Below are 288,358 nucleotides of genomic sequence, written 5' to 3'. Positions count from 1 at the left end.
ATCTTATTTCATTCTTCAACATAGTGACTAAATTTGTAGACCAGCGAAATACTATGGACATAATATACTTAGACTTCAGCAAGGCATTCGACAAAGTAGACCACAACCTACTTCTTGGTAAGCTAGAAAAAAGGGGGAAAGATAGCATCACTATTCAAGATGGTGCCGATGACGGCTGCCTCAGTGAAATGCTCTCTAATGGTTTCTTTATTCTTTATTATTCTTTGCAATTCACTACAGATTTCATAGTCACGAGACCATCTGCTAAGAATTGGGCAATATTTCTTTAAGGAGCAGCTTTCTGATTCCTCATGACCCCCCAGTCTTTGCAAAAGCGGAGGCAATTCCAACTAATTAGCTGGTGTCATGGATTACAACAAACCAAAGAAAGAAGCGGCAGTGCCAAAAAAGGAGACAAGGTAAAAGAGTGGGAACTTTAAATAGACTAAGGAATGGGGGGGGGGACCCTTTCCCTTCAATCTTTCTAACTAATATATACTCACTTGCTATCAAGATGGATGAAATACATCTTTTAAATAGATGCAATTCTGATTTCTACAATTCAGCAGTTCTCTGTTTTACTGAAACCTGGCTTAATGCAGAAATTCATGATGACAACAGCATATACATCCCAGGATTTCAGATATTTAGGTCAGACAGAATTGAAGAGACATCAGGTAAAACAAAGGGTGGAGGATTATGTTTATATATCAACAACAGCTGGTCTCAGGATATAACTATAATATATAAATTCTGTGATGAAAACTTAATAGTCTTTACATATCAACTGCAAGCCATTTTATTCTCCACATGAGTTCTTTTCATTTCTCCTAATAGTTGTGTATGTTCCTCCACAAGCTTGTGTAAGCAAGGCAAGGAATCCTAGCTGATCAAATTATGGAGGTTGAAGTCAAACATCCAGATTCCCTTCCGATCATTTTAGTAGATTTCAATCAAGCAAATTTTTCCAGCCACCTGCAGACACACCATGGACAGCCCACAACCCATCAGATGTCAAGGTCCTTTTCGATCACAAAGGACAAACATCAGTGTATAGATAATTTAGTCATTTATGAGTCTTGGGTATGTTTCTTAGATCTCCTAGTTTGTAACTGGAATTTCCATCCTTTCCATCACTCTCAACTTCATTATGGGGTTTTCTTTATTTCTTTGTTCTCTTTACTGCCTTCCTCCTTATGTAATTGGTGGTGTATGTATGTATATTACACACACACACACACACACACACACACACACACACATATATATATATATATATATATGGTGTTCGGCTTGGTTCGGGTATTTTCCCACGTCATTGTAGTTCTTTTAAAGTTGTAGCAACGTTTCAGCAGAATCTCATCTGCCATCATCAGGCTTCTGTATTGTGTCCGTCTGTGGGTCAGACTTTTACAGTGGTTTCAGATTTAAATTTGGGGCAGCCTATTGCTGTGCCAGAATGGTTTTTCTTCATCCTGATTGGTTGGGAGTCTTGGTCTGTGTTTATTGGTCTCGGAGTTTGCTGTGTTCTGCTTGATGGGTGTTTCTGATATCTTCTGTCTGTTTTTGGCTCTTTTGTATCTTGATTGGCTGGCAGCATTGTGTTACTTTAATGGAGGTCTTTAGTGCAGCTTGGCTTCGGGTAAATGGACGGCTATCATTAGTTAGGAAGCTGGGTTTCATCTGGGTGCCTGGTTGGGGTGTGTTTGAGCTGGAGGTATCAGGGGGATCTGTTTGTGCCCAGGTGTTTGCCTGGCTTGTGGTGTGGAGATTTTTGTTTGTGAGTGCAGGCTTCCAAATGATTGACAGCCTGGTGGAATCATCTCTTCTGTTCATGCTTTCTGGTCTTTTTCAATCTCTATGGCTTCTCTGATGACTCTGTGGCTAGGGTTTTCCATAGTGGCCAGGGTTTTGGTGCCATTGAAGTTGATGCTATGACCTGTAGCTTCCATGTGTTGGACTAGTGAGGAAGTGTGTTCCAGCTTTTTGACTGCATTTTGTGTTCATCCAGGCGGGTACTTATTCTTCTATTGGTCTGTCCAATGTATGTGGCCGGGCATGATGCACAGGGGACTTCGTATACGCCTTGGTTTTCCAGGTCAATTTTATCTTTGGGGTTGCTAAGGATGGCTGCTATTTTTCTGTCTGTTTTGAAGGCAGTCCTGATGTGATGTCTGTGTAGTACCTTACTAATTTTGTCTGTGGTACCTCTTATGTAGGGCAGGACAGCTGTTCCATAGGTCTGTTCATCTTCTGGGTCTCTATTATGTTTCAGTGTGTTTTTGTGGATCAAGCTGGTGATTTTGCTTTTGTGGAAGCCGTTGGCTGTCAGTACTTTAGTCAGGGTGCATAGTTCAGCCTTAATGTGTGTCTTGTCTGCCAGGCGTTTGGTTCTGGTAATTAGTGTTTTAGCCACGGAGTTTATCTGTGCTGGGTGGTGGTGGGATTGGGCGTTGAGGTAGCGGTTGGTGTGTGTTTTCTTCTGGTATATGGTGTGTCCTAGTGTGCCATCTGTTTTTTTGTAGATTAGTACATCTAGGAATGGTAGTTGTTTGTTTGTTTCTGTTTCCATGGTGAACTTGATTTTGGGGTGTGCGCTGTTTAGGTGTGTAGGAAATTGTTTAGGTTTTCTTGTCCATGGGGCCAAATCACGAATGTGTCATCGATGTATCTTAACCATAGTTTGGGTTTGAGGATGGCATTGGCCAGGGCTCTGGATTCGAATTCTTCCATGAACAGGTTAGCAATGACAGGTGACAGTGGTGATCCCATGGGGACTGACACACCTAAACAGCGCACACCCCAAAATCAAGTTCACCATGGAAACAGAAACAAACAAACAACTACCATTCCTAGATGTACTAATCTACAAAAAAACAGATGGCACACTAGGACACACCATATACCAGAAGAAAACACACACCAACCGCTACCTCAACGCCCAATCCCACCACCACCCAGCACAGATAAACTCCGTGGCTAAAACACTAATTACCAGAACCAAACGCCTGGCAGACAAGACACACATTAAGGCTGAACTATGCACCTGACTAAAGTACTGACAGCCAACGGCTTCCACAAAAGCAAAATCACCAGCTTGATCCACAAAACACACTGAAACATAATAGAGACCAGAAGATGAACAGACCTATGGAACAGCTGTCCTGCCCTACATAAGAGGTACCACAGACAAAATTAGTAAGGTACTACACAGACATCACATCAGGACTGCCTTCAAAACAGACAGAAAAATAGCAGCCATCCTTAGCAACCCAAAGATAAAATTGACCTGGAAAACCAAGGCGTACGAAGTCCCCTGTGCATCATGCCCGACCACATACATTGACAGACCAATAGAAGAATAAACAAAGGGTGGAGGATTATCAACTTCAATGGCACCAAAACCCTGGCCACTATGGAAAACCCTAGCCACAGAGTCATCAGTTTATATATCAACAACAGCTGGTCTCAGGATATAACTATAATATAAAACATAAATTCTGTGATGAAAACTTAATAGTCTTTACATATCAACTGCAAACATTTTATTCTCCATGAGTTCTTTTCATTTCTCCTAATAGCTGTGTATGTTCCTCCACAAGCTTGTGTAAGCAAGGCAAGGAATCCTAGCTGATCAAATTATGGAGGTTGAAGTCAAACATCCAGATTCCCTTCCGATCATTTTAGTAGATTTCAATCAAGCAAATTTTTCCAGCCACCTGCAGACACACCATGGACAGCCCACAACCCATCAGATGTCAAGGTCCTTTTCGATCACAAAGGACAAACATCAGTGTATAGATAATTTAGTCATTTATGAGTCTTGGGTATGTTTCTTAAGATCTCCTAGTTTGTAACTGGAATTTCCATCCTTTCCATCACTCTCAACTTCATTATGGGTTTTCTTTATTTCTTTGTTCTCTTTACTGCCTTCCTCCTTATGTAATTGTACCAGTGTATGTATGTATATTACACACACACACACACACACACACACACACACACATATATATATATGTATATATATATATATATATATATATATATATATATAGCTTTGTTCGGGTATTTTGCCACGTCATAGTAGTTGTGCTTTTAAAGTTGTAGCGACGTTTCGACAGAATCTCATCTGCCATCATCAGGCTTCTGTATTGTCTTCGTCTGTGAGTCAGACTTTCACAGCCCTCTTTCACAGCCTTCTGACTCACAGATGAACACAATACAGAAGCCTGATGATGGCAGATGAGATTCTGCCAAACGTTGCTACAACTTTAAAAGCACAACTACAATGACGTGGAAAATACCTGAACAAAGCTGAATACCATACATATAAGTACCCACGAAAACTTAAGAATATATATATATATATATATATATATATATATATATATATATATATATATATATATATATATATATATATATATATATATATATATAACTTCACCTTGTTTATTCCTCAAATTTTGAACATTTGTGTCTTTTATGGCTGATCCCAGTATGCTTCCTATATCTCCTACTTAAACTGTTAGTTTGCAGCAGAAATGCAAGTCCTGAAAACATACAGATGACTGATTTTGCAGGATTCATTAACTTCTTTAAAAATATAATAAAATATTGAAGTAAAGGTTACAATAACAGTAGTAGATTTTTCTACACAACATAAGCAAAAATACAAGCAGCAGCAGCTCAGAGCAGATATCAGTTTCATCAAGCAAGAAAGTCAGACTAGTTTCTCTTTCAATTCTCAGCAAAGCACACAGAGCCAAACCACACCCAGGCTGTCAGCTCCCATTGGCTAGTCTGTTGCTATGCTTACATTGTTAACCATGTCTCTGCCAGTTAATGAATATACTCTGATATAAACCACTATTATTCAGTTTATTGCAATCATATACCAGAGGCCAAAACAAATAAAAACACTCAGTAAATATACAATTAAAAATTCCAGTATAAAATAATAAATAACAACTAAAATCTATAATAAAATCCAGTCTGTCAATTATACATGGTCTAACTGTACTAAAATTACAATCCATAAACTGTTTGGCCCGTTGTCAGTTTAATACTAAAAGGGAAAGGAATAAGCAGTGCCACATTTGTTGTATGAAATAGCTATGGTGGATGAGACATGTGTTTCCAATGAACCCCCAGTATTGCTATGCAGAATCTAGCCACCTGTGTTGTAATTATGGACTGTTCATCCTTACACAGCCGCTGGAGATAAGGAGTCTCAGAACAGCCAGCAATTATTTGAAGAATATGTTTTTCCAAATCTCTTTGTAAAAGGTACATCAAATGAGTATGTGACCAACAGTCTCCATCTCTCCTGAACCACAGGAGTCAGTGGTATATTTTATGCTTGCCATATAGGGACAGCCGATGGAAGTGCATGATACCATGTGAGTGAAAATGCTTTCCAATGGTTTGCAGACTCCAACTGGCTAAGATAGCTGACAGGACTAACAATATAATTAATGGTGTCTGGAGACAGAAACAGCAGAGCTTTCCCTAAGTCTGTTTGCCTTGTCATAGTCCATCTTGAGTATTGAGGCTGGGGAGAAGCCTAGTTTGGCAAGGTTGGGCTCGACAGCTTTGATCCATGATGAGGATAATTTGTCCTGGAGGATTAATGGAGCCAGACCTTGTGGAAAGAAATTAAGCTTTAGCTAGAGATTTAAAGACGCTATACAGATTCTTGCTTCGACTTTTGTCAATCCTGTCTCCAGGTGCAGAAGTGCATTTGGGCAGTGGTGGGATTCAAAAGTTCCCACCACTGATTCTGTGGGCGTGGCTTGGTGGGTGTGGCTTCAAGGGTGGGATCGTGCAACTCTTGTGACTCCTGTGACTTGCATGATTGCGTGATTCTGCACACATGCATGCCAAACGCATGCTTTGTGCACACATTAAAACAGTAAAAATTAAGCTACTGTGCCTCTCAGCTGTTTAGCACAGCAATCTGCTCTGCTGCACCAAACAGCTGAGAGGTTAAAAAGGATCTAGAAGCAGGGGCAGGTGGGTGGGCCCAACTGCAGAGCGTCAGAGAGGCTCGGAGTGAACTGGTTCTCTGCCAGCTGATCTTCGGTGCTACCGGTATGCCAGAACTGGGCCGAACTGGTAGAATACCATCACTGCATTTGGGGCACAATGCCGGCACCTGGAGAATTGATCTAATGTATTTGGGTTGAACTTTTTCCAATGGTGTAAAATATAAAGCTGAGGGTCCAAGCAAGGTCCCATAAAGAAGCTGTGCTACAACGTGGCCAGAAAAAGCTTAATTGCAGCAGAGGCATAATGTCTTCCCTTTGTGCAGAAAAAATTAAGGATGGCGCTTGCTGATCTTTGGCCCAAGGCAGCCAATATTCATCATGTGTTTTTCGAGACCTGGATGACCACCCCCAGGTATTTGAAGGTGCTTCCCTGCTATATAATATGGCCATTTTGCAATTATTCTCATAATTTATGTCCAGATTATTATAATTATAATACTGGATGAGGCTCCCAAGGCTCTTTTAAGGCCTACTGGTGTCCTGGAGAGGATCACAGCATCATTTGCATGCAGATGGTTTGATCACCTACCTTTGGGGGGAAGGTAATTTAATGGTTTATTTAACCATTTTACCATGTCATTTATGTAGAAGTTGAAAAACAAGGGGGCCAAAACACACCCGTTCAACCCCCTTTTGAGTTTTGACTGACTTCGAGAGGGACCCTTGCATATTACACCTCACCTTGAGGGATGTTTTAGTATGTAGGGCACATAATAGATGAAGAAGCCTGTGGTTCAGTTGAGGAAGCTTCCAGCTTCTCCCTTAGCTTAGACCTGGTAACTGTATAAAAGGCTGTAATACACCCATAGTAGACAAAACTCTGAGGTAGGTAGATTGCTCAAAGAAAATTTTTGTATTGGCACAGATCTGGTGAAAACCAACTCTGAAGGTTCCCATGGTTTTCACCTGATTAGATTTTCTCTTTCCCCAAACAATCAGTCACATGGTCCAATCATGGTGCCATCCAATTGCCTGGAAACATCACTCCTCTCTTCTCAGACCAGGTGTGATTCCCAGGAAAAGTAATTTGTTTTGGCTTCAAAAGCCCCGTTATGTCTCTTTCCTGCTCCCTATCCCTCAGCTCCAGTGTGACAACACTGAAGCTCCAAAATGGCTTTGATCAGGTCAGCTTCAGGGTTGACAGCTGCCTTGAGATCATATAATCATACAGGTCTATTTGATACATCTTTTTCAATCGGATGATGAAGAACTAAGCACTGATCTATGGTGCCTCTCCCCTCTCTAAACCTGGTTTGTTCTTCAGTGATCAAATTCTCAAGATTTATCCACTCCTTTAATTTATCTTGGAAGTATTTGGCATAGAGTTTGCTGATTACATTTAGCAGACTTATTGGTCTGTAATTGGCAGTGTCATCTCTCTTTCCCTTTTTAAAAATTGGGACAATTGCCAAGCCCCAATCTTCTGGGACATGGCCAGTGGAGTCGATATAAGTGAATAGTGCTGCCAGAACTTGTATCCACCACTCCAAATTGATCTTTAATAATTCAGCAGAAATGAAGTCAACTCATGGGGGGCCTTCCCAGTCCTGAGTTGGCCAACGAGTGATTTTAATTTTGGATTCTGAAACTGGGAGCCATTCAGGTAAATCCTTCATTGTATACCTTATACTCTCGCTGGAGGGGTCTTCATATATTCTCTGAAAGTGACGTTCCCAGGTTGTAGGAAGTATACAGGCCTCTAGGGTGGTATGAATTCTGTCAGGGTGACTAGCTATTAGATGCCAGAACAGAGAAGAGTTCTTTTGCTTTGCTGCCACAATAAGCTGTCCCCAGGAGGACCTTGTGTTTCTTCTTAAGAGTAATCAATTGCTTAAATTGTTTTTTGAGTGTAAGAAGAAGTTTAAGAGTTATTTTATTGCCCTTCCCAGTCTTGTTTTTGTACTACTTATAGGCCAAGGTGAGAGCTTTCTTGGCTTCTACACAGTCCTTGTCAAACCATAGTTTGGAGGCGATACAGGCCCTCTTAGTTGAAAAGTTCCGATTATGTGCTAGTAATGGTTGTAGCTTATGAACTATGTTTTTATAAAGTTCTAGTAAATCTTGGGAAGGGTTGGCTGATATAAAGGCTGAATTGAGTTTTTGAAGTTTGTCCTCTGATAGGGTTCCCCTCACCTGATCAAATTGTTGGGACCATTTGACCCTACTTCTTGTTGGGCCTGCTGGATAAATTGCAGGAATAAATTGGTCCCTGAAGAGCATCTGCCAGATGAAGGGCTTCATGTATTGCTTTCCAGGTAAGATAGGACTTCAACATTTTCTACGTAATGTAGTAAATCCATAGAAGTTAGGACATAATCAATGGTGATGGTTTTGAACCCTGCCATAAATCTAATCTCACCAGGATAGTCACCAGCTCAAGAGCCATTGGATATTTTTAAAAAGTGAAGGTTTTTAACCATCTTTGCAAGATGGAGGCCAGCATATTTTGCTTTATTGGCTTTAGAAAGTCATGTGAAGGAGAGCAGGTTTATATGGGAACCTCCAATGGTGGATATTGGTGATATTTCATATATAATGTGTGATCATCTGGTCCCAATCTAGCATTGAAGTCTCCCCCTAGTAAAACCCTGGATTTTGGATGGTCCATGTGCAGTTTACTAATATAGTGTTCCAACTCTATTAATACTGCAGTGGTTTCAGTTTTTCTTAGCAATGGTGGAAGATAAACATTAATTATTAAAAGCAGGACTGAGTCCATCTTGAGAAGAAGGGCCATAGTCATATGTTTTAAAGAAGCAATAAGAGTGGGCTCTGCTCTCACGTTGGTAGAAATGAATATACCCAGTCCTCCCTTCATTCTTCCTGGGCCTCTGCCTGGCCTTGCTTCTATTTATACAAGTATAACCATTTAGCAGGAGGTCATCTGCAGTCCAAGTGTCTTGCACCAAAATGATGTCCTATTCTATCAAAGGATCAGAGTAATTTAGGCCTCTGAAATGGTACCACCCAGCTATATTCCATGACATAATGCTTAAGGTATTTTTCTTGCACTGGTCTTCATATTGTCAATATAAATTCTCAGTAGGGATGCTTGTTGGAAGATAATTATGCTGGGTACTGTTGACACCAAAAGCTAGATACTGTTTGTTAATTGATGCATTTAACCAAGAATTTGGCATATTTTGAGAGTCTATCGCATCATCATCATCAACATCAGGGTTAGCCTCTGTATTTGTGTGGGGCACTGAGGCATGCCTCTGTCTCTGTCTCTGATTGCTGGCTGATGACTGGATCAGAGCATCTTCATCTTTAGTGATTATCTCAGCAAAATCCACATTCAAAACCCATGTACATGTATGTCCATATTTGGAGGGAAGTAGCTGGGGATTCATCTTGTGAGAAGATATTGAGGACACTTCTGACTCAAATGAGGGTGGAAGATGGATTATATCATTTGTGTTTGCCCACTTATCTCCTACTTTATATTTTACATTTGAGATTTTCTTCCTTCCATCACTACCTACCTCACTGTTTGATTAGTTGTCTTGGGGTTTATGTTGAGATTAAGTCCTAAATATTCTAAGGGTTAATCTCTCTCTCTCTCTCTCTCTCTCTCTCTCAAACACACACACACACACTCAATTTTAGTTTAATGTCCTTCTGATAAGTTGATCCAGTTGTTTTCTGAGTATATTCTTCCTTGTTCTTTTGAGGTACTGCCCCTCCCTTGCCAGAAATCCTTTATGTACGTAATGCACACCATGGTCTAGGAATCTGAAGTTCTCTTGGTGGCATCAATTATTAACCCAGTGTTTCATTTCTAATATTCTTTGTTCCCTCATTGAGTGTTGACCTTTCATTGGAAGTACATATGAAAACACCACTTGGACTCTTAACTCCTTAACTTTCTTGCCTAGCTAATCATAATTTCTCAATATCGTTTCAAGGTTCATTGTTGTGTCATTCATCTCTTCATGAAGGAGAAGAAAGCAGTAGTAATCTGTGGTACTGATTGTTTTAGTAATGTTCTCAGTCACATCTTTGATTTTTGCTCCAGGGGGGCAACATACCCCTCTATATTGAATGTCCAGTCTACAGATGGCTGGTCCTGTTCCCCTGAGAACTGAATCTCTTGTCATTGATTTTCACCATTTTTCTCTAGGAAATTCTGAGCTACTTTTCTTCCTTTCATAGGAGCACTTGATGATGCCTCTTTTCTAGGTGTCTGATGCTTTCTTCCAGGGGGAGGCTGTGAAATCAATTGGTCAGCTTCAAAGGTACTGGACTAGACAGCAGGGGCGTTGTTCTTGGTTCTGTTGTCTTCTTTGAGTGACATGTTTACATAGGCCTTCCTCTAAAGTTTCATATACAGGGTCATTTCTTTCAGAGTTTGGTTGTTTCTTATTATGTTCCGTTTGGATATAGTCTTCTTGCTTAGGTATAAGTTTTTCATTTTGTAGGTTGAATTTCAGAGTGGCTAGAGTTTCCTCTAGACCCTTTACTTTTTCTTCCAGTAATCGGTTTAGTTTACATTTGGTACATGAGTAATTTGAGTCTTCTATGGGCATAAGCACGTACATGGAACATATTTTATACATCACAACAGTGTCAATCTCTTTTTCTATGACTATGGTTTTTTTTTTGCTAGTTCATTTAAGGATTGAAATTTTAAAACTGTATAAATGTTTAAAATGTAAAAGATTTAACCACAGATTTTGAAAAAAAAATCTAATTTAAAATTCTAAAAGTCATTAAAAATATAAAAGTATGCACTTTGATATACACTTCTTTTGCAGGAAATCTCTGGCTGCTTTCTAGGAGATGCTTTGCCCTCTACTCCCTGCCTCAAAAACTTATTCCTTTCCTCCCTGTCTAGAAGTACATTGTACTTATCCCTTTCCTGCCTGCCTTCTTGCCCTTCAGTTGCCTGGCCACTGCTGGTATTTTTGGGTACAATGTGCTGCTCTGGGCACTCTACTGCCATTTAGCTCTGTGCCATCACAGCTGGTCAGCTGCACTGCTCTCAGATTTTTTAGGGACAAACAAAGCCAAACAAACAAAACAAAATTGTCATACAACTAGACCTGAAAGTTATCAAGTTGTCAGTAGAGGTCTGTTTCAAGCCAATTGGAGGATTGAATTCTGATCAATATCAGGGGTAATAATTATTTTTTCCCATTTCATCAGCATCTGTACTGTTTCACAGAGACAATAAGGACCATTATTTTAAATGAATACAATTACAAGTCCTTATGGATGCAATGCTTTTACAGAACAGGATTTTAAAATGGTAAGACTATTATCTTCCACCTAGGTTATTTATAACATGCTTCTATTTTGGGATAAAACTGCAATAAACATTCCTTATTCAGTAACAGCTTGCTTGAAAAGTTTTATATTTCTCCTGCCATTAGAAGACATAATGAATATGGTAATATATGGGATAACTTGGCACATCTCCTCTGATGGGAATAATTCAACTATCAATCACAATTATTATAAGACATGCTATTAATCAGACATACACCACATAAAATATACCAACAGTATGAAAGTAGAAGCCAAAGTAGAACATAAAGAAGTGAATTTTCCAAAACCAGTATCATTCAAAAGACAAGCAGATGCATATCATGTATACTTACTAAAATGCTTGTTCATGACTAAGTCTGGGATGAAGAATTCTGATTCTGCTTTCACCATCTTCAGTGCATGTCAAGAGCAAAATAACATTTTCAGACCTGAGTATTTCTGTTGATCTTCATCCAAGTAATCATTAGTCCAATCAATGATGTGTCTGGACCAGTTGTAATCAAATTTAATGGTATCAAAATAGAAGGGGGGGGGGGGTTGGGGGGGGGGGGGGGGGGGGGGGGGGGGGGGTCCACTGGTTGGTAAGAGCACGAGGCTACTGGGTCCAGGTTTCAACTTGACCTAAAATTATTGCAGTTTTAACAGAACAAGGAAGATGTCGTCTCATTCAAAATCCAATGAAAACTGAGAGTCCATAGAGAGTTTTCGATGGTTTGCTTTAGGTAAAATTTTAAAATAAAAAATATTAGGTACAGATCACATATACAAAGGGTGGTGTCAATCCCCCAAAGCTTTAATTAAAAGTTCTGGATTATCTGGGATTTTCAGGTAGTTGTCTGTTGACCTATTGAAAAGTCATGAAAATACCAAAAGGTGTTTACCCCTCCACTCCACATATACAATACAAGCCAGACACCCCGACTTATGGCAGATGCAAACAGTAGAAAAGTGAAGGCTGACAGGCTCAGGGCCAGTGATTTGATTAGGGACGAATACCGACCAGAACCGACAGCAGGGTGAGGGGTAGGAGCAGAAGAACTATAGAATCAGGGGTGTCAAAAAAGTAGGGTCAAAGAAGTACAAATGGGGGCCAGGATGTTGTGATTGAAGCTCTGCTAGGTGGAACTTTGAATGCAGCAGTATCAGCACTGTTGCTTGACTTTTTTTTTTTTGACGCGCATTGCAGACAGCTTCGATGCTGAGGAAACAATATTTAAAAAAGCAGCAGAACTTCACTTTGCAGAGTGGCCAAGTTCAGATACCTGGAGCACAGTAGCACCACGAGTTGGTAAAATGAGGCAATTGATCTTATAACTCAAATTTGAGCTGATCCAGTTTGCTTCACATAGCCACACTGAATGAAAGCTCCCCTGCCTAGGCACAAGCCAGAAGACCATTCCAAGTTAGCAATTTGGGAGGTCCACTGAGAGGTCAAAGGGGGACATCATGAAGGTTCAACTAAAGCAAATTCTCCCCTCAAACTTCTCAAGGACTTCACAAAGACTATCCTTCTAAGGGGTTCTGTCTAAATTTTGAGGCCAGATCTATTTGCTGCTTCCTGCTTCCCTAATTATCTATGTGTGGGGGCCATTGAACTCAGTCCCTTGGTTCAAAAACCTTGAACTTGAATTTACTTCCTTAAGAGATAGGTGTTCACTTAACCCTTAGCTAAGCTGTTGCTGTAATTTTAATTACACCATCCTTTTTACTATATTTTATTTAAAAATATTAAACCACCTAACAACTGAAGCTTTCTAGGGAGTTTACAATAAAACACTCTTGCACAGACATATATTCAGAACAATTTGAATAAAAGCATGCACAATACAGCCAGGTAAAATGCAAAATAAAAAATATCATATAATCTAGACAGCTACAAAATGATCATTCAAAAACTGGAACAATATGAATTAAAATATAACTGAAAACCAAATTTCCTAAGGTTCATTTTGAAAGACTTTATGTAAGGTCCTGCCTCTCCAATCTTCCCAAGAAAGCAGGTGTCGCAATCTGTCAGGTACTGGACACCTTTTCCCATAAACCACGTTACTCACAAGCAGTGAACCATGGTGACAGGGTTTAATGTAGGATTTCCAGATGACAAGCAGTAGTAACAGTAACAGAGTTCTGTTCAAAGTCAGCATTGAAAGCAACTGCATCTCCATGCTGACTTGGTATCCTCACCTCCAATTAACACATAATAACAGCACTGCACCCATTAATTACACCCACGCGCCACTGCCCCATGCCTAAACGATCCAGCCAACCCTTCCCTCTGCTCTTCCAGCGTTGTATCCACAGTTAAAGTAAAAACACACAACAGTTCCCTGAACAGCCTTGCAGCATTCGATGCAACCATGAACCACCGCTCCTTCCAACAGCTGACTACCAGGGTGGATCGCAGCCAAAATACCAAAATGCCGCTTCCCTTCCATCCAGCAGGAGAACTTGAACAAAGCAGCTTAAACGTCGCCGCCCCTCCATTCAGCAGGATGATGCTAACGAAGCGTCGGAACAGCTTCAAGGACACAGACCCTCCATTAGAGCAGCAGGAAGGAATGGACGTCAACTGGAACAGAGCACCAGTACTACCAAGTACTAACTTATTGTTGGGACAGAAACCCAGAATGGACCCGACAGCAGGACTCTTGAAACTACAGTTGTTCCAAAAAGAGATTTTATTGAAAGGTTTGTAATAACAAGAGAATTAGACAAGAACTGAAGCTTCTCACTTAAAACCAGCTATTTAAAACAATGCTAACCAAACCCCGCCCACACTACATCATTGCAGGGAAACGGAAACAGAAACTTCATATAGAGATTAGCACAATAATGCAGGAAATAGAAACAGAAACTTCATATACAGATCACTCCATTCCACTCCGTTCTCCCCCCACACACACCATTCCTCCCCCTACTCCATTCCTCCCCCCACTTCCTCCCACCAAAATGCCAAAATGCATCCCTGTAGAAATATCTGGGACCTGACATGCTGCCTCCCCTAGAAAAATGGGAAGTCTACCTGAAAGAAAACAAAAGAGGGAAGGGGAGACAAAGGAAACATAAAATCAATGAGGTTTGTCAGGGTACAATTGATGAAATATACATACTAATTTAGGGGCATGCACATTTTTGTGTGTGAACCCATTCATTGTGTGAGAAGGGGAGGTGTTTCCAAGCCACCAGGTATTGAGTGGTCCTCTGGAATTTCCTAGAGTCTAGAATTTCCTGAATCTCAAAATGTTGTTCACTCTCTACCATAATAGGGAGCAGAACAGAGGTAGTAGCCGGACGAAGATCATTGGTGACTTCAGCCTTCAATAAGCTACAATGGAAAATGGGGTGGATTTAGGGAGTTGTAATTCCACTTTGAGGGTGTTAATAATACAAACTATGGGGAAAGGCCCAATATATTTAGGATCCAACTTTTTAGATTGCTGCAAAGATTTTAGATACTTGGTGGAAAGGTAAGCTTGGTCCCCCACTTTATAAGATTTAGGTTCTGTTTGTTTCTTGTCTGCTTGTGCTTTATAGGCAGCCTTGGCTTCATTCAAGGCTTTGTGAACCACTGGCCAAATGGTTTGCAAATGACTGATCCACTGTTTCAAAGAGGGTATATCTGGTTCATGTAACTTAAATTGTTGCCCTGTGGCCACTTTGAAAGGGTTAATCTGTGCTAACGTGAACTGCATTATTATAGGCTACTTCTGCAAAAGGCAGTAGTTCAGTCCTGTTGTCCTTGTAATTAATTTTTATTAAATTAGTACTGTTCCAGAACTGAGTTTGTTCATTCCATGTCCCCGTTTGTCTGTGCATGATGACTAGAACTAAGACCCTGCTTGGTCCCAAGTAAATTAAAAAGAGCTTTCCAGAGCCTGGATGTGAATTGTACTCCTCTGTCTGAAATAATATGTCATGGGTCCCCATGCAAGCAGTAAATGTGGACCAAAAACAGTTTAGCCAAGGCTTTAAGCTGTATGGATCTTTTGGCATGGGATGGAATGGACATGATTTGAGAAAAGGTCTGTAACAATCCAGATCATTGTGTTTCCAGAACTCTCGGCCAATTCAACAATTAAATCCATGGAGATCTCTCTCCATGGTGCTGAAGGGTCAGCCACTGGCTGCAGTAGACTGCGGGGTTTCCCCTGCCTGCTCTTAGCAGCAGCACAAATGGGGCAGCTTGCTGCATTACTTTCTATGTCCTTTTTTAATAAGGGCCACCAGAATTGCCGCTTCAGTAAATGTAATGTTTTTACAAAATCAAAGTGACCAGCTAATTTGGAGTTGTGACTGTTAGGGATATACACCCTAGCAGAACCTGCACGGCAGTCAGGCAGGCAGGCAAATATGTGAGATAAACGTTGTTGTAGTTTACACTCAGTAAAACAGATACAATGTGCTAGTTAAATAGTTTATTCCAGTAAGATTTTTAGCATAGTCAAACAGTCCATATATCATACACTAGTTCAGTCCGTCCGGGGATTATTCAGTTGCAAAGTCCAGTGTCGAAAAAGAGGTCATTAAACTTACAAATATCAGTCCTGTAATATATCTCTTCGCAGTTAGAGATATGAAGAAGTTAAACCTCCTTTCTTCTTTCAGCAACAGCAAAGAACACGCAGTTATCACACCATCAATCCATCATCGTCAGCAAGCAATCCAGTAAGCCAGCAATCAATCAGGTTCTCTTGCTCCCTCTTATGGCGATTTTACAATCGCACCCAAAATTACATGCTTTGCAGTTTAAAGTGACACACACTTAAACTCACAATCATAGTCTATATATATTATTTTTACCCAAACTACGTTAGGTAACCTATGTTATTCCTAACAGTGACTAGCTTGCATAGTTCTCAGCCTTTCCCTAGCTGGAACATACAGCTTATTTCCCACTCAAGCTAACCCATCTTTTTATTATGCAAGTATGTTTATTGACACTAAACCACTCATTCGTTTCTAAGGCTTTTTGAAATCTGTGGTGGTGGCATTGTCTAAGGTGCAGGAGTCATTCTTCACCTGAGAGCATGTGATGACCTGAGCTGCTAATTGGGAGGTTGGGATCATGGGCTTAATTACTTCCACCTTGACACTTATAGTCACTTATTGCGGTAGTCTGGACAAGGCATCTGCCAAAAGATTTTTCCCTTCCAGTAAATACTTCCAGTAAAGTACTTCTGGTTTTTCCCTTCCAGTAAATACTTCTGGTAAAGTGAAATTAAAGCATTGGAAGTACTGTGCCCACCAGACTTGTTTTGGAGACATTTTCCATGGGTTTTTTAGTGCTTCCAAGTTCTTGTGGTTGGTCCATACTTGGAAAGGTATTTTACTTCTTTCTAAGAAATGTCTCCAAGTTAGGAGTGCCCACCTAACTGCAAAAGCCTCTTTTCCCCATATTGCCCATCTCTGTTCAGTTTCAGTTAACTTCCTAGAGGCGTATACACATGGTTGTAATTTGCCTTCTTCATTCTCTTGGAGTAAAACTGCACCAACAGCCACATCACTGTCATCAGTCTGGATTACAAATGGTTTCTTCTGGGTGTGGGTGTTTTAATACAGTTCAGCTGAAAGAGTCTTTTCAGTTTTTCAAATGCTGCTTGGCAGTCCATAGTCCAATTCAGTGGTTGGCTTTGGTTTATCTACTCTCTTGGTTTTTAACAGATTTGTAATCAGCAACGCTATTTGGGCAAAAGAGGGGATAAATTGCTTATAAAAGTTAGCAAACCCCAGGAAGTTCTGCAATTGTTTGCAAGTATGGTGGGTTTCCAGCTCGAAAACTGCTCTGACTTTTGGGAGATCCATTTCCACCTCCTGGTGAGAGATTTGTACTCTAGGTAATCTATCTTACCATGGTGAAAATTACATTTGGAGAATTTGGCAAACAACTTAGCTGCCTTTAATTTCTTCAAGACCTCTTGCACCAATTTAACTTGTTGAGTCTTAGTTTCAGTATAAATCCATATATAATCAAGATAAACCAAAACTCCCTTATACAAATGCTCATGCCGCACCTCATTAATTAGCTGCATGAAAACAGCAGGGTCCCCTTGGAGTCCAAATGGCAAAACTTTGAACTGAAAACATCCTAATGAACAATTAAACAGTTTTCCATTTGTCTCCTTCTCGGATCCTGATCCAGTAATAAGTCTCCCACAAGTCTAGTTTAGAAAAAAAATCTCCCCTTTGCCAGATGAGTCAGCATGTCCTTCATTAAAGGTAGGGGATAAAGATTTTCCAGCTAGGGGATCCTCAAATCTCCATCTCAGGGCTGTCATGAAGCAGTTGAAGTTGCAAAGCTCCAGTGCATCTGGATTATGGAGACTCACCATCGCAACATGCAGCTGATCCTTCTAGAGCCAGGGTGACAACCCCGACTTTGGCACCTTCTTTAGGGAGATCCCTCCCATACTCCTGCATGTAAGTTGGTACATGTGTGAGGAAAAATCTCAGTTGCTGGGGATTCCCATCAAATTTGACACCAAAAGGATGCACCTTCTGTTCTAAGGGTGGAAGCCTCCTCTCATGGAGTCACAACCCTTGCTTTGCATTGAAATGTCCCCTGGGCAGATCTTCCATGGTAGAAATGGGTTTATCAGTAGCCCCCGTGGTTTCAGCCAATGCCCCTGGGGTTGGATATCCTTTTTGTTCATTGGTAGTCTCCTTTTGTACTCCTAACTGGCTTGCAGCACAAGCCTGGGTATCCTGGATCCACATGCCATGGATGGCCTCCCTCATGAAATTCATGGCTTTCCTCAGGAGTTAGTTGGGCCAGTCTGGAGCTCCTTCCAGTTCATCATTGTCATAAATGTCTCCCATTTCCTGCTTCCAACTAGGTTGTTGGCTCCCACGGGTGAGGATGACATCTTCGGGTCAACCACTTCAGCCTTCCATCTTCCCAACATTGGTGGACCACCTCCGCTTGGAGCAATGCTTGAGGCAATGTTCTCCTCAACCCAGGCATTGAGGGCCTCAATTGAGATTTTTGGGGGTGGGGTTCTTCCCCAGTTTCCAGCCTCTTCATGATCACTGCCCTGGGCAGACATGGTGTACATAGTCCCCACGGTAGGGCTGTTATCTCTCTGGGTTAACCAGTTTGCAGTTCTTCCCTAATGTAAGGTCTTGACTCTCCAATCTTCCCAAGAAAGCAAGACTCTTGAAACTGCAGTTGTTCCAAAAGGAGCTTTTATTGAAATCTAGGCGTGAACTGAAGCTTCTCAAGTTAAAACCAACTATTTAAAGCAATGCTAATCAAACCCCTTCCACAGTACATCATTGCAAGGAATCTCATATAGAGATTAACACAGTAATGCAGGAAACAGAAACAGAAACTTCATGTACAGATCACTCCATTTCTCCTCCCCTCTTCCTCCCACCAAAATGCCAGTGTCCCTGTAGAAATATCTGGGACCTGACATTTTACTAGTTTAGCAACTTTTTTAATCTCTTAAAAATCAGTATGTCAACTGTCCCAACTTGGTGTGTTAGAAAAGAAGGTCCATGGCTAGCCAAAGGTATACTTTACTAAAGCCAAGCAGTTATAGAAGTGAAGTTGGACCTGAGGTTTTCCCACCCAAAGTTTATGATTAACTTTTCCAAGTCCTCCTCTACCCCACTGGTTATCAAGAAATGTCCAAACAGATGCTAACAAATTGTTTTAGGAACAGTCCCTTATCTTTGCAGCTAGCATTCCTTTCTTGACCTTGAAGCAGCCGGTGTTTCTTGTGTTTCTCATGGGATGAATTGAGGTTTGGTTTGGTTTCCTCATGGTATCCCCTAGCAACCCTCCCTCTCATTCCACCCTGCAGTTCCTTCCCCCTGTTTCTATGGCAGGCTGCAAGCAGCAAGCCAGGTTGCAGCATAGCTAAATCAAAGTATCTTTTGGCAAAACAAAAATGTTGTCATTACCTGCAACAAACAGTTATAATGTTATATCCCCCAGCCATCATGGAGAACTCTGAACTGAAGTCTACACATCTTAAATTTGTCAAGGTGAGAAATACTGTATTACATTCTGCAAAAATAAGGCCACTGTCCTATATCATCCCTATATCCTATTGAGCTTAGTCGGAATTACTCGTTGACAGGCACAATGTGTTGCAAGCTACTGCATTTTGCTTGGAAGCTGAAAGGCTAATTAACACATTCAAAGAGGTTCCACTGAAGCCAAAAGACTGAGATTAACTTAGTTAAATTTGGAGTGAAACAGACTGAGATAGTGTTGTGTAATGGTTGCATATCTCTACATTTATATTATATATTATAATTGCTGATATCTCTCCATTAACAGTTCGTTCAAAATCAATGTCCTTTCAGGAATGACCCATTGGGATACCCATATCAAAATAACTTACCTTATGTCCAGACAGAACTTGAAAATAACATTTAAAGTAGCACAGTATTTAAACAGAATGATTCGGTTGAGATCTGTATATGTGGGATTGATTGGGGTAGATTGCAAGGGTGACTCCAAAATATAATGTCATTATATTTTATCTATATCTAAAATTATTGTACATTGTTACAATTTTATTTTGGATTGTATTTTATTACTATTTCATCTTAAATTGTATTTTGTCTAGATTCCATTTTAAATTGTATTTTATCAAGTTCCATTTTAAATAGTATTTTATCAAATTTCATTTTGAATTGCTTTTATTAAATTTTAGTAACAAACTTTGTTACTTTGGAACTTTGTACTTTGTACTTTGATATGGTCCAAGGGCTAATCAGTAAAAACTTATTATTATTAATGTCCTTTCTGAAGCAAGATCACTTGCATCAAAACAAGAGGGTCAAAAATGTCAACATGGCAAATACACAATCAAAATATTACCCCTTTTCACCAGTGGTGGGATTTAAATTTTTTTACTACTGGTTCTGTGGGCATGGCTTAGTGGTTATGTGACTGGGTGGGCATGGCGGCACCTTGCTGTGAGTGACATCAAGTTGGCTACGCCCACTCAGTCACATGACCGATGCTGCATTGGCAGGGTGATTTCCTATGTACCTTCCCCCCTCCTCCGCCCTTAGGCTGACAAAAAAAAAAAAAGCCCAACTAAAGATCGCAACTGCCTGCCATGTCTGCCTGCTGAATGGGTTTTGTTTTGGGGTGGTTTTGTTTTGTTTTTGGCCAGAAGCTCCTCGGAGATAAATTTGCACCGCCAAATCTTACTGTACCTCATTGTTGTGGTGCTGCCTGTTGCTGCTGCAGGTGCTGCTGCGGCCGTGTGGCTGCCCAAGTAAAGAACCACACTGGCTCAGGGTGACTGTGAGGAGCAAAAGAGGAAGCCAAGGCGCTTGCCCCATAGCAGCCAACTTCGCTCTCTCTCACTCCGGTTAGGTGCTCCTGGCATGCACAAGGAGCGTGAAGGGATGCAGACACTGCAAGGATGTGTTTTAAAAGTGAGAGAACTTTGCCCAAGACTTCTTGTGTATTCAGGGGCTACATCTCTCCCAATGATGAGCTGGTGGCGATCTAATGAAACATCTTCCAACTCTTAAAGATTGACTTTAAGAGCGTCCCGACAGAAGAAGCTGAGAACCGAGAGCAAAAGTAGTGGCGGCAGGGGCAACAGGGGCATGCGGTCCCCTCCTGGGTGATAGCCAGGGGCTTTGGCACCTCCTCTTCAGAGGCGTGGTGTCTGCCTCCCTTCATACTCCTTGTGGAGGATGCACATGCCTGTCATCCCCGCTGCTACTACTTTTGCTCTTGGTTCTCAGCTTCTTCCATGGGGGCGCTCTTAAAATCAATCTTTAAGTGGTCCTGGGACATCCATGCGCCTGCCTGGCACCCGCCCTCCTGGAGCACGCTTTCTTTCTTATAAATGGATTTATAAGGGGAAAGGTGATTCTTTAGATAACTAGGTTCTTAAGCAGTTTTAGAACTTCGGAGGTTAAAACTAAAATATAATTCTATATTACATAACAATGACAGATTCAGATAGACATCATCGTTACTTCCAGGCTTTTCCTGGAAAGAAAAGATGGCGGCACCTTGTTTGCCAATGTGGGATATAAGGGATATAGGCCTAATGGATTGGAAGGTTTTTGTGTATGTGAGCATAGTCTGAGACCAACAGTCTTTACTAGAATGGTGAGTTTGAAAATTTGCAGACAATCAAAGAAGCAAAATCATGAAAAATAAATAAGCTTTAAATAAGATTGTACATAAAGAAAATGTTCATTCTCAGGGCTAGGGATAGAGCCTGCATCAATTTTTTAAATGCAGCTTTAAGACTGACTTTTGTATATGTCAATTCCTTGCCCTAAATTTTAGATTCTGTAATGTCAAGCTGTAAGTAGAAATTTGACAAAGAGCTGCTGGATGTTCAGTTCTGAAAATGTCACTATTGTAAGTCAAAACATAAAAGAACTAAATGTTGTCATCTTGCAGCATAAGACTATAAATGTTTAGCAAGCATTTTTAAAGTAGTGCTTAAGTTGGTTCTTTAAAAAAAAAAAGAGAGCTGCATTGAGCAGAACTAGCTGCATTGGACAGCTCTAATCCAATTTAGAACCACAGCATCCAGCACAGAGATCTAATCCTTCCTTTTCTGTGCTACTTTCCTGCTGGAAAGCTTCTCACTCATTTCTTGCCCTCTCCCAAAGATATTATTTACAGTAAAAATAGTAGCTTTGGGGAAAATAGCAAGAAAACTGGTATTTTTTTCATGACAATATACAGCACTCTGTTGTTTTCAGCTGCCTCCCCAGGAAGACACGTGTCTTGAAAATATATGTCAGATCCCTAAAAGTGATACTGCCATTCAATTGGGAGAAGGGGAGGGGGTTTGGATTCGATTCATTAGTATCGCCTGTGACAACTGGTATTTTATAACTTGTATCTTGGTGCTGGAGTGCCCTTAGATTTTCTCACCTCTTGGGGAATGTGGTAGGTGGGAGGGCCATGTGGGTTGTTTCATTTTGAAAGCCAGCAGAGATGGCTATGGGAATGCTTCCTTATCTATATCTCAGAGCGGCCAGTACAATAACATCTTCACACCTGTAGATTGGCTGAATCCACATCTGGCTAAAGGGAGGGGCCTCTACTGCTTTAATTCTACTTGTCTTGCCTAAGGGTAGTCAGACATTGCTTTGAATGGCATGCTTTCTCTTCTCCTTAATAAAAGCTTCCTTTTGAAATAGTTTGTTTCAAGAGTCTTCACTTTCTTAAGTTAGAAGGAGAGGCAATCCTTACAATATGCTTCTTGTACTGTGTTTAATTCTCATTCCATGGGGTAATCTGAGCTTTCAAAGAAAGACAGTAACTTAGGTATATATTTTTGGTTTATTTTTGGGATGTTCAGAGAGAAGAAATGTCTCTTTCTGTAACTCTTCTGCAGATACTCAAATACTGGATGCAAGCACAGAACCTTTTTCTAACTCTTTCCCTTGTTTCTGCAAAGACAGTTGGGAAGACAGGCGGAATAGCAAATGTCCACACACATATCCAGTACATCTCTGGATGTGTATTGTTGCCTCCGTGTTCTTGAGTCAGATCACTGAAAATTGTTGACCTATGCAGCTGGAGGCCTTATACTAATAGCATCTCTCTTCATACTGCAGTTCCACTATATGAATTTTCCTCGCAGGGAACAGATGTCATTCATATTTCTATTTCTCCCCTGGCTGAGAACTTGCAGAGCCCCAAACAATCCTTAGTTGATCTCCTTCCACGAATAACAAAAGTGCATCATCAGGAAATTCATTCATATCTTTGACCATCTGAGCAAACACAGAACAATTTGACACTTGCAGTTGAGGATGTCAAACAGTTTGTCAAGTTTCATAATGAAAGTCTCTTTGACATATAGCTTTCCTCTACCAAGAGATATGTTTTTGGCTTGATCCTAGCTCTCTTGGATCTTGTTCAAGATTGTTATTCATGAATTTACAACAGGGGTCACAAACAACTGTTCACTCATTGCCACTTTGCAAGTACTTTTGGATATATGTCTCTTGCAATACTGGCTGCTGGGTAGTTTCTAGTATCACCACTACTGTCAGTCTGTATTTCTTTCTTGGATTTTGAATGGAGCACAGACTGACATTATTCTGAATCTAAGAAATTAGGTGCGCAGATCACATATACAAAGGGATGGAATTGTTCCCACCCCCCCAAAGTTCAAAAGATCGTTCCAATCAAAAGTTCTGGATATGGTCATGTGGGCATCTTCAGCTGGTGATGAGGCCTCTGTCCATTGACCTTGACATATTTTGATAAAGATTTGCAGTTGCGCAGAGAAAAGAAGGCTAAGCAAGTAGAAAAGATCTTGAAGGCTGACAACTACTTTGCTCTCTTAATGGTAGGCCATATCTGAGAATGTTTTGCAGTGTTGGGAGTTCAGGTGGTAACAAGTCTCTGTTGGTCCCAATAAAGTTGCTCATATGAATGAATGTTCACAGTCTTGTTCTTTTTTTAGAAGCCATTACAGACCAGTTATCAAACTCACAGGAAACAAGGTCAGTAGTGTTCAACTCTCAGACAAAATAACCTTTAACAAAAAGAGAAAGATAGCTGAACTTGTGTAATGAAACAAACAAAATGTTAAAAAGTTATGATGTTTATGTAGTTATTTACCAAGCATATCTAAATTATATTACAGTAACCAAAATATATTTACAATTCCCAAGGCATGTCACAATGTTTGACAACACCTAATGTTTGGAAACTGAAAGTTGAAAAAATTGACATGCCCTACTGGCAGATGTTAATTATTTTAAAAGTTAAAATAAGCAAAAAAAAAATAGTAAGAGAACACCTGTTTAATCTTGATGAGTACAAATCACCAGGGCCTAACTGATTACTGTATTTTTCAGAGTATAAGATGCTCCGAAGTATAACACACACCTAGTTTTTGGGGAGGAAAACAAGAAAAAAAAAATCTGTTTCTGCCTCCCAACAATGTGCCTCCTTGCAGCAAATAGCAAACAGCTTGTTTCTGGGAAGTGGGGATCAGAATGGGCAAAAAACGGAATACACAGAGACTCAAAACGGGATGTGCGGAGGCTGAAAATGGGGCATGTGGATGCGGCAATAGGCTATGGCAATCCCTGCAGCCTGAAACAGCTGATCGTCGGGAGGCTGATCCAACTGACAATCAGCTGCTTGTGCTAATCAGGCTGTGCCGAAACCGAAACAGGCTATTTGCTGTTTGCTGCAACAAGGTAAATTGCTGGGAGGCAGAAGCCAAAGGGTAGGATCTGGCAGGTGGGTGGGGCTTTGGCAACATTTGCTGTATAAGATGCACAGACATTTCCACCCACTTTTGGGGTGGAAAAAGTACATCTTATACTCTGAAAAATAAGGCACATCCCAGAGTTCTATAGGAGCTGGCAGATGTCATCTCAGAACCACTGTACCACATCTTTCAAAAATCCTGGAGCACCAGGGAACTACCAGAGGACTGGAAAAGAATTGATGTAGTTCCCATCTTCAAAAAAAGGGGAAAAAACAGACTCAGGAAAGTACAGACCAATCAGCCTAACATCAATACTTGGGAAGATACTGGAAAAGATAATAAAAAAAAAATCTGCCAACACTTAGAAATGAAAAAAATTAATAACTAGCAGTCATCATGGGTTTGTTAAAAACAAATCATGCCAAACCAATCTTATTTCATTCTACAACATAGTGACTAAATTAGTAGACCATGAAATACTGTAGACATAATATACTTAGACTTCAGCAAGGTATTTGATAAAGTAGACCACATCCTACTTCTTTTTTTTTAAATAAATTTTATTGATTTTACAATTAAAACAAACCAACAACACATACATAAATGAAAGAGAGAAAAAGAAGAAAGGGAGAAGAAAATAGAAAGAAAAAAATAGAAAACAATTAAAAACATTCTCATCTTCAACAGTTTGTAAGACCTCTTTTTTATCCTTATTTTATGCCATATACACACACCTAATCCTTACGTATATCTGTGTATCACTACTATGGATTTATCCTATCCTCTTTTGCCTTTTAGTGTGAAGTCTATCTTTGGTCTATCCATTTGTACCAGCAGTTCCAGCTGTTGTAGTATATTGAAGTGTCTTTATTTTTTAATGCCAAAGTTAATTTGTCCATTTCTGCACAACTTGAAATTTTTTGAATGATCATCTCCTCTGATGGAACATGAGGCTGCTTCCAACATTGGGCAAAAGCCAATCTGGCCGCTGTCAAAATGTGTATTATTATATATTTCACTTTTTTAAATATTTGTTTATCAAAGATCCCTAACAGAAAGGACTCTAGTTTGAATTTGATCTTGTCATTTCTTCTGGCCAATTTCTAATTTTCTGCCAATATTTTTGAGCTTCTGTACAGGACCACCACATATGGAAAAAAGTTCCCTCTTTTTTTTTGCATTTCCAGCAATTCGGACTCATATTGGGGTGCATCTTCGCTAATCTCGAAGGAGGAAGGTGCCATCTATAAAACATTTTATAGGCGTTTTCTTTGTATGCTACCGATTTTGTAATTTTATTATTTTTACCCCAGACCTTTTCCCATTCTGTTATGGTGATGCTACGTCCTGTATTCCTGCTCCAGGCTATCATGTTCCCTTTTACAATTTCTTCTTCTAATTCTACTTCTAATAAATAATTATAAAATTTTGTTATATTTTTTTTGCCTGATCCTAATAAAATTTTATCTAATTGCTGGAGTTTATTGTTAATTCCAAATTCTTTCTTGTCCTGTTTATATCTACTTTGAATTTGAAGATATGCCCACTGATCAATTTTTAGTCCCTGCTCTTGAAGTTCTTGCCGCGATTTCAAATTTCCTTGTGTATCCAATAGATCCTTATATTTAATCATTGTAGTGATATCCAGATTATTTGGGTGAATCATTGCCTCTATTGTTGAAATCCAAATTGGTATTTTTAAATAGTGTTTTTTCCATATTTTCTTCCAAATAGTTAATAATGAGTCTCTGATTAGGTGTCTGTGAAAATATTTCTGGCTAGTTTTCCCTACATCCCATAAAAAAGCATGCCACCCCCTTTGCAAGTCATGGCCTTCTAAGAATAATATTCTACTTCTTGATAAGCTAGAAAAAAGGGGGATAGATAGCATCACCACCAGATGGATTCATAACTGGCTGACAAACCATACTCAGTGAGTAGTCCTTAATGGGTCTACATCTACATGAATGGAAGTAAGCAGTGGGGTACCACAAGGTTCCATCTTAGGCCCAGTACTCTTCAATATTTTCATAAATTACTTAGATGAGGGAATAGAAGGGGAACATCAAATTTGTGGATGATATTAAGCTGGCAGGAGCAGCTAATGCCCTAGAAGATAGACTCAAGATCCAGATGGATTTTGACAGACTTGAACACTGGGCCCTATCTAACAAAATGAAATTCAATGTAGAGAAAAGTAGAATCCTACACTTAGGCAAGAGAAACCAAAAGTATACATATATAGACTGGGTGAAGCCAAGCTTACTAGCAGTAACTGTGAGAGGGATATAGACCCATATAGACTGGGTGAAGCCAAGCTTACTAGCAGTAACTGTGAGAGGGATCCTGGAATTTTAGTGGACAACCAGTTAAATATGAGCCAGCAGTGTGCAGAAAAGCCAATGCAATCCTAAATTGCATTAACAGAGGGATACAATCAAGTTCAAGGGAGCTACTAATATCACTCCAGTAAAGTACTAACACCACCTTAATAAGACCACACCTAGAATACTGCATCCAGTTTTGGTCACTATCTTATAAAAAAGATGTTGAGACTCTAGAAAAAGTGCAGAGAAGAGCAACCAGGATGATTAGGGAACTGGAGACTAAAACATAAGAAGAACAGGAACTGGCATGGCTAGTCTAGTGAATAGAAGGACCAGGGGAGTCATGATAGCAGTGTTCCAATATTTGAAGGGCTGCCACAGCTATTTTCCGAGGCATCAGAAGGCCAGACAAGGAATAATAGATGGAAACTGATCAAGGAGAGATTCAACCTAGAAATAAGGACAAATTTTCTGACAGTGAGAGCAATCAGCAATGGAACAGCTTGCCTTCAAAAGTTGTGGGAGCTTTATCACTGGAGGCTTTCAAGAAGAGATTGGACTGCCATTTGTCAGACATGGTTTAGGGTCTTCTACTTGGGCAGGGGGTTGGACTTTCCAACTCTGTTAATCTAATCATGTTATCTCAGAACCATTGTACCATATCTTTAAAAAATCTTGGAGCCCTGGGGAGCTACCAGAAGATTGAAAAAGAGCTTATGTGGTTCCTATGTTTAAAAAAAAAACAGATCAAGGAAACTATGGACCAATCTGCCTAATATCAATAATGAAAGATACTGGAAAAAATAATTTAAAAAACAGTTCTATGAACATCTAATAACAAATAAATTTATAACCAGGGGTAGGATACTACTGGTTCGCACCGGTTCTATAGAACCAGTTGTTAACGTCACCGGTAGTTCTAAGAATCGGTAAAACGGACCGGTGTCTGGCTCTGCCCCTCTCCGCTGCTCCTACGCTCCCAAAACCATTTTATACTGCACATGTGTGACATTTTTCGTGCATGCGTGACAATCCTTCCTTCATTCTCCCCTGCCTGCCCTCCCTTTGCTGGCCCCGCCCCTGCCCCATCCACCACTCCTACGCTCCAAAAACTGGTGATTTTTTTACTGCACACGCGTGACATTTTTTGCGCATGCGCGACAATCTTTGCCTCATTCTCCCCCACCCGCCCCTCTCTTCACAACCCAGTTATTCATTATTGTGCATGTGTGACATTGCACGCATATGCAACAATCGGGGATGGCATTCTCCCCTGCCATCAGCCCCGCTCCGCAGTTCCTGGCCCAGTCAGCCATTATTGTGCATGCGCAACATTGCATGCATGCGCGATAATAGCTGACTGCCTTCTCCCCTGCCTGCCCCGCCGCACCCCTACTTATAGTGCATGTGCGCTACCTACAAAAATTTTCCCACCCAGTGCCATCGCTCACACCACCAGCAGCAGCAGAAGCCGAGGCAGCTAGCCAGCCGTAGCTGCCTGCCTTCTGCCATCCTGCTGAGTGAATGAGGGCAAGCCACCTCGCCCACCCAGCCTGCCTCCCAGGCCTGCCTGCCTGGACTGCCTCCTGCAGTGGCTGCCATTAAAGAAGACACAAGCCCCAGCCGCCACCACCACTAGCTGTCCTCGCCCCCCCGGACTGCCTACCCTAGCCTCCGAAGACACAGAGTGGTAAGTACCTTCCAACCCAGTCGCCTACCTGCTGCCACCAGTCCTGGTTGAGTGCCGACTCCCGAGACACCCACCACCCTCGCCAATGCTCCCTGCCTCGCCTACCACCATCTTCCCTTGCCCATGGCCCTCCATTGTTGGTGCCTTGCCTTCCCACCACCGATTGGTGAGTGAGGAGACAAAGCAGCAAGCCCCGCCAGTCCTCTACCTCCTCCTGCCCCCACTGCTGCCAGCCTGGTTGAGTGCCGACTCTCAGACAGCACTGTTGACTCACCCACCAAGTAGCCACCATCTTGGCTAGGCTGGCCGCCATCTTAGCTAGGTTGGGGCCACCTTCCCTTGCCCGCCGCAGCCCAAGGGTTGCTGCCTTGCCTTCCCACCATTGATTAGTGAGTGAGGAGGCAAAGCAGCAAGCCCCGCCGGTTGCCTACCTTCTCCTGCCACTGCCAGCCCAGTCAAGTGCCAACTCTCGGGCCAGTCATCCTCACCGCAGCAAGCTTAAAAACTGAGGAGGACCCCGGCATAGCTCGGTAGCCAAGTTGCCTGCCTCATTTTTGGTAAGTTGCTTTTTTTATTTATTTATGTATTTATTTTTTTAGTAACTGTTTTTGTTTTTATTAATCATAAAAACAAAACAGATACTAACTAAATAAATACATAAATATATCAATGTAGCATAAATGGAAACAAAATGTTACATTGCTGTTATATATAGATACTTGTTTCTGATTTGCTTTTTCCTAATAGGAAAAAGCAAAGGAGAAAGAAACATCAAGATGAATAGTAAAATAATTTTTATTTATGTATTTATTTATTTATTTAGTATCTGTTTTGTTTTTATTAATTTTGTTGTAATATATTATCTGTTTCTGCTTAAATCAACATATAGCAACATCAATGTAACAAAAACCTGCATGCATACATAAATGGAATTTTTTAAAATAAAAGTTTTTTATTTTTTTAAACATAAACAAAACAAACATAAACATAAACCATCTTCAGTTACATACAGTGTGTCGGTTGGTACAAATCACTTGTGCACAATCTCTGCAGTCTTTCCCTTCCAATTTGCATTAATCCTTTTATCATAAATCCATTATATATATTTATATTATTACTATTATTAATTACTTACTAGACTTTACTAATATTACATCATTTTATGTGAGCCAATCACCATTTTTACTTAATCTACTTTATAACGTTCATTTCATCATTTCCAATCTATTCTACAACAATATATCCTTACTTTACCTTACCTCTGTAATTCTATTATACTTACATTATATTATAAAGTATTAAAAATATTTCATAAATGAAAAAGCAAAGCAGAAACAAATATTAATAAGTATAGCAGGGTAACAGAAAAATTATTTAAATTTCTTTGTATTGGCTTATTTCTAATTTTGTTAATTATATCAACATGTTTATAATTATCAACCTTCTGTATTTAATTCATACGTAGTGTGATGACCTGTAGTCTCTCAAAATAACCCCAAACCCAAAACATATGTTAAAGTCTGGTAAGACGTTCAACTTAACTTCACTGTTTTATTAGGCACAGTTTAAAGTCACAAAAGTAAATAATGAGGCAAACAGAAAACCAAAACAAACTGCATTGATGAGAGTTCCGAAGAAAGCCAAGATAATTTATCATAAACTCCAGGAAAATAACCGAGAAAAGTCCATGGGAAGAACGCCAGCAAAGATAAACCTCTTTCAAGGTGAACACTAAATTGACTCCTGCAAATTCTAACTGTGCAGTTGCAAACTTATATACATAGCGCCCACCTGCAGGCCACGAGGAGGATCATGGTAATCTCCTCTTGAGTAGACCTTGCTTTTCCCTGATCCTCTCCTCCCTGCGTGACCTAGGATGAATAGGGGATGGGCCTGGATCCTCCTCTGACTGCTCAGCCAGCCTCTGCCCTTCCCCAGCCTCCTCCACCACCTCTGGAGCCACACTCCCACTCCCTGTTGGCTGTTCCTCCTCTTCCTCAGAGTCAGTCTCCACCAGGGGCATGACACATAGCAATGATCATTCTCCACCTAATTTCTACCTCTTATCTCTATCCATTTCTGCACATTGTAATTTTTTAATTTCATTTTCATCTATGGGGATCTCTTCATTTTTCCACTGTTGTTCAAACATAATTCTAGCCGCTGTTAGCATGTGTAACATTAAATATATATTGTACTCCCTTTATTTATGTGGGTACCAACAAATATATTTCTGGTTTTAAAATTTAAATCTATATGTTGCTTTGTCATTTTTGCTAACCTTGACACTACATCCTCTTGAATAGCTACACTAGCAGAGCCCAATATTGAATTCATATATTCCAGTTTTTTAAACTGAGGAATAAATTTCAGAAAAAGAATTCAGTATTGCTCTGTGAATGTGCCTATTAATTCCATTCTTAATCTAACTTCTTAGATGATTTTGTACTATTATCATTTTTGTTCTATATATGTCTGCATAAAGCTGTAAAAAGCTTCAGTACATTTTAAGCTGCATTCTAAAAAGGTTAGGCGACCAAACATGGCTTCCCCTGGCTTTTCTCTCTCTGCTATAGGGAGAGCATTCCATTAGGGACTGTTGGTCCAGGTAAGTAGTTTTGGCTAGGAAAGATTTTTGTGCCACTACTGGCACAAAATAACAAACTCCTTTGGAGTTTGTTAATAGTATTTCCATTTTAAGTGTTTCTTTTTCAATTAATGAATTGTAATTATGAAAATATCAGCCATTCTTTTATATACACAGTGCAACATCTTTTTTTATAGGCTGTCATTTTCAAATCCACTTTCAGTTCCATCTCAGTCTTGTCTGGTGAAACTTGTTCCTCTTCCATAACATCTTTTAAACACTAACTAGCTATAGTGTCAGAGACTCTTAAAAGTAACTGAATATTACTGATTTCCGTTCCTCACCTGCTTTCTTTGCTTGCCACTGCCTTCACCACTCAACTTACAACAACAACCGAGTCCAAACCACTACATTGTCGAATTTTTTTGCAGCATATTACCAAGATGAAAAGGCAAATGAGTTTGTTTGCTTTCTTTGACAAGAAAACAAAAGGAGATCCAAAAGTCACAACCACAACCATTGGAGTCTGAGGATAGCGATGCCAGCACATCATCCACACTGCGACCAGAGGAAAGAGCCAGTACATCATCCACATCACGACCAGAGGAAAGAGCCAGCACATTGTCCACACCGCAACCAGAGGAAAGAGCCAGCACATCATCAGGTACTGGAAGAACTGAATCAGACATTGAAAGGAACCTTCCTGACTGCTGGACACTGCAGCAGTACAATAATTTTAGGGAAAAATATGATGGACTGGATGTTTCCCAGAAAAAATTAGGTTGCAAGCATTGCAGAAGATTTGAAATTTCGACCAAAGAAAAAAGTGTCCACGGAGCTAAGGAGTGAAAGAATTACCACATTGAATCATCAAGAAAGAGTAAAGAAATACAACAAGCTTCCCTCAGAAAGAAATTGAAGGAACATTTCTCATCTAAGGCTCACAACATCTGTACAGAGAAGTTGAAGCAATGTGAGCAGGATGTGATGAGCAAAGGACTGGAGAGGATGACTGAGAAATATCTGGGGAGTACATGTAGAGTGTTTACTGCAGTGTATAGTCTGGCACAAACGTGCAGACCATTTTCATATATAGAAGATCTGATTGAATTACAAGTAACAAATGGTTTAGATTTGGGAACAGGGTTGCATTCACGTAAAACTGCAGTTGCAATAGTAGATTTCATTGCAAAAGACATCAGGAAACATTTATCTAGCAAAATTATTGAGAAAACTCACAAAATCTGTTTGATAATTGACGAAGCCTCAACACTATCTTCCAAACCAGTTCTTATACTGTACTTAAAAGTTGAGGATCCAGCTTTCTCACCAACAATTTTCCTTGAACTAGTAGAATTAGATAAACAAGATGCAGATACAATATGTTGTTCAGGTATAGAAAGTTTGAATAAACTTGGGTTTAATAGAAACTATCTTTATATTTATATATTTAATTTATTTATTTATATTTATATATTTAATTGGATTTTGCTCTGAAGGAGCCAGTGTTATGCTTGGGAGAAAATCTGGGGTAAGCACTAGGATAGCCAAAGAATTTCCAAATATTACAATATGGCACTGTTTAAACTATCATCTGCAACTTGTTTTAGATGATTCTATTAGGGAAATAAAGCAAATCAATCATTTTGAAATTTTAATTGATAAAATATATTCTATTTTCCATCAATGGAATCAGAACCTAATTGAACTTAACAAATTTTCTGAACAATTTAAGACTGAAATTATAAAAATTGGTAGAGTTTTTGGACCAAGATGAGCTGCCTGTAGTTTAAGATGTGCTAACTGAAATATCTCTCCTTTCTAATGCATTGCAAGCGAGAAACATAGACATTATAAAGGCTGAATAACTTGTGGTAAGATCAATTAGATCATTTGAAATGCTTATAAAGGAAAAGGGTGCATATAAAAAAGGTTGATGAATTAATTACTTCAGAAACCTTTAAAAATATACATTTTATACAAAATCATCGATTTGTGCGACTTCCTCATGAAAAACTTATACAAAGCATTATAACATTGGTGGATTGCGAAATTTAAAAACAGGCTGCCAATTTAAAGACATTGATCAGTTAAAATTTCTAAATTATTTGGAGCCAGATTATTGGAACATTGAAGAAGTGGTGGTTCCATGGAGAGCAGCTGAAGAAGAATTGGTTGCATTTGGTGAAATTTTCAATTATGAAATCAATATTAATGATTATCGTGATTTTATAGGAAATGTATTAAAAGATCCAGAAAAATATACAATTCCTTGCAGCATTAAAAAGGCTAGAGATATTATTAAAACTATTGCAGTCAGTTCAGCAGAGGCGGGAAGGGGCATCTCGCAGATGAACATAATATGTTCAGAGGGCAGAAGTCACCACACAGTTTCCAATATTACAAACCTCCTGACCATCTAATTGGCTTACCTCTGCAAGAATGGGACCCTGTTCTTATAGTAAAGAAGTGGTTACAGGCACATTACACAGCTGATGATGCTTATGTTAAACACAAGAAAACTGTAACTCGGGACGATAATAGAAAAGCAATTTGGCAGTACTTTAAATAAGTGCTATTGTTTTTTGTAAAATTTTGTTATGTCATAGTTTTTTATTAATATTTTAAAATATTGTAACAATATAGTTTTGTGTACCTTTTTATTATTTAAGCATTAAAGACATGACATAATAAACTACCTTTTGTTTTGGTATATATATATATTTAATACTTAGTCATTAGGGCAAAGAAATGATGTTGCGTTTGCCTCGCCCAGCCCTCTGCAGCTCTCCCCGTAGCTCCCCAGGCCTCACCCAGCCCTCCTTGTAGCTCCTCGTACTGCCTGGGCCTTGCCCAGCTCTCCTTGTAGCTGCCCAGGCCTTGCCTTGCCCTCTCCAGGGCTCCTCAGGACTTGGAAACTGGTAAAAAACACTTGCTAAGCAACTGGCCATTAAGCGAGCACCTGGTCATTAAGCGAGGACCACTTGCATTTGATTTGCCAGTCACCTGGCCAACTGGCCATGCCCACCCTAGTCACATAACCACCAAGCCACACCCACAAACTAGGCCATGCCCACAGAACCGGTTGTTAAGAAATTTGAATCCCACCCCTGATTATAATATAATATTATATACAAACCAGCATGGGTTTGTTAAAAAAAATCATGCCTTACCAATCTTATTTTATTCTCTGATAAAGTGACTAAGTTAATAGACCACTGAAATACTGTGGACATAATGTACTTAGACTTCAGCAAGGCATTCAACAAAGTAGACCACAACCTTCTTCTTGGTAAGCTGGAAAAATATGGGATAGACAGCATCACCACCATTTGTAACTGGCTGACAAGCCGTACTGTCAGCCAGCCTGTGCTTGCTGCCATAAAATTGGGCGGGGGGGGGGGGGGGGGGGGGGGAACGACTGTGGAGAGTTGTACATTCCAGTTTTGCAAATGCGCTTATGTTATCTATCTTCAAGGACAAGGTAGTTGGCTCTGGTATGCGGTGGCCTCTTGTTGCCTGGCTACAGGGATTGGGCTGTATACTCTATTTCAAAACGTTCCTGCTCTGTGCCAGATCTTGCTTGAAACCATTTGCACCCAGTTTGTTCCTAGTAAAAGTACTTTTCTCTAAATCTATGGAGCAAGGACTCTTCTTTCCTTGGAACTGAATAGAGGCAACCCTGACACGTACTGAATGAGTAGTCCTTAATGGTATTAGTCTACATGGAGGGAAGTAAGTAGTGTGGTGCCCTTTCTAATTTTATTTCTGCCTCCTTTAGGTTATGATCAGGCTACCTAAATATTTGAATGGCAATTCTTTTTATCCATCATCTCTCCTTCTCCTTAGTGCTTCATTTCTTATTCATTTTTTAATTCACCTCCCACACTCCTCATCTTTGTCTCCCTCTTCATCTATGTCTTTCTTATTCAATTTAGACATTTCTCCCAATACAATATTATGGTGCCAAATCTCCCAAATATCTGCCTATGTCCCAATCTCCTTATCAAAGGTGTATTCTTGTCTCTCCAATTGTCGATTTACCTGTTTTATTTTCTTCAGTCTTTTTTGTTTTATCAGCTGATTTGTTAGTCCTATTGACCAATTCATCTGTTCTTTCTACTCCTCTTACTTGCCATTTATCTGGTCTTCCTCTTCATCAAGCTGTTGCTTTATTTGATAGTTTTTCTGATCCATATTATTTTTATTTATTTATTTATTTTTATTTGTCAAGCAATTATAAGGTAACAGGTATAAGTATAAACATAGTTATGAATACATGAAATGGATACATATAAGAAAAAAAAACCACAATAGGACAGGGACTACAGACCTCTTAGGAAAGGGGTTAGGTCAATAGTAGACAGTCTAAGGTTAAAGTTTTTGGGGTTTTGGGAAGAAACCACAGAGTCAGGTCGAGTATTCCAGACATTGACCACTCTGTTGCTGAAGTCGTATTTCCTGCAATCAAGTTTGGTGTGGTTTACCTTGAGTTTGTATCTATTGTGTGCTCTTGTATTGTTGTGGCTGAAGCTGAAGTATTCATTGACATGTAGGACATTGCAGTAGATAATTTTATGTACTTCACTTAGATTGGACTGAAGGTGGCGTAGTTCTAGGTTGTCTAGGTCTAAAATTTCAAGTCTGGTGGCATAAGGTATCCTGCAACGAGTAGAGGAGTATAGAACTTTTCTTGTGAAATATGTCTGGACTTTCTCAACTGTATTAATATCAGATACATAATGCAGGTTCCAGATTGATGAGCTGTATTCAAGTATTGGTCTAGTAAATGTTTTGTATGCTCTAGTTAGTAGTGTGATATTACCAGAGAAAAAGCTGTGCAGGATTAGGTTAACAACTCTTAATGCCTTTTTAGCTCATTAGAGATGAGTACTCCAAGGTCCTTGACAGAGTTTGGATCATCAACAAGGTCCTGACTATTCAGCTTATATTTTATTTTCTGGGTTTTTTTTGCCAATATGTAAGACAGAACATTTATTTTCCCTGTTTTGTTCCATTTGCTGGCTTAGATAGTCCATTTCATCCAATCTTTCTGTTGGTTGCACAAATTCATGGACAGTTTGGTATTTATTCATTGTTCTGTGCGAGATATTTTCCATTTTCTCATCCATGCTATCGATGAAATCCATAATATTATGGAACAACAAAAACATCTCATTGAAAAGTCCTCTCGTTTCCACAGCTCTTCCTTGAACTCCAGCTATAGTAGCAAAAAAAGTGGAATAAACAATCATGCCTCAGTCTGATTCAGAGAGTCCAAAATTATAGGAGTATGGTTTATTTTCCAATCACTAGTAGATGGAGCTCTGCTCTTAAATTTCCATGCTGCCTTTCTTCCAGCAGATGTTTATTTCACTCAATCTCCATTTCTTTTCAATAAAATTAATTATTTAAATAAGCCAAGTCCAACAGTTATTCAGTACTCTGATAATCCAAGGTATTTTCCAAGATCTTTAAATCTGCTCTGTGATTTTAAACTTTTATTCCAGCTTCCCTGAGTTTCTTTTAAAAAATGTCTCTTTCACTCAATCTCCATTTCTTTCAAAACAAGGTCAATTGTTTAAATGAGCCAATTTCAGCATTTACTCAATACTCTAATAGTCCAAGGTATTTTCCAAATTATTTAAGTCTGTAGTTTTAGTCTTTTATTCTAGCTTCCCAGCGTCTCTTTTACAAAATGTCTTTCTTATCTCTGCTAAGCGTAAGGCAATAAACAGTTAAAGATCACAACCACCAAATATCAAATATTCCAAAAGAGGTCTGAAGTTGTAGGAGTTTGTTTTCCAATCATTAGTAGATGGTACTCACCTCCCAGATTTTCATGCTTCTTTTTTCCAGCAGATATTAATTTCAATCAAGATCCATTTCTTACAAAGCAGAGTCAATTATTTAAACGAGCCAGTTCCAGCTTTTACTCCATATTCCAATAGTCCAAATAATTTTCCAAGTTCTTTAACTCAGCTCTGTGATTTTAGTGTTTTATTCTAGTTTCCCAGAGTTTCTTTTATAAGATTACTTTCTTATTTCCACCTCTGTTAAGTGTGAGACAATAAATTTCAATCAAGATCCATTTCTTACAAAGCAGAGTCAATTATTTAAATGAGCCAGTTCCAGCTTTTACTCCATATTCCAATAGTCCAAATTACTTTCCAAGTTCTTTAACTCAGCTCTGTGATTTTAGTGTTTTATTCTAGTTTCCCAGAGTTTCTTTTATAAGATTACTTTCTTATTTCCACCTCTGTTAAGTGTGAGATAATAAATAGTTAAAAATCACAGCCCTCCATGGGATTTGATATCCAGGAGTCTAGGAGTCGCTTTTCCTTTCGTCAATAGATGGCACTCTCAACTTGCTTTTCAAGCAGAATCTCTGAAGTGCTCACTTTAGCAGCCTAAACAATTAAGGTTTTAGAGTCTCTTATCACAGATTTTTTTTATTCTTCGGGGTTAATTTTTAAATAGAAGAAGAATCATCTCACCCAGCAACAATCTCTATTGACTACTCTCTTCGCTCCTGCACTTTCTTAGGTGTTCTGAACTGCCCCTGGTTAGACTGACTGCTGCTGTGCCTCATCTTCGGATGAGGGGGATTTTCCAAGTCAGGTGCCCCCATTTATTTCACCACCCCTCCAGGGTCATTATGACTCCTTTCAGAGCCCTCCAATGGGGAGAACTTGGAGCAAGGCCACAGGCTTGTGGTCCCTGCCTCCAATGCTACTGGAAGCCGGACTGGTTTATTGCCTCTTGAGTGCCTGTGCCACTAGTTGGGGAGGTGGAATGATGGACGCACCACCTCCTTCCTGCTGCTTTTATATTGGAGGTGGCAGGAGTAACACCTAGTGAATGGCAAATGCCGCCTCCTCCCACATTCCCCACCTTCTTTCAGTGTCCATGAGCTTACGGGAGGGTAGGCACACAGCTGCAGCTTTCCCCTTTCATTGTTCTGTAATAAAACTGCCTTCACTGCCACATTGCTGGCATCAGCCTGGGTTACAAATGGGCTGTTCGGGCCAGGGTGTTTTAGGATGGGCTCCCCAGAGAATAGTCTCTATAACAGGGGTCCCCAACCACCGGTCCGTGGAACAAATCCTACCGGGCCGCTGGTTTGCTGGGCGCCGCCATCTTTTTTTGATGAAAAAGTGCTTCCGGTGAGCTTTTCCGGGTAGAAAGCTCACCGGAAGCACTTTTTCATCAAAAAAAGATGGCGGTGCCCAGCTAATGCCGGTACCGGGCCGCGCCATAAAAAAGGTTGGGGATACCGGGCCGCGGCATAAGAAAGGTTGGGGATCACTGCTCTATAAGGTCTCAAAAGCTTGCCGGCACTCCATTGTCTACTGCAAGGGTTGATTGGAAGGGCCCCTCAGGCAAACGAAGGATAAATTGCCAGTAGAAGTTCACAAACCCCAAGAAGCTCCGTAGCTGTTTGCAATTTCAAGGGGGTTGCCACTCCAGAATGGTTTTCTTTTTCACTGGATCCATTTCTATTCCCTCGCTTGACACTTGGCAGACCAGGTAGTCCAGCCGGTCTTGATGGAATTCGTACTTAGACAGCTTCACATAGAGCTAGGAGTTTCTTTTAAGACTTGATGGACTAATTTGACATGTTCGTCCACCATTTTGGTGAAAATGAGAACGCCATCTAAATGCACTAGGACCCCTCTTGTACTTTATTTATCAGCTACACGAACACCACAAGGGCTCCCTGCAGTCAGAAAGGCATCATTTGGAATTGGAAACCCTCTAACGCAGGGGTCCCCAACTGCCGGTCCGCGGACCGATACCGGTCCGCGGAACAAGTCTTACCAGGCCGCTGGTTGCTGGGCTCGCCATCTTTTTGGTAAAGTGCTTCCGGTGAGCTTTTCCGGTAGAAAGCTCACCGGAAGCACTTTTTCATCAAAAAGATGGCGGCGCTAGCGCTTCAGTGAGCTTTTCCGGGTAGAAAGCCATTTCTACCCGAAAAAGCTCACCGGAAGCGCTGGCACTGCCATCTTTTTCGTCAAAAAAAGATGGCGGCGCCCAGTTGATGCCGGTACCGGGCCGCGGCGCCCAGCTGATGCCGGTACCGGGCTGCGGCGTCAAAAAGGTTGGGGATCACTGCTCTAACGGACAGTTGAAGGCTGTTTTCCATTTGTCTCCCTCCTTAATTCTCATTCTATAGTACGTTTCTCTTAGGTTTAGCTTAGAGAGCACTCTTCCCTTCACCAGGTGTGACAACATGTGTCTTTCATGAGGGAGAGGGGGTACATGTTCTCTACACAGATGCCATTTATCCCCCTAAATCCATGCATAATCTCATCGACCCATCTTTTTTTCCCTTTAAATAGGATCGGAGCCTCCACTCAACAGTTGCCAGCTGAATGAATCCCTGGGATAAGTTCTTGTCTATGTATTCCCTTAGCTCCCTCATCTCTCTGGAGGACATGGAGGACATCTTAGGCTTTGATAGCTTCACCCCAGTATCATCTTGATGGCACAGAAGGTTGGAGAGTGGGAAGGTAGCACATTGCACTCCTCCTCACTGGGCACCCTGGCTAGATCTCGGTACTCCTTGGGGAGAGGGGAAGTCACCAGTAGTTTAGTGGCAGCTGCCTTCACTTGCTCTGGGCTTTCCTCTCCCTCTTCCCATCAGATTTGCTCATGAGGTAGGGAATGAAGGCCTCCTGTTAGTCTCATCCTCTGGCTTCCCCTTCTCACCATATCATGGAACCCCACTTATCTATCCATGCTAGCCCTAGAATTACTGAGTCTATCATCTTGGGGACGAAGATGATCATCTCCCAGTGTTGAGCCATTTCTAGCCTAACCGGTTCAGTTAGGTGTGTGGGTGGTGCCCCCTCCCCATGCAAAATTAATGGATTTGGACAGTGCTTTGCTCGGATTCCCAATTTGACAGTGGCCAGCAAGCTAATTAGGCACCGTGTGCATCCCAAGTCTATCAGGGCTTCGAACTTCCCCTCTAACCTCCAAATCAAGTGCTGTGATGGGGATGGAGATGGAGAAGGGACAGATGGCTCCACTTACTATTGGGTCACTCTCCCCTTCATACTCACTGTCATAGAGGGTCAGGATGGACTCCTTGTTGGCTGGAGTTCCCACTTCCTCAGAACTGCAGGAGAACTCCACAGCCTAATGAGTAGCTTGGGACTTCTTGGGCATCTTCCTGGGCAGTTTCCTTGGTTTCCCATGGCCTGGTAGGCCAGCTTTCGGTTTGGGGTTGGGCGTGGACACTTAGCAGCACGATGACTTGGCTTGCCACATCAGAAACATTGGAATGGTGCCCGGGCACTCCTTGCAGGGGTCCCGCTGTGATGGCTGGTCCTGCTCACTTATCAGTGGGCCACTTCTTCTGGGCCCTTTGCAACTTCAGGCTGACATCTCCCTGGGGTGTGTACTCCCTCAGCTCCACATCCAACTGAGTGGCTGCCCAGTACCAATCATTTTGCTGGTTGGGTAGTCCCCAGTAGGTGCAGGCCTGTGGTACTTCATGGTCGAGGCCTGCCTTGAAGTAATGGACCAGTAACCATTCTGACTAGTGCCTCAGTTTCCCCACGATCCAGCAGAACTCACAGATGTATTCTTGCACTGTTCGACCCTCTGTTTCAGTGTATGCAGAATCCCCCTCAGCTTGTTGGGCATGCATGACATCCTCAAAATAGCCTTCAGTTCCTCCAGGAACATGCCAACATTCCCTAGCTCCCAATTGTTCTCCTTGTGGAGGTTGGTCACCCATTTGGAGACCTCTCCTTCCAGACCTGCAGCACTGGTATTGACCATTGCTCTCTGGTTAGGATAGGCATGGACATAGCAGTCTAACTGTGCAAACACCAACTGTTTAGGTGCCCCAACGAAAGTTGCTCTGAATAGTGGGGGCTCCATCATCTGCTGTGGTGACTGCCAGTAGTCAGACTGCCATTCAGGGGCACCTAGAGGCTGGCGGGCCTGGCATGGCTTGGGGGCCCAAGGAGAAGCTGGCTGGCCACTGCCACTGCTGTTGAGCTGGGATGGGAGCTGGCCTCCCCACCTCTGGTCCCCTCGCCTGTGGCTGCTCTCTGCTCCATCTCTCTGCCTTCCACTCTTGCCCCCTTCTCCACCCAAGGCTTCTGGGCTAGGCTCAAAGTAGTTTCTGGGCAAAACTTCGGGCTGGTCAGTCAGAATCAGCTGGTGGGACTTTGACTTCTCTGGTCAGGGTATGGCTCCATTAGGCAGCTGGGTGCCTTGCCTCCAGCCTCCCATCCCTGCCATGACCTGGCATCTTGGAAGTTTGGCCTGTCAAACCTTTCCATGAGCTGCTCCAATTCTTGGTTGACCAGCATGGTTGAATAGCTCCAGTCCTCCCCCTTCTTCAGTCATTCTTCACTCTCTCCACTGCGTTAGGTGCAATCCCAAGAGGTTCAGAGACACTGCTGGGGCTCCGGTTTCAAGGGCCATTGTTGTTGCCTGCCACCATCCCTCAGCTTCAGTCAGATGAGGGCTCTCTGTCACCACCGGCCCACCGCAGGCTGCTGGTGCCTCAGCTCCCTCCACCTGAACCTTCAGGCAGATGTCCAGCTGCTAGGCTTTTCCCATTGCTGGGGGGAGGTCTCTGATGCTGTCACCAGAATCACCTCAAGTTCACTGGCCTTGGTTCCCTTCTGCCATTGTCCCCTAGGGTTTTCCAACCCTCCTGGTCAGTATCAGGTGGTCGGCCAGGTCTCAGGGGTCCTGGGTGAACAATTTTTTTTGTAATAATTTTTTTTTATTTTTTTATTTTAAAAACATCTCTTTCAGTGAACAACGTGGTTCCAGGTTTACACTTTAACACAAACATGACCTTAGTACATATTTATCTTTCACATTCAATTCTATATCATATCATTACTTCCATTTCCAGTAAATTTTATCCATTATTCTTATTTTCTTATTAAACACTTATTAAATTCATTTTCAATTTATATCTTATCTTAATTCCTTTTTCTATAAAGGTTCTCAAATCTTATTCTATAGTCTAACATTCCTATTTTTTAATTCTAAATTCATTATACCTTTATACTTTTATCTGTCACATTTGCAATTTTGTCACATATTTTTATTTCATTATTCAATAAATTCCATCTTAAATCTAATAATTCCCCAAAATTTCCCCCTTTAAGTATCAATAAGAGTGTGCCACCCTTTTATCTTATACATCCCTCAATTTATTCCCCTTTAATCCATAATCAAAAATTATCATAATATAATCCCTATATAATTATCACATTCTAGTTTAATAACAATAATCTCCTAACTACTATATGTCACATGTGCATATATATATTTTAAGCAAGGTTCCGCATGGTATTCCCCTCATTACTTTCTTAATCATTTGTTGTTTCAAATATATTGATCTATTCAGTTAATTATAGAAACTGGTATTAGTCTTTTCACTAGGATCCTCATAATTCATTTTAACTATATTCTTTGTTTTATTATCCATATATAAATTAACAACAATCCTTAAATAAAAAGCCAATTAAAGAGAAAAAAATATACCAGTTTCATTCACATTTGAAAGCTACCTTCTTATGCATTATAACACATTACATTGCAGAATCCCTTTTCTTTGATCTTTATCTACCCATTGTCTCTATGTCTCCTGACTAAACAATTTCTAATTATTTTTGTTCAATTTCCATATCTCCTTATTTTCTGGTTCTTTCTCTTATTACATCTTTTCCCTTTCATTTTTTCCTTCCTTTTCTTATTCCAATTTTTATCCCCCTCCCTCTTTAAGACTTTCTTCTGTAATTCCCTTTTCTGCTGTTTCCTTTTTCTTTGTTTGGCTTTCAATACATTTCCCTTTTTAATTGCCTCTTCAACCCTCCAAGTTTTAATTCCCATTTCCCTCCCTTCATTTTGATGGTAGTTGCTCCCTTTGTTCGTTGAAGTTGGCTTCTTCTTCTTTAATTAGCTCCTCCTCTTCTGGCACTCCTTGTTGTTCTTCTTTCTCCAGAATCACCATTTCTAATAATTTTAGGTAATACAGCATGATTCATTTCTTTCATTTAGCATTTTTTTGTTTCTTAGTTCCATTTTTAATTCCAAGAAAAGTTCTGCCATTTTCAAACACTTCTTTTATATTTACTTTATCCCTTTCTTTAGTATTTAAGTCCAAGCAATTCAATTAGACCAGTGTCATTGATTTTTATTTCTAATGATCAACTTCTATTAATTCTTCTTTAAGTTTTTTTCCCAAATTCATCAAATAGACCAATATCCGTAAGTTTTAAATTTATGCCAAGATCACCAAACAGTCCCAGTGTAGTTTCTTCATGCTTCTTTCTTTTATTTTAATATTCTGTGTTTTCATTTTTCACTTTTCAATGTTTCTGTTTTATTGTAACAAGGTTCCTCTTATTTTGTATCAAGTTTCAGTTTGAAAGAACCAGACACTTTTTTAAAAAGTCACTGTAATTTTCTTTTATCATTAGGTGTCAGTCTCTATTACATCCAGGTTCCACTCCTTCTTTTCACTTGTTTTCCTTTTTATTTGAAGTTTAAAAAATTCAATAAATAGAAATTGTAATTCATTTCTTTTTGGCACATTCAAATTCAGCATTTAATTGCCTTTTTAGTGCCAGAATCACATATTCATCCAAATTTTCTTCCAGCTTCCTCTTTTAATTTAGCTCCTGTCAAAATTCAAATCCTTTTTCATTTTTTTCCACCCTTTTTTCTTCTCTCTCTGGTCACTGCTTTATAATCCTTTTAGAAAAATTCTTCATACCTTCATTCCGGGGTATCTTTATGTCCATGAGTTATATCTGGTTTCCTTTTTTCCCCAATTTTTTTTAATTTCAATCTACATATAACAACAATACATTAACAGTGTGGCATCAATATATCATACATCTCTCATTGCATATATTCATATTAATTCATACATTCTTCAATATTTATTTTCAACCTTACTCTCTCCAAATGCCTACCACCATATCAATTAAACATACCTAGTAATTCCACTATTCAATTTTCTCCCTGTTTCCATTTTGTTCTTTTAAATAAAAAATTCTCATCTGGCAAGCAGTATAGTTCCAGGGTTCACATCTCAATACAAACATGACCATAGTTACCTATTCATTTTATTTGTTTAATTTCATATTGCGTCATCCTTGTCATTATTAAATATTAAACTTATCTTATCCAATTCCAATTCATGTTCTCATATCTTATTTTACAATATTATCTAAAATTCTCATCTCAATTCTATGTTCATTTATTCAATTCCAAATCCTAATATATCTCCTTCCATTTTTCTTAGTATGTTCTCATATCTTATTTTACAATGTTACTAAAATTCTCATCTCCTTTCTATTGTCATTTCTCATATTATTTTTTTCTGTCACATTTGTCATTTTATCAATCCTTATCTATAAATATAATTGTCCCCTCTAGTTAGTAATTCGAGCTAACCACTTTCATTCTTCCTTAATATCAATCTTCCTATCTAGTATAAAACACACACATATATATGTTATGTCTCACCTGTGCCCACGAGGTGAGAGTCCAAGTTTCCAAAGGAATAGAAATAAACAGACAAGACCAGTAACGTCAGGGTTAAATTCCTTTGACTGGAGAAGTCCTTGGCAGTCTCCCACAAGCTGCCTGCCAAGTCCGATAATAAAACAAGAACATAAATCACAGGCAAACGCCACACAGAGAATTTGTTGAAGCTTCTATCCCAAAGTAACAAATTGTCCCGAATGAGAATCCAGAGCTAACATGTCCACTTTTATTCCCTGAGGGGCGTGTCAGTCTCTCATCTCAGTCCCTGATTTGTCCTTTCCTTCTACGTTGCATTTCATGCCTATGCCCTGCGTCTTTGCCTCGCATCAAACCAACATTCCTCAGTTTGATCCTCAGCCAGAGGCTCCGCTACGCTCTCCTGATTATCTGCCGACACCTGAGGCACAACCAGGAGGAAGGTCCTGGGAGGAAGGCAATTCCAAATCCTCCAGCAAAGCAGGCTCAAACCTCAGAGCCAAATCCTCCTCTTCCTCATGGCTCAAGTCTGTGTCTTCTAACAGAGCAGGCTCAAACCTCCGAGTCACAACATACATACATACATACATACATACATACATACATACATACATATATATATATATATATATATATATATATATGAGTGTTCAGTTATTCGGCATTTCCCACGTCATTGTAGTTCTTTTAAAGTTGAGATTCTGCTGAAACGTTGCTACAACTTTAAAGAACTACAATGACGTGGGAAAATACCCAATCAAGCCAACACCATACATGTAAGTACCCGCGAAAACTTAAGAAAACAAATATATATATATATATATATATATATATATATATATATATATATATATATATATATATATATATATATATACACATATACATATACATATACATATACATATACATATACATATACATATACATATACATATACATATATATATATATATATATATATATATATATATATATATATATATATATATATATATATTCTCAGATTCCGCATTATATTTTCTCTATAAATCATCTATACATTACAAAATACTATTTTCAATATATTCTTATACATCCCAACATATTGCCTTGTGGAATCCCTTTCCTTAGTCCCTTTTTTTTAAACCCATTATCTCTCACTCTTTGAACAATGTTCCTTCTTTTCATCCTTGTTTCTTATTCCTCTTTATTTTCTGGTCCTTTCTCTTAATTCCCTTTTCCCCCATTCTTATTCCCCTCCTTTTCTCATTCCAGTTATTAAACTTTTCTCTCTCCCTCTTTTGATTTTTCTTTTGCACTTCTTTTTTCTGCTTTTTCCTTCTCTCTTTAACCGTTTTCTGAACCATTCTCCCTTTTATCATCCCATCAGACCACAGATTTTTAATTCAAATTCCTTCCCCCCCCACTGCTTAAATTGTTGTTCGTTTTGTCCTTCTAAATTGGCTTCTTCTTTGTAGAACTCCTCCCCCTCTGGTTCATTGTGTTTTGTGTATGCTGAGTCACCAATTCTAATTTCTCTAATACATAATTACACATTTCAAGTTTGATTTGTATCATGTCCCTTGTATCTTGCATATCCGATCTTATGTCTTGTAAGTCCAGTCTTATATCAACAAGTAGCTCCTCCATTATATCTTCTCCTTTTTTCTTTTTCTTTCCTCTTCCTTAATCGCTGAAATCCTCTTTGATAGATATATTCAATCCCAGAGTCCAGTATATTATTTCAGCCAATATCTTTTGGGTTTATTTTCAACAATTCATACTCTTGAGTCTTTATTCCAAATCTTCTAATTGGCCTCCAAACTGTTTCCCAAATTACCGGGTGGTTCTATGACAATAATAAAGTTCCTTTTATTTTCTTTCAAGTTCCAAGATCCAAACTCTCAAAAAGACCAGACACTCGTTTTAAAACGTACTAAAGTTTTCCTGTACCATCAGGTGGCGCTCTTGAGTCTTTTTCTTATTACCTTTCTTTGTTGAATATAATATTTTTGTTAAGTTCGCTAATTTCAATCATTAGTTATTCTTTTCAACACATTCAATTCCAGCATTTAGTTATGCCCTTTAAGTGCCCACAGTTCAATATATGTCAAGTTTAATTTTTAAACCTTTGTGTGTTAACGTATTTTCCTTTAAATTTCTCCTCCAGATTAGTCCAATAAAATAATCAAATCCAAATTTAAAAACCAATTTCTTTCTCACTTTCTCTGGTCTCCGCTTCTACACACTATCCTCCAAAAAAGCCCTTTAATTTGATACCGGAGTACCTCAAAAGCGATGTCCTTTGCCTGGTTCACACGCTGCTCACTACTTCTCTCTCCAGCACAAAACTTAGTTTCCCAGAGTGTTCTTCGTCTTTGTGGTGGCCATTTTAGGACCACCACTGCAGCTTGCCTTTGGGAGGGATTTTCCTGTCAGGGAGGGGAGTTGCGGCTCCCCTCGACCCTCCAGGTGATTTCTCCCTTCTTCATCACCCCACCAGGGTGGCTCCAGTCCTGATCGGGACCCTCCAGCAAGTGAGCTCAGGCGAAACCGCACACGATTGCAGATTCCGCACTGACACCAACGAGGAACAATCCTGAGTTATGTCTGGTTTTCACATTGTCCACTTCTTCACTGCTCCAGCACAAAACTTAATTCCCGGATAGCTTCCCATCTTCAGGGCAGCCATTAAAGACTGCCGCTTACTCCTGTCTTTGAGGTAAGTGTACCTAGCCAGGGAGGGGAGATGCAGCTCCCCTCAATCCAGCTGGCGGTCTCCCCCTCTTTCTCCACCCCTCTAAGGTGGATCCGGTTCCATTTGGGGCCCTCAGGCAGGGCAAACATGAATCGAAGCCACGCACGATCACAGTCTCTGGTCCGTCACCGACGGAAGTACGACTGGAAGTCCCAGGTCCCAGGTGAACTTTGGTAGATTGTGCAGAGCTAGCTTGATGTCGTCATCATGAGCCTCTGTGGTGCAGTGGTTAGAGTGCAGTACTGCAAGCTACTTCTGCAGCCAGCTGCCTACAATTTGGCAGTTCAAATCCCACCAGGCTCAAGGTTGACTCAGCCTTCCATCCTTCCGAGGTGGGTAAAATGAGGACCCAAATTGTTGGGGGGCAATATGCTGACTCTGCAAACCGCTTAGAGAGGGCTGTAAAGCACTATAAAGTAGTATATAAGTCTAAGTGCTATTGCTGTTCTGAGTAATGAACTCAGGGAAGTCAGGATTTGGCTTCCAGAACTCAGGAAGTCTGTAATGAAGTCAAGGAAGTTCAGGTTCAAGAGATCCTTTATTGAGTAAATCATATTGGCACTTAGAAAGGTGAAGCTAGCTCTAAATTATTCCTGTACTTAGGGATAGTTAAAAGAATAAGGCCTCCCCACCCGCTTTGTATTTCTAGTCCTATGGGCCAATCAATCCAGGTGTAGGTTCCTGCTCAACTTTGACAAGTGTCCGTTGAAATGACCTTGGTTCACACGCTGGCTGGTAGATGTTAGGCTAGCTGGCTGAGGCACCACATTCCTGAATTCCCCCTCATGCTGTCCCCCCTCCCCCTTGAATGGCAACGAAGAAACAGCAGAAGAAGTAAGCATGGCTTCAGCTGAAGTTGTTTTGCAGGTTGACAACTGCTTTATAAAGCCTTAGTAAGACCATACCTGGAATACTACATCCAGTTTTGGTCACCTCATTACAAAAAAAGATGTTGAAACTTTGGAAAAAGTAGAAAGAAGAGCAACTAAGATGCATAAGGACCTGGAGACAAAAACATATGAACGGTGTCAAGAATTGGGTATGGCTAGTCTAGAGAAAAGGAGGACTAGGAATGAATAATATCAGTATCCCAGTATTTGACGGGCTGCTAAAGAGGGTCAATTTATTTTCCAAGCACCAGATGGCAAGACAAGAAAAAATGGATGGAAACCAATCAAGGAGAGAAGCAACCTGGAAATAAGGAGAAATTTCCTAACAGTGAGGACAATTAACCAGTGGAACAGCTTGCCACCAGAAACTGTAGAGGAAACTAGCGATTTTAAAGAAAAGATTGGACAGCCACTTATCTGAAATGGTATAGGGTCTCTTGCTTGAACAGGGGCCTGGACTAGAAGACCTCAAATGTCCTTTCCAGCTCTATTCTTTTTTTTTTCTTGAAAATTTTATTGATTACATATTAAAATATTGGACACAGTGTGACTGTCCTGGCATTGTCTCTGCCATACACACTAAAATATAAAACAAATAACATTATAACATTATCCTCATCATACATTGCAGATTTTTATACCATTATTCTATTTTTAAGTTCTGTCCATTTCTGCCCAAACTAGTATTTCCTTTATTATTTCTCCTTCTAAATTATTTCATTCTTGCTGCTGTTATGATGTGTAGTATTAGATATACTGACCCGCTGCTGTATCTCTCTTTTATGATTCCTACTAAAAATAATTCTGTTTCAAATTCTCAGTTCTGTCCAAGCATTTTTTTTCCAACCATGTCCATATCTGTCGCCAAAATTCTTTGGCTTTCTTATATGACCACCACATGTGATAATACATGCCTGGTACTTGGTACATTTCCAATACTTAGGTGATAAGTTCCAAAACATTTTTGCCAGCCTTGCTGGAGGGAGGTGCCAGCTATAAAACATTTTATATAAGTTTTTCTTTATATAATGTGGCCAACGTTAATTTCCTATTTCTTTCCTATAGCTCTTGCCATTTGTCCAATTCAATCCTTCCAGCTCTATTCTGATTGATTGTTCACAAGACTTTGCAATTGTTCAGATGAGAAGGGAGAAGTGGCATTAGAAACTTGTAATCATGTGTTTTTCTATAAATGAGAACATGTTAGTATCAGATATCAGAATAACAGATTTAGAAGGGATTCTTGAAGGTCTTCTAATCCAACTGCCTGCTCAAGCAAGAGACTTTTGTAGTCATTTACTCACAATTTCAGATAAGTGGCTGTTCTGTCTCACTTGTAGCCACAAGTGAGAGTCCAAATGTCCCAAAGAAACAAACACAAACAAATAATACCAGAAACCACAGAGTTAACTTTTCTCTGTAATCATCATTGGCAGCTTTCCCAGAAACTGTCTTCAAGCCGAGATAATGAGCCACAAGATAAATCAGGAACAGAGGGCTTCTTCAAAGCTACGCAGTAAATAACGAAGTTTGATCCGGACAAGGATCGTTAACTAACACGCCTCCTTATATTCCTTGAAGGGGCGTGTCAGTCTCTCTAATTAGTCTCTGACTTGACGTTTCTTTTCAAATTGTGCTTGACGTCTCAACCTGCGTCTAGTCCTTGCATCAACCCAACATTCGTCACCACTCAAGGACTCTGGTATGTTCTGTGGATTGGCTGCTGACACCTGAGGCATGATTGAAGTGGAAGGTTCTGGAGAGGATGGTGTCTCCGACACTCCCTCATCCTCCTGGCTCACGTCTGCATCTCTCATTAGAGCAGGCTCCAATTCCAATGCCAAACCTTCCTCATCACTCAAACCTGTGTCTTCTGATACATCAGACTCAAAGCTCACAGCAGGCTCAAACCTTCCAGTCACAACAAGTGGCTGTCCAATCTTTTCGGCACCAAGTACCCAAACTGGAACATACACTTGCATCCATGCAAATGCGCACACCGGAGTGCCGGAAACTGAAGACCAGCTGGCTGGTTGCACATGCTTCCAGGCTGTACTACTTAAAGATTTTGATAGTTGTTGGATGGAAGACCACTAGGAAGTCAGGTTGACTATACAAACAAATAAACATACAAGCAAATTCTGTTTGGTTTTCCATCTTGCCAGATATTATCATTCCAGGATTGTTCCTGGGATCTCTATATGCCTGCTTATTTAATATATGCATTTAAAGGGAAGGAATTGGATTCTTTCCAAAGGACTGAAAACACAATCTGACTTTCAAGGCAAGATAGAGTTTAGCAAATCTCATTTTCTATCAGGCAATTGGCTGTGAAAACTTTTTTCAATGCAACAATAAAAAAAACTCTGTCGAAGTGAGTAAAATTACATATCACAAAGTAACACAACAGAAAAGAATTTTCCAAGCATGTATGTAGCATTTGCATATATTTTTATGGGAACCAAACATGTTCAGTCAGCAAAGGATATAGTGTTTGTTTTTTAAAAAGAGATCTATGTTTGGACTGTTCAAAAGCACTATAAAACAATGATTTTTCCCCAACTCAAATAATAGCAACAATCTTCCAGATGCTTGTGTAAGAAAGCATACAACTGTTAGGAGACCCCAATGCAATTCCTTGATCAATATAAATTTATTTATTGTAAGATAGCAGGTTTTTTTTTGTTTTAAAGAAAGAAAAACCAAGCCCATCTATGCTAAAATGTTTGAAAAGAATCTCAGAAACTCCTCCAAATCTTCTTCAATAGAAGAGGTATTTTTAGATCCTAAGGAGCATTCCAATATGCAATACTCTTTGCATTCTGAAAATAAACCACAAGGATAAATTCACTCTTTAATCATTGTATTAGCTATACAAGTTTTAGACTCCAACAGCATGTGATTGCAGAAATATATTTAGGAAATAAAAGAAAAACCAAAATATTAGAGAATATCTTGAACACCACAAAGAACAATTTTACCAATTTGCTTCTAGTGAAAGCTCATTTTCTAATTGGTTGAATCCACCACTTTGTGAAGGTGCCTACAACATGCTCTCAATATTCCAAAAATGTGCTCCATCCCAAAACAATTGTGAACCTCTGTTATACCGTGAACATTTATTACAACAATTATACCCTAATACACTGGATGTTAAATATACTGGATGGCTATCCATTATGCAGGCCTGGACATTTGCACCATCCAAGGTATTATGTAGAAAGGTGATCGTTATGTTTTTAGGGAAGTGAACCTTTTTGTTGTCCATAAAAGTATCTTTAAGTACACACTACACAAAGAGCTCTGGCATCTTTAAAATATTGTAATGGGATTTTACAAAGTACCAGAATGAAAAAACGGTTTTATTAGTGCTATACATAATCCATTGGCAACTTGTTATCTTTTGCTTCATAAAGGTTCTCTAAAATAAACCTCTAAATCTCTAAAATAAAATGGAGGCAAAGTAATCCAACTGGACATTTCAAAAAAATAGAGTTCCTGGAACATAGGATAGAGACAGACATCCAGATTTCACATAGGTCTGTACTTGATGCAGTGGTGGGATTCAAGTAATTTAACAACTGGTTCTTCCTAGTGACTGGGTGGGAGTGGCTGGGGGTGGTGGTGTCATGTTACTGAGTTGGCATGGCCAACTCGATATAACTCACGGCCAGGTGGGGTGGCACAGGCAGGCTGATGCTGCAGGGATGGGGCAATTTCCTACGTACCATTCCGAGCCCCTTCCCCCCCCCCCCCCACTTGGGCTGACAAAATAACAATCAATCTAACGATTGTGACTGACTGCCGAACTTGTCTGGTGCATGCTGGCAAAAGGAGGCTTGGGGGGAGAGAAGGGCCGATAGTAACGCCCCATTTTCTGCCTCCATTGGGTTGTCTGTGCTACACTTGATTTGGACAGGGAGGTGGGGGTTTGACTGCCACTTCAGAGAGAGAGAGAGAGAGGAGGCGGGCTCTCTGTTTGTGTGTGTGTGTGTGTATGGGAGAGAGAGTGATCTTTAGCTAAGTTTCTGGCAGCGGTGTGGGTGGCAGGAACCACCTGAGCAGTGAGGCAATGGGGAGTGGAGTATGGAGCAAGGCAGGGGGCTTCAGAGCCACTTCCCCCCATGCCCCACACAGGTTTATCTGAGCACCATGCCAAACAGGCACTGAAGTGCTGCAACTGCTGCTGCAGAGAAAGGAGGGGGGCTCTCCAAACTCTGTGTTTGTGTGTGTGTGTGTTTGTATGAGAGAGAGAGCATGCAATTCCTACTTTAGTTGGAGCATTTAAGCGGCAGCAGTGGGTGAAGGGGGCAGGGGCTGTTTTTCTCCTCTTCAGTCCCCACTGAAGCAGCAGCAGCCACCTAATAATTGCCCACTCCCCAACCAGCCAGCCAGCACTGCCTGACCTGCTCCTTGCCTAGCCAGCCAGCACAAAGCCTCACTGTTCTTCTTCTCCTCCTCCTCCTCCCTGCCCAAGTGGCGGCAGGCTCCGTGGGACAGGGTCTCATTCCTGCCCCGGTGCAGCAAACTCTGGAGGGTGGATGTGAGTGTGAAGGGTCTGGCCCCGCAGGGCTTCCTTGCTCAGTTGAAGGTTTCATTCAGCCTTCAAACAGTAAGGCTGGCCATGGAATCAGAATTGGCTGGGTGCAGGAACCAATGCCATCTGTTAGGTATAACATTGATACCAAATATGGTTTGGGTGAATAAATATATAAAACTTAGATATCATGGTTTAAGTGCTTATCACTTTAAGCACAATGCAGCAGGCAATTAGCCGATTAAGGGTGCGGTTAGAAGTTACAATATAAGGAAGCATTAGAAGCTGGAAAGCTTGCTTGCTGGCTGTAACTGTCTGTAACTGTGTACTACTGCGACTAACTGTGTGCTGCTGCGACTAACTGTGATTACTGACTGTGAGTGCCTGTGACTGAACTGTTATTGTTTGCTACTGTTTGCTGAATATCCAGCGTTTGTTTCTCTGGAGAGTGAAACCGAGGAGGAGAAGATATCTTTATCGGCTGATAAAGATATTGCAAGGACTCTTAACTTGGACTATACTAGTGAGTCTTACTGGATGGAAATACTGTGAATGACTTAATGGACTGAATGACAATGCTTAAACTCTAACTGGATTAAAAACTATTTAAACTACAAACAGTGTTTGTGTTCAGTGTGTGTATACTCTGGGGCCCTTCCGCTCTTCTTTGGCTGCCTGGCTTGACTACTGCTGCAATACTCTGCTAGGGGTTAATCCCCAAAACCCTAACATTGGTTATGGGCCCAGCAGCATAGTCTAACTAACCAGGATATAGCAGAGAGAGTTGGTGTGAGTTGCACATTACTGTAATAACAAACTGTTTTAATTAGTTTAAAATAGTCAAAATATCTGAAGAGTAATGGCACAAGTAAATTTGTCACAACTGTCCATGATATCCAGGCTGGATGGAACAAACTATGTTTCATGGTCAATGAAATGTAGTTTACTTCTACGCAGAGAAGGTTTGTGGGACATTATAGCAAACCCACCAGATGTGAGTAGCTGGAATCCTGCTAATGATGATGATAAAGAAAAGTTACAAGACTTTAAACTGAAGAATGAGCAGGCTTTATGCATCATAGGACTGACTCTCTGTGATCAGCAGCTTGTCCATATTCGTGGAGAAGAAAATGCTGCAAACTGCTGGGAGAACCTCAGGAAGATTTATGTTCGGGACAGTGTAGGAGCACATATAAATCTTACACGGAAGCTTTTCGAACGCATCTTCAGAGGAATGGAGATATGTTAGTTCATTTAAACTGTATGAAGAGCATTTTTCAAGATTTGCAAGAAAAAGAGCTTATATTTAATGAACTGCAACAAGTCTACATAATATTATCTTCATTAGATCAAAGCTATGATGACTATGTGACTTCGTTAGAGGTATTGCCAAAAGAAAGCCTCTCATTAACCGAGATTACAGGCAGGCTACTAGAAGAAGCCAGAAGAAGGCGTGAGCGTGACGAGCTGAGAGAAGATAAGAAAGAAGAGAAATTATCTTCAAAGCTTGAAAGAAACCAGCAAAGCAAAGTAAAGCACCTGGAAGAAGAGAATTTATCTTCAACAGCATACACAATTAAAAAGTGTTTTAATTGTGGAGGCAGAGGACATTTGGCAAGATTCTGCAAAAAGAGAAAAAGCCAGAATGTAAAAAGCCAAAGAAAGCAATTGAACTAGCCACGATTAGCAACTCTGATGTGAAGAATAATTTATGGGTGGTTGACAGTGGCGCATCCCACTGCATCACAAGAGATAAGACAAAATTTATAAAAATGTCTACAAGCTCTCAACATATATCTCTTGCTAACGGCTGGAAACTGAAAGCTAAAGGTCAAGGTTTTGCACGTTGTCCGTACATAAACCAGGATATAAAAATGTTGTATGTACCGCAACTAAATTTTAATTTGCTTTCAGTAAGGGTATTAGATAAATTAGGTTATGTAATTACTTTTAAGGATAATAATTGCATAATTGAAAAAGATAACAAAAGGGTAACTGCAGCTTTAAATGGAACATTATATGTATTAGATAATAGTAAGAAAGGGGAGGCTCAAACTATATTTAATAATATAAAGCCTCATGATGAATGTATCCATTTATTGCATAGGCGTTTGGGGCATGTAAATTTTAAAATGCTAAAACGTACAGTTGAGTTATCTGAAGGAATAAGGTTAAAATCTTGTGATAAATATTTGCGTTGTAATGTTTGCTGTGAAGATAAGAGCAAAGTATTGCCTGCAAATAGGCTAAATGGTTTCAAAACAAAAGAACCTTTAGAAGTAGTATTTGCAGACATCATAGGTCCAAAGAAACCCAGTATGGGGGTGCTAGATATATACTGAGCATTATGGACCATTATTCTAGATATGGGTTTTGCTATTTAATGAAAAGCAAAACTGAAACATATCAACATTTTTTCAATTGGCTTAGGTTTGCTGAAAGAAAGTCTAAACGACAACTGATAACCCTGGTGACAGATAATGGCACGGAATTTATTAATAACAAATTCCAGAACAGACTTAAGGTAGCTGGAATAGAGCATAAGAAGTCTGCTCCATACAGGCCAGAACATAACGCTTTTATTGAAAGAAGAGGCCAAACACTACAGGCAATGGTTAGAACAATGTTAAATGATTCTGGGTTACCTGATTCTTTGTGGGGGAGGCTACAATGTGTGCTAATAACATATTGAACAACGTTGTTAATACAACAACAGGTGAAATACCATTTACCAGGTGGCATGGCAGGAAACCTGACCTAAGTTACCTGCACACATTTGGTGCACCAGCATGGGTGCATATTCCTGCACAACTCAGAAAAAAAGGGCAACATAGAGCTAAAAGATTTTCTTCGTTGGTTATCAGGCAAACCATAGGGCATATAGATTTTGGGAGAAAGGCACATCTAAAGTGTTATGTAGTGCTAGTGCCCAATTTCTAGAACATGAAGGATGGGAGAAATTAGAACAGGATGCCAATAAAGATGTAATTATTGAATCCTATAGAAATCCCATTAGTTATCCCTGTAACTTTAAAAATAAAGTAAAGAGACAAATACAGGATGAAATAGTGCCCATAAAGGAAGAAACAGATTCAATAGCTGAACAGGATGAGGAAGATGAACAGGTAGTAGTTCAACAAAGTCCTCCTGTAAGCCCTGTAATTCCCAGAAGAACTACACGTGTATCTAGACCGCCTGATAGGTACCAGGCTAACACAGTGTGCCAGATTAATCAAGTTCCTAATTCTGTTGAAGAAATTAAAAAGTATCCTAATAAGGAAAAAGAAAGATGGTATGCAGCAATGAATAAGGAACTGAATTCATTAAGTGATATGAAGGTGTATGAAAATGCCAAATTACCTGTAGGAAAGAAATCCATTGGCTGCAAATGGATTTTTAAGGTAAAAACAGATAAGGATGGTAATTTAATCCATAAGGCAAGGTTAGTAGCCCAAGGTTTTAGGCAGAATGCTAATGACTACGATGAGGTGTTTGCACCTAGTCTTAAGGCAGCAACCTTAAGGGCAGCTTTAGTGTGGGCAGTTAGTAAAAACTATATAGTTAACCATTTAGATGTGGAAACTGCTTACTTGCACGCCCCATTAAAACATATTATTTATATGAAAAAACCTGTTGGTATTAAAAGTGAAAATAAGGATAATAATGATTGTTGGTTGTTAAAGAAAAGCCTCTATGGTCTTAAACAATCAGGCTATGAATGGAACCAGTATATTGTAAAGGAACTAGACAATATAGGATTTAAAGCTGGTTTAGCCGATCCATGTCTGTTTAAGAGGGAGACAAATGGGAAAGTATCATTATTATTACTATTCACAGATGACATTGCATTGATAACTGAAACTAATGATGAAGCAAATAAAATAATAGCATCATTAGGAAAGAGAATAAAGATCAAGCAATTAGGAGAGATAAAGAAGTATCTCGGTTTGAATATAAAGAAAACACGGAAAGGTTTTAAGATATCTCAGGAAGATAAGATAAGCAAATTACTAAAAGATTACAAGATGGAGCTTTGTAAGCCGGCTAAGACTCCAATGAGTCAGGAGTTTAGCAACACTGATGTACAAAGCCCTGAGTTTGATAAGGTGATTTATCAATCTTTAATTGGTAGTTTGAGTTATATTAGTAATTGGTCTAGACCAGATATATCGTACTGCGTGAATCAGTTGGCTAGATTCAATTCTGCACCATGTGAAAGACACTGGAATGCAGCTAAGAGGATATTAAGATATCTTAAAAAGACAATGAATTATTCATTGTATTTAGAACCGAAGGGTGATTTAATTTTGAGTGCTTATGCAGATGCTAGTTTTGCATCAGAAAGAGACACTAGAAAGTCGACTTCAGGAACAGCCATAATGCTGGGTAAGACATTAATAGGCTGGAAGTCAATAAGACAACAGCATATAAGTTTGTCTACTATGGAGGCAGAATTCTCCTGTTTATCATTGTTATGTACAGAATTAATAATGTATAAACAAATGTTAATTGATATAGGTATAACTGTAGATTATCCTATAATTATACATGAAGATAATCAGGCAGTAATTCAAATGGCCACAAATATTGGAGTAAAAACAAGGAGCAAGCATACAGATCTAAGATATCTAAACGTGAGACAATCTGTAAGAAGTAAGATGATTCAGCTAGAGTACTGTATGTCGGAAGACAATTTAGCTGATAATTTTACTAAAGCCCAAGGTGCCAGTAAGCACCAGGAGAGTTGTGAAAAATATGGGATTAGATTGTAAGGTATTATATATTTATTTCACCCAAAAGGGGAGTATGTTAGGTATAACATTGATACCAAATATGGTTTGGGTGAATAAATATATAAAACTTAGATATCATGGTTTAAGTGCTTATCACTTTAAGCACAATGCAGCAGGCAATTAGCCGATTAAGGGTGCGGTTAGAAGTTACAATATAAGGAAGCATTAGAAGCTGGAAAGCTTGCTTGCTGGCTGTAACTGTCTGTAACTGTGTACTACTGCGACTAACTGTGTGCTGCTGCGACTAACTGTGATTACTGACTGTGAGTGCCTGTGACTGAACTGTTATTGTTTGCTACTGTTTGCTGAATATCCAGCGTTTGTTTCTCTGGAGAGTGAAACCGGAGGAGGAGAAGATATCTTTATCGGCTGATAAAGATATTGCAAGGACTCTTAACTTGGACTATACTAGTGAGTCTTACTGGATGGAAATACTGTGAATGACTTAATGGACTGAATGACAATGCTTAAACTCTAACTGGATTAAAAACTATTTAAACTACAAACAGTGTTTGTGTTCAGTGTGTGTATACTCTGGGGCCCTTCCGCTCTTCTTTGGCTGCCTGGCTTGACTACTGCTGCAATACTCTGCTAGGGGTTAATCCCCAAAACCCTAACACCATCCATGGCCCTGGTGCGCTACTCACTTACGTGGCCAGCCAGTGGCGGGATTTGCCAGTTTGCCAAACTGCACAGAATCTTAACAACTAGTTCACTTGAATCAGTCCAAACCAGCTGAATCCCACCTCTGACCTGATGTGCTATTAAACTCTTCATATAACAGAATGATTCAAACCAAGAGGACCTCAAGTGTAAAAAAAACCCTCAGAATAATTGTGACATTTCAAGAGGTTCTCAGTTACCTACAGGATATTCTTTCGTATGTTTCCACCATATCTTAAATTATATCATAAATAATCAGTTTCCTGACTGTATCAATTATAACTTTACAAATTATGAATCATATAAGGATAAGTAGGAGAAGAGGGTGATTTCAACAAAAAACTGTCAGATTTAATCCAAGGAGAAGCTCTGATTAACACAATAATTTGCACGATATATATCTATTTACTACCCTGTTTCTCCAACAATACGGCCTCCCCCAATAGGAAGTCCCAGCATGTTTTATAGGCATGAAATGAAATTAAGCCCCTCCCCCCAAATTAAGGCCTATATTAAAACATGCAATGGTGGGGGGGCTTGCCGTTAGGAAGTACTTTTGTTGCACACCTGGATATGGTGCTGCCTGCGTTGACCCCGATACGAAGTGCCCCACCAACGCTCAGGTCAACATCCAAGCCATCGCCGCCTGCTCGCCCGCCCGCCCGAAGATGCAAGGGGGGGAATTAAGTCACCCCCGAAAAGATGGCCTAGCCATTTTTTCGGGGCTCAAAAAAAAATAAGACCCAGCCTTATATGAGAAACATGGTATTTTGGTAACTTTTATTCCTTTCATCAGTATAAGAAAAAAGGGTCACAGATGCCAAGCTTGAAAGTCCACCTGGACCACAAATGTATGAAAGCCACTTGGGAATTATTGTTAAAAAAAAACACCTAAGAAGACAAAACATGAAAATGGCTCATTAAAATGTTCTACCTTTGCTGATTGTTTGGAAGATCAACCAATTTCTACAAAAATGTTAACTGCCATCCTGGTTTCAATTATAATTATAAAATATATCAATCCAATGTCTTTCTGCTCTTGGTATCTTCATGTCAATAATTTCAATGAGGCATTTTCTGTATCTATATTTCATACATTTTGAAAAGTACCTAGGGCAAGGGCTTAACATTTACCAAAAGAATCATTTTCTTCCCTGTCAAAATTAACTGGTGCTGGAAGAAATAATTGTTTATTTAAATTGCACTGGCTTTTATTTATTTTATTATTTATTAATAGTAATTAATTAATATTAATATCCAATGGACCCACGTCTCTTTAAAAGTATGGTCAAAATCCTTTTCGTTTGTTTTTAGAGTTTCTTGAATCCTCAATGGAAGACATAAATAACATGAATGTGTTTTCTTTGACATATATAAACAAACATATATGTGCCTATTTGTGCATGAAAGTTGAATTAAGAACTGCTAAACTCTTTGTAAAGGAGATGTGTACATCTATGCGTTCATCTATGCATAATGTTCGTGCAACATATGGACCTGCCTTTTGATGCCAGTTTTAGTAGAATGATATATACTAGTCATATGCACTTTTTGTTTGCATGGAAGAATATCTACCAATCTTTTCCTTTTCATGTTTTATTGGAATTAAACTGTAATTAAGTCCACATTTTATGGCAGAATAAAAAGAAACAAGAAATACAACATTCAATGAAAATCAATTAATGAAACATGAAGTCCATAGCAGGAATATGCACAGTGTATGTCCATAAAACTCCAGATGAAATCTGCAGTGGTATAATTAGACGTGATGTGTAAATAATATTCCAGTCTGGTTTATATGCGTCATGCATGGAACACATATAAAAACCAGGTAGAGCTCTGATCACACCATTTGCAGATACCATCTTGATTTAACAATATTCTGAGGGAACTCCTAGCCCAGGGCATGAGAAACATTAAAGGACAGAAAAAATGCAGCAAACGGAAACAGGAGGAAAAAATTTTTTTCCTGCAAACCAAACATGGCAGGGTTGCTTTCCTATCTTTCCCTTTTTAAAGTAAAGATCAAGGAAAAATGCCGACTGTCTGCAGGTGTCCAGCAGGACTAGTCCAAAGACATTTCGTTAGAATTACTCACATTTGTATCTAAAATATTTGCACCAGTGAGTGCATTATTATAATGTCTTTGAAGAGATCCCCTGACTTTACTGTACCATGTTTCCCCAAAAGTAAGACCTGGTCTTATTGGGGTTTTTGGACCAAAAGACCTGTTAGGTCTTATTTTGGGGGATGTCTTATTTTGTGGCCACCTACCCACTCCCTCCCACCATCTGCTTACCCACAGCCACAACAGCTTATAGGGCTTTCCAGGGCAGATGTACTTTTTGCCCAGACGGAGAAATGACAGAGACCGGAAATTTCATCTGCTTGCAAATGGGATGCTTTGAAACAGAGAGATTAGCTCTATTTCATTTGCAAGCAGATGAAACTTTGTCTCCCTCTGGGTGAAAAATGCATTGCAGAGCCAGGTGGAGGCAGAGGCACAGGGAGGTGGCAGGCGATCCCAACACACTGCCTACTCCTTCCCATTTGTCTCTCTCTGTTCCAGCCACACCGGGGCAGGTGCCCACATGTGGCATCAGGATTATTTACCTCCCCCATGTCTCTGCCTCCACCAGCTGCCAGTGCCGCCATGCAAGCCTCCCGCAAGCCTCCTGTGAGCCAGGCAGCTGTGCAGATCAGGATAGGGCTTATTTTCTGGGTGGGTCTTGTTTTTTTGGGGGAACACGGTAGTAGCTTTCCTCTTATATTACTAAATAAGCCCTGTTCTCCATATGGGGTAGACAAACTGTTGGTGACTGGAGGCCACATTGAATTTTCTGTCTCTGTCTCTCTGTCTTCATATCTCTCTCTCTCTCTCTCTCTCTCTGTGTGTGTGTGTGTGTGTGTGTGAGAGAGAGAGAGAGAGAGAGAGAGAGAGAGAGAGAGAGAGAGAGAGAGAGAGAAAAAGAAAAAGAAAAAGAAAAAGGAAAGAATGAAAAAGAAAGAAAGAAAGAGAAAGAAGCAGCAAATATCATTGTGATGCAAGGAGGGCAAATGTCTGGAATAGATTCATGAATTTCTATTTTGTGGGGGAGTAGGAACATATTTCTGGTCTTTTTAGGTTTTGATTTTTTTTAAATTTCCCATTTGGTGGTGACAAATAGTGATACAGAGACAAACTGTGCAGATGTCATTTGGCATAGGCCTTTTATTATCCACCATTTGATTGATGTTAGAAATGGGCAGAAAGACTCCAGGATTTTTTTTTAATGCCTGGAAACAATGGAGCTTCTACTGCCTACTCATATGTTTTTATCACAATTATTTAGTCCCAGATTTTGATTACTGCCAGACCAATAATCTGCATAGATTACTGTAATAATCTTTGCGTAGAAAATGTTATGTTTGCAGTGTGTCTTGATAAAGAACTACAAGAAGCAAATCCAACACAACAATGGTTAACATATCAACTGATTTTACATTAAAATGTACCTAAGGCTACTTAGTTTACAACAGGAATCTCACCATATATATTTAGCCTTATATTCAGGCTAAACCACAATAGAAATGTATGCATGGCAAGCAAGAGAAGCATCTACTATGTTGGCAATTGCAAACTAAAAACAAAAGGAAGTCTAAGTACATTACTTTCATTTGGTCCTCTCCAGTCTGAGTCCTCCAGCTTTCAACTTCTATACAACCTCTTGTCTATAGACTGGGGACTGTGGGAATACAAGGGCTGCAGCAGATGTTCCCAAACCAGTTTTCAACTCATATTTGATTCTGTGATCTGAGGAGCATTGGGCTGGGGAAGTATAATGCAAGTATTTCAAAGCCTACATAAAGGACTTGAATCATAGGGTTGGAATATACATTATAGATCATCTACTCCAAGTGACAGATCCTCTACGGCAGGGGTGTCAAACTCGTGGTCCGCAGGCCAGATGCTTCACATGCTGGCCACCCCCACCCCTGGTTTAGTAAAGGGGAACAAAGTTGTGATATATCACATGACAACAAGATGCCGTGAGTTTTACACTCCTGTTCTACAGTTTCTCTGGCAGATGGCTATCCAGCTCCTGGCTTAAGACTTTAAGGAAGGACAACTCATTATATTACATAGTGTTTTGTTCCATTGGCTGGCAGCTTATACACTTAAAAAGTTCTTAATGTAGTAATGTAAGTCCTATCTACTCAGTAAAGTCCCCAGGTGAGTCCATTCAATAAGAGAAGGTTTAGTTTCATCCTAGTTAAGCATTTTTACACCTCAAGTTTAGCATATGTTCTCCAAATACTTATCCTTGACTAAATCATATCCAGCATCTATTAACGAATGATGGTTTGCATAGTTTTCCACCTCTTTTAAAAAACCCTGTTCATGGGCGTAAACAATTTAATAAAATGTATCTACCACATTCTTTGGATCACTCTTTTCATTCCAAAAGATCCCTATATATTAAATTTATAATTACATTCATATTCTTTGTGCTTATACAATCACTTAAGATTCTTTTGTTTCTTCTTTGACACAATTCATGGAGAAAATCTATATGGTTGCTAGGAATCAAAAACGACAGCAAATAATTAGTCAACATTCTGACACAGTACTCTGCTTACCTACTGGGAAATAAACTCATTGGCCCTAAGGGAGGCTCGCTTTTGGACTGATAGGTATGAGATTGTGCTACCAATATATTTGTTAAAGGAAGGTCTGTACTAACAAAGATTTGGATGAGCATCCAAGTGACAGGTACCACAACTCAAACTGGAGTGGCAAAATTAAATAATGAAAATATAGATATCTACTTATCAATATACAAATTTAGAAAAAAAACAGAGCATTTCTCACACATCTGTATGCATCTGCAGTTGATTTTAATATTCCACCTCTCTTCTTCCCAATGGCCCAATGTAGTTTGTTCATACAAAATGCCCTTTGTAGAGAGCCTGGAAGACGCTATTTATGGCCTCCCCAAGTTTTGCTGAGTTAAAATAATCTAAGAATACCTTCCCTTCCCCATGGGAAAATGACCACAGAGCTTTTGTTTATAAAATCAGTGTTAAGACTCCTTAAAAAAATACTTTTAAAAGAAGAAACTCTGCATCCATACATGTTTAGAATAAACTGCAGGGGAAAAAGAAGTTACTACATAGCAGCAGGACTACATTAGATTTTTTGTTTTTTCCATGGTGTCCTTGGAAAGATAAACCACCCAGTAGACCATGTTAAATGCTCCAAAAGTGACAGGAAATAAAATGCGTGCATATTTGTCTATCTTACTGGTGCCAGAGCTGGAGGCTGACGGAGCAGGAGAACTGAGGCCCAGGGATTTTGTGTGCACTCCCAAAGCATTTGTGGTAGTCTGAATCTCCTCCAGTCTAGATCCAAGTAAATGATGAACTGACAGGGATTCCATGGTATCCTGCTGGGTGATGTAACCTGTTAAAATTGGGGTGGATGGAGGAGCTGAAGGAGTTGGTCTCGCAGACGCCAGTGTTTCTGATATATTAATTCGGCTGAATGGGTTTGGACTTGAAGCTGAAGGCGATCGGGGCATAATGTCCAAGGGCCCCTGAGTTAATGTAGAAGAAGGCAATGACTTGTTTCCTGGGTCAATTCTTTTGGCAGTCTCCAAATCTGGTTGTACTATGGTGTTTGTTCTTTTCCTCACATTTGAATTTGAGTCTGTACACTGCAGTATTAAAAGAACATCATCAGTGATTTTGAAAATCAATATTCACACAGAAGCCAAAAATAACAAAGGTACCATTTGATTTTCTTGTCAGCTCTCCTGAGTAAACAGACAGGAAAAACAATGAGCTAATGCTAATTTATCATAAGGCTACATGAACAGAAACTATACATTTTCTACCATCACTTTTAACCATCTGATCGACCAGGGCAGGCTCTTCCTAAATTTCTTCCTCTGACCATTAAGCCCTTGCTGCTTCTCTTGTCTGTTTTCTAGGCAGCATCCATTACATCTGACAATAATCTTTAATAACAAAAAAGGCATAATTTTGATAACTTAGAAATGGCATTTAGCTATTCAATGTAAATCGATTGCTTACCAGATCCAATCTGATCAATCATCAGGACCAGAGGTTAGTCTTCCAAGCTTTCAGGCTTGTGACAACCAGCTAAATATGAGCCAGCAACCTCAGGGAACTTCTGTCTACCAGAATGTGTGCTTTGGGCTATTTTATGCATAGGTTTTATGTGGTGCCTGGTTGTGTGTGGCTTTTTATTTATTGACTGGGGTGTTGATGGCAAGCTATTCAGTCATTGGCTGTTGTTTCCCTTGGTTGCTAAGTACCTGATAAGCTGGTGGTAAATCAGCTATTGACTGACAAGGGACCCATTATTGGCTATTTTTGTATTGGTTACCACTAAATCTCTTCCTTTTACTACATAAGGGCAAAAAAAGCTGTCTTTCTATTTCCCAGGTCTATTTTATTATGATAATTCATTTATTTCTAAGAAGTATATGTTACCTTATCACAAATAGAGATATATAATTAATTAAAAATACAAAATCTATACACATCAAGCAACAATTACAGTGGATATAAAAATTTTACACACAACTGTTACAAACTCGAACAGTTTACACTATTAAAATGCCAGGCTTTTGAGATTTAAAAAAATCAGACCAAGATAAATCACTTTAGAATTCTGTTCATCTTTAATAAAACATATAACCTGTATAATTCAATTGAAAAACAAGCTGAATCTTTTGGTGGAAAAAATAATATAATAACAAAATTGCATAAATGTGCACACCCTCTTAAAAGTAGGGATGCGGCTGTGCTCAGCATTAACCAAACACATTCAAACTAATGTTAAATAGTAGTCAGTAGAAACCTGCCATCAATTAAAGAAACTCTGATCAGCAGTTCTAGTAGGATTTTTCTGACGATTACTCAGTTGCCTCTTACAGCAAGAGCCATGACTTCCAAAAGCATCAAAGGGTTCTCGTTGTGTAGGAAGAATCCCCACCACCTTTTAATATAAGAAAGCCACCATATAAGCAAAGAAATCAGAGGTTTTATTCAGCAGGTTCTGACCAGTTCTGGAGAACCAGTAGTGGAAATTTTGAGTAGTTCAGAGAACCGACAAATACCATCTCTGACTGGAGATTTTACAGTATCCTTCCCCTGCCACACCCACCAAGCCATGCCCACAGAACCTGTAGTAAAAAAAATTGAATCCCACCCCAAGAAATGCTGCCTCCACCCCCACCCACCTTAAGAGAGAAGTCTTCCCTGAAGTCAAACTATTCACATCTCTTCACCATTGGAAAGTGCTCCAAGCAAATCTCTCTGGAGGCTAAGTTTAATGGAACTGATCAGATTAAAAGCAGAGACAAAGAAACCTAAAATCTACATTCCCCACCCAGATCCAAGGATAGGGCACAAACTCTCAGCCACAATAGGAGTCAGGCAAAAACAATTAGAATATTGAAAGACACACTCTTATACAGATTAAAGTTCATTTCGCAATGAACCTGAACATCTAAATCTCAAAGCCCCCAAATCATATTAAAAATGCCATCTACTCTCCAGATCACTTTCTCAGCTGTCCCAGAACCGATTGCTGTGTCACTTCACTTCTGACCTATAAGTAAAGATACTTCCTTTCCTGCAGTTGGCTTCATGTCTCTATTTCACTGTGGTGGCACTCATTCATTCTCCTGGTTGGTTCTGGTTTGGGTTCTCCAAAATTTATGAAAAAACAAGAATTGGTCTGGCAGGCTGCCAAGAGGCCCAAGCAACATTACAAAGGCAAGTACTGATTGTGTACTACAAGTGACAACAATCTCCCATATTTTTCATATGTCTTAGGAAAAATGTCTATGTGCTTTGAATGTTGTTTTAAACATATAATAAACTTATCCCTGCCCACATATACTAAAGGAAGAAATCTAAAGGCATAGTTGATTTGATTATTTATGATAAAGCACTAAAACAAATACTGAATGATGCAGAGGTGATGAGAGGTTCTGAATGTAAGACAATTTTGGTAGTGTCAAGAAGGGGTCTTGGAAAAAAATAGTATGAAATGAAAGAAAGAAAAGAAACAGGAGAGAATAGAATAGAACAGAACAGAACAGAACAGAACAGGACAAAACAGAATAGAATAGTATACCTTTATTGTCATTGCATTCTACAAGTACAATGAAATTTGAAAGCTACTCCAGCACAGTGTCCCAAACACCACATCACAATCACACTACAGAGTATTTAAAAATTAAAATAATTAAAATAATAATTAAAAACCTAGTCTAAAACCTATCTAAAACATATAGTAAGTTAGATAGTTTAAAAATGCCACTATATACATAGGGCTAAATCACATATGCATTGTTTGATTCAAGACAATTATTGCCTTGGAAAAGAAACTGTTTCTCAGTCTATTAGTCCTCATTTTAAGACACCTAGAGCATCTCCCTGATGGTAACAGTTCGAAATATGAATGATCAGGATGAGAACGGTCTGTGGAGATTTTTAGTGCTCTAGAGAGGAGTCTGGTCTTCGCAATCTCTTCCAAAGAAGAAAGGGAGCAACCGATGATTTTTTTGTGCTGTGTTTATAACTCTCTGGAGCATCTTCTTATCTACTACAGAGCATCCAGCATACTACCACACCGTTACACAGTATGCCAAAATGCTCTCGATGGTAGAAGGGGAAAAAGTAACCCGCAACTTCTCACCCAGACTACTCTTTTTCAGCAGCCTCAGGAAATGCAGGCGCTGTTGGGCCTTCTTTGCAGTGGCCATAGTGTGGACTGACCAAGTAAGATTGTCGGAAATATGAGTTCCTAGAAATTTAAAACTATGAACTCTTTCCACACAATCTCCATTGATATATAGTGGAAGAGGCTCTGCTTTGCATTGTCTGAAGTCTATTATCAATTCTTTGGTCTTTTTGATGTTCAGGTGAAGTTCTGACTCTTGCACCACAAGACCAGCCTGAGAACCTCTGACCTATAGGCTGTTTCGTCTTCTCCTGATATGAGGAGGAAGGAAAGACAAGCATGTCATGTATAAAATGGCATCACAAGATACTTGGAAAAGATTGAAAAGAGAAGTGTGTACAATTATGCTAATGGGAACTATAGAAAGAGCTGCTTGAGGGAATGAAGCAGGGGTGGGATTCTACCAGTTCGCGCCTATTCGCTAGAACCGGTTGTTAACATTCTAAGCAGTTCGGAGAACCGGTTGTTAGAAGAAATTACTGGCCTAATCCTGTAAGGAAGGCAGTAAGGAAACATTCTGGTGTTGCCTGCAGAAACTGCCTCTCTGTTAACCCTTATTACATGGGGGTGGCCAGCACATGACGCATCTGGCCTGCAGGCCAGGAGTTTGACAGCTCCAGGTTAGTCTTTTAAGCTATGTTCCACACCTTACAGTGTTCCTCTTTTTATAACAGGAAGCCCTGAAGGGCCCCAAATAGTGATTTGATTTGGTATAATCCAGTACTTAATATGATCAGGTTCCTTATTTCTTTTTTCACCAGTTTCTTGAGTGTCAATTTTTCCAATTGTTGAGTACCTTTATTTCTGTATCTTTAAACAATCCCTTTGTCTCCTTATTGCTTTTCCAAAATTCATGCATACCTTTTAATATAATCAATATTTCTCCATAAAACTCTATTGTTTCCTGGAAATCCATTTTATAAAACCCCTTATTTTATGATTTACAATTTATATTTCCCCAGTTGTATATCTGACAATTATCCAAATTTTAAAGTCTTATTTATCTGTCCTTTTCTCTTCCAACACTTTTCTTCTTTTATCTCGTAGGCTGTTCTATTAAATAACATTAAAAGTCCAAGTCCAAATTGTGTCCAAATTAAGTCCAATAGTCCAAGTCCAAATTAACCTATTTGATTAATCCAATAGCCAAATTTAATTGAGTTTAGTTATTTGCAAGTTAGTTCCTTTTATAAATCTTCCAAAGTCATCAACAATAAAGTCAAGGTCAGGCTGTCCTCCAGATATTGTTGCTTCTATTTTGTGTATTCAGCTTTGTGTGTATTGAGATAATTTTCTTTTTAAAAAAATGCAGCTAAGTGCTTTTCCTGCAGCAGATGGCTCTCTTAGCCCAAATCCAATGTTAAATAGTCTGTCAAAGACAGCTGAATTACCAATCAAATCCAAAGGGTTTAAAAATACAAATAATCTAAATAAATTGTCCCAAGAATCATTTTTCAAGTTGTTTAGGCTTTTCCCCAGCTTTCTGTGTTTTATTAGCTTATCTTAAGCTTCTTTTGCCTCTTTGTTTTCCATGTTATTTTCCTCCATGCATCTATCCGCCGCTATGTTAAGCTTAGGAGTTATCTATTAAAAGAGAAATTTATCAACTTTTACCCTAAAGATTGGAAGTAACAACAAGATATTAAAATCTTGTTGCTACTTCCAATCTTTAGGGTAAAAGTTGGTAAATTTCTCACCCAGTTTAAATACTTTGTCCATTCACCGCTCCAGCACAATTCTTATGGTCCCGATTGTCTCTGCTTCATGACAGCCCCAAAATGGCTGTCATTCCTGCTGTCATTCGGGGAGAGCTTGCTTTGGACCTAATGAGGAAATTGCGGGTTTCCTCGTGGTCAATGACGTGTCTCTCTTTCCTTCACCATCCCTCCAAAACAGGGATGAACCCAAAGGGTCTCCTGACAGTGGTTACCAGCTGGATTTCATGGGACTCAGCAGAGCCCACTATTTCCCAGCCATTCTCGCAGTAACATCAACCCCCAGGGAGTTTTTTTATAACCATCATCAGTGGCTCTTGAGAGACCGCAAAAGTAATGCTGCTGGTCTTCTAGTCTCCTTAATTTTTAAAGGTAATCTCAAAGTCCTGGGAGGTAAGGAGGTAAGGATGAGAATTATATGTATCTGTTAGAGTATATTCATTAACTGGCAGAGACATGGTTAACGAAGTCAGCAAGTGAGTAAGCATGACAAACAGACTAGCCAATGGGAGCTGACAGACTGGGTGTGGTTTGCCTCTGTGTGCTTTGCTGAGAATTGAAACTGAAACTAACTTGCTTGCTTGCTGAAACTGAGTTCTGCTCTGAGCTACTGCTGCTTGTATTTTTGCTTATGTTACGTTGAAAGACTCTACAAATGGTATTGTAAACTTTACTCATATTATTATGTTTATAAAGAAGTTAATGATTCTGCTGAGTCAGTCATCTGTGTGTTTTCTGGACTTGAACTTATTCTGCAAACTCTAACAGAATCCTTACACATATCACTTGGCCCACTCAAGCAGTGTGCTGGATATCTTGTGTGTCTAGAGACAAAGTCGATCTCTTCTTGGAGGTTATGGTACACTTTAGTGATGATAGTGATCATCAGCCTGTAGGCATGGCATTGCGAGGCCACTCAGATTTAAGATCATATAACATGGCTGACAGATGGCTCACCAAAAAGGTAGAGGTGACCCAAAATAAAAAGTTAATTTGGGCTAAAGTTGATACTAAGGTAATATCAGACTGCCTTAAAGCAGAGAATACTACAACTGGGCTAGAACAATCCAGTCATGTACTACTGACTGGTTGTCAGACTTCGACGCATTCTCCAATCTCTGTAATATTTTGAAGAAACACCTAACAACTACATCTGTACAAAAAGAGCCTGAGTGGGTAGACCCCATTGGTCTGATCCTGAATGCCAGCAGCTGAAAAGGAAATTGAAGGCAGCCATGAGGCTTTCCCAGAGGAATCCTACTGCTCATATACAAGCTGAGATGTTGCACACAAGAAGTGAATATAAAACAATTATAAAATTAAAGAAAAAAGTTTGCCATTTCAATCTGGTCAGAACTCGAGTTGGCTGCCAAAAGTCATAACTCAGTCATATTTTGGCACTCTGCAGCAGATGTCCTAAAAGAATGGAGATTTAAATTTGATATACCAATCTCTGCTGAGGATTGTGAGAATTATTATCAGTGTTTCTTTGCTTCCATGGAACCTGTAGAAAAACTATCTTTTTTTTATATATATAATAAAAGTTTTTATTGATTTTAACGACAAACAAAAACATATAAAACATAAAACATAACATAAAAAACATCATCATTCTTCATATATTTACAGACAGTGTATCGGTTGGTTTACCACTCCTTTTTGTGCATCCATTTCATAGTCATCATAATAATTATGTTACATAATAACTCATATTATCGATCAACAATTATATATCCTAATATCATTATTAAACAATCATTTGACTATAATTTTACTAATTCATACTTAAGCGAAATAACTGTAATTTAGTTACTTTATTTTATATTCTATGTTATAAAATATAGAAAAACTATCTTTAAGCAGTGATTCAGCAAACCCTAGAACTCTTCCCCCTTGGCCACCAGTCTCGGAAAAAGGAGATACAAGCTTAAAGAGATCATTAAAAGCTTAAAGAGCAATAAAATCCCAGGTGATGATTTTTTACCAGCAGAATTATTTAAGAAATTTCCCAATTGGTGGGGTCCAGTATTGGCAAGACTTTTTACACATATAAATAACACCTGCCATATACCAGATGGATGGAAGATGGCAATAGTTGTCACCATATATAAAAAAGGAAATAAAAAAGATCCTATAACTACAAGCCCATCAGTCTGATTGACATTATAACAAAAATATATGCTAGGTTCCTTTTAAATAGAATTGAAATGTGAGTAAAGGAAAACCATATCTTTGCAGAGGAACAAGCAGGTTTTAGACAAAGCTGGCCCACTATTGACAACTGCTTTGTCTTAAACCATCTAATTGCCAAATATGCCTATAAGAGGAGACCCCTGGGAAAATTAAAAACAAATCAGGAATTAAAAGAGCAAGGTATAATCATAGACTAGTGGCCTTATCTTCAATTACAAAACAGATACAAAAAAGATGTAGAACAGAGGTGATATTCAGCAGGTTCTGACCAGTTCTGGAGAACCGGGAGCGGAAATTTGGAGTAGTTCGGAGAACCAGCAAATACCACCTCTGTATCTTTCTCCTGCCACGCCCACCAAGCCACACCCACAGAACTGGTAGTAAAAAAATTTGAATCCCACCACCGGGTAGCACCCAGTGAAAAATAGGTGTGCTCAGCAGCTACATCTGAGGCTAAATTGGGTAGATTCAACAGAGGAGATTTGAAACTCCAGCTTATGTTTAAGGTGCCCACCCATGTTTCTATACATTACTTACCAGAGATGTCACAACTGGGTCCAGGTCTCTCCATCTTTAGTTCTGAATGAGATTGTCCCTCCCCAGATAAAACTGGTGCGTAAATTGAAAATTGACCTGAACATTAAGCTGTGGCTCAAAACATTGGTAGCATCTGTGGTCATATTATCTTGTGGATCAATTGTACTAGATCTTTCTCATGATCACTCATTCCTTGGTCAACTTTCATGCAGATTAATGCAATGTGCATTATATGGGTTGCCCTTGAAGGCTATTTCAAGTTTAGCTGATCCAGAATGCAGCAGCATGAGAATTGTGGGGCTACTACCAGAGTACACCTCTGTTACCAAAGCTGCAGTGATTATCAGGAAGCTTCTGTGCACAATTGAAGATGCTAGTTATATACGGCAAATGGCACATGCTCTAATTATTTCTGCAACTGTCTCTCTCATGCTGTTATTGCCCATCCTGTAGGATAATACAGAGATCTGGATCTGAACCATTATGCAAGGCCATTCAAAGGTAGGATTTTCTTGTCTTCCCAGCACCCCAAGATTCAAATGGCCCTAACTCTGGTCCCATATACATGAGTCTTGAACAGCTCAAACTTTTTCTGGAGCTCAGACTAGACTGGGATGTGGGCCGCCTCTGGAAGGGGTTTTTATAGGGTTTTTAAGGGAATATTTTCCCACTGGAATCATCTTTTTTGTCCTGTTTGATGCTTGCATCTTTGATTTCAATTTCTGCATACTGTCCAGTGTCATCAAGAAGTTGGCCATTCTTAGAAATACAAATAAAATACCAGAACACGAGAGAGAGAGAAGCTGGAGTCAGCAGCCTATGGATCCAAGGGCACAAAATCCTCTGTGGTATTACTCAGAATACCTCTCACCATGACTGCTGGACACTGATATCACAACTTTCTCCCATCTTTAACCAGGAAACAGATGAAAATTGTTTTAAATGCCTCAAATAGACATACAAAACTTCCCCAAGCCACTCAACAACTCACAGACCCTTCAACGACTGTTTAACTCAGCCCCTGATGTTTGAAATATCCACCTAAGAATAAGAGCCACACCAAATGCTCAACCAATCTCTTCAAATATTTTTCAGCATGCTATTAGGGGTCATTTTGCTAGCAATGGGTATTACCGTGGATGTCTCCTCTGTACAAATTTCCTTCTGAACAGGTACTGCTGAACATTCGGGGATGGATTTCACTCCCTTCCTTTTGGCTTTTTCTATCTGAATGTTCGTAAAATAGTTGACAGCCGCAAATTCAATCAATGCAGAGAATACAAAGGCAAAGCATACAGCTATGAACCAATCCATGGCTGTGGCATAGGAGACTTTAGGTAAGGAATGCCTGGCACTGATGCTCAAAGTTGTCATGGTCAACACAGTAGTAATTCCTTGGAAAGAAAAGAAATATAATAAATGTAATTGGTATCTTTATGGAATAAGAAAAAACACCAAAAGCATAACTTACCCTCAATTATAAGGAAAAACTAAATACAAAGTGTGTTAATTTATGTTGTGAACTAAAATAAACTATGAAGTTGTGGATTCTCCATCACTAGAGATTTTAAAGAAGAGATTGAACAGTCATTGTCCAGAATGGTATATGGTCTTCTGCTTGTGCAGAATTTTGGGTTGGACTAGAAGACCTCTAAGGTCCCTTCCAATTCTGTTATTTTGTTATTCTGAATGTTATCTTTCATGAAGAGGGTCTTTCAACAGAGCAAGTGGCAATACAAACTTGATTTTGGCTGAGATTGGAAAAGCTAAGAAGGGTCAGTCTTATGTGGCTGGGAAACCTCCCCCCCCCCCGCCATGGTTTCCCAGGACTACAGGATATACCGAGAAATTTTATACTGAGAAGTTTTATGTGTTTTACTGCAGGTTTGAAAGGAAACTACAGCCACCTATCTCACAACCCCCATCTCAAACACAACAACAACAACCAAGCCTCCTACAACGGACGCCAACCCATTGGGTTCACAACCTCTGGTGATCACAGAAAAAGAAGTGCAAGATCTATTTCACAGACAAAAGCCAGGAAAAGCACCAGGATCAGACAGATAACTCCTTCTTGCTTCAAAGTCTGTGCTGACCAATTGGCCCCCATCTTCATCCGAATCTTCAATAAATCACTAGAGATGTGCTATATTCCTTCTTGCTTCAAATGCTCTACTATCATCCCAGTGCCAAAGAAGCCCTCCATTAAGGAGCTGAATGACTACAGACCAGTTGCTCTAACATCTGTAGTTATGAAAACCTTTGAAAGGCTAGTACTGTCCCACCTGAAAACCATCATGGATCTGCTGTTAGATACCCTGCAATTTGCATACCGAGCAAATAGACCGACAGATGATGCTGTTAACATGGCTCTGCATTACATCCTACAACACCTTGAATCTCCAAAGACCTATGCAAGGGTCCTCTTTATAGACTTCAGTTCAGCATTCAATACTATCATTCCAGACATTCTTCTAACTAAACTAAACCAGCTAGCGGTACCTGAACACACTTGTAAGTGGATCATAAGCTTCCTAACAGACAGGAAGCAGCAGGCAGGAGAAGCAGTCAGCAGAAGCTAGGCAGAATCACATCTGATACCTGTACAATTAGCACAGCCCCCACCCCAAGGCTGTGTCTTTTCTCCACTTCTCTTCTCCCTATATACCAATGACTGCATCTCAAATGATCCATCCGTTAAAATACTGAAATTTGCAAATTATACAACAATGATTGGTTTCATTCGAGATAAAGACGAATCCGCATACAGATGAGAGGTTGTACAACTTGCCCCATGGTGTGACCGGAACAATCTGGAACTGAACACACTCAAAACCGTAGAAATGGTGGTAGACTTTAGGAGAAACCCTCCCATACTACCACCTCTTACAATACTGGACAACACAGTATCAACAGTAGAGACCTTCAACTTTCTAGGTTCCATCATATCACAAGACCTAAAATGGATACCTAACATCAAAAATGTCATCAAAAAGTACAACAAAGCACGTTCTTTCTGCACCAACTCAGAAAGCTCAAACTGTCCAATGAGCTGCTGATACAGAGGAATTATTGAGTCTGTCATCTGCACCTCTATAACTATCTGGTTTGGTTCTGCAGCCCAACAAGACAGACACAGACTTCAGAGAATAATTAGGACTGCAGAAAAAACAATTACTACCAACCTGCCTTTCATTGAGTACCTGTATAATGAAGAGTCAAAAAGAGGGCTGTGAAAATATTTACAGACCCCTCACATCCGGACATAACCTGTTTCAATTCCTTCCCTCAAAATGACACTATAGAGCACTGCACACCAGAACAACTAGACACAGGAACAGTTTTTCCTCACTTTGCTAAACAAATAATTCCCTCAACACTGTCCAACTATTTACACAGTCTGCACTACTATTACTATTAATTTTCTCATCATTCCTTATCACCCTTCCCCTCCCACTTGTGACTGTATGACTGTAACTTTGTCTCTTGTATCCTTACAATTTATAGGGACTGTTTCCTAGTATGATTTGATTGCTTATTGTACCCCATTACTATTATTAAGTGTTGTACCTTATGATTCTTGACTCTTGATGAATGTATCTTTTCTTTTATGTATACAGAGAGCATTTGCACCAAGACAAATTCCTTGTGTGTCCAATCACACTTGGCCAATAAAAGAATTCTAATTCTAATTACTCTAAGCATTGCATGGTCTGATCTTTGGGTGAATTTGCTCTGATATCCATTCCTTGGAAGATTGGCAATTGACTTGAATATTTTCCACTTATGAATAACCTTCCTCACTGTAGAATTATGGATTTTAAATTGTTTGGAGATAGCCGTATAACCCTTCCCAAATTGATGGAGAGCAATAATTGCTTTTCAAAGATCAATGCTCTTTGGCATAATGTTTGGGTCTAAGTAGGACAACTCTGTGCAGCCATAACGCAGCCAGCTTAGTGTTGCCGGCTAACCATTGCCAAGTCGCTTCTGCTAACTCACTGCCGACAAGTCATTGTAGGACAACTCAACGTGGCCAATTTGCTGCAAGCAGCTGGAGAGAGCCAGGCAGTCGAGCAAGTGGGTGGGCAGAGCATAGAGCAGTGACAGCATTCGGGGGTTTCCCATTTTCACACACCTCACTGCCACTGCTGGTGTGGGCCATTTGGCAGCAGTAATGTTTGGGCCATTTGAGGATTGCTGTGGTGGGTGGGGTGGGAAGCAGGGAGGTGGCAGAGGCTGGTGCATCCCATTTCAAACCTTCTGCCACCATCAAGCTGAGTTCAGCTGCTCAAGTTCAGTGCTGCGGTGATGGGGTGTGTGAAAATGGGATACCACACTCTCTGCTGCCTCCCTGCCACCACCCTACCCACTGTCATCATCCCCGAGAGGCCTGAATGCAGCTGCCAAACAGTAGCAGTAGCAGGAGGGGGGTTGTGAAAATGGGAAGCTCCTGGCTGATGCTGCCATCACTCTGTATTTTGCCCACCTACTCACCCATCCACCCAGCTCTCCCTCCAGCTGCCTGGGGTGAGTTGACCACATACTAAATTGGCTGTGTTGAGTTGTCCTGCAGTGACTTGATGGTGATGAATTGGCAGAGGCAACTTGGTGATAATAAGCCATGCCAAGATGGCTGAGCCAAGATGGCCATGCCTAGTTGTCTCGTTCTGGTTCCATTAACACACAACTCAGTGCTGGAGACCAGCAAACTTCTAAAACTCCAGTTTTTATAAAGGTAGTCATACTTGCTGATGACCAATTGGTCAAGGGCACTTGATTAGCAACACCTGTATCAGCCTTGGAAGCCATCTTTTGCTTGGAAGTTTCAAGGCTGCCACATTTAGTGCCTGGGAATTTGGGAGTGGGGATTTCATAGTGAGGTAGAAGATTAGACATAACATTCTTTCTCAGAGAGTCAAGGACATGTTTCCCTGCACCTGGAGGGGAGTGACTGGAGGGATGTCTCCAGTTGGGACGAAGATTTGATTGGGACCTGTGATGGACTGATGGATGCTGTGGATGGATCTTTGATTTTCTTTTGGGAAGGGAAAACCTGGATCTCTCAGATTTGGGATTTCCCAGAAGTGCCAATAGGACAACTCTAATAAAATGGAACTTTGAGGAAATGTTTATCTCTGAGTTTACTGGTTTGGAGTTGGTTATTTGGGATGCTGACAACCTGGCTGCTACTTAGCCTCTTCATACTGATTGGCTGTCTCCTAAAATAAAGCAAGGTCATGCAGAGAAAGTAAATCAAGAAGCCTGTAATTGTGGAGTCTGTCTGGCAAGAACAAAGAATGCTTATCCACAGGAGATGTGCATGTGTAAATCTTGTAACAATCCTGGCTAATTGGAAAGCTGATAAAAGTAACACGAGTTAGCCAACTTGAAGGCCTCAGCTAAGAGTTAGGCCTGCAGCAAATCAAATGTGTATTAGATAATTCCTAGGGCATTCATTAGCCAAGACTTGGGAATAGGGACAACTAGAGACCAATAGAACAAATTGTAGAATTATTACTAAAATGTTTATTAGATGATATTTCTTATTATCTTGCTTTGTCCCACCTTCTCCTTTAATGAAAATGTATAAAACTTACTCAATCCTTTGTTCTTGGCTCTTGGCATTTTGACCAGGAGCCCTTTTCCTTGGAGTACTCCAGTAAAAAGCAATCAGAAAACCTGCACCTCGTGTCTGGTATCCATCATTGGCTTTGGCACCAGGTTCAGACCCAAATTGGGGACAACAATATCTTGGAAGCAGTAAAGGTGTACTTAGTTTTTCACACATGACTTCTCCATTTTGTTTTTGTTTTTGTTAAATAAATGATGATATGGTGTAATATAGGTTAACAGATAAAAGAATAACCGAGTTGGAAGGAACCTTGGAGACCTTGACACCCCCCACCACTACTGAAGCAGGAGACGCTATACTATTCCAGACAAGTGGCTATCCAATCTCTTCTTAAAAGCCTCCAGTGATGGAGTATCTATAATTTCTGAAGGCAAGCTGTTCCATTGGTTCTCACTATTTTTTTGGCCTAAATTTAAAACCTTACTTTTCTCTATATTGAATTTTATTTTGTTAGACAAGGCCCAGTGCTCAAATCTGTGGATGTTGGCTATTCTTAATGTCATCTGCAAATTTGATGAATTTCTTCTATTCCCACATTTAAATCATTTATGAAGATGTTGAAAAATACTGGGCTATGTTGTCCATGTACATTTGAATTTACTTACTTTTAAGAATAGCTAAGGACTGGATGATTTTTGCTATGTCCTGATAAGTAAAACCCTAAAACTCAAAGATGATGGACAAGTGACATAGTACACCTGGATTTCAATAAGGCATTTGACAAAGTAGACCACAACTGATTTCTTGGTAAGCTAGAAAAAATGAGAGCTATGCCAGAGGTTCAGCCATACTGGACAAATTTTATCCCTATGGGGTACTTCCTATGGGGTGAGAGAGATCGGCTACTCCAAGAGACCCAATGATCTTTTTTTTTTAAAGTCTAGGTTGCTGCAGTTCTTCATTACTACGCTATACCAGCTCTCACTTCTCCAAAATGAAATGGTTATGTAGATATGTTCAATTAACATATTCATATTTCTCTTTCCATTAGTATCTTTTCCCCTTAATTTCTACTTAAGCTGGCCCCACCCGCTCCTCACCACCCTGCTCACCCTGCCTCTTCCAGCCACTTCTTTTTTCGCCTCATCTACTTTGGCCACTCCCTTGCCTTGCTCGGCAGCCATCACAGCTCGCCTAGGCTCTAGATCATGTGGTGCCCACGGTCCAGCTACTCTCTGGCTTCCTTGCTCCCAAGCCTTCTCCACTTCCTAGTTTTAGGTAAGTTAGTTGCTGTTTTACTTTACACCTCACCCCCAGGGCCATTGCATGCATCCCCCCTGGGAAGTCTATGCTCGCTGCCCATGCTCACTGTGGCAGAGATAAGCAGCTGGGTTGAATCTCTCGCATCTCAGACCTTGCAGCCGCTTCTTCCAGCCCTTGGTGCCAGGCGAGCCTCCGTTGCTCGGAGAGATGCGCCATGTGCTCTCCCAAGAGTGGGCTATGTTGTCCATCCCGGCTGCTTCTCTCTGCTGGTGGCCTGCCGGGAGAGCTTCTTGCACAGCACAGTGAAATTTAACAGCTGCAATTAAGCAGCTTTGGGTTCGGACCTGTAAGTCCCATCCGGAAAGCGCTGTGGTGGAGAGAAGCAGCCAGGTTGAATGCTGCTTCTCTTCACTGCAGCGCTTTCCGGATGGGACTTAGAGGAAAGTGGTGTCCTCACAGCTGCTAAGTTTCACTGTGCTATGCAAGATACTCTCCCGGCAGGCCACCAGCAAGAGCCGCTGCAGAGAGAAGCAGCCGCCAACCCAGAGACCATGTGGAGCATCTCCCTGAGCACCCGAGGCATGCCTAGCACCAACAAGGGCCAGAAGGAGCAGCCGCGAGATCAAGTAACAGCTCTTGCGGCTGCAGCGCTTCTTCCAGCTCTTGTTGGTGCTGGTGGCCTGCTGAGAGAGCGTCTTGCACAGGGCAGCAAAATTTAGCAGCCGCGAGCTGATGCTTTGGGGTCCTGTAAGCCCCATCCAGAAAACGCTGCGGTGGAGAGAAGCAACATTCAACCTGGCTGCTTCTCTCTGGTGCAGCACTTTTATGGATGGGATGTACAGGTCTGAATCCAAAGCGGCGGCTCATGGCTGCTAAATTTTACTGCGCTGCACAAGAAGCTCTCCCGGCAGGCCACCAGCAAGAGCAGCGGTGGAGAGAAGCAGCCACCGACCCAGAGATTACACGGAGCATCTCCCTGAGCACCCGAGGCATGCCCAGCACCAAGGTTACCTCATTGGTTTTAGGCCTCCCAGGCTCCACAAGCATTGCACCTAAATCCCAGGCTTAATCAGGACAATGTGTTATTCTGCTCTTTTGTTGCTTTACGGGCTTTCCAATCCATTAGACTTTTTAGGAATAAAGAAACTCCTAATGTCCTTTGCTTCTGAATAGATGCTCTGCCTCACTTTACAGGGAAAGACTACTTATGATCACTTATCTGCAGGGCTCTAGGTGAACTATCGGGAGGGTCAAAATCTGCAAGAGAGATAGCAGTGGAGAGAAGCAGCTGGTTGACTCTCCAGCATCTCATCTGTTCCTTGATCTTGTGGCTGCTTCTTCTGGCCCTTGTTGGTACTGGGTGAGCCTTGGTTGCTTGGGGAGATGCTCCACGTGCTCCCCACCCTGAGATACTGGCCTGACCCAGCTGCTTCCTCCACTGCAGTTAGCCTGTAATAGCCAGCCAGCCAGCCTCTTTATGATCTTCTTTGAACAAGGACTGTTTAAAATTATAGATTTAATTTTACTAAGTATTTGGGAAATCTTTTCATTTGCAAACAATGGTTTAAGAAGGTTTAGTGGACTGAACTACTTGAGAAAATGTCACTTGCTCTAAAATGAAATAGAAAAATGTTACATTACCAGAAATTGCAGGGTTCAGTCTTTTCCATCCTTAACAAAATGAATACCATTAGCATATATGAAAAAATTAAATGTAATGGCCATATACAATGTAGAAGCTATTGTATGTAGGGCAATGTAATGAAACATTAATCCTAAAATTTCTAAAAACAATTATATATGGTTTATCCTGACACACTGATTTCAGAGATATTTGGGCCACGCAGCCCAATAAAATATTTATTCAAATGCTTATAAACTGCATATTTCGGCCAGATGAGCAGTTGTGGCAGCATTATAAAAACAACCATGAATGCAAAGATACCAACACCACAAATCTGAAAATAAATTTCACACAGAGCTCACAATGTCTACCCAACAATTTTGAAAAAAGAACTAGGCTGGAGTCACATAAGCTGCTCAGCTAAAATGTTCTTGAGCTTTTTGGGGTTTGAACTGTGAATATAATTCACAAGAAGCTTTGCACAATGTGTGAGTCCAGCCAAATAGGACTATCACGTTAATCTAAATACATGGTGACTGAGGGACTCTGGGAATTGAAATCTTAAAAGTTGCCAAGTTTGAAAATACTGATCTGAGGGGTCCATGCTGCATTGCACTCTGAGCTTGGCTGGCTGTTGGCTGGTGAATCAGAGAGACGAGGGAAGAGAGAGGGATGGAGGGAGGGAGGAAGAGAGAGATATATATATTGAAATGTAGCAAGCAATCATGGGACATATTCAGGTATGAATTGATGGAGCCTTTCAAATTTTCTGACACTGAGAGCAATCAACCAATGGAAGAGAAGTTGCCTTCAGAAGCTGAGGGAGCTTCATCATTGGAAGCTTTCAATGGGATTACACTAGATGACCTACAAGATCCTTTCCAACTCTATTACTCTGTTAAAATAAGGGGAGGAATGAGCCCAGTAGTAGACCCAGATTTGGAAGGGATCATGGAGGTTTTTTAATCCAACCTCCTGCTCAAGCAGGAAACCCTATACCATTTCAGACAATTTGTATTTATACATTACAAATTGTCCACAAAATGGATGCAAACAGACTATACATTTTTGGGTGAAAACAGAGATCCTTTCTTACCTCAACTTACAACCACAATCAAGTCCAAACTACAAAGTTGGGGGGGGTAGGGTTGCAGTCGCCCTTAAGAGAATGAAAAGGCAACATAGTTTGACAGATTTCTTCAGTAAGAAACCAAGATTGGAATCAGATACAACAGAATTGGCCTTGGATGATCCAAAACAGTCACAAGCACAACCACTCCAACTTGGAGAAAGCAGCTTGTCAATTACTGAAAGAACCAAGAACTCCAAAAACATCTTCCTGACTGCTGGACATTGCAACAGTATAACAACTTTAAAGAAAAATATGAGGGAGAGACCAGAAGTGACATCGTGGTGATACCAGTTGCGGTGATACCAGTTGCAAGGGAACTGAGCTCTATGTCCCTGTGCTGGCTTCTTCTTGCTTGTGGGCTCTGGAAAAAGCCAAAGCCACCCTGAAGGGGCAATGAAGCCAAGGAGGGGCATCCTGTGATGTGTCAGGGGAGAATGCACTGCCCTGTAGAGCCCCAAAGCTCTAAGCCCTCTGTGCCATGGTAGGAAGAAGAGGCAACCAAGATGACTGCCACACAGCCAGAGACAGCTTCAACCTAAGAAGAGTGCAGGAATGGAGTTAGTGACAGTGTCTGGACAGTGTCTGGGTGAGAACAATCCTTATTATTTCAAGTACTACCCTGAGAAGTATATTCAGAAAAGAGATTCATAATTATTTTCAAAGTGGCAGTATCCTAATCACTGGAGTAAAATGCTAAACTTTTAAAAATGGAAGGAAGGAAGTACAGGAATAAAATAGTAATTTTATTAAAAATATAAAAAATTGGATTTTTAGATTGGACAAACATTGGCTCTGGATAGGCGTTTTTAAAATGCTGAAACCTATATAAAAACTGAACATAATATTCATTTTGGGAATATACCAAATATACCAGTAAAGTCTGATAGAGAGGACAAGAAACAGTGAAAACTAAGTTAAGATCGCACCTGCTGTCAAATGTAGACACTACAAATCCCCAAGGTTCTGATAAGACCTGGTTTACGGAGAACTAAAAGTGAGAAATAAGAGAATTTTATTATTAAAAGACCCCTGAAAGCCATAAAATAAGACAACTGGCAGAGGGATTTATGAAGATTTTACCCTTGGATTATTTAAAAGAACAGATTGATTAATTTTGGGACATTGGATTTTTTGCTTGAAAAGTGGCTTTGGTTTGAATAAAGGATTGTTAGACAATTGGACAGAAAGAAATAAAATAAACAAAAACAAAGATGAGTGAAATTTGCAAAGAAATTATATTGGAAATTCAGGATATGAAAGATACTTTGACAAGAAGATGTGAGGACATTTTGAATAAAATACAGAGCATGGACATACATCTGAAAAGTGAGATATAAATGACAAAAAGAAAACAGGAGGTCCAGGAAGAGAAGGAGCCAACTGAAATAATAGTCAGAAAAACAGAACAGGTAAAACAACAAGCAAAAAAATGACAAAAAGGAAATAAAAATGAAAATGATAATGACTGATGAAATAAACCAAGGGGAGAGTATTTTAAGGAAAGTTAAACAGGAATTGGAATTGCAGAGAGAATTTCTTGGGAGAAAGACGGGAAAGAGTAGATAACTTCAAAATTAGACAATGGAACATAGTAGAGAAGGGAGGAATGTTTAAGAGGAATGGTCAAGAAGTGACAGATAGAGATGAAAACTTAAGAGAGGAAGATGGGAGACATGTTAAGAAACAAATAACTAAAGCTTTAATGCAAGTGAGAGATGATAGTTAAAAAAAGATCATGATTCCACAGAAATGTGTATATTATTAGTTAAGATATATAATTGTTAAATGTAATAAATATGTTTATTTTATTATAGGAAAAGGAATGATATGTGAAATTTGATTGATATACAAAATAATATAGTGAAATATTGTATAATATAATAAAAGATTACAATTTAATAAAAGCAATTGCACCATCATTAGAATTGCATAATTTGTTAAACGTAAATATAATGAATACTATTTTATTTATATCAAAATGTGACTAGAAAGGGGAATTTTAAAGAGACAAAGAATTTATTCAAAAATTTAGAAAAGAATAAGAATTATTTTTAATGAGAACATTAGACAACATACATCAATACAAAACCTCTGGGACACCATGAAAGCCTACATACACGGAATTATAATATCATATACAGCAAAAAGAAACAAAGAGAGGTGGAAACAACAGAATGTACTACAAGAAGAAATTAAAAATTTAGAAACCCAATTACAGAAAACACCACAAAACACTAAATTTAAAGAACAATTGACTTTAACTAAACACAAACTCAACATATTAGAACAAGAAAAAATGGTGAAGAACTTAAAAGCAGTTAAACTAAACTTTTTTGAGCAAGCAAATAAACCAGGAAGATGGCTATCTCATAGATTAAAAAGAGGGAGAGAGAAAAGGATAATACATCAACTTCAAGATGAGAATGGAGAATACCAACACACCATGGAAGGGGGAAAAATTGCATACCAATACTTTGAGGATTTGTATAAAAATGAAGAAGTAGATGAAGATAAGATAAGAGAGTATTTGAAAGAGGAAAGGAGTCCACAACAAAATAATTGAAACAAGCAATTAAAAATCAGAAAAATAATAAAACCCCAGGTCCAGACGGACTTCCAGGGGCAATATACAAGATGATGGATGAACAGATAGAACCACTGATGCTAGATTTATACAACAAGGTTCTGACAGAAGCCAAAATGCCAGATTCATGGAGGGAAACATATATTTCGCTAATACCAAAGGAGGGCACAGATGATAGACAAATTCAAAACTATAGACCAATATCATTATTGAACCCTGACTATAAAATATTTACAACCATAATAGGAAATAGATTGAAAAGATTATTAAATGAATATATTCACTCTGATCAAAACGGATTTCTGCCATTAAGGCAAATTGGGAATAATACAAGGATAGTGTTGGACATCTTGGAATACTATGAGGCACACCCAGAGAAAAAAGTGGTGCTTGTTTTTCTGGATGTGCAGAAGGCATTCGATAATCTAAATTGGCAATTTATGATGCAACAAATTCAAAATATGAAATTAGGAGACAAATTTGAGAATATAATAAAGACGATATACTCTACCCAAAAAGCGAACATCATGTTAAATGGCGAAAATACCCAGAGTTTCAAAATAAGTAAAGGAGTAAGGCAGGGCTGTCCTTTGTCATCTCTGCTCTATCTTGTCGCTACAAAGTCTTTTAATAAGAATTAGACAGAATAGGGATATAAAAGGAGCTGAAGTCAAAAAGGAGAATATAAACTACAAGCCTTTGCGGATGACCTGGTATTTATTATTGAAGACCCCATAGAAACAGGAAACTAAACTGCTAACCAAGAATTTGACAGAACAACAGAAAAAAGAACTGAAAAGAGTAATGGGGTTACAAACGACAAAGAAAATCAAATACCTAGATATATGTTAACCGCAAAATGCACACCAATAAAAGAAAATAATTATATGAAACTCCTACAACAAACAAAGACAGATTTGGAACTATGGGGTAAGCTACAATTATCACTATTAGGAAGAATAGCAGTGATTAAAATGACTATTTTACCCAAATTTTTGTATTTATTTCAAACAATCCCTATAAAATTAGAGAATTCTTTTTAAAGAGATAAATAAAATTATGGCAAAATTGATGTGGCTAGGGAAAAAACTCAGAATAAAAATGAAAGCCTTACAAGACAGTAGAAGCAGAGGTGGCCTTGGACTGCCAGATTGGGGGCTTTATTATAAAGCAGCACCATTAATTTGGACTAAAGAATGGGTTAATTTAAATAATAAGTGAATACTAAGTTTGGAGGGCCACGACCTACAAAAAGGATGACATTCCTTTTTGTGGGAAAAAGGAACCAAGAAACAAACATACTTTCATAGGCATTTGATTAGAGATTCATTGTTACAAAACTGGATTAAAATTAGAAAGAGACACTATATTAAAATTCCGATCTGGTTATCCACAGTGGAATCTATGATACACCCCAATAATTTGGACCTATGCAAAATGACAAAATTTAAAGATGTCCTAGATGAAAAGGGGAAATTAAAATCGAATCAAGATCTCCAAAAACAAGGGATATGTATTGATTGGTGGCCATATCTCCAATTGCAAAATAGACATAAAAAGATATAGAAGAATGTGGAATATATACTGAACTACAACAATTGGATAAAATTCTAACAGGCCCAAATGAAAAAAATATTACAAAAAATTATACATACTTATTAGAAGTAGAGCTAGAAGAAGAAATTGTTATGGGATGTATGATAGCATGGGCCAAAGTCATAGGACATAATATAAATTTAACAGAATGGGAAAGTATTTGGAATCAAAATTATCAATCAACAAGATCCTCAGCATAAAAAGAAAATATATGCAAGATGTTCTATCGATGGCACCTACCTCCAACAAGACTGGCTAAAATATATCCCAACATGAATCCGGCATGCTGGAAATGTAGAAAGAAACAGGGTACCTTCTATTACACACGGTAGTCCTGCCCAGAGGCTCAAAGATATTGGATTAAAATAAAATAATGGTTACAAGAAATTGTTAAAGAACAAATAGAGCTGGATCCAGAATTATTTATGTTAGGAATATTTAAAAAGAAACATGAAAAAAATTGTATTACATATATTAACGGCGGCTATGCACAATGTTGGAAGCACAATAGTATTCCCTCCTGATGAACTGGTCATTCAAAAAATCATGGATTGTGTTGAAATGGACAAATTGACCCTAATGTTAAAAGATAAAGAAGAGTCTGATTACTATAAAATTTGGGATATGTGGTACAATTGGCTGGAATCTAGACAGATAGAAAATAAGGGAACTTAAGACAAGCAATCTATAGATAAATGTATATAATCGCATAACAATGTATATAATTGTAAATGTGCACAAAAGATAAATATGTACAAGATAGATGCTACAGTATGGTTAATGTTATGATTAACTTTTTTGTTTTTAAAAGAAGTAAAAGAATAATAAAGTTTATTTAAAAAAAGACTGGTCCTTTGCCAAAGGACCAAAATAATAGATTTGGTTCTTATTGAGGTAAAGAACAATAGGCACACAAAAGTACTATTTAACTGGATTCCATAGCTTTCTTCTATTTTAAAATTCTTTCCCTCATAACTCACCTAGTATAGGTGTTAGAAACTATTTCAGAACATATTTATCAGAACATAGAAAAATAGAGTTGGAAGGGAATTTGGAGGTCATCTAGTCCAGTGATCCCCAACCTTTTTTATGCGCGCCCGGTACCGGCATCAGCTGGGTGCTGCGGCCCGGTACACGGCATCAGCTGGGCGCCGCCATCTTTTTGATGAAAAAGTGCTTCCGGTGACCTCACCGAAGCACTTTTCATCAAAGATAGGCGCATGCTGTGAGCTTTTCCGGGTAGAAATGGCTTTCTACCCGGAAAAGCTCACCGGAGCGCTGGCGCCGCCATCTTTTTGATGAAAACGTGCTTCGGTGAGCTTTCTACCGGAAAAGCTCACCGAGCGCTGGCGCCGCTATCTTTTTGATGAAAATGTGCTTCCGGTGAGCTTTCTACCCGGAAAAGCTCACCGGAAGCACTTTTTCATCAAAAAATATGGCGGCGCCCAGCAAGCCAGCGGCCCGGTAGGACACCGCGCCCGGTGGTTGGGGACCCCTGATCTAGTCCAACCCCCTGGAGTACCTAAAACTTCTGATTGTCTATTCTATATTAATATATAATAAATAGAACATTAATATTCTATTTCTCTAAGCTTCACTCTTCCACTAAAGAGTTATATTGAAGTATATTATGGTATAACATGTATAATCATCACTACTACGCTGACTTTTATTTTGTGGTAAACTTTTAAAAATTTCTCAATACTTTTTTATGCTAATATTGATTTGAAAAGACATAACATGGTTAAAGCAGACACAGTCAATGGTGGCACTTACCAAAAACAGTTCTGGCAGGAACAGACTCTTTATTAATCCAAAATGACACCTGGGAGAGAATCACAGTCATGATGCACGGAATATACGTCTGTATCATAAAATATCCCATTTTCCTTCGGAGATGGAAGTGTACTGTCATGACCACATATTCACCTAAAAAAAGCCAAAAACCAAAAACACTTTATATATCTTAATCAACCAACCTCCACCCCCACCCCACCATCAAAACAGTGAATCACAGAACCAGTTGGCGTCACGGCAGGAAGTGCTGAAAATAGCAGAGCTCCACTGAGCTCCATGAAAACCAACTGGTATCTGTGTCTCAGGAGGCTCTACGGGGTCAAAGCTGCCCTGGAGCGGTGGTGAAGGAAGGAGAGGTGCTTCAGTGATCACAAGGAAACTTCAATTTCCTTGTTAGGTCCGAAGAAGACGACAGCCATTTTTGGCAAGTCACAAGCTGTGACAACTGGGACAATAAGATTTGTGCTGGAACATTTCGTGGACAGAGCATTGAAATTGGGTGAGACAACTTCCAACTTTTATTATAGAGATTTAACCCAAATAAAAGAATTTTTTTAAAAATAATCTCCAAATGTTAAGAAAGTGGTGATTGGATACATGGAGAAAGATTAAAGACTCAGATATGAAAGAAATATCTAAGGGAAGCTTCAAAATATAGAAAGTCTGGAAGAAGATTTAATAACATCTTGAAAAGTGATAATTGAGAGAAACTGTTTTTTTTACCTTTATTTCTAACTCCCACCCCATTGGTTCACAATCAGCTGTTTTTATATGCTGTTTAAGGTTGGATTTGGAGCAAGGGAGCCATCCACTGGAGAAAGAAGATTATACAGATATTAGACCCTGCTTTGAATTTGACCTGCTGTCATCCTTTTCAATAAAGAATTCTTTTTGAAACACCCAGTGTTCAAAAGTTCATTCTTATCGTCTGAAGGGGAGAGAGTCTGGTCTTTACATAAAACAGGGTCTGCAATAGTGGTCAACCTGGAGAGGGAAATTTTTTTCTCCTTCCAAAATTTCACTCTACTGAGGGGACCCCGCAAAAATGTCTGAACCTAGCAACGAACAAGGGGAAGCCAAATGCTGGGGAGAAACTTCGACAACTACCCAGCCAGACACGGGCTTTGTGTGCACCATCGAAGACATTGAAGCTGCCCATGAAAATTCCACAAAGCCCCAATGGTCTATAGCAGGGGTGGGCAAACTTTTTGGCTCTGGGGCCTCATTGACTTTTAAAATTTGACAGACGGGCCGCCACCTGGTGTCGAAATGCCTGTCATTACAAGTCAAAATCAAATGAATGCAATCATTCAATCATTCACATCAAACCTTAATTCTGTACCAATCTTCGGCGGGCGGATTAAAAAGACCAACGGGCCGGATGTGGCCCGCAGGCCGTAGTTTGCCCACCCCTGGTCTATAGGCATAGGAAAGAGAGACAGCTGGGATGGAAGAGCCAAGGGAGTAACCCTCACCTGTGGTAACTGTAAACCCAGGTGGAAAGTGGAACTGGAAGCCCTTTCCAATCAGGAAGAGCAGATCGAGGAGCCGCTGGCAGATAACCAACTGAAACAGTACATAAGTCCCCTTGTGAGGAAAGCCCTGGAGAACCTCAATGTGTGAGATGAACCAGTTGAAGGAGAGTGAGCGAGCCAGAAATTGAAAGAACCCGAGCTGTAATCCCTGTTCCAGCTGAAACTAATCGAGCAATGGACCAAGCCAGAGGAGCCACAGCCATGCCAGGTATCCCGGTGATGATGATGCACGCAACAGGTCAGAAGCTTCCAAAACTCCTAAGTACTTTACCCCTCTCCTGGTGTTACTGCTTTTATCAACTCTTCATTATTAAGCTTGAAGCCATTATTTTCAACTATTTTTCCTGCCTTGACAGCAATTGTTACACATTTGTCAATGCCAAATTGCATTGCTGAATGCCACTGCTGAACTCAGTGCTTTACAACAGTGAGTTCAATTCAGCTTTTGTTTTTCCAAACAATTTTAAATAATCCATGTAGAGCAAATGGGAAAATAATAATATCACAGTCATCAAAAACAGATATCACAGTCATCAAAAATTGAAGCGTACAATTTATTGATATCACTGTACCAGGAGAAAAAAAAAACTAGAAAAAAGCATGAAATATCATGACCTAGCCATTGAAACTATGCAATTATGGATGAAACATGTGACAGTGATACTCATTGTCAGTGGGGCATTTGGCTCCATGTCCAAGAATTTTACAAAATACATCAAGAAATCACAACTTCCTGCAATAACACCAGCAGAACTGCAAAAACCTGTGCTACTCGGAACATCATACATTTTAAGAAGATACTTGGTTGATACCTAGGAGGTTGGCAGCAACCTGTATCAACCATCAGTGCCAGTCAACAATATTTGTGATACATTTTTAAATGTTCAGTTGACTGAGTTTCATGTTTAATAATAATAATAATAATAATAATAATAATAATAATAGATTTAATTTTCAATTTTATTCATAAGCTACATTTGTTGTAGAACATATGTCTTCAGTGACAGCCTAACAGGACAGAGATTGTCACTGTGCTAATAGGTCTTCTCATATCCCACCCAATCATTAAATATTTAAATGGTAAAATAACTACTATATTAAACTATAAATTCCAGAAAAGAATTAAAAAATAATAATCTTCAAATTTGTGGGAAATGAAATTGCATTGTTCAATTTACACAATCTAATTTTTGGCTGGATTATGTTGCAAATATTTCCAGTTTCATTCACTGTAAGCACTCAAAGCAAAACACAGATTGTGAATTAAACAGTCACAAACTGGTTCATTTTCCAAATATAGTTTTTCTATCTAAAACAAGAACAGAACCAATACAAAGCAGATTTTAATAAAAACCATCTAGTTTAAGAATATGGAAAGTGCCATGAACTAAATCAGAGAATGTATATATATTTATATTGTTTATATAGGTCTTAGTTCAATTTTGTCTAAATAAATTTCAACTCAGTAGTGCCTTGATAAAACTTAGTTCAGCACTATCTCTAAAACAAGAACAGAACCAATATCTCTGTTGACAACCGATAGCTTTTTATTATTTCCAATCTTTCCCAGCCAAAAACTGAATAATCTAGCATTTTCTGCATGCAGGATCCACACTTTGCTATCAATCTTTATATTCTCTACAAGCATACTAAATAGATGTTTTTATAAACCAAGCTAGTATTTTTCATCTGTCTTTATAAATAATGTTAGCAGGTAGCAGCACAGATTTATGCAGCATGAAATATAAATGATACTCTATAGCTGTGGTGGTGAACCTATGCCATGTGTCCCAGAAGTGGCATGCAGAGCTATCTCTCCAAGCACGCGAGCCAGAGGTGCTATTCAGCCGGTTCGCACCTACTCAGGTGAACCGGTAACAAGAATTTGGCATGGGTCACCGAACTGGTAGCAACATCGCCCAGTTTCCGCTCACTCGCTTGCCCCGCCCACCCGATGCTCGCTGCCCCAGTTTAAAGGAGGACGGCTCCCCCACCCTAGCCATGCATTTTCAAGCAGTCACTTGAAAACACATGACCGTGGGCGGAGCAGCGGTCCGTTAACCTGCAAAACTGTTCCAAGGCTGGATTCTTCATGGACACTAGAAGTATCACTTCCCCTTGTGAGTAAAAGGGCCTGGAGCGAGAGGGAAAGAACGCTGGGTGGGGGGGAATCCAGCCATGGGGAAGTTTGCAGGAGCTTCAAGTGCCAGTCCGTTTACCTGCAGAACTTCTCTAATGCTGGGTTCACTTCCCCTTGTGAGTAAGGTGCCTGGAGTGAGAGGGAATGAAGGCTGACAGGGGTGGGTGGGTGGGTGTGGGTGTGAGAGAGAGAGAGAGAGAAGAAAGAAAGAAAGAAAGAAAGAAAGAAAGAAAGAAAGAAAGAAAGAAAGAAAGAAAGAAAGAAAGAAAGAAAGAAAGAAAGAAAGAAAGAAAGAAAGAGGAAGGGAGAGAAAGAAAGAGGAAGAAAGAGAAAGAAAGAAACAGAAATAGGGAGAGAGAGTTTGTGGTGTGTGTGTCAGAGAGAGAAAAAGAAAGGAAGGGAAAGACAGAAAGAGACAAAGAAAGAGAAAGAAAGAAAAAGAAATAGGAAGGGAGAGAGAGAGAGAGACAGAGAAAACTCTGTGCTATTATTTTTAATTGTTCTATTATTTATCATGTGTTAATATTTTACACTGTCCCTACGCCTAGAGTGATTCTACTGCCTTTCTTTTGCCCAGGGCTACCACATATTTTTCAGGGTTTACATGCATTCAATGTCTATAGTCCAGAGCCTAAATACATGTGTGTTTAAAGGGACTTTGGAGGTCTTCTAGTCCAAGCCCCTGCTCAGGCAGGAATACTGAGGATGCCGAACTCTGAGTAGAGGTCCTGGGAAAGGGGTCAGAATAACACTTAGAAGGGACTTTAGGGGGAACCCTGTACCATTTCAGAGAAATGGCTGTCCAGTCTTTAAAAATTTCCAGTGATTGATCACCCTGAACATCTGGGGACAAGCAGGTCCACTGGTTAATTGTTCTCACTGTCAGAAAGTTTCTCTTTATTCTTAGTTTGCTTCTCTCTTTGTTCAGTTTCCATCCATTGCTTCTTGTTTGCCTCCTGGTGCTTTGGAAAATACATTCCCCCCACCTTTCTTTCTGGCAGCCCCTTAAAAGCCTGTTGCCTATCACACTCTTGAGTAAAGCATGTGAGCCATTATCTCCTTTCAGTGGTCCATGAAAGTACATCTATAGTACGTAGATAATAGAGTCAAAAAAGGTGAACAACATTTTTACAGAACTATAGATAAGTTGAGGCTGGGTGACAAGGAATGGCTGGGAGTGGAGGGGCCAGGTGAGGCACCCCTTGATGTGAGTGACATTGAGTTGGCCACGCCCACCTAGTCACATGGCCACCAAGCCATGCCCACCCAGTCACATGACCATCAAGCATGTCCACCCAGGCACATGACCACTAAGCCACACCCACCCAGTCACATGACCACCAAGCCACGCCCACCAAATAAGCCACGCCCACAGAACTGGTAGTAAAAAAAATTGAATTCCACCACTGATGCGAGCCATCACCTATTGCTCTTCTGGGTTCCAGCGCACTGGCCAGCTGGTCTTCATGGACACGGAAGCTCTGGAAACTGGAAGACCAGCTGCCCAGTGTGCATGCTCACACCAGGAAGCTGCTCTTCAAATTTCTGGTGCGTGCATGCACACTGGCCACCTGGTCTTCCAGTTTCTCCTTCATGTGCGTGTGTGAAGATTAGCTGGCCAGTGTGCATGCACATGCCGGAAACCAGAAGATCTTCCCAGCGCACATATGCACACCAGCTGGCTGCTTTTCCAGTTTCTGCTGCGTGCATGCGCCCCAGCCAGCTGGTCTTCATACACATGTACACCAGAAACCAGAAGACCAGGTGGCCAGTGCACATGTGCACACCAGAAACTTGAAGAGCAGCTTCTGGTTCCTGGTACATGCAGACAGTCCCATTTCAGCACTCGGTACCAAAAAGGTTCACCAATACTGCTCTACAGTAAAGATTTTCAGTGTTTTAAATGGCAAATCCAATGGTACATGTGTCAAAATACCTCAAAAACATCATTATTGTCATTATCACCATAAGTCAATAATTATTATCATTATAGTAATGATAATTATCAGAGTCAACATAATGCATGAGAAAAAGAATAGACAGCTGTCAAGCCTGGATTTGGCTAGATTGTGGGGTTGTTTGTAATCTGGGTTATTCATATGAATTCAGCTTCACACGCATGGGAGCTAGAAGAGGGAGAGCTGAGGTGGATGAAGGTTTGGCCAAAACAACATAGCTGGCTGATGAGTCAGTCATGTTCCAATGGATGACTGGCCAGAGGAAGGAGGAGCAAAGTTGCCAAGCAACCAGTTCTCATCCTGGTTGGAGAATGTGACATATTGTTTTGAAAATTGAGAAAATCCTATATATAGTGATGTGGAAAGCCCGGAAACTTTCAGTACTGGCTTTCCACTAGTTAATGCCAAGTGGTGTATCTAAATAAACTTGTTCTCTGAGGAAATTGAATGCCTCGGAATTCGTTTTATGATGGGTACACCATTCCCACCTGGGCTGAGTTGCCATTTAAGTTGTCAACTGCCTCGCCAATAATCTATTCGTATTTTATATCCCTTCCATTCTTTTCCTGGTCTTCCATAATCACTCAGAGATAGCTGGATACAACTAGTTACTCTTTAGTTTTTACATTGTTTCTTTGGTACAGGGTGGAGTAAGTACTGCTGTTTGCCATTGCTATCAAGGAAGCATTGACAAGGCCATTGACAGAGTTAGGCGGCCTCCTGAGAAATCTGCACAGATCCTGCACAAGTGTAGAGCGCCGACTGCTGAAACTGGTCGCACCAGCACAGAATTCATACAAGGAATTGCATGGAGTTCATCAGAGTGCAGAGCTTACGTTACATCCTGGTGTAGTTACATCCTGGTTACATACACCCAGACACTTTATGGAAGGAAGGAAGGAAGGAAAGAGAGAGAAAAAAAGAAAGAAAGAAAGAAAGAAAAGAAAGGAAGGAAGAAAGAAAGAAAGAAAGGAAGGAAGGAAGGAAGGAAGGAAGGAAGGAAGGAAGAAAGAAAGAAAGAAAGAAAGAAAGAAAGAAAGAAAGAAAGAAAGAAAGAAAGAAAGAAAGAAAGAAAGAAAAGAAAAGAAAGACTTGTAGGAAAAATACAAAATGATGAAAGGGTGCTATCAAATGTCTGGGTGATACTTTGTGCCCCTACAAGCAAGTATTTTCTTCTAGGCAATTTCTATTTCAGGTTCAGTGTTCCAAATGAGAAATGAGATTTTTTCACAATAGAGAATAAATGAATCACTCTAGGTAAGGCACATTTTTTTAAAAAAGTGGAATGGTCCCTCACCTCCCTGCTATAGGGAGGTTATTAAGAAGAAATTAAATATCACAGAAAAGTAAAATGAATTTCAAAAGCACATCTATAAATACGATGTCTTAAGTGTATCTCATATTTATATGAATTTATAAACTGTTCCAAAGAACAATGGCCTGCAAAAGCAAAATAATATGACCTTTAGTAGCAAACTAATCTATTTTACAATGCTTTACAAGAGTGATTTTAACTCAGTTATTCTATAAGTATTTATTAACAGTAATCTGCCAATAAGGCTCATGATGCAGTTGCCCTTCAGGGAGCTTTTGATGATCACAATTTGATAGAATAGGATGCAATTTAAATTCTTATCAAGGTACATCAATTAAAAAAATTATTTACTTTTTAATTTAATTCTATATAATTAAAATTTCTTGTGTAAAATAATTATTCCAATATTGGCTGCTATTGAAACTTAATTTAATAGGATGAAAATTTAAAGGTACTGGGTTAGAAGGTTGTTCTTAAAGAGCCTCAAATACTACCGGTAAGTAGAAAAAGTGTGAAGATTTGTCTGTTATCCCTTGATAACTTCTTTGTATAAAGTCTTTTTGGATGAATTCATAAGAGGTCAATCGTGTCTCACGGACTGATAATTTCCAATTCATTATGAAAATATTGCTTCCTCTTGCTATCAATAATGCCATTCAAAAATGTCAGCCATATCTGCTCTCTCCACTACCTAATTCTGTCCTGAGTTACAGTACAAGATTTCAAATGCACCAATAATAGCAAATTAGTAATTCTTCATATAACATAAACAGAAAAATTAATTTTAAAAAACCCTCACCCACAGAGCATCAGTGTTGTCACTTCTCTTGCTGTTCTACCTATTGCTATATTCAAACATGAATTTAAAAACTGTCACAAACAGTAATAACTGTTATACTTGATATATTTGCTCTAGCAGTTTTTTTAATATGAATTTATTTGGACCATTTGCAGATTTTTATTCTATGCTAAGTCACAACTAATGATTAGCATTGACAAATATGTAGTTATGAAACATGTCACTTGCTGCAAACTCCCATGTTTTTAATTGCCTTTTCAACCATTTTCACTTTGCCTCCTAAAGAATTACCCAGCAAAGAGCAAGCAAGTTTATCTAAACCTGAAATGGAAGAATCGTACCTGTGATAGATTTAATTGTGTCAGTAGATGCTGTATGCCCAAGTAGGTCATATTGAACTAAACTGGAAGATTCTTCAGGGACTTCCACTGAATTTTTTGGCCCCTTTGTCCAGGTGTAGATCATTTCACTTTTTGGATATGCATCTGAACAAGATATATTTAGAAAAAAATTAATGGACAAGATATTTATCTTAAGAACTTATCTTAAAACCCAGTTGAAAGCATTCCTGTTGCTTTCAGGGGCACGAGCTTTCTTTTTTGACAAAGACACAAGCCTGTGGCTATTTGCTGACCTGTTTCTTACAACAAGAACAAAAATGGAGCTTTAGTACCACAAGTAAAATGTCATAATCGGGACTTACAGCTTCCAAATTTTAGCGGACAGGCATGTCCATCCATTGGGAAATCCACCAATCTCATGGGGCATTCAGCACTTATGGTGAGCCTAGAGGAACCATGTAAAATTAGTCCTGATATAGGATAGTACATCAGCAATTAATAAATCATGTAAACGTACAGAATATATAAAGTAGGTACCTCATTGTATAGAGAATGGTGCCATTTCTCATAATTCTAAATAGTTTATTTGGGGCTGTCATGTTATGAGACACAGATTTTTTTCCATTCCGAAAGAAAGTATCTGGGGTCCACACTTTATTAACCATCAAGTTGTTTAATCTTAGAATTTCAATGGGACCATCATATTTTAATCTCTTATCCACCCATGTCTGACGAAAGAAAACATCCATTGTGTATTCCTACAATAATTGGGAAGCAAATTAAACAACGTTATAAGGTACATGCATTTCCCCAAGGATAAATCAGCGGTAGGAAACTTTCCGTAAATACATTTCTATCAATTCAACAGAACTATATATGATAGTTATATAAATAAATTACTAAACATACTAAATCAAAATAATTAGTGTAATCTAATAGAATGGCAAGAAGCATGTAATTAAACTTGTTCAGGACTGGAAACGAAATGAAAATTCACTAACATATGTTAATGATTTTATGTCCATGCTATTTTGGTTGTTTTTACAAATGATTAAAATTTGCACTGGGAATATACTGTATGCTTATAGCAAACAAATGAAGGAAATGTTATTGAATTGCAACCAGTAGAAATGTCACTAGGTTAATCAAAAAGGGAAGAAGATTTTCCACAAAATAGTAAGTCTTCTGATTTCAGCACCATTTATATGTAAGATACAGAATCATTTTAACTGGGCTCTCAGCATCTAGGCATACTGCTCACTAGAGAAGATTTGCATTGGGACATTCTCAGGAAGTCTAAAAAAATCAAGATAATGGCCACAAGCACCTGATCAAGGCCTTCCCCTTTCTTAAAATATGTTAGTGGGGGTAGATCATATAATTCTGGACACCATTTCTAACTCTATCTGGAAATGGTTATGCAACTATTGCAATGTTTTACAAGTGTCAACAACCGAATAAAAATAAAAATGCATAGGTTTTTCCTTTTTTAAAAATATGAAAGACCAGAATAGAAGCTGCCATAGCCATGTGCAATAAAGCCTGAAAATGCTGGTAATCTGTTCTTTTTTGCATGAATAACAGGTGAGTCCCAAAGTCCTTCATTTAGTCACACACTTAGTACTAGGTTTAATTTTTTTCCTCCTCAAACCTACAACTCATACTTACCATTTCTACATCAGAAACAGGTCCAAAACTTGTGACATAGATATCTGTTTTGACTTCAGTAACAGGACCTAATGTATAAAAAGAAGGTAACCAAGGAGAATTGAATTGTTCCACATCAAAAACTGGGGGGAAATTATGCAGACAAATAATGCCAGGAACAATTAATTGGCATCATATTAGGAAAATGAAACACTTACATGTAAGCAGCTGTATTTACAGATTCCTGTATAACATGGATTTCCATATACTTTTACATATTTTTCTTTGTTTATGCAAATACCATTCATATACAGTTTTGTAGTGTTCCATTTCTCACTGACATGGGTAAGAGAATACATATGCATGAAAATCTAATTCTATACTACTTCAACAAGGGAAGATAAAATGTACCACTCTATTTTTAAAAGATCTCCTTAGGCATATTATTTATTTACCTACAGTAAGTTGTTCTATCACTTGCTGTATGTTTAAAAACCAAATGCCCTTAAGCAATAGCACTTAAGACTTACATAGTGCTTTACAGCACTCTCTGAATGGTTTACAATGTCAGCATATTGCCCCCAACAATCTGGGTCCTCCTTTTACTGATCTCAGAAGGATGGAAGGCTGAGTCAACCTTGAGCCTGTCAGGATCAAATTCCAGAATGTGGGCACAGTTAGTCTGCAATACTTCCTTCTAACTAATGCACCACCAGCGGTGTAATTTTATTGAGGGCCGCATCAGCATTATGGTTGCCCTCAAAGGGCCAGTTGCATGTAAGAATATGATGACTCACAGCAGGCAGGTGGGTGTGCCTGGGTAGGCATGGCCGGCTGACTCGGGACAGCTGGGTCAGAACGGAACAAGTTGCACCAGCTAGCTCACCATGGGGACAATTCAGTGCCCCACAAGCTCCTTGCCTCCCCAAACTGCTGGCAGCCAAGCACATGCACATGTGTGCGCACGCACACACACACCCCCCCCACACACACACTGCATTCCAAGTTTGAGGACTTTTATATACAGAGGAAGGAGGGGGCCTTCTCCCCAGCTCAGGCATGATTAGCAGTTTGCAAGCTCAGATGTGGATAAAAGTCTCCAAGCTTGGAATGGGGTGTGTGTGTGTTGTGTGTGTCTCTCTCTCTCTGTGTGTGTGTGTGTTGTGTGCATGCATGTGTGTGTGTGCATGTGCACATCATGCCAAAGGAGACGTTCTTCTCCCAATCATTGGCATCTCCCTGTTTGGTGACCTCTCCCAGCAAAGGAGGAGGTAGAAGATGACACTGCTACATGTGGAAGCAGGGAGGAGAAAGTTTGCAGGAAGCAGCTTCTTCCTCCAAGTGCAACTTCTGCCTTGACAGATCTCTGGAGAGCAAGAGGAGGCGGCAGGGGAGCAGAGAAGCTGGCCCTTCTCAAAAGGGGAATCCCTGTTTCTAATTGTGTTTCCAATTGTGTGTCGTAAGGATGCTGGCTTGTTGGGGCAGCCTTCCCTCATACAACTCCCCCACCACTTCCTCCTCTTCTCTAGAGATCTGTCAAGGCAGAAGTTGGACTCAGAGGAGACTTCTTCCTGCAAACTTTCCCCTCCATGCTTCCTCCGTCTCCTATGGGGAACCAGGCAAGGCTGGGAGGCGGAATCTGCAGTCTCCAATAGAGGAAGGCGAGACCAGGGTGAGCACCAAATCACCGTGACATCAGCTCCGCCTCCTACAATGTTTCATTTATTGTTTTCTTCTTTGTCTATTATGGAGGAGCTCCTGCTGGTTTTTTTTTTGGGGGATTTGATGAAGGCCCGCTTAGGATAGCTTTTGAGCATTTTGAGGGCTTCCTTGGTGTATTTTAGTTCTTTTTCTTTCTCATCTTTGCTGGTAGGCAGGCCTTCAGATCGGTGGTGTAGGGTTCTGATAATTCCCATTTTGTTGTCCGGGGTGGTGAGAATCAAAATGTAAATATTGATCTCTGTGTGCATAGGGGGCAGGGAGGCGGGTGTCTGTAAACTTCAACATTAAGGCTTCTGTCTTCCTTAAATATATACTGCACAATCCAGGAAGGCTAGACTATTTTCCTTAACGTCTTCTCGTGTGAATTTGATGTATCTGTCCACAGAGTTGATATGTTTGGTGAATGCTTCCAGTTCCTGTGTTTTGATCTTGACCCAAAGATCGCCCATATACCTATACCAATGAGTGGGTGGAATTCCTGTCAATGATTTTAGGGTTTTGGTTTCTACCTCTTCCATGTAAGATTGGCATTGGAGTTTGTTTTTCTGAAATGCTGACAGAATGCAAATGACCAGCTGTGTACAAGGAATATAAATTCTTCCATTCCCCACCATCAGAGCTGAAGCTTCTTGAATGAGAAGTGAAACATCTTCAAAGAAAAACAAGAAAGTTGAGTTGCCTCTTGAAAAAAAATCACCTTTGGGACAACCATGACCTGGATGACTGAGAATCTTCACAGATATTGAAATATTACTATCATGTCTCCCCTAGTGCTTTTTTTCATTAGACTACACATACCCAATTCCTGCAACCATTCTTCATATGCCTTTGTCTCCAGTTCCCAAATCATCTTTGTAACCCTTCTTGCATTCTTTCCAGAATATCATCTCTTTTACATTGTGGTGACCAAAGCTGGATGCAGTATTCCAAATGTGGTTTTATTAAGGCTTTATATATTTCTTTTTCCCAACACTTTATTGGGTTTTTCTGTTTATACATAATACCATCACTAATTGAACAATACTGTGACAATATATATGCATTTATACATCCTATCCAATCTTTCAATACACACTATTTCCATACCCTCATAACTATTATATACATTATTTACATTTTCTATTCTTATGTCTATTATCAATCCAGATATACCATGTTTCCTATATTGCATTGTATTCCATGTCACCTTTCCCTTTTAGTTCCATAGTTAATTTGTCCATTTCCATGCACTCGAAGGTTTTTTTAATTATTAAACCTATGGCATTTTTCATCCAGTACTGTGCATACGAAATTCTAGCTGCTGTTACTACATGTAATATAGGATATTTTATCTTCATGTTACAGCTTCTTTTAATTATTCCTAAGAGAAATAGTTCTGGGACGAAACCCATTTTATTTTCAATCATCTCCTCTAACCACATATGAATTGCTTTCCAATATTTCTTCGCTTCAGGGCATGACCACTAAGAATGAAAGAAGGTACCTTGTTGATGTCCACACTTCCAGCAATTTGGTTTTAGACTTGGGTATATCTTAGCCAATCGTGAAGGTGCCATATACCAACGATAGATTTTGTGTTGGTTTTTCTTGTAAGCCACTGACTTTGTTATTTTATAATTGGTATTCTAAATCTTTTCCCACTGTTCTAAATCAACAGTGTGTCCAAAGGCTTTATAAAGCAGAATTAATACTTCATGTGATCTTGATTCTATACTTCTATTAATGCAGCCTAGGATTGCATTAGTTTTTTTGGCTGCTGCTGCACACTGCTGGCTCATATTTAAGTGGTCGTCCACTAGGACTCCAAGATCCCTCTCATAGTACAATTGGTTTTCTTGCCTAAATGTAAAATCTTACTTTTATCTACATTAAATTTCATTTTGTTAGATTGGGCCCAGTGTGCAAGACAGTCAAGATCCATTTGGATCTTGAGTCTATATTCTGTGGTATTGGTTATTCCTGCTAGTTTAGTGTCAACTGCAAATTTGATGAGTTCTCCTTTTATTTCTTCATCTAGATTATTTACGAAGACTTTGAAGAGTACTGTGCCCAAAACAGAATCTTGGGGTACCACACTGCTTATTTCCCTCCATGTGGATGTAGTTCTATTAAGGATTACATGTTAAGTACCGCTTGTTAGCCAGTTACAAATCTATCTGGTGGTTGTGCTGTTTATCCCACATTTTTCTAACTTACCAAGAAGTAGATTGTGGTCTATGTAAACTGTTAGCCAGTGACTGATTACAGTTTACAGTTGCAATATGTTAGCCAGGTTGTGGTCTACTTAAAATGTTAATCAGTTACAAATCCATCTGGTGGTGGTACTTTCTATCCCACAGTTTTCTAGCACACCAAGAAATAGGTTATGATCTAAGATAACATAAAAATAGAAGTTAATAAAATAATCCCTCTCTAGGCTGTAAATTAGGAGTAACAGAAGAAAATGAATAACATGTAAAGTATATGTGTACCTACAATACTTTTCCCTTTGGGAGTAAACAAAGTTATACAGATCACAGAAAAATATGAAATACCAAAGAAATTAATGGCATTATATAAAGAATTAAATTTAATTTATACTATCACCATCTATAATATCCCTCTCTATATATATTTCTGTCCTTGTAAACCATCCTTGTTTCCATCACTTTGCAATACCACTTAATACACTGCCTTTTGTTTTACATTTCTCATTTTTCTCTATTTTAGGATTTCACTAACTGTATTCTATCATGACTTTTTCCGTTTTCCACCCACTCATATTTTCTATACAAGGGATGCAAGAAATGTTAGCAGAACCATTTGGAGATCATCAAAGAGAATGTTAACAACCATATAGCCAGGGAGTGGAAGGAACATTAGAAAGAGACTCAAAATAACATCCTTTGTAATGTATAAAAGGGGCTAAAGGGAAATTCTGGCAGGATTTGAAAATCCTGTGATTATAAGAATAGAGAGTTCTGGTGGCACCTGATTCCTGAATTAGCAAGAACTTTGGCGGAAAGTGACCATGTTATATTGGAATTCAATATAATGCAGACACAAGCAACAGAACATAATTAATGTGTCTTAGATTTTAAAAGAGCTGATTTCAATGAACTTAAGAGCGTCCTTAAGAAGGATTCCATGGATGAAAATCTTAAAAGGGAAATCAACTCAAAAGTTTGGAAAACTTAAAAAATATGACCATAAAAGCCCAGACCAACCCAATACCACTGAAAAAGAAAAACAAGAAATCCAGGAAGAAACCAGCATGGTTACACAAAGAACTCTCTGGTAAACTAAAATACAAAAAGGACAAGTATAAAAAATGGAAAGAGGGAAAGCTAACTAAGATAGCAGAAAGTCTGAATCTGCAAAGATGAAGTCAGGAAAGCTAAAACTGAATGAAGTAAGATTTGCAACAAATATCAAAAATAATAAAACAAGAAAAAAGTCAAGAAAACAATCAGTACACCAACGGGAGACAATGGCAATGAAGTGACAGGCATCAGGGAGAAAGCAGAATTGTTTAATTCATTTTTGCATCTGTCTTTACACAAAGGGGAAAAAAACAGCCCAACCTTATCAAAATCAGAACTGTATAAAACAGACTAGGAAGACAAATTAAAATAGGCAAAAATGAATTAAACAATTCTTTTTTATTCAAATCACAAGGACCAGATGGATTATATCCCAAAATTCTGAAGGAGCTAGTAAACCTGATCTCGGAATCATTGAACCATACCTTTCAAAGATATTGGAGTACCTGGGAACTACCAGACAACTGGAAAAGAGCTGATGTGGCTCCCAGCTTCAAAAATAGTTGTGGGGGGGCGGGGACAGACTTAGCAAACTACAGACCAGTTAGACTGACATCAATTCTTGGAAAGTTCCCAGAAAAGATAATCAAGCAATAGATCTGTAAACACTAGAAGCAAGCAAAATTATTACCAGAAGTCAATATGGAATTATCAAAAACAGATCATGCCAAACAAATCTTACTTCATTCTTTGACAAAGTAAATAAATTAGTGGATCAGCAAAATGCTGTGGACATAGCACACTTGGATTTCAGTAAGACATTTGACAAAGAAGACTACAACCTACTTCTTAGTAAGTTAGAAAAAATGTGGAATAGATAGCATCACTATTGGATGGATTCATAACTGGCAGACAAACCACAATCAACATGTAATCCTTAATGGAACTACATCTATATGGAGGGAAGTCAGCAGTGAGGTAGGCCAAGGTTCTGTCTTAGGTCCAGTATTCCTCAATATCTTCATAAACAATTTAGATTAGGGAATTCATCAAATTTTCAGACAACACCAAGTTAGCAGGAATAGCCAACACCTCAGAAGATAGGTTCAAGATTCAAAAGGATTTTGACAGATTTGAACACTGGGTCCTATCTAACAAAATGAAATTTAATGTACAGAAAAGTAAGATTTGTCACTTAGGTAAGAAAAACCAAATATAGAACAACCAAATATAGAATAGGTAGAACCTGGCTCAACAGCAGAAACTGCTAGAGGGATCTAAGAGTCTAGTAGACAACCACTTAAATATGACCCAGCAGTATGTTGCAGCTGCCAAAAAAGTCAATAAAATTCTAAACTGCATTAACAGAGGGAGAGAATCAAGATCACATGAAGATTTAATAACACTTTATAATGCTTTGGTAAGACCACACTGTGAATACTGCAGTTTTGGCCGCCGCACTATAGAAAAATATGTTGAAATTCTAGAAAGAGTGTAAAGTGGAGCAACAAGGATAATTGGAGGCTGAAGTTTAAAACAAATTATGTACGGTTGCAGGAATTGGGTATGTCTAGTCTAGTGAAAAGAAGGAACAGCTGTAACATGGTAGCAGTATTCCAATATTTGAGCACCAGAAGCCAAGCCAAGAAGCAATGGATGGAAATTAATCAAGGAGAGGAGTGACCTGGAATTAAGGAGAAACATTCTACAGTGAGAACAAATAACCAGTGGGAACAGTTTTGCCTTCAGAAGTTGTGGGTATTTCATCACTGGAGGTTTTTAAGAAGAAATTGAATAGCCATTTGTCTGAAATAGTATAGGGTCTCCTGCCTGAGCAGTGGGTTGGACTAGATCTCTTCCAACTCCATTATACTATTTTTTAAACAATATTTCTTTAAAATATAGTTTGCTGGTTGGAAAATTCTTGCCAGTTTTTATCTCAAGAAGCTATAATACCATTCTGGACTGCACTAGTTAGGCCACACCTGGAATACTATATCCAATTCTGGTCACCTTGACACAAAAATATTTTGAGACTTAGAAAGAGTGCACAGAAGAGCAACAAAGATGATTAGGGGGCTGGAGGCTAAACGGTGTGATGGATGGTTAAAGGAACTATATATGTCTAGCCAAATGAAGAAAACGATTAGGGGTGACAGTATAACTGTTTTCTAGTATTGGAGGGGCTGTCACAGAGAAGAAAGGATCAATCTATTTTCCAAAGCATCTGAGGGCAGGACAAGAAGCAATGAGTGGAAGCTCATTAAAGAGAGATACAAATACAACCTAGAACTCACAAGAAATTTCCTGATGGTGACAACAATTAATGAATTTTGACTTCTGGAGTTGTGGGTGCTCCATCACTAGAGTTCTTCAAGAAAAGAAAGACAGCCATTTGTCCAGGATGGAATAAGGTCTTCTGCCTTGGGCAGAGGGATGGAAGACCTATGAGGTCCAGCACTCTATGATTTCCACACAGAGACATATACCAGTACCAGCTTTACCCAATATGTTAGAACTTTAATATCATAGAAGATATGAAACTCTCTTTTATCAAGCCTTTCCAGTAACGCAGCAATCTGTTTCAGAACTATGGTTTGCAAACTGTGGTTCATTAGAGAGGACAAGTTTTCTCAGAAATGTTCTGTAATTCCTTTACATAAATATATCTTAGTTCAGTCATGTCCTCTGAAAATGTGTCCATTATTAGCAATTATTTTTTCCTGCAGGAAAACATCCTGACACAACAGAAGCCTTGCAAGTTTTCCTCTGAGAAACAGTTGGGTCCCTACTTCATGCTAAGTAAAGCACAATGTCACTACCTCCTGCAACTTGTAAATCATGATGGTGCAAGTCTTAGTGAGCTCTCCAAACACAGTACACTACAGCATTTTCAACAAACCACAAGTAAATGTGTAGCAGGCTTGCGATGAGACTTCCTTGAATAATACAATACAAGAATGTTTGAAAGTAACCAAAACAGAGACACATTCTTATTCCTGACTTAGGAAGGTCATCTGTAAAAAGTAGACACCAAGCTGCTTTTTCATTCTTCTTCCAACATTCAGCCTACCATCTGAAGATAGATAGAAAGGTGGTAATGAGCCAGATTCATGATTGGGACACCTGTCCAAAGAGAACAGTGCTAAGAATAGCACCTGATTTTGCCAAGGTTTCCAACCAAGAGACAGCTGGTAATAATTTCTGTCACTATCAACATGAAGGAGTCAACTTGCAATTAATACTTCCATACTTGTTTTGCAATCCCTTGACTCATACAGTTTGGCAGGCTGGACAGCTGCCTGAAAGAATGATCAGCTCATTTCATTTTTCACGTGCTACTCGGAATTTTATTTTCTGTGCACAGTAATATTAGTACCTTGTGTATCTGTGGGTGACTTTTTTTTTTTAACAATGCATTATCCTTAATCTGTGAAATCACAAAACCCCTCATCCCTTACATATACACTGGCTTGTAAAAATCAAAACAAAAAGGATGATAGAATAAACATTTAACCAGTGTTTTTCAAACTTGCAATTTTAAGATATATAGACCTGTACTGCTGACTGGGGAATTCAGGAATTGAAGTCCACACTTCTTATAATTGCCAAGTTTGATAAACACTGGGATAGACTATATAACAGTCTATTCCAGAGGCTTATTCTTACAGTATGTTTTTACAATGGTTCATACCAAATGTATTAGTACCTTACATTATTTATGCTAAGAGAATCCAGAATTACATGTCTAAATATTTATGGAGGTAATATTTACTTTACTGTTTGTATGTTTACATGAGCTGCAAAATCCATAGTTCCTAAGTACAGAAGCAGAACACAATAATGAGAAGAAGTTTAGGAGAAAAAAAGAAGTCTTCTAAATATTATTGCCAAGTAAGGAACAGAGTTGCTTAGCTCTTTTACTTTCAGTATCAACATGCCCAAACCAGACCCTTTAAAATTTTAAATATGGGGGGGCGGAGCTGGCGTCTCAGCAGTACAGCATGTGATCTTGAAGCTCCAAGATCATCAGCTGATATCTCCATTGCGGGACCTAAACCATCCTGTAGAGACGGTGATTGAGGAGGGTACATCCTGTCGATCCCAGGGACATCGCAAAGTCCCTGGTTGATCCAGGAAAAGCCCTTTTTGCCGGCGGCAGAGAGGCAGCCTTCCAAGCTGCTGAAGCTGGGACAGCTCCAGAATGGAAGAGATCGAAAAGAAAGTGTGTCAGTTTGGTGAGAGGAACTTTTACTTATTATTTCTTGGAGAGAACACCCTTAAAAAATTAAAGTGGACTAAAAGTGAAGAGAAAAGAATTTAAGTGGCGTAATTAATTGTCAAAGTGAAAGTTTTTTTTTCTTTTTTCCCTTTTTATTGCAACTTTGAATTTGGCAAAGCTGTTTAACTTTAAGCTGGACTGGTACTTTTTAATCTTTTTATCTTTGTTTGTATTTCTTTCTCCCTTTTTAAAACAACCCTTTTTAAAATCCCTTTTTGACAAAGATTCTTCTGCTTGACTCAAGATTTATTTTTCTCCTTTTAAAAAAAGGGGGAAAGACTTTACTTTTTTTTTTTAGTTCCTGGTTGTAGATTGAGGAGGGGGAAGTGAACGTGAAGGAAAGTAAGTAGCACTGCCACCCAGAGGCTTGGATACAAAAAAACTTTCACTTTGACAATTAATCACGCTGCTTAAATTCTTTTCTCTTCACTTTTAGTCCACTTTAATTTTTTAAGGGTGTTCTCTCCAAGAAATTGTTTCTTTTTTCTTTCACTAGTTTCGACTCTGAGCTGGACTCTGAGCTGTGTATTGGAAAATATAGAGATGAGCATGGCAGTTTGTTTATTCAGGTGCTCATTTCTGAACAGATAGCTGGAGTCTGGAGTTGAAGTTGAAAGAAAGAAGACTGAAGTGACCTTGAAAAATTCTGAGCTGATTTATCAAAGAGCCTTGGATATTTGGCGGCAGAGGCTTGTTTTATATTAGAATTGCTTTCTATCTTTTACCTCCCTTTCTACAACCCCCGCCCCCCCACTAATGGGGCTCTTTTTTTCTCTTTAATTGGATTTTAACTTTTTAAACCAGGAACTAGAATGTAAACCTTTTATTTTGGTTTTATTTTTGTTTATTAAGAGGAACATATAGAATATTTTTCTTCTTTCTTTTTTCCTTCTTTCTTTTTTCTTTTTTTACTTTTTACATCTACCATTGCAACTAATTGGATTAAGGTATACAAGTGCCTGAAGATTTACTTTTTCCTTTTTTCCTTTGGAGTGGCAATTGCTTGCCTTCATTTTTTTTTCTTTTTTATGCCAGAAGGCCTCTTGTTCACTTGGCAGGAACAAAGACACAGAATTGACACAGTTGGAAAAGCTGAGCTATTCTACTTAGAATACTTTAGAGAAAAGGAGGAAAAAGAAAGAAAGGAAGAGTCACTAATTGAGTTCCAAGAGGAGTGTATAGCAGTAATTGAAAAAGAAAAAGAAGGTGCAGTAGGTGGTGAACCCAGAGAACGAGAATTGAGATCTACCAGAGCAATAAAACCCTCTTATAAAGCTTAACATGGATGAAAGCAAATTGATTACAATTAACATAAATGGACTTAATTTGGCTACTAAAAGAAGGAAAGTATTTCATAAATTAGAAAAATTAAAATTTGATATAATCTGCTTACAAGAGGTACATATTAAAAAAAAACATGAATATATACTAAAACAAGGAAAACTAAGAAAATTATTTATGTCGTTGGCACAATCTAAAAAAAGAGGTGTGGTATTATATATTAAAGAAACAATTTTGGCAGAACTAATTTACACAGATGATGATGGAAGGATTTTAATGGTGGAAATAACGGATAACAGCGTTAAAACACTTTTAATTGCAATTTATGCCCTGAATGATAAACAAGAACAATTCTATAGAAAATTACATACAAAAATAATTGAATTGGACTATGTTAATATTTGTATGATGGGAGATTTTAATGGAATAATTAACGACCGGTTGGACTATAAAACACAGAAAACAACAAAGAAAGTTAGAAAGATACTACCCAAATCCTTCCTTCGAATAACAGAAGAATTTAATTTAAAAGATTCATGGAGAGAGAGAAATGTGGAAAGTAAGCAATATACTTTTTATTCAAACGGGCACACATCCTTGTCTAGAATAGATATGATATGGATGTCAGCAGAATTATTGACTAATGTATGACAGATTGAAATAGAAACAAGCACTTGGGCAGATCATAATCCAGTCTCAGTTATTTGGAAAGGACACAAGAGGAGATCTAGATGGACTTTAAATAATATGATACTGAAAGAAAAAGACTTTAAACAGAAAATAGAGAAATAACTTGTTTTCTTCTTCAAAGAAAATAGAAAAGAGGATACATCTTTACAGAATCTCTGGGACACGATGAAGGCCTACACAAGAGGTTTGATAATAGATTATACTAGAAGAAGAAACTTAAAACAGAAAAAGACATTTAAGACATTAGAGGATGACTATAAAAGACTGGAAGAAGACAATAGTACTTAAAAATTCCAACATGGATATCAACTATTGAAGCTTTTTCTTATCCAATAATATATAAAAAGGAACAAACAGTTAGATATGGGGAGATATTGAATGAAAAGGGTGAACTTAAATCTATGCAAGCGTTGGAAAAACAAGGTGTAAAAATGAATTGGTTTTCATATTTGCAAATACAATCTAGGTTTGATAAAGACTCTAAGGCAGACGATATTTACAACAAGTTGACTGATTTAGATAAAATTTTGATGGGTACTGATGAAAAGGTAATTAAAAAACTTTATGGACATCTATTAGAATTTAAATTGGAGGAGGAACAAGTCAAAGAAACGATGATTGCTTAGGGGAAAATTTTTTGGATATGGGATTGATTTAGAAAAATGGCAAAAATTGTGGTCTCAGAATTATAAAATGACAATGTCAACTGCATATAAAGAAAATTTGTATAAGATGTTTTACAGGTGGCACTTACCCCCGACAAGACTTGCGAGAATGTTTAAGAATAAATCGGATAAATGCTGGAAATGTCATCAGATACCTGGTTCATATTAACATATGTGGTGGACATGTTCAGACGCGAAGAAATATTGGACTAAAATCCACACATGGTTGGAAAAAATGATGAAACAACATATAGACTTTAAACCAGAGATCTTTTTATTGGGAGTCATACCGGACATATACAATAAAGAACTGAAATATTTGATTGTAAATGTTTTAACAGTGGCTAGAATTGTATTTGTGAAGAACTGGAAAAATGACAAAATACCTATGCAGGAGGAAGTTATCAAAAAAATTATGGACTGTGCTGAAATGAGTAAACTGACATTTGAAATTAGAGAACAAGAAGATAAACGATTTTATATGATATGGGATTTGTTTTATCAATGGTTGGATAAAAAGGCATAGTAATGTAATAGACTAGATAATTTTGTGATAGAAATTTAATAGACTGATATAAAACATAACATAGATATATATAACCACTGGTTGAAAGTATAACACAAATTTTAAGATAAAACTTGGAATATCTCGTATAAAATGATGGAATAAATAGTTTAGTCATGAATGATTAATAACTGATAAATATATAAGCATATGTTAGTTTGACAATGTGAAGACTGATATAAATTGTGAGTGAATGACTACAAAAGGATAGCACAAAAGATATGTAACCAACTGACCCACTGTATGTATATAAAATGGAAGATGATTTTATGTTTTTTTTAAAAACACATTTTTTAAATATAAATGGTTTATTTATGTTACATTTCTTATTCTTCCAAGCATAAGTGATTCTATAATCACAATGCATAAAATTTAAATGCATGGTTAGATACTAATGAAGAAAAACATAAAAAAAACATTTAGTATCATGAACATGTTTCAGCTACACAATTTGTTCATCCAGTTTTATGCTGGCACCTCTGTAAACATTTCTGTTTATCCCTCTGGACAGTTATAATTGCAACTGTGTGTTTTAGAAGGTACAAAATACAGAATAACAGAGTTAGTAGGGACTTGGAGGTCTTCTAGTCCAACTCCCTGCTCAAGAGTAGACCCTATACCAGGGGTGTCAAACTCAATTTCATTGAGGGCTGTATCAGGGTTGTGTTTGACCTCAAGAGGACCAGGGTGGACATGAGAGCACTCTGCCAGCCAAAACAGGGCATGAGTATCCATGAATACATGGATACATATAAGAAAAATAAAAGAAACAATAGGACAGGGACAGTAGGCACGTTGGTGCACTTATGCACACCCCCTACAGACCTCTTAGGAAAGAGGTGAGGTCAATAGTAGAAAGTCTAAGGTTAAAGTTTTTGGGGTTTGGGGAAGAAACCACAGAGTCCGGTAGAGTATTCCAGACATTGACCACTCTAGGTAGTTCTAGGTTTTTTAGGTCTAGAATTTAAAGTCTGGTGGCATAAGGTATTCTGCAACAAGTAGAGGAGTGGAGAACTCTTCTTGTGAAATATGTCTGGACTTTCTCAACTGTATTAATATCAGATACGTAATGTGGGTTCCAGACTGATGAGCTGTATTCCAGCATTGGTCTAGCAAATATTTTGTATGCTCTAGTTAGTAGTGTGATATTACCAGAGAAAAAGCTAGGTAGGATTAGGTTAACAACTCTTAATGCCTTTTTGGCTATGTAGTAACAGTGGGCTATAGCACTTAGATCATTAGAGATGAGTTCTCCAAGATCCTTGACAGAGTTTGGATCATCAACATGGTCTTGACTATTCAGCCTGTATTTTATTTTCTGATTTTTTTTGCCAATATGTAAGACAAAGCATTTATTTGTTGAGATTTGAAGTTGCCATTTGTTTGACCATTCTGATACATAGTCGAGGTCTTTTTGAAGGGTAGTAGTATTGTCTGTGGTGTTGAATAGCTTTACATCGTCAGTGAAGAGAATGCAGTTGCTCTTAATATGATCACAGAGGTCATTTATGTAGAGTATGAAGAGAGTTGGTCCTAGAACACTGCCTTGGGGAACACCACTGTTGACAGAATTTGATAAGATGCTCCCAATTTTGACCATTTGTTGTCTGTTTGACAGGAATGCTTCTATCCAGTTATGCAGGTATCCAGAGATACCATAAGAATTTAGTTTTAACAATAGTTTGTCGTGTACCACTGAATCAAAGGCTTTACAGAAGTCTATGTAGATTGTGTCTGTTGCTTTGCCCTGATCAAGTTGTGTAGTCCATATGTTTTTGCAGTGAAAGAGTTGTAGATTACAGGATAGTTTTTTTCAGAAACCAAATTATTAGAGAGTAGGTTGTTTGTCTCTAAGTGGAGGATAATGGATTGGCTAATAATCGATTCCATGACTTTACAGGTGACGCAGCATAAAGAAATTGGTCTGTAATTTTCAACTAGGCTGGGGTCTCCCTTTTTGAAGATGGGGATGACTGTGGCTTGTGACCATAGTTTTGGCAAGGAGCTGGTCCTGAAAGATTTTTTGAAGATTAATCTACAATTTTTAGAAGATAATCTACAAGCATTTTCTGGTTTGAAACCAGCAAAGCCAATGTGGGTTAGTTTGGCTGATGGACAAAGAGATGTTATAAAAGAGGAAGGCAATGTTTATGTACGTGAAATATGTACAATATGTATAATGTTTTATATGTACCTGCATTAGAACACAATTTGTTGAGTAACAAATTAGACAGGCAGCGTTATGAAATACTATTTGCAGGGGGACAGTACACTATTAGGAAGAATGGACAGATATGTGCACAAGGGGTTAAGCGGGATGGCTTGTATGTTCTGGGAAGGCAAACAAATAATTGTGCATGTGTACTTAAGAATGTTCCCACACATGATAATTGTGTACATTTATTACATCGAAGATTGGGGCACGCAAGTTTTGATGTACTTAGGAAAATGCCAGAACTAGCTGAGGGGCTTAAGATAAAGAAATGTAATGTGTATTTAGATTGTGCTGTTTGTAAAGAGTCCAAAACCAAGGTTTATCCTCTAAGTAAGAGAAGTAAAAGACAAATAGAGTATTGCAATTAGTTTATGCTGATTTGATTGGCCCTATCCTCCTCTTTGGGAGGAGCAAGATATGCCTTAGTGGCTGGTTATAGTAGATATGGGATGAGATGTTGCAACAATTCATGCAATGGGTAACATTGTAGAGATAACTGAAGATAGGGGAGATCCAAGCAGGGGTCTGGGGGCATCGCAACCCCCTTCCCCAGCCGGCTTAACTCCCTTTTCCAAAGGCGGTGGAGCGGCGGTCAGCAATGGCCGCCACAAAGAACCTTTCAGCCAGACAAGTTTGTGCAGGAGGAAGTTGAGAAAGTGAAAGTTTTTGACTGAACCCGGAAAACAAGCAACATCTGAATACCCTGGGTATTTAGCTCTTTAAAGGATACATTGTTTCCCAAGAAGATCGTAAAAAGCTGCGGATGAAAGTGGAAAGGGAAAGTTTTTTTCTTCCACTCTCCTTCCCTACAGAGATAGCAGATGGAAATCGGAAATACCCGCTTTGGCAACAGAAGGTAACTAATTTTGAAAATTAAAGCCAAGGGGGCATTAAAGATTTCTGAACATTGATATTTAAAAATCAAAATCTTTTTGCTATAAGTGGGAAGGGAGAGGTAAATGATTTATACTAAGATTTTGCTGGAGGAGACTTCTTGGAGTTTATAAGATCAGAGACTAAACTGCAATAAAACTTCTAAAAAATCATTTGGGAATTGTGTAATTGAACTCTACCCCAGGAAGAGAAAGTATTAAAAGAAGAAAGTGCTAAATGAAACAGTTTGTGTTGATTTTGATTGCTGGATGACTTTGGGACTTTTGCAAATTATCTCTTGAAAGACTAAAAACATTTGGATTGTTTTAAAAAAAAATTCTGTGGAAGAATTGAAAATGGAATTTAAAAAGCTAAAAGAAGAGGAACAAGAAGGCAAGGGCTCTTCTGGATCTGTTTTTCACTTCTTAGAAATGGCAATTTCTACTTACCAGGAAATACAACAACAAGAAAGCTGGGATGAAGAAGAAGAAGCCATCTTTAATGGACAAACAACTTTAGTTGAGGAAGAAAAGGGAAAAAGGGGAAAGAAAATGGAGATTTCAAGATTTAAAAAAACAATCAAGAAAGGGAAAAATAAGGTGAAAAATCGATATAATGTCAGAAAGCAACAGAAAAGAGGAATACAACAGAGAAGGGAGAGTAAGAGGGTGGAGATTGAGAGATGGGGGGGTAAAAAGGCTAGATTCGACAAGAAAGGAGGGGAAAAAGGGAAGAGAAGTTATAAAGGCTTAAAACAAGATGTTAAAAAACAGGGTTTTTTTAGAGACAAAGGGTAAAATACAATTTAAAAAGAGATTCTGCAAAAGTACATAAGATTGTATTGTATTTGTATTTGAAATAGAGTTAGAAAATTGGAATATTTTAGGTGTTAATAGAATATTGTAGGGAATGTGTAAAATGTCTATGATTTAATAATAGAGTTTAATTAATTAATTTGTTATGGAACATTGTTTTTACTATACTATAAGCTTATTATGTTTTTTTTTAAATGTTACGTAGAATGTACTAAGCAGAATCAGAATGGAAATTATGTATTATTTTAAGTGTTAAATTTGGGGAAAAGATAGAAAGGCGTCATACTTCAACCAGTGATTACAGGAAAAATTTTGTATTAAAGAGAAAAGATAAATAGATAATTGAAAAAGAACGGACAAAAGATACAAGTATAATGATTTAAATTGAGATGAAGTAAATAAAATAGAATTAAGAGAGTGAAAAGAGGGGAGAAGACATTATAGAAAATATAGAATGTTAAATAAGATATGAAATAGTATATAAGGTGAGCATGAATTTGATTTATGTCTGTACAAAAAGATGTAACCCGGGGATAAGCCGCTTTCTAAAAAGAAGTTTTATGTTTTCATGTTACGTGTTTTGTTTGTTTATGTTTGTTTATTGAGAATTAAGAATGTTGGATGAGAACATATGAAATTGTAAATAAGACAGATGAAAGTATAAGTTTAATGAATAAAATTGAATAGAAGTAAAGGGAAAAATAGTGAGAATTTGGAAAAAGAGTAATAAGATATGAAGTTGAATACACAAGATGCATATTAAATTGTGTTTGTATGGAAATGTGATAATTTGGAACTATGTTGTACTTAAACAAGATGTTTTATTTGTTTGGTTAAAACTTAATAAGCAGTTTTTAGAAAAGATGTTTTATGTTCTCATGTTTTATGTTTTGTTTGTTTGTGTATTGTCTTTGAAAATTAATAAAATTTGTATAATAATAAAAAAAGATATGTCAGTTACAAATGGACAGGGGATCAGAGTTTATGTCTGACAAGTTCCAAAAATGGTTAAGCAGTCTGGGGATTATACACAGAAGAACAAATCCATACTCACCAGCAAAAATTGGAGTGGCTGAACAATAAAATGGTGTAATACAAACGATGAAGGATGCATTGCTTGCGTAAAGGATACTGGAGGGAAGCCATGAGGAGAGCAAATTATATTATTAACAGGTTATAGAGTGTGGCAATACAAGAAATGCCATATTTTATGTTACATGGTAGGAAACCCTCATTAACCCATTTGAGGACATTTGGCAGCTATGCCTGGATACATATTCTGAAAGGTACCAGGAGAAAAGGACAGTGTAAGGCCAGGAAGTTAAGGTTTGTTGGATATGAGCCAGGAACAAAAGGGTACAGATTTACAGATGGTACCAAACAGGTAATGATTTCCAGATCTGCTAGTTTTGTGGAGCAGAATAATTGAAACAAGGTACATGCGAATCATGAAGTGTTTATGCCAATGAGTAATCCTAGTATACCAGACAGTGAGACAGGGAAGGAGAGACAGGACACCAGGTCAGATATAGATATCTGGATAGAAGACGATAGACCTGTGATAAAAAGAGGAGATACAGAGGATATAGATACAGAAGATATAGAAGAAGAGAGACCTGTAACAGACACACAGGAACATATAATATCAAGGAGATCTAATAGGAGCAACAACAGAACAGTTCACAGCAAGTGGGGTATGAGCATTCAGTGTCAGGTATGATTTCCAAAGTTGCTGGGAGATCATGAGATTGGCAGAAGGGAAAAAGGCACAAATGGTGTTACACAGATGATGTTTGCTGACACTGTAATTGGAATGTAAAAGAAGCTGTACCAGTGTAAATGTTTATTAAATGCTGCAATGTTAAAGAGGCTGTATAAGAGTTAAAGAAGCCTGTATCTGTGGAAAGAATAACAGTGTTAAAGAGTTTGGTTTATCTGCTGTTCAGTATTAAATGGGAGGAGTATTAAGGTATTAAGATTTAAGAACTGACCAGCAGTGAGTAGCTGCACAATGCTGTGAAGCTGATGTAAGTCTGGCTGATGTAACAAGAGTGATTCAGCAGAGTATGGGTATTTCCCTTTAAGGCTGGAGAGTAAAGTTCCTCTTAAGAGGTATGTATATAAAGGCAACCATTAGAGGGCATGGTTCTCTTTCCTTGTGGCCAATATTCAGTGCAGAAGTTCTCCGTGTGTTAAGAAGAAAAGCTTGCTTGTAAAAGTATTTTGCTACCACATGTATATTATCTGTATATATACCTGTTGTATATTAAACCACTGTTAATGTCTAGGTCTCTGTGTGCTGGGTGTTGCTCCTTTATGAAGGTAATCATGCTGCCAAATGCTCTGACAATTTATTTAATGACCGTTCAAAGTTATAACAGCACTGAAAAAGGTGACAGTTTACAACTTTTGCAGAATCCCCATGATCACGTGATTAAAATTCAGGTGCTTGGTAACTGGTTCATACTTATGATCATTGCAGCATTCTGGGGTCAACCTTTGCAACCTTCTGACAAACAAAGTCAATGGGAAAGCCAGGTTCACTTAACAACCAAGTTGCTAACTTATTAATTTATTAACAGATTCACTTAACAACTGTGCCAAAAAAATGGGAGAAAATGGGAGAAAACTCACTTAACAAATGTCTCACTTAACAAGAGAAATTTGGGCTCAATTGTGGTCATAAGTACACAACTACCTGTATTTTTAAAAATCAGATACTAGACTGGTATATGCCTTTAGCTTACAGTCACAATATGATCTACAGTTTGATGTAGGACCCCACTGCCACACTGAGAGGAGGATATATACTCCATTTATTCAGAGAGTCCCAGCAGATACAGTGTGAGGTTCGAATCCTATTTAGGCTTGCCCATTGCTGACTTGGTATTTTTTATTATGTATTTTAAACAGTAAACTGCCTGGGATCATCTGGCATTAGGTAGTCTTTATATTGCAATCACATTTTTCCCCAAAGGATTAAAATTAAACATTTATATTTGCACTCACAAGTTCTTCATGTCTTGTATGCCCCAATCAGAATCATGCACAGTGGGGTTTACCTGCTTTCCTGCGGATGTATGTGAGTATAAGTAGCAATTTTCAGTTCTTCCATGAAAGCCTGTAATAGCTATTGAGGTCCTGCAGATGGTGCTAGCAGCACACTGCAGTGTTTAAAAACCTATCTGGGCCTCTTTGCTACTTGCATGATCTCATTCCCTATCTTTCTTAGGTTGGAAAGTCCTGGACTTGTACATGATCTCACCTTACTAACATCACCACTATTCTTAAGGATTGGTTGGGGGTTTCACCAATCAGAATGCTGTATCTATGTTACTCTTCCTTGCTTGTAAAAATGGTATAAAAGTAATAAACGCTACGTACGTAGACAGACATCTTGGCACCCTGCACAATGACTGGTCTTTGAAACCCATCACAGCCAAAATGATCTGTTCAATGAAGTATTCATATTTACAAAAACAAGATCAAACAATATGTAAGTTTCTATTTTTTTCCTCCCAAAATAGTTCAGTTTTATTTTTGTGACAACCATGAGCTACAAATTTACTGGTTACTATACAATTTGCTCTTGTTGTTCCTATTTTAAAATCAGTATTTATAAAAACATTTACAATATCAGCTTTGGAAAGAGAGGAAAGAAAAAATTCCAATGCCAATCTCTATCTCCGCTTTCTATTTATAACTTGACTTTCTCTGGTTGAGAACGTGCTTTGAAAATGTCTTTTATGTCTCATAAATTTAGATACTTCAATCAATCAGAGTAGAGCTGGAAGGGACCTTGGAGGTCTTCTAGTCCAACCCCCAGCTCAAGCAGTAGAACCTATCCCATTTCAGACAAGTTGTCATGCCCCTGTCGGAGTCTGAATCCAAGGAGGAAGATGAACAGCTGACAGGGAGTGGGAGTGTGGCTTCATTGGCTTTGGAGGAGGCTGGGGAAGGGCAAAGCCTGGCTGGGCAGAGCAGGGGAGAGATAGAACAAGGGGGAGGAAGTTCAGAGGAAGACCGAGGCCCACCCCCTCTTCATCCTAGGGCACACAGGGAGGAACAGAGAAGAGAGCAACGTGGGTTGCTTGGCTTATGGGGGAGGAAAGGGACCTGATTCCCTTCATTAGAACTGAATGCTGACTGTGGCAGCTGCTAGGAGCAAACCTGACTTTATCTTGTGTTGACTTTGCTTATCTGTGTTCCTGGCGTCTTTCCAGCCATGTGAGTTTTGCCGTGCCTTCACGTCTGGAATTCTTGCTCCTGCCCTGCCAAACTAATTACCTCATTTTGGCTAGATTGGATTTATAGTTACAGTTTTTGTTGACCATGCTTTGGACTTGATTCTCTGCAGTCAAAGGCTGCTCCTGGGAGAATTTTTCTCCAGCCAGAAGGTAACCTGGACATTGGGGGCAAAGTTGAAGCTAATAAAGGGACACTTATTAACTGACTGTGTTGCCTTTGTGCCACATCCCAGGTCATCACACAAGTGGCTGTCCAGTCTCTTCTTAAAGACCTCCAGTGATGAAGCACTCAGCTTCAGAAGGCAAGCTGTTTCACTGGTTAATTGTTCTAACTGTTAGAAAGTTTTCCTTAATTCCAGGTTGCTTCTCTCCTTGAATAGTTTCAATCCACTGCTTCTTACCCTGCCTTCTGGTGCTGTGGAAAATAAGTTGACCTCTTCATCTTTGTGGCAGCCCCTCAAATACAGGAATACTTATGTCATGTTGCTCATAATACCTGAAGTTTTCTTCAGCTAAACTCCAGGGGATCCGAGAGAAAAGATCCAAGTGATCCACAAAACTTCCAGTGCACCGCTCAGTTGCAATTGGCCAAAGCCGCTGCCTCCGGCTACTGCTACTGCCATCTTTAGCCTCTGAGTCATGCCGCCCTCCCTCTACCCCACAAAGATCTTTCCTTCCTAGCAACCAAATAGCTACCTGAACACACGGGGATCTTTCCTTCCAAGAAGTTCCATAGGATCCAAGATAAAAGATCTAAATGATTAAGTGGGAAGAAGCATAACAGCTGCGGAGAAGCATAAGAACCATAGAAAACAAAAGCATAGAACTATACAAAACAAAAACATAGAACTATACAAAAAACATAGAACTATACAAAAACAGAACTCTACAAAACGCAGTGGGGAGAAGCATAGTAGCAGTGACACCTGCTGGCAGAAATGGGAGGTGCAAGGAAATATATATGCTGTTTAGAGCAAAACACTGAGACTGTTTAATCAAGTGCAGCTCTAGAAACTTAAGCAGAAGTTAAACAAAGTGGACAGTAAATACCTTGTCTCTTTTTATTGTTGCTCTGTGAACTTTCCTGACACAAGTGCCACCACTGAAAACCTTACCATGCCATCCAAAAAACACTCCACTGCCAAACCCTCACACCCCAAAAAGGTGATCTCTACTGATGATCCACACGACCCCTGCATATGCTTTATCTGTACAGAAGCCTTCAAAGAGAACAAGAATACCATGAAATGCTTACTTTGTGACATGTGCGTTCACAACAAGTGCTTGGGTTTAAACAAAAGCTTAGACCAATTCTTATAATCAACTTCACTAAAAACCTCCAAATTTGGGTTTCCACTTCTCTGCACATCATGCAGACCCAGACTGGACAAATTTATTATTCTACTTGAAAGGGAAAACACTGTTGAAGTGCAATATGAAGCGCAGTTAGCATCCCTAGAAAAAAATTATATAACTCAGAAAAAGTGAAACTCCAAGTGAAACTCCAACCCAAATTATTACCCCAACTCAACAGCCATAGGAAACCATCTTGTGAGTAACATCTCCAACCTCGTCAAAGACAACAATCTGCGAGTAACAACTCCATCCTTGTAAAAGACACAATTGAATGTGAACAGAAGTGTCCCAATGCCATCTTATTTGGGCTTGAGGACACCAACAATTCAGACATCACAAAGGTCCGCAGCATCATCAGCAACTTTCAAACATTGACCATCACTCCTGATGAAATCATTGACATTACTTGAGACAGCCCAAAGTTCAAAAACAGCGACAGCTCGGTGGCCCCATGATTCTACAGAATCATTTGCAAAAGTGAAACCAGAAAACGCCAATTCATTTACACAACAAACTCATTCACAAAAAGCAGTACTAGCCAGCAGTACTAGCCAGCAATACTTCACTCACGGCCTGACCTCTCAATACTACAACGCTCCGTGAGCTCCGCTCAGAGCTTAAAAGATGCCAGGACCAAGGTGAGACAGATCTATACATTGACTACTGCGCTGACTGTATCAAATGCAAGACCAACTTCACACATCCCAACAACCACCCCCCAACAACAAAACTAGGCACACACACCCCCAACTTCTTCCAGGTCCACCACTACAGACCTTAAATGCAAGCTGCTGAATGCAAGAAGCCTCACAAATAAAATGCCTGAATTACTACTACTACTAAATGCAGCCCTTTTCGATCTAATCTTTGTCTGCAAGAAGTGGTCGAATGTATTCCAGACTCCATTACCACAGTATGTGACTACCATGTTTTCCAATCTGACCATGAAAACCATGAGGGAGGAGTATTGCCATTTTCTATAAAAAGTCCCTAGATCTGAAAAAGATTCAAGTTACACAGGAGATTGATCTTCCTAAGACCATCATCTGCGATCTGTCCATAAATACCAAACGTCACTTCTTACTATGTTACAGAGCCCCGATTACGACCTCGACCATGCAAACAAGCTAACTGCTCTACTAACATGGGCAGTGTCAGGTTGTGCTCCCTTCAAAATCCAAGAAAGAAATACTCAGACTCCATGGGTTAGAGCAAAGTTATCCTTTTACTGGAAATCAAAGTGGAAGCTACAGATTTAATTCCGAATCTGAGGAATTGGACATGCAGATCACATATACAAAGGAATGGAATTGTTCCCACCCCCCAAAGTCCAAATGACTCTTCCAATTAAAAGTTCTGAATATGATCATGTGGCCATCTTCAGGTGGTGATGAGGCCTCTGTCCGTTGACCTTGACATATTTTGATAAAACTTCGCAGCTGCGCAAAGGGGATAGAAGCTAGCCAAGAAATGGAAAGTTAAAAACAAGAATTCATATACCCCCTCCCCTTGCTACCCACAGCAAAGGAATGCAAAACACCTCCAGCTTTCTTCCCCACCAAGTTCCCCCCTCCCCCGTTGCTAATGACAGCGAAAGAAATAGTATAGCCCAGCAGCAGAGAAGATGCAATAGTTAGGATGCAGAAGATATAAGATGTGGAAATTATCTTGAGGCTGACAGGCAGCCTCCTGCTCACACTCTATTATCTTTCTTAGTGACCTCAATCTACCTCTAATTAATTGGCCCCTAAACAAATGTACAACTGAATCTATACATGCAACCCTGTACAATACCATTACTACTCTGGGATTGGATCAATTAGTAACAAACAACGCTAGACTCAACAACTGCCTTGATCTCATCTTCTTTAACAGTTTAAACACAATTTATTGACTACAAATAAAAGAACCTTTTTCTAACAGTGACCACAGCATGATTGACTTTTGTTTCAATTTACATCCCTGCAAAGAAGGTCAATGTGACAGAACTCCAAAATATAACTTTTAAAAAGCCAACTATGATCTCATAGCTGCTGACCTCTCATCTCTCGATTGGCATATTCTATTCATTGGCTGTAATACTGTTGAAGATCATTATAAAAATTTTTTGCTTGAAGTCAAGAGTCATTAAACTATATGTACCAATAGTAACCCCAAAGCCAGAAAAAGCAAATTACCTATAACAATAAGGAAACTCCAATAAAAAAATATATCTTTGATGAAAAAACAAAACTAGCTACGTAGCTAACTTTAAAAGCCGCTACAAAACCCTATGCCATCATATAAAGGCAGAATGCACCAATTACTACTGCAAATAAGAGGAAAAACTATTACACACAAACTATTATGTGTCTTTTATAATTTTGTAAACACCAAACTCAAAGACTCGAAAACCATGCCACCCCTAAAAGGGCCTAACAGAAAAAACTGTATTGATGAAGCTGTTAAAGCCAATATTTTCAACATGTTCTTCAGTTCAGTCTTTGTCAACAGCAATTACTCATGCCCCACATTTCCTAATTGTACCACAACTAATTGCAATGCTCTACTACATATTGATTTTATTTACATTGAAAAGGCACTATGCAAACTAAAACCATCTCTATGTAGTGGCCCCGGTGGATTATGTGCTTACTTCTTAAAAAAGCTTTCCACTGCCATAGCCAAACCTCTAAGCACAATCTATGAGATATCTTTAAGATCCAGCACTTTGCCCAAACTATGGTCTTTAGCCAAGGACATTCCTATCTTCAAAAATGGAGACCCCAGCCTAGTTGAAAATTACACACTAGTCTCATTATGTTGTGTCACCTACAAAGTCATGGAATCAATCATCAACCGATCCATTACCCTCCACTTGGAGACAAACAACCTACTCTCTAACAAACAGTTTGGTTTCAGGAAAAAATTGTCCTATAATCTACAACTCCTACACTGCAAAAACATTTGGACTACACAACTCGACCAGGGTAAAACAATAGACACAATTTACATAGACTTCTGCAAAACTTTTGATTCAGTGGTACACGACAAACTACTGTTAAAACTACATTCATAGCATTTCTGAATAACTGCACAAATGGATAGCTGCATTCCTGTCAAACAGGCAACAAGTAGTCAAAATAAGGAGTGCCCTATCAAATCCTGCACCAGTTAACAGTGGTCTCCCCCAAGGCAACATTCTAGGACCCACTCTCTTTCTAATCTACATAAATGACCTTTGCGATGACGTAAAACTATTTAATACCACTGACAATACTGAGGCCCTACACAGCAACCTTGACTATGTGTCAGAATGGTCAAACAATTGGCAACTTCAAATCTCAACCAACAAATGCTCTGTCTTACACATTGGCAACAAAAATCAGAACACTAATACAAACTGGGCAGATACAACCTCGTAGATTACCCTCACTCTGTCAAGGACCTAGGAGTACTCATTTCAAAAGATCTAAGCCCCAGAGTTCACTGTAACAGCATTGCCAAAAAGGCATTAAGAGTTGTTAACCTTTTGTGAAGCTTCTTCTCCAGTAACATTGAACTGCAAACTGGGGCATACAAAACCTTCGCCAGACCAGTTCTCAAATACAGCTCATCTGCCTGGAATCCACACTGTATAACGGACATTAATACAATTGAACGAATCCAGAGGTATTTCATGAGAAGAGTATTCTATTCCTCTGCTTGCAATAGAGGCCAACAGGCTTGAAATTTTGGACCTAGACAACTTAGAACTACGCCACCTACGGTCTGACCTAAGCTTGAGTACACAAAATTGTCTGCTTCAATGTCCTACTTGTCAATGACTACTTCAGCTTCAACCACAATAACACACAAGCAAACAATAGATACAAACTCAAAGTAAACCGCTCCAAACTCAATTGCAGAAAATATGACTTCAATAACAGAGTGGTCAATGCCTGGAATGCACTACCTGACTCTGTTGTTACATCCTTAAACCCCCAAAACTTTAATCTTAAACTGTCTACCGTGGACCTCACTCCATTCATAAGAGGTCTGTAAGTGGGCGTGCATAAATGCACCAGTGTGCCTACCATCCCTGTCCTACTGCTCCCATTTATTCCTACTCATTTATTATGTACATACTTATACCAGCTTATAATTATATGTTTATATGTTATGTTCATACCAGTAGAGGTATTCTACCGGTTCGGCCCGGTTCTGCTGAGCAGGTAGCAGTGATGAGCAGCGGAGACTGAGAACCGGTTCTCTCCACCGCTCTGCTGTTGGGCCCACCCACCCACCCGTGCTCCCATAGTCACCTTTATCCTCTGAATTTGAAGCATAGCTGCTTTGCGTGGCACAGAAGAGTACCACACAGAAGCTGGTGAAGCAACCGGGATCATGCAGGCTTGCAGGTGGCGAGTTAGAATGCCTCTGCGCCTGTGCTAATGCCTCTATGCCTGCATAAAGTGCATATTTGGCACATCTGGCACATTTACCACCAAGCCACGCTCACCGAACCGGTGGTAAAAATATTTGAATCCCACCACTGGTTCATACTTATATTTGTTTTCTCATACATGCTTGACAAACTAAACTAAACTAAATAAAATAAATAATGCTGATGCAGCTCTCAATGAAATTGGGTTTGATACTCCTATTGTAAAGCAATGTTAATAATAATTTTTTAACTCTTGGGATAGCTTGCCTTCCCAATCTTATTTTTTTATTTTCTACTTTATCAATGAATGATTCACTACAGAGAAAAAAGGGTTATTTTTATGATGAGGATTTATTAATAACAAAAAAGCCCATCCAGGGCAGATAAAATCGTTGATTTGGACAGTTAATTTTTTAATGCTTAATCAGCTGGTATTGTTCTGAAATTTTGTCCTGTACACTTATGCACAGCTGTATTGTTAAGAATATATATTTTAGTTTAATTTAAAGGGACCTACGCTACTGCACACAGACACACAGACACAACCAACACGTGGCTAGATATGATCTAAACTAATTGGATATAGTTTAATATCTTTTTTTACAAACAAACAAAAAAGATTTTTGAGCTACATAATTCAAAGAGAAGTAATAATCTAACTCTGAACAAGGGTTTAATATCCCAAGAGTTGTGCTGAAGCAAACCTTTTTAGTCCAGCTGTCAGGATTCTGGTGTTATCCCAATTAAATCATAAGTCTCGAGTCAAACTCCAAAAACTTCAAAGGATTTATTGGAAGTCAACATGTCGGCATGACCTGGGCATCGCCGACTCTGTGACACATAATTCACTGTCATCCTTAACCCTGCTTTTGTCCCCACCCCTCTGGGTATATTATAATTCATATTCTCCAACGAAACACATCCATAGTCAAGAGTCATCAATCACGCTCTCCACGATTTCCAGATAACTCCCTCTTCTTTCTGTTGGCAGCTATAAAACGTGTGTAGAAAATTGTTTTATGAGTTGACACCAGCATTTATTTCCTGCAACAGCTATTGCTTCTACGGTTGCTTCTAGGGTCCTCAAATTCAGAAGGGGAAGACATACTATCCTACCCTGCAACTGGGAATTGGGGGCATCCTGCCCCCCATCTCAGCATGAAGCCTGAGTCTTCAAGACTAACTGCTCTTGGCTGACTTGCCACCATAATTTGGATAAATGCTGCATTAAAGTCGTCCAGGTTAGTGGCTGTCGCCATGCCTGGTAGTAATTCATTCCACAGATAAAGTATGAGCTATGTGAGGTAAGTTTTATGTTGCCTTTTCTATATCTTTTCTCCAAGTAGCTTCACAGGATAAGCCCTGATTCTATTGCTTTGAAAGAGAGGGAAATGGTTTTTTTAAGGTTTTCCTTTTATGAGGTTCCATAGAATTAACTTTCAATTCTAAATGTGTATTTAAATCAAGTCACGCTCTGTAAACCCTGGTTTTTCAAAGTTCCTAGGTGACCATTTGTTTCATATACTACATACAAACTTCCCTAGAGCTGGAATCAGTAGGAAATTGCAGGCCTATTCTATAAGTTTTCAGTGATTTTGGAGGGGAGAGATATATTTGCATGTCATTGCTACCAAAAGTATTCATATCCTTTTTATCTGTTAGTCCTATAAGATAGGAGTAGTGGCTTTACCTTTATTGTAAGGTTACATAATTATCAGAATCGTGCACAACTGAAAATATTTTCCCATCCTTTCATTTACCCTGAAGAAAATTATGAAGGTCCCTTCTGAAACATTTAGCATCATCCCTTCTCTCTTCTTTGCTCGAGACATCCTTTACAAGTCTGTGGTCCGATATGAGGCTTTTCCTCCTGTCTCCCAAAGTGATTCTCACATACCAACATAGCCCAACATGTGACTTTAACCTGAGTCATTATTACTCACACAGCCCAGGGATTGGGGACCCATGATGTAAGACATAGGCCATCTGAGACCTTCGGATCTCAACTCTCCTAAACCTGATTATGGGATTGTAGTATTTAAAGTACACCAAAAAGTAACCAATTTGATTACTGACGTCCTGCTGTAATGAATACTAAGATAAATATTTGGGAGTATTTGTACCTCAGATGGTGACGTTGTCTTCTTTTATTTAATCTGCTTCCATTTTTACATAGCTGCTACCACCTGTTCTTTCCCCTGAATCTGTTTTTAGAATCCAGACTCTGAAATCTGTCCTTTGGCTGTTTGGTGCGACATAAATAAACACTGATTTGATTTTGCCACCAGAGATAGTATCCATTCAGCAATTCTTAGGTTAATTTAACTGTATGAAATAAGCAAATGAAGATATACTTTTTCAAAATTTCATAGTTATGAAGAGAAGCATAATATCACCATCCAGAATCCAGGTTTTACAGCCACATCCTATCAGTGTCAATGCTGCATAGTAATATATCTTTTCAGGAATCAGAAATATTTTTTGCAGTCCTTGATGGCCACTGTGGATATTTTCTTACTCATGTAATCTTTGGATACATGAAGACTTTTTACCACCCCTATACAGTTTAATCTAATCATCATAAACTCCATTATCTGGATTGAACTACTCTGACAAGTACACCAGGCGTTGTCTGTGGAGATTCTCAGTCATCCAGGTCATAGTTGTCTAAAAAGTGCTTTTTCAAAAGGCAACTGGATTATTTGTTCCTCAAGCAACAAACAGTCCAGTTGCCTTTTGAAAAAGCACTTTGTAGGTATACTAAGCAACAATTGTGCAAGGCAATTCAGTGTATAGGTGGGGCTGACCTCTTTTATCACAGGCACATCAAAACAGGATGCTCAATGTGCGTGCATCCAGCAAAAGGTTACTGGACATTCAGATGGCAGGTTTAAGCTTACTATTTTTTTTAAACATTTCCCTTAGGTATTCCCTGCAGTGAAGCATACGAAGGCAAGAAAGACACAGCATCAGACAATATCTCAAGTAATGCTAAAACTAGACAGGAATTACTAGATCTAAATAGCCCTGAAACATTCTCAGGATACCAAGTGTACAAAACAGTTTTATATTTTTAAAGGGAAATATAAATTAGAAGGAGACCAATAATACCTAAATATTTGGGTTAGAAGCACTTCCTATTATCCCAAGACCCTAAGGCTGTGATTATTAAAGAACATATGCATGTCTGAAAATATGCATGTGATTTTTAAAAAGTACTTCTGCTTAGACTGTCCTCTACCCAACTTAAATTTTAAAGTCTAAATTGCCAATTTCCCTGTGCAGATGGGACTTCTCTTTCTGACCTACATATGGTTTAGATTACAACTCACAGACTGACCATTTCCTCAGTAGCAATTTCTAACAAAATCCAGCCCTCATTATGGAGATATAAAGTCTGTCTCATTAATCTTACATAGCCATTGACTGGGTTGCAATTTACAGAACTGACAGGCACCATTTTGAGAATCAGAAAATTTTTCACCCAAATGTAATTTCCATTGAAGTCAGCAGGGACCCTTTTCCAGTCCATCTGGATAGGATGGCTCTCTTCCACTTGGACCAAGTAGTACTTTTTGCTTGTTTCCCCTTCGTTTCCCTCAGCCATTTTGAAGTGTCTTCTACATTGCATAACAAAATGCTTTTAAAACTCTACTTATATTTGCCAAATCAATTTGGAACTGCTTGTCCCAAACTGTAAATGCAAGCCCCCTTTCCTTTTCGACTCAAAAAACAAATGACTGATATGTTTCAATCCTGGCAGTATTCCATTCTTCCTGCTAAAGAGGCTTCCCTAACTTTAAAAAGTGAATTTCCTTCTCCAATAAAAAGCCTCCAGACTACAGTTCCCATAACTCTGAATCAACATGAGAATTTGTAGACTTAATCTATCTGGAAGTTATTAGACTGGAAAAGACAATCACCTCTAAACATCTAGGATAAGAAAATATATTTGTAAGCATAGAACATACATATTCAAGACAAAAATACACAGAAGACAATAGAAAAGCCCAACTGAATTTATGGAACCAATTCTCTATGTGTTTTGATAAGATTAGCTATATTTATCTTTTCCATTCTTAAATGGATGAAAAGGAAAGTATATGGAAATTGGCAGAATAATTGCTTTTGTACATGAGTCACATGTCTAAACTAAACATTCAAAGAAAGAAATACATCAGGGAACAAGCTTCGACTAAATCTTCTTACGATGTTCCCAGGAAGATCTTTCCATGGCCTCCTACTACATTTTCACAGATACCCATCTCTGGTGAGAAAAAAATGCTCAACCCAACCACTCAGGACTTAATCACGAACGTAAAAGGATGGTCGCGTGATAGTACAAGCTGTTAGTCCCTCTTCGGCTCATAACCCAAAGTCGTATCTCTTCTATCCACAAATCTGACCATGGATCAATTCTGAGTTAGCCATCAAAACTGTGAATTTCAATGCTGGGCAGTGAGAGTAGCAGAGTTAGAAACATCTGGGAGGAAACCAGTGTCTGAGATACATGGAGAGATAGATAAGAGATTCTTTCAAGATCCTTTCATCCATGGAGAACATGGATATTACTAAAAAGGGCAAATGGGGGTGCCGTACACTCTCGGCTGCTATAAACTGCAAAAAATGGTGGGGGGGTGGGGGTTTGAAAGTGAATATGGCTGCCAAGAACAAATCAGATGCAGGTGCAAAATCTCAAGCCTTGGGTTGTTTACATATTTCCTCCCTGCTGTCACTACTGGAGCGTGCGGGTGTGTGTTTTTCACCAAGAAGCAACAGCTGCACTTGTTCTACTTTGACAGAATGTCGAGCAATTTCTGCCCACAAAGTGGCACAATTCAGACAACCCACTGCCAACTTCTCCCAACTCCCAGTGGACAAGACCCACAGGACTGGTGGTGGTGGTGTGCGTGTGTGTGAGAGAGAGAGAGAGAGACAGAGAGAGACAGAGAGAGAGAGAGAGAGAGAGAGAAAGAGAGAGAGGCAGAGGTGAGGCAGAAGCTGAGAAGAGAAAAGTGGTGTGTGAATTGGCATCAAATCTGCTTTGGTAGTTGGGAGTCACTTGCTATGGTTGGCTCACCAAGGGGTGAGTTGGAAGAGGAAAAGTTCCTCCTGGAGTTGAATGCATGGCATTCAGTTGAATGGCCAGCCTAAGGGGTCCTCAAAGTCACAGATACAGAACTAATAAGTTACGTGTGTGTGCCCTTACATTGTTGCTCACTATAACCCAGATAATTTGTATTACAGTTCCTACAAGGTAGAGAGGGAAATGATTTTAAAGGCTTTCTTTTATGAGGTTCCTTGGTTCAATAGGTCCCCTTGGGGAGGTGGGGAGAGAACAGGGGGAGTTCTGGGGGAAAGAACTAGCAGGATCTCTGCCCTATGCCCCCCTCCTCAAACTCATCCGTGGGAGCAAGAAGATAAAAGATTCAGCCAGCCCCCATATCTGCCACAACTCAACAAGGGGCGTGGGGAGAAATGTTAAAGATCATCATAATTACTTTGGGTTCTGTTTTCAAAGGCACATTTTCCCCTCACAGTTAAAGGCACAAGACTCATCACAGACAGCCAAGGACCGCAAGGCGTGAACCATACCCCCAAATCCGGGACGCAGCCTGTTATCATAGCCATCCAAGAGACGGTCCAGGATGCGTGTAAAATTCTCCGGCCATAATTTCTCTTCCTTTCGGAGCTGTCCCGGGAGCGTGGTGAGACTGGAAGTCAGGAAGGAAAAGAAAGCTTGAAACCAGGGGCAACAACAGACGAAAATCAGGAAAAGGGAGCGAGAGAAAACCGCCACCATCGGGGGAGGAAGGGGGGAATGGATCCTTGCCTCGCTGGTTCTTACCCACCACTCCCGATTTTCTGCCCTCCCCTCCCGTCCTAATTCTGGGCATCAGGTGCAGGTGCAAGGCAACCGGAGAAGCAGCAGCGGTGGCGGCGGAGAAGAAGAGAAGCGAGGACTAGAGTAGCTTACCAGGTCGCCCAGCACAGGAAGTGTACGAAGATGATCGACAGAGCCGACAACATAGCGACCGTTGGCTCCTTGGCAGAAACCATCTTCGCTTGCCATCCTTCAAGGCTGGTGGTGCGCGTTTCCCCGTCGCTTAAACGCCTAGTCCGGAGAGGAGATCACCCGGCCGCTTTAAAGGAGGAAAAAGGAGGAGGGGGGAAGGAAGGAGCCGAGCGGGGTGGGGGGGGAAAGGAGAGGAGGGGGCGGACGATCCCGCCACCAGCACACGCAACGATCTTCCAGCCTTAGACAACGATCCGGTGCACGCCGAAAGGCAAAAGCCCCGCGGAGGACTAGGAGGAAGTAGGGCCCGCTCCTCAAGCCGAGCCCCCCCCACGCAGCCCAAAGCTACATCTGGTCGACTCCCTGGAGCCGGAGTACGTGAGCGCCTGAGCGCGTAACACCGCCTGCGAAGTCCTTTTTCCCTTCACTCTTTGAGGGGATCCCGAGCTTTCAAACCCCACCTCTTCCTCGGGGGCCCCTCCTTCTCCTCTTCCCATTACTACTATTCATCTCCCGTACATCTAATTTTTGCGTCGGTTTTATTGATGGATTGATTTGTTTGTTTGTTTGTTTGTTTATTTTAGCAAGATTTGGGGGTTAACTTGATTTCGTGGAGTTCTCTGGGCGGATCGGCATAGATAACTATGCATATACTTATACCTATTATCTTGTAAGCGATTGACAAAATAAATAGATAGATAGGTAGGTAGGTAGGTAGGTAGGTAGATTGGTAGGTAGGTAGATAGGTAGGTAGGTAGATAAGTAGGTGGGTAGGTAGATAGATTGGTAGGTAGGTAGATAGATTGATTAATAGATGGGTAGGTGGGTAGGTAGGTAGGTAGGTAGATTGATTGATAGGTAGGTAGATAGGTAGGTAGATAGATTGGTAGGTAGGTAGATAGGTAGGTAGGTAGGTAGGTAGATTGATTAATAGGTAGGTAGGTAGGTAGGTAGATGGATTGGTAGGTAGGTAGGTAGGTAGGTAGATTGGTAGGTAGGTAGGTAGATTGGTAGGTAGGTAGGTAGGTAGGTAGGTAGGTAGATTGGTAGGTAGGTAGGTAGATTGGTAGGTAGGTAGGTAGGTAGATAGATTGGTAGGTAGGTAGGTAGGTAGGTAGATTGATAGGTAGGTAGGTAGGTAGGTAGATTGATTAATAGGTAGGTGGTAGGTGGGTAGATGGATTGGTAGGTAGGTAGGTAGGTAGGTAGATTGATAGGTAGGTAGGTAGGTAGGTAGATTGATTAATAGGTAGGTAGGTAGGTAGGTAGATGGATTGGTAGGTAGGTAGGTAGGTAGGTAGATTGATTGGTAGGTAGGTAGGTAGGTAGGTAGATGGATTGGTGGTGGGTAGGTAGGTAGGTAGATTGATAGGTAGGTGGTAGGTAGGTAGATTGATTAATAGGTGGGTAGGTGGGGGTAGATGGATTGGTAGGTAGGTAGGTAGGTGGGTAGATTGGTGGTAGGTAGGTAGGTAGGTAGGTAGGTAGATAGGTAGATAGATAGATAGATAGATAGATAGATAGATAGATAGATAGATAGATAGATAGATAGATAGATAGATAGATAGATAGATAAAAATCAACCTCAACATAACAGCCAGCCATTAATGAATCTCAGAGCATCTGCAGAGTGCCCTGGACCATTACCCTTAGGAAGCTAATGGAAAAGCCTTGCTCGTTAGACACCTTTTCTGCAGGCAAAAGTACAGTATAAGGCGAATTAATGAAATAATAAAGGGAAAGTATCTATTAAGTGTGCCTTATTTCCTTCTCATAACCCACTAAATCACTAGCCCCAACACAATCTGGGATTAGGCAGCTTCTTTAAGATTACCAACTATTCAGAACTCTCTCGGGAATCTTTTCCTTAACTAGAATTAAAGAATTAACTAGAATTAGCATTACTTTAACTCGGATTAAGATGAAATGTTAATATAAATTGCTAGTCCGTGGATAATGTGTCATACGCTAAGTAAATAACCAAGTGTAAGTGTCTATTGAGATTCTCATTCATCCAGGTGATGGTTGCCCCAAAGATTGTTTTTCAAGAAGCAATTGGACTTCCTGGTTTTTCTTTGAAGATGTTTCACATCTCAACCAAGAAGCTATAACCTGAGCTCAAGAAGCTTCTTGAATGAGAAGCGAAACAAACCTCTTCAAAGAAAAAAAACACCAGAAAGTCCAGTGCCTCTTGAAAAAGCACCTTGAAAAAGCACCTTTGGGACAACCAAGATTAAGGATAAATTTTGCTTCCAACATAAAAAGCAGAATCATTAACAAGCGCTCTCTTCAGCCTGGCTTTACGCTGCCCTACCTCATTTGTCTTCTACCTTCCTCTGCTCCAGATGCTACAGACCTCCTGGAATGACATTATGGGTGACCACATCTGGCCTGCAGAAGTGACCACAGGTGGCAGCAAAAACACAGAAACATCTAACTCTTGGCTGCCATGAAGCTTTTTATAGTCCAGAGTGGAGAGCGTTGGTGACATCCTCTCTTTCATTTCTCGAAAGCCTCTGTAATCCATAATATACTAACTTGCTGTCACTTCTCCTCACTGGCTGGTCTGCAGAGTTTGCCTTTCTTGTTTTTCTGGCTGGGATCAAGTTGATGGATTCTTCATTGTTTCTCAGGAAGGGGGTGGGTGGGAATTGCCCAGAAGACAGTAAAATCAGAGAAAAATAAACGACAGATTGGATTACAAGGTGGATTTCTCTCCCCCACCCCCCACCCCAAAATGGAAAGCTGCAGTGAAAAGGGGAAGTTGCAAATTAACTGCTTTGTTAAAAACTGTCTCTCAACCTATCAGTGTATATAATTGGATTAATTGCCACTGAGCACAAAACACGGAAATGTCAAAGTCACAGAGAAGGAACTAATCAATTACACGTGTGCCCCTTATATTGTTGCTCACTATTATCAAATCAAATTTTGGTGACTCAAATGATTTGTATCACAGTTCCTTCAAGGTATTCAGCAACCACTTTTCAAGAGTTTAGAAATATTTCTGTTCATTCAGAACTTGCTGGATTTCTTCAGGTAGAATTCCATTTGATCCAGCTGGTTTCCTCCAACCAGAAAGCCAGATTGTTTTATCTGGGCCACTAAAATACTATACTGTATAGAGATTGAATTTTTATTCCACAATCTCACACAACGCCACACAGAAATGATGCCCACTGAATTAAATAGGGCTTACTTCCAAGAAATATGTGTGACAGTGTTCTGCATTTTTGGGCCTTCTAAACGTACTAGTTTATATTATATCTTAAAGTTACTAAGTTTGCAAAATTCTGGCTTACACATTACATAATGCATACAACGGAACTCATGGACTTTTAGATCCAAGTTATCTGGAAATTGTAAGAAAATATACCATGAGATATATTAGATTGCCTTCAATTCAAGTATGCTTGAATGCTTCCAAATTTTCATTGAGGTCTTCATCTACTGTGTTTCTCCAACAATATGGCCTCCACCAATAGGAAGCCCCACCATGTTTTATTGGCATAAAATCAAATTAAGCCCCTCCCCCCCAAATTAAGGCCCATATTAAACATGTGAAATGGGGGGGGGGGAATGGCAGGGGGGGCTTGCCATTAGGAAGTACTTTTGTTGCATGCCCGGATATGGTGCTGCCTGCATTGGTGGGGCCCTTCATATCGGGAGACCTTCTGCCACTGTTGCTTTCCCTTCTCCCTTGCTCTAACGCCGCGGCATTTGGCATAGCCATGTGCGGCCAGCCAGGGCTCCTCCCTGCAACTGGAGCCCTGAGGAGACACTTGGCTTCAGGCGCTCCTGTCGCCATCTTCCCTTTGCCTTCGAAGGTAAAGCGAATTATTTTAAAAATGACACCCTACTACAACAAAGCCTCCCCTGCCTGAGAGGGCAGCCCAACCCTACGTGGGGAGGCGAATCTCCCGGGGCCACAGCACAGGATCGGCCCACCTTGGGAGAAGCGCCCAGCCGTCATCCCTGCCTGGCGCTGGGCAGAGCGCAAAGAGCTTCGCCTGGGGCACCCAGCGCAGCTGACAGGCGGGCCCTCCTTCCCAGCAGCAGAGCTCTCACCAAGGCAGCGAGCGCTTCCCCGCTGGACCCTCCGCTCATCCTGCCAGGGCCACGCCAGAGCCGTGAGGGCTGGGCAGAGCCAGGAAAGCAAGCCATGGGTGCGCGCCCGCCTGCCAAGCGAAAGAGCCGGGCTGACCCAAGCTTGGCTTCCTTCCCAAGTCCCTCCAGCCCGAACCTGAAGGGGCCACTGGGAGAGGCCGCCCGAGGCATTTTAAGACTTAAAATCATAAAACCAATTAGCAAAAACCACTGGGGCTGTGGGCCCTCTCCATTACTCTTTTCTCTCTATATCAAGGGTTGCCAACCTTTTGGACCTCAGGGACCACCAAACTCATAATTTTAAATCCCACGGACCACTAATATGAATTTTGACTGACAGTGGCTTGCTGATGTTGGTGGGAAAGTCGGTCCCATATTCCAGAGCTGCAGTAGTCACAGGACTGGCCCTTTGGTCACCCCGGAGCAGCTGCTCCTCCACCCGGGTACACCGGCCTGCCATGGACTGGAGGAGCTGCTCGGGGATGACCAAAGGGCCAGTCTTGTGACTACTGCAGCTCTGGAATATGGGACTGGCCTGTGGTTGAGTTGGAAATCTCCACCATAGGGGGTGGCACATGTAATGTGCAAATTTGTGGGTGGTGCAATGTGCAAAAAGCACAGCCCTCGCCAGCCAGGATGAGGTAACGGTGCTGTTGCGGCAAGAAACGGGGGGCAGCACAGGTGGGCCGAAGCAGAAATGGAGATGGCTGGAAGTTGTGGGAGCGCCATGCTACTTGCATTTGCATGGCATCAGCATTCCACCTTCTCTTGAGGAGCCTGCCGAAGTTTCCTGTGCTGCTCATGCTTCAGCACTTTGACTTCCAGGGACAGGAGTTCAGCCAAGCTATCTGTAAAATCGTCTCTCTCTCTCTCTCTCTCTCTCTCTCTCTCTCTCTCTCTCTCTCAGCATTCGCAGAAGCAACACAGGAAACTTTGGCCAGCTCTTGAGACACGAGAGTGACTCCGGCTGCTTCTCTCCACAAGTGCTCCTCGAGAGAGAGAGACAATTTTGCAGGTAGCTTGGCGGAACTCCTACCCCTGGGAATAAAAGCGCTGAAGCATGAGCGGCGCGGGAAACTTCTGCCAGACCCTCAAGAGACGAGAGTGACTCCGGCTGCTTCTCTCCACTAACAGGCAGCCAAGCTATCTGCAAAATCGTCTTTCTCAAGGAGCACTCGCCAGTTTGAAGATAGCTTGGCTGCCTGTTAGTGGTGAAAAGCAGCCGGAGTCACTCTAGTCCCTTGAGAGCCCTGCCAAAGTTTCCCTCGCCACTGAAAAACAGCTTCAATCCCAGGGCAGTAACTCTATTGAATTCTACTGTATGGTGCAGTATTAATGCAATATCAGTGGTTTTCAATTCAATGTATAGAATGTGAAGGATGTGTGCTTGTGTTTATTTTCATAGTCATGATGTACACTGAAAATGGTATTTAATTTCATTGTACAAGGTGCAATGACAGTAAAGTAAACTAAACATGAACTTTTAGATACAGACAACTAGAAACATATCACTCATAGAAGAAAACAACAACCAAGAGCAACATCCCTGTTGTCTAATTCATCCCAGCCCAGTGCAGTGCAGTACCACTGGAGCTGAGCAATCAATATCAAAATCTCCCTAAGGAAGAAAACATCATCAAGAGTTCCTTTGATAGGAAGAAAAGTAGCTCAGACTTCTGTGGGGGGTGGGGGGGAGATGTCTGTTGGTGATAGGAGATTTACTTCTCAGTGGAACATAATCAGCCATCTGTAGACCAGACAAGAATAGAATATATATTTTTTAGAATAGAATGAATATAACTTTATTACAGTCTTAGACCAGCAATAGACATCACTATTTACAATATATATAAAAATACTGACACATTATAATACATTAATAGCAAAAGATGATCCCCTCTCCATTATAACCTGGAATATAGAGGGTTGGACTGTCCCATCAAAAGACCAACTGTTTTTTGACTACATATCACAATCTGACATCCTCTTCTTACAGGAAACCTGGACCCCCGCAGAAATGCAGTTAGATGGTTATTGGACCAACTCTATCCCGGCTGCCCCAAGTAAGGTGGGTGGGAGAGCTAAAGGGAGTATTGTGACACTAGTTAATACAGCCCTGCAATTTAAATGTATATCACTGCCACCTTTTCAGCCATGGGTTGTGACTACCTTACTTTTATATAAACAGGTGGAGATTTTGCTTTTTAATATCTACATTCCTCCACTCAATAAGAAGGATTTGATCAACAACATTTGGGGTGGCATAGAAGATTTTATCCTTGGCTACTCAGACAAATACAGCAGCAATAATTATTGGAGGGGACTTAAATGCTAGGATGGGTCCAAACGATCAATCATTATTTAATCAATTTAAGATCCGTTATGATGAGAATGTACCAGAATAACTCCTGCATTCCAGACAATTTAAAAATCCTAAAGCAAATCGGGCAGGTTTGTGTGTAAGACAGATGACTTTACGTTTGGACCTTTGTATCCTTAATGGTTCCACAAAGGGTGACTACCCAGCAGAATATACCTATCGGGGAGCAGGAAGAAAATCCACAGTTGATTATTGGATAATATCATATGATCTCCAGAAGTTCTTGTAGAAGATAGAGGTAGACTCATGACTGGAAAGTGATCACAATTCAGTAACCTTTTTATTTTAAAGAATAATAAATGGTTTGATAGAGATTGCGTGCAACTGAAAAGGACATATAACAAAGAGTATGGGAAAAGTAAAAATGCCCCTTCTGAGGAAAACACTCACTACTTAAAGCAGTTGAAGGTACAATATAAGACCCTGCTAAAAGAAAAGAAAAATGTGGCTCTGAAGGAAAAATGTGGCTCTGGCATAGATTAATCGCAGCTGTCAAGACAAAAAATACATCCCTTTTCTGGCACTTCACTAGAGGATTGGGGAAATCCCCCCTTCCCCCCAATTAATCAGGTACCAATTCATGCCTAGGAAGAATATTTTAGAGAGCTATATACAGACCCTGACTATGTAACTAAGGAGAGCCAAATTAGTTTGGACCAAACTCCTTACTGGCCCCTGGTTACATCAGGAGAGATATCCTGGTTGATCAGAACCCTCAAGGCTAATAAGGCACCAGGTGCTGATAATGTCCTGCCAGAAATAATAAAAAAGAATGTCAGTTGGTGGACTCCACTTTTAGCATCTCTGTTTACATTTATGGATAAAACGAGCTGTATGCCAAGAGATTGGGGACTAGCAATTATCATACCAATTTATAAAAAAAGGTAATAGAACTGACCCAGGTAATTATAGACCTATTAGCCTTCTGAGTATTATTAGTAAATTGTATGCCAAACACTTAAACTATAAACTTCAGGATTGGCTAATTTCTGGGGAGATAATCAAAGATGAGCAAGCTGGTTTTAGAGAAGTAAGATCTACGGTGGATCATATCTTGGTACTTCACGATCTGGTTCAAAAATACACAAATAAAAAAAAATCCTCTCTTTTCATGGCCTTCCTTGATTTTTAACTTCCTTTTTTAACTTCTACATTAACCCTCTGATCAACCTCTTACAGAACCCTGATTAACATCCTCTTAATGTAGCACAATGTAAAATTCCGATTCTCCTATATGCCAACAATGCTGCTATAATTTCACAAACTTCCATAGGACTGAAGAGAGCAACTATGGCAACACTTGAATATTGTAGACTACATGGTATAATTGGAAAGACTGAAACTGTGCAACAAGGAATAATGAATCAAGATAATAAAATCCAGGAAACAGGGGATAACTGGAAGCTTAGAGGACGAGATAGAACAAACTACACAACAAATAGAACAAGCAGGAAAAAAGGAGGAGATAATAAAGTTGGGTGAAATAAAGTTGGGGGAATATATATTAGGAGGTAGAAAAATGGAGCTGAATAAATTGAAATATATTTTTGGAAAAAAGACAGGATTTGGCAGACTCGTGGGTGGATTGGCAGCAAAAAATAGTAGAGATGGAAATAATGGTTGGGTTGAATATGAAAGATGTAGATAAGGATCCAAGGGAGGAGTATGGGAGGTGAGTTAAAAAGAGAAGAAGTGAAACTTCTAAGACGATAAGAGATGATGGATAGAAAGGATCTTTTTTAAAAACAAAATTGGCTGTACTAAGAGGATAGATTAAGAAATTAGGAAAAAGGGGAATAGTTATACATATTTTTGCATAACACATTTAAAGTGAATGGTAGAGGTTAAGATCAAATTTGAAAAAAGGTATTAGCAGGTATACTGAAGAATAATGTTATAATTATTAGAAGGATGTAGCAAATATTGAATAACTGAAGAATGAAACACTATGTCCTGACACAATATAATAACAGCAGAACCACAAAAAGTTGATTAATGTAGTAATTTTCATCTGTATCAATATTATTTTTGTATCAAAATGAATGACACTCAGATGCCACACTGTCCATGCAATAATATTGATGTATATTTAAAAATAAAAAAACTTTATGAACAAAAAAAAAACAGATGAAGCTTCAATCACATCCTCATGGCCACAATTTTGATTTTCCCCTGTACCATCTGAACACTCCTGTTAATTTATTTATTAAGAAAATATATATGTCCTCCCAACTCATTCAGGGTGACGCTAAGTGGCTTCTGTAAGTAAAACCCCCAAATATTAAACCCAATAAATCCTCACCCTTCTGGCAACAATAAACAAACAAACCATTTGATGTGATCCATATCACCCCTGGAATCCACAGTAGTAGCATTCACAATTATGAGTATATCTCATTAGGTCCATGAACAATTCTGTTTGGTAAACTGCACTGATATTAATTACTAGCTATGAATCCATTCATGATGTAGGGCCTAGTTATTTAAAGGTAGGCCTTCTATGGCTCCTGCCCCACTGATATTATCAGGCAGAGTCCGCATATTCTAGGTCTCTTCAGTTAGGCCATTTGGAGCCAGTCAACTTTTTCTCAGCCTACAATATCAGGCTTGCCTAATAAGCTAGTTAATTAATTCCTGTTGTGGCTAGTGGCTCAAGACTTGGTTGATATGGGGGAAAAAGTGAACAATGCACTTGCACAAAAATGCCATGAAGAAAAAAAAATGTACGGGTCCCAGAGCTGTTGTAGAGTTGGGTGGCCTTACAATAGTCTAGGAAAAATATAATAGAAATTTTAAAAAATTCTGGAGGCCCAAGAGGGTAACACTATTTTCTAAGGGCTCTGATGCTCAACTGTTATGTGCTTTGTGCTGTGAAGCTTTCACATAGTTTGGTCATTTTATTCTCTGCATTTAGTCTCTTGGGAGGATCCTATATATTACTCCACTTATATGAAACCACAGTGAGACAAATTTTGCTACATTTGGGACTGACTTTCAGATTCTCTTTAGTTGGGCCTGGATATTTTTCTGTCTTGGAGGTTTTGCTCTTCTGCAGATCCATTTGCGGCCCAAATTCAAGTCTGAAGATAACTTGACCTTTGTCATCATCTTGGATTTCCTTTAGAATCTTCCAAAGATCCTTGAAGACCTACCAAGCAAAAGTGTCACACACTGTATGAGAAATTGAGTGGGGTAATCAACACTGGAGATTGTGGGTGTAATAACTGAGAAGATGCTACTGCCGTATTGATCTTGCCTTTTTTTGCTTCTCATTTGTAATTTTTGTAGTTTTATCTTTTACATTTATGATTATAATTTTAAGCTATCCAGAGTTGCTTTTCAGAATGAGATGCAACATATAAATTTAATTAATAAATAAAGTCAAAGCTTGAAGCTGTTTGCTCCAGACTTTCTTTGTGCAAAGACTTTGGGAAAATGGGAGGAGGCAGATGAATGGAAGGTTGCTTACGGACTACAGCTTTCTCATTCCTTGCTCGCTCCCAGCAATTCACACAATGCTGCTTTCAGCTCTTATAGCGTACAACAAGAGAGGCCCAAGCCAGGCTGCTGGGGAAAGTCTTGGGGAGAATTCTTCAGCACAAAATATTCCCCTTTGGAGTATTATGATACAAAGCTGATCATAAATTCCTGTTGCCCTGAGCAACGGTAGCAGTTCCTTTGTTTCTTTGCAGTTTTCACACATTGCTCCAGGGCTGGAGAAAAGTGGCTGGGAGGCAGCTCTGAAGCAAGAAAAGGAAAAGATCCATGAGAATAGGACTCAAGGTGAATGCTATAGGGCCTATGTCTGATCAAGTCCTAACCAGCACAGGTAGCTCCAGGTTTTCCACCTTTTGCCTGAATTTTCCTGGTCATCACAGTACAAAAAAGATGTTGACACCCTGGAAAATGTGCAGAGAAGAGCAACAAAGATGATAAAGGGTCTGCAGGCTAAATCGTATGATGAATGGTTGAGGGACCTAGATATGTATATTTCTTATCAAAGAGAAGAATCTGGGGGGGGGGGGACGACATAATAACTGTCTTTCAGTACTTAAGGGACTGTCATAAAGAAAAGGGGATTAACTTGTTCTCCAAAGCACCAGAGGGCAGGACAAGAAGTAATGGGGGGAAGTTTGTCAAAGAGAGATACAATTTACAAGTAAGGAGAATTTTTCTGACATTAAAAACAGTATCAATAGAATAACTTCCCAGTGGTTGTGAGTGCTCCATTGTTAGAATTATCAAAAATAGACTGGACAGCCATTTGACTGGGATGATATAAAGCTCCTGCTGTGAGCACAAGGTTGGAATAGATCCTCTGAGGTCTCTTTCAGCCCTATGATTTCAACTCTATGTTTATCCCCACCATAAAGGACAGTTTGAAGTACAATGTTAAGAATTCATTCATAAATACAAGCCACTTCCTCGGGAACAAAAGAGGAACATTTTGAGCTAAAACCATCGCTTCTACTACCCTGTTTCTCCAACAATACAGCCTCCCCCAATAGGAAGTCCCAGCATGTTTTATAGGCATGAAATGAAATTAAGTCCCTCCCCCCAAATTAAGGCCTGTATTAAAACATGGGGAATGGGGGGGAATGGGGGGGGCTTGCTGTTAGGAAGTACTTTTGTTGCACACCTGGATATGGTGCTGCCTGCGTTGACCCCGATACGAAGTGCCCCACCAATGCCGAGGTCAACATCCAAGCCGTCGCCGCCCGCCCAAAGATGCAAGGGGGGGGAATTAAGTCACCCCCGAAAAGATGGCCTAGCCATTTTTTCGGGGCTCAAAAAAAAAATAAGACCCAGCCTTATTATATGAGAAACACGATACTTACATAAGCACTTTTGCCCAGCATTCACAAAAGATGGTAATGCCACCACCTATTTCACTGCTGGGACATTAAATCTCAATTTCAGATCCAATGAGAAATCAGTAACTAGTGAAAGACTGGGAGAGCTACCTAATATTGAGAAACTGCCCTAGAGAGAAAAACCTAGATTTGAAACAATAGTCCTAGCCAAAACAATCCCCTAAGGGATAAAAATTGAACTGCTTTGCTTCTTTCAAACCTAATCGCTTTTCAACTTGCCAATGAACTTGGAGGACAGAAATGAAATGTGGAGAATGTACGTAGAGATAGTGAGATCATGGACCCAGCAAGGTCACTGCTGTAGGTGCTTCAGAAAGAGATGGATTGTTTTCATAACAAAAAAAACATCTCATAATTGGACAATGTGATCAACCAGGGGTGGAGAGAAGGAGGAAGTATCATTTAACAGGGCAAGCATTTGCACAGGAAACCAGAGCTGGTTTCATATATATATATATTTTGGTAAAAAGATGGTGTATCCAATAAAGTTTTACTTTTGAGAATTCAATTCTCCTGAGTGTTTCCTTGTTTTGGGCTCACTAATTGGACAGCTGACATGAAACCAGCTCTCTTAACTCAGCCTACTTGGATAACCATGAAAAAGTTGTGACCTAACAATGTCCGGAACAGAGCAAAAAGCTGATGCCACAACAAAGCCTGGATCACTCTTTCCCTGGGAGGCACCAGTAATTGCCCAAGCAGATGCCAGGGTGCAGACAGTTGTAATCTGATCCAAAGTGAGAGCGGAGAAGAGGGAGCAGCCCCTGATGTGTGAGGAGGGATCACGGCTGGATCCATTTGCTCTGACCTGAAGGCACGATGGCTGAGTGGAATGTGGAAGGTAGCCAAGTTGAAGTTCCCCTTGGTCTTGCCTGGAATTGCCATGACTTGAGGGAACAAATGGAAGGCCCAGAGAGCTGCAGACTGGGAAGAGCCCACTGGGAGTGGAAATTTTTGCCGTAGCTCATCTGCGGAGCAACTGTGTGAGAGATTTGTCAGGGTGGAGATGCGGGGAGCAGCACTGGTGAATCCATCAATCCCAGGAGTGGGGCTTGGGACAAGCCAAGCATTGGCATCCCCCTCTCCTTCTCCACCCCAAAGAGTGAGACTGGGGAGTATTGTCCAAGGAGTTGGGGCTCCCCCAGCAGGGACTGCCATTCCCCCTTCCACAGCTGCGAGGCAAGCCCAGAGAATCCCTGCAGTGGCAGGAACCCAGACTCAAGCTTCCCCCCAGAGGGAGGGCTGCCACTGGGCTATGTGCTAGTTTGGGATGATTGGGAGCCCCCACCTCTAAAAGCTGTGTTTGACGGGTGGCTGGAGAAACTAGCCTGCTTCCTGAATCAGAGATGGAATCATCTGGAGCAGTAAAGGGCAATTTACCTGGATGAAGCCACTCATGTCAATTTGAACCTAGAGGAAGAGGTGGCAGAGTGGATGATGTACCTCCACGATGAAGGAGCAACTGAGCTGGGGAATGAAGATGTTCTCCTGGATGAACTTTGAGCCAGGTTTGGAGACCCTGCCCAGAACCCAAGCAGAATCTGGGATCCATACCATAAGGCAGGGGAGCCGGCTGGTAGCTGAATACATTCAGGAGTTCCATTGTCTGGCTGTGAAACTGAGAGAGTAACTGGAATGCTTACTGGTCTACAAGTTCCGAGATGGACTAATAAGGTGCTGTACCAAAACTGCTTGCTCCGAGGGATTCCAGACAACCTCGGGGTGTGGTACCAGGTAGTAATCACAGAGGAGCTAGACCAGGGGTGGGCAAACTTTTTGGCTCGGGGGCCGCATTGACTTTTAAAATTTGACGGATGGGCCGGGTCAGCACAAGATACGATACATATAAAAAACTGCATTTGTTAACAGTTCCCCTTTTCAAAGCGAGGGGAGGAAAGAGTTTTGTTTTTTAAGTGGAAGAGACGCCTGCCGTACTCAGGGTAGGAAAAATAACTATTTTTTCTCCGAGACACCCTCCAAAACTCAAGTTTGGCGTCATAGTTAAATTTGCACAACATAGATAGATAGATAGATAAAGTGGCCGCGGTTACATACGGACCAATCTTTGGCGGGCTGCATAAAAAAGACCAACGGGCCGGATGTGGCCCACGGGCCGTAGTTTGCCCACCCCTGAGCTAGACCTGTTGGAGTACCAGCAGCACACAGCAAACAATGAGGCCAGGACAGATGCCTGGGCATGGCTAGTCTAGTGAAGAGAAGGACCAGGGAAGACATGATAGCAGTGTTCCAATATTTGAGGGGCTGCCACAGAGAGGAAGGGGTCAAGCTATTTTCTAAGGCACCTGTAGGCCAGACAAGGAATAATGGATGGAAACTGAACAAGAGATTTAACCTGGAAATAAGGAGAAACTTTCTCACAGTGAATGTTAGATTGCTGGCGGAGTGAGGACACAGGATGCTCAGATCATTAGAACTGTTTATTCGCTCCAGGAAAGAACAAGAAAACCCAAGTTGCGGCAGCCCCTTTTAAAGGGAGCTGTCCATGGCTTTCAGCTACTGACAGAGGTTTATTTTTCCTGCTTCCACGGTTTAGCCAATCACAATCTTTTATGCTAATATCTAACACTCCTCCCCACTGGTCCAGAACCCACCAATCTTGTGGCTCCTAGTGTACATAGTGCCATAAGTAGGCTGGGGTTTTGTGGGTGCAACCTGACTTGCATAGTTCAGTCGGCTCCGGACTCTTGGACTTTTCAGACGGATCTATTGTCGCTCTTGTTTCTGCTGGTGGAACTTCCTCAAAGACCTCAGTGAGTGTGGCCATTTTGTTTCCACTAGAGGCCGCACTTTCTCTCCATGGCTTGGATTGTTCCTGTCTGGCATTGCTGACCCATCACTGGACTGCAGCTAAGTGATCACATTTTTGATTTGGGCTTAATAGTAATTGTGGAGGGTTTGCCTCATTAGTTGTTAGGGCCTGATTTATTGGTGTTCCTTTGTGTTGGGTTTTTTTTGCCTTCCCCCCTGGGGGCTCTGGTATCTCTGGAGTCTCTCTTGTTTCTTGGCCTTGGAGTTGATTGATATGACTCCTCCAGGTCCTCCCTTCATTCATTTCGACTCGGTAGGATCGGGGACTGTTACTTGTGTTATTCTGATGGGTATCCATAATGGTTCACCTGCTAGATTTCGAGCATATAACGGATCCGCTGCCTGGAATATTCTGCATTTACTGGTTGAGTCTAATGGGGTGTCTATGTTATATTGGGTGTACAGCCTATCCAGTTGTGATTGCAGCTTCCTCCCCATTAATAATTCAGTGGGACTTTTGTTTGTTGTGGCGCTGGGTGTGATGTATTATATGCTCAACAACCTGTCCACCTTGGCTTGTGTGCCCCTGGGGCCCATTCTTGCTAGTGTCTCTTCATAGATCTTATCATCCATTCTACCTGCCCATTTGTCGAGGGGTGTATCGGTGCAGATGGGGTATGGTGGATTCCATGGGTTACCAGGAACCCTTCAAACTTTGTGGTGGTGAACTGTGACCCGTTATCCAACACCACCACATCTGGCAACCCATGTGTCCCAAACAATTTCTGTAAAACCCTTGGTGGTGGTCGATAGCATAAGGCTGACCTCAAACCATTTGGAATATGCATCCACAACTATCAAAAATGTATGCCCTTGCACCAGTCCTGCAAAACCTATGTGCAGTCTAGACCACGGTGCCCTCAGAGTTTCCCACTCATGTATGGGTGCAGTGGGGGTTGCTGGCCTGGATTCCTGGCAAGGTGTGCAGGTTGACACCCAGGTTTCTATGTCCTTGTCCATCCCAGGCCACCATATATAACTCCATGCCAAAGACTTCATTTTTACAATCCCTGGGTGTCCCACGTGCAACATTTCTAGTATTTCTTCCCTTAGCTCTTTTGGGATAACTACTCGGTCTCCCCACAATAAACAACTCTTCATTCCTGATAGTTCGAGCTGGCAGTTTTTAAACGGCTTAAACTCATCTGCCAGTTCTGCCTCTGGCCATCACCTCCACACCCAGTTCAAAACCATGCCAAGGTTTTCTCTGTGCTGGCTCTCGCTATGTCTGTTGCTATCACTGGAATGGTTGTGAGAGTCTCTATCAAAAATGTAGAGGTGGATGGTGCTGGATCCTCTTCTAGCTCTGGCAGGGGGCATCGGCTTAGCGTATTGGCATGGTCAATTTTTTTTACCAGATCTGTCTATCAGTTTATAATTGTACACTGCAAGGAATTCAGTCCATCTTGTCATCCGGGGTGATAGAATGTTTGGTGTGGGCCGGTCTCCTGCAATAATCCCCAGCAATGGTTTATGATCTGTTACCAGGGCAATTCCCTTCTGTACACATACTCATGGAAGTGTTTTATGCCTGAAATGGCAGCCAGTGCTTCCTTGTCAAGCTGGCTGTAATTTCGCTCTGCCTTGGACAATGTCTGAATAAAAGGCTATGGGGACTTCTTTTCCATCTAGAAGTATGTGGCTGAGTATGGCTCCTATCCCAAAGGGTGATATGTCGCATGTTAAAATCAATGGTAGTGTCTCGCTGTATTGGATTAGTATGCTGTCTGATGTCAAGACCCTTTTGAATTCTTTAAATGCTGTTTCTTCCTTCCATCCCCAGACACAGGCTGCTTTTTTGTCAAGCAGTCTGTGCAGTGGTTCTGCAATCATCGCTTTCTGTGGCAGAAAGATATTATAAAAATTAAGAAGTCCCAAGAATGCCTGCAGTTCTGTCTTATTTTTGGGAGTGGGTACCTCCTTAATTGCTTTTAATTTGCTCTCAGTGGGGTGTATTCTGGTACTATCTATTAAGTATCCCAAGAATTCCACTTTGGGCACTGCTAGCTGGCATTTCTCCATTTTTACCTTTAGCCCAACCTCTTGGAAACATCTCAAAACTGCCCTTAGTCATTGTCTTAATTGCTCTTTATCCTTGGCTGATACCAGGATGTCATCAAAGTAGGGCACCACGCCCTCTATTCCTTGCAGGAGGTGTTCCATTAGACTCTGGAAAAGTCCTGGGGCTATGCTTACTCCAAACTGCAATCATTTGCATTTGAATGCCCCCTATGTGTGACAATTGTTTGGGCTTCTGCCATTTCTTCATCCACCAGCAATTGCTGATAAGCTTGGGCAAAGTCAAGTTTAGAAAATATTCTTCCTCGCCCCAGGGAATATAAAAGGTGCTGGACCACCAGGATGGGGTATGCGCTTTGCTGCAATGCATAGTTTAATGTTGCTTTATAAACAGCACAGGCACACAGAGACCCATCTGGTTTGATTGGGGTGACTATAGGGGTCTCCCATTTTGTGTGGTCTGTTCCAAGATCCCTTGGGCAATGAGCTTATCCAATTGCTCATCAATCTTGGGCCAGAGAGCAAAAGGAACTCTCCTTGGCTTTATCCGGACAGGAGCAATTTTGGGGTCTAGGTTAAATGAGATACTTGCCTGGTTGTCCATTGAAGACATCTCTGAATTCTTCGATGAGGCTGTCTTTCCACTCGGTTTTGTTGATCCAGTTGAGCCTGCTAGTCCATCTAGCAAAAGGAAAAGTGTTTGCAAAGCTGAACTTGCAAGAAGTGTACTACCAGGTGTGAATTAGGTGAGGAGACAAAAGGAAAAATGGGAGATTCCAATTTAAAGTGATGTCATTCAGCCTCCAGGGTGCCCCTGCAGTGTTATGCAGCTAATTAATGAGATACTCCATGAGCTCCTCATTAAGGGGGTCCTTGTGTATTTGGGTGTATCTTTCATATTGACCAAAACCTTAGAAGATCATGTCAAACTAGTATGACAAGTACTGAAAAAACTCTTGGCAGCTAAACTGTATGCCAAACTCTCATAATATGAATTCCACCAGTTCCACCTAGGTTTCTAGTGAAGGAATAGAAATTGACCCAGGCAAAGTGAAAGCCGTCTTGGACTGGCAAGCCCCTTGCACCCACAAACAGCTTTAAAGCTCCTTGGGATCTGCGAATTTCTACTATCAATTCATCCCGCATTCACTGAAATTGCCCTCCCCTTCATCAAACTCCTAAAAACAGGAGTGGGGTCAAACCGCAGCCAGGCCAACCATTGAACTGGACTTTAAAGTGCCAAACTGCATTTGAAATGCTAAAAAGACTATTTGCTGTGGAACCAATCCTCAAACACCCAAATCCAGAGCACCCTACTATCGTTCAAATGGACACCAGTGACATGGCAATGGCCATTTGTCCTTCTTCAAAAGAATTCTTTTTTTTTAAATAAAGTTTTTTATTTTTATAACAGACAAAAAAAAACCCTTCTTTAAATTATACAGTGTGTCGGTTTGGTACATATACCACGTGCACAATATCTACAATCCTTTTCTCTTGACTTTATATTCATATTATATTCTAATCAACATCCCATATCATATTATATCATTATTATACTATCATTGAAGTTTTAATTTCAATTTCAGGCTATCTTTAAAAGCAAATCTCAATTCTTACTAAATTATATTCATAACATAACTTATTCAAAAGTAATCAATTATAATATAACATTACTATTACAATATACTTCAATTTCTTACTCTTCTATGTAGCCATTAATAAAATAAATCCCAAATCTTATAATACTCCTTTTTTTCTTGCTCTCTGATTGCTAGTGTTAAACTACTCATTTCTGCACATTCCATTATTTTCTTAATCACCTTCTCCTCATTTTTCCAATTTTGAGCAAATACAATTCTAGCTGCAGTTAAAACATTAATAATCAAGTATGTTATTTCTTTACTATAACTTTCAGATAAAATCCCCAATAAAAATATCTCTGGTTTTAAATCTATATGCTGTTTTATCATTTTTTCCAACCACGTGTGTATGGTTGAAGCTGAAGTATTCATTGACAGGTAGGACATTGCAATGTATGATTTTATATACTATACTTAGATCAGACCGAAGGCGGTGTAGTTCTAGGTTTTCTAGGTCTAGAATTTAAAGTCTGGTGGCATAAGGTATTCTGCAATGAGTAGACGAGTGGAGAACTCTTCTTGTGAAATATTTCTGGACTTTCTCAACTGTGTTAATATCAGATACGTAATGTGGGTTCCAGACTGATGAGCTGTATTCGAGTATTGGTCTAGCAAATGTTTTGTATGCTCTAGTTAGTAGTGTGATATTACCAGAGAAAAAGCTATGTAAGATTAGGTTAACAACTCTTAATGCCTTTTTGGCTATGTAGTTACAGTGGGCTCTAGCAGTTAGATCATTAAGAGATGAGTATTCCAAGGTCCTTGACAGAGTTTGGATCATCAACAAGGTCTTGACTATTCAGCCTGTATTTTATTTTCTGATATTTTTTTTTGCCAATATGTAAGACAGAGCATTTATTTGTTGAGATTTGAAGTTGCCATTTTTTTTTACCATTCTGATACATAGTCAAGGTCTTTTTGAAGGGTAGCAGTATTGTCTGTGGTGTTGAATAGCTTTACATCATCAGCGAAGAGAACGCAGTTGCTCTTAATGTGATCACAGAGGTAATTTATGTAGAGTATGAAGAGAGTTGGTCCTCAAACACTGCCTTGGGGGACACCACTGTTCACAGGTACAGAATTGGATAGGACGCTCCCAATTTTGACCATTTGTTGTCTGTTGTCTGACAGGAATGCTTCTATCCAGTTATGCAGGTGTCCAGAGATACCTTAAGATTTTAGTTTTAGGAGTAGTTTGTCATGTACCACTGAATCAAAGGCTTTACAGACACCTATGTAGATTGCGTCTATTGCTTTGCCCTGATCGAGTTGTGTAGTCCATATGTTTTTGCAGTGTAAGAGTTGCAGATTGCAGGATAGTTTTTTTCTGAAACCAAATTGTTTATTAGAGAGTAGGTTGTTTGTCTCTAAGTGGAGGATAATGGATTGGTTAATAATTGATTCTATGACTTTACAAGTGATGCAGCATAAAGAGATTGGTCTGTAATTTTCAACTAGGCTGCGGTCTCCCTTTTTGAAGATGTGGCTTGTGACCATAGGTTTGGCAAGGAGCTGGCCCTAAAAGATTTTTCAAAGATTATGCTTAGAGGTTCGGCTATGGCAGTGGGTAGCTTTTTTAAGAAGTAGGCACATGTTCCATCTGGTCCAATAGATAGAGATGGTTTTAGATTGCGTAGTGCTTTTTCAACATTGTCTACTGTAAAATCGATATGTATTAGATCATTGTAGTTGTCTGTGGTTCAACTAGGAAATACTGGGCATGATCCATTGCTGTTTACAAATACTGAGCTAAAGAATGTGTTAAAGAGGTTGGCTTTAATAGTGTCATCGTTGCAGTCTTTACCATTAGGTCCTTTCAGGGGTGGGATGGACCTGGAGTCTTTTAGTTTGTTGTTTACAAAATTGTAGAAAGCGCAGGTGGATTTGGTGCGTAGAAGGTTTTCCTCTTGTTTAATGTGATAATTGGTGGCATAAATTTTTGTATTGGCTTTTGAAGTTGACAATGTGACCAGATTTGTTTTTCCGCCAAAGTGATCTTTTTTGGATTGAAGCTTCCTTATTTTTATGGGTAATCTTTTTCCCCCCTGGTTTTGGGAGTTGTTATTGGTACATATAGTTTGATGACTCTTTTGACTTCAAGTAAAAATATGTTGTAATGTTCTTCAACAGTATTGCATCCAGTGAATAGAAATTGCCAATCAAGGGATGAGAGATTGTTGTCTATAAGATCATAGTTGCTTTTTTTGAAGTTATAATTGGGGATCACATTACCCTTTCCACTGTCTTTCAATAAAAGTTTGTTTTGAAATGATAATTGATTCAAGAGTTCTGCTTTCTTTTTTTGATATAAAATTTTATTTCAGTTTTCCACATTTTAAAAACATCTCTTCTTAATGAACAGCATGATTCCAGGTTTCCACATTTACATACAGATATGACCATAATTACACATTCATTTTTCACATTCAACTTCATATCTTACCAATACTTTACATATTTTCTATTATTATATTTTTTCCAAATACTTTCCTCCTATTTAAATCACAAATAACTCTCAAATAACTTTTCATAATCATTATACTTTCATAATCATTGTACTTTTATCTGTCAGACTTGCAATTTTATTGCATATTCTTATTTCATCATTCCATAAATTCTAATTTAATTCAAACATTTCATTTGATTCCCTCCCCCAAAATTACTAATTTGAGTGTGCCACCCCTATAGTTTACATATTCTTTAATCACCTCCCCTTTAAATACCAATAAACATTTAACTTTTATTACCTAGAAAATTAATAGTAGTAATCTCCTAACAACTACACAACATATATACCTTTTAGGTCAGATTCTGCATGATACTTTCCCCCTTCAATTTCATAACAATTATTTATAATTTCAAAAAGAAAAATTAATCTATTCAATTAATTCTAGAAACTGATATTAGTCTCATTACAACAATCCACATAATTCATTTCAATTGTACTCTATATATTCATAGAACATATTTAATAAACTTATCATAGTTTCCCTTTTTTCACATTTATTCCATTTATCTCTGTACATAATTTAAAAAAGAGCATTCCAATAGCAAAAGAAATATCAGTTCCCATCCTTCTTTTTAATAATCTATATTTCCCTACTTTCTAAATAGTTTATAACTTCTAGTGGGTTGTCCTATCCCTCATTCACCTTGCAGAATCCCCTTTCTTAGTTCTTAATTAATCATTATCTCTATGTCTTTTAAATAGACAATTTCTTTTAATCTTTTTTTTACGATTTCCATTTTTCTTTGTTTCCTGATCTTGTTTCTCATCACTTCTTTTCCCCTTCATTTTCCCCTTTCTTTTCACACTCCAGTTTTTACCCCCTCCCTCTTTAAAGCTTCCTTCCACAATTTACTTTTCTGCTGTTACTTTTTACTATTTTTGGTTTTGTAAGTATTCCCCTTTCTAGTTACCTCCTTGAATCTCAAATTTTTAATTCCCACTCTTTTCCCTCCCCACTTTAAAATTCATTGTTCCAAATGTTCATTAAAGATGGCCTCTTCTTTGATCAACTCCTCCTCTTCTGGCACTCCTTTTTGTTCTTCATATTCTTTCTTGTAGTGTTTCTTCCATATTTCTAAGTTCCATTTTTAATTCCAAAAGAGATTCTGCCATTGTACATGCTTCTGTCTAGTGACTTAATTCAATTAATATCTGTAAAGTTAATTTCCAGTTATCAGCTTTTGTTACTTTCTCTTCAGGCTTTTTGGATTCATCAGATAGTCCAATATCAAGGTTATACCAAAGTCACCAGTCAATGCTAAATCAGTTTCTTCTTGCTTCTGTCTTTATTTCAATGTTCAAAGTTCTGCTTTCACTTTCCAGGGTATCAAGATTTCATTTACTTGTATCAAGTCAAATTCTTAAAGAAAACAGGTTCTTTTTTTAAAAAAAGATTGTAATTAAATTATTTGGCCACTAGATGGCACTCTTTGTTATATCAAAACTTCACCCTTTTCTTTTGCTTTTTCTCTATTTAAGGCTTTTTAAACTTCAAAATTCCAATAGAGGCAAATATCCAATTAATATTTTTTATTTTTTATTTGACACATTCAAGTCCAGCTTTAATTATGCCTATTTAGTTTCAAGTGTATATTTATCCAATTTAAACAAATATCTTCTTCCGGCTTCTTCCTTTCATCGTTCGAAGCCACTCTCAGCTGTCAAAAAACATTTTTCTCCTTTTTTTCCTCTCTTTATAAATTCGCCGCTTTAGTTCCTTTCTTAAAAATTCTTAAAGGTTAATTCCAGGGTACCTTGTCTTTGAATGTTGCACCAAATTATCCTGGTTCTCTTGTTGTCACTTTTTCTCCGCTCCTGCACAATCTTATCCCAGCTAGCTCTTCCTCTTCAGGGTGGCCATATTGGCCACCACTACAGCCATCTTCAGAGGGGAGTATTTGCTAAGCCAAGGAGGGGAGATGCAGCTACCCTTGACCCAGCTGATGGTCTCCTCCTTCTTCGCCACCTCTACAGGGTGGCTTAAGCCCTAAGTTGGGTTGATTGGGGCTCTCCGATGGGAGAGCACAGACTAAAGCTGTGGACGATCGCAGGCTTCGGTCTGTCAGCAAGGAGGTCCAACCAGAAGTCTTAGAGTTCTGCTTTCTTGAGAAGACTGTTTAAAGTCCCATTGTGGTGCAGTGGTTGGAGTGTAGTACTGCAGGCTATTTCTGTTGACTGCTGGGCTGCCTGCAATTTGGCAGTTCAAATCTCCCCAGGCTCAAAGTTGACACAGCTTTCCATCCTTCCAAGGTGGGTAAAATGAGGACCCAAATTTTTTAGGGCAATATGCTGACTCTGTAAGCTGCTTAGAGAGGGCTGTAAAGCACTGTAAAGTGGTATATAAGTCTAAGTGCTATTGCTATATAATTTGGTGTGCCTGTGTGTAAATATAGAGCTTGATGCTAAATACAGAGCTTGCTGCAGGTCCTTGGGACACATTATTTGCTTATACAACAAACAGCTATATTCCAAACGGGATTTAGAACTTTTTAAAAAATTGCCTGTTTGATTCCCTGTGCGTTGTATATGGTTGAAATCCTTAGCAGAGTCAAGGGTAATTTTTGGTGCTCTATATGTGTTGGATTATAGTCCCCATCTTTCATAATTATTGCTTGTGTTGGTTGAGGGTGATGGAAGTTGATGTATGATTCTATTGGGAGAATCACATATTCTCCACCTTTGCTGTAGTGAGCAGTTAGGATGTGTTATATTTTCCTGGCCACTTTCCTTCATGACCAGAGGCAAGCTTGCCTGACCAATAAGCAACCAAGACACAGCGAGGGCCTTTTGTTTCATTTATTGCAACAAACAGGGAGAGAAGCTTATCAAAACTTAGTTCTCTCCAAAATTCCAACTCAAACTATTCCCTTCTTTATACAACCCTGTCTAGGCTGCCACATCCCTTCTCATTCCCCATTGCCTAAGGTTCTATGAGATTACACTCATTCTGAGCATCTTCTACATATTTCCTCTTATTCAATTCATTTTAAATTTTTGAAGACCTTTCATTTACTCCTATAACTATACTTATGGTGGTGTCAAGGCTCTGATTCACCTGCTGAAATAGGAAAACCCGGATCGACTAAGAAGCTGTCATCATAAACTAAATTAAGGAAGAGTGAAAAGTAACAAATAAGTTAGATAAGTTGTAAACAAAACTATTTTTATAATAATTTAAAGTTTCTGAAGATGCTGTTGAATGTGAGCAGCTTAAACCAATAAAAAAAATGTCAAATCCAGATATCTTCTCCACTCACAGAAATTAGAATACAACATTTGCATTCTACTCCAGTTTCTCAACAGCAAATTTAGTCTACCCATTTAATCACATCACATCTTTAAAAGATGCAAGTCTGTTGCAGAAACTAGTATAAGTTTTTAACTTAAAACTCTCTCTTCTCAGAACATATAAAAATGCATTCCTTCACCCCATAGGGCACTCCAAAGAGTGATAAAAAGGGCACAAAAGATCAGCGGATGTTCTCTTCCCTCATTGGTGGATTTGTATAACATGGGATGTAGAAGGAAGATACAAAAGATCTTGAGAGACCCTTCACATCCAGGCCACTCGTTGTTTGAGATCCTACCATCAGGACGACGATATAGAGTGCTGAAAGCTAGGACAAGTAGATTTAAACATAGCTTTTACCCAAGTGCTGTGATCAGGTTAAATGCAGGGTTATGAATCTGGTGGTCTTAACATATATATATCCTGGTTGTATAGTTTTTAACTGTTAATTGTTTTACATTGTTATTTGTATATGTCTTTTGGTGTTGTTTAGTTGTATGTTGTGAAAGAGCACCTTATTTCGTTGTTCTCAGGTTCTGAGTACAATGACAATAAATTTATCTTATCTTATCTTATCTTATAGAATTTTTAACCTGCAGGATCAAACTAGGCACCACAGAGAGAATCTGAAGATGTTGGATAATGCCAGTAAGTTGTAGCCAGCATCTGGTATTCAACCATATAGTGTCTTCTCTCTGAATTTTGATCAAGATGTATACACTCTGTCACCTTGCAGTATAATATAATAATCATTATTCTGTCATTTGAACTTCTGCTTTGGGAAAGACCAGGGAGGTAAGCAAACACACTAATAGGGGCAACCTGTGGTCATGGATCATTGGAGCACCTGGTTTCCTGGCAAGATTAGTGCACTTCTTATCCATTCCCTCTTCATTAGCATTCCACCACATTTGGAAACAGAATGCATTAACCTTTCCAAGGAATATAGGGATTTTCACACTCTCAAACAAATATATGGGAGAGTCAGAAATAAACAGGCAATCATACTGTGCTGGGTCTGCAAGTGTTCCGTACCATCATAAACCATGACTTTTTAGCTATACAGTTGTCTCTTCACTTTGGTACTTGTGTCTATTTAGCAGTATCTTCTTCATTCTGTGGACATGACCCTGAAAAAACAAGCACCCCTAATCTGTATCTTATATATTTCAGAGGGAAGAGAAGATTCAGGTGTGCCAGTAGCCACCCTGAGCTCACTTTTCTATAGCAAGGGAGTCACAGAAGATTGATTCTTTTTGAGTGAATTTTTGTTACATAGCTTTACAGGCTGAATGTACAGGTGAAACTTGAAAAATTAGAATATCGTGCAAAAGTTCATTTATTTCAGTAATGCAGCTTAAAAGGTGAACCTAATATATGAGATAGACTCATTACATGCAAAGCAAGATAGTTCAAGCCGTGATGTGTCATAATTGAGATGATTATGGCTTACAGCTCATGAAAACCCCAGTAGTAGAGTTGGATGTGGGATTAAAGGAATTTAAGTCCAGACCAGAAGGCCTAAGGAGGGCTCTAGCCTAGGACCAGGACAAAATAGAGGGGGGTGGGGTGTAAATGTTAATGCTAGAGGTCGGTTGCCATTAAGGTGCTTTCAATGTAATATCATAGGTCACAGGGCAGTGGAGTGTACCTCCATCGATACGGGTACCATGAAACAGACAACTAATGGCCTGCTGGGGCCATTACACAAGCTGGCTTCATAGGGAGGGGGTTGAACCAAGGGGCTACCATTAGTGAAAGGTCCCAAGGACTGGTGCAAAAGGAGAAGACCAAGGTTCCTTCCAGTAGGGAACAGAAGACATACGATGGTCACCAACCTTGAGTAGTCTCAGGCCTATATGATAGTGGTAAGGACAGCCCAGAGGATACTATGGTAAGTGCCCCTGTATGACCATTTGTGATACCTGTAGTTTTGGAGAATTTAAGCACGGGATTTAGGGGTCGGTATGGAGCATTAATCAATACAGGCTGCACTTGATGCTTAGTCAGCCAGCGGGTGTGGATTAGATGAAGTTGACAGTAGTACCTCTCCCCGCGCCCATGAAATTTGAACAAGTGGATGGGTCTCTGTTAGGAGGGGCTCCTTCTACTCTATTGACTGCCCCTGTTCGATTGGAAATAGGAGCCCACTGGGAACAAGTGAGATTTATAGTAGTACCAGAGATGAGAGAAGCGCTTATATTAGGACTTGTACGGTTAGATAAATGGGAACCCACAATATGGTGGGAAGGGTTTTTTTGTAGGCTGCAGATATTGATAGGTCCTGAGCCACCCCAATGAAGTCCAGAGAAGGAACTGGTAACCCACTATATCTGGATATCTATAAGGATTTGGCGGAGGTGTTTAGCAAAAAAGAGTGCGAAACCCTACCACCCCATAGGAAAACTGATTGTGCAATTGAATTGATTCCCGGGGCAAAACTCCCAATGCCCCGTATGTATGCAATGCCAAAGGAGATGGATGAGATGCGCCAATATTTAGACAAAAACTTGGCTCAGGGGTTCATTCAACCAGGAAGGTCGCAAATAGCTGCCCCCATCCTATTTGGGGGAAAGAAAGCTTACATTTATGTGTGGATTTCAGGGTTTGAACGCCATTTGTGTAGAGGATGTATACCCTCTTACATTGATTAGCGAGCTACTCACTACATTAGCAATCAGATGATACTTCACAAAACTGGATTTGTGTGAAGTGTATTACTGTGTTCAGATACGGCCTGGGGATGAGTGGAAAACAACATTCAATTGTTCCCTTGGCAGTTTTTATTTTAACGTCATGCCGTTCGAACTGCAGGGTGCTCCCGCGGTGTTTATGCAGCTCATCAATGAGGTGTTACCCGAACACTTATACCATGGGGTGTTAGTGTACCTGAACGATATTTTAATTTACACAAAGACAATGGAAGAGCATGTGAAGCTTGTGCGGAGTGTATTAACTAAGTTACTCAATGCTAAACTATATGTGAAATTATCCAAATGCTAATTTCATTGTACATCATTGGACTATTTGGGGTATAGGATATCCAACAAGGGTCTAGAAATGGATCCTAATAAAGTAAAGGCTGTGTTGGAGTGGAAGGCCCCCAAAACATGGAAACAAGTGCAGAGCTTCTTAGGCTTTGCGAACTTTTATAGACAATTCATTCCTTAGTTCGCACAAATTGCATTACCTATAACAGAGTTGTTGAAAACAAAAGACCAATCTATAAAGTCAAAGCCCAATCAACCCATTGTGTGGTCCAGGGAATGTCAACAAGCATTCGAGAATTTAAAGTCATTATTTTCTCAGGAGCCTGTTCTACAACATCCCAACACCAGGGAGTCTTTGTTGTGCTGGCAGATGGTGGTGACGTAGCTGTGGGGGCTGTGTTGCTACAGAGAAATGATAATGGGCAGTTACAACCATGTACTTATATTTCCAGAAAGCTCACCCCTATGGAACGGGGATGGGCTATTTGGGAAAAGGAAGCATTCGCTGTAAAATGGGCACTTAGTATGTGGAGACATTTGTGGAGGGGATAAAACAACCCTTTGAAGTATGGACTGATCATAAAAACCTGGAGGCTTTGCAGAAGCCCAGGTGGTTATCCCCCAAACAAGTTAGATGGGCTTTATATTTTAAACTTTATATTTTAAAGTTTTCAGTTCAGGTTATGTTATGTACCAGGGGGAAAGAATTCTATGGCAGATGCCATATCCCAGTTACCCCAGTATAATTCGGACACGGAGGATATTGTCCAGCCCCTTATTGTTGACAACCCATTGATAAATACAGGGCAGGTAATACAGATACAGGACATTAAGTGGAAGAATTTACAAGAGGCTACAGAACAAGGTAAGTGGCTTAAAGAGAATAAAACCATGTGTACATAAGGATGGATTAGCTTGGAAAGGTGATAAAATATATGTACTGGCAGGGTGTAGAGAATGCATCTTGAGAAAATGTCATGTTAAATAAGCTGGGCATTTTGGATTTTTAAAAATTTTACACCTGACAAGGCGTCAATTTTGGTGACCCAACATGAGATCGGATATTGAACACGACATCAAAAAGTGTCATATCTGTGCCATATTGAAGCCGAGAGTTGGAAAACCTTTGGGATTATTGCAAACTGTGTCAGAACCCCAGCGTCCAGGGCAAGACATTGCTATGGACTTTATTGTTGAGCTGCCAAATAGTAAAGGGTATACCGTAATATGGACTGTTATCGACTTGTTTTCCAAACAAGCTCACTTTATCCCTTGTATGGGACTACCCTCTGTGAGGAAATTGGCAAGTTTATTTATGAGGCGTATTTATCGGTTGCATGGCACACCTCAATGGATAATTTCAGACAGGGGAGTGCAATTTACTGTGCGATTTTGGTGGGCATTTATCCGTCTTTTAGGGTCATCTCAAGGACTGAGATCAGCATACCATCCCAGTACCTATGGAGCTTCTGAAAGAGCTAATGCCATGGTAGAAAGGTACTTACGTTCATATGTATCATACCAGCAACAAGAGTGGGCTGAATTATTGCCATTCGCTGAAATAGCATACAACAATGTTGTTCACGAAAGTACAGGCTATAGCCCATTCTACATAGTTAATGGTATCGAGTTCGTTCCGGTGCCGGACTTACAGTGTAGGAATGACAACCCCATCAGTGTTCAGGCATGGTCACAAAATGTACAAGAATGTTGGCTTAACATATGGAAAGTGTTGGAAAAAAACAGCAACAGAATATAAAACCCAGGCGGATAAAAAGAGACAAGACCACGAACCCTTCCAAGTTGGTGACCGTGTATATCTCTCCCCAAAGTATATAAAATTAAAATTAAACAGTAGAAAGTTGGGGCCCAAATACATTGGGCCATTTCAAATAACGAAAATCATTAACCCTGTGACAGTTTTTTTTCTTTTGTTTACTATCATTATATTGATTTTGCACCTTATTTTTCTCTTTCTTGAGTGTTTTTTTAAATCTTAAGTCCTTCATTTTCCTTCCTTTCTTTCTTCCTTCTTTCTTAGTTAAATTTTGAAATTCATTAAAGATGGCTTCTTCTTCTTCTTCTTTTTCTTCTTCTTCTGCTGGCTCCATCTGTTGTAGTGTTTGTTGATAGGTAGCAAGCGCCATTTCTAAAAAAAGGAAGGCTTCTTTTACACCATCTTTGCCATCTTTTTTTGTTTGCTCATATTCTTTTCTCAGTTCCTCAACAGAAAAAGCCATTATAAATCTTTTTTTTCCCCTCTTTCTTCTTGCAACAACCAAGATATTTCAAAAAATAGAACAATCCCAAAGTCATCAATCAATCCAAGCCAAGACAAAGTTCTCACTTTCTCTTCCTGGGGTAGTATCAATCAAAAAAAGAAAGTCCAAATCTGTATCTTAAAGCCTTATTGCAATACATTTCAGTCTTCAAATCCTTAAGGCATTTCCTCCAACAAAATCTTGACATATAAATATATTTTTTGTCCTCTCCCTTCCCACTTATCACATAAAGCCAGTTTTTACCTGAAAAAGACAGGTTTCTCAGTATCCACTTGTTGATTCCGTAGGGAAGGAGAGTAAACTTTCCTTTCAGCACCTCAAAATTGCCGCTTATTTTCTCTTCTGGAAAGTATCATTCAAAAAGCCATAATTTCCAGGAATTATGTTAAATATGTCTTAGAGTCCTGGGTCAACCAAGAAAAACTTTCACTTTCAAAGGCTTTCTCCTCTTCCTCCTGCGCATTCTTGCCCAGCTGCCGGCTTCTTTGTGGCGGCCATTACGGACCGCTGCTGCACTGTCTTGAGAAAAGGGGGTTCTGCCAGCCGGGGAGGGGGTCTGCAACACCCCCAAACCCCTCTCCGGATCCCCCCTATCTTCAGCCGCCCCTGCAGGGCAGCCTTAGCTCCAAACCCGTCCGGATCAGAGCACCAAAAACGGCTAGCGCAGCAGGGATCGCGCAGTATCGCGAATCCCTGCCGCTCGCGAAGCCGACAAACCGGAAGAGTTAATAAGAGATTAAAATGTTGAAATGTTTAGTAATGATTGATTTTAAAATTTAATAAAATATTAAAGGGAATGTTTAGAATATTGAGTTTTAATTAAAGAGTTTAATATGACTATGGTATTGATGTTATTATAAAATTATTATTGTAGCATTTGTCTTTGGAAAAGGCAATGGGAATGTTATAAGATTCAATATTTAGATCTATTATTTAACTATGTATTTAATCATTTTGGATTTATTATTTTTCTTTTATTAAAAAAAAATTAGTAGATAGAATGTACCAAGCAGAATCAGATTGGGTATTAGGTGTTATTTTAAATGTTAATCTAATTAATTTAGGGGGAAGATAGAAAGGCATCATACTCTGATTAGTGATTTCAGGAGAAATTCTTTTTTTATTATTATTATAAGGAATGAGATAGAGGGATAATAAAGAATGGACAAAAGATACAAATATAATGACTCAAATTAAGATGGATTAAATAAGATAGAATTAAGAAGGGTGAAATGTGTGGAGAAGCTAATATAGAAGACATAGAATGGTAAATAAAATAGGTAATGACATGTAAGATGAGCATGAATATAATTGAAGTCCATGTAGAGAGAGGTACCTGGGGCCAAGTTACTTTCCTAAAAGATTTTTTATATGTTTGTGTGTTGTGTGTTTATGTTTTTGGGAGAATTAATAAAACCTTGCAGAAATATAGAATGAGAATAATGGTAACCAAGTCAGAAAGAAATAGATGAAATAATAATAGTGAAATTGAATAAGAGTAAAGAGAAGTAAAGAGAAACTGGATAAGAGGTATTTGTATGCTCATATGGAAATGGTTTAAAATAGAATTATATTGTATAAAATAAGGTTTTATTTGACTTGTAAAATTTATAATGGAAAAAGGTTCAAGTATGTAATGGTTAATGATGATTTGTTTGTCTTTAAAATTAATAAAATTTGTTTAAAAAAAAAACAAAAAAACAACAACCCTGTGACAGTAAGATTAAAGTTGCCATCGATGTTGCGACATATCCATCCTGTCTTTCATACAAGTCTTCTAAAACCAGTTGGTTACAAAATTGAGTCACAGAACATAGTTCCCACACCACCTGTAGAGACAGATCAGGTTGAAATAGATAAGATACTTGATTTACGGATACAAAGAAAGACTCTGCAGTATCTAGCAAGATGGAAGGGATATCCTGAGATGGAGGCGTCCTGGGTAAAATCTACAGATGTTTGTGCGGACAGATTGCTACAGCACTTCCACCTTAAATATCATGATAAACCTGGACCCCAGGAATAACTCAATGTCTCTCTAATTTATTGTTGTCTTACAGGCTGGATCCTGGTAGAGGGGGCCTCCTGTCGTGACTCCATGCCTTCTCCGTTGATTCGCGACAGACCTGTTCTGGCTTCACCGTTCCTCTTCTGGTGCGCAGTAGGGACCCGTCTGTGCTGCAACCTTGTCGGGCTATTGAGGTGCCTCGTATCTGTGTGGGACTGCTGTCAAACACAACTGTTCCTCGTTGTTTCAATTGTGCAGACCAGACGGCTTTCGCCAGAGGCGCCGGATGATGACGCAATACAAACCATTGGCGAAAACCCCCGACGAGAGTTGACAGGCATGGAGCTGTTAAATGGAACATGGGTCCAACTGATATGGGTGATGGGTTGGTGGTGGTATGATGACATCTATCGTACTTATGGGTTATGATATTATAAGGGGTAATAGGTAACTCAAACTAACCTACTAATTTGATAATCATTCCGGATATCTGCAAAACAACGATAGCCGGATGATGACTGGTGCAATTACATAATCATATAATTGTAAACTACTGCATAAATACAGCTTAAAATGAGGTTAACTCAGAGCTGACTTTAAATAACATTGCTTGCTTGTTGCTTGATGTTACTGTGTGGAAGGAAAATAAAAACCTCATACCTGCTCGGAGTGAGTGATATTTTCATCGCAGTGAGCTCTAAAGAATGGCTGAGAGGAAAGTCAGTTCTCTCCCAATTGTTACTTCATTGGAGTGCGCAGAGATGGCTGAGGGCACTGATGTGGATACGACCCTGCCGTTGGACACAATTTGTTCTGGTAATTGGTTTAATAAGCAACAGCTACTGTTGTGATTTAATTATTTGATTGTGTTTGAATTTTTTCCTGCCTCGTGGTTTCTTTTTCTATCTGGGAGGGGGGTCTTCCTTCACTGCTTTAGTGGTTCCTGGCACTGTCCTTTTGGGGTGTACTTCCAAGAGGCAGGATGCAAGCTTGGTACTGATTTTTTTTACTGCCTTTCTGGTGGGCATGTGATCTTTCCTTAAATCTGGATGATTTCCTTAGGATATCTTGTGAGGTGAGTGAGACCAGCTGGTATCTTTAAGTGGTGCAATGGATCTAAGGATTGCTTCTCCTGGGTGTGCTCTTTCTGGAGAGCCTAAATGACCTCTCTGCTAAAGGGTTTCACTTTATGAGCAAGAGTTGGCTGCTGATAGTTATCACTACATTTTAACTATTTTAATTCCTCAAAGTGCTCTGGCACCCTGCCTGATTTGTAACTCCAGCTTGCAGGTATTTTTAATCTAATGATTGGTATTTAAGGCAGCTTTTTGCAAGCAAAGAAGCTTTTTGTATTTTTGCACAGATATTCCTTGACTAACAACAGTTCACTTAGTGACCGTTCAAAGTTACAATGGCACTGAAAAAGTGACTTATGACCATTTTTCACACTTACGACTGTTGCAGCATCCCCACAATCACGAGAGGCCAGGTGACGAGAAGCGCCCCTCAATGTGAGTAATGTCAAGTTGGCCATGCCCACCCAGTCACATGACCACCCAGCCATGCCTACCCAGCTGGTCATTAGGGCAGAGAACCAGTTGTTAAATTATTTGAATCCCACCACTGGGTAAAACTATCTTTTCCCCTCCAGACCCAGTTCCTAGTTCATCAACTGAGTTAAGTTCTTTTGTTTTGGGGGAAATTGTCTACACCGCTCAAACATTCTTCCTAACTTGACCTTGTTGGATAATGTCTTGCCAGCAACAAAAGGCCCTTGTGCATTCCGTAGCCTTTCCTCACCCTTAGGAATTCACCACCTTCCTCCCATCACTGTTTGGCAAACTGCGAATGAAAGCAGGTGTAGGCAATTATGGAGATAGCAATAGCAACAGAACTTAGACTTATACACTGCTTCACAGTGCTTTACAGCAGTTTAAGCTGTTTCAGTATTAGCATATTGCCCCCAACAATCTGGGTCCTCATTTTACCCACCTCAGAAGAATGGAAGGCTGAGTCAACCTTGAGACTGGTGAGATTCGAACTGCCAAACTCCGGCAATCAGCAGAATTAGCCTACAGTACTGTATTTTAACCAGTTGGTGCACACATCTTAAGCTTACTAAGCTTTTAAAAAACACAGCTATGAGTGAAGCCTGGCTACCCATTGAACGAATACTTGGAAAGGGAAACTTAATATTATGCCACTTGTAAGAAGAAACACACAGTATCCATTAAATAAAATCTTTTTAATTGTGTCCTTAAAGAAACAGGAAGAGGGAGCTGTACTCTCTTTTGCCTCCTTCTCTGTCTTTCAATGGCATCATTGAAGGTTAAAAAAGCAAGAAATAGTAACCTCTCCTAACTGGTTGGAGAATCTGCAGCTGGATTAGAATCATGGGACAACCTAGAGGAAAAGGGAGAAAAAAAAGCTTGATCTACCATTTCTCTAGTGCAACAGACAAGGCAGATTGTGAAAGTAGTTCCCATGTGCTTTCCTGAATTCTACCTTTAAACTGGATAATAGTGGGATAACTGTCCCAGGAAGCAAATCAGCTGTATCCTTCCAGGACTGTTGAAGGAGTTGGGGATTGAAAAAGTCAGGATGTAAAATAGATGGCTTCAACGATGTAGTACATAGACATCCGTTTAGCCTTTTTGATTCCTTCATACAGACCCCCAAGTGTCCCTTCTGTTTTCTTCTCTTCTTCGCAGCATGAATTGGCCAATAATGTTAGGGGTCTACTTACCCTGTTCCTTTGCATTTTCTACTCCTTCATATATTTCAAGAGATATTGTAAGACAGACTGAGTAACAGAAGATTGTGGCTGCCAGGAGCCTATGCTTGGAGTCCTTCTGCACTGAATGATGCAAAGCGGTGAGAACGAATGGTGTTTTCTGTATTTTCCTGTCCTGATTTCACCACCCTATTATTCGGAAGAGAAGGGCAGGGGAAGACCTTTTCCACACTAATGATTTGTAGCATCTTATGGTACCTTCCAACTTTTGCGGTGGCAAAAATAAAGTCCATCTTTCTTAGCAACATATGCCGCAGTGGTGTCTTGGTGATGCCGGGAGACCATTACAAATCACCAGAGCGGAAAGGACCAGAATCTTTTAAGTACTATTATATTACCCACACCAACCATGAGTGAATGTACAGGGTATCATCTCTTCTTGTAGGTGCAAACCTTCCTGTTACTTAGGGGGCTCTGATCTGGTGGAAGTCAAATTACTTTATGTCCTTTTTTTTTTTTTTTAAGGAACTTTAGGAAGGAGAGATTGTTATTTAGGACTGCTTTCCCTAACTACCTTAGCCCTTTCTCATCTATAGTCTCCCAACTTAAAGGAGTAGATTTGATGGGCGGGAGACAACCGACACCAGGGCCATCATCCCCTAGATACGGCAGGAGAAAAGTAGCTTTAAAAGAAGCTAATCGCGTATTCTGGTCCTACCTATGGCGATATAAACCACAGCAGCGAGGAAATGGGGATTGCGTCACCCAGCCGTAGCTGTGGCGATATAACGCGGCCGGCTTAAAGCTCTACACCGGCTCCCTTTTAACTAACCAGCGGTAGGAAAGGAGAGGCACCAACGAAGGGAGGGAAGTGTCGCAGCCCAGCTGCGATGAGCTCCAGTGGGCTGGCCTTCTTTTTCCCCTTCTGCCGGGCCGAAGAACTTTCGGCTTGCAAGCGGGCCGCTCTTCGCAGAGAGCCAGCAGGACCCTCCGGCGCGGCTCCCTTGACAGGCCGAGTGGTCAAGGCTGACCGGGGATCTTCAGCTCGTGAACCAGAGCCACGCATGCGTGGCGCTCTCCTCGGCGGCGGTGGCGGCGCCCTGCCTGCGGCTTGAAAGTTGCATTCCTTGAATCTTGGCGGGTGGGGGCGGCGAGTGAGAAGGAGGGGGGGGCGGGAAAGGGATTTTTTTTAAAAAAGAAAGAGGCGTCCGCTGTTCACCAGGAGGAAGGAATGTGGGCAGTTCAGCTCCGAGAGGGCGCGGGGATTTTTGTGTTCCCGGTGATGATAGCTGTGGTCTCCTGTGCTACTAAGAGGTGAGGATGGACGCTTGGGCGCAAGGAGGCGCATGTGTGGGGTGGGTATCCGTGTTGTAGGAGAGCGTGTTTGTCTGTCTTTCTCCCCAACCCCGTGTCGGCACGCCCGTGTGTTGGTGCAGGACGCCTTCCTTCCTGAGCCCCCCTCATTGATTTCCTTCCCCCCCACCCACCCCACACCCGGAGGCAGGAGAAATAGATTTTGTGACCCGGGAATGAGAGGGGTGTCTCCCGCCTCGTCCTGAATCACTTTCTTTCTGCCTTGTTTAGCGTGAACGAGCCCAGCAACATATCCTACGTGAAAGATACGGTGGACCGCTTGCTCAAAGGATACGACATTCGCTTAAGGCCGGATTTTGGAGGTAATTCTCCCCCGATTTGTTTATAACGGGAGACAAAGTGGTGGGACTGCCTTCCATTCCGAGGCGGAAGGCTGGTAAGAATGTTAATCAGCCTGCCTGATAAGTGGCTCACCCAGTCTCGGGAGTAGAAGGGGAAAAGACTCCTCCAAGTCCAACGCATCTATATGTGTAGATGTGTCTATCACCTATGTGATGTGACACGGTTGTTTGGCAACCACTCGGAAGAGTGGTTTTGCCGTTGTTTTCTTCCGGGATATTTTTAATTACTTAATCTAGTTTACAAGCTTGTCCAGATAGGATTCTGCTTAGCGTTGTTAAACCAGCTAAGATTTTGGTGAGGAGCTGCTGCAAACTATCCCAAATATTATTATTTTTGTTTCTCCCTCTCTTTCTTACAAACACACACACACACACACACACACACACACACACACAGAGAGAGAGACACACGTGTGTGTCTGTGTCTCTCTGTGTGTAAGTTTACAACCGCACGTTTGACAAAGCTTGGCTTTGTTGCCAGTGTTCATACCAGCAGTCAGATTTATTAGCTTTTGGCTTTCACAAAAGTCTTAAACAAACCAACCACTGCTCCCTGAGTGCAACACATGGGCAGAAGAATGCCATTTCTCCCTCTCTCTTCCCCTTCTCTCCCCCTCCCCCTCCCCCTCTCTCTCTCTAAACAACAGCAACAACCTGGAAATGAAGATTCCAATTCATTTCCTTAGCCGGTCATTAAAAAAAATAAATCACAACAAATCACCCATCTCGGTTTCCAGGTTCTCCTGTTGATGTTGGGATGAGAATAGAGATTGCCAGTATAGACATGGTCTCTGAAGTCAACATGGTGAGTACTTCTTTGAACAAGGGAAGGATGAGCTATAGGGGCAAGGGAGAGCCAATGGCAGAAAGCACCCCAAAATTGAAAGTTTCAGGGTTTTTTTGAGTGCTGAAGAAATCCATTCTACGTGAGAGAGGGGATGGGGAGGAAGTAGCTTGGGTGCTGTCAACAGGCAGAAGAGTGCCATCTGCGTCTACTGCGGCTCAGTAATGGGGTTTCAGCACAATGGACAGCGACCAGCTCGCATTCATGCTTTTTTGGAATCGTGGCCAGGTATATTTGCAAGGGCTAGAAATCATGGTACAATAGCAAGATGAAAGTCTAAGTAATACATAGGGAAATAGAAAAAAAGAGGAGGGGCACGACTGTCCTATGGTTAGGTAGGTAATAGCTCTCTGTACATTATTCCTACCACTACAGCCTTTGCAGTAACCTAGTTGTTAATAACCAGATAAGATTTAGAGTGAGATGGAGATGTTAAGAATTCATATGAATTTTATTTCCGTTGTAAGGCTGGGCTCATATGTTTTAGATAATTAATTCCTGGCATCATTCACTGAGAGGCTAAGTCTTGAATGTATTTTGTATAATAAATCTACTTGCTTAGCAGTTGCATTGCTGCCATTTACTGAACTCTGTTGACCTCTCCCATTCCCAACTTCTGCATGTCTGTGTTTTGACTGCCTCTTATGCAGATGCAGTAATTGAGAACTGCTTATGCTGAATATCTGTGCTAACAAAAGGAACTTCCCCAAGGAATTTAAAGTAATGTCAAGAATTAAACATGACATCTTGCACGTTCTTCAAGATACCAGACTTGACGTTTCTCCTTAGTTCTAGGTTTGTTCTCTCCGTGATTAGTTTCCATCCATTGCTTCTTGTCTCACATTCTGGTGCTTTGGAAAATAGGTGGACCTTCTCTTTTCCATGGCAACGCCTCAAATATTGGAACACTGCTATAATGGTCCTTCTTTTCACTAGAATCTACAGTAGTTTCTGCAACCATACTTCATATGTTTTAGTCTTTAGCCCCCTAATAATCTTCATTGCTCTTCTCTGCACTTTTTTCAAACTTTCAACATCTTTTTTATATTATGGTGACCAAAACGGAATGCAGTATTCCAAGTATGGTGTTACCAAGGTCTTATAAAGCAGTACTAATACTTGATGTGATCATGATTTCATCCCTTCATTAATGCATCCTAGTATTGCATTGGCAGCTGAAGAACTAGGGCTCCAAGTTCTTTCTCACAGTTACTGTTATTGTGCCATGTTTCACCTAATCTATGCCTGTACATTTGGTTTTTCTTGCCTGAGTGTAAAAATATAGTTTTCTTTACATCGAATTTCATTTTGTTAGATTGGGCCCAGTGTTCAAGTCTGTCGAGATCCATCTGGATCTTGAGCCTATCATCTATGGTGTTGGCAATTCCTGCCAATTTAGTATCATCCGCACATTTGGTAAGTTCCCCTTCTATTTCCACATCTAAGTCATTTATGAAGATATTGAAGAGTACTGGGCCTAGGACAGAACCTTGTGGTACCCTACTGCTTACTTCCCTCCATGTAGATATAGTACCATTATAACTATACAAAGCTATTAAATAAAATAAAACTGGATTTGGAAAAATGGAAAAAATTGCAATTATCAATGTTAGGAAGAATAGCAACTGGAGTAATTCTACTAATCTATTCCTGCCAGCTTGGTGTCATTGGCAAATTTGATGAGTTCCCCTTCTATTCCCTCATCTAAATTATTTATGAAGATATTGAAAAGTACTGGGCCTAAGATGGAGCCTTGTAGTACCCCACTGCTTACTTCTCTCTATGTGGATATAGTACCATTAAGGATTACACATTGAGTGTCAAATCCGTGTATCTGCCATTCTTCAATGGAAGAAGAAGTGGGGGGGAGTTGGTACAAGTAATCCTTTTTGATGTAACCTATCGATATAAGATTTGCACATGATATACAACTGGATATACAACCTTTTTGATGTAACCTATCAATGTAAGATTTGCACATGATATACAACTGGAGGACTGGAGTCAGATGTCTAGAAACTTGTCACCTCTTGAAGAGATAACAAGATGAGAAGGGAGCATAAAAATTCCGGCTCTGGAAGATACCCCTGGGAACTCTTCTAAGATACATCCCCAGAGAAGGGGAGGGGGGAATTAACATGTTGGTTCTTTGTTTGACTAAATCCACATCTAAATAAGGGGAGGGATTCTAACTCCCTTTATCTATTACTGTATCCCTGGAAACATCTTAGACTCTGCTTTGACTAGTGCTGGGATTCACTCCCTTTCAATAAAGGATCCCTTTTGAAATATCTAGCTTTCAGAAGTTCATTCTATTTGGTTGAAGGGAAAAAGTCCAGTGCTTACATTGAGTGTGCTTAGCGAGTTAAAATCCATCAGGCGGTGATGTTGTCTATTCCACATTTTTCTAGCTTACCAAGAAGTAGGTTATTGTCTACTTTGTCAAATGCCTTACTGAAATCTAAGTATCCTATGTCCACAGCATTTTGTTAGTTTACTAATTTAGTCTCTTTATCAAAGAATGAAATAAGATTAATTTGGCATGATCTCTTTTTAACAAACCCACGCTGGCTACTAGTTACAACTTTGTTTGCTTCTGGTTGTTCACAGATATGTTTTTTTAATATATTTTCCAGGATTTTCCCAATTTAACCAATGTTAAACTCATTGGTCTATAATTTCCTGGTTATGTTTTTTCCCCTCTTCTTGAGGATGGGAACCACATCAGCCCTTTCCCAATGCTCAGGTACTTCCCAGGTGCACTAAGATTTTTTTACAAACAAAAATATACATAAAATAAAAAAAAAATAAAGTAAAGTAAAATAAATAAATGACACAGTATCAAAATAAATGATAAAGTATCAAAACTGCAGTAAGGAAATAAGGCTACTGAGAACAAAACCCTAACCCTAACCCTAACCCTAACCAGCACATCCTCAGTGGATTAAACTAGCTCCCCTTCCAACGGTTTTATAAAAATCAAATTTTAATGGCAGTCCTAAAATCCAGCTAAGTGAGGACTAGGCTGATCTCATGCAATAAACTATTCCAAAGAAGTAAGGCTGCATCATTTATTTATTTGCCATTTTACCTTTATGCTATGCTCCAATCAAATAGGACTCTTGACAACTTATAAGATATGTTGGCCTGCCCATCCAGTTAGGCAGGGAGGGTATAGAGTGGACCCTGACAGTTAAAGAATTTTGATTGATTTGGAGTTCAGAAAGAGAACTTTCTCTTTCACCCTTTTAAATGTTTTATTAGATGTTTATTTTTAAATATACATCAATATCAATACATGAACAGTGTGGCCCCTGAGCATAATTCATTCTGATACAAACATCAATAATGATAATCATAATAGTTGTTATATTTATCAAACTTATATAATCCTAATGTTAATATTCATGGCTTTTAAGTAGTTATTCAATATTTCAATATTGAGGGCGGAGGGCGCAGCTGGCGTCGCGACGATACGGCATGCGAACTTGGAGGTCTGAGATCGCTGCCGATATCTTTGCTCCTGGATGATCCAATTGGACCTAAACCGTCCCGAAGAGATGGTGAAAGTGAAGATCGCATCCTGACGATCCCAGGGATACCACAAAGTCCCTGGTAGATCCAGGAGAAGCTCTTCTTGCCAGCGGCAAAGAGGCAGCCATTAAAGCTGCTGAAGTTGGGACAGCTCCGAAACGGAAGAGAGCAGAAAGGGAAAGTGTGCCGGTTTGGTGAGAACTTTTTTTTTTTAACTCTAAGATCTGAAAGGACACCCTAAGGGAAAGAAAGAATCTGTAAAAGTTTTGACAGAAGTGATTAAGCAGCGATTTTAAACAGGAATGTCAAAGTAATGTTTTGTTTTGTTTTTTCTCATTGCTGGATTTTTTATATACTATCTTGTATTTTGAAACTGGACTGGTTTTTTTGTTCATATCTATCTATTTTTCTTCTCCTTTTTGACTTTGTAATATTTTAGGCTAGAGGCTCCCTTTAGTTAATTCATTTTTAAAAAAATATCTTTTTTTTCCTTTTTATCAACTCTCATTATATTCTGCTCGGAAAAGGAGGGGGAAAGTGAGAGCAAAGAAACTTTGTAACACTGCCAACTAGAGGCTTGAAAATATTCTTTTCCCTGTGACCAGACAAAGCTGAGAAAGAAAGAACTGAGACTCTTTTTCAAGGACATTGCTATTTGATAAGATAGAGGGAAGAGCATGAGAGAGTATTATTGCAGGTGCTCTTCTGGGTTTCTATCAACAGCTGGAGTCTGGTGTTGAAATGTAGGGAGGAAAAGGTGATACGTTTTTGGAGAAGAGAGCTATAATAAGAGCCTTGGATACTTAAATAAAGTGCAGTGTGCCCTTTTTACTTTTCCTAAGTTGTGCTATCCCTCCTCACCAGCTTTATTGCATTTTTTTTATCTCCTTCTTTGTAATAACTGTTTGGGTTTCTGGCTTTGTTGGAGCTTGCCTTTGTTTCTCTCTCTCTCTCTCTCTCTCTCTCTCTCTTTTTGGAAGTAAAACCTCTACGTTTGCTTTTTATTTTAAAGGGAAAGCCTTAAAAGCCTTTTTTCCCCCCTTTCCTGGTACTTTTGTTTTTTCATCTACTTTTTTGGTTTATTTTTATGCATTTTTTATCTTTCAATTGGATTAAGGTGTTGAAGAACCTGAAGAATTTTTCCTTTTTCTTTTTTCTCTTTTTTTCTTTTTTTTTTAAGCTCTTTTTCTTTATCTTATTTTTGATTGGATTAAGGTATACAAGAACCTGAAGAAATTTTGTCCTCTCTTTTTTTCTCTTCTTTTTCCTTTTTTTAATTATTATTACTGGTCTTCTTTTTTACTATTTTTATTTTGAACTACAATTGGTTATTTCACAATTGAATTAAGGTTTAGAAGAACCTGAAGATTTTGAATTGCCTAAAATGAGTAGGAAATTTACAGCTCCTGGCTCTTCAACTTCTACTTCTTCCTCTCCACCATCTGGAAGACAACGTTCAATACAGACAATGTCAAAGCAAGAAAAAGAACAAGAAAAAGTGACTCTGCAGATGATTATGCAAGGAATTCAAAATATCCAAGCAAGGTCAGAGAATATTGAAAAGAGAATTGAAAACATCAAACAAAGAACAGAGAACATTGAACAAAGAACAGAGAACATTGAACAAAGAACAGAGAACATTGAACAAAGAACTGAGAGCATTGAACAAAGAATAGGGAAAACCGATGAAAAAGTGGAGAACATCCAACAAATGATGTTGAAGTATGACGAGAGATTCCAAAAAATTGAAGAAGATAAACAAAGAGACAAAAAGATTGGAGATATTGATAACAGATTAACAATGGTCGAACAAGATAAAAGTGGTATGTTGAGATGGGAGATGGATAGATCAGAATTCTATCTTAGATTTCAAAATGTAGAGGAAGAAAAAGGACAAAACCTAGCTGAGATAATGATAGAAATACTGGCTGAAGCCTTGGAAATAACTCAAGAGAAGATGATGGATGGAATAGATGAGGTTTATTGAGTCTTCACAAGATATGCGATGAGAAATAGCTTACCAAGAGAAGTTCATATTAGATTTACAAAGAAAGCCATTAAGATGCAAATATTGCAAGTGGCAAAAGAGAAAATATTGAAATACAAAGACAAGGAGATTGTGGTCTTGAAACAAATACCCAGAAGAGTGAGAGAGAAGAGAAGAGAATACTGATTCCTGACTAAAATGCTACTCAAAAAAGAGGTGAATTATAGATGGCTGATTCCAGAAGGTTTAATGTTCACATGGCAAGAACAGAGACACAGAATTGACTCAATTGAGAAAGCGGAATTATTTTATACAGAATTTTTCAGAAGGAAAGAGGAAGAGGCAGAAAAAGAGATCTCATTAATTGAATTCCAAGAGGACTGTCAAATGGCGACTGAAAAAGAAGAAGGCGCAGTAGGTGGAAAGGTGGAAGCCAAAGAACAACGTGAATTAAGATCTATGAGAGCTGCCAAACCTAATTATAAAATATAACCAAGGAAGAGAAAAAAATGATTACAGTTAATATAAATGGACTCAACTCAGCTGTTAAAAGAAGGAAAACCTTTCATAAATTGGAGAAATTAAAATTTGATATAATCTGTCTACAAGAAGTACATATTAAAAAACAATTTGAACAATTGTTGGTGCAGCCAAAATTAGGGAAAATATTTACTTCCTTGACCCAATGTAAGAAAAGAGGAGTGGTTTTATATATCAAAGAGACCACCCCAGCAAAATTGATTTGTACTGATTATGATGGAAGAGTACTAATGGTGGAAATAATGGACAATAATATGAAAACACTCCTGATTGCAATATATGCTCCGAATGATAAACAAGAAGAATTCTACAAAAAACTACATATGAAAATTATTGAATTGGACTATGCTAATATAGTTATGATGGGAGATTTTAATGGAATTGTAGACAACAAATAGGATTATACAGCACAGAAAACAACAAAGCAAAACAGAAAGACTCTCCCTAAATCTTTTTTTAAAATGGTAGATGAAATAAACTTAAAAGATACATGGAGAGAAAGAAATGCTAAAACTAAACAATATACTTTCTATTCAAATAGACACTTATCATGGTCCAGAATAGATATGATATGGATGTCAACAGAATTAATACCTAACATTCAAGAAATAAATATTGAAACAAGTACTTGGGCAGATCACAATCCAATGACAATTAAATGGAAAGGACAAAAAAGAAGATCTAGATGGACGTTAAATAATACTATTTTAAAGGAAAAAGACTACACAGTGGATGGAGAAAGAATTGGCCTTTTTCTTTAGAGAAAATAAAAAAGAAGATACATCAATTCAAAATGTATGGGACACAATGAAGGCATATGCTAGAGGCTTGATAATAGACTATACAAGGAAAAGGAATACTATGAAAAGGCTAGCCTCTAAGGCCCTAGAGCAGGGGTGGGCAAACTACGGCCCGCGGGCCACATCCGGCCCGTTGGTCTGTCCAATGCGGCCCGCCCCTGAAAAAAAATCGCTGCCATTGTTCTGTCCAATCCGGCCCGCCCCTGAAAAAAAATCGCTGGGCGTGGCCTATTGTCCTGTGCCGCATGGCCCCCAAAGCTGCAAAACAGTGCGGAGCGATCTAGGGGTAGGAAAGAAAAGAAATTTGCAAAGGCCTCGGCTGGGAGTTCTAAATCACCTTCGAGTGCAACCTCTCCGAAGGTGAGTCCCCGCCGATCCCCCCTTTTTTTCCGGGGCTTCCAGGCTTAAACTTTGCAAAGGCAAAGCTTGCAGGCTGGAGCGTCTTCCCGCCGAGGAGCGGGAAGGGTTCCACCCGGTGGGCGGGGCGGGCTGCTTGGAGCCACCTAAAGCTAGGCCGCTGCTGGTGGAGCCTTGCCCTGCCTTGGTGCCCCATTTCCCGGCTCGGCGGTCCTGCTCGGGCGGCACTTTAAAAGCCTGCTCCCAGCACCCGAGCAACTTCCCAGCAACTTTCCGCTTCATTTTAACTCGCGAGCCACGAGGCGGAGGGGAAGCCCGGCGGGCGGGCGGGCTGCTTGGAGGAGGCGACCCGGTGGCGCTCCGGGCTTCCCCTCCGCCGTGCGGCTTGGGGCGGCGCGAGTGTCCGCGAGTTAAAGCGAAGCCGAAAGTTGCTGGGAAGTTGCTCGGTTTTCCGGGCTTCCAGGGCTTTGCAAAGGCAAAGTTTGCAGGCTGGAGCGTCTTCCCGCCGAGGAGTGGGAAGGTTCCGCCCGGTGGGCGGGCGGGCTGCTTGGATCGGGCTGCTGTGTGGCTCGGGCGGCGAGCGCCCGCGAGTTAAAACGAAGCCGAAAGTTGCTGGGAAGTTGCTCGGTTTCTGGGGCTTCCAGGCTTAAACTTTGCTCGGGCGGCACTTTAAAAGCCTGCTCCCAGCACCCGAGCAACTTCCCAGCAACTTTCAGCTTCGTTTTAACTCGCTAGCCACAAGGCGGAGGGGAAGCCCGGCGGGCGGGCAGGCTGCTTTGAGGAGGCGACCCGGTGGCGCTCCGGGCTTCCCCTCCGCCGTGCGGCTCGGGGCGAGGCGCGAGCGCCCGCGAGTTAAAACGAAGCCGAAAGTTGCTGGGAAGTTGCTCGGTTTTCCGGGGCTTCCAGGGCTTTGCAAAGGCAAAGTTTGCAGGCTGGAGCGTCTTCCCGCTGAGGAGCGGGAAGGGTTCCGCCCGGCGGGCGGGCGGGCTGCTTGGATCGGGCTGCTGTGCGGCTCGGGCGAGCGCGGCGCCCGCGAGTTAAAACGAAGCCGAAAGTTGCTGGGAAGTTGCTCGGATTTCCGGGGCTTCCAGGCTTAAACTTTGCTCGGGCGGCACTTTAAAAGCCTGCTCCCAGCACCCGAGCAACTTCCCAGCAACTTTCGGCTTCCTTTTAACTCGTAGGCGCTCGCGCCTACGGCGGAAGGGAAGCCCGGCGGGCGGGCGGGCAGGCTGCTTGGAGGAGGCTCCGGGCTTCCTCTCCGCCAGGCGCGAGCGCCCGCGAGTTAAAAGGAAGCTGAAAGTTGCTGGGAAGTTGCTCGGGTTTCCGGGGCTTCCAGGGCTTTGCAAAGGCAAAGTTTGCAGGCTAGAGCATCTTCCCGCCGAGGAGCGGGAAGGGTTCCGCCCGGTGGGCGGGCGGGCTGCTTAAACTTTGCTCGGGCGGCACTTTAAAAGCCTGCTCCCAGCACCCGAGCAACTTCCCAGCAACTTTCGGCTTCCTTTAACTCGCGGGCACTCGCCCTGGCCCCGAGCAGCGCGGCAGAGGGAAGCCCGGTGGGCGGGCGGGCTGCTTGGAGGAGCGACCCGCGGTGCTCCGGCAGCAGCAACAGGCAGTTTCGCCGGGCTCCACTCAGGTGTCCGGCTGGGGCTGTCAGGAGTTGCTACCGCCGGCGCAGCTCGTGCGGCTCAGTCCCGTTGCCTTGGGAAGGAAAAGGCAAAACCAGGAGCCGCTGAGCCTGAGCCTCCGGTGCCGCTGCTCCGTTGCAAAGCACCACCGGCTCTTCCTTTTGCCTTTCCCTTCCCGAGGCAACGCGGACTGGAGCTGCGCGGAGCCGCGCCGCGGTAGCAACTCCTGACTCAGGGGCCTCCGAGGGGAGGGGAAGGAGGAGAAGAGGGGGAAGGGTGGGGTGGGGCGATTCCCAAAAAATCTTGTGCTGACCCAGCCCGTCTGTCAAATTTTAAAAGTCAATGCGGCCCCCGAGCCAAAAAGTTTGCCCACCCCTGCCCTAGAGGATGAGCATAAAAGACTTGAAAAAGAGCTACAGAAAATGCCACAGAAAAAGGACATCAAGTTAAAAATGGATATAATTAAACACAAAATGGGTCAAATAGAAAAAGAAGAATTCGCACAGAAAATTAGAGGTTCTAAACAGAACTACTTTGAAGACGCAAATAAACCAAGTAGATGGTTAGCATATAAACTGAGAAAGGAGAAAGAATCAAGGAAAATATTGCAATTAATAGATGACCAAGGCCAAGTTTGACGTAGCAAAAAGAAGAAGGAAATCATTCGAGACTTCTATGGGAAATTATATATGCAAGAGAATATTGATGAGGAGAGAGTTAAGCAGTACTTACAGAATGCTAATTTACCTCAGATACCTAAAGAGACTGAAAAAATGTTAGAAAGCAACATAATGATGATGGAGTTAACTGAAGCACTCACGAAGCAAAATAATGGAAAGGCACCAGGCCCAGATGGACATCCAGCAGAATTTTATAAAACATTACAAGAATCATTGAATCTTCCATTGCTAGAAGTTATGAATGAAGTTATGTTAAAGAAGAAGATACCTAAATCATGGTCAGAAGCCTATATTACACTTATTCTTAAAGAGGAGGCCGACCCATTACAAATTAAGAACTATAGACCCATTTCTTTACTAAATGCAGATTACAAAATCTTTGCTTCAATATTGCCAGAAAGACTTAAAAAATATTTAAATAATTTTATCCATCCTGATCAAAATGGATTTCTGCCAAAGAGACAAATTAAAGACAATATGAGAGTAATCTTGGACACCTTGGAATACTACGAGGCACATGCTGAAAAACAAATGGTTCTGATATTTCTAGATGCACAGAAGGCATTTGACAATGTGAATTGGTGATTCATGTTATTACTGTTGGAACAGATGGGTTTTGCTAGAAAATTCATCCAAGCAATAGAAGCTATATACTATAAGCAAACGGCAAAGGTAATGATAGAGGGAGAGCTGACAGACTCTATTAATATAAGAAAAAGAACAAGACAAGGGTGCCCACTATCACCTTTGTTGTTTGTGTTAACTTTGGAAGTGTTAAACAGAAATATTAGAGATGAAAAGAATATAAAAGGAATGAAAATCAAAAAGGAAGAATTTAAGCTGCAAGCATTTGCGGATGATCTGGTTTTCATCTTAGAAGACTCTTTACAAACAGCATCAAAATTGATAGAAAAGATAGAGACATATGGAAAGGTGGCTGGTTTGAAAATAAATAAAGATAAGACAAAGATCTTGACAAAGAATATGCTATTAAGACAAAAGGAAGAACTGGCAGACCTATTGAAAATTCAAGTCACGAATAAGATCAAGTACTTGGGGATATATTTGACAGCAAGATGTAGTACATTAAAAGAGAATAATTTGTAGTACATTAAAAGAGAATAATCAAACTTAATCAGCAGATAGCGCTAGATTTGGCGAAATGGGAAAACTTACAACTCTCACTAATAGGGAGAATCTTAACAATCAAGATGAATATATTACCCAGAATTTTATATTTGTTTCAAACAATTCCAATTAGGCTTGGAAAAGATTATTTTGAAGATTTAAATAAAATTGTGTTGAAATATATATGGCAAGGTAAGAAAGCGAGAATAAAGTTAAAACTTTTGCAAGATGCTAGAATTAGAGGAGGATTTGGTTTGCCTAATTGGGAATTGTACTACCAAGCTACAAATCTGATGTGGGTTAAGGAATGGATAACACTAAGAAATGCTAGATTGTTGACATTAGAAGGACATGATCTGTTGTTGGGGTGGCATGCTTTTTTTATGGTACAATTAAATTAGCATTCTGTAAGTAAATTAGCATTCTGTAAGTACTTTTTTATGGGGTATTTTAGAAGACATTATATACGGGTGTCTCTGTGGTTAAACTGGGAGAAGGTTAAAAGACAATGTTATTTGAAAATTCCAGTCTGGTTATCGACTATTGAAGCATTCTCGTATCCTATAATATATAAGAAGGAACAAACAGTTAGATATGGTGAAATACTGAATGAAAAGGGTGAACTTAAATCTATGCAAAAACTAGAGGAACAAGGTATGAAGATGAATTGGTTTTCATATGCGCAAATACATTCAAGGTATGATAAAGATTCTAAAACAGAAGGTTTCTATGATAAATTGACTGACAGATAAGATTTTGACAGGTACTGATGAAAAGGTGATTAAAAAATTGTATGGATATCTATTAGAAATTAAACTAGAAGAAGAACAAGTTAAAGAAACTATGATTGCTTGGGGGAAGAATTTTGGATATGGGATTGATTTAGAGAAATGGCAAAAATTGTGGTCTCAAAATTATAAAATGACAATGTCAACAGCATATAAAGAAAATTTGTATAAGATGTTTTACAGGTGGCATATTCCCCCAACAAGAATAGCAAGAATGTTCAAGAATAAATCGGAAATGTCATCAGACACCTGGCTCATTTTACCATATGTGGTGGACTTGTGCGGATGCTAAAAAATACTGGACTAAAATCCGCATGTGGTTGGAAAAAATGACGAAAAAACATCTTGAAACCAGAGATATTTTTATTGGGAATTTTACCTGAAATATATAGTAAAGACTTGAAATACCTGATTGTAAATGTATTAACAGCGGCTAGGATTGTATTTGCTAAAAACTGGAAAAATGAGAAGATACCATCACAGGAGGAAATCATTAAGAAAATATTGGCATGTGCTGAAATGAGTAGATTGACATTTGAAATTAGAGAACAAGAGGATAAACAATTTTATAAAATTTGGGATCTTTTCTATCAATGGTTAGATAACAAAGTACAGTAATGAAATATGTAGATTTCTAGAAAATAATAAATATATAAAGATGTACTTCTTTCTTATAACTACAAAATGATTTTAGGATAGATTTGGGATGATAATATGAACTGTTATAAAACAAACTAAGTAAATTATGATTATCTTGTAAAACATGAAGGAATAAAAGTATAGTCAAATGATTGATTAATAATGATACTAAGGTATTTAATTTTTGATTGAAAATACGAGATTATATGCAATGTAATTGTAATTGAAGACTACGAAATGGAAGCACAAACAATTTGTAAACCAACCGGCACACTGTATGTACACCTATGGAAGACATCTTGATGTTTTTATGTTTTGTTTGTTTGTTTGTTTGTTTGTTTGTTTTTAAAAACCAATAAAATATTTAAAAAAATATTTCAATATTCCATTTTAATGCCAGTGATATTATAAGCATACAAAGTAATACCATCTTTCACCCTCTAATCCTTTCCATCAAATTATTACTTATATTCTATTATAAAAAATTATATCTGCTAATATTTCCCCTATTTCTTATTTCTATCTTTATTCTAACTTCTAATCAGATCACCATTGCTAATCCTAATATTAATACACATGTTTATATAAGGCATATAAGGCCTTCATTGTTTAGTTGTTCAAAGTCACAATACGCCATTCAAGTACCAGTTTTCCTATTATTTAAGCATACCTTATAATACTCATTTTCAACCTCCAATCTTTCCATCTAACTATTGCTTCATATAAAGGTGTGTATTCTTTTTTCTACCTCTATTCAATTTTTTAATCAGGGCATCATTATATTAGAAAAAAAGAATGTAATACAGTGTACATACATACATGTTGTGGCTCTGATTCCCGAGCCTGTGCTGCCAGAGGAAGAGGACTTGGAAGATGAGGAGGAGGAACTGGGAATGCCTTCCTCCCCAGGACCTTCCTCTCTGGCAATGCCTTCCTCCCTGATAATGCCTCAGGTTTCATCAGACAACCGAGAGGAACAGCCTGAGATTAATTAGGAGTAAGGCATATTGGAGCAGCCCCTGACAGGGAGTCAGGAGGAAGAATGTTGGCTTGATCCTAAGTAGCGTTGTAGGAAGAAATGTGAGCAGCAACGTAGGAGGCGTGGGAGGGTCAGAGAGTGAGCTGAGTCATTGAGCCACACCCCACAGGGGATAAAAGTGGGTGTGTTGTCAGCTGGAACTTTGTATGGGACAAAGTTTAATCTTACTTCAGGTTTTCTTTGTGAATGATTTTTGTGGTCTGCCTTGTAATTTTCTGTGAGTAGCGTTTTACTTGTTATCAGTTCGGACTTGGCAGGCAGAGCATGTTGGAATGCCAAGGACATTATCAGTTCCAAAGAATTAACTCTGTGAAGTCCGAGCCAGCTTGCCTGCCTGTGTTTGTGTGAGTTTGTACTCTTTCATCTTTTGGGAAAGAAGAAAGGTGAGACAGAACATTTTTGTCCCGTAGCTGACTTAAACCATCTTTTACCTAAGATGGACCAGCAGCAGCAGTTTCAACAACAGCTGCAAGATGAAAATCAAACTCTACAACAGCAAGTGGCTCAATTAACAGCCCAACTTGCTTTGCTGCATGCTCATGCAGCTCCTCCTCCCCCTCCCCATCCGAAATGCCTGGTGGCTGTGCCAGATAAGTTTTCTGGGCAGCCTGAGATGTTCCCGGCTTTCATGGGACAGTGCCAGTTATTTATGGCTATGAGGCCAGAGGATTTCCCAGATGACCAGGCTCGGGTGGGGTTTGTGATAAGCCTCCTTTCTGGCTCGGCCGCCAGATGGGCCACACCTTTGTTGCTCAAGAACAGCCCATTATTAACTAATTACCAGGGGTTTTGGCAACACATGTGCCACATGTATGAAGACCCCATACGAGTGCAGACAGCAGCCAGGCGTCTTAAGGATCTTCGACAAGGGAAGCGCCCCCTGCAAGAATTTATTTCTGAATTTTGGCTTTTATGCCTGGACTCCAACTGGAATGACACAGCGTTAATGGACGCCTTCCAGGATGGCCTGTCAGATGAGCTGCAGGACGAGTTAGTTCGAGTGGAACCGGCCCCGACCCTCAACGCTCTGGTGGTGCAATGCTTGCGCATCGACGCACGTTTCCAATGGCGAAAGAACCGTCGCACCATCCAGGAGCAGCCATCCGCATCTGTACCGCAGCGCCCTGTACTAACAGCGCCCCGGGTCACCCAGCGTGTCGTGGAAATGGCCGAGGAACCAATGGAGTTAGGAATGGTCAGACCTCGCCTGACGGCTCAGGAGCGAATGCAGAGATGCCAAGGGGGTTTGTGCTTGTATTGGGGGGGCAGGACATTTCGCTAATTTTTGTCCTCTAAAGCGAGGTGGGTCGCTCAAGCCTGTGCCTGAATCTCGGCGTGATCAGTCGGGAAATGGGGCAGGCCCGACCTAGGGGAAACCCTAGGCTGGGCACATATCAAACACCCACCTGAATTCGTGGAGATTGACTCTGGGCCCCCTCGGCATCTGATTTTGGACAGTTGGGTTTTCTTGGTTAACCAGTCGGAAGGGATTCCAGTGAATGCGCTGGTGGACTCAGGGGCCATGACTAACTTTATGGACCAGGCCTTTGTGGCCCATTTTGATGTCCCCTTGGTTCCGGTAGAACCTCCGATGAGGGTCGAGACTATTGATGGGCGGGAACTTATTGCAGGACCCATTAAATTCGCCACCCAGCCTTTGCACCTAGTCATTTGAGGACGTGAGGAGACGATCCACTTTTATGTCACCAGGGACCTCCATTTTCCATTAGTCCTTGGCATTGCTTGGCTAAGGTTTCATGATCCTCAGGTGGCATGGTCGCGGAACGCCATTTCTTTTCTGAGTCTGCAGTGTGTGGACCACTTCCGCCACACCTGTGCTGGCCAGGACATCACCACCTCTGCCGTCTCCATACCTCCTGAACTGACGGACTTCACGGATGTGTTCAGTGAGAAGGAGGCGGACCGGTTACCCCCGCATCGGCCCTATGATTGCCCAGTAGACCTTCTGCCCAATGTACCACTGCCAAAGGGACATTTGTACTCCATGTCTGAGCCCGAGCTGGCCGCACTACAGGACTTTTTGGACAAAAAATTGGCTCGAGGGTTCATCCGGCCTTCATCGTCCCCTCTCTCAGCCCCAGTCCTCTTTGTCAAGAAAAAAACGGGAGACTTACGTTTGTGCTGTGATTACTGTCGACTAAACGCCATCACGGTGCGGAATAGCTACCCTTTGCCGCTCATTCCGGAGTTGTTGGAGAGGTTGAGGGAGGCCACTATCTTCAAGCTTGATCTTCGAGGGGCCTATAACCTGGTGCGGATGCGGGAGGGGGATGAATGGAAGACAGCATTTGGCACCTGATATGGCCATTTTGAGTACACTGTGATGCCGTTTGGGTTGACCAACACCCCCGCAGTCTTCCAGCACCTGATGAATGACGTGTTTTGGGATATGTTAGATCGGTTTGTGGTGGTGTACCTGAATGATATTCTGATCTATTCCGGGTCCAGGGACTGCCACCTTCAACACGTTCGTCTGGTCTTGCAATGCCTTTGGGAGCACCAATTTTATGTGAAGCTGGAGAAATGTTTCTTCTTCCAGACTTCCATTGAGTTCCTTGGGCACATCATCTCTCCCAAAGGTATTGCCATGGACCCGCATAAGGTGGAAGCCTTATGTAGTTGGGAACCCCCTCGTGGCGTGAAGGACATGCAAAGCCTATTGGGGTTCGCTAACTATTACCGGACCTTCATCCTGGGTTTTGCCAAGCTGACAGGTCCAATAACTCAGCTCCTTCGAAAGAAGGTCCTGTTCCAGTGGGCCCCCCCGCAGCAACAGGCTTTTGAGGCCCTCAAGAATGCTTTCGTCGCAGAACCCGTCCTGAGGCACCCTGATCCACATCGTCCTTTTGTGGTGGAGAAGGATGCGTCCAACGTGGCTATTGGGGCGGTGCTGTTGCAAGCCCTGGTGGATAGCATCACTCTTTTCCCCTGCGCTTATTATTCCTGGAAACTCACTCCTTCCGAATGCAATTACACCATCTGGGGAAAAGAGTTGCTGGCTATCAAGGCTGCATTTGAGGCTTGGCGACATCATCTCGAGGGGGCCCGACACAAGGTGGAGGTCCGGATGGACCATTGGAATTTAGAACATTTGTCAATGGCAAGAAAGTTGAACCAGCGGCAGATCCAGTGGTCGTTTTTTGCGCGGTTCAATTTTTCTGTGACCTATATCCCCAATGGTCACAATCGGAGGGCGGATGCCCTGTCCTGCAAACCCGAGTACCTTTGCCCCAAGGACCCCCTTCCTCCATGGACGGTGCTGCCAGCAGAATCCTTGGCCGCAGTCCAGGAACCGGTGGACTTGCGGACTCAGGTGTGAGAGGCGCAGTGCCTAGATGCTTGGTCGCAGCAGAGGATGGGGGAGATTGGACCCAAATCCCCATGGACTTTGGAGGAGGGCTTAGTCAAGCATCGGGGCCAGTTGTACGTACCCACGGGGCCGCTTCGAGCCCTTATTATGACTCAGTGTCATGACAACCCTGCAGCCGGCCATTTTGGGTTTTTTAAGACCCTCCATCTTGTAATGCGGACTTTTTGGTGGCCTCGAGTACGGCATGATGTCCACGCCTATGTCACGTCCTGTGTACCGTGCAGGCAAGCGAAAGCCGTGACAGGTGCGCCTCCTGGTCTCCTCCAACCTCTGCCGACTCCAGAAAGACCATGGGGAGCGATTTCCATGGACTTCTTGACTCATTTACCATCATCCTCGGGATTTACGACTGTGCTTGTGGTGGTCGACATGTTGACAAAAATGGCCCACTTCATTCCATGTCGTAAATTGTCATCGGCCCATACAACTGCCCGTTTGTTCTTGCAGCATGTTTTTCGTCTCCATGGTCTGCCAGACAGGGTAGTTTCTGACAGCGGTGTACAATTTACAGCCCAATTTTGGAAAAGCCTGATGACCGCGTTACAGGTGCAGGTGTGCTTCTCGTTGGTGCACCATCCAGAAACTGATGGTGGGATGGAGAAGGTCATTGGCATTCTCGAGCAATATTTGCATTGTTTTGTAAACCAACGGCAGAACAACTGGGTTGATTATCTCCCTGTTGCAGAGTTTGCATTCAACAACTCCCAGCACACCCCCCACCCAAATGACACCATTTTATGCTAATGCGGGGTACCATCCGCAGTTCTTTCCATTGGCACTATTAGATTCCCCTGTTACTGAGACTCAGGAATTCCTTTCGGAACTATACACAGTTCAGCACTTAGTTCGGCAGCAACTGATACGGACCAAGGAAGATTACAAGCGGTTCGCAGATCGCTCTCGATGGGCAATGCCTCTGCTGGCTGTAGGAGACCATGTGTGGTTGTCCACAAAACATCTTCAGGTTGACCGCCTGATAAAGAAGCTGGACCATTGGTTCATCGGCCCATTTCCCATCGAGGCGGTCATCAACCCGTAGCCTATCGACTGACTACTTCGCTCCATGCGAATTCATCCAGTCTTCCACCATTCCCTTTTGGTCCCTGACGCCCCTTCGTGTGATCTCCGACATCCCGCAGCTGATGATCCACCACCTGTGCCCAGTGAAGATGACGCAGTAGATGGCAATGTGGCCAGCATTAGGGATTCCCTCTGGCTGCAAGGGCAGTTCCAGTATTTGACCGAGAGGCAGGTGGATGTTAATTTGAAGGAGGTCGGTGTTACATTGTTGTCTCTGCAGCTGTGTAGGAATTTGAGGTCACATAGTATTCCTGCTCTTTTAACTTCCAGCTTCTCGTAGATTTTGGTCTGTGCTGTTTAAAAATTGACCTGGAAAACTAAGGCATATATGAAGTCCCCTGTACATCATGCCCTGCCACATATATTGGACAGACCAATAGAAGAATAAGTACCCACCTGGATGAACACAAAAATGCAGTAAAAAAGCTGGAACACACTTCCTCACTAGTCCAACATATGAAAGCCACAGGTCATAGCATTGACTTCAATGGCACCAAAACCCTAGCCACTATAGAAAACCCCAGCTACAAAATTATCAGAGAAGCCATAGAGATTGAAAAAAGACCTGAAAGCATGAACAGAAGAGATGACTCCACCAGAATGTCAATTATGTGGAAGCCTGCACTCACAAACAAAAAAATCTCCACACCACAAGCCAAGCAAACACCTGGGCACAAACAGACCCTCCCTGATACCTCCAGCTCAAACACACCTCAACCAGGCACCCAGATGAAACCTAGCTTCCTAATAAATGATAGCCATCCATTTACCCGAAGCCAAGCCACACTAAAAGCCTCCAATACAGGAAACACAATGTTGCCAGCCAATCAAGACAAAATAAAACGCTACAAAACAGACAGAAGATATAAGAAACACCAATCAAGCAGAACACAGCAAACTTCAAGACCAATAAACACAGCCCAAGATTCCCAACCAATCAGGATGAAGAAAAAACCATTCTGGCACAGCAGTAGGCTAGCATCAAATTTAAAACAGAAACAGCTGTGAAAGCCTGACTCACAGACGAACACAATACACAAGCCTGATGATGGCAGATGAGATTCTGCCGAAACATCATTACAACTTTAAAAGCACAACTATAATGACGTGGGAAAATACCCGAACAAAGCTGAATACCATACATATAAATACCAGTGCAAACTTAAGAAAACAAATATATGTGTGTATGTGTGTGTGTGTGTGTGAGTGTTTGTGTGTTTGTGTATATGTGTGTGTGTGTATTTATATGTATATATATTTCTATTCATCATCTCTTTATCGTTTTAATACTTCAATTCTTATTCATTTCTTGGCTTGCCTCCCATTTTGGATCTTTATCTTTATCAACATTTGTATTTTCACCATTTAGACTGATTATTTCTCCCATCTCTATCCTCCTAAGCTGCCAGGTCTCCAGAATATCCACCCAAGCCCCTATCTTCCTTTCAAAAGTATCTTCCAGATTATCCAATTCCATTTTTAAATCTCTTAAAGTGCTTTTCTCTTGGTTTATTTCATCAGTCATTATTATCTTTATCATCCTCTTCTTCCCATCTTCTTGCTTTGTTTGCTGGTTTATCCATTCTGTCTTCCGTTCTTTCTGCTATCTCCTCTCTTTCCTGAACTCTTTGATCTTCATTCATCCTTAGTTGTAGCATATTTTCTATTTTCCCATATATGCCTTGCATTAGGTTCTTTATCTCTCTGTGATTCTTTGTCATAGTACCCCTAATGCTTTGAAACATCAATGCCATTTCTCTTGAAATCTCACTTCTTTCCCTCTGATGGAGCATCTTTTCTTAATTTAATAAGTCCCGCTCTTACTCAAGTCCAAAAGCAATATATTCCAGTCCAATGTTACTCCTCAGAAAGTTCAATAATCATAGTCCTTTACATCAGTGGTCCCCAACCTTTTTGTACCAGGGACCAGTTTCAAGCACAAACACTTTTTCAAGGACCGGGGGAATCCGAGTTTGGTGGTTTGCTTGCAGACGTTTCATTACCTGACTAGGTAACATCTGATGTTGTTACCTAGTCGGGTAATAAAACGTCTGCCAGCAAACCACCAAGTTCAGGGAGCGCCTCGGCCCTGCCTCCCTCAGCCCCATCCCTCAGGTGTCTCCCTCCCTCCCTCAGGTGTCTGCCTCGTTCCTCTCTCAGTCGCTCTCTTGCTGCTCCACCAGCCCAGGAAGAAACTGATTCAAAGAAGCGGGGTGTGTGTGGCTTTTCCTGTCGCTGCAGGTCCTCCGAAGCACCGGTTTACCCCCTCCCCCACCCCGCCCGCCCGCCCACGGTTCAATCCACAGTGCTCCGTTCTGCCTGCCTGCCTGCCTTCTTCGTTTCGGAGCAGCTTCGGCTGATAAAAAGAGGCGAATAGTTATTATTCTCAGCCGAAGCTGCTCCCAAACAACCAAACAGGCAGGCAGGCAGAACGGGGCACTGAATTGAACCGCGCGCGGGCGGGCGGGGTGGGGGTGAACGGGCGCTTCGGAGGCGCTGCGGTGACAGGAAAAGCCACCCCCCCCCCCCGGCTTCTTTGAAGCAGTTTCTTCCTGGGCTGGTGGAGCAGCGAGAGAGCGACTGAGAGAGGAACGAGGCGGGAGGAAACCGGCCGCTGAGCCAGAGAGCAGGACAGGCTTCGGTTGCTTCCTCCCTCCCCTTCTCTCATTTGTGTCCTTGATCCCCGATCCCAGCAGCATTCACCGAAGGCGAAGAAAGCCGCCATTTTTTTACTTTTTTTTTTTTGCGGCCCGGTACAGAGTGCTCCACGGACCGGTACCGGTCCGCGGACCGGTGGTTGAGGACCCCTGCTTTACATCTCAGGATTATTAATCAATTCCATTTAAATACTTCAGGAAGCTTCCGCAAGTCAAAAATCACTTTGCTTTGCTTAAAAGTCTTCCTTATTCTCGTAATAGAGTCTCCAGTAATCATAAAGTAACTAGTTATAGAACAATAAGTGTTACCACAGTCCTCCAGATGAATGTTATTTATTTCTCTCATCAAAATATTTTTCTAAACTTGTAGGGGTCTGGTATATTCCATTCACCAGTAGATGGCACTCTCAGCTTAGGTTTCAGCATTGTTTCAAGTCTTATTGATTTAATTAATCTAAATTTAGTTCAATTTATAGAAGCAAAGTAACTATTCAAATAGATTCAAGTAGATAGTCCAGCATTTTAGAATGTCTTTCCAAAACAATGCCTGCCCAATTTAAAAGTCCAATTTTCTATGTTTTAAAAGGTCTTTAGCTTTTCATCCCTTAGTTCCTTTCTTTCAGGTCTAGGATTTTTCTCTCTATGATAGTTCACCGCTTTAAAAATAGTTCTAATATTTTCTTTTTCTCTTCCTTTTTCTTTAAAGTTAGAGTCTAAATAAAAAGGAATCTTCTCACCCAGCTCCAATCACTGTTCATCTGCACCAATCCTGCACAGTTCTTTGTTGCCTCACTTTGTTGTCCCACTTCATGGCAGCCATAATGGCTGCCTCTTCTCATCGAGGGAGAGGGAAGAAGTCCTGAGTCCAGCAGGAGAGTTGCTGCTCTCCCCGAACTGCAGGGCATCCCTCTTTTCTTCACCACCTAAATTGGGCAAATTGTCCACAAACATGTAAGTTATATGCTGTATCCTGCATTCCACAGGACCAACTTCTTTAATTACAAGGAAGCCTGTTAATTCAAAGATTATTCTTGGGTTCAAGCCAGGGTGCTGTAGTAATTGGTCTATTTTATTATCTGTGCTGCAGTAACCCCCAGTGTTTTTATGTTGATGAACTGATTAAGAGAGAAATAGTTACAGTGCAATATTTATTCTCCTCAATGGAATTATGATTATCCAAGGACCATATTTAAAATGCCTACTTACCAAGGGTGAAAACTGATTTAATTACAAAGGGCAGGAATGACAAACTGGACAATCTGTTCTTTAGACTAGACCAATAATGTTTGGTCTTGTCCTGTGATGGCATGCATGCTGGAAGTGTCACGCAGAGCCATTTCTGCCTGCATGCGAGCCATCACTCAGAACAGATCCATTGCACATGCATGCGTACCTCCCACCAGCCATGATTGTCGGGTATTTTCTGTGCATGTGCGGGGGCAGGACAGGAGATGTGTGCACATGCTCAGAGGTGTACGGTGTGTGTGGAGGGTCATGAGTGTATGCACATGGCTCTGGGAGTCATGTGCACATTGCATTATGGGTGCATGGACGCACTTTCGGCACGCAACAATGAAAAGGTTAGCCATCATTGGTCTAATCTAACATGATTGTTTTATTTTCCTTGCCTGAATATGTGACATATGTAAGTCAATTACCATAGACCCTAGCAGAGTTAAAGACCTTTTTACAAATGAGGTCTATGAATATCTAGATGTTTTGCAGTTCTTATTAATCCGACTGGGAATTGATGTGTACCCAGAATGTTATTATGTGATTCTTTTGAACTTTATAGAATTTGTTTTCATTGTTGTCCCAGCAATATTTTATTTAGATCTTGAGAACATGACATGAGTCATGAAATGACAGGAAGTTGTCTAACCTATACTATGCTTTCACATTTCTCCAACCTTGGCAAGGTGCTATCAACATACATCATGAGTTTACCCCATAGTAGTTGAATTGCTCTAAATGGCCCATAATCCTGCAGCTATCAGAATACTGGATTTATTGCAGATATGTAAAGAGTGTCACTTCTGCTAAGGTTAGATTGAGTGTGATGTTGTGAGAGTGACAAAAGCATTATTTTTCTTACTTTCAACCATTTTTTTTCTTTCTTTGCTGTTATATATTGCAGAAGCATTCTGATATACCTGCCCTTGTTACTAGATATGTGTAGTATATTTATAGTATAAACAGGGGTGGGATGCTACTGGTTCTACCCGGCTCTACAGAACCAGTAGCTCTGAAGAGCAGCAGACATAGAACCGGTTCTGTGTCTGCTGCTGTTTTGGCCTACCCGCCCACCCGGGCTCTTACCTGACCTTTATTTCCTGCTTTCTCAACCTCAGCTGCTTTGCGCGGCACCGCTGAGGTTGAAAAAGCAGTAAAAAAGGCATTTTTTGAGCGCTGCACACCCACGCGCAGCACTTATCAGCTGTCCGGGCGGCACAGCTTTAGTTTTATTTCATGCGAAGCGCGCATGCGTGTGCAAAACATAATTACCGAACCGGTAGTAATGCCGGTTGAATCCCACCCCTGAGTATAAATATACCTGCCTTTGTTACTAGCTATATCCAAAGAGTACATACTTTTCTTTAATATTTTATATTCCTGGCCTGAAAGATATAGCTTAAATATTGTAAATAATACTGGTAGTTGTACAGATCTTCAAGAAAGGAAGATAGCCTTTTGAGATAAGCTAGCAATAGAAATAGATGCTGAATGATTTCAGGAAGTCTACAGTATAGTTGTGGGGTTTTCAGCATTTTCAAAGTTTGACAAAAAGTTTGACTTCTGCCTCCTCTTATACCAAGCTGGGGTTATTTGAGTTTTTTTTTTTATCAAGCTTTCCTCTTTTCTAAGATCATTTTTCCTCCCTTAATTGCTCATCCATATTTTAATCAAAGTTATCTTCACATTGTTTGGGACGCAAGAGTGCTTTTAATAGCTCTGACACATTCTTATAATTCCCAATCTATCCAGTTGTCACCTATGCGTGTATGAGAGTTGTAGTCTAAGAATGATTATAGCTGTGATTTGGGCTATATTTTACTTACAGTGCTGACAACTATAGGGGCCAGAGTGCACAGTGCAAAATATCTGTTTTGTGGATCTACTCATGCTTATGGATGATAATTGAAAGTGAAAAATAAAATGAATCTTTTATTTGGTATAACTGTTATGTTTTTGTTCTAGTCATGAGTAAATAGGCAGGTGGAGATTTAGGACCTGCGCTAAATAGAAAGGTAGATGTGAGGGATGACATCCAGTACTCAATTAAATTGGCTGCAAAACAATGTCAACATTTGTCCAGTTTGGTAGGATGTAGCTTAATGTATTCTGATCCATTCCAGTTTACATCTCACTTGGACTTAATTTGAATTTGTATCATTCATTCCACCATATATCATCTGCAGCCTCTGTACATCTTGATTCTCATCTCCAAGTTTACTTTTAGAGGGCAAATCCATAAAAATTCTTCTCTGTGCACGAAAATTCCCTTTTATTCTAGACTGAACATGACATAACAGTGATGGTGATGCTATGGTGCTAACATTAAAAGCATTCTCATTACATTACAGTACAGTATTTTTCATGCCCTCCCAATCTTCGTTTTGCTATGTTTTCCCTCTAGTATTGAAACATTTCGTTGCAACTCCTTTTCAAAATATAAAGAACATTGCCATTGTAAGAACTGTTTTTAAAGGGCATAATGTTTCCCATAAGAGCTTTAAAAACCTCCAGAAGTTTTATTCAAACGGAATGTATTTGCTGACTTCTAACTGAAATTAGCATGATAGAAGCAGATGCCAAGGAAACCAATGACAAGCAACAGTGAATTATGTATAATGTGAAATACATTTCCTTGAATGCATCTGAGTGGGTTTAAAAAGATATTGAAATATACATTAAATTCTTAAGAATATATTTAAGGTTAAAATGGAGGTGATGCTCAAAATACCGTGACTTTTTTTCTCCTTAAACAGAAGCCAAATTGTAAAAGCTACTAGGAGTTAACACTTAGTTTGCATTGAATTTGTGGAGCAAGCTGATGCTACAAGATAAACTATGAATAACAGAAAAATGTTTAGGAACCAATGGTGCCCTTGGCATGGTTAGATGCTTTCTTGCCCTGGTTAGCAGATTTGGTTAAGGGACAGTTTGTATCAGAAATTCAGATAGCATACTTGACAAAAGATTCAGAATTCTTTTTCTCAATCTAAAACTCTGTAAGCATTGGACTTTTTCCTTTCAACCAAAAAGAATGAACTTCTGAAAACCAGGTGTTTCAAAAGGAATCCTTTATAGAAAGGGATTTAAACCCAACACGAGGCAAAGCAGAGTCTAAGATGTTTTCAGGCATACAGTCATAGATAAAGGAAGTTAGAATCCCTCCCCTTATTTAGATGTGGATTTAGTCAACCAAAGAACCAACATGTTAATTCCCCCCTCCCCTTCTCTGGGAACGTATCTTAGCAGAGTTCCCAGGAGTGTCTTCCAGAGCTGGAATTTTTATGGTCCCTTCTCCACTTGTTATCTCTTCAAGAGGTGACAACTTTCTAGACATCTAGCTCCACTCCTCCAGTTGTATATCATATGCAAGTTATACAGAATCAATACAGGATTTAATATATTCGGGTTACATAAAAAAGGATTATTTGTACCAACTCCCCCCCCCCCCTTCTTCTTCTTCCATTGAAGAATGGCAGATACATGGATCTGACAGATTCTTCTCTAAGGTCTGACCCCCAAAATGGAGAAAGCAAACTTGATAGATGGTCTATCTGGGCTTTGAGTGCTTAGCTCATCAATGTCTAGTTTAGATCATTAAGGAATCAAGCCCCTTATGATTGTGAACTAGAAATGCCCCTTTTTTCTGAAGGGTCCATAATCTTTAACAGCTACATAACAGGCAGAAATCATATGCTCCTGAAGGCCAAACGCCACTGAATACATGCAGTGGTGGGCTACAGATTTTTTAACAATTGGTTCTCTGGTCTAATGACCAGCTGGGTAGGTGTGAGTGGGTGGTCATGTGACAGAATGGGCATGGCCAACTTCATGTCACTTACGTCGAGGGGCGTTTTGCCTCACTTGCCCTCTCATAACTGTGGGGATGCTGCAATGGTTGTAAGTGTGATAAACGGTCATAAGTCACTTTTTTCAGTGCCATTGTAACTTTGAATGGTCACTAAATAAACTGTTGTAAGTCTAGGATTACCTGTACAAAAATACAAAAAGCTTCTTTGCTTCAAAAAGCTGCCCTAAATACAGTCATTAGATTAGCATGGGGGAATACACACTGAAGATCAATGACTCATAGCCGTCATGGAAACCTACACCATTCTGTCTGAATACCTTCCTTTTCCTCAGCAATACCTGCAACCCAGAGTTACAAATCACGCAGGTTGCCAGAGCACGCTAAGGAATTAAAATAGTTAAAATACAAGAATAACTATCAGCAGCCAAGTTACTCTTGCTCATAAAGTGAAACCCTTTAGCAGAGAGGTCATTTAAGCTCTCCTGAAAGTGGGTGGGCATATTTGGGCTACAAAATGCCTAGCTAAAGAGACAAATTAACAAACTAACATCTTGAGTGAGGGCTAATCCCATTCTGCCTTTGTTCAGACCTTGCTGCAGGGAATTTTTGCCTATGAATATAGCTATCTCTTTATCTCTCAAGTACTGACATCTTCTGTGGGCTATTAAGGAAGGTGGAGGCTGCTTTCTTCCTCTAAGAAAACATGTTTCTCCATTTCTCATTCAGGGAAATGTATTCTTCCTTTTAAATATTTCTCAAAATATTTCATTCTTCTAGCAGAGGGGTGGGTGCTAACTTTCTACATTTGGTGCCATGTTACTATGCCATATTATCATGAGAGAAAACTAAAATAAATTGGAAGGAGGATCCGCTTATTATCAGTGAGCAATCATGTGCCTTGTCCACTCCAAAGCTACGCAAGAGATTCCTGTCCCAAAGGTGCTTTTTCAAGAGGCAGCTGGACTTTCTGGAAACCAAGGAAATCCAGTTGCCTCTTGAATAGAGCACCTTTGGGACAACCATGACCTGGATGACTGAAGAATCCCCATAGACAAGAGACTCCTGTGCTCAGTGAACTGACAAAGTATAGTTTCCCACGCAGGAGAAGCAATCATTAGATCCATTTGCACCATTTAGAGCAGTGGTCCCCAACCTTTTTATGCCGCGCCCGGTATCGGCATCAGCTGGCGCCGCCATCTTGTTTGATGAAAAGTGCTTCCGGTGAGCTCACCGGAAGCACTTTTTCATCAAAACAAGATGGTAGCGCCAGCACTCGATGAGCTTTTCCGGTAGAAATGGCTTTCTACCCGGAATAGCTCACGGAGCGCAAGCGCCGCCATCTTGTTTTGATGAAAAGTGCTTCCGGTGAGCTTTCTACCCGGAAAAGCTCACCGGAAGCACTTTTTCATCAAAACAAGATGGCGGCGCCCAGCAAACCAGCGGCCCGGTAGGATTTGTTCCACGGACCGGTACCGGTCCACGGACCGGTGGTTGGGGACCCCTGATTTAGAGGTATCAGCTTGTCTCACTCACCTCACAAGATATCCTTAGGTAATCATCCAGATTTAAGGAAAGATCACATGCCCCCAGAAAGGCAGTAAAAAAATCAGACAGAATGCCAAGCTTGCATCCTGCCTCTCAGCCATTTCTTCTATGGCTATGCCAACCCTCCTGTAAATAGCTGTTCCAGCCGTGTTGGGAGTATACTCCAAAAAGCTTAAAACAACCGTTTAACACTTTAAGAAAGTCAAGCCCCACGAATAAAAGTACCACAAAAAACTCCGTGGTGGTGGTGGTGGGAAGCTCTGGAGAAGCTCAGTCTACAGAGAGAAAGTCTGGGCGTACTGCCAAGAACCATTGTCTTACAAGCTTAACCCAGATGCAGTTTCCGAAAACACTTAAAGCAGCAGGACAATTAAGATAAGGATTAGGCTAGAAATACAGGCATACCAGAATGTTTCCTTCCTGCCTCCCTTGCAGGATTAGCCCTATAAAGTGGGAAAATATTTCTTCCAACAACCAGTTCTCTGAACTGCTTAGAAAATTAATATCTGGTTTGGGAGAACTGGTGTGAACTGGTAGCAACCCATCTCTGAACCCATGGCAGGTGAGTATTGCAGATCTGTAAGAATTTTATTGATAAATCCTTTCTAAGTATATGCATTTTTTTTAACAGACACAACTAGATATGTTGTATCTTTGGAGATGGAGGAAGTGAAACTGACTGAGAACATCTCTATCACATATCTTAGCCTGATAATTAAATTATGTGGATAGATTAGAGATGTTTTAACAGTGAATTCCTGCATGAGTGGGGAGGTGGAGTAAATGATCACCAACTCCTTCCAACCTTTTCATTCTACAACTCAATAAATAATTAACAAAAGTCCACAAACAAGGAGAATTTTTGTGCTTTGGAAATAATGTTTTGTTTTGTATGTTGATTTTCTGACCATAGGGCTCTCAGGCACAGCTGTATCTGAAACTGTAATATCTTGTCAAAGCCTGCCTTCATACTGTTACTTTTACATTGTTAACTTTTCATTAATTTAGTGAGAGGTATTCTTAGACAACTTGTTGTGCTGCTTATGAACTATTGAATGAATTGGTGGACTATTTACATGGAAAATTCCTGCCAGCCAGCCCACTGCTTGCTGCTATAGAATAGGTGGGAGGGAATAGGGAGAAGATTACATTACAGCTTTGGAATGGCTGTTATCTCCAAGGCCATGTCCATTGGCTCTGGTATGTGGTTGCCTAGCGACAAGGATGTTGGGCTGTATACTGTGTTTGAAGTTGATATGCGCGTGCTTTTTCCTTTATAGCTTGCTTGAAACCGTTTGCTTTCCGTTTGTTCCAAGTAAAAGTACTTTTCTCTAAGTCTATGGAGCCAAGAATTTTTCTTTCCTAGGAAATGAACAGAGGCAGCCCTGACACTTCCCATGTTTCTAAAAACCTAAATAAAATTATGAGAAGATACCTGTTTTGTGAGTATTGATGCTTGTCACGTAAACCAGTAGTTCAAATGAAGCATTGAGCCCTCATTATTTGAATATGAAACATGGGGGGGGAAAAACCCTGCTGCACAGAGATGTTTGATCTTGTCATGCAAAAAGTAGTTTTTAAATCCTAAGCCAATCCATAAAAACTGCAGAGGTTGTCATCTTCTGCTTTTATGGCCTGAACTGCCATCTTGAGCCATCATAAAATTAAAAAACTTCTATGTAAAATTATGTAAAATTAGGGCTTCATTGTTCATGCACCCTGGAACTGAAAATGTATCTTTCAATCCTCCAAAATCATATTTTGGCACATTGTAAGTTAATATTAATTTAACTGAATTTCAATATAACAAAGCCATTATGAAACTTACACAAGACAATAAAATTCATTTATCAATAGCAGAGGTATATCATTACAACATTTATTGGAATGTTTATTAGAATGTGATAGCTATTAAAATTATCTGCACATTATTAATTACTGAGCAGTATTATTTATTAAGGTTTCTCTAATCTCTGCCCCTTAACACAAATCTGAGGAAAGGGAATCTTCTAGCATGAATGTGATATAAAGTGTGTTAATGTGTATAGAGAAAGTGTTTGATGAAGGGAAGGAGTTACTTGATATACTAATAAAAATGGAGTTAAACAGAAGGGAGCTACTATAGGAAAACTATATAGATATGAATATTTGAAATTAACTTGCACTAGTTTATAAACTGCCCCTAAATAAACTGTTATATTTTACAATAAATATAATTTTATTTTATTCATTTTTAATTCAATGCAAATTTATTTCACATGCAAATTTAATTTTTAATTGAATATTGTTGATATTTATGGGCAGCCTTCTCATCATAGTGGCTCAGGACAGTTAACAGCATTTAAGACAAAAAATGCAAAGAACACTAAACAATTTGATACCCTATAAATGAGATAAAACCAGTTTGCCACCAGTCAGCAACTTCATGAACTCTAGCTAACAGCCCAAACCTTGAGAACGCATCCAGGTTTTTTGTGTTTGTACTACAGGAGACCAAATAAAAAATGACCACGGGAATAATAGGGTGTCAATCAGATAATCCAGGGGTATCAAACTCGCTTTATCATGGCTTTGTCATGTAACACTTTGTCACGTAACATATTGGGACTTTTTTCCTCTTTGTTAAACTGGGCATGGACGTGGCCAGCATGTAATGCATCTGGCCCACGGGCCGTGAGTTTGACAGCCCTGAGATAGAGTTAGACCCAGGTAATGCTTTGAGGAGAAACCACTGGTGACATATGACCACTATGACCTAGACTTGGAAGTAAAATAAAAATCAGAATCAGAATAACAGAGTTGAAAGGGACCTTGGAGGTCTTCTAGTCCAACTCCCTGCTCAAGCAAGAGATGCTTTACAATTCCAGATAAGTGGCTGTCCAGTCTCTTCTTAAAAGCCTCCAATGATGGAGCATCTACAACATCTAGAAGCAATCTGTTCCACTGGTTAGTTGTTCTCACTGTTAGGAATTTTTTCCTTAGTTCTGTGTTGCTTCTTTCCTTGATTAGTTCCCATGCATTGTTTCTTGACTTGCCTTCTGGTGCTTTGGAAAATAGGTTGATCCCCTCTTCTTTGTGGCAGCCCTCAAATATTGGAACACTATTGGAGCATAGAGGATGTGCATCACATCTTGTTGCGCTATAATTTCTATTTGAACTTGTGATGTACTAACTCAGTCCCTGGTAAAGAAACTCCCAGAGAGAGACAACTACCAACATGTCTCCTATCAGGACCTATCTTCTAGCCTAGCAGATCATAAGAGTGCTATTATCCATAATGTAGCCAAATTTTGGGTCACTGCCATTGGAGTGAAGCAGCAATTGTTGGCCAATAAAATTGCATTTCTTTAAAACCTTCAAAAACTTAGCTATTCTTTCCTTTCTTTTGAATATTTAAAACATTTCTAATTGTTATTTTTCTATGGTGTCCGCAGGGGTGGGATTCTACCAGTTCGCACCTATTCGCTAGAACCGGTTGTTAACATTCTAAGCAGTTCGGAGAACCGGTTGTTAGAAGAAATTACTGGCCTAATCCTGTAAGGAAGGCAGGAAGGAAACATTCTGGTGTTGCTTTCAGAAACTGCCTCTCCGTTAACCCTTATTACATTCTTGGCAGGACTAGACTTCCTGTCTCAGGAACTTCTCTGGAGTTTTTTTCCCCTCCTTTGCTGGTACTTTGCTTGTGTGGAGTGACCATTCAAAGTTACAGTGGCACTGACAAAAGTGACATATGACCATTTTTCACACGTATGACTGTTGCAGCATCCCCATAGTCATGAGAGGCCAGGCGAGGAGATGCGTGCCTCGATGTGAGTGATATTGAGCTGGCCACACCCAGCCAATAACATGACCACCAAGCCATGTCCACCCAGTCACATGACCACCAAGCCACGCCCAAAGAACCAGTTGTTAAAATTTTTGAATCCCACCCCTGGGTGTCTGTACTATAGAACATAGTTATATGTACAGTATACACGCTGGTCAAAGACTTAACTAGTTCACCTAGTTCAGGGGTCGGCAACCTGCGGCTCCAAAGCTGCATGCGGCTCTTTGGGCCCTCTCCTGATCCCACCACTGGCTGGCCCTGCCCCTCACCCTCCCCTTGAAGTCACTCCTCGCCTGAGAAGGGAAAGGCAATGGCAGTGGGTGGTAACTCATTCCGTATTCCAGGGTGGGAGCAAAGCACCTGTCAGCTATGGAATTCATCGTTGCCACATAGTTGAAGAAAGTGGGAGGGGGTGATGTTAATTGAGTAGCTCTTAGTAGACAAAATATATTATTTTGATAGTTCAAGGTTACAGAGTGTGGCACAAAGAATTAAAACTTACTTTGCGATTGGTGCACGTGATCTGGTGATGAAGGAAAAAGGGGATGGGTTGTAGCTTGGGACTTTGTGGGGAAGCCGGGAAGATTTAGTTCTGGATTTCCCCAGTATGTGCCAGGTACTGTTCTAATAAAAGTGCTTTGAGATGGCGTGTGTCTTGGAGTTACTGACAGGAATGGATCTTCCCTGGAACGCTGACAGCACCCCTCTACTTGCCTCTTCTTCTGGCCCTTCTTGGTGCTTTACGCACCTCAGCCGCTGGGGTAGATGCACTACTTTCTCGCCCCAAGACACTTGTTGGCCTGGCTGCAGCCGAAGCTCCGCATCATAATGGGCTTCAAGAGGAGGAGAGGATGCCATCTCCCCCATTGTGAAGCATGCTAAGTTTAAGTGTGCTGCACAAGTCACTGTAAGAGCAGTGAGCAGGCCATGAAGGTGGCAAGAGCATCATCATCAGTGTTTTGGGGTGGAGAGAAAGACGCATGCCTCCCCATATTCCTCTCGCCGCCTCCATGGCCTTGCAGCGCCTTACGCAGACAATTACATTTAGCGTGCTTCACAATGGGGGAGATGGCAACCCCTCCTCCTCCTGGAGGCCATTACAACACGGAGCATTGGCTGCAGCCGGGCCAGGCCAGTGTCTCGGGGCAGAGAAAGTCGCGTATCTCCCCATATTCCTCTCATCACCTCCATGGCCTGCTTGCTGCTCTTACAGAGCCTTGTGCAGCACCAAGAAGGGCCGGAAAAAGAGGCAAGTAGAGGGGCGCTTCGCTCTCATCCTGGAATACGGAGTGAGTCTCCATCCACCACCATTGTCCTTCCCTTCTCAGGGCAGGTGAGGAATGAATGGGAGGGAAGGGTGAGGGATGGGGCCAGTCAGTGATGGGATCATCCAACAGGAAGCCACAGCAGAGGGATGAAAGAGCTTCATTTAACTGGGAACCTGGAATGACTCTCGATTTAAATCATACAGTAAAAAGCACCCAAAGAAAAATAAACAACATCAGCAAAATAAAGCCCAAACCTAGTCTGTTTTTGGAAATGGTTCAAGAGAGAACACACACGCACATATGTAAAAGAAAGGTGTGTGTGAGAGAGAGATGAGAGAGAGGGAGAGAAATAAGAGAAGGGGAGGGAAGGAGAAAGAGATGAGGGGGGAGAAAGAGAGATAGAGAGGGAAAATAGAGAAAGAGAGGGAGAAAGAGAGAGAGGAGAGAGAGAGGGGAGAGAGAGGAGACAAAGAAGAGAGAGGGAGAAAGAGATATGGGAGGGAGAAAGATGAGAGAGAGAAAGAGGGAGAAAGAGAGAGACGAGAGAGAAAGAAGTGGGAGAAAAAGAGATGAGAGGGAGAAAGAGATGAGAGAGGGGGAGAAACGGGTGGGATTCTACAGGTTCGCACCTATTCGCTAGAACCGGTTGTTAACATTCTGAGCAGTTCGGAGAACCGGTTGTTAGAAGAAATTACTGGCCTAATCCTGTAAGGAAGGCAGGAAGGAAACATTCTGGTGTTGCTTACAGAAACTGCCTCTCCGTTAACCTTTATTACATTCTTGGCATTCTTGGTTTTCAGGAACATCTCTGGAGTATTTTTCCCCTCCTTTGCTGGTACTTTGCTTGTGTGGAGTGACCATTCAAAGTTACAATGGCACCATAAAAAGTGACACACTTACAACTGTTGCAGCATCCCCACAGTCATGAAAGGCCAGGCGAGGAGATGCGTGCCTTGATGTGAGTGATACTGAATTGGCCATGCCCAGTCAGTCATATGACCACCAAGCCATGCCCACCAACTAAGCCACGCCCACAGAACCGGTTGTTAAAAATTTTGAATCCCACCCTTGGTGAGAAAGGTGTGAGAGAGGGAGAGACAGAAAGAGAGAGACAGAAAGAGAGAGCGATGAGAAAGAGAGAAAGAGATGAGAGAGAGAAAGAGAGAGAGGTAGGTAGGTAAGCTAGATCAGGGGTCTGTAACCTTAAACACTCAAAGATCCATTTGGATCAGTTTCCCACAGAAAAGAAAACACCGGGAGCCACAAAACCTGGGTAGGCATGGCTGGGGTTGGGGGTCATCATGTGCCTGGATGGGAGTGAGTGAAGTTGAGTTGGCCATGCGCACCCAGGTTTTGTGGTTCCAGATGTTTTCTTTTCTATGGGAAACAGGTCCAAATGGAACTTTGAGCATTTAAGGTTGCAGACCCCTGACCTAGTTTACTTACCTAGCATCTAGTGAGCTTCATAGCTAAAGGTAGACTTGAAACTGGCCCTCACTCACATTAGTCCAACATCTTAAGGGCTGTGCTACTTTGGCACATGGCAAGTTTCATTCCATCTTGGAATTTTCTCTAGGCTGTGTTCCTATATTCACTACACATCGTCTTCTCCAACCCATAAGTCATGCTAACTGACACCAAAGAGAGAAGACTAGTATGAGACTTGAACTCTGAACTTTAGAGCGATTCAGAGATAACTGGGTGTCCAAAATGTTTCAAATTCAAGCTGATTTGAGGGCCAATTTTAAACACAACATTTTTGAAGTTTGATGCATTCTGTTTTGATCTTAAGATATTTTCGAAGTAATTTGAAAGGATCTCCTTTTCTCCTTGATATAGGTACATTTGACTTTTGATATAGAGTGTTTTAAATGCAGAATAGATTAAAAAATGGAACCAGTACTCTAGAACTATGGAGCCTTGGTAGTAGGAAAGGTTCAACAATGGCATCCAGGAGATTTGGTCTGCTCTTTCCCTCAGACTAGGACCTCTGCTGAGATTAATGTATAACAAGCACAGCAAAGAAAGAGAGGGGAGTTCAACTTTTCAAGTTTCCTTATTGGTATTCCCCAAATACATTATGGCAGGAGATCTCCAACTGTGGATTGCACACCTGTAGGGAAGCAACTTAGAAAAAAGGATTTCTTTTTTTTAAGTTTTAAAGATGACGTAGGTATACTGTTTTCTCCAAAGAAAAAAAATCTTTGGAAGTGTACATATAAATGAGATTCAACATTATTAATCTATTATTAATTATTATTATCTATTATTAAACTTTTAAACTATTTTTGTCGGGTGGTAAGGCAAAAGTTTTAAAAAATAAATTTAATGCTGGCGGTAAAGCTCAGCCTAGGCCTTGAAAATTATGATGAAAAGTTACATTTCATCAGGGATGGGATCCGACTGGTATAACTGCTGGTTCTGACTATTAGTGTCGCGCACGCATGCGTGAGTCGCATGAGTGCAAATTACAACCTGCTGAGCTGCCCAGATGGCTGAGCAGTGCTGCGTGCAAGTGCGCAGCGGTTGGAAAAGCCCTTTTTTCCTGCTTTTTCCACCGCAGCTGTGTCGCGCAAACCAGCTGCGGATGAAAAAGCAGAAAATAAAGGTCAGGTAAGAGCCCGGGCGGGCGGGTTGGCCACAACAGCAGCAGACATAGAACTAGTTCTATGTCTGCTGCTCTTCGGAGCAACCGGTTCTACAGAGGTGGACAGAACCGGTAGAATCCCACCCCTGCATTTCATTAGGCAATTGGTATCTGTATTTCTTGTCCAGTTGTAATGCATATGGAATAACTTGCTTTATTAATGAGATGTGTCATGTATATCCGTTTATCATTTGATGGGATTTGATGTGAGTGCAGCTGAAGAAGACTCTTTGGTTTAAGGTCTGGCTTTGTTCGGTGGTTGGAATGGAATGGAATGGAATGGACTGGACTGGACTGGAATGGAATGGAATGGACTGGAATGGAATAGAATAGATTAGAATAGAATAGAATAGAATAGAATAGAATAGAATAGAATAGAATAGAATAGAATAGAATAGAATAGAATAGAATAGAATAGAATAGAATAGAATAGAATAGAATAGGAATGGGATAGGAATAGAATTAGAATAGAATAGAAAATAGAATAGAATAGAACAGGAATAGAATAGAATATAGAATAGAATAGAATAGAATAGAATAGAATAGAATAGAATAGAATAGAATAGAATAGAATAGAATAGAATAGAAATGGAGTGGAATGGAATGGAATGGAACGGAACGGAATAGGAACGGAACAGAATAGAACAGAACAGAACAGAACAGGAACAGGAACAGGAACAGGAACAGGAACGGAATAGGAATGGAATGGAATAGAATAGAATAGAATAGAATAGAATAGAATAGAATAGAATAGAATAGAATAGAATAGAATAGGAATAGGAATGGAATGGAATGGAATAGGAATAGGAATAGGAATAGGAATGGAATAGGAATGGAATAGGAATGGAATGGATAAGAATAGAATAGAATAGAATAGAATAGAATAGAATAGAATAGAATAGAATAGGAATGGGATAGGAATAGAATTAGAATAGAATAGGAATAGAATAGAAAATAGAATAGAACAGGAATAGAATAGAATATAGAATAGAATAGAATAGAATAGAATAGAATAGAATAGAATAGAATAGAATAGAAATGGAATGGAACGGAACGGAATAGGAATGGAACGGGAACGGGAACGGGAACGGGAATGGAATAGGAATAGAATAGAATAGAATAGAATAGGAATAGGAATAGGAATAGGAATAGGAATGGAATGGAATGGAATAGGAATAGGAATAGGAATAGGTATGGAATAGGAATGGAATAGGAATGGAATAGGAATGGAATGGATAAGAATAGAATAGAATAGAATAGAATAGAATAGAATAGAATAGAATAGAATAGAATAGAATAGAATAGAATAGAATAGAATAGAATTCTTTATTATAAGAAATTATGTGGAAATATTATTTATGCTACTTTGAGTTTCAGGATAAAAAAAGGTAGATTATAAAGCTATTGATTCAGAAACTAACAATATCTGAGAAGTACAAGTGGTCCTTACCACTCAAGTGGTCCTTGAGCCCAAACATTATGTTGCTAAGTGAGACGTTTGTTAAGTTAATTTTGACTCATTTTACAACCTTCTTGACATAGTTGTTAAGTGAAACACCTCAGTTGTTAAGTTAATGACATGGTGAATCTGGCTTCCCCATTGACTTTGTTTGTCAGGTCATAAAAGGTGATCACATGACCCCAGGAACCATTATAAATATGAGTCATTGCCAAGCATCTTAATTTTGATGATGTGACCTTAGGGATGCAGCAATGGTCATAAGTGTAAGAAATGGTCATAACTCACTTTTTTCATTGCCATTGTAACTTTAAAGGTTGCTAAATGAACTATTATAAGTTGAGAACCACCTGTTTATTGTATCAGAAGAAAACAGGGAGCTGCTTGGAAAGACTGAAGCAAGAAAGAAATGTTGTGCAAACCAGATATTTTAAATTATAACTTCCTGGCTAGTAGCCATGTTGACTGATGCTAATGGAAGTTGGAGTCCTTCTTTCCAAAACAGCTGGATTCGGGATTTTCAAAAATGTATTCTTACTCTTTTTCAGAAAAACATACCTCTTCATAATTAAAATGAATTTATATAACTTTTTTTTTTCATTCCTGAATACAAACCCATCCATTTATGGATCCCTTCACTTTTTAAGTGCATTTACTACATTTGCTAATGTTAATTTGATTCAGAACTGTCCTTATGCACAAATACATAATATATTCCGCATATACATGGATAGTCTTTTTGAGTGCTACGTCTCTACCTTATCTTTCCACTTTCAGGAACAAAGACATCTTTTGATAATGTTTATAAAGGGGCAGATAACAAAACTCCATGTTGTACTCAGCCACTCTTTTCTACATAGGAACATGCTATTTTTCTGAAAGGAAGAATGTGATATTCATTTGTGTTCTAAGTGATTCTGGTTCACTTATATTGAACCCCCACCTTCTGAGAATAAAAAAGAAAAGAAAACTAAAATGTATGTAGCCAATAACCAAGATGAGCCACTTACTGGGTTTCTTCATAACTATTATGAGTCACCTACTGTTGCCATGGGAATAGCTATCTTGCATGACACAGTCTGTTTCAGAAATACCAAAATAACTGCATAGAACATATTCATTTATACCCGTTGCATTTTCCAGCATTCTCCCTATTTTAGAATCCAGCTTTCCAGAATATATGCATCTAAAATAATTGTATAATTGACATAATTTACTAAGCGGTATTTTTAAAAAGTGGCATGCTTTAATCAAGATGAAAAAGAAGAAGAATAGATATAGATCTGTATCTAAATTAAGTCATAAAGTGAAAAAGCATACCAATGTGAATGCTACACAACAGGGAGATGGCTGGTTTGGCGAAAAGTATTTTTGAAATTTTGGCTTAGTAACTGAATGATAGATGTGGAGAAACCAATCCAGATTGTGACTCTTCTTCATAATATTTTTTTATTTTACACAGAAAGTTAAAATACAACCTCCCAAAAAAGAAAAAAAGAAATTTTGCAAAAACAAAACAAAATTAGACAAAATGTTTAAAACACATATTCATATATTGTCACCCCAGTTGAATAATAAGTATATTGCAGCAATAATAACCCTCCCCTTGCAAAGCAGGTCTACATATAGATGTATATAATACTATAAGATTCTATGTATCTTTGCAACCAATTTAATGTATTTATAGTTAGAGTTTGCGGCAATCCAACCAGCACACTAGTAAATAATTCAGCAGGATTCATTTATAGAAGAAACTTCTTTACATACAATAGTATATAGTAATATATGAATACATACTAAGATGAAAAACCCAGCCCTCCAATTGCTCCTATTGAGAATTGCAGTCTTCTCTTCCAGAAATCCCAAAGGTTCTTTTGTTTTTTCATTTCAAAGGCAACTGGACTTTGTCTTTCCTTGAAGACCTTTCATTTCTCATACAAGAAGCTTATTCAGTTCTGCCTGAATTGTGGAGGATGGAAGGATTTATATTCCTTGTAGCCATCTAGTCGTTAGCACACTTTCTGAAAGTCAGTGAAGGCACTTGGAAGTTTAACTGTGCCCTCAGGGTCACCTAATTAGTGAAAATGGTTGTGCAAGGAATATAAATTAGGTTACAAAATTTTCCCCTTGTCCCAGCTCTTCCCCCCATGACCAGTTCATCTTCAGCCAATGAAGAACCGCACAGGTGTTTTGAGAATTGCTGAGATGTTTGAGCAACCCACATTTCATTCTCAAGAGTATGCAGCCTTGGGTACTGGTACAAATTGGTTCTGTGCTTCCCTGGTCTTTGGCAAGATGTCCTCCCCCACCCCCATTTCCCATCACATCTCCATATATGTTTATTGCCCATTTGTCTCCCGTGCCTCCCTCCCCCTAGGCTTTGATGTCAGGATGCCAGCAAGGTGCCACACCAAAGATGGCAGAACTGACAGATAGAATCAAGATCACATGAAGTATTGGTTGAATTGAATTTGAATTGAATTTAATTGAATTCATTATTGTCGTTGTACGTATATACACAGTATACATACAACAAAATTCACGTAACACCCAAAGACCAGACTCAACATGCACACACACATGACAATCCCCAAACACCTCCCCACCCGCCAAAATTCCCTGCCTCCTAAAAACACACAAGCATCCACACAACAGACCAAGTAATACTGTCCAACAGCTGATTGATGGTGGCCCTTAATTTCATTGTTAGGTGCAATTATAGCTCTGGGATAAAAACTATTCAGAAAACGTGCGGTCCGAGTTGTAATTGTTCTGTATCTTCTGCCAGAAGGCAACAGTTCATAAAGATTGAAAGCAGGATGGGAAGAGTCTCTGAGAATGTTGTGCAACTTCCTCAAACAAGGAGATGCGAAGATGTCACCCAGGGCTGGTAGCTGGAGCCTGATGATATTCTGGGCAGTTTTAATGATTCTCTGTAGAGCTTTTTTGTCCACTACAGAGCTTCTCCCATACCATGCAAGAATGCCGTATGTCAGGACATTCTCAAGGGCTGACACTGTGGTGTAAAGCAGGGGTCTCCAACCTTGGAGATTCATTGTTCTTATTTATGAGCCCCACCACTGCTGTGTCATCTGCAAATTTAATAATTGCATTGGTGTTATACAATGGGATGCAGTCATGTGTGTACAAAGGCCGAAAAATGGTCCTTCCAGAAATATCGGAAGTGCTTGAAATGGGCCTGTTTTCAGCCTCCCAAGGCATTTCCGATATTTTCAGCAGGCCCATTTTTCAGCTTCCCAAGGCTGCAGAGGCTTCCTTCGAGCCTCCGGGAGGGCGAAAACGGACTCCAATGGGCGCAAAATCAGCTGGGAGGTGTGCGCATGCGCAGTGCAGGTAAGAGGGTGGGACGGGGTGTTATGCTTGCATGCGCCGGGGGCAGGCGCATTGCATTGTGGGTACCGGCACATGAGCACATGCGCTTTTAGCACACCACAACAAAAAGGTTCGCCATCACTAACCTTTAGGGTCTCCTGCTTGTGGAGGGTGTTGGACTAGAAGATCTCCAAGGTCCATTCCAATTCTGTTATTCTGTTCTGTTAATTGGGACTCTGGAAAGGACATGGGGCTATACACTTCAACTTGTTGCAGTTTGAAGAAGAGCGGACCAACATCGCAGCAGAAGCTTTTATTGGCCCCAGTGAGAAGCAGTTGTTGTATAGATAAAAGTAATTTTGAAAGAGCATTATGGAATAATTTATTCCTGATATCTACTCTCAGGATTCAGCAGAAAATGGAAAGGCTGCCAATTACTAGAAGAATCCTGTAGAGCAGTGGTGTTTAATCTCAGCAACTTTAAATATGCTGACAGAGGAATTCTGGGAGTTGAGGACCATAAATTTTAAAGTTGATGAAGTTTGTTAAGCCAGGATTCCCCAACGGGTGTTAAGGATACTCTATTTGCAAAGTCCGTGTTGAATAGCCAATGTCAGTACACTTACAATAAATCAGTCCAACCTTTATCTTCTCTCCGTTGAGAAAATATCAACACTCCTTCTTCTCTCCCCTTTTCAGCAAGAATGCAGTCATCAATCCATTCAGTAATTAGAGATCAGTAGGCCAGAGAGAGCGAGCTGGAATTGCCTCGCTTCTTATATAGTGCTTTTACAACCACACCCTTAATTACATTCCTGCAGTTAAAGTTACACACACTTTAACTAACAAACCATGATACCATATTTATTATTTTTACCCAAACCAGTTAGGGTAAACAATGTTATCCCTAACAAAGTTGAACATTCCTGTGGAATGAGAAATATGATACTTATATGCACTGTATACCTTAACCATATCACATTAAAGGGGAAGGATTGTTTTAAGCTTTTTACACTGCTGTTGGGAGAAAATACTCCCCTGTTGGAGTTAGCACTTTGAAGAAATAATTGAATAATGAAGCAGAGCTGCCGGAAAGAAGCTTTTAATGACAAGGAACCAAGATAAGTGACATTCAGCAAGGCTTCTTGGCTAGCTAGAAAGATTGACATTCAAATGTGAGTTTACATACCCTTTCTGAGTTTTGGTTAAAACTTGTTTTTGATGAAGTTTAATTCTGTGCTTGATGATGTTTAATCCTGTGTTTATTGATGGGATAATTTTCCTTATTCAGCTTTGTTTGGAAAGAAAAAGGTAAATCTCTGTTCCTGAAAAGAAACTGGGTTGAGAAATCTGGCTAATTCCTGTGTCTATTTGTTCTGGTAATTGGTTTAATAAGCAACAGCTACTGTTGTGATTTAATTATTTGTATTGTGTTTGAATTTTTTCCTGCCTCGTGGTTTCTTTTTCTATCTGGGGAGGGGGGGTCTTCCTTCACTGCTTTAGTGGTTCCTGGCACTGTCCTTTTGGGGTGTACTTCCAAGAGGCAGGATGCAAGCTTGGTACTGATTTTTTTTACTGCCTTTCTGGGGGGCATGTGATCTTTCCTTAAATCTGGGTGATTCCCTTAGGATATCTTGTGAGGTGAGTGAGACCAGCTGGTGTCTTTAAGTGGTGCAAATGGATCTAAGGATTGCCTCTCCTGGGTGTGCTCTTTCTGGAGAGCTTAAATGACCTGTCTGCTAAATCCTTGACTTACAACAGTTCATTTAGTGACCATTCAAGTTACAATGGCACTGAAAAAAGTGACTTATGACCGTTTTTCACATTTACGACTGTTGTAACATCCCCACAGTCACGAGAGGCCAGGCGAGGAGAAGCACCCCTTGATGTGAGTGATGTTAAGCTGGCCACGCCCAGCCAGTCACATGACCACCAAGCCATGTCCACCCAGTCACATGGCCACCAAGCCTCACCCACCAACTAAGTCACACCCACAGAACTGGTTGTTAAAAAATTTGAAACCCACCCCTGTGTTTGAGCCAATCCCAGGCAATTTGGGTGAATGATGGGATGAATTGCCTATAGGAATTTGCAAACCCTAGGAAGCTTTGCAGCTGTTTTCAAGTGCACAAGGCTTTCCAATCTAACACCACTCACACTTTTTCTAGATCCATTTCTACCCCTGGTGTGAAATCCAGTATCCCAGGTAGTCTATTATGTCTTTGTGCAATTCTCATTTTGAGAGCTTAGCATATAGTTTGGCAGTGCTGAGTTTCTTCAGGACTGCGCAGACCAGCTTTATGTGCTTAGCTTTTGTTTCGGTATATATCAGAATGTCAACAAGGTACACCAAAACAGCTTGTATAGGTGTTCATTCAGCACCTCATTTATCAGCTGCATGAACACTGCAGGGGCCCCTTGGAACCCAAATGGGAGCACATTAAACTGGGAACATCTAAATGGCAGTTAAAAGCTGTTAAAAGCCGCTCATCCCCATCTTGAATACTGACTTGGTAATAGACTTCCCGCAAGTCCAGCTTAGAAAAAATCTTGCCCTGGGCCAGCATGTACTTCCTGAGGGGCAGGGGTTACACATTTTCCATGCACACTGCATTTATACCCCTATAATCGATGCATGAATCAAGTGAGCCATATTTCTTTTCCTGGAACAGGACGGGGAAGCTACTTTGGGTCTAGAAGGCTGGATGAAGCCACACTCCACGTTTTTGTCTATGAAATTGTACAGGTCATCTAGTTCCTAGGATGTCATGAAGTAGAGTTTTGGCTTTGGTCGCTTAGCTCCCGGGAGGTCATCATTGAACCCATTCTTGAAACAGTTCACCAGTGTTTCTTCTGGCCAGTTCACATGGAAGGCTAGGTCTTTTAGTGCAATAAAACTCCTCTGTGTATTTGGCTACTGGCCAGGGACCTTGCTTGATGGTTTTGATATGGTCTCTGGTTTTTCCGTCAGCAAGGGGCTCCTTGAATCTATGCCTCAGGGCTGTCATGAAACTGTCAAAGTTTTGGAGCTCAGGATTGCTCACGTTGTGGAGGGGCACCATTCAGTATGTAGTGACCCCCTCCAGGGCCAGGGTGATGACCCTCACCCCTCCTGTACTCCTGCATGTATGTAAGCACATGTGCCAGGAAGAACCCCAGTTGTTGGGGGTCTCCATCAAATTTTATGCCCATGGGGGTGCCTTCCTTTCCAGCTGTGATCGTCCCCTCCCACCAGCATGAGGAAGTCACATTCTGCTTGGGTTTCTCTGAGGTGTGTATGCTGGAATGACGATAGGTCCATCAGTATTCTCTGTGGCACTTGCAGAAGTCCCAGGGGCTGTGGAATCATCTTGCTCACTGGTGGCCTCCTCTTGGTCCCTCTCGTCTCCAGTGGTGCAGGCCCCAGCTTCTTGGACTTTCATGCCTTGGAGGCCTCCCTCATGAGGTCACTGCTTGCTTCATGAGTTGGTTGGATTGGCCCGATGCTTCATATCATAGTCATCATAAAAGGGGTTTCAAACTTGCATTTCCATACCTGCTGTCAGCTTCCGAGATGAAGGTAACTTCTTGGGTTCTCCTGTCCCAGTCTTTCTTCTTCCCAATGCTGACGGATCACCTTGGCTTGGCAGAATAGCCCAGGATGATTCTGTCCTTCATCCACCTCCTGGGGCTTTAATCAGATTGAGCCTTGAGGGGGGCTTTCTCCCTGCATTTGGCTTCCTCGTGATCACTGCCCCAGGGGTGGGCTTCAAAAATTTTAGCAACTGGTTCTCTGCCCAGTTGCTGGATGGGTGTGGCCATGGTGGGCATGGCCTAGTCAGCCTCCTGCACCACCACTTCTCTGGGGGGGGGGCATTTTCACCCTCCCTGGCCTCCAGAAGCTTTTCTCGAGCCTTTTGGAGGGCAAAAACGGCCTCCCCGGGCTGCAGAGGGTCTCTAGAGGCTGGAAACGGGTCTATTTCCAACCTTCCAGAACTTTCAGGATGCCTGTTTTTCACCCTGCTCAGGCTCCAGAGGTTTTCCTCATGCTTCCTGGAGGCCCTCTAGAGGCCAGAAATGGGCCTGGTTCGGCCTTCTGGAACTTCTGGGAGGCCCATTTTTCGCCCTCCCCAAGCCTCCATGTGGGCCCTGTACTTACCTGGCATCCAAAATGGGCTTTGTGGGGACTCCTGGGAGGGGGGACAGGCTGGCAGGGCCAGCCAGGGGTGGGATTTACCAGTTTGCCAAAACAGTCATTAAATTAGCTACTGGTTCGCCCGAACCGGGGAGAACCGGTAGCAGCCCATTCCTGCACTGCCCTGGTTGGACATTCTTTGTATGGTCCTCACAGTAGAGCTGGGGCCTCTCCAGGTTGAACACTTTGCAGATTCTGCCTAATGTAAGGTCCTGCCTCACCAGCCTTCTCAAGAAAGCAGAACTTTTGAAACAAATGGCATTTCAAAAGGAACTTTTATTGGAAGGCTGTGATAGCAGATAGAGTGTAGGCAGAATCTGAATTTCGTGTGCAGGAGTATTAGGTTAAACCACTCCTTTTGAGGCACCTCCCAGTTCAGTTCATCTTTGAGACAATCCCAAGGTACGAAAATGTGAGAATTTTGGGCTGAGAAGGTGATAACAGGCAATTCCCAGGCACCACAATCTCGCTCCTCCATTGGTGAGACAAAACAGGTGGCCCAAGGCATATTCTTTCCCCTCTCCCAAAATCCTAAAGTTGCATCAAATCAGAGAAAAAGAACAAAGGAAAACCCCATGTAAGCATAGCCCGAATCCTCTCCTTCCCTCCAGAATGTCAGGGTCCCAGTAGAGATCAATGGGATTGTAGACAGCAAAACTTCATGACAGTGAGCGCTATCTTCCCACTAACAACTTACATCTTTTAGAGACATCTAACCATTGTTGTGCCAACACAATAGCAGTAAAACAGGCTTTATATCACTTCAGTGATGGCAAGGTGATGCTGTGAAGCCATTATAAATCACTGGGGAGGAAATCGACATATATGATTGCAGAACTGGCATGATTAGGTGAATGTTACCAATATACTTGGCCCTCATTCAAAACACAGTTTTCTATAAATAATAAACCAATGCTAGCAAAAAGAGAGATAGATAGATTATATTCTGTGGTCATCAATCTTGATCTTTAAATGTTAAATATGAGCAAAAACAAACTCCACATTTACTTTGTTAAGTATTATCCCACTCCATTCAGGTTTTGGGGTTAAGAAAGCTGATATTAGTGCAATAAAATATTATATTTTGGGTTAATGTTTGTAAAGCCAGAACATTATCTGTTAGAATCTTAATTTACAATTAAAAAGCTCATTCTGAGCATCGCTTAAGGGAGTAAAGGATGACAAATGAGAACATGTATATGATGATGTGGTGCTGCAAACCCCATTTCTTCAATACTTGAACCACAAACATCACACACAATACTGAATGGACACAACTTGCATCAAGATGTCATGTTTTGTCATTTTGGGAAAATCTGAGGTCCCTGCAGGCACCCTGAACTATAGCATATTTGCAGATCTGACTCATGCTCTGCAAGAGGAATGAAATAATTACTTCTATGTGGCTGAATCAAAACTATTCCCGACTCACTTGCCAAAACCTTCAACGTCCAGGTGGTCTCTTAAAGAGCTTGGTCTAATTTGTATCTTTGTTGTAAAAAAGAATGGTTGGTTTTCTGTAAGACAGAAAAGATTATAAGAAAATATAGCTTAGTACAACATGGATAGGAAAGTTGAATGTGGAGCGTAAGTTTCTTGTTAATTTTTGGAAACAACAGAAATTTAGGGATTATTGTACATCATATAGGTAATCCTCGAGGTGTTGCAAGCCATTTAATGAACATTTGAAACTATGGCAAACCCCACTGCCCAAAGGTACTTATGATCCCATTTCAAAATTACGATGGCTTGCAACAGCCCTATGATCCTTCACATCTATGATCCACCATAGAGTCTCTATAGAATCCCGCTTCTCTTCCCCATCCCACCTCACCAGAAGAGCTTGGGCCTCCTCCCCATATGACTATCATGACCCACACTTAACTTCAGAAGCTCTCCAGACCTCACGTTGTGGAAGGAACGCAGGCTATTGTGTACGGGCCATGCTGTAGCAATCCAAATGCAGTCATTTTGTCACCAAAAGGTTAAGTGGTGAGAAGGGTGTTTGGCCTGGTGGGTGGAAATCAGGCCTAAGGTCTGGAGTGAGAGTGAGAAAAGGCCGGTTGCGACCCAAGGCATGGGAAGTGGAGCATGAGGCATCTTGGGGGTAGGACTTAGGAGACCCAGGGCAGGTGAGTCTGGATCTGTACTTGTTGTGGTTAGCCGGCAGCAGGTGCAGATGGCTGAGGAGAGCGATGCCTCTGATGAGGGGCCAGGACCATCAGGGAGTGGACTGCTGCCTTCAGAGATTGTGGGGGCTGGCAGCAGTGATGAGGAGGTTCCCGAGGAGCCTGTGCCAAGTGCACATGCACAAAGGATTACTTGAAGGAAAGAACAATTACAGCAGCACAGGCAACTTGGGAGTAAGGCTGCAAGGTAATGGCCCCTCCCTCAAGAGGATAAAAGCCAGGTTTGGAAAAGCGTTCTTTGCAGACAGCAAAGAAGCTCTGAAACTCAACTGGTGGACATCTTCGTTCGTGTTTGGAGAATTTTGTAAATTAGTTCTTATCTCTGGGTTTTTGGCAGCCTTGACAAACAACTTGGCAAGACTCTTTCTTGTCGGAGCTAATTGGTGGAAAGCAGCCTTCAGAACAAGAATTCGTAATTAAACCTTAAAAGGTGGGGGCTGCTGCCTTTGTCTGTGTTTGTTCTTTGGGGACCCGGTTGGGTCAAAACAGTACTAGGCCTCCAACTGCCTCCCCCACCCAGGAGACACCCACACTCCATGTAATGACCTGCATGTTTGTTTTACATTTCATTGAGGAGAGTGTTATGTATTGAATGTATAGTTATGTAAGCCTGCTAAAGTGAAACTAACCTTTAGACAACCCTCACTGTTAGCGCCCACTGTTTTGGAGGGAAACTTTGAACATTTATATTTGGGTGGGTTTTTCAAGCATTATGATTGGTGGGCCCAGAGTATAAATGACAGGCATTTGCCTGCAGTTCCTTTGCCCATACTTTGATGACGTCCTGATCACGGGAGAATCAGCGGCAGTCCTGGTGGAACATCTCCACACAGTACTCCAACATTTCCATGAGGCAAACCTAAAACTATAGAGGGAAAAGTGCCAGATTCCTGGGATTCCACATCGACACTGCCAGAATCCATCCCTCTGAAGCAAAGCTAAAGGCAATTCAGCAAGCCCCCACACCAAAATCCAAGGGGAGCTTCAAGCATTCCTGGGCTTGCTCAATTTTTACCATTCCTTCTGGACAAACAAGCACTCTAGGTGTGGTTGAGCACTCAAGACAGAGTGTTCAAGGCAGTAAAAACATTGCTATCCTCAGATTCTGCCCCAGCTCATTTCAACAAAAACCTACCAGTAACACTAGCCTGTGACGCTTCACTATACGGCATGTGGTCAGTACTAAGCCATAGGATGCCAGATGGTAGAGAAGCCCCCATCTCATACTATCCTAGAACATTATCATTGGCTGAAAGGAACTATGCCCAGATAGACAAGGAAGCCCTCGCCATAGTGGCTGGCATTAAGAAGTTCCACGACTTCTTATATGGATTAACCTTCACCATCTTTACAGACCACAAACCTCTGCTTGGTCTCTTCACAGCAGACAAATAAACACTGTAGATCCTGTCACCGCGAATGCTATGATGGTTCATTTTCATGGCTGCATACTCGTACCGGCTAGTCCACAAGACAGGCAAGGACATGGGCCACGCCGATGCCCTCAGTTGATTGCCTCTACCACAGACTGAGCCCCAGCTTGTGGTATTCTGGTGATCCAGGACCTGCTTGAAGCACCCCTACATGCAAGGGAAAACTACCTGAAACCACCATGGACAGAATGCTTAACCACGTTCTCAATTGGGTGTTAAGGGGATGGCCAGAGACCACGCCAGACCCTGAGTTCCAGCACTACGCTTCTCAAAAAAATGAACTGTTGGCCCACAAAGGATGTGTGCTGTGAGGTAGCAGGGTCGTCATTCCACCCAGTCTTTGCTCCAGGGTGTCAGATTCCCTACACAAGGGTCACCCAGGAATTGTTCAGATGAAGACTCTAGCCAGGAGCTACGTGTGTTGGCCATGCCTGGACAAAGACATTGAGAATCAAGTAATTGAGTTGCCAGGCCTGCCAAGAAATGCAACTAGAGATGCCACAAGCATCAGTACACCGCTGGAAGACCACGCAAGCCCCATGGTCTCATGTGCACATTGACTTTGCGGGCCCCTTCCAGGGGCAGGTGTTTTTGATAGTAGTGAACAATTATTCCAAGTCATTGGAAGTGGCACTAGTCTCATTGATGACAAAGACCGAGGTCATCCAAGAGTTGCAGTGGCTGTTTGCCACACATAGTCTGCTAGATGTAATTGTGTCCAACAATGGGGCTCAATTCACAGCAGAAGAGTTTCAGATTCCTCAATGCCAACATGATTCGACACGTAACGTCCACTCTATTTTACCCTGCGACCAACGGTCAGGCCGAAAAAAGGACCACAAAGGAGTCACTCAACAGATGACAACTGAGGACTGGCATCACCACCTGGTGAACTTCCTCCTGTGTCAACACATGACTCCCAGTACAACAACTGGTTGCAGCCCAGTGGAACTGAGGTGGGGCCATCAGCTCACAACAAAGCTCAACCGACTTCACCCAGAGTAGCGGTGGAGATGGCTCAGCCAACCACCCCAGGTGCTTACAGCCAGGTGACTTGGTCTGAGCCAGGAACTATGGGAAGGGGCCACTGTGGGTGGCAGCTGGCTATGGTAATGGGTCCCCCCGGAGGGCATGGCTAGCACTGTGGCAAGACGATGCATCTCTTGGGAGCTCCAGGGGACTGCACCAAATCCAGCTGCTGGGACAGTCCGTTTGGACCGGCAGCTGGATTTGGCCCCACCTCAGTTCCACTGGGCTACAACCAGTTGTTGTACTGGGATGATGAAGGAGGAGAGCACACTCTGTGGATCTCATGGAGCCCTCAAACTTCCTGACTGACCCAAAGAAGGCTCTCAAAACCGACGGCTTGAAAATGACAGCCATGATGTGCCAGACCGAAGCTGGGGCAGCCAGAGAAGGAAGTAATGAAGAAAGACTGTCAAGTGTGATTGATCTGGGTGAGAGATTCCAACAAATCAATTTTTATTGGCAGTGGAGTGAAGAGTCCCCTGGGAAGTAGCTGGTGAAAGTGGGACTCCAAAAAGGAGGTGGATTTGCTTTCTTTTTTCCACCTCCTCAACAAAGCGGCAAGAAGAGCTTCTAAAGTTGTTTTTGGAACAGGAAGTCAGGCTGGAAAAACTTTTAGAAACTTTTAGAAGAGAGTATAAATAACTCACACACACACAAAAAAAAACCCTGGACTGGATACTTTAAATATATATTGGATTGTAGAGGAGTTTTGAATTCTACAGGACTTTCTTTACTTCGTTGTTATTTTTGTGGTTTTTTTAAAAAAAACCTAAAGACAGAACTGGAATATATTGTCTAAAAGAGAAAGGATAAGAGGAAGAGAGAATAGCAGAGCTAGAGTGCCATCTAGTGGCAGAAGATAAAAGTGGAAGTTAGGAGCTGCAAGCTGCAGATATAACCTTGACAATTTGTAAATAAAGATATGAACTAACTGTTACAAATAACTTTGCTACTATAAGCTGGTCAATTTAAATTTTAAATCGAGATAGAGAGTGTAAGTCTGGAATTGGTTGTTTTTAAACAGTCTAGCTCTTGAAATTCAAAGGGAAATATCTGCAGTAAAAGAATTTTCCCTTCTTTTTTCTTTTTTTCTTCTTCTTCCCTCTGGCTCTGTGAACTCTATATACATATTTTCAGTCAATACAATCCCTGGGATTAGCAGAGTGTTCCCTCCTTGATGATCACCCCCATGAGGCGATTTAGATCCAATGGACAACTGGATGTCGAGATTTTGATGGGTTTCCCAGGAGCTCCAAGGAAACCCATCGTATTGCTGTGGCATCAGCTCCGCCCTCTACTCAGCAGGACCTCAGTGGCAAAGTCCATGGCGTGATGAGGTGGGAGTCCATCAGAAGCCTCCTCGCTAAATACTTCGGCCAAATCCTGGTATTCTTGGAGGATGTTAATGGGTTCAGCAGGCTGGCCAGCCATGGCTGGTTCTCTATTCTCTTTTCTTTCTTCCCTACCCCCATCCGGGATGTTCACAAACGTTGAACATGTTTATGGAAATGTATGGTTCCTCTCTTCCAGTTTATTTTTGGATTCCATTTCCATAGCCATGTGAGTCCTAGAATTAGTGGCCCTTCCATTCTCAGGACTACAATGAACTTGAGTGTCTCGCTATGATTCCCCAGTTCTATTTGCAATGGTTCTGTGGTGAAATTGGCTGGCTCCCCTCCCGCTATACTCCTGTCTAATTGGCAGAAAGTGATGGCCTTTTCCATTCTCCTTAGATGGATTCCCAGTTTCCCTACTAGGGTGGGGCTGATTAGGCACCGGGTGCATCCTGAATCCAGTAATGCTGCTACTTCCTCCTCCTTCCCTCGGCTGGGGATAAACAGTCTTAGGGGTAAAGTGAGTGGTTCGATTGGGTCGCTTATCAGCGGATCATCTTCTGGATCACTTTCAGACTGACTCAGGTATCCTTGGGGCATTGGAGATTCTTCCTTTGGGGGGAACCGAAACCTCATGGCTTCTTGGCTTCTCAGGGCGGTTTCTTTTCCTTGGGGGTTGGATTTTTTGGCAACCTGGTTCATCCTGCACATTGAGGTCCTCCAGGGCTTCCCTCACACAAGGCTATTTATGTACCATTTCAGTTGTTTATCTGGCAGCAGTTCCTCAATCATTTTTTCCTGATCCAAAAGGGCTTTCAGTTTCATTTTCCACCTGGGTTTATGGTTACCATGGGTGAGGGTTGTTCTGTTAACTCTTTCATCCCAGTTGTCTCTCTTTCCTACACCTATAGACCATTGGGGCTTTGTGGAACTTTCGCAACAGCTTCGATGTCTTCGATGGGCACAGAAAGCCAGTGTCTGGTTGGGTAGTTGTTGAGGTTTCTCCCCAGCATTTGGCTTCCCCTTGCTCGTTGCTATGTTCAGACATTATTTCTTTTTCCTTTGCAGGGTCCCCTCAGTAGAGTAAAATTTTGGAAGGGAAAAATATATATCTCCGGGTTGACTACTATTGCAGATCCTGCTTTATGTCGGATGGACTCTCTCCACCTCAGAGGATAAAAATGAACTTTTGAAAACTGGGTATTTCAAAAGGAATTCTTTATTGAAAAGGAAGACAGCAAGTCCACATTCAAAGCAGGATCTGATATCCTTCCAGGCATGCAGCTTAGATAAAGGGAGTTAGAACCCCTCCCCTTGGTCTGATGTGGATTTCATCAATACAAAGAAGCAACATGTCAAACCCCCCACCCCTCTTTTTTCTGGGAATGTAGTTGAGAAGAGATTCCCGGGAAGTATCTTTTGGAGCTGGAATTTTTATGGTCCCTTCTCCTCTTGCTATTTTTCCAAGAGGTGACAAGTTTCCAGGCATGAGAGTGGTCCAGCTCACAGATGTACATCATGTGAAGGCCATACAAATTCAGTACAAGAATTAGGTTATTCAGGTTACATCAAAAAGTATTACTTGTATCCACCCCCACTTCTTTTTCCATTGAAGGATGGCAGATACATTGATCTGATATACATGTTTATTAAAATGAAACAGATAACCAGGAAGGAGTAAATTTCTTTTTAAAAGAAAAAAGAAAAAATTAGGCATCAACACATATTACAATATAAAACATAGCCTAAACTAAAATACATTTTAAAAAGCTAATTCTGTGCATAAACATTGGGCGAACAATCAGAAGTAGTGAATGCACCAGAGGTGGTATTCAGCAGGTTATAACCAGTTCTGGAGAACCAGTAGCGGTTTGGAGAACTGGCAAGTGCCATCTCTGACTGGAGATTTTATAGTATCAGTCCCCTGCCACGCCTACAGAACCGGTAGTAAAAAAATTGAATCCCACCACTGGAATGCACATATACTTTGTATGTGTGCTCATAAAAAAAAAAATCTAGTTGTTTTTTTTTGAAGGTACAGATAATCAGAGCTGGAAGGGACCTTGTAGGTCATCTAGTCCACCCCTCCCCCGCCCAAGCAGGAGACCCTACACCATTTCTGACAAATGGCAGTCCAATCTCTTCTTATTGTAGGTATTGTGGTGTTTCATCATAGCAGAGACATTAAATGTCCAAGTTCAGTATGTCATAGTCTCAACAAAAATGACCATTATGTGGAGGGGCGTGCAATATATGCAGGAAGTATAGATCTACCGATATCATCCTAGTTACGAAAAAATAAGTTGCATCAAGAAAAAAAGGGGCATAAGGGTTAGGGAATGCCCACTTCCATAGGTGATATACACACACAGAAATTCACTAGCTCTAAATGTACTGTAAGGTAGAGGACATTTGAGGAGGAAAAAATTAGCCTTCAAAGTCAATAGGTGATATAGGTGTAATATTGGCACCCTGCTTAGCATATTCCATGCTATTCAGTCCCTCCACACAATCTGCTATGCCTGGTCTTCTCCAAGTATTTCCCAAAGGTTCACTAGATCAGTTTCTGTAAGGTGTAGTTAGCCAGAGAAGAGCAACCAGGATGATTAGAAGACTGGAGACTAAAACATATGAATGGTTACAGGAAATGGGCATGGCTACTCTAGTGAAGAGAAGGACATGGGGAGACATAATATTTCCAGTATTTGAGGGGCTGCCACAGAGAGGAAGGGGTCAAGCTATTTTCCAAGACATCTGAAGGCCAGACAAGGAATAATGGATGGAAACTGAACAAGGAGAGATTCAACCTAGAAATAAGGAGGGATTTTCTGACAGTGAGAACAATCAATCAAAGGAACAGAAGTTGCCTTCAGAAGTTGTGGGAACTTCATCACTGGAAGCTTTCAAGAAGAGATTGGACTGCCATCTGTCAGAAATGGTGTAGGGTCTCCTGCTTGGGCAGGGGGTTGGACTAGAAGGTTCCTTCCGACTCTGTTAATTTGTAAATACACATAATAAATGAAAGCATACAAATATACATGCATACAAATCAATACCCAAATGTTCACCATCCTACTGTTCCATTAAGCTCATATGGCATCAGTCCTAGGACAAAGTCAATCAGTCATATGGCAGTGCAGTGATGCCAATTTTGTAGCTGAAATGGTGATCAGTCTGTGTAGCATCTGTAGTGATCAGGAAATGTGGAATCAAGTTAATTGTTGTATAGTTTTCAGTAGTGTGGAAAACTCTTCCCAAAGTTGCTGTAGTTTCTTCACACAGGTTCCTATCAAAATCTACTAAATTAAAAGACAATCACTAGTAATTAGGTCCAGGAAATCAGGGTTCCATAAGCATTCACCACACATATATTAATATTTCCATTTTAGGTTCCATATTTTTTTAGTAAAAGTTTTATTGGGTTTTTACAAAACATAATAGAAATAAAACATATTTTTTTGAGAGCAGCATGATTCCAGGTTATCACATCTCCATACAGACATAATCTCAGTTGCATATTACATATTCATCTTTGTATTCAATTTCATATCTTATCACTATTTTATCAATTTTTCAATAATTCTTCTCTTCCCTTACTTTCCACAGCCTTATTTTATAATTATCTCATTCCTTTCTAATTCAATTACATACCTTTTTCTAAATTTCTATATCTTTCTAGTCATTATATTTGTACAGGTCAAGGTAGCTGTGATAATGATAACTTAAGTAAGTCGGGGATCATGGTCCTAGAAGAAGAACTTACTTTGGAAAGGAGAAAGTGTGAATCAGGTGTTACGCACCAGTCACACAAGAAGAGCAAGGCATCCAAAAAGAGAAGCCGCCTTCTGGTTGGGGACTCAATTGTAAGGGATGTAAATTTAGGAAAGAATACTAAGGTTTTGAAAGAGGTCAGGTGTCTGCCAGGTGCTACTGCCAGCAGAGACAAGAAGCGTATTCTTAAGATAGTCAAGAATGCCAGAAAAGACTGTGATGTTGATGCTATTATACATCTTGGTACAAATGATCTGTCCCAGAAGGATGTACTTTCTGTTCAGAAAGACTTCCAGAGCTTGGGGTATGAACTTAGTAATATGGACTGTAGGCTTATCTTTTCAGAGGTTCTACCAGTATACAAGGAACAAAAAGGGAAAGGGCAGCATGTAGCGGAGTTTAATGTGTGGCTAAAGGAGTGGTGTAAAAGGGAAGGCTTTGGTTTTATTAGTCATGATGTCTGCAGCTGCTCCAATGAAAAACTGTACAAAAGAGACGGTTTGCATCCATCAAAGAAAGGGACTGAGTTACTTGGCATTACATTCACAGATTTCCTGGATAAACATTTAAACTGAACAGTGGGGACAGAGAATTAATGGATTCAGAACATCTCTGTCCCCAACAACCTAAAACTAATACGGATACCAGTGCATGCAAAATAGATGTTTGTGCAGGTAAGATTATCAACCTTGCTGTCAACCAAAATTAATAGTGAGTGCCATACCATGTGCACTAATCAAACAGGTGGCAAAAAGGTAGGGACAGGCAGGCACAACACAGGTTATGTAGACAGTAAACACAGCGTCAGACATAAAGATCTCAAGTGCCTATATACAAATGCACAAAGACATGATAGCGATCTCCCAATATTTGAGGGGCTGCCACAGGGAGGAAGGGGTCAAGCTATTTTCTAAAGCTCCTGTAGGCCAGACAAGGAATAATGGATGGAAACTGAACAAGGAGAGCTTCAACCTGGAAATAAGGAGAAACTTTCTGACAGTGAGAACAATCATCCCGAAAGGGAAAAGAAAGAAGAAAATTCCCTCCCCTTCCAGGCATTAAAAAGCAAGGTTCCCCCTATAATTACCAAATAGAGTTTGTCACCTTTATATTTTAAAATCTCATTCAACATTTAATTTATACATTATACAATTATCACACTCAATTTCTAATATCTATTTTATATCATATAACTTATCAACCAAATTCCACTTGATACTTTCCCTTAACAATACACATTTAATTCTAAAAAAAGAAAAAATATATAAAAATAATGAATAAAATGATTAATCCATTCAAATTCATCCTGACAACTGATATTGATTTCATTATAAATCTTTCACATTTCTCTTCAATTATATTTTATAAATCCTTAAAAACAATTAAATTATTTTCATTCCTTCCCCTTATTTCCTAGCAAACTTTCCATTACATCACAATACCAGTTTCATAAAACATTAGATATAACACTTAGTGATAGTCATGGATACTAGATAAGCAATCAGCATAAATCATACTAAGGATACTGGTAGCACTATAAATCGTAAGATACAAGCAACTAAGTTATAGTCATAAGAAGATAAGGAGAAATAGGTAATAGGGAAGATGAGAATAATGATGGTAATACTGCCTTTCTAGATAGTTTGACAGTGTTGTGGGAACTGGTTGTTTAGCAGAATGATGCCATGGGGGGGAACTGTCCTTGTGTCTGGTTGTTCTGACATGCAGTGTCCTATAGCAGGGATCCCCAACCACCGGTCCCCGGACCGGTACCATTCCCTGGATCATTTTTTACTGGGCCGCAAAGCTTGGGTGCTGCCATCTTGTTTCAACGGCGCTTCCGGGTTTTCGGTTGCTTCTGGGTTTTCGGTTGGAAAGTGCTTCCGGGTTTTCAGTTGGAAAGGGGCGTTTGGGTGCTCGCGCCTTAGTTTCGTCAAAAGAGGGGGCGGCTTCAAACGAAGAGCCTTCCCGATGGCGGTGGAGTCTCGTGTTACTCAGGTACCGGTCCGTGGAAGAATAAATAATTGTGAAACCGGTCCTTGGTTCAAAAAAGGTTGGGGGCCACTGTCCTATAGCATTGTTTTGAGGGTAGAAGTTGGAACAGTTTATGCCCCAGATGCAAGGGTTCTGTAGATATTTTCACAGCCCTCTTTTTGTATACAGGTCCTCAATGGAAGGCAGATTGGTAGCAGCAACCCCTCCGCAGTTCAACAGTCACCACTTCCTTTGTCTCAAAGATTTATGCACCGGAACATTAGTCTTTAGATTCTCAAGTTCTTTTCCCTTTAAATAACGCTCTGGCGTTCTTTTCGATGTTGCCAGATCAAATGATGGGCGGCCCTGCAAGCAAGCACCCAAGAGAGGCTGACCTACAAGAGGCTGACCTTCACTTTGATGCCATGCTAAGCAGCATGTCTCCTTTCATGTGCTTTTACATGGCTGAATGCTAATCACTTTCAGGCATTTCTGGGAGAGTCTTGAAGGACCCCAAAGATATGGAGTCATATAGACTTCATGCTCTTCATTCAGAACCAGATGGATTCAGTTTTTAAGAAGAGGTTGGATAGCCATTTGTCTGAAGTGGTGTAGGGTTTCCTGCCTAAGCAGGGGGTTGGAATAGAAGACCTCCAAGGTCCCTTCCAACCAGAGGTGGTATTCAGCCAGTTCTGACCAGTTCTGGAGAACCAGTAGCGGAAATTTTGAGTAGTTCAGAGAACTGGCAAATACCAACTCTGACTGGCCCCGCCCCCATCTATTCTCTGCCTACCATTGAGTCCCAGCTAATTGGCTGGATCTTCTTTTGTTGCCTTACACAGGAGAACGGAGCTGGAAAGCAGGTTAGTGGGGTGGGGAGAGAATGGAGATTTTGCAGTAACCTTCGAGGACAGGGACGTACCTGGGACTTGGCCAAGTTCAGCGCCCAAGGTGACACCTGTCATGAATGTCCCACAGATAGAAATCCAGAGAGAAACATCCAATGACTCTGACAAAGTGACACAGATAAGAGGAGTGAGCAATCCAGAACCCAGGAAAACCAAAGGTTGACGTGAAACAGCAGACCCGCATACTTAAGAGAGTATGACTGCAGCTGAAAAATAATTAAATTTCCAGTGGGATGGTGAGGAGTGTTGTATCTGCGCAGGCACGGACACGTAGCAGCCCACCGCTACCAGTGCGGGACATATACTTTAAAGTGATTGGGTAATGGGATGGCAGGCAGTCACTATATAAGGGCTGCCGCAGCCATTACCCCTGTTTTTAGTTACTGTATCTACTTACCAATAAACGAGAGTTGCGGATCCCTGCACCTGCTAAGGCAGCAATGCTCCTTATTTCGCAGCCTCTTGCTTGCAGGAGTCTCTTTTGAAGAAGACTTTTGGCTTCACCTGCCTTGCACCTCTTGAAATACCCTCATAGGACTGTGCTGTCAGGGTTAGAAAAGGAAGCTTGAACACAGGGTTGTTAGCCCCTCCCCCCATATTAGCAGTTTTGAAGGCACCGAAGGCTTATCTCCATAACAAGCATAGGGCAAGGCACTGATATGCTGAGTAAATATTGCTGAGCCCTAGGTGAATCCTTAGAAGAATTGAGGGAGGGATTCAACTGAGCCACCCTTCGTGATGAGGGGCCGTTGTGCTGCCCAAAAGGAAAAGGGAAAGAGATGTGGGTTCAATTGATCCCCATGAAGTGAGGAGAAGCCCCATCCAACAAGCCAAGCTGCAATTAGGCACTCCCTCCAGCTGTTGTGGGTTTCTGTGGAGATGGCCTTGGCTTCGGCTGGTTAGGCTGTGTCTTGTTTTGACTGAGGTGTTAATTCCTTGGTGCAGCTGCAAAGCGTGATTTCCATCTCCCTGCCTATGGCAACTCAGGAGCAGATTGGAAAAGCTTCGTGAGTTGACACATACTTTTTCCCGACAATACTTATCAATGTATCGCAGTACTTATCCTATTTTATTTATTAAATCCATTGCCAGGACTAGCTTTAAAGTAGAAGGTGATGGTATTTCAAACTGTGTTTTTTCTGCATTAACTAATTTAATATATTAACCAGACCATTACTATCTATATCAGTAGTTATAGCTGGAGAAATCCTGCATACCTTTGTCAAAGTATACTGTCTTTTCTTATAGTTTGGTTGTGAATTAAATTTAAATTACTCTTATATTCTACTGCAGTGTGGGTTAAATGAGGCCTGGTGTTGGAGTGGTTAGAATGCAGTATTGCAGGCTAATTCTGCTCATAGTCAGGATTTCAAGCCTGACTGGCTCTAGGTTGACTCAGCCTTCCATTCTTTTGAGATCAGTAAAATGAGGACCCAGAGTTGGGAATAATATGTTCATGTATAAACTGCCCAGAGAATGCTGCAAAGCACTATAGGGTGGTATAAAAGTCTACTGCTAGTGCTATTAAAAGCAACGTATTTACCAACTCATCAGAGGTTCGTGCTTTTTAAGATGTAATTGATTTCTCATTAAATCCTAGCTTCAAATCCCTACATTAGAGTTACTAACTTTTTTTTAAAAAAAGCATCTGCTATTATATTTGGTATGAGAATAAGGGATCTGCATTTCACAGGTCTACAGCTGTTGACTAAACTGTGAATGAATTCACTTATCTTTTAGTAGCCAGAATAAACACAGTCTTTCATTCTTTCAATCATAGAACAAAGCTGTAACCATCTCCACTCTATCACTGAAGAAATATGACCTATGAACATAAAGTAATATTTGGTTATTAAATGAAAACAAATGATTCCAATTACAGTGTTTTAGCAAAGTTACCACGGCAGACCCTTTAAATAAATTAAGCAAAGAGAGAAATATTGCTGTCCACGTTATATTAATCATGCAAATCTTTTTTAATTTTAGGATTTTTAAAAAAGTATGCTGCTTATGTCTTAGCCTAGATCTAAATTGCTAATGTCTTAGCCTAGATCTAAACAATTGGGTCATTTCTCTTTCAATCATCCAACTACTGATGTGCTAAAATTGAACTGTCTTACTTAATACAATATAAAAGCAATATAAAAACTACATTAAATCAATGTGAAAATCAAGACAGAAAATGAGCAAGCTAAAAATCAGGAGGAGCAGTAATGAAGGCAATAAGTATGGAATAAAATCACAGTAATAACAGAACATTGAATATCTAAAGTTCCATAAAAGTTCTCAAATGCCCGGGGAACAAAATAAATTATCTTCCTCTGTCATTGGTGCCAGTGAAGAGGACATTCCACTGAGGGCTTTCCACAGATAGAACAGTGAAAAAGCCTTTCTCCCATTTGGTAGCAGACCAGGTGATTCTCTTAGTTAGAGATTTCAACAGAGCTTTTTGAGAAGATAATTCTTCAGGCAGCAGGTCCCCAACCATTAAGGCTACTGGAAACAGACTGGTAGCTAGTGTCAGACCTGCTTCAGCTTGGGCTCCTAAGTAGAAAATGATCCTTGGCTTCATTTGCAAAAGTAATAGTTTTATTAGAAGTCAAGTGAATTACAGAAAATCAAAGCCAAAACTAAAGGTTTGCATGCAAAGGTTCCCTAGTTAACTTTCCCATTCACCCCTCCCCCCCAAATTATCTCCCTATTGTCCAATCACATTCAAAAGAATTGTTTTGCTAACATTCCCTGCATCACCTCATCATGACGAGTAGTTGCATTCCCCTCTCAGGTCTCTGGCCTTGGGTTGATAAGCTGATGTCTTGGGAAAGCATGATGAATAGTTTTGGTTTCTCTCTTCCCAGCAGCTCATTTCCTCCATAGTCGATGGCAAGCTGGCATCTAGAAATGCAAGGCTGAAGCTCCAGGATGGCAGTTATGACATTCTGCTCCTCTTTAAAAAGGGGCTAAACTTAAGGAAAGAAAAATAAAAGAAAGATTAGGATTTTAATGGGGTTTGTCAGGGTATCAGTTATGAAATTTATGGAGCAGGAATGGGGACTGCACATGTTGGGCATCAACCCACTCAGTTTCAGAAGATGGGAAATCTTTCCAGAGGGTTAAGTATTGAAGTTTGCCTCTGTATGTCCATGAGTCAAGGATTTCCTTGACCTCAAAGTGTTGTTCTCCTTTAATAAGGATTGGGGGATGGGTGACAACTTTGTCGTGAGACAGAAAGGCAATGTGGTTGTAGGTTTAAAAGATTGCAGTGGAAAATGGGATGGGTGCACCTAACAGTTTTTGGTAGTTTTAATTCCACCATCACTGAGATGATGATTCTAATGATGAGGAAAGGTCCAACATATTTTGGTCCCAATTTCTTCGAGGGTTGTCTGGAATGCAGGAACTTTGTGGAAAGGAATACTTTGTCTCCAAAATTTAAATTCCTTTTGCTGTGAGCTGTTTTTGTCAGGGTGTTCTTTGTAGGTTTGTATCGCATCTTTGAGCACTTTGCAGATGACTGGCCATGTGAGTTGTAGGGATTTTACCCATTCAGCTAGCACAGTAATTTGGGAAGATTGTTGGGGGAGCTCTGGGATCGTGACAGAGTCTTGGCTGGTGGCCACAAAGCATGAAAACCAGTACTGCTGTGTATAGAATTGTTATAGGCAAACTCTGCAAAGGTTGTCTGATTGGTAATTGACATAACAATGAAGGTGTTGCACCAACATGCCATTCACTCATTTATAGGCTCCTTTGGTTTGGGGATGATAAGAAAAACTAAGATAAGAGGAACTAAATCCTTGAGAAGTCCCCAAGAGCTTTAAAAATTCTTGGCAAAATCAGGAAGTAAATTGAACCTCCCAGTCTTAAATGATTCTGATCAGAGCTCCATGGAACCAATAGATATGTTGCACAAAAGTTTTGCTAGGGGCTATGCCAAGAGGATTTGGGGATAAGCCACAAAGTGAACCTGTTTAGAGAAGAGATTGGTAATAACCCATATTACTGTGTTTCCTGGGCTATCAGGTAATTCCACAATAAAGTCCATAGAAATCTCCTTTCAAGGAGCTTTGGATTAGCTACAGGTTGTAATAAGTGGTGGCTGTCCAGAGCGACCTTTCACAGATGCACACACAGGGCAACTAATAACATAGCTTTTGATGTCCTTTTTCATGCTAGGCCACCAGACTTGGCATCTCAAGGTGTAAGGATTTAACAATTCCTAAGTGTCCATCCATTTTGGTATCATGGCTATGCTGCAGGATTAAAGTTTGCAGGTATATAGAGTTTGGACCCAATCTAGGCAAGGCCATCAAGAAGAGTGGGGTCAGTTTTGTGGCATGCAAACCAATCATCCCTGATCATCTTTCATTTGTTTGCTATGCACTTCGTGAATGGTAGGTAGTCTTTTTCATTCTATATTTTCTTTGATTCAATCTTTTCTTTCAGCATTTTAGCTAGATCACTTAGTTCTATACATTCGAGTTGTTGCACAGGAGCACCTTCATCCTGTATGTTGGTTTCTTCCACTGGCTGGTCAGTTTGTTCAGGTGTCGGAGCAGTTTCTTCACCATGTTCATCATTATTTGTTGTTTTCATTTTAGCCAATATTTCTAGATGTTGCATTTCCACATCCATGAAAACTTTATTATGGATGGTGAAATGTTGTGACTGGAAGGGTTGAGCCTGCTGTGAGTTTTGAATCTGATGCATCTGAAGACGGAAGGTTTGAGCCTGCTGTGAGTTTGGAGTCTGATGTATCAGAGGACACAGGTGTGAGTGATGAGGAGGAGGGTTTGGCATTGGAATTGGAGCCTGCTCTAAGGAGAGATGCAGACGTGAGCCAGGAGGATGAGAGAGTGTCGGAGACATGATCATCTCCAGAACCTTCCACTTCATTCATACCTCAGGTGTCAGCAGCTGATCCACAGAACGTGCCAGAGGCTTCGAGTGATGATGAGACTGATGGATGTTGGCTTGATGTTAGGACTAGAAGAAGATTGAAATGTCAATCACAATTTGAAAAGAAACGTCAAGCCAGAGATTAATTAGTGAGACTGACACGCCCCTCCAGGGGATATAAGGAAGCGTGCTAGCTCTTAATCCTTGTTCGAAGCAAAGTGTCTTTTGGTTTGGAGAATGCGTCTGACTCTCTTGGCTGCAGCGTCTTGATTTATGGTTAGCTCGGACTTGCCAGACAGATTCCAGGAAGACTGCCAAGGACTGTGTAAACAGAAGCAGTTAACTCTGACGTGTCTGGGTTTGTCTGTTTGAGCATTTGAACTTTGGAACTTTGGATTCTCACCTGTGGATACAGGTGAGACAGAACAGTGAAATGTCTTTGATCCATTAATCTTTGTTCAGTTACATCACTTTCTGGGTGTTTTTCCTTCTACATCATTGTTGCAGCATTCTTTTTTGAAATCCCCTGGCTGTTGGTTCTGCCTGGCAGTAATAATTGATGATTTCTCGATTTTCTTCGGTTGTCTAAGGTTTGTGCCTTTGTTCCAGTTGCTTTGCAGTTGCATGCACTAACAGTAAAAACTGAGCCCTGTAGCCCCTTTTTTGACAGATGTCCAGGAGCCACAGCACCTGACGTCGTCCTTGTTGATCTGGGTGATGACCAATCCGGTTTGGAATTTTGTTGATTTCTTCTCATCATTAGTGATGGTAGGTGCCTGGGTTGGTTCACGGTGGCTAAGGTACTACTGATCCAAAGATGGTAACCCCATAACCGTAGGAACTACACCGGATAGTTGTCCAGGCCCAGCCACGACAGCCTAACTGTCAGCTTGGTGGCAGAAAGGCAGGATCAGGAATTGGGGTGGTGGAGGAAAGCAGCCTAAATGTCTGTTTGGTGTATATTATTATTATTATTATTATTATTATTATTATTATTATTATTATTATTATTATTATTATTATTATGCAATTTCCTTTGTTATATATAAATTTTCCATATCCACAATGACAGTATATTGTCTGGGTATAATCTCTTTTAAATACAGATAATAAACCTTATACACACAATAGTTGTAACCATTATTGTCAAAGTCTATTCACCATGATCTTCACTTATCCTTATTAAACATTTTCTGTTATTTAATTAAACGCTCTCTTCAGTTTTGTCTATAATTAGTTAATAATATCAACATTATAAACATCACATTTGTAACCATTATCCTCCAAGTCTATTAATCATATTTACTTATCCTAATTATTCAATGTTCATGAGTTAATTACACACTTACTTCATTTTTATTTACATATCCTCCTTGGTTTTAAATTTCTAACTTCTATTTTCTAACCATTGATAGAATAATCCCCAAGTTTAAAAGTATTCTGTTTCCTCCTTATCCTTAATTTTCAGTGTTAATCTATCCATTTCCACACATTCTAATGTTTTCTTTATTACATTTTCCTCTATAGGTAATAGAGGAATTTTGTGCATACACAATTCTCGCTGCTGTTATTACATGTAAAATTAAATATGTATTTCTTTTATTATATTTTTCTGGTAGGATACCCAACAGAAACATCTCTGGTTTTAAGTCTATTTGTTGTTTTGTCATTCCTTCTAGCCATGTTTTTATTTTTAACCAATATTTTTTTGCCATAGGACAAGTCCACCACATATTATAATAAGAACCTGGTATCTGTTTCCATTTCCAACATTTGGGAGATACATTTTGGAACATCTTTGCCATTCTTGCTGGTGGGAAATGCCACCTATAAAACATTTTGTAAAGATTTTCTTTGTAGGCTGTTGACATCGTCAATTTATAGTTTGTCTCCCAAAGTTTTTGCCATTTATCTAATTCTATAGTACATCCAAAATTTTTAGACTATACTTTCATTGTTTCTTTTACTTGTTCTTCTTCCATTCTGAAATTCAATAAATAACTATATATTTTTTAATTAGTTTGTCATCCGTCCCTAAAAATATCTGGTCTAGTTCTGAAGATTCTTTAGAAAAGCCGTACATTTCTGCATCTTTCTTATAACTTGATTGTATTTGCATAAGTGGCCACCAAGCCAAATCAATTCCTTGATTTTTTTGTTTTTGTTTTGATTTTAATTCCCCTTGTTCATTTAGGATATCTTTATATCTTGTAATTTTTTCAAGTTCAAGAACATTTGGCTATATTAGTATTTCCATCGTGGATAGCCAGACCTGTATTTTCATGTAATGTTTCTCTAATTCTTTCCCATACTAAAAGCAGAGCATTTATAATATAGTGTCTTTGAAAATATCTATGTATTTTATTTTTCCCATACCACATAAATGCATGCCATCCCAACTGTAGATCATGTCCTTCTAAAGTCAATATTCTTTTGCTTCTCAGATTTAACCATTCTTTCACCCATGTAAGCACTGAGGCCTGGTAGTACAACTCCCAATCAGGTAACTCAAATCCCCCCTTATTTTTAGCTTCTTGTAGCATTTTCAATTTTATTCTTGCTTTTTTTTATCAGAATGGTTTGGAACAAGAATAATAACTTCAGCAAAATATTCATTTTTATTGTAGCTCATCTTCCAACCGTCGATAGCTGTAGGTTTTTCCATTTTTTTCAGGTCTGACTTTATTTGTTGTATTAACTTAAAATAATTATCTTCTTTAATGGTTGCACATCTTGCTGTTAATCAGATTCCTAAATATTTAACTTTTTTAGTTATCTGAATACCCATATTGTCCATCAATTCATTTTTCTGTTTATTTGTAAGATTCTTTACCAGCATCTTGGTCTTTTCTTTGTTTATTTTTAATCCTGCTACTTCACCAAAATCATCTCTTTTTTTGTTATTAATTTGGATCCTGTTTTTAGTGGTCCTTCTAGATAAATACTAGATCGTCCACAAACGCCTGTAATTTATAGTTTTCTTTTTTAATTTCCATACCTTTTATTTCTGAGCCTTGTCTGATCTTTCTGATCAAAACTTCCTGAAGTAGCAGGGCGGGACAGAGAGCATCCTTGTCTTGTACCTTTGCTTATATTGAAGTTCTCTGTCCTATCCCCATTTACTATCACCTTTGCTGTTTGTTTAGAATATATTGCCTTGAACATATTTATGAATTTTTCACCAAAGTCTATACATTTTAATTGTAGTATTAAGAAATGCCAATTCAAATTATCAAAGGCTTTTTGTGCATTTAAGAAAATCAGCACCAACTGTTTTTCAGACTGTACTTTATAGTATTCCAATGTATTAAAAATGATTCTCATATTGTTTTGAACTTGTCTTTTAGGTAAGAAACCATTCTGATCTGGGTATATGAATCAAGAAAGATTGGCCTTTAACAACACTTCATTATAAATTTCCAGCATTGACAGACCTAAAGTATCTTGTAAATGTTTAAGTTCTGCCGGCAGCCCATCTAATTTTATTGTGGTGGGGTTTTTTTGCCTTTTAATTGCTTCTGTTAATTCCATCATCATAAGCATCACTTTCACTGCTTCTGGTATTTTAGGTAATGCAGCCTTTTCTAAGTATTGTTTTATTATATCTTCTGACATTTTTTCTTCACTGTAAAGTTTTCCATAAAATTCCTAGATTATTTTCTTTTTCTCTTCATTTTGGTGGTGAAGGATCCCCTTCTCATCTATCAGTTTATGTATCATTTTCTTCTCTTGCTCTTTTTTTAAGCTTGTATGCTAGCCATCTTCTTGGGTTATTTGCATTTTCAAAAAAGTTTTATTTTGCCATTTTAATTTTTTGTGCCATTTCTTCTTTTTCTATTAAATTAAATCTATATTTTATTAATTCCATTTTCTCTTTTACATTACTTTTTTGTGGATCTTTCTGCAATTCTATCTCCAGCTTTTTTAGTTCTTCTTGTAGTGATTTTTGCTGCTGTTTCTTTTTCTTGTTTCTTCTTGCTATATGTTATCCTCGCATGTATGCATTTACCGTATCACATTTTGTAGTGATGTTTCTTCTTTTCTGTTTTCTTCATTTAAAAAAAAGTCCATTTCTTTTCCCATTATTTGTATAATTGTCCTTTAGGGTGCTGAAGGTTGCTTCATGACCCTGATGTGATTGCGGGCTTTGCGGTCTGCAAGGGAGTCTTTAAAGAGACGTCGCAGGGCCATTATGAATTGGTTACAGTTCTGCAACTCAGGAGCATCAGTGTCATGCCCCTGTCAGAATCTGATTCCAAGGGGAAGCCTGAGCAGCTGACAGGGAGTGGGAGTGTGGCTCCGTTGCCTGGGGAAGAAACTGGGGAAGGGCACCGTCCAGCTAGGCAGAGCAAGGTAGAGCAAGGCAGAGAGAATTCAGAAGAAGATCCAGGCCCACTCCCTTGTCATTCTAGGGCATGCAGGGAGGAATGGAGAAGGGAGCAATGTGACTTGTGTGGCTTATGGGGAAGCAAAGGGCCCTGATTCCCTTTATTAGCTGCAGCTGGGAACACAGTGTTTAAAAAGGGAGTTTGCACACAGCAACTTGTTGGAAGCAAATCATGAGTTATCTTGTTTGGTTGAGACTTATCTGGGTTCCAGGCGTCTTCCCAACTGTGAGTGTTTTGTTGGCCGTTGAAGTCTGCAATTCCTTATCCTGCACTGTCCAGTTAATTGCTGCAGTATGATTTGTGTGGATTTTTATTTACAGTTTATATGTACTTTGTTTTCTGACTGAATTTCCTCCACTTAAAGACTGTTCCTGGGAGAGTTTTTTTCTCCAGCCAAAGGACATTGGGGGCAAAGTTGGAGGTATTAAAGGGACTTTTCTGACTTATGTAACTATGTTGCCTTTGTGCCATGCCCCAGGTCATCACAATCAGTGTTATGCATGGTCACTATCCACTGGGTGGCTACCCCTTCCAGGGCGAGGGTAACGATGCGGACCCAAACCCCCTGGGACTGGTAATCACACCCATATTCCTGCATGTTGGTGAGTATATGTGTGAGGAAATACCCCAACTGTTGTGGATCTCTGTCATATTTTACTCCGGGGGGGGGGGTTCCTCTCCAATTGCGGGCTGGCCAGGGATGTTTGCTGGTGCTTGAGCTGTGCGGGACTGCTGCTGCCACTGTGATGATGGTGGCTTGGTCAACTGTTCCCAGTGACCAAGGGTGGCGGCTCTGGCTTCATCAGGGCAGCTGCCAGTTCGGCCCCCCTCAGTGATGGTCTGGTTCTCCTCAGATGCTCAGATTCTCCAAGGTCTCCATCACAAGCTGGGTGATGTGCCTCAGTGGCTCCTCGCCCAGTTCTTCCTGGTCGGATAGGGTTTCCAACTCCAACTTCCATCCCAGTTTTCAACTACCATGGGTGAGGGTGACTCCTCTGGTTCTCCCGTCCCAGCTGTCCTTCTTCCCCATTCTGATCGACCACCTGGGCTTCTTGGGGCCCTCCAGGACAGCCTCGATATCTTCTATGGGGCATAGGGAGCTGGCGTCCGACTGGGTGGTGGTAGAAATTTCCCCCCAGCATTCTGCTTCCCCTTGCTTGCTGCTTTGTTCAGAGCAAAGGTTTGCTTATCTGGGTTGACCATGTTTGCAGAGTCTGCTTTATGTAAGGTCCTGCCTCTCCTCCTTACTCAAGAAAGTAAAGACTCTTGAAACTTCGGCATTTCAAAAAGAACCTTTTATTGAGCAGGAGTGATAGCAAGACAAGGGAAAAGCAGACTCTGAGCTCCCTCGGGCAAAACAGTTAGAATAATAGGAATTAGAGACCCCCTCCCTTCAGTCCGATGTGAATTCGACCAATCCACAGGTGTTGAGATGTTATTGTAATGGCCGTCCTGGGATCCTTATAAGTGAGCATTCTCAGAATCATCTTCCGCTGCCTTTCAGAATGAAACAATCCACATGCCCTCCTCTTCCCCTCACATTCCTCAAAAGGTGAGAAAATCTCAAGGCGCCCAGGCGCCAGGATAAAGGTTATAAAATGAAAAGTTACAAGCAAGGAAGAAAGCAGTAAATAAGATATCTAACTACTACATTCCCCCTTCCTCCCCAGCTGAATGGCAGTATCACATACAGGGATCTGACAGTTAAGTTCAATGTCCATCTCAATTTCTTCCTTTGTCCCTTCCACCTAACTTTTATAGGATTATGGTCTGCCCATATGTTTATTTCTATATCAACCTCTTGGATGTCTGCTCTCATTTCTGGCATCATCTATATCATATCTATGCTAGACCATGATTGATGTCTGTTCAAATAAAATGTATATTGGTTTTTCTTTGGGTTTAACTCTATGGAGAGAATTAAACTGCCTTCCTTGTTTGATGGATTTGATACAGGTTATAGCTCTCCAATTCACCAGGGGCAGGGGTGGGATTTTACCGGTTCGCACCTGTTCTGTAGAACTGGTTGTTAATGTCACCGGTAGTTCTAAGAACTGGTAAAACGGACCCCTGGCTGCCCTGCCCCTCTCCGCCACTCCTACACTCCAAAACCCATTTTTTTTACTGCGCATGCATGACATTTTTCATGCATGCATGACAATCCTTGCCTCATTCTCCCTCACCCGCCCCTCCCTTCACAACACAGTTATTCATTATTGTGCATGCACAACATTGCACGCATGCGCAACAATTGGAGACAGCATTCTCCCCTGCCATCAGCCTCGCTCTGCAGTTCCCGGCTCAGTCAGCCATTATTGTGCATGTGTGATATCACGCACATGCACGATAATAGCTGACTGCCTTCTCCCCCACCCGCCCCGCCCCGCCCCTACTTATAGCGCATGTGCGCTACCTACAAAAATTTTCCTGCCCGGCGCCATTGCTCACACCAGCACCAGCAGCAGCAGCCGAGGCAGCCAGCCATCCAGCCAACCAGCCAGCCAGCCATCACTGCCTGCCTTCTGCCGCCCTGCTGAGTGAGTGAGGGCAAGCCGCAAGCCCTAGTCGCCGCCACCACTAACCACCCTCGCCCAGCCAGCCTGCCTCCCTGGCCCTGCCTTGCCCAGTCTGCCTCCCAGGCCTGCCTGCCTGCCTTGCCTGGACTTCCTCCCATGGCGGCTGCCATCCTCGCTTGCCTGGACTGCCTACCCCGGCCTCCGAAGATGCAGATCGGTAAGCACGACCTCCAACCCGGTCGCCTACCTGCCGCCACCAACCCCAGTCGAGTGCCGACTCCCAGGACACCCACAGCCCTTGCCGACACTCACTGCCTCACCCACCGACATCTTCCCTCATCCGTGGCCCTCCATTGTTGCTCCCTTGCCTTCCCACCACTGATTAGTGAGTGAGGAGGCAAAGCATTAAGCCCTGCCGGTCCCCTACCTCTTCCTGCCACCACCAGCCCCGGTCAAGTGTCAACTCCCAGGCCGGCTGCTGCTGCCTCACCCACCCAGTGGCCACCATCTTGGCTACGCCGGCTGCTATCTTGGCTAGGCCAGCAACACCTTCCCTTGCCCACCACGGCCCAAGGGTTGCTGCCTTGCCTTCCCACCACCGATTGGTAAGTGAGGAGGCAAAGGAGCAAACCCCACCAGTCGCCTGCCTTCTTTTGCCACCACCACCGCCAGCCGTCAAGTGCCAACTCCAGGGCCAGCCGTCCTCACCGCAGCAAGTTTGAAGACTGAGGAGGACCCCGGCATAGCTGGCTAGCCAAGTTGCCTGCCTCATTTTTGGTAAGTTGCTTTTTTTATTTATGTATTTATTTTTTTTAGTATCTATTTTTGTTTTTATTAATCATAAAAACATATATTGCTTGGCAAAGGAGAAAGAAACATCAAGATGAATAGTAAAATAATTTTTATGTATGTATTTATTTATTACTTTAGTATCTGTTTTGTTTTTATGATTAATAAAAACAAAAACAGATACTAAAAAATAAATAAATACATAAATAAAAAAAGCAACTTACCAAAAGTGAGGCAGGCAACTTGTTGTTACATTGTTGTTGTTATACATTATCTGTTTCTGCTTAAATCAATATATAGCAACATCAATGTAACAAATGCATATATAAATGGATTTTTTTTTAAAAATAAAAAGTTTTCTATTTATTTTTAAACATAAATAAAACAAACATAAACCATAAACCATCGTCAGTTACATACAGTGTGTCAGTTGTTACAAATCACTTCTGCACAATCTCTGCAGTCTTTCCCTTCCAATTTGCATTTCATCATCATCAATCTATTCTATAACAATATATCCTTACTTTACCTTACCTCTGTAATTCTATAAGACTTATATAATAAAGTATTATAAAGTTTTTCATAAATGAAAACTGTTTGGTTATACTGCAGTTACATATTGATACTTTGTTTCAGAAACAAATTTCAATAAGTACAGCAGTGTAACAGAAGAGCTATTTAAATTTCTTTGTATTGGTTTATTTCTAATTTTGTTAATTATAACAACCTGTTTATAATTATCAACCTTCTGTATTTAATTCATACATAGCAATGATCATTCTCCACCTAATTTCTACCCTTATCTCTATCCATTTCTGCACATTGTAATTTTTTAATTTCATTTTCATCTATGGGGAATCTCTTCGTTTTTCCACTGTTGTACAAACATAATTCTAGCCGCTGTTAACATGTGTTAACATTAAATATGTATTGTACTCCCTTTACTTATGTGGGTACCAAGAAAAATATTTCTGGTTTTAAAATTTAAATCTATATGTTGCTTTACCATTTTTGCTAACCTTGACACTACATCCTCTGCTACACTAGCAGAGCCCAATACTGAATTCATATATTCCAGTTTTTTAAACTGAGGAATAAATTTCAGAAAAAGAATTCAGTATTGCTCTGTAAATGTGCCTATCAATTCCATTCTTAATCTAATTTCTTAGATGATTTTGTACTATTATCTTTTTTTTGTACGATATATATATCTGCATAAGGCTGTAAAAAGCTTCAGTACATTTTTAAGCTGCATTCTAAAAAGGTTAGGCGACCAAACATGGCTTCCCCTGGCTTCTCTCTCTCTGCTATAGGGAGAGCATTCCATTAGGGACTGTTGGTCCAGGTAAGTAGTCTTGACTAGGAAAGATTTTTGTGCCACTACTGGCACAAAAAACTCCTTTGGTTTGTTAATAGTATTTCCATTTTAAGTGCTTCTTTTTCAGTTAATGAATTGTAATTATGAAAATATCAGCCATTCTTTTATATACACAGTGCAACATCTTTTTTATAGACTGTCATTTTCAAATCCACTTTCAGTTCCATCTCAATCTTGTCTGGTGAAACTTGTTCCTCTTCCATAACATCTTTTAAACACTAACTAGCTATAGTGTCAGGGACTCTTAAAAGTAATTGAATATGACTGATCTCTGTTCCTCACCTGCTTTCTTCGCTTGCCACTGCCTTCACCACTCAACTTACAACAACAATCGAGTCCAAACCACTACATTGTTGAATTTTTTTTGCAGCATATTACCAAGATGAAAAGGCAAATGAGTTTGTCTGCTTTCTTCGGCAAGAGAACAAAAGGAGACCCAAAAGAGTCACAACCACAACCATTGAAATCTGAGGATAGCGGTGCCAGCACATCATCCACGCCACGACCAGAGGAAAGAGCCAGAACATCATCCACATCTCAACCAGGGACTGGAAGAACTGAATCAGACATTGAAGGGAACCTTCCTGACTGCTGGACACTGCAGCAGTACAATAATTTTAGGGGAAAATATGATGGACTGGGCGTTTCCCAGAAAAAAATAGGTTGCAAGCATTGCAGAAGATTTGAAATTTTGACCAAAGAAAAAAGTGTCCACAGAGCTAAGGAGTAGAAGAATTACCACATTGAATCATCAGGAAAGAATAAAGAAATACAACAAGCTTCCCTCAGAAAGAAATTGAAGGAACATTTCTCATCTAAGGCTCACAACTTCTGTACAGAGAAGTTGAAGCAATGTGAGCAGGATGTGATAAGTAAAGGACTGGAGAGGATGACTGAGAAATATCTGGGGAGTACATGTAGAGTGTTTACTGCAGTGTATAGTCTGGCACAAACGTGCAGACCATTTTCATATATGGAAGTTCTGATTGAATTATGTAGAGTTGTAATTGCAGGAATGTTCCAATCTCGGATGGCAAACCTCAGATAAAGAATGTTTCCAAGCAAATACAACTCAGGCAAACAAAGTCACTAATCTATGGATAAAGGAGGATTAGAGAGGGGAAGTAAACATATGTTAGACTTTAACTAGAGATAATTAATTGTATGGATTACTGTACTAAACAGTAACCAAAGTTAAGCAGTAACCAAAGTTAACCAATGATGGAGGATAACTAAAAATGTATATAAATGCAAGGCTATACTTCAATAAAGATCATCATCATGATTCAGTTGTTCATGATCAAACAACTTGACTCCCTCGTCATTACAACAGAATTACAAATAACAAATGGTTTAGATTTGGGAACAGGGTTGCATTCATGTAAAACTGCAGTTGCAATAGTAGATTTCATTGCAAAAGACATCAGGAAACATTTATTTAGCAAAATTATTGAGAAAACTCGCAAAATCTGTTTGATAATTGATGAAGCCTCAACAATATCTTCCAAACCTGTTCTTATACTGTACTTAAAAGTTGAGGATCCAGCTTTCTCACCAACAATTTTCCTTGAACTAGTAGAATTAGATAAACAAGATGCAGAGACGATATATTGTTCGGTTATAGAAAGTTTGAATAAGGTTGGGTTTTATAGGATTTTGCTCTGATGGAGCCAGTGTTATGCTTGGGAGAAAATCTGGGGTAAGCACTAGGATAGCCAGAGTTTCCAAATATTATAATATGGCACTGTTTAAACCATCATCTGCAACTTGTTTTAGATGATTGTATTAGGGAAATAAAGCAAATCAATCATTTTCAAATTTTTATTGATAAAATATATTCTATTTTCCATCAATCGAATAAGTACCTAATTGAACTTAACAAATTTTCTGAACAACATAAGATTGAAATTATAAAAATTGGTAGAGTTTTTGGACCAAGATGGGCTGCCTGTAGTTTAAGATCAACCCTATCTGTGTGGCATGCTTACCCAGCACTACATCAGTTTTTCTATTCAAATAGAAAATACTCTGGTATGGCTGCCCATCTTGAAAACACATATTTTCTCACTGATTTGGCCTTGATGATTGATGTGTTAACTGAAATATCTCTTCTTTCTAATGCATTGCAAGCAAGAAACATAGACATTATGAAGGCTGAAAAACTTGTGATAAGATCAATTAGATCATTTGAAATGCTTATAAAGGAAAAGGGTGCATATAAAAAAGGTTGATGAATTAATTACTTCAGAAACCTTTAAAAATATAAATTTTATACAAAATCATCGATTTGTGCGACTTCCTCATGAAAAACTTATACAAAGCATTATAACTAATTTGAAGAAAAGATTGGTGGATTGCGAAATTTAAAAACAGGCTGCCAATTTAAAGACATTGATCAATTAAAATTTCTAAATTATTTGGAGCCAGATTATTGGAACATTGAAGAAGTGGTGGTTCCATGGAGAGCAGCTGAAGAACAATTGGTTGCATTTGGTGAAATTTTCAATTATGAAATCAGGATTAATGATTATCATGATTTCATAGGAAATGTATTAAAAGTTCCAGAAAAATATACAATTCCTTGCAGCATTAAAAAGGCTAGAGATATTATTAAAACTATTGCAGTAAGTTCAGCAGAGGCGGAAAGGGGCATCTCACAGATGAACATAATATGTTCAGAGGGTAGAAGTCACCTCACAGTTTCCAATATTACAAACCTCCTGACCATCAGTCTAATTGGCTTACCTCTGCAAGAATGGGACCCTGTTCCTATAGTAAAGAAGTGGTTACAGGCACATCACACAGCTGATGATGCTCATGTTAAACACAAGAAAACTGTAACTTGGGACAATAATAGAAAAGCAATTTGGCAGTACTTTAAATAAGTTTTATTGTTTTTTGTAAAGTTTTGTTATGTCATAGTTTTTGATTAATATTTTAAAATGTTGTAACAATATAGTTTTGTGTACCTTTTTATTATTTAAGCATTAAAGACATGACATAATAAACTACCTTTTGTTTGGTATATCTTTTTTAATACTTAGTCATTAGGGCAAAGAAGTGATGTTGAGTTGGCCTCGCTCAGCCCTCTGCAGCTCTCCCCATAGCTCCCCAGGCCTTGACCAGCCCTCCTTGTAGCTGCCCAGCCCTTGCCTTGCCCTCCCTGTAGCTCCTCATAGCTGCCCGGGCCTCGCCCTGCCCTCTCCAGGGCTCCCCAGGCCTTGGAAACTGGCAAAAAACACTTGCTAAGCAACTGACCATTAAGCAAGGACCTGGTCATTAAGCGAGGACCACTTACATTTGGTTTACCAGGCACATGACCACCTGGCCATGCCCACCCCAGTCACATGGCCACCAAGCCACACCCACAAATTAGGCCATGCCCACAGAACCAGTTATTAAGAAATTTGAATCCCACCCCTGACCAGGGGGTCCTTGAACCACTGTCTCAGGGTTAGCATGAAGTTGTCAAAATGGCATAGCCCTTCAACAGCATCATGGTGCCAGAACATGATCCATTCAGCTGCTTCTCCCTCTAAGGCTCTGGTAACACAGCACACTCTGGCCATATCATTTGGGAGGTCTAGCCCATATTTGTCTATGAAGTCCCAAACTGGAGTGAGGAAGAACACCAGTTGCTTCATCTCACTATTGAACTTTAACTCTAGCCCTGCTGACAAGCAGCCATCTCCTGCTACTGGGGTGGCCACTGCCAGCAGTGCTACAGGGGCAGGCGGTGTTGGGATGAGGCAACTGACTTCAGTCTCCAGTCAGCCACCAGGAACTCCCTCTCAACTCATGCTGCTCAGTCTTGCTACAACTGCCTCTCTGCCTTCCATCTTTGCATAGCCTCCACTGGAGACAGATAGGGTTGCACAATCCCCATGATGGGGTAGCTCTCTGGGTGGATTGATAATGTTGTTCTGGCTTAATGTCAGACATGCCTCTGCTTGGACTCCTAAGTAGAAATGATCCTTGTCTCCATTTGTTGCAAAAAGAACAGTTTTAGTAGAAGTCAAGTGAATTGCAGTAAATCAAAGCCAGAATTAAAGGGTTGCGTGAGAAGGTTCCCCAGTTAATTTTCCTGTATTTCTTCACTGTTATTTTCCTATTGTCCAGTCACATTCAAAGGAATTGTTTTACTAATGTTCCCTGCATCGGTGGGCTAGATGGTGAGCAACTGCATTCCCCTCCCCATTTCTGGTTTGGGACGATGAGCCGAGCAAGATGAGTAATTTCAATTTTCCTCTTCCCACCAGCTCCCTCCCTCCATAATCTATGGCAGGCCGCCTTATTGGACTCAGGGTGCACCCACTGTTTAATCAGCCCAACCCTGGTAGGAAAATTGAGGATTAATGTAAGAAAGCTGAAAACCCTCGTCGCTTTTTGCTAACTATATGGGTCAGAAGCAGGGTGGGGAGCCAGCTTCTTTTGTTACCAAGCCTCTACAAATAGGCATCGGGAGTTTCAAAGAAATCCTTACATTTATAGTGGCACCTGGCATGGAATGGCTGTTAGCCTTGCGCCTTGCATGGCTGAAAAAATGGAACCCCAAAATTAATTGGAAGCAAGGCACCATAAAATTTCAGATGCATGTGACTTTTGCCAAGGATCCACATAAAGAAACTGATGGGGCAGAGCACCGAGAAACAGCAATGCCTGGTTACGTAATGCCAAACCAGGGCATACTCAAAGAATACAAAGACTTGGCTGAGATTTTTAGCGAAAAAGCCACTGACGAGCTCCTCCCCCCCCACCGCTCCACTGACTGTGCAATAGAAATCCTACCCAGCACCAAACTCCCTAAACCCAAGATGTATAGCATGTCCCCAAGGGAATTGGAAGAACTGAGGGCATTCATTGAGAAAAACCTAGCAAGGGGTTTCATTGAGCCAGCCCAACCAAAAATCGCAGCCCCAGTCATTTAGAGAGAGAAAAAAGATGGCTCAAAATGTCTCTGTGTGGATTTTAGAAATTTAAATACAATCAGTGTGAACATGTACTCTCTCCCCCTTATGAAAGATATGATAGCACACCTTGCTAAAGGGAATTTTTTCTCAAAGCTGGACTTAAGGGAGGCTTAGTATCGAATCAGAATTAAGGAGGGAGACAAGTGGAAAATGACATTTAACCACCCCCTTGGGTCCTACCAATTCAAAGTGCTCCCATTTGGGCTACACAGTGTTTATGGAATTAATAAATGAAGTGCTACATGAGCATTTGTATAAGGGAGTCCTGGTTTACCTGATCGACATTTTAATACATACCAATATACTGTATATACAATATATACAAAGCAGAACATGTAAAACTGATCCAGGCTGTTTTAAACAAATTCCACTCCACAAAACTTTATGCTAAACTTTCTAAATGTGAATTCCACCAAGAAAAAATTGACTATTTGGGGTACTGCGTTTCACACCAGGGCATAGAGATGGACCCCCAAAAAGTGCAGGCTGTACTTGATTGGGAACCACCACCACCACCCCCATGTAAGCAACTACAAAGCTTCTTGGGATTCACCAATTTTTACCACCAATTTATCCCCACTTTTGCTCAGATTGCCCTCCCCATTAACAACCTATTAAAAATGAAGGGGGATGGCAACCCAAAACCGAAACAGCCTTGGAACTGGACAATGGAATGCCAAGCTGCATTTGAAAAACTTTTAACGGCTGTTTTCAGCAGAGCCAAATTTAAAGCACCCAGACACAGAGAAACCATTCACCATACAAGCAGCTGCCAGTGATGTAGCAGTAGGGGCGATCCTGCTTCAGAAAAATCAGCAAGACCAACTACAATTATGCACTTACACATCCAAAAAGTTGAATGAGACTGAGAAAAGGCAGGCCATTTGGGAGAAAGAAGCTTATGCTGTTTGGTGGGTGCTTTTAACCTGGAGGCATGACCTAAAGGGGAGTAAAATCCTTTTCGAAGTCTGGACTGATCACAAAAATCTAGAAGCCCTCAAGACTGCAAGGAGACTCTTCCCAAAACAAGTACGATGGGCTCAGTACTTTAAATGATTTGATTTTACTATCAAATATCTCCCCGGGGTGGGGTGGGGGAATTTTCTGGCAGATGCACTATCTAGAAAACCACAATATAATAGTGCGAAGCCAGACATAATCAAGCCCATAGTACAAAACAATCAACTGGCCATTAAAGTAATCACCAGATCCCAGGCAAAACAGGAAACGTTGATGGACATTGACACCACTCAAACTTTTAAACAAGCATTGGCCACCAATGAATGGTTTGTGAGACACACATCCAGCTGTTTAATGAAAGACGACTTTGCTTGGGTGGAAGGGAAGTTGTATGTTCCAGCTAGCCAAAGACTGCGCTTAATGGCAAGGTGCCATGACTCCAAATTTAACTGGACACTTTAGATTTGTGAAAACTTTACACCTAATTAAAAGACAATTTTGGTGACCATCACTAAAAAAAAGGACATAGAGAGCTATGTAGCTAGCTGCCTCATTTGTGCAGCAGCAAAGACATTCAGGGGAAACCCCAGGAAACTTACAGAAGGCAGCCGAACCTTCAGCACCCTGGAGATAAATTTCTATGGACTTTATTGTAGAACTGTCAGAAAGTGTGGGGAATACTGTTATTGGAGTCATGACAGACCTGTTTTCAAAACAGGCACATTTTATACCCTGCCAAAAGATCCCAACTGCCAAAAGTCTAGCCAAATTATTCTTAATACACATTTATCGTCTTCATGGAGCTCCGCAAAGTATCACCTCTGACAGAGGGGTCCAATTCACCTCCAAATTTTGGAGGGCATTTTTGAGCTTACTTGGCACTGCCCAGGGCTTGAGCTCATTGCATCACATGTGCACTAATGGTCAAACTGAGATAACTAACACAGTCCTAGAACAATATCTAAGATGTTTTATTAATTATCAACGGGATAACTGGACTGAATTTCTGCCTTTTGCTGAAGTTGCATTCAATAACTCTGTATACACAAGTATTGTCTTTACCCCTTTTTAGAGTTGCCACAGGCCAAGATTTCATCCCCATGCCTGAATTACCCACAGAAAATCCCACCACCCCCTCACTTAAGGAGTGGATGGATGCTTTGTAAAACACATGGCCAGTAGTTAGGTTTGCATTAAAGGAAGCTAGAGAGGCTTTTAAAACTCAGGCTGACAAGAAAAGAATAGAACCCAAACCTTTCCATATTGGAGATAGACTATACTTATCTACTAAATTCCAGCAATCCTTACAACTATCAAAAAAATTAGGCCCAAAGTTCATTGGACCTTTCCCTATCACTAGGATCATCAATCCAGTGACAGTAAAACTACGCCAGAGGTGGTATTCATCCGGTTCGCACCTAATCGTGAGAACTGGTAGAGATAATTTGGCGTGGGTTGCTGAACAGGTAGCGACTTCTGGCTCGCCACGCCCCCAAACTGGTTCCTGGTCACATCTTGCTCACTTGCCCCACCCTATGCTCACCCTGCCCAGTCACTCTTCACTCCACACTGGGTCCTTGTGGCTTAACCTGCTTTCCCACATGGTGCCTAGCCCTATGTCCCAACTGAGCAGCTCTGATCTTCCTGCTGAAAGGTAAGCCTGCGAGTCGCACTAGCCCCCCCCCCAGCGTCCCCGAAGCTTGCCTTCCCCTTCCCTACCATCCCCCGAGCTTGCCAAGGGCCTCCCCATCGTTCCCAGGCTCGTTTGGCTCACTTCGTTGCTGGCACGCCCTAGCTAGCTTGTGTGTGTGAGTGTGTGTGTGTGTGTGCGCGCGCACGCATGTGTGTGTGTGTGCGTGCATGAGAGAGAGAGAGAGGGCTGGAGTGGGGGGGGGGCACCACCCATTTCGTCCTTTTCCCCCACCCGCTGCTGACTGAAGATCGTCCCAGACCAGTCAGGGGTGTGTGTGTGTGTGTGTGTGTGTGCGCGCACGCGTGCAACAATGCTATCATGTTTCCCCCTAGTTCTTCTTCCCTCTGCTGGTAGATGCTTCTTTTCTTCTTTTCAGGAAAAATATTACGGTTCCTTTCCCTACAAACTATGGAAATTCGATGGTAAAAAAAAAAAACACAGGATGATGGCTTTATCTTTGTGAGTGTGTTTGTATTTCTGCATTTGTATGCATGTGAAAGAAAAAGAATAGGAAGGGAGAGAAAGAGAGAAAACTGTGCTATTATTTTTAATTGTTTCTCTTAGCTGTTTTCCTGGAATCTGTAGATATGAAGCAACAAACGGAATGGTTTATAGTAGTTTATTTTCTACGTACAGTAAATCAGCAAGGACGGTAGACCTGAACAAGGTTAGTGCTGGAAGCAACTGCCTTCCAGCGCAATTTATCCCCTTACTCCACCCACCCACCCGTTTCTATCTCTGCCCACAAGGAAACATTTTGTACATGTGTATATCTTTTCTGTATGACATCCACAATACAACCCCAACACATAAGAAATTTGTAATATGTGCTTGGTATCTTTATCTACTTTATCTCATAGGATTCAGGGCTTGAACAAAATCAGTTTTCTATGGACTGGGTTATAATATTTAGGTTTACCTGAAGATGAAGCTAGAAGTCAAGCCAATTTTCAAACCAGTGTGCACCACTGCCCTTAAAGTTCACAAAATAAGTACAATAAGAAAGTGGGTAAGTGATTATTTACAACAAGACAAAGTAAACAATACATTTTTCCCTTGAATTAAGATTAATAATAAGTAATGAACATGTCTGGATCAATAGATTTATCAAAATGGGGGTGTTTAAGGGATTGCATTTGCCATTAACTTGGTCTTCACTTCCTAATTGTGAAATGTCAGGGTACTAAAGTATGGGGACATTGAGGACTCCCATGTTTAAGTCAATCTCAGTATGGAAATTCACTGGCAGGGGTGGATTCAAATTTTTTAACAACCGGTTCTGTGGATGTGGCTTAGTTGGTGGGCGTGGCTTGCTGGCCATGTGTTGTGGTTCGCCGGCAGCAGGTGCGGACGGCAGAGGTCTCTGACAGCAAGGACAAAAGGGAACCAGTCAGGGAGTCTGACGAGGACTCGGATGAGGGTCCTGCATCTGATGCAGGGATGGGGCCAGGACTATCGGAGAATGCGGTGCTTCCTTCGGAGCTTTTGGAGTCTGGCAACAGTGAAGCAGAGGACCCCGTGGAGCCTGTGTCCAGTGCATGTGTATGCAGGGATGCTTGAAGGAGAGAACAGCTGAAGCAGCAAGGGTGACTCAGGAGTAAGGCTGGAAGGTGATGGACCCTCCCATAAGGGATAAAAACCAGCCCTCGGGGATGTGTTCTTTGCAGGAAGCAAATAAGCTCTTTAGACTCTGAGTCCTCGTTGAAGCCCTGCTAACTTCGGTTTGTTTTTGAAACTTCTGTCAGTGGATATTTAATCAGTAATTAGTCTTCTGTTCTTGGTAGCCTTCTGCAACCTTGAAAGGGCTTGCTTTTGATATTGGACAATTATTTTTAAATGACTCTTGGCTGGGAATGCAAAGAATTTTTAAAAGGTTTGCTTTTATACACAGTTTGTGTTTGTTTAATTTGAACAAGGCTTGGGTCAGAACATCATATGACTTGGTGGACGTGGCTTGGTGGTCATGTGCCTGGCTGGACATGGCCAACTCAACCTCCCATCGAGGGGTGCTTCTCCTCACCTGGCCTCTCATGACCGTGGGGATACTGTAACAGTTAAGTGTGAAAAACAGTCATGTCACTTTTTTCAGTGCCATTGTAACTTTGAATGGTCACTAAATGAACTGTTGTAAGTCAAGGATTACCTGTACAAAAATACAAAAAGCTTCTTTGCTTGCTAAAAGCTGCCTTACATACCAATCATTAGATTAAAAATACTTGCAAGCCAGAGTTACAAATCAGGCAGGGTGCCAGAGCACCTTGAGGAATTAAAATAGTTAAAATGCAATGATAACTATTAGCAGCCAACTCTTGCTCATAAAGTGAAACCCTTTAGCAGAGAGGTCATTTAAGCTCTCTAGAAAGGGCACACCCAGGAGAAGCAATCCTTAGATCCATTTGCACCACTTAAAGACACCAGCTGGTCTCACTCACCTCACAAGGTATCCTAAGGAAAGCATCCAGATTTAAGGAAAGATCACATGCCCCCAGAAAGGCAGTAAAAAATCAGTGCCAAGCTTGCATCCTGCCTCTTGGAAGTACACCCCAAAAGGACAGTGCCAGGAACCACTAAAGCAGTGAAGGAAGACCCCCCCCACCCGCTCCCCAGATAGAAAAAGAAACCATGAGGCAGGAAAAAATTCAAACACAATACAAATAATTAAATCACAACAGTAGCTGTTGCTTGTTAAACCAATTACCAGAACAAATAGACACAGGAATCAGCCAGATTTCTCAACCCAGTTTCTTTTCAGGAACAGAGATTAACCTTTTTCCTTCCAAACAAAGCTGAATAGGGAAAATTATCCCATCAATAAAAAAAGGATTAAATGTCACCAAGCACAGAATTAAACTTCACCAAAAACCAGTTTTAGACCAAAACTCAGAAAGGGTATGTAAACTAACATTTGAATGTCAATCTTTCTAGCTAGCCAAGAAGCCTTGCTGAATGTCACTTATCTTGGTTCCTTGTCATTAAAAGCTTCTTTCCGGCAGCTCTGCTTCATTATTCAATTATTTCTTCAAAGTGCTAACTCCAACAGGGGAGTATTTCCTCCCAACAGCAGTGTAAAAAAATAACCCTTCCCCTTTAATAAAGTCAAGCTGTGAGGTTTCCAAATGAAATTGCTACACATATGTCAATTTCAGGCTCCACACAAGCAAAGTACCAGCAAAGGAGAGGGAAAAAAAACTACAGAGAAGCTCCGGAGACAGGAAATCTAGTCCTGCCAAGAATGTAATAAGGGTTAACAGACAGGCAGTTTCTGTAAGCAACACCAGAATGTTTCCTTCCTGCCTTCCTTACAGGATTGGGCCAGTAAAGTGGAAAAAAAACAAAAGGATCAACTTCTTTGGTCTTTTTAGTTGTCAATTTCTTCTAACAACCAGTTCTCCGAACTGCTTAGAAAGTTAACAACTGGTTCTAGCGAATAGGTGCGAACTGGTAGAATCCCACCCCTGTTCACTGGGCGAATTGAATCTGTTATTTTGTCTCAATCCAAGCTCCATCAAAAGGGAGAGAGTGCAGTGAACAGGGGTGGGCTGCTACCAGTTCATACCAGTTCTGGCAAACCAGATGTTAATTTTACATCCGATTCCACTGAACCAATAGTTGCAACCACTGGCTGGCCCTGCCCACCCCTCCCCTCCCAGGAGTCTCCACACAGCCCATTTTGGATCCCAGGTAAGTGCGGGGCCCAAGCGGAGGCTCATGGAGAGCAAAAACTCGAGGAGGCTCCAGAAGGCTAGAAATGGGCCTGTTTCCAGCCTCCAGAGAGCCTCCGGAGTCCGGGGAGGGGTGAAACAGGCCTCCTGGAGGCTTGAGGAAAGCCTCCATAGCCCAGGGAGTGGGGAAATGGGCCTCCTTGAGGTGCCAGAAGGGTGGAAATGGGCCCATTTCCAGCCTTTGGAGAGCCTCTGGAGCTCGAGGAGGTGATTTTTGCCCTCCTGGAGGTTCGAGGAAAGTCTCCGGAGCCCAGGGAGGGCAAAACAGCCCCCGCTCAACATGTGCAGGAGGCTGAATAGGCCACCCCCACCATAGCCATGTCCACCCAGCAACCAGGCACAGAATTGGTTGCTAATTTTTTTTGAAGCCCACCCCTGGCAGTGAATATTATCTTGAGTTGTTGGAAGAAATTCAGGATATAAATCCTGATGTTATATAGTGATTATAAAATCAAATCTTAATAACAGTTATAATATTAATTGCTATTTTTTATTTTTTTTTCCTAGGACTATACACTAACTATGTATCTCCAGCAAACCTGGAGGGATAAAAGATTATCCTACTCTGGCATACCTTTGAATCTAACTTTAGATAACAGAGTGGCTGATTATCTCTGGGTTCCAGACACATACTTCCCGAATGACAAGAAATCCTTTGTTCATGGAGTTACTGTGAAAAATCGAATGATTAGGCTACATCCAGATGGAACTGTTCTTTATGGTTTGCGGTATGTTACATTTCATATTATTTTGAAACTGCTTTTGGAAATGATTTTTTTTTTGTAAGGACTGGCCCGCAGCATGAATTTTCAGACAGACACAAACCCCACCACCACTTTTCTTTCAATCTGTTCAAGATTTTACCCAGGCATGAAATTTTGCCTAATTTACAGATAGTCCTCAACTTACAACCACAATTGGGACCAGAGTTTTGGTCACTAAGTGATGAAGCATTAAGCAAGATTGAAAATAAATAAAGACAAGACAAAGATTCTACTTAAAAATCTTAGATACACAAAAAAGAGTGTTGATGGAAAGAATTGATATACAGAATTGTATAAGAAAGAATTGATATGATGGAAATAATTGATATTGATATGATATTCAAAAAAGTGAAGTACTTAGGAATACAGCTAACAGCAAAATGTGCAAATTAAATTAAACAAATTAAACTAGATTTGGAGAAATGGAAAGATTTGCAATTGTCATTAACAGGAAGAATAACTACTATAAAAATGAATATTTTACCAAGACTACTATATTTATTCCAAACAATTCCAATAAAAATATTTTGAAGAACTAAATAAAATTACATTAAGGTATATCTGGCTAGGGAAAAAAGCGAGAATAGGCTTGAAAATGTTACAAGACTCCAAAAAAAAAAAAAAAAGAGCGGACTTTGGGCTGCCAGATTGGGAATTGTACTACTAGGCCTCGGTACTTACATGGGTGAAAGAATGGATCAATTTGAGGCATAAAAGACTATTAACATTAGAAGGACATGAGCTTCCACTAGGTTAGCATGATTTTTATGGTATGGGAAGAATAAGATACATAGTTATTTGCATTGTTATCAGTATGGCTTAAAATTAAATTAAATTAAAATACCAATCTGGCTTTCCACAATGGAAGCATTGATACATCCTAATGTTATTAATATGGGAAAAATTGTAAGATATAAAGATATTTTGAATGAAAAGGGGGAATTAAAAACCAAGCAGGAATTTAGAAATAAAGAGATGGACATTGCATGGTGGCCACAAATGCAGATACAATCTCGATATGAGAAAGATGCCAAAATGTATGGTTTAATAAAGAATTAACAGAATTGGACCTGTGGAACTGTTTGCCACCAGAAGCTCTGGGTGCTCCAACACTGGAGGTTTTTAAGAAAAGAGTGAACAGCCATTTCTCTGAAATGGGGGTTCCCCCCAAGGTCCCCTCTAAGTGTTATTCTGTTATTCTGACATCTTTCCCTGGACCTCTACTCAGAGTTTGGCATCCTCTGTTTTCCTGCCTGAATAGGAAAGGTTGGACTAGAAGACCTTCAAAGTCCCTTTCAACTCTATTAAACACACATGTATAAATACATGTGTACTATAGACATTGAATTATAGACTCTGGACTATATACATTGAATGCATGTATTGTAAACCCTGAAAAATACCTGGGCAAAAGAAAGGCAGTAAAATCCCTCTAGGTGTAGGGACAGTGTAAAATATTAATATATGATAAATAATGGAACAATTAAAAATAATAGCACAGAGTTTTCTCTCTCTGCCCCTCTTCCTTCTTTTCTTTTCTTTTCTTTTCTTTTCTTTTCTTTTCTTTTCTTTTCTTTTCTTTCTTTCTTTCTTTCTTTCTTTCTTTCTTTCTTTCTTTCTTTCTTTCTTCCGATTTCTTTTTCTTTCTTTCTTCTTCCTTTCTCTTTCTCTCCCTTCCTTCCTTCCTTTCTTGCTATCTTTCTTTCTCTCCCTTCCTCTTTCTTTCTTTCTTTCTTTCTTTCTTTCTTTCTTTCTTTCTTTCTTTCTTTCTTTCTTTCTTTCTTTCTTTCTTTCTTCTTTCTCTTTCTTGCTCTTTCTCTTCCCTTCCTCTTTCTTTCTGTTTCTCTCTTTCTTTCTCTCCCTTTTTATTTTATTATCTTTCCCAGTTCTTTCTCTTCACTTCTGCTGTCTCCAGGTACTGCCACACCTACTATTCAGATTTTTTTGTCTTTCTTATTGACAATTGTTAAGTCTGGGGTGTTATGTGGTGTCTGTTTGAATTCTAAAGTCCCAGACAATTTATCTTCTACATTTTCTATGGCTTTTTCTATTTTTTGGTCCCACCAGTTCTTGCTTGCAGGCAAATGATATTTCTTGCAGATTTTCCAGTGCACCATTGTTGCTATTTTGTAATGACATCGTTTGTGGTCACTCTGTGTAATATTGCAGCAGCTTGCCAGGTGGACCACTGTTTCTTCAGCTACTTTGCATAGGCGGCACTTATTGGCTGTTGCTTTTCTTCAATTTTCCTGCTTTTAATCATTGCCAGGTCTTATTATTATCAGTTTTCCCTCCTATTTTTTTTAATGTACTGGTCATGTAGTGCTTTGTCTTACCATACCTCCATTCTGTTCTTACAATGTATGATTTTGGCAACTTGATCATGATGCTGTAGACAATCAGTTTGTGAGATTTTACTGCAACCACTGATAAGCAGCATTCACTGTTGTTACAAACATGTTGAATTTTTGCTTTCATGGAATTGGTCTGCAGACTTCTTCTTGGGCAACCAGAATGAAGCCTTCAGTTTCTTTCTTCAGTACCCCGATCTCAACTATCTCCATGTTAGCTGTGTATTGACCTTTGTTTCAATGTCCTTCACATATTGACTATGTATAGGCTTCTTTTTTTAGTTAGAAGCTTGATGCTCAATTGTTTCATTTCAATATTCTGCTTTCAGTCTCACTGTTTGCAAGAGGCGTCCCTTGTTCACATTTTTCACTCTTTTGCTTTTTTACATAGTCATTTTCCTGTTTTCCTCTTCCTCTTTTCCTTTTCTATGATGATGTTGATGATGATGTTATTAGTCTTCTAAATGCCACTATTTTCTATCTACTGCACCTATAATTAAAAATCGTTATCATCATCGTCGCTATCACCAAGAATCTACACAAATATAACAATCATAATTACCATATCATTGTAACCTTGTTTAGCTGATCTGAAGAAGAAAAAACAATAATCAATATTTTGGGTTTTTTCCTTATTCTTATCATTCCTATCATCAGTTTGCCAGTAGAAATTTTAAAAATATAACTCTATTATAAACCTAATTTACAATTTAATTGGTATATTAAACTGAGACATGGTTGTTAAGAGAATCACTGAAGTTGCTGAGTGAATCATGTGATTATCAAGCACATCTGGCTGGGAAGGTTGCAGTGGGCAGTCACATGACCCAGCATGCTGCAACCATCATAAATAAATGCCATGTGTTTCTTTGTTTGGGTTTGATAATTGGACTGTTGACATTAAACCAATTCTCTTAACTCAATGTAGCCTACTCGGATAACTCTGAGAGAGTTGTAAGTTATGATGTCCAGAATGGAGTGAAAAGCTAATGCCACAGTGAAGCCTAGATCGCTCCCTCCTTAGGGGGCACCAGCAGACACTTAAGTGGAAGCCGGAGCGCAGATTGTGGTAACCCAGTCCAAAATGAGAGCAGAGAGAAGACAGAATAGCCTTCGGTATGTGAGGAGATCATGACCAGATCCATTTGCCCTGACCCAAAAGTGCAGTGGCCAAGCAGAGTGGAGAAGGCAGCCAAATTGAAGCTCCCCTTGGTCCCTCCTGGAGTTGCCATGACTTGTGGGAACAAATGAAAGGCCCAAAAAGTGGACTTAAATATTGGAACCTGCTGGATTATAAAGGTTATAGATAAATGAAAGATCACAAGTACTGTAAAATTTAATGTGAAATCTAAACTTTTTATTGATATATTGAATAAGTTTTGCTATATTGGACAACATATAAAGTTGTGTTAAGCCCTGCTAAACTGAGACTAACCTTCAGATGACCCCAACTGTTAACTCCAACTGTTTTTGAGGAAAACTTAGAATTCATATTTGGGCGGGGTTTTCAAGTATTATGATTGGTTAAGGTCTTGTGGGCCCAGAGTGTAAAATTACAGGCTTTTGCCTGCTGTTCCCCAGTTCCAGTTTAGACTCAATAAATGTTGTTGTATTATGCTGTTCCTTGCCTACTGAAGCCTACTACACAACAGTGGCAATGAGGGTGGGATGCTGCAGAGGAGAGAGCTGCTGCTAACCAAAAGACTGAATCACTGGGCATCAGACCGGGTGAAAGCCTTTGTGGGACCACGCTCCCTGCCCTGCCTGCAAGTACGACACACTGGAGCCATAAACGTACCTGAGGGATCTGTCTCCAGGTCTCCTAAGTGCAGCCCAAGTCCAACCACAGTAGTACAGGCATTAACCAGCACCACAGGCCTTCTCAAAATGGCTAAATTGGGAATACTTAATGAGCTCAATATTACACACACAGAACAATGGAGCTCATACGTCTCCTGAGTAGACAACTATCTGCGGGCTAACCAGGTTACAGGTGACAGCCTCAACGCAACAACCCTGCTATGTGTCTGCGGACAGGTCACGTTTGATATTGCTAAAAACTTGATAGCACCAGCAAGCGTAGAGACAGTGGCCTACGCAGACCTCAAGAAAAAAATTAAGAGAACATTTTGAGCCTAAACTCTCAGTCATAGCCCAGCGCCATGCATTCGAGCAACGTGAACAATGGTCCGGGGAATCTGCAGCAGAGTTTGTGGCAGCCTTTCACCAAGCTTCATGCCAATGCAAGTTCCCTGATCTGGAAGACCATCTCAGAGACAGACTCATTTGCGGCCTGCGTAATCGCAAATTACAGCAGTGCCTATTCGCCATGGAAAAACTGACTTTCCAAATAAAACAATATCTAGAAAAAGCAGAATTACCTACAGTACCAGACACAGTTAAAGCAGCATTAGAAGCAAGAATAACAATGATGGAATTAACAGAAGCTATCAAAAAACAAAAGAATGGCAAAACACCAGGTCCAGATAGTCTACCAGCAGTTGTACAAAAGTTTACAAAACTCTTTGAGCAACGTAATGTTGGAAGTATTTAATGAACACTTCCAATGAAAGTACTAAATTCTTGGATGGAAGCATATATTACTGTCATACCAAAAGAAGATTCAGATTTACAGCAGAAAAAAAAAATTACAGACCCATATCGTTATTGAATGAGGATTATAAAATATTTGCATCAACAATAGCAAAAAGACTAAAGAGATTTTTAAATCAATTTATACATACAGATCAAAATGGCTTTTTAACCTAAGAGACAAATTAAAGACAACTTGAGAATAATCTTTTTTTTAAAAAGTTATTTGTTTTTATAACAAAAACCACAAATAAAATCATCTTTCAATTATACAGTGTGTCGGTTGGGTACATATATCTTGTGCATATAATAATATTGGTATTTCTTATTCAGTTTACATTCATATTATATTATAGTCAACATTATATATCATTATTACATTGTCATTAAGTTTTTATTTCAATTTCAAACTATCCTTAAAGGCAAATCCCAAATCTTACTAAATTTTATTCATATTAAAGCTTATTCAAAAATAATCAATTTTAGTATATCATTATTAATACAATATCCTTTAATTTCTTACTCTATTTTCTAGCCATCCATAAAATAACTCCCAAAAAACATGAGAATAATCTTGAACACACTGGAATACTATGAAGCACACCCAGAGAAGCAAATGGTGTTGATTTTCCTTGATGCACAGAAGGCGTTTGATAATGTGAACCAGCACTTTATGTTAACACAACTAAAAGAAGTGGACTTTGGGAGAGATTCATAAAGATGATTAAGGCAATAAACAAACTGCTAAGGTGATGGTAAATGGAGACATGACTGAAAAGGTTAATATTAAGAAGGGTACAAGACAGGGGTGTCACTTGTCACCATTGTTATTTGTATTGATACTAGAAGTATTAAAAATAAATATTAGACAAGATAAGGAGATAAAAGGTATGGAAATAAAAAAGGAAGAATATAAATTACAGATGATTTAGTTTTTATTTTAGAAGATCCACAAGAGACTGGACCCAAGTTAATAAAAAAAATAGAAGAGTATGGGGAAATAGCAGGATTAAAAATAAATAGAGAAAAAAACTAAGACCTTTGAAAAACATCACAGAAAAACAAAAAAAGAATTAATGGAAAGATTAGATATTCAGATCACTAAAAAGTAAAATATTTAGGGGTACAATTAACAGCAAGATGTGTAACAATTAAGGAAGATAACTATTACAAATTGATACCACAAATTAATGTGGATTTGGAAAAATGGAAAAATTTGCAATTATCATTAATAGGAAGAATAGCTACAATTAAGACTGCCAAGATTGTTGTAGTTGTTCCAAGTAATTCTGATAAAATTGGAAAAAAATATTTTGAGGATCTTAATAAAATAATAGTAAAATTTATTTGGCAGGGGGAAAAAGCAAGAATTAACTTTAAAATGTTACAGGATATAAGAACTAGAGGTGGTTTTGGTCTACCAAACTGGGAATTATATTAGCAGGCTGCAGTGTTAACATGGATGAAAGAGTGGATTGAGCTGAGAAACACAAGACAATTGACCTTGGAGGGACATGATCTGCAACTGTGATGACAAGCAAGCCTTCTTATGGTATGGGAAAAGTACGATACATGGTTACTTTCAAATAAGAAATGCTCACATAAGAAATGCTTTATTGTGATTCATTCCGGTTTGTCAAGCTTCGGAGGCGGCAGGAATTCGTGTTTGTGCGCAATCCCTGCTGCGCTCGCTGCCGGAGTGCCTTCGATCCAATTGGATTGGGAGGCTATAGTTATCCTGTAGGGATAACTGAAGAGAGGGGAGATCCGGGCAGGGGTCTGGGGATATCGCACCCTCCTTCCCCAGCCGGCTTAACTCCCTTTTCCAAAGGTGGTGGAGCGGCGGTCAGCAATGGCCGCCACAAAGAACCTCTCAGCCGGACAAGTTTTGTGCAGGAGGAAGTGAAGAAAGTGAAAGCTTTTGGCTGAACCGGGATGACAATCAACATCTGAATACCCTGGAACTTTGGCTCTTTAAGTGATATATTGTTTCCCAGAAGATCGTAAAGCTGTGGTGGAAAGTAAAAGGGAAAGCTTTTTTTTCCTCCTCACTCTCCTTCCCTACGGAGACATCAGATGGAAATTGGAAATACCCGCTTTGGCAGCAGAAGGTACTAACTTTGAAAATTAAAGCCAAGGGGACATTAGATTTCTAAACACTGACATTTAAAAATTAAAATCTTTTTGCTTTAAGTGGGAAGGAAGAGAGGTAAATGATTTATACCAAGGTTTGTTGAAGGAGATTGCTTGGAGTTTTATAAGATCAGAGATTAAATTGCAATAAAACTTCCAAAAAATACCTTGGAATTGTGTAATTGAATTCTACCCCAGGAAGAGAAAGTAGAAGAAAGTGCTAAATGAAACAGACTGTGCTGATTGTGCTGACTTTGATTGCTTGATGACTTTGGGACTTTTGTGAACTATCTTTTGAAAGACTAAGAAAACATTTGGATTGTTTAAAAAATTTTTCACAATGGTATCTGTTGAAGAACTGAAAATGCAATTTGAAAAGTTAAGAGAAGAGGAAGAAGAAGGCAAGGACTCCTTTGGATCTATCCTTCGCTTCTTAGAAATGGCGATTTCTACTTATCAGGAAATGCAACAAGAAAAAGACTGGGATGATGAAGAAGAAGCCATCTTTAATGGACATATGATTTTAAATGAGAAAGAAAAGGGTAAAAAGGAAAAGAAAATGGAGAATTTAAGTTCTAAAAAAACAACCAAGAAAGGGAAAAATAAGGTGAAAAATCGATATAATGTCAGAAAGCAACAGAAAAGAGGAATACAACAGAGTGGGGAGACTAAAAGACTGGAGATTGAGAGAGTGGGGGGTAAAAAGGCTAGATTTGACAAGGAAGGAAGGGAAAAAGTGAAGGGAAGTTATAAAGGCTTAAAACAAGATGCTAATAAACAGGTTTTTTTTCAGAGATAAAGGGTAAAACATAATCTAAAAAGAGATTCTGCAAAAGTACATAAGATTGTATTGTAGTATTTGTATTTGAAATAGAGTTAGAAAATTGGAATAACATATGTGTTAATAGAATATTGTAGGGAATGTGTAAAATGTCTAAGATTTAATTAATAGAGTTTAATTAATTAATTTGTTATGGAACATTATTTTTAATATTCTATAAGCTCATTATGTTTTATATTTTAAAATGTTATGTAGAATGTACTAAGCAGAATCAGAATAGAAACTATGTATTATTTTAAGTGTTAAATTTGGGGGAAAGATAGAAAGGTGTCATACTTCAACCAGTGATTACAGGAAAAAGTTTGTGTTAAAGAGAAAAGATAAATAGATAATTGAAAAAGAACGGACAAAAGATACAAGTATAATGATTTAAATTGAGATTAAATAAATAAAATAGAATTAAGAGAGTGAAAAGAGGGGAGAAGACATATGGAAAATATAGAATGTTAAATAAGATATGAAATAGTATATAAGGTGAGCATGAATTTGATTTATGTCTGTACGAAAAGTTATAACCCGGGGTTAAGCCGCTTTCTAAAAATAAGTTTTATGTTTTTATGTTATGTATTTTGTTTGCTTATGTTTGTTTATCGAGGATTAATGATGTTGGATAAGAACATATGAAACTAATAATACGAAATATTGTAATATGAAATACATGAAAGTAAAAGTTTAATGAATAAAATTGAACAGAAATAAAGGAAGAAACAGTGAGAAGTTGGAAAAGAGTAATAAGATATGAAGTTGAATATATAAGATGCATATTAAATTGTGTGTGGAAACGTGATAATTTAGAATTATGTTGTACTTAAATAAGATGTTTTATTTGTTTTGTTAAGCAGTTTTTAGAAAAGATGTTCTATGTTCTTATGTTTTATGTTTTGTTTGTCTGTGTATTGTCTTTGAAAATTAATAAAATTTATTTTTAAAAAAAGAAAGAAATGCTTTATTGTTAGTATGGGAGAAAATTAGAGATCACCACTATTTGAAGATACCAGTCTTGCTTTCGACAATAGAATACACAGGGGTGAGATTCAAAAATTGTAACAACCAGTTCTGTTGGCGTGGCTTAGTTGGTGGGCGTGGCTTGGTGGTCATGTTATTGGCTGGGTGTGGCCAACTCAATATCACTCACATCAAGGCACACATCTCCTCGCCTGGCCTCTCCTGACTGTGGGGATACTGCAACAGTCGTAAGTGTGAAAAGTCATAAGTCATCATTGTAACTTTAAATGGTCACTCCACACAAGCAAAATACCAGCAAAGGAAGGCGAAAAAACTCCAGAGAAGTTCCAGAGACAGGAAGTCTAGTCCTGCCAAGAACGTAAGAAGGGTTAACAGAGAGGCAGTTTCTGTAAGCAACACCAGAATGTTTCCTTCCTGCCTTCCTTAGAGGATTAGGCCAGTAATTTCTTCTAAAAACCGGTTCTCTGAACTGCTTAGAATGTTAACAACCGGTTCTAGAAAACAGGTGCGAACTGGTAGAATCCCACCCCTGCTTATACATCCAAATATAATTAATACGGGAAGTATTGTGAGATACAAAGATATTTTGAATGAGAAGGGTGAGCTCAAAACTAAGCAAGAATTGAATGAACAAGGGATCGAAATAGCTTGGCATTCACAACTGCAAATACAGTCTAGATATGAAAAAGATGTAAAGCTATATGGTTTTTACAAAAAGCTGACAGAATTGGATAAGATCTTAAGAGGGACTGATGAAAGATTGATTTAAAAAAACCTACTTATTGGGCATTATTTTTTAAATTATTTATTTAAGGTTTCAAGAATTTTTTTTAAAAAAGAAACAAGTTCTCACATTTTACAGCGTTGTCATAACAGTGTGCATATTCTTTAGTGACAATTCGGTTCATTTACTATAAAATATCGCTTGTTTACCAAGTCCTTACTTATTGTATTATTATTAAATTACCATATTTATTTATTTACATTGCTTTACATATATACATATTTACATACAAATACATCATGTATCCTGTTATTCTTTAGAGTTTCTTTGGTCATTTTCACTAAACATCTTTACTTCCCTTTTTTAGCCAATTATACTATATATTCCATATTATAAAAAAATCTTCTTCTTGCTTATTTTTTAATAGCATGGTTAATCTAATCATTTCTGCACATTGGTGAATATTGTTGATTACTGCCAAATCTGTGGGTACCGTTGTCAATTTCCAATTTTGGACAAAACCTATCCTTACAGCTATTATAATGTGTAGTATTAGATGCTGATGCTTCTTGTCCCATGTCAGTTCTGACATTCCCAGTAAGAAAGTCTCTGATTTAAACTTAATCTTTTATTCTATCAACTCTTCTAGCCACGCCTGGATCTTGAGCCAGTACTTTTGCTCTTGGGGACAAGTCCACCACATGTGAAAATATGTTCCCTCGCTATGGTGACACTTCCAACATTTAGCAGACAGGTTAAGAAACATTCTAGCTAATCTCGCTGGTGGAAGGTGCCAGTGATAAAACATTTTCTAGATATTAGTTTATAAAATAATTTGCCATATTCGTTCCCATTGTTCTATATCAACACTGTGGCCAAAATTTTTGGCCCATGTTATCATATTCTCCTTAACCGTTTCCTCTTCCATTTTAAATTCCAATAAGCAATTATACATTTTAGTAATCATCTTTTTTTTTTTGCCTCCTTGTAATATTTTATCTAATTCCTGAACAGTATTATAAAATCCAAATTGTTCCTTATCTTTTTTATATCTTGTTTGAACATAAGGCCACCACCCTATTTCAATTCCTTGTGTTTTTAATTGTGTCTGTATTTTTAGGTCACCTTCATCCGTTATAAGTTCCTTATATTTTATTGTTTTATTGAAATCCATAGCATTGGGATATATTAGTGCCTCCATTAGAGATAGCCAGAGAGGTATTTTCACATAATGGTTTCTTTTAATTTTTTCCCATACACGTATCAAGGCATTTCTTATCCAGTGTCTTTGGAGATTAGATTAGATTAGATTAGAATACTTTATTGGCCAAGTGTGATTGGACACACAAGGAATTTGTCTTGGTGTAAATACTCTCATGATACATAAAAGAAAAGATACATTTGTCAGGAGTCAAGAATCATAAGGTACGACACTTAATGATAGTCATAGGATACAATAAGCAATCAATCATGCTAGGAAATAGTCAATATAAATCGTAAGTATACAAGTGACAAAGTTACAGTCATACAGTCACAAGTGGGAGGGGTTGGGTGATAAGGAGTGATGACAAGATTAACAGTAATAGTAGTGCAGACTTTGTAATAGTTGAACAGAATTATTTGTTTAGCAGAGTGATGGCCTTTGGGAAAAAACTGTCCTTGTGTCTAGTTGTTCTGGTGTGCAATGCTCTATAGCATCGTTTTGAGGGTAGGAGTTGAAACAGTTTATGTCCAGGATGTGCGGGGTCTGTAAATATTTTCACAGCCCTCTTTTTGACTCGTGCAGTATACAGGTCCTTGATTGAAGGCAGGTTGGTAGTTGTTTTTTCTGCAGTCCTAATTATCCTCTGAAGTCTGTGTCTGTCTTGTTGGGTTGCAGAACCAAACCAGACAGTTATAGAGGTGCAGATGACAGACTCAATCATTCCTCTGTAGAACTGTATCAGCAGCTCCTTGGGCAGTTTGAGCTTCCTAAGCTGGTGCAGAAAGAACATTCTTCGTTGTGATTTTTTGATGACGTTTTTGATGTTAGTGTCCATTTTAGGTCATGTGATATAGTAGAACATAGAAATATGAAGGTCTCTATGTTGATATGGTGTAGTCAAGTATTGTAAGAGGTGGTAGTATGGGAGGGTTTCTTCTAAAGTCTACCACCATTTCTACGGTTTTGAGTGTGTTCAGTTCCAGATTGTTCCGGTTATACCACAAGGCAAGTTGTATAACCTCCTGTCTGTATGCGGATTCGTCGTTGTCTCGAATGAGACCAATCACTGTTGTGTCATCAGCAAACTTCAGTATTTTAACAGATGGATCGTTTGAGATGCAGTCATTGGTATATAGGGAGAAATGAAGTGGGGAAAGCACACAGCCTTGTGGGTGGGGCTGTGCTGATTGTACAAGTATCGGATGTGATTCTGCCTAGCTTCACCTGCTGCTTCCTGTCTGTTAGGAAGCTTATGATCCACTTACAAGTGTGTTCAGGTACTGCTAGTTGGTTTAATTTACTTAGAAGAGTGTCTGGAATGATGGTATTGAATGCTGAAAGTCTACAAAGAGGACCCTTGTGTAGGTATTTGGAGATTCAAGGTGTTGTAGGATGTAATGCAGAGCCATGTTAACAGCATCATCTGTCGATCTATTTGCTCGGTATGGAAACTGCATAGGATCTAACAGCGGATCCATGATGGTTTTCAGGTGGGACAGTACAAGCCTTTCAAAGATTTTCATAACTACAGATGTTAGAGCAACTGGTCTGTAATTGTGACATCTATTTTTCCCATCCCAAAGGAACGCGTGCCAGCTCAAGTGTAGATCGAAGCTTTCTATCGTCAGTATTCTTTTGTCTATCAAATTAATCCAATCTTTAATCCAAGTACTAACTGAAGCCTGATAGTATAACTCAAAGTCTGGGAGAGTCAATCCTCCCTTGCTTCTACTTTCCTGCATTAGTTTATACTTTACTCTTGCTTTTTTCTTTTGCCAGATAAATTTGGCAATTCTTTTGTTCAGGTCTTCGAAGAATTTTTTCCCTAGTTTGACTGGCATGGTTTGGAATAGATATAATAATTTTGGTAACACATTTCTTTTAATGGTCGCTATCCTTCCCATCCAAGAGAGTTGTAAGTTTGCCCATCTATCTAGGTCTTTCTGGATATGGTCTGTCAATTTATCATAGTTATCAGCCTTTATTGTGGAGCATTTCGCTGTGAGCCAAATTCCCAAATATTTTACTCTTTTTGTTATCTGGATCCCGAATTCCTTTGTCAGTTCCTCATTTTGCCTTTTAGTACAGTTTTTAGTTATTATCTTGGTCTTTTCTTTATTGATTTTGAGCCCTGCTACTTTGCCGAATGCCTCTATCTCTTGCAATAAGTTTTTGCTTGACTCTTTTGGGTCTTCCATTATGAAGACCATATCATCAGCGAATGCTTGCAATTTGTATGTTTCTTGTTTAATAGTCAATCCTTAAATATTTTGGTTTTTCCTTATCTGAGTCAACAATACCTCGACTGATAGTATATATAGTAATGGGGCAGAGGTGGTATTCAGCCGGTTCGCACCTATTCAGGCGAACTGGTAGCAACATCTGGCTGGCCATGCCCCCAACCTGGTCGCCTGGTTTCCACTCACTTGCTTGCCCCGCCCGCCCGATGCTTGCTCACTCCAGTTTAAAGGAGGACTGCTCCTCTGCCCTAGCCATGCATTTTCAAGCAGTCACTTGAAAACACATGGCTGTGGGTGGAGCAGCAGTCTGTTAACCTGCAAAACTGCTCCAAGGCTGGATTCTTCATGGACACTAGAAGTATCACTTCCCCTTGTGAGTAAAGTGTCTGGGGTGAAAGGGAATGAAGGCTGGAGGAGGGGGGGGAGGAAGTCCAGCCACTGAATGAGCTGCAAATGCATGTTCATTAACTTGCAAAACTTACCCAATGCTGGATTCATTTCCCCTTGTGAGTAAAGTGGCTGGAGTGAGAGGGAATGAAGGCTGACAGGGGTGTGTGTGTGAGAGAGAGAGAGAGAGAGAGAGAAGAAAAAAAGAAAGAACGAGAAAGAAAGAAGAAGAGAAAGAAAGAAAGAAAAAGAAAGAAAGAAAGAAAGAAAGAAAGAAAGAAAGAAAGAAAGAAAGAAAGAAAGAAAGAAAGAAAGAAAGAAAGAAAGAAAGAAAGAAAGAAGAAAGAAAGAAAGTGTGTGTGGTGTGTGTGTGTGAGAGAGAGAGAGACAGAGAGAGAGAAAGGAAGGGAGAGAAAGACAGAAAGAGACAAAGAAAGAGAAAGAAAGAAAAAGAAATAGGAAGGGAGAGAGAGAGAGACAGAGAAAACTCTGTGCTATTATTTTTAATTGTTCTATTATTTATCATGTGTTAATATTTTACACTGTCCCTACGCCTAGAGTGATTCTACTGCCTTTCTTTTGCCCAGGGCTACCACATATTTTTCAGGGTTTACATGCATTCAATGTCTATAATCCAGAGCCTAAATACATGTGTGTTTAAAGGGACTTAGGAGGTCTTCTAGTCCAAGCCCCTGCTCAGGCAGGAATACTGAGGATGCCGAACTCTGAGTAGAGGTCCTGGGAAAGGGGTCAGAATAACAGAATAACACTTAGAAGGGACTTTAGGGGGAACCCTGTACCATTTCAGAGAAATGGCTGTCCAGTCTTTAAAAATTTCCAGTGATTGAGCACCCAGAACTTCTAGGGACAAGCAGGTCCACTGGTTAATTGTTCTCACTGTCAGAAAGTTTCTCCTTAGTTCTAGGTTGCTTCTCTCTTTGTTCAGTTTCCATCCATTGCTTCTTGTTTGCCTCCTGGTGCTTTGGAAAATACATTCCCCCCCCCCTTTCTTTCTCCATTAATCACTACTTTTGCATTTTGTGTAGAATATATTGTTTTAATTAGTTCTATAATTTTTTTGCCAAATTTCATCCTAGATAGTTGTTCAATCAAAAATTGCCAATTTAAATTATCAAACGCCTTCTGGGTGTCGAAGAACATTAATGGCATCTGCTTATTAGAGTTAGTCTCATAATACTCTATTATTATTCTTGTATTTTTTATGTATCTATTTGGGAGAAACCCATTCTGATCTGGATGGATGATATCATTTAATATTTTTTTTTTAGTCTTTCAGACATTATTACCACTAAGATCTTACAATCAACATTCAGGAGTGAGATAGGTCTGTAGTTTTTGATTTGATGGGATCCATTTGTTCTTTAGGGATACGGGTTATCAAGGCTTCTGTCCATGTTTGGAGTATTTTAGCTCGATTTAAGGCCTCATTGTATAGCTCCACCAACAACTCCCCTATTATATCTTGGAATTCTTTATAAAATTCCACTGGTATTCCATCTGGTCCTGGAGTTTTGTTAGTTTTTTGTCTTCCAATTGCCTCTTTTACTTCTTTTAAGGTTATTCTAACATTGAACATATCCTGAGCAGTTTCCGTTATGATGGGTAGGTCCTTGCCCTCAAAATATTGTGTAATGTTCTCATCTGGGCTTTCTTCTTTTTTATATAAATTGGCAAAAAAAAGTGGGCTATTGTTTTCTTTTGGTCTGTTTGTGAGCATAATATTCCACTGTCATCCTGTAGGGGTATTATAATTTTTTTCTCCTGCTCTTTCTTTAATTTGTATGAGAGCCATCTCTCGGGCTTGTTCACATTCTCAAAATAATTTTGTTCAACTAGTTTCAGTTTCCGGGCCATTTCTTCTTGGAGGCTTAAATTTATTTCATGTTTGGTCAAACTTAATTCTTTTTTAATTAATTCGTTGCATGGGTCTTTTTGCAATTTAGCTTCCAAGTTTTCCAATTTCTCCAGTCTCGCAATCTGTTGATTTTTTCTGTCTTTGTTTTTTTTTTTTTGTTGCGAAAGCTATTGTCAGTCCCCTCAGATAGGCCTTTGTTGTATCCCACAAATTTTGGATTGTTGTATGTTCATTCATATTGATTTCAAGAAATATCTTCAGTTCCTTGTTTATCATTTGGGTGTATTCTTTGTCTCTCAGTAAGCTCTTATTAAAAGTCCATCTACCTATCTTTTTCTTTCCTCTCCAAATCAATGTAGTTGGATTGTGGTCAGCCCAGGTGTTTGGCGATATTTCCACTGTGTCTACTTTTTCTAGTAATTCCGAGTCCATCCATATCATATCAATCCTGGATCACGATTTGTGTGGGTTGGAAAAGAAGGTAAATTGTCTTTTAAATAAGTTTAATTCCCTCCAAGCATCTTTTAAGTTCATTTCTTGGGCTAATTGATCAAATGTTATTGGGAGTATTCTCCTATTTTTTATTATTTTTGCTACTTTTATAGTCCTTTTCTATACTTGGCACTGCATTATAGTCCCCTACTATGCAAATGTTAGTTAATTTGGTCTCTATGATTTTCTTGCAGAGCTTATGGTGAAATTCCTTTTGATTGGTATTTGGGGCATAAATTGCTACCAATAATATCTTTTTTTTTTGTTCTATTGTTATCTCTATAAGAAGTATCCTTCCATCATCATCATTATAAATTAATGTTGAATTTAGCCAATTCTTAACATACACCGCAACACCGCTCTTCTTTTGATTCATCAGGGCCAAATGTAATTTACCCAATTTGGGGACTTCTAATACATTTCCATATTGTTTCGAAATATGTACTTCTTGTAAACATGTGATATCTGCATTTTGCTTTACAAGTTTCTTAAACGTTTGCTTCCTTTAAGGTAACAAATTTAGTCCATTTATATTTAGAGATAGTAGGGTAATCCCTCTGTCCATTTTATTGTTGGTATTCTACAACTCTTGTTCACAGTTGTCCGCAGTCGGTTGTTTTCTTCCTCTTCTCGGTTCTTCTGTTCTCTTCTTTCCCTTTCTATTCCTTATCTTCTGATGTTATCTCCTCTTGGCTTCTACTCTCCATTTTTTCGTTGCTTTCTTGTTCTACCTCCGATATCAGGTAACGTCCATAGAACTTATGTGCCTTGTCGAGAGAATTGATTTTAAACTTCTTCTCCTGCCATGATATCAGTAATCCTCTGGAGTTAGCCATCTAAACGGTATGTTGTTTCTGATCAGTTGTGATGAAAGGAACTGATAGTTCCTTCTCTGTTCTCTCACCCTCCTCGGTATCTGTTTTAAGGTCACTACTTCATGACCTTTGTATATCAGTGGTTCATCCCTCGTTCGTCCATACAACAGATCTCTGGTAGCTTTCTTTGCAAAGCATACATGGATCTCCCTTGTTAACTTATGTCTATGTGCATAATATGTTTGCACCTGGTAGACCTCATCCAAATCATTCATTATCTCCATCTTGTCTTTCTGGAGGACCTTCGCAATTAGCTCTGCCATAAGAGGGCATAAGAGGCCATTTTTTCATTGCTTTCTTGTTCTACCTCCGATACCTTCTTTCCTATCCTCAACAGTGTTCTGGAATCTGAGGAAGAACGCTGCCTTTTCCAGCTCTAGATGAACCACTGCCTCTTGGAGTTCACAATAAAGGATTTTCCAGTTTTGTTCAGTCTCTTCAAGTTTCTTTTCTACATTCTCAGTTCTAAGTTCCATGGTCGTCAATTTCTGTTCATTTCTCACTACTGCCTCTTGGATTGTTCCAAATTTATCATCCAGTTTCTGGATATCTGCTTTCACTTCTGCTATGTCGTTCTTCATCTCACTTTTCAATTCTTTGTGGTTTCTAGCTATAAGTTCTTGTATTCTTACCATCATTTCTTGCATCATTGCAAGGGAAGACTGTACAGCTTGTAGTGTTGGAGTAGGTGTTGATTTTTCTGCCCCCAACATTGTATCCAAGGATCTTTGTCCTGCAGGAGAGGGTATACTTGTTGTCATCTTTTTTCCAACTTTCGTACGTCTTGTTGTTGTTGTCATTCTCAACACTCTCAAAAGATCTTTCCAATCTACCATTCCCAGATATGTTTCAGAACTACCACTCCCTTTCCACTGCACTCTGCATTCTCCCTCTTATTTCACTCTTTTTCTAATATATTTCTTAGATTAAGATATTCATAAATACATACTGACTTTCTACCGTAATTTTACAATTAACTTTCAATTCTACAATATTTAATCTATCTTCAAATCAATTCTGACAATCAGCAATTCATAAGCAGTAATCAAGAGTTCCTTAATTAATTAGTAAAAAAATCAAATAAGCACTTAATCAGCAATTAATCAACAATAGACCATCTTTTTCTTAAACACTTAATTGTTATATTCACTTGTTTGTAGATATCTATTTTATAAATGCACAATTGTAATATCTATATGCTTCTTGAATGGAGTATATATCAATATGTATTCTTACTTATAAATTAATTACAGAGTCCCAGTTTTCCTTTACTCAGCTTGCTTCTTTCTTCTTCAAGATGTCTTCCCTTTTCTCAAATTGCAACGTCACTCCAGCTATAGATCACCACTTTCACTTCTTATTAAGTTCACTCTGTTTCAATCTCTATCACCAAACAGCATAACACAGTCAAGATGTCTCAAAAGTCTTTCTCTCTGGGTCTCAGAAACGAACAGTAACGAAATCAAATATAAAAGACATATTTTCTTCTCTCTCCATCCCGGTCTACCACCTGTCAGCTTCACCGTGCCATTACCATTTAATCTGTCTGATATGCCAGCTTCTACCGCCGAGTCCGCCACTGCTTCAATCCTTCGTTTGGAGCCTCCTTCTCACTTAGATTTTAGAGTTTTCTTTCATCAGTATCCCCTGTTAATCCACTTTTCACTGCTATTCCATGCTGTTCACAATCTTCGCTTCCACCTTTAATCGGCTGGGCTGCCACTTCTCCGGATCAGGTCTTAAAGACCGATTTCTTTCGCACCAGTTTTCAGTACTTTCCCCTGCAGGATCTGGGAGTTGTGGATCTCCCTCGATACCCCAGGGTCTTCTCCTCTCTATCATCAACCCCTCCAGGCTCCGACTTCACCGCTACGGACTACCAGGCATGAACTTTCGGGCATACAGGATGGAGCACCGTCCCTCCACACTGCTTCGATATGGCGCCTCAACCGGAAGTCCTACCTATTGGGCAATAAATTGGAAGAAGAGCAAATGAAGGAGACAATGATAGTATGGGCTAAAATTTTTGGTTATACAATAGAATTAGATAAATGGCAGAAACTTTGGGATAGAAATGATAAATTAACAATATCAACTGCATATGAAGAAAACTTGTATAAGATGTTTTACAGATGGCATTACGCGCCAGTGCGAATGGCAAGAATGTTCAAAGATAAATCTGATAAATGTTGGAAATGCCACCAGGCACCTGGATCATATTATCATATGTGTGGACATGTATAGAAGCCAAAAATATTGGACAAAAATACATGGTTGGAAAAGATGATACAGCAGAGACTGGCAAATAGAAAATATATTTATAGAAGTGAATAAGCTAAGATGAGGACTGTTATAAAAATCAGACATGTATATTTGCAATAATTTAAGAGTAGAGAATTAACATTAATGTAATGATTATGGCTGGAAATTTTAATTGTTATTGCACAAAACATTTGTACCCAGATGACACACTGTTTAATGTATAATGGATTGTTTGTATTAAAAAAAAATAAAAAAAATATGAGGCAGTTGCAGGTTTGAAAATAAATAAAGAGAAAACAAAACTATTGGTTAAAAACTTTACAGATAAACAGGAGAGAATTTACAAGAATGATGAACATGTGAATTGTAAACAAAATTAAATACTAGGGGTTCAATTAACAGCAAGATGTGTATTCCTCAAAGAAGATAACTATGATAAACTGAAAGTACAATTTAAATGGATTTGGAAAATTGGAAAAACCTACACCTGTCCCTATTGGGTAGAATAGCTACAATTAAGATGAATATTCTGCCCAGATTATTCTACAGCAGAATCTTTTCTCTAGGGAGAGTACATACCTGTTGAAAAAAAATATAATGCATGTTTGTGTTTTCTTTTTCTAAGAAGCAGTATCTCATGATACAATTGTTCCTGCTTTAGCCAAGCAGAGGGTTAAATCAGATTCAAACTACTTATAACCAAGCACAATGAAATAATTCTATTCTCCACACAAACATTGTTTCCCCTGAAAATAAGACCTGGTCTTATTTTCTTTGGGCTCCAAAATAAGCACCAGGTCATATTTTCAGGGAATGACTTACCCACTTAGGACCACCACAGCCAGGCCTCCCATACCCTGATACCTATCATGCCACTGCCTGACTTCTGTGGATGCTTGCAGCTACTTGCAGTCCGACGCCATGTGGCTCATTATGCAAATGCTGCCGCTCACAGCAGGAGGCTGCATGACACCTCACGCCAGTGCTGCGCTCACAGCAGGAGGCCACATGATGTTGAGACTCTAGAAAAAGTGCAGAGAAGAGCAACCAAGGATGATTAGGGGATTGGAGACTAAAACATGAAGAATGGAATTGGGCTTGGCTAGTCTAGTGAAGAGAAGGACCAAGGGAGACATGATAGCAATCTTCCAATATTTGAAGGGCTTCCACAGAGATGAAGGGGTCAAGCTATTTTCCAAAGCACCTGTAGGCCAGACAAGAATAATGGATGGAAACTGGAGAAATTTAACCTGGAAATAAGGAAAAATTTTCTGACAGTGAGAATAATCAATCAATGAAACAACTTGCCTTCGGAAATTGTGGGAGCTTCATCACTTGAGACTTTCAAGAAGAGTCTGGGCTGCCATTTGTCAGGAATGGTGTAGGGTTTCCTTCTTGTGCGGGGGAAGGGGGTTGGAGTAGATGGTCTACAACAGTGATCCCCAACCTTTTTTATGCCGCGGCCCGGTACCGGCATCAGCTGGGCACCGCCATCTTTTTTTGATGAAAAAGTGCTTCCGGTGAGCTTTTCCGGTAGAAAGCTCACCGGAAGCACTTTTCATCAAAAGATGGCGGCGCCAACGCTTCCAGTGAGCTTTTCCGGGTAGAAATGGCTTTCTGCCGGAAAAGCTCACGAGCTACTGGCGCCGCCATCTTTTTGATGAAAAAGTGCTTCCGGTGAGCTTTCTACCGGAAAGCTCACCGAGCACTTTTCATCAAAAGATGGCGGCGCCAACAACCAGCGCCGGTAGGACTTGTTTTGCGGCCCGGTACCGGTCCGCAGACCGGTGGTTGGGGACCCCTGGTCTACAAGGTCCCTTCCAACTCTGTTAATCTGTTATTTTACTTAGATTCATGAGGCAAGAAGAGCCCAGAGTCCACAAGGCATGATCCAAAGTCAAGCTACAGTGTCAGTCTGAAGCAAGGCAGGAATCATAACAACCAGGGAACATACAGCTAGGAAACCAACACATTGTTCCCCGTGTCATCTTCATTTGTCTGCTTTGCTAAATAGCCAGCTTCAGGTGCACTCCAGGCTGCCACCTTGCGAGTACTCAGGCTAACTTCACTGCTCCTGCCTTTTCTCCACCTTAAATGGCTGCAGGAGCTGTGGTGGCGCAGTGGTTAGAATGCAGCATTGCAGGCTAACTCAACTGCTCACTGCCAGAAGTTTAATTTTGACTGAACTGTACTTTCCCTTTCTTCCTTATCCTTGCTTTTTTTAGGATTACTATCACAGCTGCCTGTATGATGGATTTACGCAGATATCCTTTGGATGAACAAAACTGCACACTGGAAATTGAAAGCTGTAAGTCTTACTGTTTTCCATTGATACATAAAATTACAATTTTACTTGGAAACATATCACATTGAAGAATCATGACATGTTCTGACTTTGTTTCCATCATTAAAAAAAATCCTGTCAACATTACTGGCACTTTTTCAACTTTGATGAAGTCATTTACATACTCCCTTGCATTATTTGAGGCCTTGTTTAAATGTTATGGTCAAGTTCTTAGTTGATGGTTTTGCCAACTATTAAATTCTTTAAATCCTTGGAAATATATTGTTTCCTATAATAGTTTTCTTCTCTTTCTCCTTCTCTCTCTGTATACACACACACACACACATACACACACAGAGTATATGCATATGTTATGGTAAAATAAGTCTACTGTGCTAAATGGAACTTACTTCCAGAGAAATGAACCAAAAATTCCTGTCTCTCTAAAATGTGGTATTCTGTTATAATTTATTGATCTGGTTTAAAGCATTAAATGTTATAATATTCAGCAGCGCTATGTTGTATTTGATAGAAAACTGGAGAAAAATCTCTAAAATCTTTTAACTTTGAATCTCTGCTTTTAAAACAAGAATTTAATAAGTACCATAAAAAGGGATGTTAATTTAATATGCAGTATTAAATAGAACAAAAGTAGCTTGTTCAAAAAAGGCATGATGTAAGCTGGGTTTATTGATATACAGCTGTGAAATATTTACAATGCTATAATTTAGATTATGTCTCCTAATGTTTTGTCTTTTTTGCAATTTTCTTTACAAATAGATTTAAACTGTAAAACATTTAGCTGACATACTAACATACTTGCTTATGTCTCTAACTGCAGATGGATACACAACTGATGATATTGGTTTCTACTGGATTGGAGGGGAATCTGCTGTTAGCGGAGTTAATAAAATCGAGCTCCCTCAGTTCTCGATTATTGATTACAAAATGATCACAAAAAGAGCAAAGTTTGCAACAGGTAAGCACCAACCAGCTGCAAACATATACTGGAAACATTACCAGAAAACAAATACATTTGTGACATGATTTCATTTCATTTGTTTCAAATAGGGGCTTATCCCCGTCTGTCCCTGAGTTTTCGACTGAAAAGAAATATCGGGTATTTCATTCTGCAAACCTACATGCCTTCCACTCTAATTACAATTCTGTCTTGGGTATCCTTCTGGATCAACTATGATGCATCTGCTGCAAGAGTTGCACTAGGTAAATTATTTCTTGGATGATGCTACTGTTGGAAAAAAAATGGGGGGGGGGTAATTTTCTGTTTAATTTGTACCCAACAGCCTTCCAGCCAATTAATGTATTCAGATTAGAGCAAAAAGCACAGACCATGTCACACCGTTCAGCTAGCAAATATATATATAACTTGATACCTATTTATTAAATATCATCAAAGATAAAAAAATATTTCATTTGTCAAAATAGACAAAAAGTAAGCAAAAGCAAAGACAAATGTGAACAATAGGCAAGAGAAAAATGGAGTTAATAGCAACAATTTAAGAGAGCCAGTTTGATGTAGCGGTTCAGACACCAGTTTACAAACCAGAGATTGTGAGTTCTAGTCCCACCTTGGGTAGAAAGCCAGGTTGGGGGCCTTGGACCAGTCATTCTCTCTGTCTAGGAATAAGGCAAGGACGAACTACTTCAAAAATCTTGCCAAGAAAACTGCAGGGACAAGTCCAGGAAGCCTCCAGAAGCCAACACTGATTTGAAAGCACCAAAAAAGAAAAATCAACAATCTACATTATCTCTGTCTATCAAAAGGCACACAGGTTTCCAGTGCCTCTAAAGCAACCCTGGAGATGATTAGCATGGATAATCCCAAAGAGAGGATCTTTAACCCTTTTATGTATGTAACAGCAGCAGCAAGGAGAAGAAATTAAAGCATCAGGCAGCCTGTCCTTTATGTTGGATACATCCAACATTCCCCATCTCATTAGCTCCATGCACTGATTTGTATATTGTAATTGGTCTGATTATGCATTATTACATACCCTGAATCCCAATCCTTCCCTCTACCTGAGGAAGTAGTCCCAGAATAATGGCTTGGTAAATGTGGCATTTGCCACCACATCATCTGTTTGCCAGTATAAAAATTTTACTTGCTTCTTTTCTTGTATGTCCTTCATATGATATGGTTTAATATCTGGCTATTTCCTATTGAGTCTAGATTGCTTTGTGCCTGAAATTCTAATACATCCATTGTTATCCTCATATAATGTGTTAGCTGCCAAAGTAAAGTTCAGGTGCTGCAGTGTCAAATGACCACACATAAAAGACTCCAAGGTCCCTTCCAGCTCATTCTACTCTATCTCAAAGGCTATGGTCAGAGACTGTGATGGGAAGGAATTGCATGTCCAACAAGCAATCAGAGAAAGATGACAGAAATATGAAGAACAACTTTACCCAAATGAAAAACAAGGCCAAGTTGAAAGAGGAGAAGCTGATGTACCAGAAATAGAACCAGATATCCTGGAGGAGGAAGTAGTGTGGGAACTCAACAAGTTGCCTAACCACAAAGCCCCAAGATCGGTTGGAATTCCTACAAAATTGCTAAGACCACTTTGTCAAAGTGTATGGAAGTCTGGTCGGTGGCCAAAAGAATGGAAAAGATCAATATTTATCCCAATACAAAGGAAAGGTGATGTGAAAAACTGTTCCAAACACTGTGTAAGGTCCTGCCTCTCCTTCCCATTCAAAAAAGCATGGACTCTTGAAACTTTAGCATTTCAAAAGGAAACTTTTATTGAAAGAAAGTGAATGCAGGACAATGCAAAGCAGGGTCTGATTCCTCCCAGGCAATTCCGTTAGGAGAAAGTGGTTAGAAACCACTCCCCTCTGTCTGATGTTGAATGAGCCAATCCACAGGTGCAAAGATGTTGTGGAAATGGTGATCCTGAGAAAGAGATAAGGAGTTGTTCCCATGTGATTCTTCTGTGAGGCTTCCGAACTGAGAGAAAACAGATGGCCCTCCCCCCTTGTACATTCCCCAAGGTAAATCAAAGCACAGGGCAGAATAGGTGACAGGGTAAAAGTTATAAACTAGGGGAATTACTGGATACATAGGAAACAGGATGAGAGCAATAAATGAGTAAAAGAATCCAGGGGTCCCTCCCCCCCACATGAAAGTCAATATCACAATACGGATTGACACACTGAACCATAGTCTGGATACCACATGTGAGTAAAATTCTCTTGAAGATAATCCAGCAACATTTGAATCAAACTGCCAACACAGAACTGCCTGATGTACAAGCAGGATTTCAGAAAGGAAGAGGAATCTATGATCATATTACCAATCTACATTGCATGATGGAAAAGCAAAGTAATACCAAAAAGACCTGTACATGTGCTTCATTGACTACATAAAAGTTTTTGATTAAACGGACCTTGACAAATGCTGGAACTGCCTCACAGAACTGGAATATCACCACACCACATCCAGCTCATTATATTCTGATCAGGCTAATAATAAGAATGGTACATGGAGACACAAAATGGTTCAGAATTGGAAAAAACACTCGACAAAGTTGTATCCTGTCAACTATATTATTCAACATGTACACAGAAATAGTTATAAGAAATGCATATTTGGAGGAGTCTACCATTGGAGTTAAGAGCAATTGAGTTCTCTTCGCTGATGATGTAAATCTATTCAACACCACAGATAATTCTGCTACCCTTCAAAAAGACCTCGACTGTGTATCAGAATGGTCAAACAAATGGCAACTTCAAATCTCAACAAATAAATGCTCTGTCTTACATATTGGCAAAAATAAAAAAATAATTTTTAAAAAATAATCAGAAAATAAAATACAGGCTGAATAGTCAAGACCTTGTTGATGATCCAAACTCTGTCAAGGACCTTGGAGTACTCACCTCTAATGATCTAAGTGCTAGAGCCCACTGTAACTACATAGCCAAAAAGGCATTAAGAGTTGTTAACCTAATCCTATGTAGCTTTTTTTCTAGTAATATCACACTACTAACTAGAGCATACAAAACATTTGCTAGACCAATACTTGAATACAGCTCACCAGTCTGGAACCCACATTACGTATCTGATATTAACACAGTTGAGAAAGTCCAGAAATATTTCACAAGAAGAGTTCTCCACTCCTCTACTCATTGCAGTTTCATGCATTTTTGTAGCAATATAGTGGTCCTTTACATACAGTGCAACTCCATCTCCTCTTTTATAGGATCTGTTGTTGTTTTTTTGAAGAGTTTGTATCCTTCTTCAGTATGTTCCAGTCATGGGTTACATCCCACCAAGTTTCTATTATTCCAACTATATCATATCTACCGTCATGTATTAATAGTTCAAGTTTGTTCCCCAGACTTTGTGCATTTGTATATAGGCACTTGGGAACTTTATGTTGGACACTGGGTATGCTTCCTATGTCTCCGGTTTGGTGTTTGCGTTTGTCTTCCTTCTCATCCCTCCTTACTTCATTATTTGACTTGCTTTCTAGGGGTTGGGATTAGGTCTGGAGATCCTAAAGATTGGTCACTCTCCCCCCTCAATTTTAGTTTAAAGCCCTCCTGATAAGTTGAGCTAGTCACTTTCCAACAACATTCTTCCCAGTGTTTGTGAGGTGCAACCCATCCCTTACCAAAAGCCCATTATGCAGACCCTGGTCCAGGAATACAAATACAATACCAATCCTTTAGCCAGTGATTCATTTCTAGAATCTTTTGTTCTCTTACTGGAGAACCACATCAGCTCTTTTCCAGTTCTCTGGTAGTTCCCCGGGGCTCCAGGATTTTTGAAAGATGTGGTACACTGGTTCTGAGATGACACCTGCCAGCTCCTTTAGAACTCTGGGATCTATCATGTCCCAGTGATTTGTATTTATCAAGATCAGACAGGTAAGAAAGGTGTTAGGCAGGGATGCCCATTGTCGCCTCTGCTTTTCATAACAATATTAGAAACACTATATTGGATAGAATTAGACTGAATAAAGAAATTAAAGGAACAAAGATTAAAAGGCAAGAATACAAAATTACAAGCATTTGCGGATGATATAGTATTTATTATAGAAGATCCAATGGATTCAGGACCAATATTACTAGGGAAATAGATAAATTCGGCAAATTAGCAGGGTTGAAAATTAACAAAGAAAAGACTAAAATGTTATTTAAAAATTTAACAGAAAGCAGACAAAAAGAATTAGAAGAAATAATGGGATTATAAATCATTAACAAAATCAAATACCTAGGCATATGGTTAAGACCCAAAACTTCAACTTTGAAGGAAGACAATTATACAAAAATACTACAACAAATTGGTAGAGATTTGGAAAATTGGAGTAAAATGCAAATTTCATTACTAGGTAGACACTCAAGATGAGTGCCCTACCTAAAGTATTATATCTATTTGAAATGATTCCTATACAATTACACAAAAAATTATTCAAAGATTTGGACAAGATTACTATGAAATTCATTTGGGCAGGTAAAAAAGCAAGAATCAAAAAGACTTTACAAGATAATAAAAGCAGAAGCGGCTTTGGACTCTCTGCCTGGGAGACCTATTATAGAGCGACGGTGCTAGTTTGGATAAAGGATTGGATTAAATTGGAAAATAAAAGAGTTTTAACATTAGAAGGTCATGATTTAGAAATAGGGGGGCATGCCTTCTTGTGGAATCCAAACACTAAAAGTCACACATATTTTCATAGACACACCCTGCGTAAATCTTTGATAAAAACTTGGTCAGGTATTAGGAGAAATCATTATATTAAAATCCTGACATGGTTATCAACAATGGAGGCAATATTCCATCCCAATACAATGGATATTAGTAAAAAGCTTAAATACCATCAAATTTTAGATAATGAAGGAAAACTTAAATCAATCCAAGAATTAGAAGCTCAAGGACTGTCTATCGACCATTGGTCCTATCTCCAAGTAGCAATGAGATACGACAGGGATTCAAAAGAATTTGGATTAGAAATAAAAAATACACAATTGGATAAAATACTCCTGGGTCCAGAAAAAAACATGATATCTAAATTATACAATTATCTATTAGAATATGACCTAGCCAAGGAAATTGTGAAAGGACCAATGATAGCATGGCCAAAAATTTTTTGGCCATAATATAGATCTAGATGATTGGGAAGAGATTTGGCAAAGGAACCTCACATTAACAAAATCAGTATCCTATAAAGAAAATTTATACAAAATATTATATAGATGGCATCTGGCACCCTCTAGATTGGCAAAAATGTATCCAGCAGCAAACCCAACCTGCTGGAAATGTAAGGGTATGGTACCTTCTTTCATCTCTGGTGGAAATGTCCAGAAGTTAAAAAAAATCTGGTGCAGAATTAAATTATAGATAGAAGAAATAATCCAGGATGGATTGGAGTGGAAACCTGAATTGTTTTTCCTGGGTATAATTAAAGGGGATTATTCACTTAAAGTAAGGTATCTGATTATTCACATCTTAACAGCGGCACGAATCTCACTGGCATACTACTGGAAAACGCCTAATTTATTGTCTATATATTTCGTTATTCAGAAAATATATGAATACGCCAAAATGGAAAGGCTTACATTTAAATTAAAAGAAAAAGATGATATGGAATATTATCGGATCTGGGATAAATGATACAAGTGGATAGATCATAAAGAAAAACAATGTATAAAATAAAAAGAAATAAGGACTTTAAGAAACATACTACTATATATAGGTTAAAGGACAGGAAATCATAGAGTACAAGCTTTTATTCCTCTCTCATTTTGATTAAGCCAAATAAATGATTTATTTATAAAATTGTATAGTTGTAATCCAGAAGTAAGAATAGATTAATACGTAATATATATTATTAACATAGGTATTTTACAAGCGATAGAAAATAACCACCACTTAATAATCTAGATGGAATATTTAAATCACTATCAAACTGTACTAGAGGAAAACATGATTGGTTGCACTATAGAATTTGTCGTGATGTTTATTTGTACAATTTTGTATTTTTTACGTTTGTATTTGTATATTTTAATCTTTTGTATTTAATAAAGTTTTTAAAAATTAAAAAAAAATTCAGGTTTGTGTACTATCTTTAGACTTGTTATTTCCTGTAGCCAGATCTGCATCTTATTCCAGAATTCTTTCACTTTTGGGCAGGTCAACCACATGTGAAAGAATGTACCAGGTTTCTTTTTGCATTTTCAACATTCTGATTTTAAATTTGGATAAATTTTAGCCAATTTCGCCAGTGGTAGATGCGAACGATAAAACATTTTATATAAATTTTCTTTATATGAGGCTGCCAATGTTAATTTATAATTTTTAGTCCATAATCTTTCCCAATCTTTTAATTGTATGCTGTATCCAAAAATTTTCATCCAGGTTATCATGGTTGGTTTCACTACTTCCTCTTCTCTACTGAATTTTAAAAGATAATTATACATTTTGGTTATAATTTTTTCCTCTGAGCCTAATAATATTTCATCTAGTTGTGGAGTTTTATCTATAGCAAATTCTTCTATGTCTTTTTTGTATCTTGTTTGCAATTGTAGGCAGGGCCACCAATCTATCACTATGCCTTCCTCTTTCAATGGATCTATGTCTACATGGAGTCTACGTCTACATGGAAGGAAGTAATCAGTGGAGTACCACATGGCTCCATCTTAGGCCCAGTACTCTTCAATATTTTCATAAATGACTTATATGAGAGAATAGAGGGAGAACTTATGAAATTTGTAGATGATACTAAGCTGGCAGGAATAGCTAACACCCTAAAAGATAGGCTCAAGATCTAGATGGATCTTGACAGACTTGAACACTGGGCCCTATCTAACAAAATGAAATTCAATGTAGAGAAAAGTAAAGTCTTACACTTAGGCAAGAAAAACTAAAGTACACCTATCGATTGGGTGAAACCAGGCTTAATAACAGTAACTATGAGAGGGATCTTGGAGTCTTAGTGGACAACCAGTTAAATAGGAGCTAGCAGTTTGTGGCAGCAGCCAAAAAAGCCAATGCAATCCTAATTTGCATTAACAGAGGGATACAATCAAGATCAAGTGAGATACTAATACCACTCTATAAAGCCTTAGTCAGACCACACCTAGAATACTGCATGCAATTTTCGTCACCACACTATAAAAAAGATGTTGAGAAGAACTCTAGAAAAAGTGCAGAAAAGAACAACCAGGATGATTAGGAGACTGGAGACTAAAACATATGAAGAATGATTACAGGATCTGTGCATGGCTAGTCTAGTGAAGAGAAGGACCAAGGAAGACATGAAAGCAGTATTCCAGTATTTGAGGGGCTGCCACAGAGAGGAAGGGGTCAAACTATTTTCCAAGATACCCGAAGGCCAGACAAGGAATAATGGATGGAAACTGAGCAAGGAGAGATTCAACCTGGAAATAAGGAGAAACTTTCTGACAGTGAGAACCATCAACCAATTGAACAGCTTGCCTTTGGAACTTGTGGGAGTTTCATCACTGGAGGTTTTCAAAAAGAGATTGGACTGCCGTTTGTCAGAAATGGTGTAGGGTCTTCTGCTTGGGCAGGGGGTTGGACTAGATGACCTACAAAGCCCCTTCCAACTCTGTTAATCCGTAAGAGTCTGTAAGAAAAGTCAACGGTGCTGGCAATAATCAGTGGAAAAAGAAGAAGGGACCACTCTAATACCCATTGGCTGAACAATATAAAGGATGACACCAGGATGAACATAGCAGATCTGAAGGAGGTGATGCGACACAGAGGGGCATGGAAAGTGCTCATCCATAGAGTGGTCAAGGGTCAGACATGTCTGAATGGCTGATGACAAGAATGAATGTAGTTGGAATTGATTTTTTATCTGAAGTCTAGTAGTAGTTTGTGTAGTAAACTAATTCAAAGAACATCAAACAAAGATGAAATTCTGTACAGAAAAGAGTCACTTCCAATATACCATAAAAGATATTTTCTATATACAGGTATCAGGCCACGCAGGCAGTGGTTTTCCTTATGACTCTCTACGGAAGTAAAAATTGAAGCAGGATAGAAAGGATAGTGATGCTTTTTGAACTTTAGTTTGGTGTTGAAGAAGGCTCTTGAGAATACCATAGATAGCCAAGAAAGCAAAGAAATTGATCATAAAATCAATCCATGTTTTCACTCAAACCACAAACACCCAGGCTCAAATTATCATGTTTTGCAAGCATTATATGAAGAACAAGGAAGGAAAGAAAAGAGGAGGATGACCAATAGACCGATGGATAGGTTTGATTATATGGCAAATCAAGACCCATTAGACGACCCAAAGGACTTGGTTGAGGACAGATCATCCTGAAGAAAATCTGTCAGTGTGGTCACTGAGAACCAAAACCAACTTCAATTAGATGAGATTAGACTAGATTAAACTAGACTAGACTAGTTTACCAGAGTTGGAAGAGATCTTGTAAGTCATCTAGTCCAACCGCCCACCCAAACAGGAGACCCTATCAAGAAACTTGATGGCACATAATCAACTAATCAAATCCTGCAGGTGGGAAGAAAACATGGTGAAGCAAATTTATCTTAAAATGCCAGAGATTTTTCAATAATAATGTATATCTGTCAAAATTATATACATTTAACTCACAAACATCTATACAAAATCTTTGACTTATGCATATAAGACTTTCCTAGGAAGATGTACTCCTAGATCAAATATCCAGGTCAAATATTCTAACTTGGTGAAATGTAGTTGAAGACAATTTCCTGTAACTTAAGAATTAGCATGTATCCTGCAATTTTTGAGGCATGTAATCCTGCAATTTTTCCACGTACAGCCAGCATTGTACATGGAATATTATTCAGATCATGGTAGTTAAGCTTCTGCTGCCTTAGAAAGAAACAAACTCATATTATTTCCCATTGTCCCAAAGTCTCTAAGGTCTCATCTACTCACTGTGGCAAGTCTTAAGAGTTGTAATTCCCAAATCTGATTGATACAATGGAAAAGATGGTAAAAGGCATAGAAAACTAGAGCATTGTAGAAATGGCTCAGGCAGCAAGGTGGATGCCTGTGCTAGGAATTCTGTATGATGTGGTATCTTCAGAAATGAAGTATGTCTTTAGAAAGGTAACTGTTTCCTTCTCTGTAGGAATCACCACTGTGCTGACAATGACCACCATTAGCACTCACCTCAGGGAAACCCTTCCCAAAATCCCATACGTGAAGGCAATTGACATCTACCTTATGGGCTGCTTTGTGTTTGTGTTCCTTGCTTTATTGGAATATGCATTTGTCAACTACACATTCTTTGGCAAAGGCCCTCAACATCAGAAGAAAGCAGCAGAAAAAGCCATCACTGAGAGGAAGAAAGTGGAGATGAATAAAGTTCAGGTAACCAATTCTCTGAAAGTTGGTATAGTTTCCTATTTATCTGAACAAGCATTGCTGAAGCAGAAGATTATAACACTCCAAACAAGATAATTTGTAAGTGAATCCTTATTACAAATGTGAATATGCTTTATAAAGTGGCTTAATCTTCTTCATTGAAAACCAATTTTGGGAAAAACAATTTTTGAATTAGAGAATATGAAAGGAATGAGCATCAGAACATATTCAGAATATTCAATAGTTCATCATGTCAGTAACTAGTATAAGATATTCAATAATCAGTGATTTTAATATCAATATTTATTGTTTAAATATATTTCTCTCAAAATTAGCCTAGAAATATATTTGTGCACTCCATACATCCATAAATGTATGTATAAAGCAGAAAACTTTAAAATTGATGTGGGAAATCTGTTGACCATCTTATACTGATCATCTGTTTTTATTGTATTATGGACCTGGGTGTGAGAATTTACATTTTTGACACATGCAAGAAATATTAGAGTAAAATAAAGAAGCCAACAAGATGCATGCACTTCAATAGTGAAAAAAGTAAAATACTACACATAGACAGGAAAAAAAAATCAAATCAAATGCACAGCTATAAAATAGACAGGACCTGGCTCAACAGTAGTAACTGTGAGAGCAATGTAGGATCCTAGTGGTCAACAGCTTATGAGCCAGCACTGTGCTGCAGCTACCAAAAACTGCATCAAAAACTGCATCAACAGGGAAAACATCAAGATCACAAGAAGTAATAGTACTGCTCTATGCTGCACTAGTGAAGCCACATTTGAAATTCTGCATCCAATTCTGATCACCATGATACAAAAAGATGCTTTTAAAAAAATCTAGAAAAAGTGTAGAGAAAAGCAACATAGATGATAAGAGATCTGGAAATTAAATAGATGAATGGTTATGGAAACTAGGTATGTCTAATGACGTGAAAGACTATGTCACCATGTTAGCAACCTTACAGTACTTGAAGGGCTATCACAGAGAAGAGGTGGACAGCCTATTCTCCAAAGCACCTGGGCAGGAAGTAACTTACGGCCATTTTTCACACTTATGACCATTGCAGCATCCCAATGAGTCACATGATTTACATTCAGATGCTTGACAACTGACTCATATTTATGACGTTTGCTGCATCCTGAAATCAAGTGATAAACTTTTACAGCATTCTGATAGGCAAAGCCAGTGGGAAACTAAATTCATTTAACAATTGTGCTACTAATTTAACAACTGCGGTGATTCACTTAACAAACGTGGCAAGAAAAGTTGTAAGATGGGGCAAAAGTCACTTAACAAATTTCTCACTTAGCAACATAAATTTTGGTAAGTTGAGTCGTAAGTTGAGAACTACCTATATTAATACCAATGAAATGTGCAGGTGATAGGAATGTGATCTTGGAGGCACTTTTCAGTTATCCATAGATTCCTTTCAATAATCCTTCCCTGTTTTTATCTCTCTTCATCCTTCTTTTTTCTTCCCTAACTAAAGTATCAGCTGTTTGAGCTCTGAAGTTTGGCTCTGTGCGTTCCAAGAACAGAAGCAATAGGCGTAGACTCAAAATCACATGAGCACTACTTAGTACAGCTTTAGAAACTCTTAGTAAGGCCACACCAGGAATACTTCATCCAGTTTTTGTCACCACATTATAAAAAAGATGTTGAGGTTTTGGAACCCAAAATTTATGTTGGTAAGTGAGAAATTTGTTAAGTGAGGTTTTAGAAAAAGTGCAAAGAAGAGCAACTAACATGATTAAAGGCCTGGAGACAAAAACATATGAAGAATGGTTGCAGGATTTGGGTTTGGCCAGTCTAGAGAAAAGACAGACTAGGGGGGACATAATCAGCAGTGGGATTCAATTTTTTTTACTGTGGACACGGCTAGGTGATCATATGACTGGGTGGACATGGCTAGGTAGTCATGTGACTGGGTAGGCATGGATAGGCACAAGGTCATAAGTGTGCGACTGTCATAAGTGCAATTCACTTTTCTCAGCCCTCTGAATAGTCCCTGTGTGTCGGGAAATAAAACTCAGCTCGTCCTTGACTCACGACCACAACTGAGTCCAAAATTTCTGTTGCTTAAGTGAGATGTTGGTTCAAAGTGAGTTTTGCTCCCATTTTAAGACCTATCTTGTCACCGTGGTGAAATGAAGCACCACAGTTGTAAAATGAGTAACATGGTTGTTAAGATGGTCATAAATGTGAGGACCAGTCATAAGCGTGAGGATTGGTCATAAGTGCGAGAACCGTCATAATTCACTTTTTTCAGCCTTCTGAATAGTCCCTATGTGTAATGTAGGGCGATGAAGTAGGATTGTGTCCAGCCAGATGTTCTGAAACACCCCCAAAACAAGTCAAACTTTCTTTGAGAAGAGAAAAAATATCTGAATTTCAGCTATTTTAAAATAATCCAGGCAGCTTTTCTTCCCTGGACTTTTTGGTTAGAAGGACTCAGAGCCTGCCTTATATGAGATGGCTCCCAGTGGATTTCATTCTAAATTTTGATATGATTTCTGTAAATAAGGAATGTAGAATTATAATGGCTGAGTTTTTGATCCTTCATGCATGCCTCCCTCCCCCCCCCAAAAAAACAAATGAAGGGATAAACAAATAAAAAACAGATTTGAAAAAAAGAAAAGGCTAAGGAAAGGAAAAGAGTGAAAGTGTAAGAAAGAAACAGGAAAAGAAGGAAAACCAAAAAAGAATGACTTCCAACTTTCTTTGGTACGTATCAAACTCTTACTCTAAGATTAACATTTGTCTACAATATTTCCATAATCCCGTATCTAATCATCAAAGCCCAGATCAACTTCTAATTTCAGTTTCTCACAAAAAGTTCAGTAATGGTTCATATCGCTTTAATCACTATTTGTTAAGGAAACCACAACTGATTTATTTAATTGCACCAAACTCTAAATAAAACAGGAATGGGAAATCCTAAATTGTAGTGTAGACTCATGCTTCTCCACTTTGGCAATTCTAAGGTGCATGGACTTCAATTCCCAGAGTTCCCCAAGGCAGCACGTAGTTCGTCCATTTTAAACTTGCCAAGACTGAAAAACGCTGATCTGCAAAGAGGGATTTTTCCTTTCCTCTTTTACTGGGTCTTACTTACTTATAAGCCATCATAATGCAAAATCCTCACTTCCACCCCCTTCCAGAGCAACCACCATTCCCTCACTAACCTGCATTCCAGTGTGCAAAAGAAGACCATGTGACTACCAGTTTAAAAAAGGTTCAGTCAGACCTTCCAAAAAAGAAGTCCTTCCCAAAAAAGAAGTTCCAACTTCTTTTTTTGGAAGGTCTGACCGAATCTTTTTTAAACTGGTAGTCACATGGTCTTCTTTTGTTGCCCTGCACGGAGGAGAATGGAGCTGGAAAGCAGGTTAGTGAGAGAATGGTGGGTGTTCTGGAATGCCTACGTGCAGGGCAACAAAAGACGACCATGTGACTACCAATTTTAAGAAAAAGTTCAGTCAGACGTCCAACTTCTGAGGGGGAAAAAGATCTCCCGAAGTTGTAAGGTCTGACAAATGTCTGATTAGTCTCCCAGCTGATCAGGGCTGTTGTTCCATTGCCGCCTCATGGCTCCCAGCCATGCAGCCTATAGTAGGCCTCCCTGCAGCTCCCTGGGAGCGAGAATGAGATGAGGAGGGACTGGGCAGGGAGGGGAGAGGAGGGGAGGGACGGGGCCAGCCAGAACTTTTACTACCAGTTTGCCCGAACCAGCCTATCCCGGCTGAATCCCATCACTGGACATGATAGTAGTATTCTAGTATTTGAGAGGTTGCCACAAAGAAGAGGATATCAACTTATTTACCAAAGTACTGGAGGGCAGGACAAGAAACAGTGGATGGAAACTGTTCCTCTCCTTAATTAGTTTATCTCCTTAAGGAGTTGTTTCTCTCCTTAATTAACCTGGAACTAAAGAGAAACTTCCTAACAGTAAGGACAATTAATCACTTGAACAGCTTGCAGTCAGAAGTTGTGGGTGCTTCATCACTGGAGGTTTTTAAGAAGAGACTGGACAGTCAGTCACTTGTCTGAAATGTTATAAGGTCAGGGGTGGGATTCAAATTTTTTAACAACCGGTTCTGTGGGCATGGCTTAGGTAGTGGGCGTGGCTTGGTGGTCATGTGACTGGGTGGACATGGCTTGGTCATGTTATTGGCTGGGCGTGGCCAACTCAACATCACTCACATTGAGGCATGCATCTCCTCTCCTGGCCTCTCATGACTGTGGCGATGTTGCAACAGTCGTAAGTGTGAAAAATGGTCATAAGTCACTTTTTTCAGTGCCATTATAACTTTGAATGGTCACTCCACACAAGTAAAGTATCAGCAAAGGAGGGGAAAAAACCTCCAGAGACGTTCCTGAGAACACGAAGTCTAGTCCTGCCAAGAATGTAATAAGGATTAATGGAGAGGTAGTTTCTGTAAGCAACACCAGAATGTTTCCTTACTGCCTTCCTTACAGGATTAGGCCAGTAATTTCTTCTAACAACCGGTTCTCCGAATTGCTTAGAATCTTAACAACTGGTTCTAGCGAATAGGTGGGAACCGGTAGAATCCCACCCATATATAAGGTGTCCTGCTTGAGGAGGGGTTGAATAGGGGTTGGATCCTACTAGCATAACAACCGATTTGGTGAGCGTAGGCTTTGCGGTCTGCCACAAGGAATGAATAAAAGAAGGGAACCTTACATAGTATCAGGGTGGCACCCTCTTTGTCATTTGCTAGCCCACATCCCATCCCAGCCACTCTGTAGATGCCACTAAGTACATCCCAAGCTTACTGGGTGGCATTATTGCCCCATTTCACCAGAGAGCACTTATTCCTCAGTGAGAATGTGATAATCTGTCAGAAATGGTGTAGAGTCTCCTGCTTGGGCAGGAAGGGGGATTAGCAGTGGTAGGATTCACATTTTTTTACTACCGGTTCTGTGGGCATGGCTTGGTGGGCGTGGCAGGGGAAGGATACTGTAAAATCTCTAGTCAGAGGTGGTATTTGCTGGTTCTCCCAACGACTCAAAATTTCCGCTACCGGTTCTCCAGAACTGGTCAGAACCTGCTGAATAACATCTCTGGGGGTTAGACTAGATGACCTACAAGGTCCCTTCCAACTCCATTAATCTGTTAATCCCTGGTGAAACACATCACAGATTGTCCCTGTTTCTCTTCTCGGTTTTACTCAAATAATAGCCTCTATTCTTTACCTAAGGGTAAAAAGTGCTAATGTTAGTTTCTTAGATTTTAAGATAATTCTCATTTAGTGATTGACTCATTGAGCAATCATTCACAGTTACAGTGGTGATGAAAAGTAATTTTACACCAGTCTTCAATTTACAACCTTCATAGATTAGTAAAGCAAAAAATACTTTGTAAGTGCAACTGCAGTTTCTCTTAGTGACTGTTTTGCTTTACTACCAAGATTCTGGTCACAACTGTGGTCACTAAATAAGGCTTAGCTTCCTGATGTACTGCAAAGTCACTGTAAAATAGACAATAAACAATGTTACCATTGCCAGAAATGAAAGAATAAACTGAAACTGAAATAAAATGACAAAATTTTCAGGAAAACAAAACAAGATTCTATTTCAGCAAATTCTCTCAATATTCCCTGAATAAGCTGACACTAGAAAAAAAAATCCAAACTTGGTCCTTCTTACAGTATGGGACTTGAAATGTATTGTGCTTGAAGCTAGTTTTGACTAATCTAAACTTCACTGAAAGCAACAAGACTATTCAGAACTAAATAAATTAGTTTTTAAGATGTCCTTAAAAGGAATGGATTTTCCATTTTTTAAATCTTTTTTGGGGGGGTGGATGTGGAGAGTGTCATTCAATCTGGAGTGGGCCATTGTTTCGGGTAACTTGCAAGAATGTAAAGAGCACTAGAGATACAGGGACTCTTTCTAAAGTGTCATCCTCCTTTAGATTGACACCTGTGGGAATATCCTTCTTACTACCTTGGAAATGAGAAATGAAGTCAGCCGCTCCGATGTGCTTGCAAGTTTGAATGATCCGAGAGCCACCATGTACTCTTATGATAGTGCCAGCATCCATTACCGGAGACCACCTACTATGAAAGACCCCAACAGCAGAAACACCCTGGACAGACATACTGCCCACCAAAAGGGACGACTACGGAGAAGAGCATCAAAGCTCAAAGTCAAAATCCCAGATTTGACTGATGTTAATTCCATAGACAAGTGGTCCAGAATGGTCTTTCCTATCACTTTTATTCTTTTTAATGTTGTCTATTGGCTTTATTACGTGCGCTGAGTTATGCTGTGATCCCTCCATCAAGTCATCCTAGACGCCATTTCTTCTTCTCTTCACTTTCTGTCAATCTTAAGGAAGATTCACAGTACGGAGTCCACCTATTCAGTGGGCTTTTACTCATATACCCCAGTTTAAACCCTGTATATTCCAAAAAACCAAAAGTATCTCTTTGAATATCATCATTCTTTTAAATCTGCTTTCAAAGAGCAAAGATGTTGAAGACACGTGTTTTTCTCCTGTTTTGTTTAACCCTATTTCTGGTAATCTTCCCTTTTTTTTCCTTAACATTTAAAATGTGAAATGAAATTCTGTCTAATCCCACCCCCTCCAAAACTGATGTCTAATGGCATCATAACAGTGTTTTCCAAATAAAGTTAAAACATCTGTTTGCAAACAAGACAGATGATAGCTTCAATCATATGCACATTTACTTAGAAGAAGACCCAGCTACACAACTCCTGACAAATCACACATTGGTTTTCAGTGCAGGTCTTTTATTATGAATAAGCTACCAGAACAATATATAATTTTACAGTGTGAAAAAAAATACATGGGTACACAGAGGTCTACCAATATTGATGGGAAAAAGAACAGCATTGTTAAATAATTTATTAATTTGTAAATGTCAAAACGTTTTTGTAAATTAAAATGTGCTCCTGCTGAAACAGGCAGCATATATTTTTCAAATGATTAATGCTTTTAATACACATCTTTAAATATTGGAGATGGTAAGAAATAGCTTAGAAAGAACATGGTTTTTCTCTCAGATAATAAAAGTTCATCTCTTGAAAAGTAGTACTGCTGTGATGAATTAATGGATTTCCTTTAAACAAAGATAATTATATTCTTCAGAATTATTACTTTATTTATATATACATTTATGCAGCTTTAATTAATATTTGATTACAATTCATACATTCGGTCAATAAGGATACCTTTATGAAGTGACAATGCTAGAAGGAATATATACCAGTAGAAGTCTACAATAGTTGCAAAGCTTTACTGTAGTGTATTGATTTAACATAATACTTTAAGTTTTGTTGGAAGAAAAATATTTTCATTTTTACTTCCATTAAAGGCTACTTTAAACCTGTATCAGGTTATCGCTTTAACTATCATCCCTCTATCCCAGGAATCCTGGGAGTTATTGTTGGGAGAAGAGGGAAAGACATTGAGAATTCTTTATGGGTTATTTTTGCCAGATAATAGAAATTTACATTTCATGGGGAAAGCTGTGGCTATGGCATAAATTTATTTTAGGTGCCAATGTGGATGTATCTCTAGTCACATCATTAGTTTTTTTTTATGCCTTTTCTTTAGCAGAGAACAGCCCTAAGGTTGCCTGACCAAGATCATTCAACCTTCAAAGCCCCTCTCTGACTATAATTGCTAAAGCACTAAAATCAGTGGCACAAATTATCTTTTATTTTGAGGTGGAAAAAGTTGAAATCTCACAATAAGCTTTAAAATGGACTCCCTCCTTTTTTTTTTTTTTTTTAAAAAAAGGGAGGATTTCCCAAATCCTCCAGACCAAGCTACTCTATGGGTGTGGTTTGGGCAATACCATTCCCTGGTCTTCAGTCCTTTTACAAAATTGTAAACATTGGCAGCATATCTTGGCCACCAAAATTTGGCCCACTATTATGGTAGGAGATAGGGTGAGAAAAGAGGACTTTTTTTTTTCCTTCTTGCTATTCTAATTCAAATAAATAGTGTTCCATCCTACAGTTTCTGTTTTCATGAAAGCTGATTCTAGTGTCCATAATGGTTTCTTCCTGATGCAAATAGCAGACATGAGAAAAATAATCCAAACTGAAATCAAGATGGAATGTAGATAATAAAAGCCTCCCATTGAACTCTACCTTCAGATAGCAGCTTCTGCTTTTGAGTTAGAGGGGGAAAGCATGCCAGAGTCAAGTAATCAATAGCATAGCAATTATAACCCTTTGATATAACGTATCCCAGAATAGGATCATCAGATCTGGCCTGCAAACATCAGCAAAATTGTTAGCTGGAAGAGGAGATGTTGTTATCTTGTTGGTTGCCATCTACTGGTGATCTGAATTTTTGCAGCACCAATAAATAGCCCCAAAATGATGAAAAAGGAATAAAGTGTCATAAATAGTCCCAAGGCCTGTTATTATTTCATTATTTTATAAGGTGGAAGACTATTTATTTTATGTATTACTAAAGCAATTAATAATTATTTTATGAGCGGAACATGATCAAGTACAGTGTAGATCTCCTCCCTCCCACACCAATGTAGATGAAGGACCAAATTCAGAGGGATGTGTTAGAAGAAAAATCCAGGTCCATTCAGACATTGGAAATAACATAGAGGCTGATTGGAAAGAAATATTCTGTTTATTGATGAGCACAGCCACCAACAGCATATGATTCTGGGACAGCTGACCAAATGGTTGAGTGAGAGGATGGATTTATATAGGTTTCTGTGACTTTGAACTGTTCTGGGGATTCTGCAATGAAGGCACTTGTCTTTTGATAAATGGTAGTCGGTTAATCCTATTATGTCCTAAAAGGTCATGTCCTGTCCTTCTTAATCCCATCACCCCTGAGCTAAAGATGTTTTGTTTATGAATAGATTGTCTCAGACTTCTTAATGGGCCCAAAATCTCCATCTCTAAGGATTTCTGTTGGAAGCTGTTTTACTGTGCAGGAAATTGGGGCTGAAGCATGTTTCTCCATTTCTCCTTTGGGGAAATATAACATTCTGTCTCTTTTAATATTCTCCCAAATATTTCATTCTTCTAGAAGGGGGGGTGCGTGATTACTTCTTACAGATGTATTTCGATTACATCATCTTACAGTGCCCCCCATTGAGAGTGGCATTATAGTAGCACAATATT

At 40.0% G+C, this 288,358-nt stretch overlaps 2 protein-coding genes and 1 long non-coding RNA gene across 3 annotated transcripts; 1 reads left to right on the top strand and 2 right to left on the bottom strand.

Moving 5' to 3' along the window:
• Nucleotides 1-61,216: 61,216 nt before the first annotated feature.
• LOC113417447 (gamma-aminobutyric acid receptor subunit alpha-4-like) lies at nucleotides 61,217-129,274 on the bottom strand. The gene is made up of 9 exons (XM_026675848.2): nucleotides 129,092-129,274; nucleotides 128,710-128,828; nucleotides 96,778-96,845; nucleotides 95,647-95,867; nucleotides 95,472-95,554; nucleotides 95,110-95,253; nucleotides 87,001-87,153; nucleotides 72,585-72,844; nucleotides 61,217-63,940 (listed from the first exon to the last, which is right to left on the bottom strand). Exons 1-9 carry the CDS (start codon nucleotides 129,172-129,174, stop codon nucleotides 63,410-63,412), a joined length of 1,662 nt encoding a protein of 553 aa, XP_026531633.2. The 5' UTR covers nucleotides 129,175-129,274; the 3' UTR covers nucleotides 61,217-63,409.
• A 33,014-nt stretch (nucleotides 129,275-162,288) lies between these two features.
• LOC148130766 (uncharacterized) lies at nucleotides 162,289-163,896 on the bottom strand. Its single transcript, XR_015749620.1, has 2 exons — nucleotides 163,627-163,896; nucleotides 162,289-162,463 (listed from the first exon to the last, which is right to left on the bottom strand). It is a non-coding gene; the product is annotated as an uncharacterized LOC148130766 (long non-coding RNA).
• Nucleotides 163,897-164,364: 468 nt separating this feature from the next.
• LOC113417445 (gamma-aminobutyric acid receptor subunit beta-1-like) lies at nucleotides 164,365-286,279 on the top strand. The gene is made up of 8 exons (XM_026675846.2): nucleotides 164,365-164,470; nucleotides 165,247-165,314; nucleotides 247,352-247,572; nucleotides 268,777-268,859; nucleotides 269,677-269,814; nucleotides 269,907-270,059; nucleotides 278,955-279,196; nucleotides 285,144-286,279. Exons 2-8 carry the CDS (start codon nucleotides 165,267-165,269, stop codon nucleotides 285,489-285,491), a joined length of 1,233 nt encoding a protein of 410 aa, XP_026531631.2. The 5' UTR covers nucleotides 164,365-164,470; nucleotides 165,247-165,266; the 3' UTR covers nucleotides 285,492-286,279.
• The last annotated feature ends 2,079 nt before the right edge of the window (nucleotides 286,280-288,358 follow it).

Source organism: Notechis scutatus, chromosome 4 (assembly GCF_049901735.1).
Source record: "Notechis scutatus isolate UNSWTSFEM ecotype Mainland chromosome 4, rNotScu1.2, whole genome shotgun sequence".
Lineage (NCBI taxonomy): Eukaryota > Metazoa > Chordata > Lepidosauria > Squamata > Elapidae > Notechis > Notechis scutatus.
This window is presented reverse-complemented; position numbering and strand designations above follow the sequence as displayed.

Bases quoted from the DNA above. Each gene is read 5' to 3' on its own strand.
- LOC113417447 (XM_026675848.2), bottom strand. From the start codon at position 129,174: ATGGTTTCTGCCAAGGAGCCAACGGTCGCTATGTTGTCGGCTCTGTCG. The intron at 95,555-95,646 runs GTACCTACTTTA...TGGTTCCTCTAG, and splicing joins ACCATTCTCTATACAATGAG to GCTCACCATAAGTGCTGAAT. The intron at 63,941-72,584 runs GTAATACCCATT...TTAATACTGCAG, and splicing joins GTACAGAGGAGACATCCACG to TGTACAGACTCAAATTCAAA.
- LOC113417445 (XM_026675846.2), top strand. From the start codon at position 165,267: ATGAGAATAGAGATTGCCAGTATAGACATGGTCTCTGAAGTCAACATG. The intron at 247,573-268,776 runs GTATGTTACATT...TGCTTTTTTTAG, and splicing joins ACTGTTCTTTATGGTTTGCG to GATTACTATCACAGCTGCCT. The intron at 279,197-285,143 runs GTAACCAATTCT...ATCCTCCTTTAG, and splicing joins TGGAGATGAATAAAGTTCAG to ATTGACACCTGTGGGAATAT.